General features: G+C 36.5%; 10 protein-coding genes, 2 long non-coding RNA genes, 1 other non-coding gene and 3 pseudogenes across 15 annotated transcripts in view; 7 read left to right on the top strand and 9 right to left on the bottom strand.

Annotated features, from left to right (window-relative positions):
- The window catches only part of LOC144430688 (uncharacterized), a 24,674-nt gene extending 18,223 nt beyond the window's left edge, over nt 1-6,451 (top strand). Inside the window, exons 11-18 of the mRNA XM_078118718.1 lie at nt 1-60; nt 270-536; nt 930-1,190; nt 1,444-1,740; nt 2,024-2,281; nt 2,703-2,972; nt 3,672-3,968; nt 4,447-6,451. The exon at nt 1-60 is cut by the window's left edge and continues 210 nt beyond it. Of these exons, the coding sequence (XP_077974844.1) occupies nt 1-60; nt 270-536; nt 930-1,190; nt 1,444-1,740; nt 2,024-2,281; nt 2,703-2,972; nt 3,672-3,968; nt 4,447-4,730 (1,994 nt within the window). The 3' untranslated portion in view covers nt 4,731-6,451. The remainder of the gene's footprint in view (nt 61-269; nt 537-929; nt 1,191-1,443; nt 1,741-2,023; nt 2,282-2,702; nt 2,973-3,671; nt 3,969-4,446) is intronic.
- An 8,484-nt stretch (nt 6,452-14,935) lies between these two features.
- Nucleotides 14,936-21,138, bottom strand: LOC120329607 (small ribosomal subunit protein uS14m-like). Its single transcript, XM_039396316.2, has 4 exons — nt 20,907-21,138; nt 19,024-19,212; nt 16,356-16,534; nt 14,936-15,350 (listed from the first exon to the last, which is right to left on the bottom strand). The coding sequence occupies exons 1-4, from the start codon at nt 21,039-21,041 to the stop codon at nt 15,287-15,289; spliced, it is 567 nt and encodes a 188-aa protein (XP_039252250.1). The 5' UTR covers nt 21,042-21,138; the 3' UTR covers nt 14,936-15,286.
- A 10,910-nt stretch (nt 21,139-32,048) lies between these two features.
- Nucleotides 32,049-45,468, bottom strand: LOC120329439 (ras-related protein Rab-5B-like). The gene is made up of 5 exons (XM_039396065.2): nt 45,256-45,468; nt 44,216-44,367; nt 40,200-40,322; nt 38,989-39,082; nt 32,049-35,303 (listed from the first exon to the last, which is right to left on the bottom strand). Exons 1-5 carry the CDS (start codon nt 45,419-45,421, stop codon nt 35,191-35,193), a joined length of 648 nt encoding a protein of 215 aa, XP_039251999.1. The 5' UTR covers nt 45,422-45,468; the 3' UTR covers nt 32,049-35,190.
- Nucleotides 45,469-58,183: 12,715 nt separating this feature from the next.
- On the bottom strand, nt 58,184-61,133 carry LOC120330172 (uncharacterized). Of its 2 annotated transcripts, none has more exons than XM_039397028.2 (2): nt 61,089-61,133; nt 58,184-60,094 (listed from the first exon to the last, which is right to left on the bottom strand). In XM_039397028.2, the coding sequence occupies exon 2, from the start codon at nt 60,080-60,082 to the stop codon at nt 58,985-58,987; it is 1,098 nt and encodes a 365-aa protein (XP_039252962.2). In that variant the 5' UTR covers nt 60,083-60,094; nt 61,089-61,133; the 3' UTR covers nt 58,184-58,984. The 2 variants fall into 2 exon arrangements, with proteins under 2 accessions (XP_039252962.2, XP_039252961.2); XM_039397027.2 differs by having other exon boundaries at nt 60,997-61,116.
- Nucleotides 61,134-74,989: 13,856 nt separating this feature from the next.
- On the bottom strand, nt 74,990-79,887 carry LOC120329561 (NTF2-related export protein 2-like). Its single transcript, XM_039396216.2, has 4 exons — nt 79,573-79,887; nt 77,908-77,988; nt 77,253-77,342; nt 74,990-75,829 (listed from the first exon to the last, which is right to left on the bottom strand). The coding sequence occupies exons 1-4, from the start codon at nt 79,618-79,620 to the stop codon at nt 75,614-75,616; spliced, it is 435 nt and encodes a 144-aa protein (XP_039252150.1). The 5' UTR covers nt 79,621-79,887; the 3' UTR covers nt 74,990-75,613.
- On the top strand, nt 79,715-79,787 carry Trnar-ucu (transfer RNA arginine (anticodon UCU)). The gene has a single exon. It is a non-coding gene; the product is annotated as a tRNA-Arg (tRNA).
- An 11,706-nt stretch (nt 79,888-91,593) lies between the features above and the next one.
- Nucleotides 91,594-92,422, top strand: LOC144430757 (uncharacterized). The gene is made up of 2 exons (XR_013479705.1): nt 91,594-91,957; nt 92,172-92,422. It is a non-coding gene; the product is annotated as an uncharacterized LOC144430757 (long non-coding RNA).
- A 1,647-nt stretch (nt 92,423-94,069) lies between these two features.
- Nucleotides 94,070-95,334, bottom strand: LOC144430834 (uncharacterized). Its single transcript, XR_013479750.1, has 3 exons — nt 95,120-95,334; nt 94,513-94,584; nt 94,070-94,424 (listed from the first exon to the last, which is right to left on the bottom strand). It is a non-coding gene; the product is annotated as an uncharacterized LOC144430834 (long non-coding RNA).
- Nucleotides 95,335-103,041: 7,707 nt separating this feature from the next.
- On the bottom strand, nt 103,042-109,250 carry LOC120329782 (uncharacterized; annotated as a pseudogene).
- Nucleotides 109,251-134,761: 25,511 nt separating this feature from the next.
- LOC120328172 (zinc finger BED domain-containing protein 5-like) lies at nt 134,762-136,865 on the bottom strand. Its single transcript, XM_039394593.2, has one exon. It carries the CDS (start codon nt 136,520-136,522, stop codon nt 134,762-134,764), a length of 1,761 nt encoding a protein of 586 aa, XP_039250527.2. The 5' UTR covers nt 136,523-136,865.
- Nucleotides 136,866-140,793: 3,928 nt separating this feature from the next.
- On the top strand, nt 140,794-181,414 carry LOC120329780 (uncharacterized; annotated as a pseudogene).
- LOC144430392 (uncharacterized) lies at nt 152,159-153,272 on the top strand. Its single transcript, XM_078118321.1, has 3 exons — nt 152,159-152,632; nt 152,906-153,088; nt 153,162-153,272. Exons 1-3 carry the CDS (start codon nt 152,159-152,161, stop codon nt 153,270-153,272), a joined length of 768 nt encoding a protein of 255 aa, XP_077974447.1.
- LOC120329605 (uncharacterized) lies at nt 164,767-240,695 on the top strand. 2 transcript variants are annotated; one of them, XM_078118534.1, is made up of 2 exons: nt 164,767-164,971; nt 238,599-240,695. In XM_078118534.1, exons 1-2 carry the CDS (start codon nt 164,885-164,887, stop codon nt 240,279-240,281), a joined length of 1,770 nt encoding a protein of 589 aa, XP_077974660.1. In that variant the 5' UTR covers nt 164,767-164,884; the 3' UTR covers nt 240,282-240,695. The 2 variants fall into 2 exon arrangements, with proteins under 2 accessions (XP_077974660.1, XP_039252248.2); XM_039396314.2 differs by lacking the exon at nt 164,767-164,971 and having other exon boundaries at nt 238,362-240,695.
- On the bottom strand, nt 189,097-200,844 carry LOC120329604 (uncharacterized). Its single transcript, XM_078118535.1, has 11 exons — nt 200,571-200,844; nt 200,382-200,499; nt 197,821-197,879; nt 197,624-197,663; nt 196,983-197,102; nt 196,100-196,225; nt 193,747-194,472; nt 193,417-193,542; nt 192,590-192,655; nt 191,746-191,954; nt 189,097-191,168 (listed from the first exon to the last, which is right to left on the bottom strand). Exons 2-11 carry the CDS (start codon nt 200,449-200,451, stop codon nt 190,974-190,976), a joined length of 1,737 nt encoding a protein of 578 aa, XP_077974661.1. The 5' UTR covers nt 200,452-200,499; nt 200,571-200,844; the 3' UTR covers nt 189,097-190,973.
- A 648-nt stretch (nt 240,696-241,343) lies between the features above and the next one.
- Nucleotides 241,344-253,204, top strand: LOC120329779 (uncharacterized; annotated as a pseudogene).
- A 13,733-nt stretch (nt 253,205-266,937) lies between these two features.
- Nucleotides 266,938-267,498, bottom strand: LOC120329778 (uncharacterized). The gene has a single exon (XM_039396555.2). It carries the CDS (start codon nt 267,496-267,498, stop codon nt 266,938-266,940), a length of 561 nt encoding a protein of 186 aa, XP_039252489.2.
- Between the last annotated feature and the right edge of the window lie 20,860 nt (nt 267,499-288,358).

The following is a 288,358-nucleotide window of genomic DNA, read 5'->3' as shown; positions in this document are numbered from 1 at the left end:
TGAGAGCAGCTAATACGTCCGAGTTCGGAGAATGGTCTGAAATAAGCTCTATACTTTTGGGTTAGTTAATCGATTTTGATGTTTGCAATACATTCACTAGCCACGATTGGGCCAGGTGTTTTGGTATAGAATTCTTGGGACCGAGCAGAATATTCTTGCTAAGCTATATTTCAGCCAGATTTCCTCTTTTTGTTTTAATATATAGTATATAGTTTTAGATATTTTTTATGCCTGCCGTATTTTGCAATCACCCAATATTTTTGTTTTAGCACCGCCAAAGATTTTCGGACTCAATGCTGAAGTCACCGAGGATAAAATTATTGTTACATGGGAAGAATTGCCCAGCAACATTGCTTATTATTTGATTCAAGTTTTTGTTGGAGAAAGATTGAATGAGAAGGTTCATGAGGAAAAGATTGATGAAAGAAAATTTGAAATATTTCGACCTTTGCCCTGCACAAAGCACAAGTTTGTTGTTTCTGCGTACAACATCAATGACATTCAAGGACAATCTGCATCAAAAGAAATTTTGACAGGTTAGAAACAATTTCTTCTGTATTTTAAAATGTATCCAAGGTTCAGCAATGCTTCTGTTTGCTGAAAAAATTTGAATCATTCTTTTTTGAAGACCTTCAGAACCTTCAGACAATTCATAAAGTCTATACTGTTTCATTTTAGTAAACATACCGGGCTTGACGGAAAACTAGATAATATTCCCGAAATAAACAATGGCCTTCGGGACTTTGCGGGATAGATTTTGGCAAAACTTCTGATCTGAGTATTTGTATGGAGACTACTTGGATATCACGGCAGGCAGTTCAATTGATTGATATACCTAGGCCCACCAGAACTAGATTCAAAGTTAATCAATAAATTGACACAATTGGAGTTTTTTCAATACTGCATCTTATGGAGGTCTTACTTTTTAGATCTTTTACATCCACCCAAGTCGATTAAAGCAATCTTAGATGAATCACGACCTTGGGCAATGTTTCATTTGGAGTGGGACAGGCCAGAGAGCGCCAAGTCCTTTTTAATTTTAGCCAATGATGAATGCATTGGAAATTATATTAAGAAAAACAAATTCACATTTTGCGATACAAAACCAACACAAACATACAGGATTAAACTATATTCAATGTGTGGATTTATCAAAAGTGAATACACCGCTACAACTTCTATAACAACAGGTATTTACAAGATCTTATTTTGTTTAGATACAATAGCGGTATAATTGTTCAAACAAGAGTATATTTAGGTGAATTTAATTTATCAAAATTCTAACTACAGACCTGCAATAAGGTGTTCTCGCAAAATATTTTCGCAACTTCTTTCAGTAATGTTGGCTGGTATCTAGCAGGAAAAGACCCACTTCTTCCAAGATTAGTATCGATTTGTGTACCATTGTCAAGACATACATTGTAATCGATTATTATGTTGCAGGTGATGTTCCAGAGATAGATTCAGATTCCATCAAAGTGGTATTAGACGACATAAAACCTTGGGAAAAGGCAATAATATCATGGAAAATGCCTCTTGGGGTAGAAAATGTATCGGTAAATATTAAGTCACACCATCCTCAGGCCGGTCCACATAAAGAAATAAAACATGAGATCCGCAAAAAAAACCTTGTAGAATTTGTCAACCCTAATGATGATGGTGAAGAATATCTGGTTGAAATATATTCTATGGTTGAAGGACACAGACAGCCGCTGCCAACAGCATCAACCTTTAGATTGGGTGAGCACACTATTCGTACAGTTTCTTATCTTTCAGGAAATCCAAGTTGCAGCATTGCATTGAAGAGCGTTGATTTTGCAAAATATTCAAAAAGTCAGACTTGACTTAAAAAAATGATAGCAATTTACTTCAGATGTAAAATGGTGCGAACTGCGAAGCACTGTTTTTAACAGTCTATTCAGAATACACTATGACAAGGCAATCGGCGATCTCCTTATCTTTACTTAAAATCTTAATCACTTAATTTTTATAATTTACTAATACTCACTATTTCTATTAATAGGGCTTATGGCACCGTCTAATTTGAAGGTATCACTTGACAAAGACAATCCTTGGGGAATGTTTCATTTGACATGGGATTGGCCAAAAAGCGCCGAATCATTTTCGGTATATGTTAACTCTATGATGATTGGAGAAAATATCAAGGATAACAAATGGCAAGTTGATGTTAAATGTGCTGCAACAAAATATTATATCAAAGTACTTTCGTTCTGTGGAACTATTGAAAGCAAACACCCTGCGGAAGTTACTATAACTACAGGTACAGTGGAACTGTATAACTACAATGGAATACTTAAAGATGCAATTTGCAGAAGTTAGGAAAAAAAAAGAAATAATATTTTGCTACTTCGTAACTTGGTAACCAACTTTGAAAATGGAGACATAAATAGACTTCTTTTAAAATTCCTGGATACAAGATAACCTCAATTTCATATTACTTGCTTCTTATGCAGCTTAAAATCTGATCCGAACATGATAAGCGAGTTATATTTTTTATCCCTTTTTCGAACTTTTATTTAAACAAATTAGTGCATTTTTTCATGAGTGCCAATTGACTTGAATGATGAAAACTAATGGGTGAATAAAACAACCGAAGTTACGACGTAAATGAGAAAATTAAGAGTAAACCCTGTTCAAAATAGGAACAAGCTGGACCTAACTAAAGTAAATTTATTTTCTAGCAACAATAAATATGGTGCAAGCCGACACCGTAAAGTGGGAACCAGATTCGGAGAAACCTTGGGAAAAGGTCTTGATGCGATGGGATCGGCCTACACAAGTCGAACGATTCAAGATAATTATTACGAGTGGAGGAATAACATCCGCTCCAATTGCCACAAATGAAAATTATTATGAAATCACAGCTGGATTTAAAAACGTGATTGCTGATATTTATTCTGGCATCGGTGATGTTCAAAGTCCCACATCAACATCAGTCAATTACATATTGGGTGAGTTATTCCTCCGGGTGTGAATTAACGGAATGTGGAAGCGCAATAGATACTGTACAGCAGCGGTTTTCAAACTTTTTGTTCGTGCGGCCCCAAATTATCAGGGAAAAAAACCTCAGCGCACTCACACGAAAAAATGCTGCTTTTGAATAAAACTCAATTTTGCGATCATCAATTGTACTTATGCTTTTTAATGTCTGTAATATGCAGGCCTAAGAAATAACGGCAAAAAGTCAACCTTTCCTCATCTATGTCCGATTTTCCTTTGAAATGCTAAAAAAATCACTCATGTTCTCTGAACTCGGTTTAGCAGATAAATGAACTGCAGCTCGTTTTAGTTATGTTTAACACTTTTCTGTTAATTCTCATGGTGCACCCATTGGGAACCGTTGCTGTGTACACTGTACAGTATTTTATTTAGATTCACTTTCCTGGAAATAATTCTTTTTTTAATTTTCTCTATTTTCGAATTGTAGAACTGTTTCAAATTTTGTACCCTGTTTTTATAAATAATAACTTTGGAAGAACTATATATTTGAAACTGGCTACAGAAATAGGTTCAACATATCTGGCTGGTCGAGTAGCATCTGCCCATGTTTTGTCTGAACTTTCTAATGATCCAGAAAAAAATTAGATTAATCATCCTTGTTAAATTCATCATTCAATTCAAGTATACAACGAAATTTTGTTCTATTATAGCTGACCTCCCGGAGATAGAATCGAAATCTATTGAAGTTGAGTTGGATGAGACGGAACCTAGAAAAATTGCCAAAATATCATGGGAAATGCCAGTGGAAATAGACTTCGCTGTGGTGGATATACAGCCACATGGTTATCACCCAAACTTTGACAGTTTGGGAAAACATTTCGAAAGACAAAAAGAAAACTTTGTAACATTCAAGAGTGATGGTGTTACTTCTGAATACAAGGTCGAAATATATGCTGAGGTATCAGGAAGAAGACAGAGGAGTCCAGCTTCAACAACTTTTTTAATGGGTAAATCAAATAGTATTGAGTTATTTATTTATGCGCTTAGCCGGTGTGTCAATTCATTAGATCGGATCATAACTTAGTCAATTGGTGATTCGCAGCTATAATAAAGTTACATTTCCCACTGTCATTGTATCTAAATGAATTTAGCCGTTGTTAAATTATGTATATCAAAAAACTGACCTTGGTAAAACGCAACGAAAGTATATTTTTGTTAGTTAAATTGTATCCGGCTTTCAGAGTCCGAACGTTTAAAATATTAGAGGTTCAAGATTTGGGATCAAATTGTCAAAATATTTACAGGCGGAGGTTCTATTATGGGCTGTCGTTGTTGAAACTAATTTTTGGAAATATGGAGCCGAGAGATGTTTTTTTCTTGAGATTCGGTGGAACTGATAACTTTTTCCTTTTAGTGTAATTTTGTTATTTACCTGATGCATACCCCCACTCGGCCCACTAAAAAATATTATGTCATATATTTTAGGGCGAACTGCTGCTGATGTCAACAAAATAATCCAAAGAAAATACTCAAGCACATCCACTCACAAGAAAAACATGATGCCAATGATCTCAGATGACGATGGTGGCTGTAACATCAGCTTAGTAGAATTTGTTGAAATATCTACGGGACAAGTCAATGTCATTAAAGGAGGGCATTACAGTGGAAAAACTACGATCTGTGACGAAATTGAGCGTACTATATCATCTTCCGAGACAAGGGTGTTCCATATTCAGAGTGAAAAAAAAAAAAAGTCAAAGATATTATAAAACGATCGTTTATTAGACATGGACTCAATCTGGCCAAATATGAACTAGAACGATATGTATCGTGGATGGGAAAAAATGACGATAAAATTACATTCATATTGGATGATTTCTCGCGTTCACAAATAAACAATGGGACAAAGCTTTTGTATGATATCGTAAATAAAAATCAATTCTTAAGAAGCACCGTTTTCATCACAACTTCAGAAAATGATTTGAACGAGCAACTATGTGCACCAAAATTATTTTGTGTTGGTTCACAAAGAGTTGAAAACATTGAAAAACATCTAACAAACCAAGGGAAATTGGACCTTTGGAAAGTAGCTTCGCAGCATTTCTCAGATCCCTACATCCAACTTGACCATTTATATTCTCTTTTAAAGCTTTTAAAACCAGAAAATAAAAAACATCTGCATTGTGCAACTTGGGTGATGGCTAAAATGTACATGAACATTAACCAAACTGAAGAAGAACAACATGCTTTTATAGAAGAAGTCGATCTATGTCCCCAAGCGAGTGAATTAATGGGTTTCGGCGAAGTTGATGTCTCAAATTTAACCGTGCATGAGAAATTCGTTTTTTCATTGTATACTGTCTTTCTTTCAAAAAGGAGTGATGCGTTAACAACTTTGCTTATGAATTGCGCTGACACCGAATTCTTGCTGTTGTGCGCTGGATGCTTTGATTCTAAAAATACCAACGTGTTGTTCAAAGTTTTGCATGATGCTTATCTACCCAGAGCAAATTCTGGCTTGACAAATAATCTTTCAATCTTAGGAGCCGAAAACGTATCTTTTGTTCCCAAACTTGGGAAAACTTTTTTCAGAATTTTTTTAGAAACAATGAATAAAACGGAACTAGTGAAGAAGTTTTTTCCAAATTTATGAAATTGTAGAAAAACATAATTTACAATCAATAGTTTGTTAAATTGTTCCAATGTTTAAAAGCATGATCCAAGTTTTAGTTATATATAAATCTTCATACATCTAGCAGGACTGTGGAACGGGTTAATACTGTAGAAATGTTTAAACTCCGATTCCACAAATCTGACCTCAACTTTTGAACCACAAGTTGTTTTTTCGATTTAGTCTGAATAAATGACAGTTACTTTATATCAATGATTACGTCGTTTCAGACAACCTTCTGTACATGCGGGAAAACCAATTAGTATGAAATCTTTCCGTTTTGCATAGTTTTCATAATTTTTTCACTCAGTTATAGACATTGGTTTATTGAAATGGAGAAAGTGTACCGAATATTTAGATACAATATCAAAATAGGTGCAACATAGGTTTTAAATGAATGTGGAAAATTGTCCACACAATTCCAGTACATTATAGCAAAGTGTTTTTTTTGTAGCTTGTTCGAAATCGAACAACAATACTTGCTGCATTGTATCAAGTTTTTTACCTATTTCAAAGTTAGCCTCACTTTTCGTGTAACAGGCATTCTGTTGTATCTTAATTTCTTTTATTTAGTTTGTAGCATTTGTGTGTGTTGTAATTTGTTTTGGATTCATTATAATTTTGCTTCAGATGAATAAAACTGTAGAGTAATTTTGAAGACCCTGATTTTTAAGACCTTTATGGAGGCTTCACTTATCAAACAACGAATAATAAAATCCCATTACAAATATATATTTCGACATCCGATGAAATATAATCTCACTGTGCGAGCTTAACCCAGCGTTCATTAATAAATCAAATAATACCCATGTGGTAAATATAAATAAATACTGTTCTATTTATGATGAGATTACCATATTTATTATGAGATCGGAAAGGCAATAAGACGGCTTTTTCATATGTCGAACCTCGGACTCTCGTTCAGTTGGTCTATGTCGGGTATTAGATTACATTCCCAGATATTTGTTTCAGATTTTTGGATTTGATTGTTGATGAAGCCGCAACCGACCAGCGATTGCGTGAACTACACCCCAGCGGAGAATAGTCGGTATTCCCGAGGTATGTGTACCAGGTTAGGGTCAGGCTATAATTTTATTCTGATTTTTTCCCTTTTTATTTTTATTACGAGTTCGGGGACTGTATGTGTTAGCAGCCAAGTGAATACCCCCCTATCCATAGGTTTTAGACAGTCTCTTTACACAACTTGATGTGAAGTAGGCAAACAAAATTAGTTACCTCTATATTGGTACACATAATTCTCGAGTGGCGAATAGTCACGGCAATCCTGCCGCACATAAGTCACTCCCGTGGGATTCGAATCTGCGAATCCACGCAAGTTAATCAGAGGGTGGGGTGGCGCAGGGCGGGCATCACCATAATTTTGGGTTGGCGAACTTCGATCGTCAACTAAGAAACACGTTGTCGTTTTTAAACAGGGAAATATTACTCTGACCAGTAGAATAATTGCTGAATCATTCAGTTAGAATTTCAACTCAAAAATAACTTTCAGGATTCACGCAAAGACGGCTAGCAGAAATTTTATCCGATGCGAAAATAACATAAGTAAACTATAAATCGACTATCGTCCTCGTAAATATCCGCAATCCGAATACCTCACTTTATAATTGCTGTGATGCTGATACATTTTGTTTGCAAAACGAGAGCAACATAAAATTATTTATTCGTTCACAACTTATGAGGGCACGTAACGTAGCGCTAGGGAGGGCAAGCTAAACAGAAATGCAGAATTTGGCAGCGTGCTTGAAGACGTTTTTTCCGTTTGGCGGCGCGTATTGTAACAAAGATGTGAGGATGCTCCGATATCGCTCTCGTGTACATTATAGCAAAAAAAACAGTTATCATATACAAGCCTATTAACCATTTTTTCTCGAGGCGTCTTTCGAACAATGATATTATTGAAAGGCGGAAACTACATGTGTTTAAATACTGACGAATATATTGGGGGTGGTGAGCATATTTCTAATGTTCAGCACGACGCGCCACAGTACGCCAAGCCTCTAGGAAGAAGTAAAATAGATATTTTCTTGAAAATAAATCTGATGGGTTGAAATTATTCGGGGTTCTGCGTCATTGAATCCTTTGTACGTAGCATCCACTTTTCTGCGTTCAGTCGCTATTTGTTTATATACAATTAAATTATAACCTCAGGTACTGTGAATTATATACTTAGGTTATATATAATATAATTTAGTCTACACTCGTCTCGCAATAAATTCTATTACGTAAAAACTATAATCGTCAAAATAGACGTGTTGCTACTATAACCTGGTCCGCGGGTTGCCGGCCTTTGGTTTAAATCAGTGTTTCCCAACCCGAGTCCGCGGTCTCAAATGAGTCCGCGGAGCGTTTGAATGATTCCGCAACGAGACAGAAATTCACTGCGGGCCGCAAACGTTTCTGCGAAACTTAACTATCATTCAAGTTACAATTTACGTTGGAATTCACAGAAATCAAAGAAAGTTCATTCACGTAACATTAATCGAGTCAATAATTACTGGTTACTGAGTAGGGCTGGGCATATATTCCAATATTCAACTATTAGAATAGCAATTTACTATTCGAAAATTTGGTAACAGGTGACGCGACAGGTCATTTGTGCGTCGATTAATCAAACGATTGGGTTTCACAAATCAATTGCGGATTTCCGGCGAAAACACGAGTCGGCACACGCGTCTCGCGTCTCGCGAGTTCGAACAACGAGGAATTAATTTTTAAAGGCGCCAATGGTGGCAACCCAAATTTTCTAAAATGAAAAGCGAAAATACTTTACTAAAAATAAAACAGAGAACACCATAACACCATAAGTTTTTTTTATGATGATCCGCGATCGATTGAAAACGCTTTTTTAGACATTGCAAATCGCAAAATTTCGGGTGCTGTCGTAGTATACGGACCAGCAACGACATGTTTAATGTCATTGGTACCAGGGCATTTTTCCTTAGGATTCTTCGCTTTATGGCCTCCACATTAATACGTAAAGTACTGGAGCGCATGCAGTAAATGCGGTTCCATTACATTTGAACCCACGTACATTTGAACCCACGACAATTGCACCTGCATGCCATTGCACCTATGGAATTTTTTTTGGTTTTACGGATATTTGTACCCATACTAACCTAACCCATGGGTTTTAGCACCCGCATATTGATTGAACCCGCGGATATACACATGGGTTCAAATGTACATGGGTTCAAATGTACGTTCACCAGTAAATGCTGTTCGGACATCTCAGATTTGTCGAATTCACAAAAATACGAACCAAAACAAAATATAATCGGGTACTTTACCACGCATTTTTGTGTCCACTGATTGTCATTATATTTTCCGAGTAGTATCGCATTTATTTCGTCAACACAACCGGAAATTAAAATGCGACGCAGATCACAATTAAATTAACAATAAAGCAAGGCGGTGAATGTGTATTTTTGAATTACTAATATACTTTAAATATATTTTTGATAAGTACTAAATCAAGTTGTACTTTCTGGAAATTTATAGCAGTTAGCAAGCGATAACAAATTCGCAAGATCGCAAAAAATATGTATCAAAACTAAATATAATCGCGCAATATATCCTCAAATTAATATGTTCGTAGATTGCCGTGGCATTTTAAAGAAGTAATGCTTTCATCTTGTCGTAAATCGACGCAACCGCAAGTTACCATGTCCACAATTTAAATTAAAATATAGAGACTGTTACAGACAAAGTTTCTTAGTTTTATTTCGTATACATTTGACCCGGAGCTATCTCGAGAGAAATCGGTCAATGCACTCTGTCGAATGACCGCTACTTCCTTCAAGGCGATGTCACCATCTGTTCGTGGGCATGAATGAGCATGTCGGTGTAAACAAAGTCTGATATCGGCCTTTTCTTTTTCTCTCGTTTTTGTTTGTTTATTATTTCGAATCATTACCAGTTGACTGTTTACAATTTATTTCGTGCTAGGAGTTTGCCGTTTAAGTAGTGCTAATTTATTTGCCGCAATGAGCGGATTTATCTGCTTGTTTTTTGAATACATGACTGGTTTTGATTCGTATTGTATAATTAATTTGACGTTGCTATTGTTTTCGCTGTTAAGAATTAAGTATGTAGTTAACATGCTTGTTGGGTTGGTCGTAAACTTTAGCAACCTTCAACACCTCAACAATTGATCATTCGTATTCTACAATGATCATTTCGACCTCAACAGTTGATCGTTGCGTCTCAACAATGATCATTTGACCTCAACATTACTTGATTTGGACCTCTACTTTCTACAATACTGTGATTATTTGTGTCTCTATAATACTGAAATTATTTCTGTATTTGTTCTTATCATCACACAATTTCGTCGTTCATTTATTCGTCTATATCGTACTTATGCATGTAGACTGGTATTTTATCGACTGCATTATATTTCGTTCATATTCAAAGTTGTGGAGTCGTTAATTATCGAGAAACCTGGCAGGTTATACATAAAAGGAAGTTAATAGCGCGAAGTGTCACCGCCCAACACGTTATAGGCTTCTTGTAGAGCCTTATCATAAGCACTAAGTCGCTTATAATCTACAGAGACATTTTAAATTCTCGTTGTTGTCATGGATTAAATATTAGGCGACAGAAAAGGCCATTCATTATACACTAAAAAAGTCGGTTCTTTTTACGAACGCGTAATTGCGGCGAATTTCCGATTTTGATTCAATAAAATTCGGGTGTGTTTGGTTTTATTGCTTCTTCACAGAGTGCGGTTGCAATAAACGCACATTGAGTCCGCGAAGGTTTTCGCAGATGAGAAAATAGTCCGCGACCAAAAAAGGTTGGGAAACGCTGGTTCAAATCATCTTACACTTGTTTATTCGTTTTTTCAAGTGAGACCATCTAGGGTTAAACTTGGGTCCAGACGTTTGGCTTGCCGCGGTCACTGATTGTACACAGGTATTTTTGCATTTCTTGTATTTCTCGTGGAAAAAGGCCATGAAATCCAGAGCGGCAGCCGCCGCCGGGTAACCGATAAAATAAGAGATTCGGTAAGTGGTTACGGCACTTTTTATGTTAAAGGTAAGCACATTCAACATTTGCTAATTTATGTTTTATAATAGCTTACTCACCCCGCCGTCAAAGTTGGCTGGATATCTACTTGGCCTTTCAGTTAGTCCATCGCTGTTTCTATAGTAGTATAAAATTCTATCTGATATTCCCGTAAATCCAAATCACGACGTATAAACGCGAAATGTTGTCCACTATGCTTCCAACATATTGATAATCCAATTCTATCTATAGTTCTAACATGAAATTCTTCAATTAATGTAATAATAATCGACTGGGCGGTACGGCGCATCGTAGGGTACTAACCTACTAAGGTTGGGACGATGTTTGACAACACACCTCTGATTACCCTGCGCGGGTTCGAATCCTGTGGTGGAAAATTGCTGAGCACCTCGCCGCTGTGGGATAACATCCCGATTGGTGGGGCCAAGCACAACCTCGCATCGGGTTACTAGTCCATGTATGTACCATGTACCTATCCGTCTCGAAGAACATACACAGAAAGAACCGGTTCGTAACTCAGACATTTAAACAAGTTATCATTATCCGGGCTTTCCTAAATTCCCACTAATCCTCGGCATAGTGTCTTTTACAAGGCAAACTAAGTTGAAATTCGGCGCGCCCAGTGCTCTGTGACTTGACAGAAAAATATAATAATGGCGGCTAAAATCAACTGACCATACACCATATTGTGATGTCACAACTTGAAATAAAACTGCGCAAATAGTTGATAAATTGAGTCGATAATGCACGAACAGTAAGATTCGGCTTCTTTCACAGAACTGGTAGCTTTTGCCTAGCTATCAGTGGGCGCGTTTACTGACCCCCTCTGTGCAAACGATTTTCTGCGCTTTGTCATGTATCGTAATGACATGAAATAGAATCGGCACTCTGATTGATTGTTATTTTTTGTGCGAGCGTGCGCCGCATGTAGTTGCAACACCTTTGTGTCGTGAACATTGCCGTCATTCACTTGTAAGGCTTCTCTGTTAATTATGAACTGTTAATTATGCAAAGCCGGGATTGCTACGATTGCTTTTATAAAAAATTATCAATATCATTTAATATTGTTTTTTATTGTTTGTGGAAATAAATCTCTCTCTCTCTACGATATATACTCAATAAATAGTCACAAGCCGGAAAAACAAGTTGGTTTATTAGGAAAAAAATCATATACTTTTCCCCGCTTTTTGGCAAATAATTTTGATATATGATAATAATAATTAATAGGTATGGCCTTTTTACCGGTATTATTTTCTGTTGCGCAAAATAATAAAATCTTGCCTTGTATAAATTCATTCTGTTCAGCGTAACTCATGATTGCTTCGACTTGCGAAAAATAAAAGCCTTAGGCCTACTATAAAATATCACGGCAATCTGCGGACGTAAAATGCCTGATAAATAGCCAAGCAGTAGATAACAGTTGCTGCATTGTTTATTGTATACAAGTTCCTTCATACACTAAGATGAGCTTCATTACTTGATTTTATTTTCAAATGCATTCGATATTTATATTCAAAAATATCGGTATTGGGCTCCCGTGCCTCTGGCAAACTTGCATCGAAAATATAAAATGGCTGCTAAAAATGAGACCGGTATCAAAAAAGCCAAAATCAAACCAGCCAATCACCTCCTTATTGGCTTGAATAAAAGACACTTACTTTGTTATGGCACGTGCCGCTGAGTTTCAAATTAATAAACTGCTAAACATGGATACATTACAACACAATGATGAAAGGACTTAATTTATCCGTTAAATGTTTTTACGAATTTATCCCCTGTTTGAGAGGGTAGTAATGCCATTATAGACATTACTACAAATGCAATACATATCGTCGCGTGAATAGAAATAGTAAAACAGGTGTCGGAAACCTACGGCCCGTGGGCCAAATCCAGCCCGTGAAGTAAAATATTCTGGCCCGCGACGCTTCGCTAAATTATGGGATCAAAACGGCTGTTTTATATTCGTTAGGTAACAGAATTTATTGAGAGACACGTGTAGACTAAATTGTATTATAACCTAACAAGTATATAACTCACAATTACCCGTCTAATGAGCCTATGACTTAATTACAATCCGACAAATGGCAACAAACGCAGAAAAGTTGATGCTGATAAGGGTTCAATGGCGCAGAAAATAAATAAATGGAACTTTTTGAGATGCAATGAGAAAATAAATTCATATTCTATTCGATCCAAATTTGACAAACCATGCATAAAAAAATCACATCGATGTTTGGAAGTACATATGCGTGCGAACAATTATTTTCGGAAATGAACATTACAAAGAACAAGCTGAGTACACGGGTTAGTGATTCCACTATATAAAGTGTTGTAATATTTCCTTCATCCAGTGTCCTATTAAGAAAAAGTTTTCCTATTTGGTGATATCGAAAACGTATCAAGCGTGATGCAGCAAAAAGTGTTACATTAAATATCATTTTTAATTTTTTTTTCTTGAAGTAAAACGAACAAGTTCACGAGTTTTAAATTTCAACTTCTAATTCGTGGGTTAAATTGTGATTCAAAATATGCATCTTTTAATTTTGGTTCGTGAGCGATAAATGGTTGCCAAGCCATGTGGTAAAACGTTTACCCTTGTTAAATACTCAACAAATTAAGTGTACGATATCTTAGCAAGGCTGGCACGCTACTTTTATCTCGCCAGCGTGGATGCGACTATTGTACATATTAAGATGAATTCCCGGTATCGATGCATTGAAAATTATGTTTAACAGTCTAATTCTATTATTCTAATTAGAAGCTGGGAGGGGTCAGTAAAATCGCGCTAAAAGTGATAGTTTTGTTGCAAAGTAAAGATATTCGTTGCATGCCATTTGCCTAATCACAGCTCACTATTGCAGTGTGGATTATTGACAAGAGCGTATCCAGTGCAAAATTTGAGGCAGGGCCATTTTTTTTGTATAATGACGTATTACGACGCTCGCCCATGACTTTTGCTTCAAACAAAGCCAGATAACAGTCGTCACTGACATCCAACAACAGCTAAAAGAATCGCTCCACGGACTACTTCGCTGTCGAAGTAATCCAAAGCATATGGCCGCGCATTTCTATCTATGTCGTTTGGTGCATTTGATGAAAGGAATATTTATAGCAGGTCAGAAAAGGTCGAGTTTTCAGTAAATGATTCAAGAATAGAGCAAAATGGAAAAGGCGTATTGATTTATGTCTTAATGCAAATGCTGCGAAATTGCACTCAAAAAATTGCTGCGGAACATGGCGTCGCAGGTTCTTCATGTCAAGTTAAATATTTTACCTCAACAAATTGCTATAAATCGGCAGGCAATGCCGAGACGGAAGGGTCCTTCTGGTAACAATAGTGTCACGTGTCGTCAGCGGCTGTTTTTGCTGTCTTGGCGTTAATGAGCGTCATTTCAACCGTGAATTAAAAAAAACGTAGCATTGACATATCTACAGCAGACCTTGGGCTATAATAGTATTGTCAGCGTACCGTTGTAAGAATGAGGCTTAATGAAATTTTCGTCTCTACGCCTTTATTTTTTCAACCAAACTGACTATACGGCATTCTGGCTCAACTCAAGCAATCTCGAACCCTTCGGCGACGCATCGACAAAGGGGCGTAGCCATTTTGCGGGTTGGGCCCCCTCTTTCGGGAGACGAAAAAAGTCGTTAATAATAATTTTCGTCAGCGCGACGTGCAATTAGGGCCGTAAGCACCCTCACATTGGTATTTATTTTCCCTGAAAAATTATAAACTTTCACCAACATATAACATGTCTTTTTCCAAGAGGACGACAATAATTAGTTTTCGGTTCTCCCATGGAATTGTGAGTTTTTGTGAAAAACGAGTTATTATATTATAGTAGTCGACGACCAGATGCTAAAGATAATAATAAAGGAGTGAATCCAAATTTTTCGATTGAAAAGCGGCATTGTAAAACACTAAAAATAAAACGAAGGGAAACAACATAAATTGTTTTAGGAGGCCCGCGAAAGAAAAATGCTTTCTGGACATTGTAAATATTATGTTGGGTTTCTCTCGAAACTTTGCCGTTTGTCAAGAAATACGAATTTAAACAAGATATAATCGGATATATTGCCATACGCGGAATTTTCTACTGGGAACGCTTCTATACTATATTTTTAGTCCACACAACAAGGTTACAGTGAACACATCAATTAATGAAGCAAGACATTTTAAATATGGCTAGATCGGTCAAAACCCAATACATAACTGCCGATCTGGGCAGCCATTCATTGCGCAACGTTAACAAATAGATGAGCAGGTAGATAATTTATTTTGAAAACTGTACAAACTGACAATACACACAGGTAGCCTACTCTACAAGATGAACATTACTTAACCGTGGTCCCTTGTCTTTACAGGGTGTTTGGACATGATAGGCTTTGGAATTTACCAATCAAAACAACACTATAAATACCATTGGATTGGTGAACAGGTGGCCTTGAGTGCTAAAAGCCCCCGAAAAGGGGTGACAAGCCATAAAAGGTTGGGAACCACTGCATTAAATACTGGTTTTCCAAACCCTATATGCTGCAACATATATCAACAAGTCGGTTTCCAAATCAAAGTACTTTTATAAATAGTATAAAACAATAGAAATATCAATGTTTCTTCTTCTTTGTCTGTTTCCATAAACTGACATAATTGCCTTGTGACCCTCCATCCCTGAAAAATAAACATAATTCATTGAGATAGCACCCAGATATTATACCAGGATAGGATTTTTCATTTTCACTCATGTAGAGACAGCATAATCATATACAGAAATACTCGCCTTTTGTCAGGTTACGACTTACGAGTCATGTCAAGTATTGAATTATTTAACCCAGTTATTTGTTTTAGGTGCCAAAACTCGATGTTAGGAAAGCCATAACTGAACAGCGGTTATGTGAACGCACAATGGCAGCGAGCATTCAGAAATCTACCTCACGCTAGTATTATAGCACGATGCCTACCACACTACAGAGTTATACCTCGCACAAGCAAGTACTATAGTATGAGATCTGTTGGCTGCTGCACTAGCTGTCACACAAGCTGGTACTACAGCTTTAAATATCTTTCGAGAGAAGGCAAAAACTGCTTCTGCAGCCCACCACCCAACCGAGAGTGTAAAAAATTGTGTAGTCAATGCCGAACCAGAAAGATTATAATCCCTCCTAAAATAATAGCTCCTCCAACATATCGTTAGATATCAGCGGTTAGTTGTGAATGGCCTTTGAAAAATCTGAGGTAAAAATATTGCAATTGCGCGGCAGTGTGTCTCATCGAGTCATCGTGCTAAGCTTTAGAAATATGCTTGCCATCGCACCCCTGCATGGGATCACAGGTTTGAATCCCATGCGGGGATGACTATGTGCAAGAGGATTGCTCGACTTCTCGCCGCCGTAGGGTGGTTCACGTAACCGCTGGTCGGTTACGGCTTCCTCCACCATCAAGTCCATGCTTCTGAAAACAAATAACTAATGAATACCTGACATGGAACTGTAACCAGACAAGAGTTTGTGGTTCTTCATTTGATTAAGCCGCCTTGAAGACTTTCCTCTCCCCCGGGATAAATATGCAACTCCTATCCTAAATTGATGTGATTAAAAATACAGCCCCTTTTCAATTATGCAAAGTTATCTTCAATAAAGTAGAATCTTTATCCAATTAACCAAAAATATATCTCACCAAAAAGCTCTTTCAATTCCTGACATTTTTCCATGATCAGCAATTTTTCTGAAAACTATTCTACTGAGCCTCCATCGCTTTCGCTTGCCTCTCCTTCGTCCTGTAACAACGCATCGTCTCTTGACCATTTTGTGCATCGAATCTTTTGGCAATCGCACCATCTCTTCAGATGCAATGTCCTGTAAATATTGTATAAATTAGGTTAAACATTTTCATGTCGATGGCCAAGAAATAACCGTGTTTTTTTTCCCTGCCCTCTTCTGCACAGATAAGGCTAAATTTTTTTTGTAGTCCAGCTAGATGCCCGAAATTGGTTATATGGCACAAGGACAAAAAATGTTGCACACCCCTGGACTACACCTATCTGGACTATAATTATAATGTTGGTGAAGTTTGACTTGACGGGTCACCAAAAAATGACAGATCTCTTCAAGACTTGCGAGTCTGTGGTAGAGATGTACCGATACCACTTTTGTCGCCGATACCGATACCAGCTAAAAAAGCCAATACCGATACTACAAAAAGGTCGATATTACCGATATTCCGATACCGATACTATGTAAATACTACTTAATTAGGTGTGCTGTGTAGGGCAGACGAGTTAAAACAATGGTCTTTGAGCGTTGTTCACAACTTCACAGTACACATTATTTCAGATCGAAAAAAAAGATATATATATATGTCACATAATATGAAATTAATGTTTGGTATCCATATGCTTTAACTGATTAAGATACATTGTACAGTAACACTAGTAATCTCGATGTTCAATTGAAACTCATAAGCCGGGATGTCCAATTTGAATTTAATGTTTATATCGCGACCTTCGAATATCGAAAAGAATATCGAATATCACCCACACATTCTAGAGCCGCTGTCCTACGTTCAAATTAAAAGCATTTTTCAAATATTTATCTATAAAGAAATTGTGTAGTTAAACAAAATTAATATCTGCGTAGAGGGATAATTGTGTCCGAATTTAGTTTATCGATGTCGTCGGACTAAATGACACTCGTACTTGACGACAAACAGTTAGAATTTATACCCGTGCCAAAAGTCCATGTGCCGTTAATAAGGACCCCAATTCCACTGTATGATTTAAAACTGGGCGCCCAATTGCTTTTTGTTATGTGCCGTGTTGATATATTTCTTCATAATTACTAGGTAATATTAAAAATATCAATATAAAAATTTGCCAGCAAAAATAGCCAAATTAGTTGAGCTAATTTGGCTGATAAATAGCTAAAAATACGTGAATCCTATTCTCTCGCGGGATTGGGGGTATGGCTCATAGCTCACGATCTCTCTAGACAAAAAATAAATTAAAAAGTAGTATTCCAACTTATCTTTTAAAACGTTCTGGACCATATCAAAAAGGTAAATATATCTGAAATATCGGCCTTAATCTAACCGATACCGAAAAAATGGCCGATATTGCCGATACCGATACATCGGTACATCTCTAGTCTGTGGTTCGCCATCTTTGTCAATAACCTCAAGAGTGTATGTATGTGACAGTTTGTCAAAATTGAAAGATTTTATCAATTTTAAAAAGTTTAGAGCTTTCAACATAATAGTTATTTTTTTAGAGCAAATCCTGTACCCACCAGCCACCCCCTCACTCAGTGTGTATTAAATTGGATAGGTAAACTAAAATCAGGAAGATTGCAGTGCTTTATTAATCACTTCTTACATATCATTAGATTCCTGCTTGTACAAAATGAAAATTGTGAATAACGTGGGCTTTCAGTCTTGAGGGTCCCAAAGTGTTTTAAGGTATGAAAAGGGGGTTATTATGAACATAGATGGATAAATAGATTAAAGTTTGAAAACCCTGAGAGCTTGTGATCTATATCCAGCACCAGCAGAAATATAAACCGCTAAAAAGTCACGGAAAATTATTTTCGGTTGTTTTTAATTCGGTTGGTATAGTAATCGAAAAAAACTTACTTTACTAAACCTAGTCTAGGTGGGACACGTACAACACAAGCAAAATTTAAAATCAAATTCTCAATAAATTAGCGTAATAGTAAATATAGATCTCAGTTCAAAAACATCGACTTTTCTGCTGCTGTTTCAACTGTGCTATATCGTTATTAATGACCTTGTACTTTTCAACCAGACTAAACATTCGGTATCCCCGTAGTGTGTGTACCAGGATAGAGTTAAGGCCATAATTTTATTACAATTTTGCCTACATTTAGTTCTATTACGAGTTAGGGGTCTGTCTGTGTTAGCCAAGTGAATATACCCCCTGCCTGAAAGTTCAGTACATCTATACAACTTGATGTAAAGTCGGCGAACAAAATTAGTTATTTCCATATTGGTACTTATACTTCTGAAGCACCAACGATTCTGCATTTACGCACACGCTGGGAAATACACACCTGGTTTAAACAAGTCTCCATTTCTCAGCAAGTACACGTAACCCTGATTTAAGGAACATTTTTTTATAAATAAATATGAATGAAAGGAGATTCAATGGTGAGCAAAGTTACCAGCAATCGCTGAAATACCAAGGGCTACCTAAACTATATGGGATTATATATCGGTGCATTGCCAGCAAGCAAATGCTGGTTGGTGAAAGTAATGGTAATCGGGCTTTATAATAAGTCCTAAACTGATAGCTACCTAGGAGAGATCGACTAAGTACAACAGAAACACCTACCTTTAATTCATCCGGCAAGATTCGATTTCTTTTTAAACACATCAGTCGATGTCGTAAAGGTCCATAAAAAGTTGCCACAGCTCGTTTTCGTGCATCTCGTTGCATAGAGAACGTACCATGATGCTTCGTGAATCTATTTTCTTTCAAATAATTCCACCTCTGTGGGTCAAGGTAATCTGGCAGTTTCCACTGAGACAAAAAATAAACATGTTTTTAACTGTGATTTCGGTAATTAAAGTTGTAAAGTTCCATGTAACATTCATGCTAACGAGCTCGTATACTTTGAAATAGGCGCTGAGGAAAAAGCCGCTATGTTACTATCCTTAGAAAAACAACAAAATTTTAATTTGTGTGAAATTCATCACAACCAGGGTGAGGTTGGAATTGAACTCCAGCCTGTGATATCAACATAGTTCGTCTATCATCCTGACCTCTGGGCTGGATTGCCAGGGTGGAGTCGGGAGTTTGACATGTTCTGGGTTGCAGTCGCAATTTTTAAAAACTAAAAATTATAAGCAGAGTCATATTTACAAATTCCCAAAAGTTAAAAGTCAAGAATCGAGTCGTATATATTAAGTCCTAAAAGTTTTAAAAGCTTTTCAGACTTTTTATAGTAATAGGAAAGTCAGAATTCACTGGAGAAACTCTAAAAGAAATGAGTTTACCAAGGACTTTTAACCTATTATTAAAGAACGTTTGCATAAATTTATTATTTATCATCAAAATTTGATTCTTTCAGTGTTCAGAGCTGGTATCAAAGTATCTAAAACTTAGCATCTAAATCAAATTTTTTTTCGACCGCAAGTAGTAGCCTAAATTTATTTTAACCAAAGTCCATATTTTTCACTCCCGACTCATCATGTATCAGTCTGGATGATTGTATGTGTGTGTGTGTGTGTGTGTGTGCATGCGTGCCTGAATTAGTTTTAATACTTTTGGGTAAGTGAACATGTACTATTTCTTTTATCAATACCTTCCCACCTAAAATATGTACGCTTTAAACCTTACTTGAGGTTTCATTTGCTTTCCTGATTCTATAATCAGTTTTATTTGTTTTTATTATTATATTATACATATGCCACCTAATATTAGGATTAGAAATAAGTGATATCCATTGAATGAAAACTACAGTATGTATAGCACTATTTGAGGTAACTAAAGAAGCACTGCTGAATGAAAAACATGATGCTTAAAATGCTAAGTTTATGATAATTATTTTGAAAACTCTGCAATATACATTTATATGCAAACATGAAAAAATAGGTATCACAGGTCACATATTTATTAATGTTCAAATCTACAGCCCACCACCTTACCCACTGTGTAATAAATTGGGCAGACAATGTCAAACCAGAAAAAATCTGGGCCGTTTAAAATTAATAGCTCCACAATATTATATATCAGTAGATATTTTTACTAAGCTTTGTTTGCAGCGAAGGGAGTGAATAAGCATCCTAATTGGGATAAGAGAGATTTATTGATTTGTCAACCAAAACAAATATAAATGCATACATGCGAATAAATAGACACTGTTTTTGGTAAAGACTGGAAGGCGACCATACGGTCATCCAAGTCAGCTCCCCCTAATTTACTGTTATCCATAGGATTCACAGTTATTGGATGACTATGTGTGTAACGGCTAATTATTATACATTTATATTACTTTGAAAAAAGCACAAATACAAGGAACTATTGATTGAAGTGAGTTATCAGGTTTGACCCCCTGGGTCAACATTAAATATGCATTTGAAAGAAATTCTGACATCAATGTGTTTAGAGCTGTAGACTACATATATAGGGAAATTACCGGGGGTTAATAGTTTGTAGAAATAGAGAAAAAATTTGTGATTATTATGCCCAAGAGTTGTACAAAAAAAACTTACATATGCTACTGTGGGGTAATCTGGAGGAACAGGTACACCTTTTGGATACGGGATCCCTTGTTTCTTTAAAACGAAGCTCGTTTGGTGAAAAAGGCGTTTCGTCATGAAATTCACACATTTTGTTACACTCTGCATGTTGAAAACCACTAAATCAAACTATATATTTCATCTAGGCATTCTATAAATCTAGTAAGACAAGGAATTCTTATAGGTAAGTTAACACGGACTTCCTATAAAAATGGCACAATTGTGAACAGAAAAAAAATGAAAAACACAATTAGAAACCCCCCTTTTCGCCATTCCAAAAAACTGAACGTGTTGATTTGTGTTACGTTTTCACTTTTTAAAGAATGCAAAAGCAAACGACAGACAAGAAAGTAAAAGCTTTTCAGTATACAACCAATGGCAATCTTGCGGTTGCAGCAATCTAGATTCCTTATATTAGGCACTGTCTCGGCCAATGTTGCTTTCTTGTCTATCTAACTCGCTTGGCAAGCAAGAAACCGATGATAACGCCTATCACTGGGGGATGATTTTACTCACGGCGATTTGATCACATTTTCTGTCATTTCAATTTATTTGCTGAAAAAAAAGCCAACGTAACTGTCGTTCCATTTGTGTATTTTGGGCATCAGGAATTTACAAATGGCATTTGCGTCTGTCTATAATACAATCTGACAATAGAGAAGGTTATCTCGCAGTCATTCAGAACTGTCCATCTACAGGTTAGACAGCCTACCGGCGAACTATTTTGATTGAAAGAATCCAAATTCCATTATGACAGTATGATCAAACAATTCACGCACAATTCACACAATCCATAAGGTGAATACCGGTACACCCTGCGGTCGCAAATAACTTATTCAGGCAATGAACGCCTGGACCAAGAATTTTATTTTAAAGTTGCTCCATGATCAATTCCTAGACTCGTGTCGTGGCCCCCCTTGATATGCTTCGAGGCCCCCGGTTGAGAACCACTGGTTTATATAGATCTACCGGTGGCTGTAGGTAAATACATTCATTCTAACTAACTAATCCCATAACCTGACATGGAATAGTACCGGTACCGGTAACCAAACGAGAGGTTCGAAAGTCGTGGTTCGCAATCCCGGTACCGGTATACCGCCATACGGTACCGGTACCGATGGACGTCTCCCCAAAATTTTTGAATGTTTATTCTAGGAGTGAGTCCATTTTTATCAAAATACAGGGCCGAATAAATACATACCGGTACAAAATACCGGTACCTGGTTGTGTACCGGTATTTTGGGTCTGGTATAGTACCGTATAGTTTAGTACCGGTACCACATGTACTTCTAGTTGATCTGGCTCAACAATTTTTGCATATGTCAATCCTAATCCCCACCTGACTACGTCACCGAAAAATTACGTCATTTCGACGTCACAGTGGCGTAATAAGGCCCACCGAAGTATGCGGATGCTCGTCCAAAACGCGCAGACGTTCACCCGAAATCGAGCAAGCAATTTCTCTCGTTTTCTCGTCACAACGATCACTATAGGGGAGAGATCGCCGGCTTTAGCAAGTTCGTTATCGGCGGCGCAGATGTCATTTTGGGTACCGGTACCTCTAACGGTACGGTAACCTATACTGACAGCGAATTTTGGCGTAGCCTATCGCAGATTTCCCGTGACTAATTTTTGATTACCGCAACTAAACTAAAACTCATCGGAAAACATAACGGCAATTAACTGACCTCATTTACAGCTAATTTCGTAAACACACCTGAAATCTGACAAATAACAGGCAACGACAAAACCACGAAAACGAGGCAATGTTTACAAACCATGCTTGAAATTTCCCAATGGATAAGCTGTCTTATCGGCTTTCCTCTCCCCCGGGATAAATATGTAAATCCTATCCTAATACCGATTTGGGCTGAGTTTTCATTTCACACAACATATCGACTCCCATAAAAAGAATATTTTTCCCGTCAAAAACATCGGTAAGACTTTTTTAGTAAATGCCTACAATTAGGCGCGGCGATGTGGCTCATCGTGCTAATCGTTAGGCTCTGAAATTATTATCACCCTGCGTGCTTTCGCAGGTTCGAATCCCATGCTGGGATAGTTATGTGCGGGAGGATTGCTGGACTCCTCGCTGTCGTAGGGTTGTTCAAGTACCCGCTGGTCGGTTACGGCATCTTCCACCATTACGCCCATGCTTCCAAAAACAGATAACTAACCGATCCCATACCCGACATAGAATGGCAACCGGACGAGAGGACGTGGTTGGCCATACGGCTAAGCCGTCTTATCGGCTTTCCTCTCCGCCGGTATAACATGTAAATCCAATCCTATCACCCTCTAGCATTCCAAGATAGTGACGATCCGTGTAAAAAAAAACAGTGTTATTCATCGAATAGAATAATTCAACACATAAGATTACAAATAACGCATCTGAGTTTACATTATACCGTCAATATCAATTTTGCTGTTGTTATTTTGATATGATAGACCGGATGTCCGGATCTATTTTTATAAATGGGCATCATTGTTATTGGACAAGGAGACCTGCTTTATCTTTGACGCCACAGACTCGTTCAGCAAAATATTTGCACACTCTAGGCCAGTTGTCGGCAACCACCGGGCCGCGGCCCATCGCCGGTCCGCGGAAAGGTTACTGCCGGTCCGCAGAATAGTGACACAAAAATGGACAAGGCCGTAATAAAACCTCTACAATCCAACCACAAACATACGACTAAAAATCAGCACCCAGCAGCAAACCAAACAAACACAACGCATTTGAGCAGCATGTCTGACTTCACAAACAATTGAAATATCAGTATGTCGTAATGATGCTGGGTCAATTGTTTCCACTACGCTTGTATAAGAATGTTTCTCATCAGTCTGTATAAGACAGTGGTTCTCAAACTTTTCAATCTGCGCCCCTTTTTTATAATTTGTCGAGTCCCGCGCCCCCCCCCAAATAATGGTCTACGCCTCCCTTGTGGGGCGCGCCCCACTGTTTAAGAGCCACTGGTATAAGATATCTCCAACAAAATATTTCTCGCTAAGAACGTAACTACTACGAGCTACTTGCTCATAGCTAACCGGTCATGCCTAGTCAGTGCAAATTCTATACGTCAGAATCCGGATAATTATAAAGCTAGCACATCGGGTAAAAAAAATAATTTTGGTAAAAAAAAAACATCAATCAATACCATTCCTAGAGTCAGAAGGTTTACAGGCATTGTTACCTTTTCCGAAATCTTATTAACGTGAGGCCTGGTTTTCAATATTGTTAACTACATATCGAAGTAGTCTGGATGTAATGAACACGTTACGTGTGTCAAGGTCTACCACAGCTCCAATATGGGAACAGTTAATGGCCAGCAAACAAATACAGATATCGCATTAAATAGCATCAATTTCGTTTTTTAGTATATTTTCAACATTAATTTCCCTAATGCGTATCGTTTATTGCATAGGCTTAGTCCGTTTGTATGAGGTGGTCCGCCACAATTTTGGTCAGGCTTTACCGGTTCGTTACTTCAAAAAGGTTGCCGACCATCGCTCTAGAGTAGACAAGGCTTTACCAATGTCTCACCGATGTTATGGGGCTTTTTGGTCCCTGCTATTTGCAGTGGGACTGCATAAGCCGCCGTCACTATTGCCTTTAGACTTATCTGAAATTGTCCCATGCAGTCGAATCTTATCTTTTCCACATGACTTGCTTTTATTATGAAGAAGCTGCGATTTATTTTAGCAAACTGAGAATGGATCTTTGAAAATTTGTGGCTTCGGTTGATGTGGGCTTCATATAATCATTGAAGAAGGTCGTAAGGCAAACAAGTGTACAACGAACGCATTGCGGCAATTGCACAGAATTTTTCTCTACAGACGTGAAACCGTAGCCGAGATAAGTATGCTCGAACATTATTTTTACGTTAGCCATCAACTATTATTAACAATTTAGCAGAATCTGGCAAAACGCGTGGTAGTCCAAACACGGATGCAATGAAATCTTCAATAAATTTACAAAATTGCACTATTTCACGAAAGCTCGATAGAATTAGCAATTATTTACAAAATTTCGAATGGTTTCTTGGGTCTGAAAAGTCGAGTAATTGTTTCGACATAGTAAATTGTATGATCCTTGCCTTCAATATATGCTCGGTCTTGCACGAAATTCATAACGTGAAAAATTACGTCTAGCGCTTCTAACAACTTCAAACCAATTAGTGTTTTTAGCGATAATGATTAGCCTAATTGTTGTAATGAAATAGAGTTTGTTTGTCGTTTTCATTTTTCGCAAGTGGCGACAATATCACTATTCTGGCAATGGGAGTATAGGGCAACAAAGATTCGACCCTATCTGCGTGTCCACACTCCCGTGTTATTGAACACACGTTAACAGAGTGTAACTCCGATCTTGACTCCTTCAGAGGTCAAAAAGCACACAATGTATTGAATGCCAATATATTATATTGTAAAGTTGCACAGTTGTAAGTCGTGAAAGTTGTAAAGTAAAGTTGTATTATATTGTAAAGTTGCACAATCAAATTGATCCAAATAACGAATTACACTTGAAACCTTAAAGCAAGTATATGTGATGAAACCAAATTTTCTAACTAACAAAGAACGGCAAAGACAAGCTACACTGAGTGAGAGAAATATATCATAAAGGAAATGAATTGGGCCATGCAGGGATGGTTATGTGCGAGAGGATTGCTGGACTCCTCGCCGTCGTTGGGTGGTTCACGTTACGGCTTCCTCCACCACCAAGTCCAGGCTTCCGAAAACAAACAATACAGTAAAACTAATCCCATACCCGACTTGGAATGGTAACCGGACGAGAGGCCGTGGTTCGCCATATGGATAAGCCGTCTTATCGGCTTTCCTCTCCCCCGGGATAAATATGTAAATCCTATCCTATCCTTATGTACTTGCTACAGGAGAAACATATCAAATTGTAACGAAAAAGAATAAGGTTGTGCAAAAGTGACTCTACCTGTGATAACAATAAGGGCGTAACGCACAGCGAGGAAGGGCGAGCAAAACCGTAGTTCGTGGTCGGAGGTGCGTTTGAAGACAACGTATTGCCCGTGCGGCCACGCATCCTTTACAATAATGTGAAGTGTTCCGAAGTAGGTTTGGGACCCGGGAAATCCCGATTCCGGGATTTGGACCGTTTTTTTTTCAATCCTAATCCGCAATTATTTCCTAAAAATTCCGAGATTCTAAGGCTTTGTTATCCACATATAGATATTCTCACAAATGGTAGGCTATACCATTTTATTTAATACTTATTTTGAAAAAACCCATCGACGCTTACAGTTTGAGTGAGTCAGACTAAGTGGAATTATTGTGCAAAATATTTCTAAAATTTTACAACCGACTTAGTTATTCATAATTTGAACCCAAAAGAGCATTCAGCATTCACGGCTTCACGCAATGACTTTGCATTTTTTTTTCATCATTGAATACGAAAATAAAACAGCCACAATAGAAAAGTAAAATCAAGAAGGTTAACTATGGTCTTCATAAATATCCGCATTCCGGCGTCAGAAATGATAATATTTTTAGCTTAAAATTGGGACAGTTAATTTACCAACGGTTTTAATTAAGAAAGATCGAAGCCGACCCAAAAGATAAAAACCGGGGGGTTCCCGAAGTATGCGAACCAAGATGGCGGACATCGGAATGTAATATGTGTACTAGGTTAGGGTTAGGCCATAATTTTAGGTATAAATACTACGGGAGGCTCTTGGCTAGTCTTCGAACTGATAATAGGACTAAAATAAGGAAAACTGGAAAAAAAATTATCGCCTAACCCTAACCTGTTACCCATGTTACGTTCCGATGTCCGCCATCTTGGTTCGCATACTTCGGGAGCACCTAAACCGGAATAAAATCCCGAGTTCAGCTCAATATTCGACAATTCGTTAAAATTATTCGATTTGATGAAAATATACTCTTTTTCCCACCCCTGCGGTCTGTAATTATGCCAGTAATGTAGCGAAACGCGTGGTAGTCCAAATACTGATGCAATAAAACCTTAAGAAATTTAGTAAACTGCCCTACTTCACGAAAGCGTGGTTGAATTGACGATTATTTCATATCTTGAACACAAAAACGGTCATCTTTTTCGGATAGTTTTTGCGGTCTGAAAAGTAGAATAAGCGTTTCGACATAGTAAATGCTATGATCTTTGCCATCAAATTGTGCTCGGGCCTTGCACGAAATTCATAGCGTGAAAAGATACGTTAAGCGGTGAAATTTTGTTTATAACAACTTTAAACCTATTTTGTGTTTTTAGCGATAATAATTAATTGTTATAATGAAATACAGTTTATTTGCCTCTTTCACTTCTCTCGCAATTGCCCACAATAACACTATTGAATGATTTTGGCAATGGGAGAAACGTACTGAATTGTAACAAAAATGAATTGGGTTGTAAAAAAGTGAGAATACGTGTGATCATAGTAAGGGCGTAATGTGCTCCAAAGACGCTATCCTTTACTTTAATGTAAGAAAACATTTGTAATATCGGTAACTATTAACCATGTGTTCGCGTTCGACTATCGCTCTCTTTATGAATAAAAAAATGTTTGTGTTTTTTGATATGTGTGCCGCGAAAATTGAAAGAGCTAAATAGTGTGCCTTGATATCAAAAAGATTGTGAACCACTGACCTAGAATTTTTTTCAATTTACATATACTTAGTTCGACTTTTTCTTCTTTATAATATAGTATTAGACGTAACCAGTACGGGTTTCCCGCGTCTCCATCACCCTGAAATATGGCCTATTGATAATGTATTGCAATATGTATGTCTGTGCCAATTTTCAGTATGGTTCAGTATTACTGTTCAGTATCACTGATAGATGCTTTAATATTTCTGCGCCAATGTTACATGAAATAAATACCTGATTTTATTGCCATGCAAGTTGTTTCAATCTTTTACTTAATCCCGAAAAATCCCGGGATTATACGGCTCAATCCCGGGATATCCCGATACCGGGATTTCAAAAACTGGTCCCGAAATCCCAACCCTATTCCGAAGGCGCTATTGTGTACATTATTGTAAGAAAACAGTTCATTTCTATTATCACACTTTTCTGAAATGATGATTTTGTAAAAAAATACAACATGTGCTTAAATATAGACGAAATTATTGACGCGACCACCCCTTGCCTGCGTTAAGATTGTGTCCCTCTCAGAGAGTTAAAAGTTTCACCCTCACATTCGTCCACAAATTGCAGCAGTAGTAGAATACCAGGCTACTGACATTCACCAATATTATTCTATGCCTGTTACTAAATATGGGTAGGTTATGTTATATTCACATGAATAAAATTTACCTTATCTGATCTTCTTTGTTTATTATTATTTTAGATTAAATTGTCTATATGCCTGAAAAATGTTCATGTTTTGTGACAGGCGTGCCGCGATATTAAAAAGGTTGGGCTGCTTTAGATTATAGTCATGGTACTCGTTCGAAACATATTTGTGCGGTCAATATTGGTCGACGAGAGATTAAATATGAGTTACATGATCAAAACGCGATCAGGATATTTCGATTGGCTGAATGAGAATATTTTTCCGCTTCATGGCATATTTTGTGATTTTCAATGTGTAATATTTATTAATTGGGTTATTGCGCGTACGTTTTTAGAGGAGCATACATTTCATACCAGCAAGCCTTGAATTCCTCCCTAGTGAGAAATTTCCCATCGGTTGAAAACCACTGGTCTAACTAAGCGAACAAAGTTTCTGAGTTGCTGCAAAAATTACCATTGCTATTTGTTCCAAATCTCTATCACTTTCATTTTACATTTTATATACATATTTGCCATTTGCACGGCTTCTAATTCTTAACAAAGATTAGTATAACAGAAACGTAGTTTTCAACCAACCATCAATCGTTTTTATTTCGGTTCTCAGACAACACAACACAAAAAGTGAGCAGACAAATGCAGAGATACCTGGGAGACTAGCATAACATAAAATAAAAAAGCAGCGTACAAGTACGAGCCCATCAAAAAAGAAATAAAACGAACACACGAAATAGTGAACGCGGGCAATTATTTTACCGCAATTTAAAATGAGCAAAAAAGCATATGTGATTTTCAGATTTGTCTGATTTGTGAAAACGCTGATTCAACAAAAAATCAATCTTTCATATTTCATTCACAGAAAACATATAACGGCGGTGTGGTGGTCGCTGGAAAAGCAGAAAATTTGAGGGCCAGATGAGATCACGAATAAAATGCGTGCTCACCTATTTTTCGATAATATTTTATTTCTTTTAGGATTTAGGTTGTTTTAAGTTGATACCGTTTAGGTTCTATTTTATTTCTGTAATATTCTGTACAACATACATATGTAAAAGTTATTCTTTGTAAAAATAACTAACTGTTTGACAAATTTTCTGTTTTACTAGCGACCCTGTACAACAATACTGTATACAGTTAGAAAAGTGTATACCCCGAATATTAGAGTGAAGTGTTATTCTGCACCTTATTAAGGATTTCGGAATCACGACTTGGCTATATGTTCCATATATGTATCAGTAAATTACTGACAATTTCCACGTTATATTTGCTTGTTCAAAAATATGAAGAAAATCGAAAAAGTCACTTTTAACAGAATTACTTCATCATTGTTATGGTCATCCAATTGAGAAAGACTCTTTAACTTCTTGGCCATTATATTCAATGGCGCGGTCTTCTCTTCAAACAACTCATGGTGCTTTCGGAATGTGGGTACAGCCAAGCAATAGCTTTTGAACTGTTTTAAAGTCCAAATACACGTGAAAGTTATGTCATCGTCAACTTTCTCTTTTTCAAATCCTGAAATTTTTTCATAAAGTTGACTGTACTTTTGGGCCCAATGTTGACAAGGATGCCCAATGTCTTCGAAGTGTTGAAATAAAGCGTTGGTGTAGTCTCGTAGAACTGCAGAGCAGGAAATCAGATTCTCACCAGTTCCTGAACCATTCGGTGGCCTAAACACAGCAAGGTCTTGGAACGCGTGACTGTATATCGCACAAAGTCCAGTGCTCTTCAGAACCCTTTTACATTCGCAAAGAAAAATACTCAAATCCATGTAATGGAGAACACCGTTTGGAATAAGAAGATCAACAGAGTTGTTTTGGGCCGGCATGGATTTTTCACTACCAACGAAAAAGTTAATGTTGCCTGCCGTATTCGACGCTTTTGCCTTCTCTATCAATATTTCGCTGATATCAAAACCGATAGCATTACGAAAATTTGATATGTAATCTTCAATATATTTCCCGAAACCGCACCCTGCGTCTAAAAGTAAGTCAAAACTATCCTCATTTCCACATGGGTTTAATTTTTTACAACGTTTCAAAATATATTCGGCTACCAGTTTTGGATGTCTGAGAGGAGTTTCCAGATAGGTTTTCGCAGAATCTTTGTGAAGCCAGTCATCCATGTTTCAGCTAAACAGTCCAATCTGAAATAAGCGCTGAAATAAGCTACGTTCAGAATACACTTTACATTATTTCCGGCCGGAAATGTACACAACCTGATCCATATATTAGGCGTACTGGCTTACAGCGCACACGATCGCATTTTGAGAAAAAACAAGACTTAAAGCATATTATAGCCTACGTCTTATGGTTCCTAAAATATGGTAATTGCTTTCGTACATTCGGGAAAATATCGAAAAGTTTTAAACATTCTCTCCAAAGGGGCCGATGCCGAATGATAGACGAGAAATTACGATTTTTGCAGAACGAACGGAGTGCTTTGTATTATTTATCGTGCATTGTCTACCAAATTTATCAAAAATTTACGCCAGTGATTCTCAACCGCGGCTCTTAGAAAGGCTTAGAAGGCTCCTTTAAAAATGGATCATTTTCAGTGAAAATTTGCCCTTGGAAGTTGAATAATGACTTGAAGACTGAAGTGCCGTAGTTTAATTGAAAGTCAATGCCAAGTTTAGCATTAAATTGGTTTTCTTGATGTTATTATTTTATAATACATACTTGAGATTCGCTTGTTGCTATTTTAATTTGCGTCGTTTTTGGTTGGAAATTTGACTTAGACACTAAAAAAGTTTGGTTCACGGAGTGTCATTTTACTTTGCGACATCACAATATAGATGCATGGTCAGCTGATTCTCTTTAACAGTCGTTAGTTTGCAAGCTTTGGTGGAAATCTCAACAAGCAATAAGACTCCGGGCCCAACTAGACGTGATAGGGGGATGCATTTTCCTCGTCAACAAAATTCGAAAATTAGACGTGTTTGCACTCAGATTTAATAAGATTTAATGATTTATTTGGCTGTTAATTGTTGACTCACCGACCGAGTAGAGAAGACGACTTAATCGTATGGCGTCACTCGTCTGGTTATCATTCAAAGTCGGGCCTAGTTAGCCAGTTATTCCTTATAGATGCCTGGGCTTGATGGCAGAGGATGTCATAACCGACTAGCGGTTGAGGAGTCCAGCTGATCTTAATCGAACATTGAAATTTGAGGTTAGAACCAGGCAAAAATAGTAAGAACGCGACAATTAGACGACCTGTCCGCTACAACTGACATGGACAAACATCTGGCCTGCTGGGTTACTTAATCTGGCCCGCCTGATGCTGACACAACCAAACTAAAAACAAATTTTGTTGTAGTAAAAAAAATAGCTAAGGAATTTGTGGAGATTGCGATTAAATTTAGTTTTGGCACTAGGCTTTCCATTTTTGCTTTTCGACACTGTAAATAATATTGTTCATGAAACGTAACATACGTCAATTTTACATGGCCGGCCAGTCTATGTGGGCAAAATTCTTAGCCTCTCGTCTGAAAAGCTTGCCCACCTCTGTATTACAACGTCACGCAATACCAACCAGTACTAGCTAGAAAACAACAAGAAAGATCTTATAAACGCGACATATTGAGTGAACATGCATGAACCCCAACAACCCTGTGCAAAATGAGCCGCTCTAGAAGTGTATGTACCAATACGGAGGTAACTAATTTTGTTGCCTATTTTTACATCAAGTTGCATAAAGGGACTGAAACCTATAGGGTAAAGGGGTATATTCACTTGGCTTGGCTAACACAGACTGTCCCCGAACTCGTAATAGAACTTAAATAAGGAAAATTAGAATATAATTTTGGCCTAATCCTACCAAAAATATTAAAAAACAGACAATATTTAATGATTTTATTCGCAAATCGATGTGTTGTTAGCCATGGTTCATTTGTACATAGGGAGAGATAAATATTTTACAGTTTCACGAAAAATTAACGCAAATAATACAACCCAAGCAAAAATTATTCAAAAGCATTCTGCTTAGCTTAAAATGGCTGTTTTTATATTTTTAACACGAAGGGAAGGAATATTTCTTAGTCGAATTAACATCAATTTTATTATGAACCACAAAAATGAAAAATTTACCAGGTTAGTAAACAAACAATTAAATTTTAAATCGCCTCATGAGGGCAACGAACAGACCAAATGCTGCCAAAATGTTACATTAATGGCTTTTACCGACTGTGAATATGCTCCAACAAAAGATTTAAATTGTAAGCCCAAATTTCAATTCTGTTTAAGATAAAAATATTAATGTGATTTGCAATACCAAAGGCCTTAAAATGCATTATAACGCTCATTCAGTGATATGATACACTTTGCAAATGTAAACATTATTGCCCCTTACCGTTAAAGGTATTAAGTTCTAGCCAACCTTAGAAAACAAGGAGAAATCGCATCAGTTAAGAATTCCTGAAAGAACCTGACTATTCTCCCTGTTAAATGTTATTGGGCTCCCATTATTAAACATAAGCAGAATTTATGTTATTGAATAATTTAAAGCTTAGAAGCATAATAGTAGCAAGGAATTGAAAATGATATTTTCGCTCTACACAGATAAATGATAAAATATAATAATGGTGGGGAACACTAATCAGTATGAGAAAATTGGGTAAGAATATATAGGGGAACACAACAAAAAGGAGTGTGGTATATTTAATTTTACAACAAGGTTTCATCAGAAATAGTTTTGCAGTAATTCTATTATATTCCAGCGTTTTAGATCAAGGCTCTAGAGCAGTGGTTCTCAACCTTTTTTTTTCGTTCGTGGCACAAAAATACTACGGGCTATTAATTTCTTATGTAAGGGGAAAACTAATAGGCTTTTTCACTTTATTAGTTAAATTGAAAATTACGACTCATTGGAAAAAAATAACATCATCATTCATTGCCACTACAATTAAAACTTAACTATAGTGACACGAATAAAACTAAATTTTTCAATAACTAGAACAGTAATTTTGATAGGTTTATGGCCCATGACCCACAGGTTGAAAACCACTGCTCTGGACCGACAGTCACAATAATGAGATATAAAATTCAAAAGCCAATATTTTTTTTTGACATATTCCATTTACTTCAAGTTAAAAATCACCAAGCATAGAAACATATTGAACGAAGGGCTCAACCATGCTAGAATTAAAGAGTTTGAATTTTTGAAAGCTAGGAATAAAGGAATATTACAAAAATTTTATCTATTCTATGGGCAATTACTGAGCGATATTGATATCCAATTCAATAGAGAGATGAAAATGTTTGCAAAATGACACTTCTGGAAAATTTTGTTTTTTTTGTTTTTCTGTTTGCAATGCCAACAGGAGCTAATGAAAGTATATACCAGTAGGAACTTTTTAGCAATTTGGAATTATAATGAACTGTATGAAGTTGAACTTTTCAAAGTATTCCTAACAATGTCCACCAAAACTTTCAATTTCATAGATTATATTACATTTATAAAGATCCAAACTGCATGTCAGACAAAAGTTATCTCTTTTATAAGAATTTATATAAAAAATTAAAACGTCAGTACCAGTATATATATATATATTTTAGAAGACTGTTTGAATTTTATTAAAAAAAGATTCTCTATGCCAAAATCTGTCACTTCAACAATTCATTGTAGATATAGCATACTCCACAGAAAAAAAACACCGGGAATTTTGACTATAAGAACTCCTAAAATCACATTTCCGCTTGGTACTCATTTTGAATACCACTTCAATCTAATTAATCGATTCTAAACCACTCACAAAAAATCAGTGTTCCCCATGAGATTAAGATTTTTAAAAAAATATGACACTTGAGAAAAACTTTCAAGTTAATACTTCAATGAATCAGTTCTGATTAGGTAATGACTATCGAATAACATTCAAAATTTTATCGCAGAGTTAAAATGACTCTAGGCTTTGTTGGATCTGGCTTTATTGCTATGACATTTGGGTAATTCATGTTTTCATATGGGAATACTAATGTTACCTGCTTTACAAATACCAACAATAAGGAAATAGGTATTAATATTCTGAAAAATTTTGACCTTTACCAATTTTGGCTCATAGTTAATTATTTATTTCATTTTATACAAAGTTTTTACTGACACTTTTAACTCGGAGTAAGTTATAAGTTTCAAATGCATGGATTTGGATGATATAGGGAGCTGCTGAATTCAGTAGTTCTCCACGCGTTTGAAACAAGTAACTGGTTAGCTAATCCCATACCAGACCTGTAATGCTAAACCCTAGACGGACTATAGTTTCTATATGATTAAGCCATGTCTTCCTTACCCAAAATTGACATTAATACCTAACCATCCAAATTATTACATGCTATGTTGCTCAGTGAAAATGGAATGATTTTCTGGTGTATAAGTGAATAATATGCCAAGAACCAGCACAGCCATTTCAGTAATATCGTAGAATCAGATGGTCCAAAAGAAATAAGTTATCCAACCTCATATTATTCCATATGACGATATGTAGTGTCATTCGTGGCCTATCGGGAGTGCAGCCAACAGTAGTCCACACTCAACAACATTTGAAAAGAGAATAAAAAACAGGAAAACATAATATAGTGTCCAAATTTCAGTGTCAATTTCGACAATAATTTGAAAATCATTAAAGAATGCACAGACAGACGGATTCACAGCAAATCAAACACATTGTGATGTCACAACTCACATCATATTTGTAGCTATGATGTCATATTGCAAATAAGATCAACAACAAAGGAATATGACTTCATAACTAAACAAAGACATCATAATTAACTCAATATAATATATTGTGATGTCATTATTATAATAATTACTCTTTACAAAATATTTTTAAAATGCAATGTGATATCATAATTCCCTAGAATAATGATGCCATGTGGGATCATGAACAATTTTGTGACATCACAATATGTGCTAGAACTGTCGCGCACCTAGGGAAATATATATGCAACAGGGGTAGATTCTTAGTTTTTTTTGCACTTTATTTATTCAATTGCTTCCACAGCATGATTTTGACTCGCTCTGCTGTTCGTTTTGCCTCAAATCGACAGTGCGCTGTCGATTTGCGTTTGTTCCTTGTTCATTCTTCGGGAGCTTCATGGCTGGAATTAACAAAAGAATAAAAAATTATGATGAAGAAAGTCTTCAGTTGGGAAGATGTGGTGTCTTGCAATCTATTCCCGAGGTTTGTACAAGCAGTTACAAACAGAAAGAGAGTTTCAATATTTCCTTTGGGTTTTGTAATAAATTACACCCTGAGTGAGGTATGAACTAAGTCATCTTTACTTCCCCGAAACCCTTTCCCCCATTCCCCTCCAAAAAAAAATTTTAATGAAAAGAATATCCAAGAATATTTAATGTGTCTATTATAGTACCATCCAGAGCTAGGGAGATGGTTTGAAATCACAAAGGATCCGATGCTACAGCGTACAGCCTACAATATATATTCAAACAGTGAGAAGCTGAACATTAACATTATAATCAAACGGCTAAGTGCTGGAGTCACTCATACACAGGGGGACACAGATTTTTAAAGGACAACAGGAAGATATTGGGTACTGGGCAGCCCGTGAGCTTTCCATGCCGTAGGGGAAACAGATAGCCGAATAAAATGATCTGTTATCATGGTCACAAAACACAATCCTTTGTAACACAACAAATGCTAGTACAGAGACAGTGTTGCTTGATTTTCTGGTGCTTCACTATTTGTGACAAATAACAATCAACTTATCATGCTCAAAATTTTTCAACTCTGAATGTGAGATACAGGATTTTAGTTGGACATAATAAGAATACCTGTTTCGCATGGAATTTAATATGGACTTTAAATTTGTGGTATCATTTTTGCTGAAACCGATATCTTTCCGGTTTAGCATTGCCAATATTCATTTCTAAATGTTCCATTTACAGTAAGTCCTCGGGTCACAACGGTCCCGACTTACGCTGTTTCAAAGTTACGAACGCACTCCATAAAAATATAAAAGATAATAGTGTAATATTAAAGCCCTGGATCATTGTGATCAAGAAAATCAGAAAGGTCAGAAAGGTCAAATACCAAATATATTAAGTATAACACCTCAAGTAAAACTTCGTGACCAGGAGTTGAGCATGAAGTTCTTATTTCAACATTTTCTCAGTGTTCTTACTTTTTTTTATCATATAGCATATAGATTGCATATGATGTTATTAATTGGTCTACAATGGGGGTCGGCAAATTACAGCCCGCAGGCCAGATCCAGCCCACCGAATTGTTTCCATCTGGCCCACTTGCGTCTTTTGAAATCACGACTAAAGTTTTTCTGGTTATAAATTGCCATTGAAATAACGTCACAATAACACAGATTGTTATATTGTGTTTCTTATTATTATATAAACGTTAGCCTAGCTGTTGGACTGGCTTCTGTGATTCTGTGAATACATTGTTTTCTTTTCATAGTTAGTTTTGAGCCTCCGGCCCAGTAACCAAACTATAATGTGTAACTGGTCCACTCAGAAAAGTAAGTTCCCACCCCTGGTTTACAATTTTCATTCAAATCTACAAGATGGCCCTTAGTATACTAAAAAGGTTGAAATCACTGATTCAAACTACAAAATTGTGCAAATTATAAAAATGTTTCCAATCCAAGTCCATTTTTATAATTTTCTCAGCCATGCTAATACATGAGTCAGCGCTGTGCATTATTGATTAGCTTGCTTGTCATATATTAACAAAGATATTGATTTTTTAAGATAAGACATTCTGTCTGAGGATTAAACGAGTAACAGTAAATATGATCAAGGGAAAATTAGTTGAATCGGACCCTCGGTGTCAAAGGTTTATTGAAGATTCTGGTTCGAGTATCCCCAAATTATTGATTGGCCATGGATAGATGCTGAAACATGGATGAAATGGAAGGGGCTCCTAATAGGAGCGGATACTAAATTGAAGCCATATTCAATACATAGATGTATAAATCTCATAACATTTAGAACTTCAATAATTAGAACTACTTTTTGGTTCATGTAACTCCACATTCACACATTAATGCCATTCAAATTTTATTTCCAATTAATGTGTTGAAAAAGCTTCAATTGGGTCAGACACACGCTCAATGAAACAGATTTTTTGATTTTCAAATTCCTCTTTTTCTTGAAATACTGGTGAATATGGTTTGAAATTTTGATAAAAAAACAGACAAAAAAGAATCTATTTCTTCGTAATTTTCACAAAATTTTAATATTAGGTCAGGAAACCCTTGAGTTATTCCAAATGAACTATTATCGATGAGTGTTACCACACATGCGGCCTACCCAATACACATGCTACATTTGACGTTCGATTAAAAAGATATACTTCATTGAACATTTGATTAAATTTAGTTTTGCCATCCCTGGTCAATGCATATAATCTATCTTTATGAAAAACCATTACCTAAGAAGCTCAAATGCTATCCGAGCATTTCCTAATATTTCCATATAAGGCAAACCTAAGCAGGTCGACCTTTATACCAATGAACACGAGAACCCTTGTCTGCGAATTCCATGAACTCGTAACCTCAACACATGGCATTAATCATGAATGTAGGAATGACCAGGCAAGTTAACTATTCGGAATACAATCATGAAATACTGGAATGACTTGACAATAATTAGGTAAGCGGTTGTCCATAGCACCAGTATTATTATTCAAGATTGCATTTTGTCTTAAGCCATTTGAAATAATTTGTTTGTTAATACCATATTCGGCCGAAACCTGTCAAAGCATTATTCAAAAATGATTTATTTAAATAATTGAGTTTGAATGGGGAATTGCATAAAAGTTAGGGCAGCGATGATCTCATACTCTACTTAATAGTTTACAGAAATTAGATGGAGCACTTCCTGGTAATACCAATAAGGCTTGAATTTCTCAATATTGAAATTTTCAAAAAAACAAATTATCCAACCGTAAATCTTTTCTAAAGTGGAGAATTTAAGATAATGAATAAATTTCGTCAATTCGTTTTGGGTAACCCTGTTTATACAATGTAAAAATAGTACGCTGGAGATGTAAAAACAAACAGTACATTCTTGCGAGGAGCAAAGGTCTTCTATTCATTAACAGTTAATATATAATAAAACGTGATCGTAGTAAAACAATTGATCAGTGTTATATAATATTCATATCCTGTCAAAACCTTACAATACAGCCTGCAGGAAGAAGATGCATAGACGTATTAGATGTTAATATCATATATTTGTGACTAAAAATGCTTTTCAAATACTAGAAACACTGTTCAAATTTCCCTATACAATTTTACATGTTTTGTGTTGTTGTTATACCGATATTTAAAATTGATTTGATTGAAAAAGGAAAAACCAATACACCAATGCCTATATTATTTCATTAACGTGTTTTTTAAATGAGCTTTTCTGATATTTGAGAAAATGTTGCTTATATAACCAAATTTTCACATATATCCTACCAGAAAAAATTTGGTACTCCTGAAGTATGTGAGCCAAGATGGTGGACACCGAAAGTATTATGTGTACCAGGTTAGGTGTACCATTTTCCTTACTTTAGTTCTATTACGAGTTCGGGGACTAGCTAAGTGACTCCCGTAGTATTTGTACCTGAAATTATAGCCTAACCATAACCTGGTACACATACAACGTTCTGGTGTCCGCCATCTTGGTTCACATACTTTGGGAGTACCAAAAATTCATCCAATCCTGAATGGTACTTCAAATCTGCTTGCCATACAGAGCACTTGTATGTTCAAGGACTGTCAGCCTGTGATACCGAAACAAATAAAAGCCCAGACTTACCGATAGCAAGAAATATATCATTAACATTCATCGCTGTTTTAGCCGAAGTCTCCATGAACAACAGACTGTTCTCTTCAGCATAGGCTTGTGCGTCCTAGAAGAGAGAAAAAAGCTTTGATTATCAGGGGGACAGGACAAGAGAATTAAGGGGTTTCCCTAAGTACGCACCCACAAGAACTTCTAGTGAGTGTAGCATAATGATTTTTGCCAATAATATTCCAACCCCCACCTGACTACGTGTCCAAAAATTATATCACAATCACGTCACAGAGTTTGCCTGAGCATAGATTGTATAAAATGGCATCTGTGCCGACTATAATGAACTCGCTGAGTCCAGCGATTTCTCTCTTATCGGTATCGCTACGATGAGAAAACAAGGAAAATAGCTTGTTGATTTCGGATGATCGTATGCATGTTTAAAACAAGCATTTGTATACTTTAGAGGGCCGCAATAACGTAATTTTTGGGAGACGTAGTCAGGTGGGGGCTGGGAATGACATGTGTGAAAATTGTTGGAATAAGCCTAGAAGCCTATAAACTAGAAGTACTTGTAGGCGCCTGAGGTAAGACCGCTTGTGCATATGCTGAATCATGGCCTCTGCCTCAAATCCTCAATATTCCCTCCAGATCAGGTATGGTAAATCTTTAATAATGGTAAGTTTATCATAATGGTGCATGGACTTGATTAACAGAAGCTGAAACAAACCACCATAAAACCTTGGTGGGTCCAATAGCACATAAATATTCTCCTTAAGATTGGAATCTATTGACTTATGTATGTTACACACAACACTGATTATAAACCATTCAAAATCAAGAGAATTCTATGATGTCGACCTGGTGAACTTTTTTTACTGAATGATACATATATAGTAGGTATGTATATGTATAATACATACATAGTATATTTATATCACAAAAAAGAGGGTTGAAGAATAAGTACTACTATAGCATTAGGTGTACTGCCATATATTATCAACAGAGGTGAAGCCTGAATAAGTGTTTATCACCTTAAATGTATAAAAATAAGTGATATCCAAGCCGAATGGAAAACGCAGGAGAAGACTTCACGCTGTAGAATAAGCTCGTGGTAGATGTCACGCTACCTTGTGCTATAAAAGCACTCAAAATTGTTAGAATGTTTTCAAATTAATTGTGACTTTAAGAATCACCATGAAGTCCATTTACTTAACAACATAATTTCTACTTACGTCCAGTTCTACCATTCTTTTATTAGAAAGATCAGCCTTGTTCCCAGCAAGCGCAATCACGATGTTAGGGCTTGCTTGTCTCTGTAGTTCCTTGACCCATGTTTTAGCTCGGGCAAACGTTTCCTGTTTAAAGATATATTAACAAGTTGAAGGTTCAGCTGATAATAATAAAGCAAGGGGCGTCCAACGAACTGAATACATTCAAAAATATTTGTGTTACATAAATTTGGGTTCTGTGCGACTACTTGTCCTCCTATGCTTTCATGCGGATGGATCTGTATGCATATAATGCAAGCATGCTGTAGCAAGAGTAAAGATAACTATTCTAAGTGATTTAAGACTCCTCTACTAACACAAATGTATTTCTTTAATGTTTCGTCTGACCAAGGCCGATTGCTTTTCTTGTTATAGTTGAGCTATGTATGTCTGAGGAGTCTGACTTTGGTCATACGTTACAGAAATATATTTGTAGTGTGTACTGTGCAGCAGGACTCTTGAATCACCTAGGATTATAATAGATGTTTGATTTTGTTCATATCCAGAATAGGTCATTTGAAAATCTGTCATTTTGAACATTTAATATTGAAATCTCTATTAAAAACTAGATCTTATTTGTATCTAATATAAAATTTTATTTCAGTCAGAATGTATTCCGGATAGTGGAATACTCAGTTTTTGCCATCCCTTTGTAAAATATTGAGACTACAATGGGTAGTGTTAACATACTTCCATAACTATTGTTAACTAACTATCACAACAACTTACTCATAAATAAAAGAAGCTCAAGAAATAGTTGAATCAGGTCACTCCAGCGACAGAAGAAAAAAATTCCAAGAATTCAATGAAGCCACATTCACACATCATAAAATATGAGCAAAAAATAAATAAAAGGCATCGCAATTTTTGAGATATCAATGAAACTTAATAATTGAGTCTTGATTGCAAGTATTTTTACTCTATGTAATAAACTAAGCATTAGGAAATTAAAAAAATGCAATCAATACTTGTTTCCATCATGGGAATGCCATAAGTAATGAATATAGTGATTAAAAAAGGTTCACGAGCCTGGATTAACACTCAGATCACACACACATATATCAGAGTATGACTCTAATTATGCAGATATTGACATGTGATAAGCTTAGCCATTGATTCTGTATTATTTTTTAGGTTTACACACAGGGTTGTCCAAAACGAATCGAATATTCGAATGTATTCGAATATCAAAGTATTCGAATACCTTCTCGGCTGATTTTCGAATAATTCCGAATAGTAGCCTCTTTTCGCCGTAAACGTGGTGTTCCCTTTTAACGGGAATCTTCAAACGACTTTTACGCTGTCTCACGTATTGTAATGACGATGAAATAGAATCGACACTTTGATTGTTTATATTCTGTGCGACCGTACGTCGCATAGTGTTGCGACACATTTGCACGTTTGCGTGGGTGGACATTGCCGACATTCGTGTACGTGGCTTTTGATTTACAAATTCATTTCCATTACGTCGAAATATTGAGAAAGTATGTTTATTTTATTTCTATGTGGCCTGCTTATTATTCGCATGAGTCTTCTCAAGCATGATTTGTGTAACCTTATATTTGGGTCTTAGGGTCTGCCAATCATGATATTTAATCGCAGGCTGGTTATCGTTACTTTAAAGAGAAACACGGCCACCGAGATAAAGTGATTTGTGACCCTTTCGTTTTGTCGATTCAGCAGAACACGACAGAGATAGGAAAACACAGCTGTGAAATAACCCGTGGACGTACAGTGTAGTACATTCCAAAATTATTTCGACATTCGGGTTAATAGGTTGTCTAAAATGATTGCCGCTTTACAACTTAAATTTACCGCTCATTTGTTAAAAATAGTTAATTCTGTGAGTATGATTCTACCAAACTAACATGATCTGGTTCTAAACATATAAAATTATTAGCGCATATCAGCATTACTGAACAACAGGGACACAATTTTTCTACCCGTCTTATTGGAGGCCTATATGGAAAAACCCCTTTTTTGAGTGCTAAAAATAGACATCGTCCTATTTGCCATGTGGACTTATCAGCGGGGAAATACGGTATTTATAGCCGTCATTGTTACGATATCCAATAAATTGTCACAAGTTGGAAAAACAAGTCGATTTATTAGAAAATAATTTCTGGCAAATAATTCTGATAACGATAGTTGAAAGTATCGATATTTTACCAGGATGATTTTTTATTGCGCAAAATAATCCAATCCATGACTGGTACCGGCATTTAAAATGTCATGCCGTATTAATTTAATTCTGTTCAACGTAACTCAACGTACTCGACAATCTGTGGACATAAAATGTGTGGTAAACTGACCGATATTATTAAATATTGATTCCTATTTTTATATTGATAAAATAATGAAAGTATTAATACCAAATACAACGGGTATTTGTGGACATGAAATACGTGGTAAACTGCCCAATTATAATTAATTTCGGATTCGTATTTACAAAATATTAAAACCATTATAATTCTAAAATGCAACGGCGATCTGTGGCCTTAAAATGTGTGGTAAACTGCCCGATTTACCAACATTTGAGTTATGATAATAGAATTAAATTAACACAGTAAGGCATTTTAAGTAGTGGTATCAGTCATGGATTTGGATATTTTGCGCAGCACAAAATCATCCTAGTAAAAAGTCCATACTTTTAAATACAAACCAATGGCAACCATTATCCAAATTAGTTCCCAAGAGCGGGATAAAGAATAAATTCTTTTTCCGACTTGTGACAATTTTTCGTGAGTACGAAAATAAGAATCAAAAACTAATTATATTCGGCACAATATCACGGCAATCTGTGGACATAAATTGTGTGGCAAACTCGCGATTAATATTAATTTTTGATTCCTATTTTCGTATTTACAAAATACAACGGCGATCTGTGGACTTAGAATGTGTGGTAAACTACCCGATTATAAATAGTTTTTGATTCCTATTTTCATATTTATGAAATAATAAAAGTATTATTACTCAAACATACAACGGCGATCTGCGGACTTAAAATGTGTGGTAAAGTTCCCGAATATAATTGATTTTTGATTCGTATTTTTGTACTCACGAAAAAATTGTCACAAGTCGGAAAAATACCTCATACTTTATCCCGCTTTTTGATAAATAATTTGGATAATGGTTGGTATTTAAAAGTATGGGCGTTTTACTAGGATGATTTTGTTTTGCGCAAATATTCCAATCCATCATCGATACCACTATTGTCGTATTAATTTAATTCTGTTAACATGACTCATGGTACTGTATAGAAAATATATACTGCAATAATCTGCAAATAAGAAATGCCTGGATATTTGGCAAGGTTGTAACTTTAGATAGCAGTTATTCCATTGCTTATTGTATGGAAATTCCTACATACATTTAGATAAGCTTCAATTAGTGGATTTTATTTCCGAAGTATTCGAAATTTCATATTCGAAAAAAATAATTTCGAATGTATTCGAAATAGTGAACTATTCGATATTGGCCATCCCTGGGTAAACCATTTTCCTGAAGGAAGCTTTAGACAAGATACCAATCATAATTATGTGGAAAACTAAATTAGAACAGAGTATTTACCGTACATTTAGGGTACCATACAACTTGTAAAGTGTAAAGTAGGCGAACAAAATTAGTTACCTCCATATTGGTACACATACTCTGGAGCGCCCATTCTAGTATATCCTATTCAATTTGTTCACTGACGACTGGGAATATGATTCGAAACAGAGATTTATAACTTACAACAAGGGATAAAAAAAACGAACATGTCAAATATGCTTGAAAAACGTGGATAATTTAATAATATAATCGGAATAAAAATTCTCCATTTTAGCTCATCCCAGGTTTTACGTCCACAACACCAGTATAATATGACCAAGACATCATGACAAACGATAATTTTTCACAATTTCAATGCTTTTAAGACCCGCAAAAAATAATTATGACCACGAATTCATCATTTTGATCAAACAATGGATGGAAAATACCTGGTTTGTGATGTCATAGACAACAATTGCTGCTTGAGCGCCTCTGTAATACATGGGCGCAAGACTGTGGTATCGCTCCTGACCAGCAGTATCCCATATCTCAAATTTTACTGTCGTATCTTGAAGACAGACTGTCTGTGTGAGAAATGCGGCTGAAAAAAAAAAATATTGATTTACCAAGTAAAATATTGCTAATCAGACCAATTTACATCCAAAATTTAAATTATTTTATGAACGTCCATTCAGAGACTTTCTTTTTGAGAAAACCACTCAAACCAGTCAGTATATTGTCAACTGATATCTACAGTACAGTTCTTTCAAATAAAATAGCCCCGACATATCAGAGGGTGCATGTACAGGAAACAAGAATTGTAAGAAAAAATTAAGTAATTGGTTATCAGTAGTTTATCTTTCACTATACTGAAAGTAGGCCAAGACATACAAATTTGGTAATCTCGTAGTATGTGTACCAGGTTAAGGTTAGGCCATAAGTTTATTCCGATTTTCCCTATTTTAGTTCTATTGAAAGTCTGGGACTTTCTGTGTTAGCCAGGTGGATATACACAGTGGTGGGATTTCAAATTTTTTGTCAGCCGGTTCCATCATAAAAATGTCGAATTTTCAGGCGGTTCTGTTACAAAAAGTCATGTAATGCTAACCGGTTCGCTGATCTCATAAAATTCTGTGAGACGGTTCTATTGAACCGGTGCGAACCGGCTGAATACCACTACTGGATATACCCCCTGCGAATAGGCCGATGTACAGTAGGCGAATAAAATTAGTTACTTCCATATTGATACACACACTTCTTGTGCGCCTAAAAGTGCAATAAATTATGAAAAAACGGCATTTCAGGATGAAGGAGACTTGGAAAACCAATACTGGCTATTGTGCAGCGGCACTCATAATTGAGGGATTACTGTCATTACTCTTAGTTGAGACTTGAGCTTTGCTTTAAGAAAACTTTATTAAACGTAATTGAAAATTATTCGACTTTTGACACCAAGACTGCACAATTAAAAAAAAATGACTCCACCCACCTCCTATTGTAGACTCCTGATACTCATGGAATTGCCCTTTTACAAAACGCAACACCAAGCTACTTTTTCCAACAGCTGATTCGCCGAGAAGTACAAGTTTAAACTGACAGATTTTCCCAGGGCCTCCAGGCCCGTTCGGTCTTTGTTGTGGGGATCGTGCAGCCATTATATTAGTTTATTTATTATATTTAGTAATCTCAATACTGTAATTCTGTTAAAAAGTGATATTAGAAATTACTGTTTGACTGTCAGATGTCAAATGCTCAAAATACCAGCTTTTCAAATTAAAATGTTCCTAAAATCCAGAAGTTTCTACATTAAATATAACTACCGTAATTTAGAATGTACCAATCAATTTTTAACTTGTATTGAAATTCCATCATTTGAAACAATGGCTCCCAAAGTTGATTGACCACAGTTCAAAATTAGAAGCGAAAGGATATAGGGGAGCGCCTGCAAGGGACTGATGTCGATACAGGTACAAAAATTAAGATACTAATATAATTGAATTGTTACGAATAAGCACGTGCTGAGATAATAATGTAACAAATGGACAATTGGCGGTATTTAGTACATGAAAAGGTAAAAAACGTCAAGTGTTAAAAAACTATTTCACTTAAGTTCGCCAGGCCATATCAAATCATTATGTGGACCGTAACTGGCCCGCAGTTTGGGAACTATGGATTTAAAATAACACATTCTTACATCATTGGGTTTCATAGCAGTCAGCATAAACAAAAAAGCGAAAATTCCACTGACAAGATGCCACTCAAAAATAGTTTCATACCATCACCAGATAAGATGAACACATGACAAGAATACTCCTTCATAAATTCCACAAGCTAATCAAAAAAGAACTCAATTGGGTATCTATCACCACAGCACATTCTTTATTATTGCATTCCTTTTCTATAATATGCAAAGCATCAGTGTTCTAGAAACCGACAGTCCTGGCCAGGTCAAAATTAGACTAGTTATGGCCACTTTGTAGTCTCATATAGAACATAGCAAGAAGAAATATGACTTAGTTACATTTTCAATCAGTTCATTTCTTTTATGTTTATCTGGAATTTGCAAATCATTACTTCACTGCAAATTGGTACTAAAAATCATGATTTCATGACGAAAAATCATTTTATCAGGGGTAACCCACAGTTGGCCAAAGCTGAACGACTTACTAATATCAAAACATAAAAAAAAATTCCTAACATGAAATATAGGATATACCAGTATTTTTCAGTTCCCAGAATTTGAATGAAGGCCTTTTCATAAATTTGGTGCAAGCCTAGCTTCCTATCCTTCCCCTATGCCTTTATGCTAGTTGAACCGTATGTGTATGTGTATATTGCAAGGATGCTGTAGCAGAAAAAAACATGACTATTCTATCCAATTAAAGAGTCCTGCTGCACACTAACACAAATATATTTCTGTAACATTTCGTCTGACCAAACTCAAGACTTCCTCAGACAAGCAGTTTACAACAATCATTGTTGTAAACTGCTTTTAGATCATGCTGTGATATTTCAATTGCTCAAAATAATAATTTTTTAAAATGAAACTATTCTAAATATTCAAATACATTTGCATGTTCAATTCCCCAATTTAAATTATATTCAATATACCATATGCACAAATTTTAATATGAAAGGTATTACAAATTAAATATTAATACAGGTATACAATATTAAGGTATTCGGTTAGAAGATTAGTTGGTTTGGCCATCCCTCAGTAAAATATTTGGACTACAATGGACACTGTTAACATGCCTAACTATAGTGAAAACTACCGTAACCTGTTAAAGGTCAAGACAATATCTATGCAACTGCTCTTTTAACGGCATTCCAGAAGTATGTGTACCAATATGAAGGTAACTAATTTTGTTAGCCTACTTTACATCAAGTTGTATAAAGGGACTCAAACCTATGGGATGGGCAAGGGTCATATTCATTTGGCTAACACAGACAGTCGCCGAACTCGTGATAAAACTAAAATAAGGAAAATCGGAATAAAACTATGCCCTAACTATAACCTGGTACACACACTACGGGAGTACCCTTCTAACACTGTAATACTCTCACCAGTACCACAGTCCACTACCAAGAGTGAGAATACACTACTAATAAAAAGCAAACAATTGCGTAACCACCATGTATGTTTGCTGACAGTCATTCCTGTACATCGGATCAGATATCACATGTATTATTTTGTACAAAGAAGCTCATACTGAGTAAATATTACAATATCAGTAATCAGTATATGATATGTTAGAAAATTGAATAGATTCAAAATTAAATAGATTCAAAGGTGAAGGTATAGGTGACCCCAAAAAAGAGAATCCATAAATTTCTCAACTTCAGCTGAAATGAAGACAATTTATTATTAACTTTTGTTCGTTTCAGTAATCTAGGCTGGTTTGCACAGAAGTTATGTTCTATGAAGAATATATATCAAATGACTTGGGTCCTGTTTTCTTTTGGGTCACTTCGTATTTTAGAAATAATACGGAATTGTTTTATTCCAAGAAATTGCCCATCTCTGCCATTTGCCAATATCTGCCATTTACACATGACAATGAGGTCGGAGACAATAATAGGCTTATCCAAGTAACCAGGTTTGTTACTTATCGATTTTAATCGGTAAGTATGTTGATAGGTATTTGTCTGTCTTTTTTTTTTTTTTTTTTCATTGTATAGCAAACTTTCATATTTTATTACATTTATTTTTTTTTTGTTTGCCAATTGATCGAATTAATAGTTGATTAGTTCCCATCCAAATTTGATTTGATCCCATTCCCAAAAATAAACATTTGCATAGAAAAATCATGAAGGCAAAAAAATTATACATCCACAATGATAAAAATTTTTTTTTATTTGTCTGAATTTGTCTGTTAGATGCACGCGATATCTCACAAAAGCCAGATTGAATCTGCTCCAGATTTTGCATATGTGCATTCATCATATGTCATACCAGAAGCCTATTGATTTTGGATGAATTATGTCGTATAATTAGCGAGATATTAATTAATTAGTGATGGGACACAAAGTGTCACTATGGAGTAAAAGCGCTGTTTTGGGGGATCCCCTAACTTTCGATCGGTAAGTCTTCGGTCTCTGACCGATGTTCTCGTTTTATTTTTATTCAGTATCAATTGTAGGTCTTAAGACAGCCAATTTTAGGTCTCATAATATTAAATATGGATATAACAAATTCAAAATTTTGACGACACTAATTTATTCTAAATTCCTGATAAAATATTGAAAACAATAAACTAGTAAACAACAAACCGATATTACATAGATATTTTATTTGATTGGAATTTTTCAACTAAAATACACTATTCTCAAAAATTTTTGTATAATAAATAGCTACTAAATTTCTAATGAAAACAAACTGGTAATATCCTACCTAGGAAATACATAGATAGTTTGTGAACTGTTTTTATACCTTCAGTTTGTACAAGGCTCGAGATGAACTGCAGTTGATTGGTAATAATCTATCAATTACATGAACAATAACACTATTGTCTCACTATTTTCTAGGTAATCTCGTAGTATGTGAACCAAGATGGCAGACACCGGAACGTAGTATGTGTACCAGGTTATGGTTAGGCCTTAATTTTATTCGAATTTTACTTATTTTAGTTATATTACGAGTTCAGGGACTAGACAAGTGACTCGCATAGTATTTGTACCTGAATTTATGGCCTAACCCTAACCTGGTAGGCTGGTACACATACTATGTTCCGGTGTCAGCCATCTTAGTTCACATACTACGGGAGTACCATTTTCTACAGTTTCACAGAAATTGGATGAAGTCCTACTGAGAAACCTCATATCCTGAACACACAAGTTTACAAATAAAATACACCAACCTATTCTAAGAATAAAGAATTCATAATATGAAATACTAGTATAACCGTAGTAAAACCGTAGTTTAAAATTTTGATGACACTAATTTATACTAAATCCTCATTGAAAACAATAAACTGGTAATAACTATGTAGTAATACATAGATATTTCAATAGCGAACTTTTCAAATAAAATACACTTTTTTGAAAATTTGTAATACTAATAAATACCGTTATAACAAATTAAATATTTCAATGACACTAATGAATAGCCTACTAAAAATCAGTAATATCAGTACATGAATATTTTTATATAAACTGTTTTTATACTTTGTATGAGGCTCGACTAATCGGTAGACAAGTTGCGACTAACTGGTAAGAATCCATCATTAACATAAACAATTGTTACAGAAATTGGATGAAGTCCTGCTGTGGAATCTCAATCCCAAACACACAACTTTCCAAATAAAATACACTAACCTGTTCTAAGAATCAAGAATTCATAATATTAAATGCAGGCATAACAAATTCAAAATCTATCTGGCATCCATGATTACAAAATAGCTTACTGTTATTAAAGCTAAACACTTAATAATCCAACCAAACACAAAATCCAACCTACTAGCACACTACAAAGAAAAGAAAGTCTGATTGTCAATATGGAAACATGATTCACAAATAATTTTTTAAACCATTATAGTCATTCCTCAGACGTAGAACTACATGAGTCAGACTGCAGCATGCATGACTAAATCACCATCGCCATAGAAAATAGCTTCAGGTGGAATAAATGAACCAATATTATATCACTTAGAGGCCAAATTACTAAGCAAGAATGGCCAAAGAGAGGTAATATTATTCCGCATACTGTTAATACAGGGTGTCCATTAAGTATATGGTAAGTATAAGTTTATTTATTTCGACTCCATAATCGGCATAACAATAAAATGAGTGATAAAAACAAATGAATAAAAACTGATTATGAAATCAGGAGAGCAAACAAAACCTTAAACAAGGTTTCATAAAATGTACAGAATATATATAAGATGGAAGGTTTTGCCAAGAAGAAGTGGTTAATGTTCACTCACCTAAAGTCACTTTACAATTTCAATTTTGTTATGAAGTCAGTTCTTAATATATCTTATCCAGGTTTGTTTTTATTCAGTAATTGTTTTAGTAGTTTTACTTCATTCATTAATACATTTGTGAGGGCGAAAACAATATATGGTATAAATAAATTCCCTTTGATTTGAAATAATAGTTCAAGGGCGAATTATAGCAATACATGGCAAGGATGGCTCAAACCAAATATATTTTTCCAAACACTTCATCAATTACCCATTTACATATGAAATATCAAATTGGGTTATATTCTAAGGAAATTCCAGTAATTCAAAACAAGAGTTCCAATGCCGAATTATATGAATACCAGGCAAGGGTGGCCAAAACCCGAATAATATACTATTCGAAAAACTATATGAAATAATATTTTGAATATAAGATGTAGGTACCGGTAATTATATTGTATTGGCTCATATTCTAGGTGGGGAATTTAAAGCAATAGATTTTTTATTTCTAATGCCAAACTATTTGAATTTGAATGAAATTATTTAAATTACTAAATAAATTTGAAAATACTTATGCTTGTATATGAAAAAATATTTTGAATCTGGAATATCAGTTATATATATTATATTGGGATATAGAGGCACCGAATTGGAAGAAATAAATTTCTTCACTTTCAATGCCAAGTTATTTGAATACTGAAAAAGTTTAAAAAAAATATCAAACAATATACTATCCAATTTCGCTTCTACTATTCTGAGCACTTTATGATACTTTTTTCTGAAGAATCCAATAGTAACATTGTTGGATTGTGCTTTTGTTTAGTTTGTTGTGGGGAGGACAGCATCGACTACACTATCTCGTAAAGTAGTGGTTTGTAATCACTGTTATAATTTATGTATTTAAACATCAAAAATACCCAGATATTTGTGGAGAGTACTAGACCTACAAAATAGCACACAATTCCCAGATTCTGAAATTGCTTCTGAAAAATTAGGTTTCATTGCATGATTCAACTCTTTCTTTCTTGTTCTTTAGATTGTATTTTGCTTAGATTTGGTTGGTTGGCTTTAATTATCTGGCATTGATTATCTATTTCAAGATCTGAAAAGATAATACCATGCGTCAAACTCAGAATCACAGCACTAGCTACTTATAGACTATGGTAACTAAATCTGAAAAATAAGATAATTTATTGAAAAATAAACAGTAATCTCAAAACACACTTATTAACTCAACTTCATCATAAAACAGTATTAGATTTAGAACAAAATAACATGATTGGACAGATAGCAGCCTTTGACAAACATTCCAACCCTAAAAATTTGACCAATTTTAACAGCAGTTACAAGCCATAATCTCTGAAATAACTTAATGATTGTTGAAGAAATTTCAAGCAAAATATAAGTAAGACAAAGTCTTGAAACCACACACAAAACATTTAACAGCAATAAACATTCAACAAATAAAGTAACTAAACACAAACTAATTGATAGTTGTATAACAAAACACTGCTCATCTTTTCCGAGTTAAAAGTCTGTGGTTATATTCCTGTAAATTCAAAAAGTTGAGACGAACAAGACTAGAGTTTCTCAATTTGGACCTTTGGCCGACCACATGTCGTTGTGAGTTGTGACTACAGCCAAACACAAAAATTGATCTTTATATTATTTTTTCATAATTATATTTTCTCGCATCTTAAATTTACTGAATAGTAATTTTTCCATGACAAATCTCATGATATATTCGACATTCAATAAAAAAAACACCAAAACATGCAAAAACCTACTAAAACTTGAAAAAAAGCTCATTAAATATTCAAAAACTTACTAAAATCGTCAATAAACAAACTATAAAATGTCCACTGATGAAACAGCCTTTCTAAATGTACACTGCCAACACAATAGTAATTTCTTTGCTTTTTAACTGATTGATTATCTCTGCAATCACACTCGTATCATATTGTCATCTATCCTGATCTCTTGCATCTCTGAATCTAAGCTGTCTGGATTTCTCACCCAGGCAAATCTCTTCTCCATAGACCTTGGTGAAATGAAGATTACTCGCGACTTCTCACCGCCGATATCGAGTTGATCTTCTTGAATATATTTATTGAAGCAATATCCAATGACTGGTTTTGTCTCATCGTCTACTCTACCATTTTTCACCAAATTCAAAAAGATTGATTGGTAAATTGCGTCTTCACAGAAATCACAGATTTCTAGTTCAGAATACAGAAATAATTTGTATTTTTTATTTGTCATTGCCTTTCCAGATTTCCACTGATCGACTTCATGTTTATTAATAACTCGCATGAGCCAACTTCGTTCATATGGAACAGCTAATACTGGGGGATCTCTTACAGGATTACCCATTAGTTTGGCTTCCGCATGCAAAACTTTTCTTCCATTCTCTGAGAAATGATCGAAATTTTCTGTATACGATGTTGGTATAGCACATTTAGCGTAAGATTCAATTTCATGTGGAAGGACTTCAAAAACTTCTTTATCACAAATCCAGTTGTATTTTTCCACAGGCAGAACAAGTATCACAGCAAACTGCTTCCTCCAATGCATTGATATTTGTTTACCCTGCTGTAATTCGTTTTCCTTAATATCTACTTGTCTTTGCTTATACCCAAAGTCTCTCAGGGCATTCAGAATCCTTATATTTATGTTACTGGCTTTTGACAAGCTTGACTTTCTAGCAGTAACTTGATCAAACTTTGTGCGCTTCAACTGGCCTGGAGATTTGGTCGGAAAATCATGTTTTTTTATATCCACTATGTAGGGGAAAAGGTGGTAGATTTCTTCTGATTTAGAACATGCCATATCACATGATTCCTTTTGCAGATAATGCACCACGTACATCATATTTCCTTCCGAATCACACTGCCACCTTGTTCTTGCAATGTCAATATCACCATAATATTTGAAATGCGTTTCAATACATGCTGTTTCATGATTGTAATCTCCGTGAGGAATATCAGTAAAACAATTAAGTCCTTTTATTTCAGAATTATAAGACATTTCTAAGAGATAATTAAATAGTGCTGAGAGATCTGACAAGAAGTTGATTAAACGTTAAGACAGTGCCTAACTGTTAATTTTTATATATGCCGCCTTTCGCACCAAACAAGGCACTGTGCTAACAATATCCAATATTTCCAGTTTGGCATCACTATTCACAACTTCCATTCTAAACAAGGCACTGTGCAAGAAGCCACTGATCTGGAATCGTTACGAGTCAGGACTCCCACAAAATTAGTGAAATGCTGCCTTTAAATGTCATGCTATTTAATTTTACTTTTACCATATAAAACTACAAAAAAATTTCATAATATTCATGCAGCAGGAGTTTTAGGGCATGCTGCCCCAAAAAACTGTGCTATTCTCTAATCAACAACATATATGTGAAGAAATTTACATGCTCTAAACACAGAATCTTTAAGAACTTATGGTTGTAAAATCAATACAGAGACTAAGCTTTTTATATTACTGTAAGTACCATCCCCATTTTGTGAGCTCAGTAAGGCAAAATTCCATGGAACTAGGGACAATCTTACTTACAGCTCTTGTTGTGTTTGGCTGAATATACATTTTTAAATCTCCACCTATTTCAACTTGTATTGTCTAAATATTGGGAATTGAAGTGAAATTTAATTGGGTATTTTCTTCTTTTTAATCCCGGTAAAATCTTAATATGCAGTTTTTTTGCAGATTTTCTCATAAATCCACTGTCCAAAATGAAATATAACAGACTTTGGTACTTTAGAACTAAATGTACTTTAGAACTAACTGTTCTAAATACAATCAAATATACCAATTAGTTGAAAGGCAGGAAAGATGGTAAAAAGGCATTAGTTAAAATAGCAACAGGCAACAAACAAAATAATCCTATTGAAGACAAAGGGTGGAAAGTAAAGTGCATGGATATAAAATCAATGGATCAGATGACAAAAGAGCAATGCTTAAATATATGGACACGTTAACTAAAGCGAAGCAGTCCCTACTTTTGACGCCACAGATATCCTCAAAAAATTTCCGAGTTTCGCGCAGCAGGAATTTACAGATTCAAACCGGACAGCCAGTGTTCCCATGGATGAAATAATACAGCGAAATATCAGATTTCATACGAAATTTAAAAATAAATAAAAGTAATAGCCTTCTAGGGAAAAATTCCATCTTCAACCACTGAAAATTTAGAAGCAAATGGTCCAGTAATCAATGAGAAAAGCGATTTTTTTCAAAACGAAACCAAGAAGAATACAAATAGGAACAAGAACAACAACAATATTGCAAAACGATCGTTATGACCACTTACGTGTCCAAAAATAGCATATCCCAATATTCACATATATTAGTCAATAAGGATAATAGCAGCAGAAAAAAATTATTTAAGACTAAGGGCGGAAAACAGAGTCATTGATATAAGATAAAAAAACAGGCTGCGCAAAATAATATTCCAATATTTACATAAGTCAGTTAACACATGAAATAGCAGTTGGAAATGCAAAATACACTTATTATAGATATAGACCAAGGATAAAAAATTAAGTGCATCGATACATTATCGCCAACAATGCGGGAAACGCTTATTGCACACCAGAAGTAAAAAAAAAAGTGCATTGGTATAAGATCAGGAAAACAGATGACGAAAAATAGCATACCCTGATATCCACATAAATTGAAATTCATGAATGTTTGTATAGAAATGGGCGGATATTAACATCTACAAAATATCACTATTGGGTTGAATGAAGCCCCTAAAGTCAAGAGTTGAATCAATCACTTAGCAAAGTCTCACCCGACAAAAGTCAAGCCTTCACAGCACTGCCAAATATACCTGGCTATAGTATTCGAATTGGATATTACTGTAATTTATATTGAAATATCACAATAATTGACTATTCAGAATGGATGTTAATATTCTCAGTTTGTTTGGACAACTCATCCATAACATCAGGACCTTTAGGCGAAATGAAAATTACTTTTGACTCATTTGGATCAGTGATGAGATCACTTTCAAATTTATTTTTAAATGAATGGCCAATTACTGGCTTTGTATTTTCATCAATTTTTCCTTTGTTCCCTAAATTTACAAAGATTGACCGAAAAATTGCTCTCTTGCAGAAATAACATATCTCAATGGCTGAATAGAGAAATACCTTGTATTTTGCGTCTTGGATAGAATTTCCTTTTTCCCACTGAGCCATTTCATGGTCAGTGATAATTCTCATAAGCCAACTACGCTCGTAGGGTATTGATAAATTAATAGGAGATCTCAGTGGATCTCCCATAAGCTTGGCTTCAGCATGTATAACTTTTCTTTCTTGTTCCAAGGGATCGTCCAAATGGTCTGTATGTGAACTGGGAATGGCAAATTTTGCATATTTATTCAGAATAGCCTCAGGCAAAGTGAAATTTTCAGTTTCGCATAGCTTTTCATATTCCTCTATGGGCAGAACAAGTAGTACAGCGAACTGTGAGCTCCATCGCAAAAACCATCCCGATTTGTCATCATATTTTTTCTTTTCACTCTCCCCGAAAATTCGCAAAGTATCCAGAAAACGGATATTCTCATCACTAGTTTCAGAAAGTCCTGAAGCAGGGGAACCATCGCCAGTTTTCTCACGTTTGATAGGGCTTGGAGTGGACAATTGATGTTTTCCTCCATGTTTCAACAAATTCTTAATGCAATCTGGTTTCTTAATTTTCTTTGTATTCAAGATAGCATTGTCACGTGTAGAAGCATCACAAAAATAGACTAAATAATACCATGTTGGTTTATCCTTTGTAAGGCGCCATATTCTGACTTTTTGCCTGATATTTCATTGTCCAGTGCACCATATTTTTTGAAATACTTCTCAACTTCAGCTTTTAGCCGAACACGGTTGACAGAATATTTAGCAATGGAGGTGAAGCAATTCAAGCCAATAGGTTTAGACATGGATTCTATTGTTTATATATTAGTAATCTAGCCAATAAAAAGCGTGGGAATAAGCAAAATATATACCGTATATGGCGGTAATTCATTGCTAGGGGTTGAACTATGAAATCAGAAAAGATTGATATCAACCAGGGATTTCCAAACTCTTTTCACATACCATCAGGAGATTTCGCTCACCATTCCAAGCACAAAAAAGGCAAAAATAATAAAACGAGAATATCGGTTGGAAACCGAAGACTTATCGATCGATAGTTAGGGAATCCCCCAAAACAGAAACTGCAGTTTCGATTCATCCGCTCTTGTAACTTGCGCACTGCGCATCGCACACACACACTCGGCGGGTCTCAAAATTCTCTCGCTTCACAAAAATCTAGATCACTATATCAATAATTGATTGATAACTCGCTAATTATACGACATAATTCGCCCAAAATCAGTAGGCTTCTGGTCCAAGATAAGATGAATGCACATGCAAAATCTGGAGCAGATTCAATCTCGCTTTCGTGAGACATGGCGTGCATCTAACATACATACAGACAAATACCTATCAACATACTTACCGATTAAAATCGATATAAAAGTAACAACTCATATATGTTAATAAGCTTTAATATATAGATATAAAATTGTATTTCTGCACTGTGCTATGATTTTATGGAATCAATCACCCTACAGGTATTTTAAAAAGATACAGAACTTAAGACGAGAATATCGGTCGGAGGCCGAAGACTTATCGATTGAAACTGCGGTTTCGATTCATGACTCTATAGTGATGCCGCGTGTCCCATCACTAATTGATTAATAACTCGCTAATTATACGACATTATTCATCCAAAATCGATAGGCTTCTGGTCCGAGATATGATGAATACACATGCAAAATTTGGAGCAGATTCAACCTCGCCTTCGTGAGATATCGTGTGCATTTAACAGACAGACAAATACCTATCAACACACTTACCGATCTGAAGATCGATAAGTAATAAGTTTGTAAGTTGAGTGCTTCTACTCTGCTGAAATCAGAAGCAAAGAACTTTTAATAATAATTTTTACTCAAACCGTTATTTTCCAAGACAATATTTCAAAAAAAAAAAAACCCGCATAACACTGTATATTATAACCTGACATAATAATGCCTCTTAAAAATATTTAAGAGATAGCAATGTGCGTCCATACTGTATCGAAAAAGTGTGTCTAAAACTTTTGTTTATGGTTTTTGAGAAAGAATTTAAGAACTTTGAAATTGCTGGAAAGGTGGGATAAACAGTGCTATTCTATTTGGTTGATTTTTTATATAGAAAATGAATGAAGATGTTTTTGGTCATACTGAGAGACTTCAATGCTCAAGAAGCCGGTTTTCAAATTCAGTCTCAGTTCCTAACTGTCTATTTTCTCCAGTAATCAATTTATCAACTAAGGATGGGCAATGTAGAAAAGGTTACTATTCTAAAATACCTAAATCAAATCCAGAATGCCGAATCCTATTCTATTTTTATTCTATTGTTTTCTACAAATAGGACTGCACGCTCGACTTGCCACACAATCTTGAATCATTAGGGACTCCCACAAAATTAGTGAAAAATTGCTTTTACATTCATGCTGTCCAATTTTACTTTTACAATTTAATCACTAGACTATAAAGTTTCCATGTTATTCGCACAGCATGAGTATATAGGGAATGATTGTGAAATCGAACACAAAAACTAAGATTTTTGTTCATCAAATATACCGGTTAGCCCAATCCCCATTAGCACTGTCTGTGCTCGGTAGGGCAATTTCAAGGGACAAACTAGAAAATAATAAAAGTGCTTGATCTTTACTTACAATCCTTACGTGATTGACTAAATCTGCATTTTGAAATCTCTTATCATTTGAACTTGAAATTGTTATGTCTATCTGAACACACAAATTTAAATTTATTTGGGCATTTTCTTCCTTCTTATTCCAGTAAAGTCTTAATGAGCGAGTTTCTTGCAGATTACAAACTTGTGATATTGACAAACATCCAATGTCCACTAATGAAGTATAACAGATGTAATCTACTTTAGAACTAACTGCTGATAGAGATCTTAATACAACCAAATCTACCAATTAGTTAAATAGCAAAATAGCAGCAGACACACAGCAAAATATGCTTATTGAAGACCATGGGTGAAAAAAGAGCAGATAAACCAGCGAACACGAAAGGCAAAACAGCATATCACAATATTCCCATAAATTATAACTTGTGTATATTTTACAGATGTTGGCATCTATCAATATTTCCCCTTAAAATATCAGTGTCGGTAATAAGTCCCGAATCAAGTCGTACCCGAGTTGAATCAATCATTGAGTTTATTATCACTTGCTGTCAGGTGAGTTTGAGTAAAGTCATATCGTTTATATCAGTGGTTCCCAATCTTTTTATCTCGGTGGATTGGTAACATCAAATAAATCAAGCAAAGCAAGAATTTAAAATGGGAAATATATGAACGGTTCTAATTTTATTAGGTGGGTTTTTGCTTGTTGTCTTTGATTGCGTAAAACACTTCGAAACGATAAAATAGATTAGCAAAGCAAATTTTTTACCGTTTTTTACAGTTTTTGGCATGCGGATGAAAATGACTTATTTTTTTCTTTGTGAATAAAAAACATCCTCGGAAATGACAAACCCATTTCTGATAGTACCGGTAATTTAATATGAATTTGTGTCTTAAAACAGTTCGGAAAATCATAGAGGACTATCGAATATCAATGTTGGGAACCACTGGTTTAAATAACCTGAGTCACTTTTTTATAAAGGATGAATCTTTAATAAAACTTTGGATAGTTAACTATTCCGACACATGTAAAAAAAATTCGTTCCAAGCTAAATTTGCATTTCGAAATTTACATTTCGTGTCCCAAATCACGTTTGATATCTTTGGGACCTTTATCTGCGGTCGGGACAGCATGTTCAAACCCATTTTGATTATCAGAATTCTTGTGTGGGGTGATCAAAGGCCGCTCAGGCAAATAGAAAATTACTTTTGACTCGTCAGGATCAGTAGTGAGCTCATTTTCAGATTTATTTTCAAATGAATGGCCAATGACTGGCTTTGTTTCATCATCAATTTTTCCTTTGCTCGCTAAATTTACGAAGATAGATCGCAAAATTGCTCTCTTGCAGAAATAACATATCTCAATGGCTGAATAGAGGAATACCTTGTATTTTGTGGCTTGCCTGGAATTTCCTTTTTCCCACTGAGCCATTTCATGGTCAGTGATAGTTCTCATAAGCCAACTACGCTCATAAGGAATAGATAATTTAATAGGAGATCTTAGTGGATCTCCCATAAGCTTGGCTTCAGCATGTATAACTTTTCTTTCTTGTTCCAAGGGATCGTCCAAATGGTCTGTATGTGAACTTGGAATGGCAAATTTTGCATATTTTTCCAGAATATTCCTAGGCAAAGAGAAATTGTCAGTTTCGGAAAGCTTTTGATACTCCTCCATAGGCAAAACCAATAGTACAGCGAACTGTGAGCTCCATCGCAAAAACCATCCCAATTTGTCATCATATTTCTTTTTTTCACTTTCTCCGAAAGTTCGCAATGCATCCAGGTATCGGATATTCTTATCATTGGCTTCAGAAAGTCTTGGAGTAGTATAACCATCACCTATTTTCTGTCGTTTCCCAGGGCTTGGGGAGCATGGTTGGTTTTCTCCATGTATCGACATAAAATCAATGCAATCTGGTTTCTTAATTCTATTTGAATTGTAGTAAGCACTGTCACGTGTAGAAGCATCAGGAAAATAAACTACATAATACAATGCCTGGTTTTTTGATAAGTCCCACCAGGGTTTCATGCCTGATATTTCAAGGTCAAGTCGATTGTATAGCTCGAAATAATCTTCAACTTCAGCTATTAGCTTATCACGATCTTCATAATCTGGCCCAATGGAGGTGAAGCAATTCAAGCCAACTGGTTTACAATTGGCTGCCATTGGTTATGCAAACTAGAAACATAAACCAACAAAAACTTGTGTGAAACCACTATGACCAAAACGATATATGGCTGGGTAGGTTATGCAATCTAATTTATTGCTAGGGGTTGAACTACGATTGAAAAAGATTGATATAAACCAGTGATTTTGAAACTTCTCTCCTCGCGTATCATTGAGAGATTTCGCCCGGTGTCCCAAAAAAGGCAGAAATAATAGAAATAATCATATTTAATGAATTCATGAAGCAAAAAAGAATCATATATTAATATAAATTACACTAGGGATTTTATGAAGTCAATTCCCCTTCAATTATCTCTAAGTGATACACAAATTTACTACATGGAGTAACGAAAATTGAACAAGTTTGTGAATTGAGTACTTCTACTCTGACAAGGTATAATCATAAGCAAGGCACACTTTTATTGATTTACACAACTCTGTAAATTCTAGCCTGGCACATACTGCTCAAATGCCTTTTAAAAGTGTAAGAGATAGCAATGTGCGTTCATACTGTATCAAGAAAGTATGTCTACAACATTTGTTTATGGTTCTTGAATAAAGAATGGAAACGCTGGAAAGGTTAGTTAGATAAACAATGAAGACAATGAACTATGTATGTCTGAAGAAGTCTGTCCTTAGTCAGACGAAACGTTACAGAAATATATTTGTGTTAATGTGCAGCAAGACTCTTGAATCACTTAAGATATTTTATTTGGTTGATTTTTTTTTACACCAACCAGAAATTGAATTACAACGTTTTTGTTTAGGGTTAGGGTTCAATGCTCAAGACGACAGTTTTTCAAATGAAACTATTCTGAATGATTCCAAAAATCAAGAAAAGGGATATACTCTATTTCAAATGGATATAAATACTTAATTTGTTTGGACAACCCTGTTATAAGAGCTACACTCACCTAAAATACTTTTGTTAATGCAAAAACACTTTGCAAAGTTCAAAAAAATATGTCATCAGGATAATAAAATCAAAATGTAAGTAATACATTACTTCAACTAGTACAATAAGACCGGAGTCTCAGTTCTTAACTGTCTATTTTCTTAACTGTCTCTAGCAATTACGTTAACAATCTTTATGCCCAATTTTCAGCATCAAAAAGTTGATCTTCATTGAGTCTTTACAAATATCAACTATCTTAATGTAGCATAATACTAGTCCAAATTCTTAAATATTAAACTGAATATAAAAATTAAAATGGTTATCATAAGAAAATAATTAAATGCATCATGAAGCATTGCAAACACTATCTAATATACTTGTGCATAGATTAATTAAAATTATATTATAATTGGAAACAGGTAACAATTGGGAAGTCATAAAATTAGTGCTAAAATAAATACTGCAAGGCTATAGTTAAATTAAATTTGAATATATTACTAGTTCTAAAAATTAATAAAAATAGTGAATAAAAAATTCAGTGTGTGTATATAGTTGAATTAAATTTGAAGATATTGATAGTTCTAAAAATTAGTAGAAACAGGGGATAAAAAATCAGTGAGCTACAGGTAGTGAAATAAAATAAGCATTGTACATCAAACACAGTCGGCTGTCTAGGAACACTAAGATTTGGGATTTGAACACTAAGATTTGGGATGTACTCGTCAGCCTTGAAAAAATACAGGGTGTCCATAAAGTCCCTTTACAATTTTAATTTTGTTAGGAAGTCAGCTCTCAATATATTTTACCCAGATTTTAATCAGTAATTGTTTTAGGTATTTTTACCTAATTTATTACATCTTTGAGAGCCAAAACAATATACGGTATCGATAAATTGACTTCGCAATTTTGATAAATTCAAGACTTTATGGACACCCTATGTATATACTTCATTCGGAAAAAATACCTACCAACAAAAATAACTTCATTTCATTTAAATAATTTCAGGTTTTTATAGTTGAAAAAACAACATTAAATTGATAGTAAGTCGATGTCGAAATAGTGATTGTTGCAGTTAACAGTGTAAATTTTATAGACTATAACTGTCTCATGTATTCATAAATATATATACATATATAAATGTGGAAAAAATTCATACAAAAATTATTAATGCAAAAAGTGTTATAGATTGCAAAAAGGCGAAAATATAATTGGGATTACTATATAGGAAATAAAAGAAAGAGTGTTGAAAAATTTAATTTAACATCAGATATTATGAGCTATGTAGTTGATCTGATGGAAACTTTTGTAATCTTGAACAACATCTTTGAACTAACTTGTCTTCTGAACAGAATACATGGCTTTGCTTAAATTAGCTTTGATATCGTCAGCCTTCTTTCTCATATCGGTCTGATTGCTATTTTGTACAGCGGGTGACACAGACTGTATGCCAGCACCAGTTGAAGGCGAAATAAAGATTACTTTCCCTTCTTCATTAATGGTTGATCCATTTTCTGTAAGCTCTTCTTCATTGCCAAAATCATGCCCGATAACTGGTTTTGTATTATCATTATCATCAATTCTGTCATTTTTCACCAAATTCATGAAAATGGATTGGTAAATCGCTTCTCTGCATGCACCACAAATACGAATTTCAGAATACAAAAATAACTTGTATTTTTTGTTTGGCATTGTCTTGCCAGATTTCCACTGATCCACTTCATGTTTATTAATAATTCTCATCAGCCAACTTCGTTCATATGGAACAGCTAATACTGGGGGATCTCTTACAGGATTACCCATTAGTTTGGCTTCCGCATGCAAAACTTTTCTTCCATTTTCTGAAAAGTGATCAAAATTTTCTGTATATGACGTTGGGATGGCAAATTTAGCATATTCATCTAAAATTTTCTCTGGAAACTGGTCCCAAGTTCCCTTGCAAAGGCGTTGATATACATCAACCGGTAGAACGAGTATAGCAGCAAACTGTCTACTCCAACGTGAAGACGTCATTTTCTCGTCCCATATTTTTTGTCTCTCCGTTTTCCCAAAATTTCTCAAAGCGTTCAAGATTCTGATGTTAACATTACTTGAAAGTCTCAATTTCTTTGATGTTGGAGTAGTTTGATTGACATCTATATTTTGTCGTTTGATTGAACTTTTGTCGAATTTATGTATCACCATATTTTCTATACAACTTGGTTTTCCATATTTCACAGAGTCCAACTTTGCTTTTCTACAGAACTCAGCATCGGGGAAAAACACCACACGATACCATTTACCATATCTGTTTATGTTCCAAAGCGCGTCTATGTTCCCATCAATACAGTTATAAAGCTGGAAATAATCATCAACGTCTTTTTTCAATTCTTCAGCTTCAGTAGAGTTCTTAGTTATGGTAGTAAAGCAATTTAAACCGTTATTTTCAGACATAATTTATGAAGCAACTGAGCTAAATTGCACATCAGGACGTGTTACTTGAAATACCGTATGATGTGAGACTACACACTGACACAACAGAAAAATGGAACAATTCAGAATTGAATTAAACTAGTTAAGGGACAAAATGAATATTTCTATTTATTCAGAACAAAGACAATATAATTATGACAACCTTATCATCCAGTTAGTATTCATGTCAGGTAGGTATGGAAATAGTTGACCATCTCTTTGTTCAGTTGTTTTAGACTGCAGCAGAAAATTGGCTTTTATAAATTTGATTCTGTACTGCTGTACTGTACTGGTACCATATACTGGAATATACGATATTGGGTAGACAGTCTTACTTCAGTACCTTATTATAAAATTTCTCTCGCCTGATTTAAATATTAAACAATGAAATATGGGAAAACTAATTCTGAATGTCGGACGTATTATCTGCCTTTCCAAGAAATGCTGTGACCGCCTTCAAGTTTTTTTTTACCCTCCAATTAATTCGGTGTATACTTAAGCCATAAAAAGTTTAAATCTCAATAAATGATGAACATCGATCAGTCAAAAATCAAATCACAAACAACTCCCCTTATGAAATATTGCCAGCTGATTAGTCACCACATGACGTCATACCCTTTCATTGTTCGATCACAGTGGAACTGAACCTGCCGAGAACAAACTCGTGACTGACACAAAACGTAGTCTTGCGCGAGAGTAAATATCACAATAGCATTTGTGAAATGTTGCAGTAATTTTCAAAATATACGAAAAAATGGAGAATAAAAATCCTGATTTAAACATATCACCAAATTGTATGCCACGAGATAGATAATAATCTTCCTTTGCATGTTAATAAATGCGAAAATCCCGATGAGATACGAACAAACAATACCTACTGATGCGTGAAACAAATGAGTGCACATATTGCACCATTTATATACAGGTGAGATGTCTTAAGAATCAAAAAACGTTATCCTAGAAGAAAGGCTTGCAGATGCATGAACTTGGATGGTGGAGGAAGCCATAAGGCATAAGCCCATAACCGACCAGCGTATGGTGAACCACCTCAAGCACATAATTGTCTCCTGCGACGTAGCCAGGGACTATTTTACCGGTATCAAATAAGTATTTTCGAGCAGCTTAAAATATTCAATCCATGGCCGATGCGGGCATTTAAAATGTCTTGCCTTACTAATTTGCTTAGACTTATGGTAAAATAAAAGCACTACACTTCTAAAATACTACGGTACCGTAACTTGCAGACCTAAAATACGCGATAAACTGCCCAAATATAATTAGATTGGATTCGGATATTTGCAACCTTGGGATTTCCCAACTTTGAGCTCTTCTTTTAGCATTGACTGACACTAAAAATTATTTTCAAGATATCACCGTTAGAAAAACCCCAAGGTCTGCGTCAAAATCCGCAATTGCACAAGTTATTCAATCCATGACCGATACGGTCATATTGAGAATGCATTGCTCTTTTAATTTTAATTTAATTGTGTTCAATGTAACCTGCTGTTGCGTCGACTAAAAATCTAAATGTGTTACTACTACAAAATGTCTCTCTCGGCCATAAAAATGTGTGGCAATGTGTCCAATAACTCGATTTTCGCAACAAACTCACAAATCCATTAGCGTACCGTTAGCCCAGTGTTTCCCAACCCGAGTCCGCGGTCTCAAATGAGTCCGCGGAGCGTTTGAATGAGTCCGCAACGAGCCAGAAATTCAGTCACGTTGCGATTTAAATAGATAGATAGATAGTTTATTTGAATACTCCATAATATACACAAATTCAAAATGAAGAATTCTGGAGGGCGAGCAAAACCTTTAAAAAGTTCAAAACATGAGAGATATCATGTGCCGGAATCGAAAATTAATTATCGTTCTCCAAATGTAACAAGACATGCACATGTTGATGAAAATTTGGGGTTTAGGGAAAATAAATACCGACGTAATAGTGTTTAAGGGATAAATAGCACCTCACGCTGACGAAAACAATCGGCGATCTTTAACAAGATGCAATCGCACGCATTATCTTAAAAAGGGGGGGGGGGAGTTCCGACCTTGTGATCAGCAAGATACGGCAATTGCGAAGCTTCAGATTAAAATATCCATTGAAAAAGTGCTCAAGCAAGGCAAACTACATCCCGTCCATGGTCTGTTACCAATGAAAAACGCGCATAGTATAGTTACGGCAGTGGTTCCCAGCCTTTTTTTTATATCGCGGCTCACTATTGAGCACTTTAAATATTCGCGGCACACCTATCGAAAAACATGAACATTTCTACTCATAAAGCCAGTTTGCTATAAAATAATAATAAACAAAGAATATCAGATAAAGGGAATTTTGTTTATGTAAATCAACATACCCCGTATTCAGTAACAGGTATATATAGGATAATTTGGTGAATGTGAGTAGGACTGTTATGCCTGGCGCTTCTCTACTACTGCTGCAATTTGTGGACGAATGTGAGGGAGACATACTCCTAACTCTCTGAGAGAGACTCACTCTTAACGCAATAATTTCGTCTATATTTAAACACTTTACAACCGCTTTACATAATTATCATTTCCAAAAAGTGCAATAGTCGAGCGCGAACAAATGGTTAATAGTTACCGATATTATAACTGTTTTCTTACAATAATGTACACGAAAACGCCTTCTGAGCACCTCACATTATTGAAAAAGATGCGCGGCCGCATGGGTAATACGTAGTCCTTATCATATATATACGTCCCGTTTTAGGCGGAACAGTCCCACTTTTTAACGTTATTACCCGGCGTCCCGATTTGGCGTTCAGCCAGTCAGCATAATACAAGAACAATAGCAATTGTCATGTTCTCGATACCGTTGTTGCTGTGTAGCCGGTAGCGTACCGTTAGCCCAGTGTTTCCCAACCCGAGTCCGCGGTCTCAAATGAGTCCGCGGAGCGTTTGAATGAGTCCGCAACGAGCCAGAAATTCAGCCACGCTGCGATTTAAATAGATAGATAGATAGTTTATTTGAATACTCCATAATATACACAAATTTAAAATGAAGAATTCTGGAGGGCGAGCAAAACCTAAAAAGTTCAAAACATGAGAGATATCATGTGCCCGCCCACCAGCGCACACACAAAAATAAATTACAAAAAACTTAAATCTAGTAAAAACGAGGCTTGGGCCAGGAATAATCAAACAAAAGATACTCAAATGTATTGAACTTCCGGGCTGTTATACTTTTGAAACACCTAAGCTGTTGCAGTAATAATGTCCAGTATATGTCAGCAGTACGCTGTTAATTAAATGTTTGTTTTGTGATATTGTGAAAAACCGAAGATCCTCGGCGTCAAATGTAAACCTTAGTGGATTCACGAATATTATTATTTCCAATTCTCAAACATTTTCTACAATATGGTCTATTGATCAGTGGCGTAGCATTCACCCCCGCAACCCCCGCGGTCGCGGGAGGGCCCACAGCGCAAAGGGGCCCAAGCGGTTAGAATTTAGAAATTTGAGCCGCAAAACCAAAAGCTGCATTGCAAAACCAGTAATGCACATCTTTTAACGTTGATGTTAGTTTTGCTCAAATCGTTTTGTTACGTAACAATGCCAGGGAGTCGTCGATTTTCGGCGTTTTGTGGTTTGATCGCACCGGCAAAATTACGAAGGCTGTCAAAATGATGTCGAAAGCAAAAACTCTCAGTGGCGCACAAAAACGCAGAAAAGCGGCAAAAGAGGAAGCACGTATGAAAAAATTAATGTAACCAGGATAAACGGCAAATTTTAGATTACCATTGCCTTTTATTAGAGACATGTTATGCTTTTGGACGAAATAAAAAAAAGCGTTGTTTTAGCTTATGTCCGAGAGTTTTTAGGTTCATTTCCACGAAATATTTTTGCGGGGGGGGGGGGGGGGGGGCACGAGAGTCTTGCTACGGCACTGCTATTGATCATCAGTAAATGAAATCCTCTTCACCATTTACGTTAGAATTTACATAGAAAGTAAGTTTAGTAACATAACATTAATCAAGTCAATAATTACTGGGTTATCTGGGCATTTAATCGAACATTCAACTATTAGAATAGCAATTTACTATTCAAAAATTTGGTAGCAGGTGACGCGATAGGTCACTTGCGCTTAATCAGACGATTGGGTTTCACGGTTACCGTACATTTGAACCCATGTGTATATCCGCAGATTCAATCTACATGCGGGTGCTAAAACCAATAGGTTCAAATATTCGTAAAACAATAAAAAAAGTTCCATAGATACAATAGTATGCAGGTGCAATTGTCGTGGGTTCAAATGTAATGGAAGCGGATTTCACAACTCACTTGCGGATTTCCGACGAAAACACGAGTCTGCACACCCTTCGATAAATACCTAAGTGGTGTTTCTCGCGAGTTCTCACAACGAGGAATAATTTTTTTTTTTCTGGTTGGTGTCAATGGTGGCAACCAAAATTTTCTAAATTGAAAAGCGGCAATACAAAATATTAAGAATAAAACGAAGAACACCATAAGTTTTGTATTATGATGGTCCGCAACCGATTAAAAACGCTTTTTAGACATTGCAAATCGCAAAATTTTGGATGCTACCGTACCAGGGCATTTTTCCTTAGGATTCTTTGCTTTACTGACTCCACGTTGGTACGTACAGTACTGCCGTAGGTGTTGTACGGACAGCTCAGATTTGACGGATTCGCAAAAAAAAACGAATCAAAACAAAATACAAGAGAGCTATGCTCAAATATATGGACACGTAGAGTCACATAATTTTGATGACGTCATAGCGAAAAGAAAAGTAATAGCCTTCTGGAGAAAATTTTTATCTTTAACCACTGAAAATTTCAAAGCAATTGGTCCAGTATTCGAAGAGAAAAGCGACTTTTTAAAAACGTGTCAAAGAACAACAACAACAACATAATATTGAAACGATCGTTATGTCCACTACGTGTCCAATAATCGGGCACTTTACCACGCATCTTTGTGTCCACGGATTGTCATGATATTTTCGGAGTAGTATTGCATTTATTTCGTTAACACAAACGCAGTAAAATATGATCACAATAAAATTAATAATAATAATAAACCATGGCGATGAATATGTATTTTCAATTTACTAACATACTTTAAATATATTTTTGATAAGTACCAAATCAAGTTGTACTTTCTAAAAAATTCGCAAATATCGCAAAAAATATGTATCAAAACTTAGTATAATCGGGCAATACATTCTCACATTATTATGTTCACAGATTGCCATTGTATTTTAGAGAAGTAATGCTTTCATAATGTCGTAACTAGACGCAACCGCGAATTATCATGAAACAATTAAGTTGAAATAGGAATACATCTTAAATTCTCGTCGTTGTCATGGATCGAATATTGTGCGACAGAAAAGGCCATTGTTGAAATTGTAATGTAAAATCGATAAATTTAAAGTAGAAAAATATCACAGCTATGGTCTTTGGAGGCGTCCGGCGTCCCTAGTAATACGTGGTCTTCAAACGCACTGCCGATCACGCGCTTCGGTTTTGCTCGTCCTTCCGCGTTCCACATTACGCCCTTATTATTATTACAAGTATTCTCACTTTTGCACAACCTAATTCTTTCTTGTTAAAATTTATTAATACGTTTCTCCCAATGGCAAATCATTCAATAGTGTTATTGTCGGCACTTGCGAGAAAAATGAAAAAGACAAACAAACTGTATTTCATTACAACTATTAATTATTATCACTAAAACACTAAATTGGTTTAGAGTTGTTGTAAACCTTTCACGTTATGAATTTCGAGCAAGGCGATGATCAGAGCATTTACTACCCGAAACGCTTATTCGACGTTTCAGGCTGCAGAAACTATTTGAAAAATGTGACCATTTTTGTGTTCGAGATATGAAATAATCGGCAATTTCACCACGCTTTCGTGAAGTAGTGCAATTTACTAAATTTATTGATTTTTACTGAGTTTCATTGCATCAGTGTTTGGACAACCACATGTTTCGCCAGATTACTGCCGTGATTACAGATCGCGAGGGCGGTATAATATAATATTTTTATCAAATCGAAAAATTCGAATATTTTCGACGAATTGTCGAATATCGGGTATGTTTAGTAATTAGTATATATACAACAGGCATCCAGAACGCAGACATTCTAATGTTGGTGAGCTATTTCCGCCCGTCGTCTTTTTTTTACAAGGACCATTATTACACAACCGCGAACGTCGAAGTTTGGCTTTGTATTCCTGGGTGAACTATGCATTCATATAGGCGTCATATGTTAAAGATAAATAATAATTAATGATTATGGAATTTTATTCCGATTTCTATCTTTTGCGCCGGCTTTGATCTGGCCGCTTGTAAAACCCTCCGTTTGTAAATTACCTGTCCCAATTTTAAGTTAACAATATTACCATTTCTGACGCCGGAATGTGGATATCTATGAAGACGATAGTTGACCTTCTTAGGATTTTACTTTTCTATTGTGCGTGTTTTATTTTCGTATCGAATAGTGAATAAAAACCCGGCAAAGTCATTGCGTGAATCCTGGATGTTATTTTCAGTTTAAATAATGATTCAATAAATCAGTTATAATTAGGCTCACCATACGTCCCGCTTTAGGCGGGACAGTCCCGCTTTTCAGCGTTTTGTCCCGCCGTCCCGATAAGTCAGCCAAAAGTCCCGCTTTTCCAGCATGATACACAAACATGTTCTCGTTACTGTTGTTTCTGTGAAGCGCAGCGCTAGCCTACTTACTGAAGGTGAATGCGTTCGTTTCCCATTGATGACGGACGTATAGCATGTAAAACCAATACTAATTAGTCTAAATTCGAATTATTTGTACCGGTATCGTTAACGTCAATTCCTTCCTATTTTTCGAACTGAACCCGATATTTGGACAGAGAATATGCGCATGAAATTTCGATAACAATATGGTCAATAAAAACAGCCGGAACAGCTTCAAATGTAGGCCTATGTAGTAAAATCGGGAAAGTTATAAAATCGTTGTCTTTTGAGGCGTCCCGATTTGAAGTAACAAAAATATGGTAACTCTAGTTATAATGGCAATTCTACTAGTCAAATAATCATTCCTTGGTCAAATTTCGCACAATAATTTGTTACTTTGTTTGACATTTTTAATTTTACGAAACGGTATTGGTGCGCTTCATGCATAACTTAGAATTGAAACAATACACAAATACAACTCCTGCCGTGGGGTAATTCTCGCGAAACAAATTCAAAAATGAAGCCTCTTCGCGGCACACCAAAATCATTTCGCGGCACAAGACACGGTGGTTGGGAATCACTGAGTTACGGTAATGAAGTAATTGTTACATAAGACATAATATTCACATTTGCGCCTGTGAGAAACACGGGGGCAAGACAACCTGGTCGAACAATGACCTCTCGTCCTGTTAGGGCTGCCAACTGTCTCGGAATGGCCGGGACAGTTCCGGAATTGACGTCTGGCGTCCCGTGTTCCGGGGCTGGGCTACGGTTGTCCCGAAATTTACTGGCAACCACAGCAATCTAATATAGGAGGCCAAGTAAGGTTGCTGGCTTCGTCTAAAAGTGGAAACGGATGTAATTCACGCGAATATCTGTATGTGCCATGCAAATAGAAGTGAGCTGAAACTTGTCGATAAGACATGTTTTACCACCCGTGACTTTCTAGTGACATAACAATCAAGTAAGTTGAAACAATTGCGAAATGGATTGCATTTATATACAGCAGTCACCTTAAATAGCATCATTCAACTTGGTATATCAATTGAAAAAATGTGGGCAGTTTTAAAGCGTTTCTGTAGCTGCAAGTCGGTTAAAAGGCAAGTAAAGAAGGAATATTAAAAGTAGTGGTTCCCAAACGGTAAGGCGCGCTCCACAAGGGGGACGTAGATAATTTTTTTAGTGGGCGTGAAGCTAATTAACAATAAAAATATTCGTTAGATTTGATCTTGCTTGCCCTGTTTTGAACATTTACATTCCTTATTTTGTCAACCAAAAACAATTATTTTCGTTCCGTCCGCGCATTTTCAACGTCGTATTTTTTGAATAAAACATACTTTCACATTACTATCTGTTATTTGTATCTTATTGTGAGCTAGTTATTTTTGAGGTAGGGCGCGAAACCTGCTAAATTATAGAAAGGTGTAGCGGATTAAAAAGTTTGAGATCCACTGGATTAGATTGATTCGTTTGTATTTATGCCTCAAAGATTTAACATTCAAGTTTTTTTGATTAAGTTAAAATTATTTAGAGGCTTGAATTTATGAAAATAACGCCGCGGGATGATCACTCTTCGACGCACAGCGCACACTGTTTCTTTTGATGTCTTTTTTGATTCACAAGCTTTTGTTTCATTAATTTTCAAATTCTAGTCGTTAAGGTGTCCCGGAATGTTTCAACACAAAGTTGGCAACCCTACGTCCGGTTACCAGTCATGTGGAATATTTTACCAGTTATTCGTTATAAGTGAGGGAATGGTAGGTAGATCACAGTAACCGACCAACCAAATTGCTCCATTTTTTGCGTTTTCCAGTGAATTATTGGTGCCGACTGTCGAGTGTCGGTTATCCGATTGCAACAGTCTTGAATTTTTTAAAGACGTAAAACACGCTTTATTTTAAATGATTTTTCGCGACCCGCATGTTCTCCCGAAAAATTAGGTACAACAGACGTTAGATGTTAAAACATTATTTCATTTGCGATTAATTTAGATCAACTATTATATATATGCGAATATATTTCATTTTACGACACGCTGTTTCCGAAATTACACAATTATATCGAGGCATTTTGTTACATTTATTTTGCATTTCCAATAAAACACATACTTTGCGGGATTCAGGTCGGACATGAATTCGACCCTATCGTCCAAGATTGACACACGTGGCTAAAGACAGTTTTCGCATCCAGCCTCAACTATGATGGGCCTATGTAAAACGTATCGCCATGTAAGAAAAAAACACGCTGACATACCTAATCTAAAGGTAAAAAATCAGCGATAGAGAAGCCCGGCCCGACCCGAACATATCGATTGACATTCTAGGCCCGACCCGACACGAATTTCGGGTTGGGCTTCAGATCTCAGCTCTAACTTAATTATAATTGTCCTTAAATCAATCATTTTACACCATAGAGATAAATTAACGCATTCCTTACCAAGAGCGGCCACATAAATTGAGACCTGTCTGGCCTTGCAACCAATAAATTCTCAGCAGGTGTGTTTTAGTACAAACCTCTAGTCTTTGTATTCCACAATTTTCTATTAAAATGTATAATGCGCAATATATTTAACATCTAAGTATCTCATAAATTTTGAACAATTCAAGGCAAAAAAAATATTGTTTGAGATTCCTAAATTTTATTGGTAATGAATAAAATCCTATGCTCAGGTTATTTTTAAATAAATACAAAGGCTGATATACATTCACAATTTTGCTTTTTTAAATTGAAATCCATCAATGCAGTGGAGTTACCACATTTGAATAAGAATAGAACTGACACCCCGTAAGTACTGTATATACTCGCTTATAGGTCGCAACTTTTTTTCTTATATTTAAAAAAAAATATAGGTGCGAGTGCGACCAATCCGCTCGACATAAAGTTTTTAAATAATTTTTTTTAACAAATTTATGTGTGTACATGTTTTTGTCATTTCTCAAACAGGGTTAGGGGTTCGAATGTAGTGGCAATGATATACAGCAGTGGTCGGCAACCTTTTTCAAGTGACGGACCGGTAAAGCCTGACCAAAATTTTGGCGGACCACCTTTATACAAACGAAATAAGCCTATGCAATAAATTATACGCATTAGGAAATTTACTAAAAACGACGGTGATGCTAATAATGCGATATCTGTATTTGTTTGATGGTCACTAACTGCTCCCATATTCGAGACATTGACACACGTAAAGTGTTTCTTTCATCTAACCTACTTCAATATTATATGGTTTTTGTAGTTATCAAAAATTGAAAACCAGGCCCCACTTTAAGATTTCGGGTTAACATTTTGTTGGGGAGATCTTATTCGGACTGATGAGGGACATTCTTATGCGGGCGTAGAGAAAGCAATTGACGCAGCATTATTGCGACATACTGATATGACAATTGTTTATGAAGTCAGACATGCTGCTCAATAGTGTTGTGCAGTGGTCGGCAAACTTCATGTCCTTGCGGGCCAAATATACACGTTTCCGGTAGCGCGCGGGCTGCAATATTTCCGCCTTCGAACAATCGCTACATTAATTTCAAATTAAACTCCAAATTATGGCGCATTCGCATGACTGCCCTTCTATTGCTGTGTTGAAATCCTGTCCCAATGAGATGTGTATGTGTCGTTTTTTTAATATATTATTCAACAATACATTGTTTTTATTTACTTATTATCAATGTGAAAGATGATGTTTTTATGGCAACTCGTCGTCAAAATGATGATCTGACAAGCGAGTACCAAATTTAATCCAAGTGTAATGCATTTCAGATACAGCTGCTCAAGGCCATATGTTCTTCCGAACGTGCACATTACATGTTTTGAACGGTCGCACAGATGAGCTGTGGCGCAGTCCCGGGGACGAATTTTCGACTACTCGTTTCATAACGAGTTTAATTAAAACATTGGAACCCTTAACATCTGCAATGCTGACTGGGCATATCGAGCAAACCGGTTTTGTAATGCCCAAGTAAGAAATCCTTTGTCGCTCCGTTTCCCGGACATTTTTAAATTTTAAAAATCGAAATTAACTCGAACGACATACAACTGACGCTACTTGTTACATAAGAAGCGTCGTACAGCAGCACTTGTCACCACATAAATCCGTGTAGACTGTAGAGACAATAATAAATTTTTGTTTTGTCGGGTCGTTCGAGAGCCGCAACAAATTAGCTCGCGGGCCGCATTCGGCCCGCAGTTTGCCAACTCTTAGTTTTGTGTTTGTCTGGTTTATTGTTGGGTGCTGTTTTTTTTTTTTTTTGTATGGCTTGTGCTTAGATTGCAGAGGTTTTATTACGGCCTTGTCTGTTTTTGTGTCACATCTCTGCGGACCGGCGATGGGCCGCGGCCCGGTGGTTGCCGACCACTGATATACAAATTTGTAGCGAGTTGGTTATTCATGAATATCGTATGGTTTGCACTTGCGTACATGCACTTATTATCGCTCATAGGTGTCATTAACATATTTTGATTATATTAAGCACTACAAAAACTAGGGAATCACCTATGCAAAAAAGCTAGGGAAAGGGCCTTTTAAATCCCTAGATTTTCAGTGCGACTCAACTATAAATTAAACTTTTTTAACACAAAACTAATAGTGTAGTAGTGTAATAGTAACTAATATTCCAATTTATCTTATTTTCGTTCACTGTCCATGCGACTCCCGTAGTCTGAATTTATGGCCTAACCTGGTACACATACTACGTTCCGGTGTCCGCCATCTTGGTTCACATACTATGAGAGTATCGAAATTGGTAGTATTATTCCAAATAAGTCAAAGAGAGAGCTTGTTTAACTCATTCCTTGGGCGAAATATGAAACATTAGCAGACAAACGATTTTTTAGTGTGACCAATTCTTGACCAACTCGACACGGTAATCATCGGTCAGACAATGTTCATTTGTTGTCACAAAAAACAGGAACACAGAAAACTTATACACATAGACACCAATAAACTTGACTTGAATGAGTCTAAATTAAACAGAGTCGTGACCCAAAAAAATTTGTTAAAAAGATAAGATATCACTTCTTGTCTCGGGAGAAAGGAAAATCGAAAATATGCCTCAATCATAAGGCGAACCATACCCTTTTTTGTCCGTCCAGATACCAGCCTATGTCCGTTATGGTATTAGTTAGCCAGTTGTTTGTTCCAGACGCATGGACTTAATTAAGAACCGAACCACACTACGGCTGTGAAGATTCCAGCAATCCTCTCACACATAATTATTCCCCACAGGATTCGAACTTTGCCTATGATATTTTAAAACTGGACAATGGGCAATTTCGCTCAGCCTAAAAAAAAATTTATAACATAGAACAACGCGATCGAAAAATTTGAACAGGCTCTGTCGCTATCACATTCACAAGCTAATTGATAAATCTTTCCGAGGGCCCTCCAGTGTCACGGGGTCACTTTGACTTCAGTTCATTCCTGCATCAGACGAATGTTAGGTAATCGTGGCAAAACACTTTCTCAAGTAATTTTGAAGCTGGACATTCCAAGATCATGGGTCCCTCAGCCTCAAAGAATCACTAATAATTTTCCATACATCATCTGTAGAAGTCAGAGTAAAATTTTGTGTGAAACCACGTAACGTATTGCTGTCATATTTCACAGTTCCGCTGACAGAAACTACCACTGTTGATTTTCCTTCTGTGAATTGTTGAAGAACTGGTTGACTGTCAAAGCAGTCTATATTGTGGTAACATCCAGGAAGGTCCTAAATTGAAATATACACAGATAAATAAAAAGTGTAGTGCAGTGGTTTCCAACTTTTTACGACTTGTGGTCCCCTGTTTATCATACTAGTGGTGTTTCGAGTGTTATTTCGATTGGTAGATTTCAAATCCTATTATGTTCAAACAATTCATGCTCAAGTAAGTGAAAACACTTTTGTGAAATAACCTTATCAAGCAATGAAACAAGGTAGAATGGAGAGTTTTCTTGTTAAGTAAAATCAGTTTTGCACCCAACATTGTGCCCCCTCCCCAACTGCTCTGCAGCCCCACTTGGTGGGCCAAAGGCCTGGGGTTGGGAACCACTGGTGAGTGTATTCTGCTTTTAGTTATTTATAAACAAGCACCAAGTTTCCATTACCACACTACTTTATTGTAAGAGTCAAGCACTTCAAAATTAAGACACCATAGTTGTACAGACTAAGCAGCAAGTCACACCTAACATGTGCACAGATAGAATATGAATGCGTACAGCCTTGGATATAAAAGGTCAAATACTGCACAGGCCAATATTATTACATAAAATAAATTACAATAATATATAACAGAAAGGAAAATTATTTTTTTTTCTGGGTAAAAAAGAAATAAGATGGGTGGGTTACTCAAATTGCCTCTTGGATAGTGAGCAGACTAGTATTGGTATAGAAATAGCAAACTAGACACAAAATATCAGATTTTAGTATTTCTTCAAAAACAAATAGTTCTACATGTCTGAGTGGTTGGCCTCTCACGGCTTGTTGAAATCAATAATAAAGAAAAAATTATACATACAAGCCCAGTTTGAAACTCAGAAAAAAAGTTGCCAAACTAAGGGGTTGGCTTATACACCCATAACTCGCTCTTAAACGAAAAAACATTATATTAGCCTATTTTCAATAGCCACAACTCGAACCATGCCAATATCTCCCGATAAGACCGTACAATTGTACCGGTCAGCTTATATGCAAATTTTTATAAATTCACTGTTTTAGGGCTGTTTTTAGTGGGTCGGCATATATTTGATGATACTAAGATGACTAATTTAAATTGTTTAAATACATAGATAACATACTAGTATTAAAAAAAATTTGATTGGTTCATTTGGCGCAGAGAAATTGATTTTATTTCACAACAACAATTTTGATGATCCATAGTTAGGCTTATCATATATCTAAAGCAAAAGTGCGGACTGGACAAGCCAACCTTGGTTCCATTCTGAGGCTTGTTAATAGTCAATTTGTATTGAGATCAAATAAAAAAATATCTATGACCATCATACTGTATAAGTGGGACATTTAGGTCTTCCAACTGGGATTAAGGGACAACTTACTAAAATCTGGACTGTCTCGGATAAACCAGAATGTATGGTAACTGGTAAACCTACCCATAGTCACACTTCACATCTTAAAACAAGAATACTATTATTACCTGTAAGAACTTCTGTATTGCGTCTTTCCCAGAGACCGGATTCCCTTCCCATAGCAATTGTGCCGTATCATGATACAACTTGCTAATCATCTGAAGAAATATAAAGTTTTTTTAAGAAAAATAATTTTAAAAGAATAATGCAATGCAAATGAACAATAGAAGTAGCAAACCCCATTGGAGATAAATATGTATGAGCAGATTGCTGCATTCTTCGCCACTATGAGACGGTTCGCATAAAAACCACTGGTTACAGTGTCCCCACTATCAAGTCAATGCATCTGAAACAAATTAACTGTTACCTATCCCATACCTGACATGGACTAATAGCGAGACGCTGCGTTTCACCATATGATTGAGTCCTTGTATTGACTTTTCTTTCCCCCAGAATAAATATAAATTTGTATCCCTGACATGGTACTCAGCAAGTTTGGGAGGGTATGATTAAAACAAGACTTATCTAATTTCCTGAAACCCCAAAGTTCCCAGCAGGGATGAAGTTAATTAAGTTAGAAGTTAGAATTTTCCATTGAAAGTCAAAAAGTACGAAGTTAACCAAGGATTATCGAAAATCTATTACAGAAAGAAAGCTGGCATAGGCAAAATATTTCATCATATCTGGCTATGAATGCAGATTAAATCTCATAAATAAACTCACATGTCTCTTCTTGTCGAAAGTTTCATAGAATATTTTGGTAAATTTCTCTCCTGCTTCAATAGCTGCTTCTATTTGAGAGGTCTGAAAAGGAAGTTTAAATGTTTTATGTAACAGCTCTTAAATTTGATTTTCGTGACAATCGTGAGCGAGTTGGCCTAGCGATTTAAGCGTTAGACTTTACTTATTAGATTCACAAGTCTGCAAGTTACATATCCAAGGCTCAAATCTTGAGGCCGCAACATCACCCAAGGGGTTATAAATTGGGTATCCATTATCAAACTGAAGATTTCAGTCCTTCTGTTTGATTTCACAGGGCCCTCGGAGCAAAAGATGCGACTAAGTATTCTATGAGATAATGAATGGCCTTCACAACAAAAATATTTACTGAAATCAACAAAATAGATGGATCAGAGCAAAACACACTGCTTGGAGCCTCATGCTGTAAGTACCGGTACCGTAGCTTCCTCAATAATACACGAGAGTATGAGACACCTGTGATGACAAATACAGACATACGTAGTTGGAATATTCTGATTTGACCACTTGCAGAATGGGGTAAAAATTGATGTTAGTCAAACTTCAGAAACCATGAAACTGTAGAAGAGCGAACTTTAGTTGCGATTACTTTTGGTTAAATTGAGAGTACACACAATAACGTCATTCAGTTATTTCATACACTGTGTACGAAAAATGGTTAGAAAGCTTAAATCCGTGGTTCTCAAACTGGGCGTCGCTACGCTCTCAATAATAATCTGAATTAATCGCGGCTGTCACGTGACCAAACTTGCCGTTTTTTGCTAAAAACCCTCATATGCCATGGTAATAATTTTTTTCCTTATTATTTTTTCACGAGGAATTCAATGATGACGTTATTATATTGCGCTTTTTTGTAGTATTTTGCGCAACTTCATTATACTGTATTATTACCGATATTGAGGGACATCAATGTCCAGACGTCTCCCGAAAGAGGGGTGTCTGATCATCAGTAAAATAGGTTTCTCTGAAACGAGACAATGTCACCCGATCTATACAGTGTGCCGTACTGAAACTGGAAATGACAATATATTAATTATTGTAACTATCGATCTTATCAATATGTGACTTGACAAACATCACGATCATTCAATACTGTTCCAATTATGACATCACACAGGATGGACCAGATCATCATGCATAATTTTTTTATGAACATGAGAACATCGAGCGTTGTTCAGCACTTCGTCTGCGCGTTAACCTAAACAGATATTCTATATTGACACCACAGCAGTTCTCTTCAGGCATAATTTAAAAAAAACTCCTTGTAAAAGAGGTCTCTTATTGAAAGGTATCCAGACATTTTTCACGGGAAGTCGCAGCTTGGCCATATTTTTTTCGAGGGCGTCGCAATACCAAGAAGTTTGAGAACCACTGGCCTAAATCATAAAATGGGGTTCTGCCTGGCTATTGTGTGGAGGTCTGCATTAAGGCAGTATAGGACTATTACATGTGTCTATCCTCTGTGTTGTTCACGTCAGAGAACCGAAATAAAATAATTGTTGGATGGATTCAGCTGTTTGTTGGCACATTTTAGCCAATTCAAGTTTATCTAATCAGTAACAACATCAATGATACAATTTTCTCATTTATCTATTATTTATGTTGAAAAATAAAATAAATGCCGCTTACCAAGGAGTCTTGATCAGCCATTCCTTTGACACCGTCGATAATTAACATGTGATGTGTTCGTTTCAATTCTCTCGTCAAGTGAGAGCTACGCTTGGTTGGCTCGAGTGACAAAATTGGTATTTCAGAAACGAATGATCTCGTAGTCTCCGTAGCGCAATGGATAGCGCGCTGGACTTCTAATCCAGAGGTTCCGGGTTCGAGTCCCGGCGGAGATGGTATTGCCGTTTTTCACGTTATTTACTGAAATCCACCCACGGAGAACCTGGTTCGACTTGACTAGTTTTTCGAAAGCGAAGCAATATATAGAAACATAAGGTCACCCACCATTCATAGTTTAGGATACATCTACCTGTACCTCAGCCTTCCGACTACAGTCAGGGGTCGCCAACCCGTTGCCCGCGGGCACCAAGTCGCCCGCAGAAAAGACGGAAGATTGAAATTTGGAAATTTGATATTAATGTTGGAAGCATTGGAAAAGATTCGATGATTTTAAATTAAACTAATCGAAAACCACAGAATAACCCGATTTAACAATCCTTCCAAGACATCTAAATTTGGCCTATACAGATATTCCGTAATGGATTGTCTAAAATCTAAATCATTTTTACTGTAGCTTGTTGAGTGCTTCAAAAGTAAAACAGCCCGAAGGTTCAAGACATTCGCGTATCTTTTGTTTGTCTATTTCTGGACAAAGCCTTGTTAGGATAGGATAGGATAGGATTTACATATTTATCCCGGGGGAGAGGAAAGCCGATAAGACGGATTATCCATATGGCGAACCACGGCCTCTCGTCCGGTTACCATTCCAAGTCGGGTATGGGATTAGTTTTTACTGTATTGTTTGTTTTCGGAAGCATGGACTTGGTGGTGGAGGAAGCCGTAACCGACGAGCGGTTACGTGAACCACCCAACGACGGCGAGGAGTCCAGCAATCCTCGCGCACATAACCATCCCTGCATGGGATTCGAACCTGCGAACCCACGCAGAGTAATTAGAGGTGCGGTGGCGAGCGTATTCCTAACGCTTAGCCCGTTGAGCCACACCGCCGCGCGTGTTTAATAAGGATTGTGTGTTTTGTTATTTTTTTGCGTGTGTGCGCGGGACATGATATTTCTCATGTTTTGATCGCTCTCCAGAATTCACCTTTTTGTGTGTATTATGGAGTCTTTAAAATAAATTTATCTATCTATCTACTATGTTAATTATTATGGTAACGATCATCCTAACTTTTGTTCGACCTCAGTAATGTGACGGGTCATTTAATACTCTCCCAGTTATGACATCACACAGATGTCACATTCCACGAACCCACGTTTTTTTCGCGTCCGTTGATTTGTGGAGCAGCAATGCCAATAATACAATTATTGATTTCAAAGAAAAATTGACAAAAAAACGAAAGAAAACCAACCATTTTCACGATGAATGGGAGGTGGATTTCCCCTTACCACCGTGAAAACAGCTTTCGTATGTCTCATTAGCGAAGCATTTATAGCCACATTTCACATTTTGTCACTATCCATTGGTCAGCGCAGTGCGGGCGGAAAAAGCTTGCCTTTTAAGCGTTTTAGCAGGGTTAAATCAAACAGCAATCCTATGTTACGAGATCAGTGTTTGGTTCAAACCATCTTTGTGAATCAACATTTTTTGACATGAACTTCACAAGGAACTAGGCACGGAATACGCCTTACTGATGAAAATCTGCAAGACCGCACAGAGTTATAGTGTGAAGTTACACGCCGGAGTACAACACACTGGCGGAGAGATTTGTTCGATTTTGGTTTTCTCCTTGTTGAAAACAAGATATTCATAATTAGGTAAATGTGCTTGTAAATGTAACATTCGGCAGTACAAATGTTAAGTTCATTTCATCTTAGGGTTATGCAGGGTGTTTGTAAATAAGTAAGTACATTGTGGACCTGTGGTTTCCGAGGTATTATTGCAGTGATCACTTTAAAATCAATTTGAAAAACACTCAGTTTGAAAATGGAAGTGTCATTGCTAGTAATTTATTTGCTACGTTGTGATAATCGTTTGATTTCCTGAAGAATCATAAGTTTATGTGTTTTTACTTGACTAAAATAATTGAAGGTCAATCGAGCAAATTGACTTTTTTAAAAGTGCATTGAACTGGTAGCCCTCGGCTTAATCGTTACCCAGAAAGTAGCCCTCGGCTTCGAAAAGGTTGGTGACCCCTGGACTACACTGTCATAACTAGAGATGTATCGGCAATATCGGCTAAATTATATTTCCGATCTATTTACCTTTTTGATATGATCCAGAAAAAAGTTTCAAAAGATAATTTAAAATACTACTTTTTAATTTATCTTTTGCCTAACAAAATTAAGAATTTGGATGTAAGTACAACACCATTGAGTGATGATACCACATACTATAAAACGGGGGAATGGTCAAGTTTAAAGGGTGTGTGAATATATGGTATGCACCACTCAAGGGTGATAGTGTGATAAGTGGTCTATGGCTGTTCTGGCAAAAATGTGACCCTACAAGTTTTGGTGAATGTGATAATAAATGTTGTGTATCAATTACTCGCTCTTCTAAGGTTGTGACAAGAAATATGTCGTTAAGCCCAGGAATTCCATTCACTCTATGTTTTTATGGGAAAAAAAGAAATACCACCTGCAAACATGTAAGTTTAAAAAGGTAAGAATCGGTGAATCAAAGTCTACTTGTACTATTCCAGTGGCATTCCTACCACATGTAAGTTTCTGACTATATTTGTATTAAAGCTATGACTATGTCTTATCATCAATACTAGTGTATTGTTGGATTATCTAGCTCGTGATCAGTCATTCTTTTAGAGTTTCCAGTGATGTTGGACTCCATCGACAAGTCCCAACACCCCCTGGGTCCACATGGAAACTCGATAATAAAATAACTTGTATAAAAAATCTTTAGGTTGTTTAAATATGCAACGTGATTGCATATTAAATGAAGGAGATATTTGTGTACAATAAAATAGTTTTGTTTTCTTTGTTTGAAGTTAACAGTATCCATTGTGTATCGAAATGACAGATCAAGTCAGGTTATCATTAAATTATATGTTTCCCAGCTGATTTGTCTTGTTAAAAGATATATTCAACTAATAGGGCAGTTTGGATGAGTTAACCACAAAACCATGTTGCGCTCTCATATCTCAAGAACTACAATAGATATGTGTCATACTGCGTGTAAACTTGTGCAATTAACAATTATATGGTGAATTTGATGAATATCTAGGGACACATTCGCCCAAGATCTTGCAATGCGATATTCAAATTAAAAAGGCAAATATGTTTATTATGCTGTAGCTTCACTACCTAAACATGACGAGTTCAACGAGTCAATGCTTATTCACTACTGCACGTATACTACACTAAATCGTGTCAATGTTCATTAAACATTGCATTGGCATTGTTGAGGTAAGTATTTGTCTGAAACGGAAGAATTTGCCTTCTTCCAAACTTCTAAATTTCACCAAATTCCCATCGAGCCGCTATCCAGAAAGATAATGTTTCTACCACTGATAAAAGGTGAATTTGACATGGTCGAAGCGTGTCCATTTCACAAACTATGTACCATCTACATTTTACAACATGGAAACCCCAGCACAATTCTGGCATAAGCCCTGTATATCCTGGGATCAAAAATTGAATTCATAAATAAACTATAGTGATTTGTTACCACTACACATAAATTGTTTGTTGAATGAACTGACTTGTGGATTATGATCCCAGCATTGACGGACAATAATTTTGCCGTGCGTTTAGTTAACTCGAACTGTTTATCTGTCGATAGGCTCCGGCCGTGGTAAATAGACGTTTGAAACACCTTATGAGTTTTATTGCAATTCTGACAATATACATAGAATACAATGCACAGTGCACACACAGTTAGATCAAATATAGTCTGACAAACATTAAAAATATTGCAGAATATATAGGTTTCTACAGAGAAATTAAAATATAATCAAGAAACAGATTTTCACAATAACAGTGAAAGGATAACACGTCATTCCGGTTTCTCGGTAACTTTCGATTTTCTATAATCAGACATTATAATTTAATCCTAGCAATTTACTTGTTGTTGCCAAGTCGTCGTGTTCCTGGTCGCGTACTGACTCCAATTATGAGATTTATAAAAAGTGTTTTCAAGTTGATAATTAGATTTTAACAGGATGTTTCGAATTTACGCTATTAGAGTTTTACTGAAAATGAAATTTATTGGACGCGTAGTGGACATAACGCAATATTATGTTGTTGTTGTTGTTTTTCTTCGTCAACATCATAATTAGAAAATCGCCTTTTCGAATACTGGACCAATTGCATTGAAATTTTCAGCGGTTAAAGATAAAAAATTTGCTCCAGAAGGCTATTACTTTTTTGTTGCTATGACGTCATCTAAATTAGGTGGCGCTACGTGTCCATATATTTGGGCATATCTCTCTTGTTTTTACATGGGATGGCACCGGAAGGCTATTAAAATCTGAAATTGGATTTCAAAAAATTGATAATTGCTATTGCGGGAGTAATCAATTCTGTTTTTCATAAGTTTCTCACGAATTGGGCCAATTTGGGAGTAGTTTTGTAGTTACATATCAACTAATGGACCTTTCCCCGAGCATCGACTTCCTTGTTTACTTCGTGACATTGGCCAATCATCAAATTGCAAAAAGTGACGTAACAATGCTCCCTTTTCGCATCCGCTCAGACACTTTCTCACTCAGACAGATTTTCAAGCGTGGTCGTAAACATTACCTCATTTTCGCATTTTTGAACTCTATTCGTTAGTTTTCAGTTGTGTTTTGGAAACTTAAATGTAAATCAGATAATTCAATGGTCACCCTGTCTTCCTAGGAGTTTTAATTTAATTGCAGTAATAAAAATTAGTGTAGAAATAGCTGTGATAGACTAGGCTAAAATTCTTTAACGGTACTTTTAAAAAACAGATTGTTGTATGCGATGAATCATAATGATGGTTTGAAACACATACCCCATTTCACAGTCGCCAACTCGCAAAAGCACCCTTAAAATAGCCCCGAAAATTTTGCAATGGTAAAGTATAGGAAGAATTTTTCGGGGGTCAAAGGTCGGGGAAAGGTCCATTGCCTACAAAACAACTCTTCAGCAATTCGATCCCCTATTCATTACAATTAGACCCCAGCTGGAATCACCTAATCAACGTTATTCCAAACAAACGAATGGGAAGAAGCCTCCCCAAATTTTCTCCACCATCGTCTAAATAAAATATTAGACCCACGATACCAACACAAATGAAAGAAACGACTGGTAAAAAATGAACATGACAAACCGCTGATCAAAACCCTACTTCACAAAAATGCAGATCGCCAAATGTAACTAAAAGTTATATAGATATGCATTTTTCATTGGCCGTAGAAAACAGACATACGGCATATTACGAAAAGATGAAATTAAAACGTTTTTAAACTTAACGGCTCTGCCTGCCATCACATACTTGACAATACCTCTCATATATTCATGTGGTGCACCGGTTATTGCGACGCTCATAACATCATCAACTGGACCTTGGGACCATGGCATGCATCCATCAATATAATATGTGTATAAGTATGTCCATATGTCTTAAGAAATGCTATTTCTTTACTTACGAATGTATTGTTATTATTATGTAACTCTATCAATAACATGCCATAACGATAAAACGACATCTACATAATTTTACTATTTTGAAACAATTGACGTCAAAAAATTGAGATGAACAGCATTACGAGTAAATTAGTATAAAAAAGTTTTATTTGTTTCCTAGACGAATCATAGTACGATCTGTCTCGGATGCTACAGTAGCACGTCGTATCCGATTCGAATAGATATTAAGCTCCTTAAACATGCTTATGGGTAAAAATTCACACATATAGGGCTTTTGTATATGAGATGTAAGACACCACATCACTTCCACCAAGGGATTCCGTGCATGCTAGCCATGACGTAGCACAACTTCCACTCTGTATGAAGAGGTTTTGATCGACATGCTACGGGCAGATAAGACTCCAGTAGCAAGGTAAAAGTTGGACATTTTCAAGCTACCGGTACCAGTTATGGTGGTCAATTACCAATTTGCCACTCAAAACAATATATCTGTATTAAATGCTTTGGCAAATGAGAGGCCATTGCACGAATTTTTGTCTTCATTTCACACTCACTGGAGCTATAAGTTTGTTTCTAATATCCTGCAGATGCAGTCAACCTTATTGACCCATGTTTCCGTAGCGTACGCTTCAATTATCTAATTGGCATAGCTGAGCCGCATAAAGCATGAAAATTTGCAAGCAAACGAAATTAGATCTGATGATGCGACGTATATATAGGTCATGCTTTATAGTAGTTTTCTTCATAGTCGTAGATAGTTTTTTTTTCATATCCGCCAGGACACACGTGCCTCTCGGTACTGATTTGCGTCAGAGTGTCCTCGGCAGACAAGTTCCTGCTGCAACATCTGCCATGCCGATTTCACAGCCTCAAACATCCAGGCCTCTTTTTTTATAGCGTCGCTGCCTCTATTCCCAAGGTAGCCAACGTGAGATGTGTTGAAGTCAGCAGAGGCGAGTCGATCGATGTCATTACAACTAAGGACATCTCGACCGTCTCGGAATTCTTTGAATTATTTAGTACTGTGGAAAAACTACGTCCATATAAAACCCTAGTCGGGGGCATTTTTCCAATCCGCCAGGGTATCTGGAATTTGACATTCCAACCCACGGATGGACGACCAACACGAGATACATTTCTTGAAAGTGTTGGTAGTAAAATTGATACTCCATTAGGTACCATTAATCACTTCCTGCCTCGTGGTCCTGGGACCCGCATTAGCGTGCGTGGTATTCCCACTGAAGCCACAGTCGAGCAATTAACAACATTGCTCAACTCTTTTAACTGTGGCAAGGTGCGGCATGTTTTTAAAATATACCTACGTAACACCAAGGTGTATAACGGCTACGTACAAGCCATCATTGACGACTTCCAGAAGTCTAAATTTCCCGATTTCGTCAATGTTGGTGGACTACGTTGCAAAACTTACTTACCTCCCGAGCTCTATACCAAGTCCTGCTTGAATTGTTTTCAGGCGGGTCATCTGGCTAGAGAATGTGTAATGCCTCCGTCCTGCCGTCTTTGCAAAAAATCCGGCCATGTGCAGCGAGAGTGCACTGACTTCCCTGCAATAACACCAGCAGTGGAACGAAGTAGCGAGCCTCAACTCCAGGTAACTCTCCTGCCAAGGTTGTTGCAAAGACGTCTGGCAGATACAGCTTTACCACCATAACATCTGCAGCTGTAATATCACAGGACCGGCTGAAAAATAAAAATATTGAAATAAAGGAAAAATCTGCTGCTGCTGATAAATCCAAGTCTCTTGGTCGGGTTAGGGTGGACAAACACCCTATTCCGACCGAAGCTCGTGATATCTCGGATTCTTTAGAATCTGAGAAACCGAACGTGGAGAATAAATCAGAAGCAGCTGTAGTTTGTAATAAAGTGAATAAATCAGGTAGCGACCCGGAAAACCCTGAATCAAGCGAAGGTAAAATCATTGAGCCGGTTTTTCTGTTCAATTCTTATATTTATTGTACTTTTTATACCTTCCTTTGTTATTAATATCTTAACTTTTCTCTCTCTCAATTCTATTTTTTTTCTCTTGTATTTTCTTCCTAGAGGAGACGAGCATCACGTGACAGGGAGAGTTTACATGAGTGTGCGTCAAGGTGCGTTTCTCCAAACTCTCTTCTGTCACGGAAGTGTTCGCCGAATCTAAAAATCTGTTTATCTTTTTTTTGGTGCATTATATTTTACCTCTTTAACAGGTATATGAAGAAAATAACATCTACAAGCCTCCCCTGCAACACGTGAGTATACAAACAAGGTGAGTATCGGAGGGTCGAAGCCTACTAAAAAAAAATATATATATATATATAGGTCATCTTACCACTTTTGCAGTCACTATACCGGACATAGCAGAGACATTTATGGAATTTAAAAAAATTGAGACAATAACAGACCAACGCCTCAGTGACAACAAAACAAAAATCTTGCGCTCAAATACACTAGCCAAGACAAGAATACAACATACTCCCTACGTAAAATACGTATGCGAAAACACTAAGATATTAGGACAAATATTTGGCAAAGATTACACGACAAAAACGTGGACAGAGCAAGTAAAAAAAGCAAGAAACATATTACAAAGAAATTCGACCCGTAATTGCACATGGTTCGGTAAACTGCAAATATTAGACGCGCTGTGCATATCGCAGATAATTTACCATGCCAGAATAATCCCGATCCCTACTTGGCAAAGAATGAAATTCAATAAAATATTTTTTGAATTTCTGTGGCATCCTGAAGAAATACAATTAATGAAACACGGTAAATTAATATGCCAGGTTAGAAATGGAGGCATTGGAATGCCATGCATAAAAGTAAAATCGACGCATGCAACCTCGAAAAAGTGAAAATAATGAAAAACTTGGACCACCCAAAAGAAATCTGGCACACTATTGAACTATATAATCTAGGAACGAAAATCAACAAAATTAATAAAGGAATTTACACCAACCAGATGCCAAACTCTGATAAGCAACCAGTAATATGGAAAAAATATTTAGACATGACAGAAAAAATTGGTAATACTAACGAAGAATGGGAAACAATCTCTTTCAGACAGTTATACCAAAAAATAGTTGAACTAAATTCGACCGTAGAGAACAAAACGATAGACAAAAATATAAATTGGAAAGAAGTCTAGGAAAGGAGAAGGATGTCAACAATTTTATAACAAATAAAGAGCAAACGAGAATATCGGTTGGAAACCGAAGACTTATTGATCGATAGTTAGGGGATCCCCCAAAACAGAAACTGCAGTTTCGATTCATCCGCTCTTGTAACTTGCGCACTGCGCATCGCACACACACACTCGGCGGGTCTCAAAATTCTCTCGCTTTACAAAAATCTAGATCACTACATCAATAATTGATTGATAACTCGCTAATTATACGACATAATTCGCCCAAAATCAATAGGTTTCTGGTCCGAGATAAGATGAATGCACATGCAAAATTTGGAGCAGATTCAACCTCGCATTCGCGAGATATCGCGTTCATCTAACAGACAGACACACAGACAAATACCTATCAATATACTTACCGATCTTAAGATCGATAAGTTATAATTTCATATAGATTGGCGCACGACGGAGTACTAAATGGTCAAAAATAGAAAAAATTCAATTTGTTGTATTCAATTGAAGGAAAACGAATATGTCTGAATGGTCAATTCTGTAATAGCAAACAAGACAATTCTGAACATCTATTAACAGAATGTCCCCTTACTTGGCGAATAATCTATAACGTCCAAGATACGTTGAATGCAGTATTCGAAATACATCATCCTTTTCCGAATAAGACAATCTACTACAATAACTATATAGGAGAAAACCAATTAATAGTGAAAACGAGAATATCGGTCAGAGAAGGAAGACTTATCGATCGAAAGTTAAGGGATCCCCAAAACAGCGCTCTTACTCCATGGTGACACCTTGTGTCCTATCACTAATTAATTAATAACTCGCTAATTATACGACATAATTCATCCAAAATCAATAGACTTCTGGTACGACATATGATGAATGCACATGCGAAATTCAGCAGATTCAATCTTGCTTTCGTGAGATATCGCGTGCATCCAACAGACAGACAGACAAATAAATACCTATCAACATACTTACCGATCAAAATCGATAAGTAATAACAGTAAACATTCTAAAAGCAGAAATATACAATCTCAAAATAAAACTCAAGAACAACTGCAATTAAATGAAAGGCATACTATAGAAAGTGATTTGACCAGAAAAATAATAAGGTAATACGGAGAATAAAATATGAAAGGGACCCAAAGTGATATTAGGAAGATAGAAAAAATTGAAGAGTGGCTCAAAATAAACAATAACTAGACGTGAGCACGGCTGTAAAAAGACAATATGCCCAAACTGACATTAAAGCCATTGCGTTTTATACTTCCCCATCACGCTCACCACAAATGGTAGCATGAACGAAAGTAATACCATCAAACGTCCCAGCGGAAATGAGGATACTGAAGCATCAGGAGTGTTAGCTGTTATATACGTAGCAACCCCCAACATGTATGATTGCTTTTGAAGCAACGTGCTTATGAAGCGTCTAACGCAGTGTTTCCCAACCCGAGTCCGCGGTCTCAAATGAGTCCGCGGAGCGTTTGAACGAGTCCGCAACGAGCCGGAAATTCACAGCGGGCCGCAAACGTTTTTGCGAAACTTAACCAGTTAAATGTATACTCGATGATATTGTAATTTGGGGTCGTACCAAACAAGAACATGATGCTAATTTACATAAAATTTGTGAACGACTTTTGAAGCTTGGTTTCAAATTGAATGATAAATGTGAGTTTAATGTTGACAAAATTGAATTTTTTGGACATGTTCTTACTGCTCAGGGTTTTATGCCACACCCTAAATTGTCTAATGCTATACTAAATGCTCCCTCCCTTCATGATGCTACTTCTTTACGTTCCTTTCTTGGTTTGATTGGATACTATTCTAAATTTTGTCATGATTTTGCTACTATTGTTGAACCAATGAGACGTCTTTTACGCAAAGATGTTTACGTTTTTTACAAAGAAGGTTACTGCAATGAAATTCTCAGTGACAATGGTGTACAATTTCGATCACAAATGTTTGAAGAATTTTTACGTCAAAGAAATATTAAACATAGTTACTCTTAACTTTACTATCCCCAAGCATCTGGTGAAATTGAACGTTGGAATGCTGTATTCGGAAATGCTGTAAAAACTGCTCTAATGAATGTACAGCCGTTGGAAGATGCTATTCAACTATTTCTTTGTATATATAGATGTACTTAACATGCTACTACTGGACATTCTCCTTCTGTTCTGCTACACAATAGACAAATGAGAACTGGTCTTGATATTCCTGAAATTCATAATATGATGAAAGACTGGTCAAGTGAAAACGTATACGAACATGTTATGAAGAAACAAAATGCAAATAAAGAATATACTGATGAGAAACGTAGTGCTAAACAACTTGATTTGAATATTGGTGACTATGTGAGAATTAGGAAACCTGGTCATGTTGTAAAAGGTCAAATGAAGTTCGGAGAATCTGTACAGATAATTGGTGTACATGGTCCTGCTACATATTCTACAAGTGATGGTCGTAGATGGAATCAATCCAAAATTTTTCTATGTGCTAATACTAACCCTGTACAAAATGATGCTTTACCTGATTCTAATGATACTTTACCTGAATCTAATGATGCTTTACCTGAATCTAATGATGCTTTACCTGATTCTAATGATACTGTGATACCTTCTGTTGATAATACTGCTAATGATAATTTTGACACTGTTAATTCTGAATTGCCTCGTAGAAGTTCTAGAATGCGTGTACCTCAAATGGCATAGAGATTATCAATTGTGATTTATGCACGCTTATATTGCTTTTGTACTTTGCTACTGTACATATTATTTTCAAAGGGGGAAATGTGGTATACTGTGTTATGGCTCCCATTATTTCATGCATGAGTGACCTTGGTTTCTCTCTCGCCCTTCTTGTTTTGTTGATGTTTCAGTCGATGACTGCGTGTTTCTGTAATACATTTCGAATATCTGCAATCATCGTCTATTCTTCGAGTTCACGACACAACACTGGCTTTATTGGCCTTTTGTTAACTTTATCTAGTGCAAAGGGCTTGTTTAATGATTTGGTCAGCTCAAAAATTTTGAAATATCTTTTAATGTACAAATTTAGTCAAGATCATTTGGAACTATTTTTTTTGTGCTGAAAGGGGTGCTGGGGGAGTCAATAATAATCCAACTGTGCAACAATTTACTTCTGCCTATAAACGACTGCTTATGAGAACTGGGGTAAAATGCACTGGAGGGAACTGTGAGTCCCAGGATGCAACGAGCATTTTGATTATTTTTGATAGCTTCAGTCTGACCAATGACATTAAACAACATGATAGGCAACTCTGACGTCACTCCATAAGACTACAGGCAAAACATTGTATTTCATGATACGCTCCAATGCACATATTTCTCGTCGCCTTTCGCGTCCGTTTTCCGCTCGCTTTTGCTACTCGGCGTCTTTTTTACGTGTAGTACCTGCCTTTTTGCGCCTGTAACGAAACAAAATAATCTCTATATCTAAGAAGTTTTGCTTACTTGGAAAGCTGGAATAACAGGCAAGCTGTAAAGAGCAATTCTGGACATCATAGACGTTTTTTTTATCAGAGAAGATTACAAACGCGATAGCGGAAAGATTTGTGTGGAACATTTTGCAGATAATGACAAAGTTCAAAGTTAGTAATTTTAATGTTTGCGCTTAATCATTGAAATTTCATTTAAATACAAAGTTTGCACCTATCGAACTTGCTTTTGTAGGTGAATTTATTAGACATATTACATATTCAGTTAATCGTAGGTAACATTGCTGGTACATAATGCGTCATAGAGGTTTGTTTAAATTTAGGAATTTAGCTCATAGCCCACTAATTAATATTATCTTCTATGCAGGAGGTTGCAGGGCTGAATTCAACTTGCAGCCTTACCGATCACCTGACGATGCTCATTTAGTTTGGCTCGAGCAAGTCTCCTTGAAATGCTTGTGTGGATGGAAACTACCTATATTTTTTGCCTTCCTCCGATTTTAGACAAATTTATTCTGAGGGATTTCGCATATAATTCTCACTGATTGTTGGCTGTTTATAATTCCTATTGATTGTGAATTCTGATTATAACAATGAGTTGAAAATTTTTTTACCTAATTTACTGGCACCTTTTTCTTGTCAATACTCCAAGCTGAGGTAATAAACATGACAATACATTTATGTCATCTGGAAGCAAAATATGCACACTAATTAATAGTTTGGCACATTGAGATAATACATCATGACAGAAAATACAAGTTAAAGATATGTATGACCATCACATGGTAATTAAAATTAAAAAAAATTAATAGGGGCTGTGGAGTATAGAAAGTTCAAGACAAAGAAAAAGACAAATGTTCATAGCTCATGAACTCTCAATTTTGCCTCCATTGCTTTGTGAAGGCCAATATATTTCGAGTGGCTGAATTGGTTCACCTTTATGATAGCAACGATTTTGTATTTAATATAGCGAGATTATTTTAATTTAATTGAAGTGATATAATCTCCCAAAGCAATGCTTGAATCGTCTAGAATAGATCAGTGGTGTCAAACTCATGGGTTTTCGGGAGCCGCATTGCATTTTGAAAATTGTAAAAAGAGCCGCAAACAGTTTTTGATAATGTATACTTAAAAGATATTTTTAAGATAGTTTTAGTTTGTGACATATATTGTGATGCAACTAAACAGTTGGATTAAGTTTTATTATTTTCTTCAATTTCAAATGCAATTACATATTAATATTTGCATTCCACTATTATTGCAACATTTGCAAGTTACAGTATTTATTATAAAAAATTGTAAAATTCTATGTACAACCATCAAAATCATTTTTGAACAAGCTTTGAATAAGGAAAGAATGATACATACACTAAAAATAACTTAATCTAAATATATGAACCTAAAATTAACAAAAATACTACAGTATAAACTCAATGTTTTAATAACTAAGGCCAGTCTGAAATGATTTTATAGTACCAACTCTAACTAACGAGGCCACATGATCATGGGTTTATCTGGATCTTTACGAATGTTTAATTAATTCCAGTAACGCAAAAAAGTTATTTTTATCATTTCATGTATAGATCAGTAAAAAAACAAATGACAGATTTTTTCGACAAGACATTTCGCACTACATTGCGTGGCATAGGATTGCTTGAATTATTATTGATATTGATTTTTAGTAACTAAGTCGTTGTATAATTATATTAATATACAAACACATGGAAATTTTCTGTTCGAAGTTGGTCTTCGAATTTGTCATATTGACTGCTGAGCTTATTGTGTTTTTTGATTGTATTGATGGAAATATGACAAATTAAACAATGTGCTTCAGAATTTTGTGAAGAGCAGAAATGTTACAACTCCCATTTTCTTCGAAAATGCCACCTTCTTCGAAAATGCCACCTTCTTCATGTACTTTGCGTTTAATTTAATTACTCAAGTGTTTTATTCAAGTATTCTTTTGCTAGCTTGATGTGTATTCTTAATTGGGTCAAAATGTGGACAAAAAAATCAATATTCCAAAACTACTTTCAGTAAATTGTTTTCTGTGTGAATAATCAATTTTACTTTAGAAGGTTTGAAAAATCTATTACATTTAGATAAAAAAAAAAACTTCCAAAATACTATTACAATTATTGTTAATCGAGGGCCGCACTGGAAGTTCTCTGGGGCCGCGAGTTTGAGATCCCTGGTCTAGATTGAAGTTGTTCAAAAAATATATATATGTAGTATTTTATCATGATGATTATACCCCTTCCGGAATTTCTTCTATAGTACTACCAAAAGTTGATGAACCAAATATAACACAGGTGCAGTGAGGTACCCGTAATCCTCATTTCCAAAGCTGTTTTAAGTATGTCTGGCGTGTTTTGTGCCTTTTTACAAATAAGACCGCTTAAGCAATCTTACGCTTTGGAATTTTTAGTTATTTTCCTCAAGCCCTGCAGGATGTGGGGGCCATACACAACTCTACCGGAGGGTCAAATGTCTTTGCATGCCTCCATAGGTTGTTTTTCTATTGCAAATTTCTATTTTCAATTGCATTATATTTCTTGGAATCACACTGTCACTGATATGTCGCCAGACTTCTGATATCTCCCCGTCTGCTATAGTTGTCCTGTGAATAAATAATAGGAAATTGAGATTAGACGAATAGTTGAAAGTTTTGCTTTATGTCGGCTTAATTTCTTGATTGATATACTTACTATTTCTGCTATTGCCTCTTGTGCTGCAAGAGTCTCACAATGCTTAGACAGGTTTGTCCACAACTTTCACATCTGAAGAAAGAAAGGAGATTTATTATTTTTCGTTAAGAATAAATAAAGCAGTCTATATGATTCAAAATGGAAAAGCTAATAAATCCAATATCTCATGTTTTATTTAAAAAATATTTTACTGAATTTGGTATATAAACCAACTAATAAAAGGGTTTAGTCAGAAAATTACAAGCATTCGTGGCTCCAAATACTTGAGAAATCAGACTATACAATATAGACCGGTATGAGTGAAATGTTAGGTGAACTTGTTAACACTTTGATTCAATCCGCAAATAAAAGTGAATGCGTAATAGTATGTTACAATGAGCAGCAATCAACAATGAGTATATATCCTCACTGATTAAAAAAATCTAACTGGAGGTGCATGAACTATTTGAAACCATAACGGGTAAGTAAATATGTAATTTCGGCAAATGGGCAACTACGTACCGTACTGAATTAATAACTTCGTAGTATTTGACAAAGGCTGGCTTTCCCACATGTACTTAACAGTGCGATGCCCGGGTGTGATATACAACAATAGTATTCACCTTACCTTTTACCGATTTCTTTTTACCCCAACTTTCAAAAATATCATTAAAATCGACAACAACTGTCAAAGCAGGCACGAACACCATTCGTGCTACGCCTTGAAAGCAGCACACATCCGCTCGTTTTCGTCTCGTCAAGTATGTGCATTGGAGCGTGCTATCGAATACGATCTTCGGACAAAAATGCCGGAGTTGCGCATCATGTTGTTTAATGTCATTGGTCTGACTAAGCATAATATGACTTTAAGCTCAGTATCTGTTATGAAGAAATATGACCTTGAACCACGGACGCCATTAACTTCTGATCATGACTATGTTGACATACCTAACAAAATCGGGTTGTCAGAATACAAGAATCAAATATATTGCAGGATTTGTTGGAAGGAGACTGCGAGAGGCCATGTTTTGCATAAAGTGCAAGGAGGCTCTCGTATCACGCACCGATCATACCTCAAGTTTATTATATTTTAAAAACCGTGGAGGATTAACGGTTTCGTCAATAAGTGTTGTATCAGTTTGTACAGGCAGAAACTGAAAATGTTTTCGAAGGATATTAGCGACCTCTGGAGGTAGACTGCCCCAATACACTGGGCTCATAAATGCTATCATGATTGCAGTGCAAGATGGTTTCATCGATAAGCCTATTTTTCCGAATCTTGTGAACCACTAGCGCGATACAGGGTTTGGTGATTCAGCAGTGGCGGCGCGTCAATAGGGCCAACCGGGGCAATGCCCCGGTTGTTTTTTCGGTATAATAAAAAATATTCGAAAAATACCTCAATATCGGTTGCACAGACTGTCTACACTAGCCATATTCTCCCGACATGGTTCATTTTTCGCTCGCAAAGCCTTCGCCGAACGTCGACGGGGCGACGCCGATTTTGCCCCGGTTGCTCATTGTATATCGTATTCTCTCTTTTATCTTCCACTCGCCGCGTTTGTCTCGTTTGTCTTCTGTTTCTTTTACTAAATCATCGGGGTCGATCGGGGCTAGCCCCGAAATTATGACGATACAATGCCGACGTTTCTCACAACAACGTGTTGACATATTCACGCATTCCTTCTCGTTCGTTGGTTGCTTAAAGAGTTGATAGTTTCCTCGCCTTCGTTTTTGTCGCTTGTTTCGCTATTTGAATCAGTTAGAGACCTTTAGTCAATTTGCTTTCGATTTTCCACATTCCTTTTGAGCTCCTCACTTCTTTCCGGCTTCGCATTTCTTAGCCTTAGACCTCATAATGAATAAGGTTGATGCACTACTTCGCACTCCGTTTTCGCAGCTGCCGCTGGAACAAAAATTAGAGGTACAACGTCTTGGGCCTTATCAACCAAAAAATTGTTCACTGGAACAATTCCATGACGGAGGAAAGCGTCGGCGTACATTCTGCGCAGAAACTTGGTATAAAAAACACGAATGGTTGTGTTACAGCAAGGACAAAAATGCACTTTTTTGTTTTTATTGCCTACTTTTTGCTACCGCCCGTGACTCACGTTGGTGTAAATTTGGTTTTAGAGATCTTAACATCTTTCCGAGCGTGCCAGGGATCATCAATCTTTTATGGAGCATCTGGACAATGCAGTAAAATACCGAACATTCGGAAATGTTAATATTGCAGCACAGTTGGATGAAGGACGCGCGGTTTCTATTCGTCGGCACAAGCAAAACGTCGAGAAAAACCGCCATGTTCTCGGTCGATTGATAGATGTTTTGAAGTTCATTGGTTGTCACGAGCTGTCCCTCCGTGGGCACGATGAACGGGCTCTGCTAATAGAGGGGTATTTTTGGATATGGTGGAATACACCGCATCCCTAGATACAGTATTGAGAGATCATCTTGATGCCGCAACTGTTTCGAAAGGGACATCTAAGGATATCCAAAATGATTTGCTCGACTCAATGTATAAAATTTATTTACAACATTTGGCTCTGGAAATTGAGAATTGCCAGTTCCTTTCGATTCAGTCTGACGAGACAACTGACATCACGTGCGTTTCCCAACTGGCTGTGATTTTTCGGTTTGTGAAAGATGGTAAACCTACCGAGAGATTTCACAGCTTTGTACCAATCGTTGATCGCACGGCTTGCGGGATATCGGCTGTACTGAAAGAAGTGTTACAGCCTTACAACGCGAAGTCAAAATTGATAGCTCAAACTTATGACGGCGCGGCAGCCATGAGTGGGTCGAACTGGGTGATTGTCATATTAATTTTATGGTGAAAGCCATTATAAAAGCATATTGTGCATAACGGCCAAACACATGGCACGAGAGTTTAATGACAAAGCTTCTGCAGTTAAAATAAGAAAAAAATTGTCAAAAATATTTATATTTCAGCACCAGTGACTTATTCCTAGGTAATTTTTTCAAAAAGTCCTACTTTGACAGTGAATATTTTTTTAAATAAAATATTAAAACAATGTCAACCATTGTCTATTCATTGCATCGCATTTTTAATCCTCTCATGACCAAAATAACGTTAAGTGGACGATTTGTAATGCTATTAACAGAAACCTAAATAACTTTCCAGTTTCAAATTTTTTTGTCAAGAGGTATTACCAGTTTTTCTGAACAAGTAGCGATGCATAAAAACATACGTTTTTATATGTGTGATATAAAATGAAACAATTTTTCTTGCCATCACTGTTTTAAATTTTGTCTTATTTGTGTCACGTTACTCTTGTTACATGATTGTTAGTTACAACAAATCAACATGCTCTATATTCGGTAAAATAGGACAGGTCAACATTATTTATGTTGAAAGAGATGCTTACTTAATGTGCGTTCTTATTTGTTCGGTTTTTGGTTATTGACTGGATGATGAATAAACTTTTCTATCTATTCAAGTTATCTGATTGTATATTTCTAAATTATTTGATTGTATTGAAGAGTCTTTTTGAACATGGGACATCGAATATACAGTATTCTAAATTGAAACAACTTCATTTGGAAAATTACTATAATCAATATCTTTGCTCCGGCCGCATCTTAAATAGCAAGAATGGTGTAAAATTTGACACACAAAATTTGAAGCCGGGCTAGGTAAATTATGACCGTATGCGAGGAAATGGGTTGGCGATTTAGGTTAACAACCCGGGGCAATGTACTGTGTGGTTGGTGGTTATGGTTTGGCATTACTTTTCATCCGCGATTTATGCAAAATGAAAAAATAGCACCGCATAGTGGGCTGAGATATATTAGCGTTCGCTATATAATGTGAAGCAAATCAAGAAGAGGATAATATTCCAGAAAATAATTGCTTTCTGTCAAATCCCATAAGAAATGCATTACGCGTCTCGCAGTGGCGGCGCATGGTCATTTTGACAACCGGGGCAAGCTACTGCGGGACCAAGTCACCCCCATCTACGGGGACAGGATGAGCGCTGTGATGTTCTCCCATCATTTTATGAGTATAAAAACCATTCCATCGGTAACAACCAATCGGCAAAAGCGACAATTTTTACCGATAAGAAAGTGTCTTTAAAACCGGTCCAAGTCAAGAAATTAATAAATATAGACATAGTTTATTTTGAAACCTCTTTCAAAAGGAAAGGCAATATTTACCCAGATAAATACAATGACATATTAACAGAAACTTCGGGAAAGCAGACAAAACCTAAAATAAGGTTTAAAACGTTACTATGAAGAAAGGAAAGTTAATGCAAAGATAAGGACATGCGTCGCTCACTCATAGATATATATGCTGCTAGACTTCTACTGCTTGGACATATATGCAACACGCCGCGGTTTCTTGGAAGCAAAATGCTCAATAACGCGCTGATTAAAATCATGCATCCCAGAAATAACGTCTCTGTGAATGGATAAAACAGCCAAGGTATTTAATCTATCTTGCTTCATTGTGTTTCTGAGATACGTTTTAATACGCTTTAGCGTGCTGAATGTTCGCTCTGCGTCGGCGGAAGAAATAGGCGTCGTCAAAATGATGTCCAGAAATTTTTCAGACGCCGCAAAGGTAGTTACTAGAGTGTTATCTATGAGGAACCCATAGAGCGCGCAAGTTGATGTGATGTTCAAAAAAGTTTGATTGGTGTATATACATCGCAATTCATTTTCCAATTTACCCACGTTTATCATGGGGTAAAATTTGGAGACAGTAGCCAACAAATGGATGGGAAATTGACGTGCAAATTTTGAAAAAATTTTGGGGTTCATCAAAGAGAACGCGGCAAGGTGTTCAGTGAGCAGACGATCGCCTATTTGATTCACCACAATGTCACAGCATTCCATTGCAGACAAAATCAAACGCTGCGTTGTTTGCCAGCGGCGTGAAGAAGCACTCCATGTGTCGTATTTTATTGTTTCCCGGATACGAGATACAGCATCGCAGAAGTCTGAAATACACGACTGCACAGACGCTCCATCCATTAGCCTTGACTGCAATGCGCCGTATAATACATCCACGTGATAGAATATTGTGGAGAGAAAAGCGAGAAAAAATGAAAACTCACCATCTTCTAGCAGACGCTTCAGACCTGCCGCCTCCCTCACAGAGCGTTCGTCCCAAACCGGAGAGCTCTGAATGCCATTGAAACACTCAATGAGCTCAGACCTAATTTCGGACACGCCCTGCACCACGCGTGATTGGAAGTTCCAACGTGTTGGTGCACAAGCTGGGAGACGGCGGCTACATATCTGGTGAAGGAGGTCAGAGCGCTTCGGCGAAACGGAAAAAAAATGAAGAAAACCCCGAAACATTTGCAAAAAATATACGGACGAGAGGGGTATCAAGACACATATTTTTAATACCGAGGTTAAATTGGTGTGCATAACAATGTAAATAATGCGCATGAGGAAAATCTTATTTTGTATAAACTTGAACACCATGTTTCGACCCACTCATGACTGCCGCGCCGTCATAAGTTTGAGCTATCAATTTTGACTTCGCGTTGTAAGGCTGTAACACTTCTTTCAGTACAGCCGATATCCCGCAAGCCGTGCGATCAACGATTGGTACAAAGCTGTGAAATCTCTCGGTAGGTTTACCATCTTCCACAAACCGAAAAATCACAGCCAGTTGGGAAACGCACGTGATGTCAGTTGTCTCGTCAGACGGAATCGAAAGGAACTGGCAATTCTCAATTTCCAGAGCCAAATGTTGTAAATAAATTTTATACATTGAGTCGAGCAAATCATTTTGGATATCCTTAGATGTCCCTTTCGAAACAGTTGCGGCATCAAGATGATCTCTCAATACTGTATCTAGGGATGCGGTGTATTCCACCATATCCAAAAATACCCCTCTATTAGAAGAGCCAGCCCGTTCATCGTGCCCACGGAGGAACAGCTCGTGACAACCAATGAACTTCAAAACATCTATCAATCGACCGAGAACATAGCGGTTTTTCTCGACGTTTTGTTTGTGCCGACGAATAGAAACCGCGCGTCCTTCATCAAACTGTGCTGCAATATTAACATTTCCGAATGTTCGGTATTTTACTGCATTGTCCAGATGCTCCATAGAAGATTGATGATCCCTGACACGCTCGGAAAGATGTTTAAGATCTCTAAAACCAAATTTACACCAACGTGAGTCACGGGCGGTAGCAAAAAGTAGGCAATAAAAACAAAAAAGTGCATTTTTGTCCTCGCTGTAACACAACCATTCGTGTTTTTTATACCAAGCAGAATGTACGCCGACGCTTTCCTCCGTCATGGGATTGTTCCAGTGAACAATTTTTTGGTTGATAAGGCCCAAGACGTTGTACCTCCAATTTTTGTTCCAGCGGCAGCTGCGAAAACGGAGTGCGAAGTAGTGCATCAACCTTATTCATTATGAGGTCTGAGGCTAAGAAATGCGAAGCCGGAAAAAAGTGAGGAGCTCAAAAGGAATGTGGAAAATCGAAAGCAAATGGACTAAAGGTCTCTAACTGATTCAAATAGCGAAAAAAGCGACAAAAACGAAGGCGAGGAAACTATCAACTCTTCAAGCAACCAACGAACGAGAAGGAATGCGTAAATGTGTCAACACGTTGTTGTAAGAAACGTCGTCAATTTTTGGGGCTAGCCCCGATGATTTAGTAAAAGAAACAGAAAGCAAACAAGACAAACGCGGCGAGTGGAAGATAAAAGAGAGAATACGATATACAATGAGTAACCGGGGCAAAATCGGCGTCGCCCCGTCGACGTTCGGCGAAGGCTTTGCGAGCGAAAAATGAACCATGTCGGGAGAATATGGCTAGTGTAGACAGTCTGTGCAACCGATATTGAGGTATTTTTCGAATATTTTTTATTATACCGAAAAAACAACCGGGGCATTGCCCCGGTTGGCCCTATTGACGCGCCCCCACTGGCGTCTCGTAAAAGTTGGAAACCAATCGTAAAAACGAGAGAGGCTTTAAATTGTACCTTGGAAATGAGAGAGAAGCGCACTCTATATTTATATATATCTCTGTGAGTAAACCCAGAATAAAACACAAAACTAACAGTAACGGACCTTTGACCTCGAAAATATTTTTCCTATACTTTACTATTAGGCCTACAAAATTTTCGGATCTTATTTTGAGAGTGGTTTCTCGAATTGGCGCCTATTTATTTCAAACCATCATTATAATTCATCGCATACAACAATCTGTTTCTGTAAAGAATTTTACATATTTATCCCGGGGGAGAGGAAAGTCGATAAGACGGCTTAACCATATGGCGAACCAAGGCCTCTCGTCCAGTTACCAGACCATGTCGGGTATGGGATAAGTTTTAGTTATATATTTGTTTTTCGGAAGCATGGACTTGATGGTGGAGGAAGCCGTAACCGACCAGCGGTTACGTGAACCACCTTACGACGGCGAGGAGTCCAGCAATCCTCTCACACATAACTACCCCGCATGGGATTCGAACCTGCGAACCCACGCAGGGTAATCAGAGATGCGGTGGCCAGCGTATTTCTAACGCTTAGCACGATGAGCCACACCGCCGCATCACTAATTTTTTATTGCTGCAATTAAATTAAAACTCCCAGGAAGACAACGTGATCACTGAATTATCTGATTTATATTTCCGAAACACAACTGAAAACTAACGAATAGAGTTCAAAACGCGAAAATGACGTAAAGTTTACCCGAGTGAGAAAAGTGTCTGAGCGGATGCGAAAAGGGGTAATGTTACGTCACTTTTTGCATCTTGCTGATTAGGATAGGATAGGATTTACATATTTATCCCGGGGGAGAGGAAAGCCGATAAGACGGCTTATCCATATGGCGAACCACGGCCTCTCGTCCGGTTACCATTCCAAGTCGGGTATGGGATTAGTTTTACTGTATTGTTTGTTTTCGGAATCATGGACTTGGTGGTGGAGGAAGCGGTTACGTGAACCACCCAACGACGGCGAGGAGTCCAGCAATCCTCTCGCACATAACCATCCCTGCATGGGATTCGAACCTGCGAACCCACGCAGAGTAATTAGAGGTGCGGTGGCGAGCGTATTCCTAACGCTTAGCCCGTTGAGCCACACCGCCGCGCCAATGCTACGAAGTAGATAAGGAAGTTGATGCACGCGGAAAGGTCCATGTCACCAATCCTAGGATAGGATTCAGGAGATAAAAGTCGAAAACACGGCTTAATCATATTGCAAACCACGGACCGCTCTTAGCTGCTGGCAAGTTATCACATGAGCACAAATTACAAAAAAAATGATAATTACAGTTTTACTGGAGAAGGGAAGTCACAGGGAATCTAAGTTCTAACATAATAAAAAAAAATTGGAAACTACTATCATTGACGGAACTCCGCCCGCTTACTAGATATTATTTAAAGTCATGAGACTTATTAACAGGGAATTCCTGAATTGACGCAAGTGCTGTTCTGATAAGTAGTCCGGGGGTCCGCCATGTAGTTGTGTGAAGCGATGCAACTATGCTGCTACGATAGACAAAATCTGCCTAATACGGGCTGATAATAAGTAATGAGTCATAGAATATGTATAACTGTTATTTATTATTTTCCTAATATAAAAGTCAAACCCAGGAATTCTACTTTAAACCTGATAAAAATCATTTTATTAAAAGGGTCAAGTGTTTGGATCCACAAAAACAATTTATTTTTCTAGATCTGAAACTAGATCTCAAACTATAGTTACACAAGGCATTAAAACATATTTCTGGTATTTTTATTATAGAAACTATTTACGTTTCATGTCCATTCAACTCCTGACTTATTAACAGCACGCTGTAAACTGTGTTAGTCGTTGTTAACATTGCACAAGGAAAAAGTATCCATCCCATTAAAAATGTTCTCAGACGATCCACATTCTTCAAAAAACAGGCACTGCTTACGTTTAAGTTTGGGTAGATAATGACTCAGCCTGCAACCAATTATACCGTTTTTTCCTATCTCATGTTCCGGGCACATTTAAGACTCTTTTACAATACGACTTCTTTCATGGCTACGTAAGCTAAATGATTGTGGAAAACTCTTACCACATTGTTTACAAACATGAGGTTTCTTCCCGGTATGAGTTCGTTCATGTGTATGTAAACTAGATGATTGAGATAAACCCTTTCCGCATTGTTTACAAACATAAGGTTTTTCTCCATTATGAGTTCGCTCGTGGCTATGTAAATGAGATGATTGCGAAAAATCTTTTCCACATAGTTTACAAACGTAAGGTTTCTCTCCAGTATGAGTTCGCTCATGTGTATATAAACTAGATGATATCGAAAAACCCATTCCGCATTGCTTGCAAACATAAGGTTTCTCTCCGGTATGAGTTCGATCATGTTTATGTAAACTAGATGATTGCGAAAAACCTGTTCCACATTGTTTACAAACGTAAGGCTTTTCCCAGTATGAATTCGCTCATGGTCACGTAAATGAGATGATTGCGAGAAACACTTTCCGCATTGTTCACAAGTATTTCATGTGTATGTAAACTAGATGATTGAGATAAACCCTTTCCGCATTGTTTACAAACATAAGGTTTTTCTCCATTATGAGTTCGCTCATGTCTATATAAATGAGATGATTGCGAAAAACCCTTTCTTCAATGTTCACAAACATAAGGTTTCTCTCTGGTATGAGTTCGTCCATGTTTATGTAAACTAGATGACTGAGAAAAACTTTTTCCACAATGTTCACAAACATAAGGTTTCTCTCCGGTATGAGTTCGCTCATGTCTATATAAATGAGATGATTGCGAAAAACCCTTTCCACAAGGTTCACAAACATAAGGTTTCTCACCTGTATGAGTTTGCTCATGTGTACGTAGAGTAGATATTCGCGAAAAACCCCTTCTACATTGTTCACAAACATAAGGTTTCTCTCTGGTATGAATTCGTTCATGTTTACGTAAATTGTATAATTGCGAAAAACCTTTACCGCATTGTTTACAAACATAAGGTTTCTCCCCGGTATGAATTCGCTCATGGGTATGTAAATAAGATGATTGCGAAAAACTCTTACCACATTGTTTACAAACATGAGGTTTCTCCCCGGTATGGGTTCGCTCATGCACACGTAAACCAAATAATTGCGAAAAACACTTCCCACATTGTTTACAAACATAAGGTTTCTCCCCGGTATGAGTTCGCTCATGGGCATGTAAATAAGATGATTGCGAAAAACTCCTCCCACAATGTTCACAAACATAAGGTTTCTCTCTGGTATAAGTTCGTTCATGTTTATGTAAACTAGATGACTGAGAAAAACTTTTTCCACAATGTTCACAAACATAAGGTTTCTCTCCAGTATGAATTCTCTTGTGTCTATATAAATTAGATCGATGCGAAAATCCTCTTTTGCATTGCTTACAAACATATGGTTTCTCTCCAGTATGAGTTCGCTCATGTTCATGTAAAGTAGATGACTGTGAAAAACATTTCCCACATTGTTCACAAACATAAGGTTTCTCTCCAGTATGAGTTCGCTCATGGTCACGTAAATGAGATGATTGCGAGAAACACTTTCCGCATTGTTCACAAGTATCGCAAACATATGGTTTCTCTCCGGTATGAATTCTCATATGTCTATTTATATTTGATTCCAAGTTCTTCCCACTTTGTTTGCGAACATATGGTTCATCTCTACTGCTGGTTTGCAAATCTGATCTTGGACTTATGTTGGTATGAACAAGTGACTTGGTTTGTACCTTTCCGTCTGGTACAGAGATGACCCAGCAAGTTTTATCAACCAACCCACTTTTACTACAATGTGCATGAACAGGAATACCTTTTCCACAATGCTCATCAGAGTTGTTAATGTTGATAGTTAGATAATTATTTTCATCGTGAATGTGCGAAAACATGTGCTTCTCCAAACTTGGCCCCGGTGAGAAGTTTTTATTACAGATGAGGCAGGGAAAAACGTCTTCCGCGGTTTTCATCATTTTTATAGAACTTTCCATAATATAGTATATCTGAATATTAATAATAATGCCAGGCTATGTATGATTTTCACGGTTTGAAATGTCTTCTAGTATAGTCTGATGCCAATCTTCTTCATTTAATCTTATTTATTACCTAACAATCTTAATACAAACAAATAATCAAATGAAATTAGTGGAATAGCAAGGATACAATAAAAAATAACACAATCTAAGAAAACAATATATGTACGATAAAGACCTGAAATCAAGTACACCATTCAAAATTGGGGGGAAATCATTCTAGTTAACTGATTATTCACAAAATAAGCTGAAAATAACTCAATACAAGCACTTTAAAAGACAATAAACATTTTTAGGCTTAAATCACTCGAACAGCACTTACAACAGCAAATATGAAGCAGATAACCGCAAAAAACTCTTACCACAATGTTTACAATTTTGTTGTGAAACCTAGAATAAAACACCAAAACAAGCACCATGTAGCACAGACTAATGACAAAATATCTCAGCCTATCATACGCTAAGGAGTAATGACCATAGAATCAGAAATGAACACACTTTGTATCCAAATTAGGAACTTGCAACAATAACCCTAAAATAACCACAGCTGCTTTGCTACAACTGGAAGTCCATTCTAAATGGATACCAATGAGCAGATTGACAGTGTTATAGCACCATCAGTGTAATCTTACAATAAGATAAAACTAGATATCAATCGGAGCGACTTATCAATCTTCCGCAAATGAAATTAATGAATTAACTAATAACTCGCTAATTATGTGACATAATTCATCCAAAATCGGTCCGAGATATGATGAATGAATATGGAAAATTTGGAGCAGATTCAACTTCGCTTTTCTGAGATATACAAAAGTGTCTAACAGACAGACAAATACCTGATCAAGATTGATAAGTAATAATGGTGTTACAAATCTAGGAATATTGGTCGTCAAAAAAGCATTGATATTCTTGTGCTTAACTTATAAGAAACCATATGGCAATAAAAAACTAATATATTTTATGCAAGTTTCTACTCGGTGTCATATATTATATATATGTAAATGACTGATAGCGCCTGATAGGTCTCCTGGGCGGCATGAAAAAATCTGTCACTTGAGCGCTTTATTAAGTCAAATTAAACTTAAAAATTTGAGAAGTTTTGATTAGAGGAACTGTTCGAATTTCATGTCCATTCAACTTCTGATTTGTTACCAAATATAAGGCTTCCAGTGTAGACGAATTAGTGGCCTACTGTTTGAAATGGATCACATGTATAAGCACCAGCGAGTGTCTTCCTAAAAGTTTTTCTTCAAAGTTCAAAACAGTTCTGAGGGATGAGTTGCTCTCACAGGACTCAGTTATGCAATCTTTCCCACATTTGGTATGTTGTTATTCTCCAGTGTGACTTGAAAAGTGCGACATAGTGCTTCTTTCCGATATGAGTTTGATCATGCCTACGTAAATTACATAACTGCGGAAAACCCTTTCCACATTTTTTACAAACATATGGTTACTTTCCGGTATGCAATCTTTTATGAACTCGTAAAGTAGATAAATGTGAAAAAACATTGCCACAGTGTTCACAAACATAAGGTTTCTCTCCAGTATGGGTTCGCTCATGTCTATGTAAACTAGATGACTGAGAAAAACTTTTTCCACATTGTTTACAAACATAAGGTTTCTTTCTATCATGAGTTCGCTCATGACTAAGTAAATGAGATAAATGCAAAAAACCTGTTCCACAAAGTTCACAAATATAAGGTTTTTCCCCGGTATGAATTCTCATATGTCTATTCAAACTTTTCCTTGTTTTCCATTCCTTCCCACATTGTTTGCAAATATATGGTTCGTCTCCACTGTTGATATGAACGAGTGACTTGGTTTGTAACTTCCAGTCTGTTACGAACGTTATATTAAGTTGCTCGCATTTATGTGCTGGGTCAGTTTTAACAATCAACCAACTTTCTCTGCATTGTGCATGAACATCGGTTTTCCCTTCGCCATCATTTTGTAAAGAAGCTTCATTTGTAAAAACATTTCCACATTGATCATTGGAGTTGGAAGGCTGACTTGTTTCCATAATGTTGGTAGTTGGATAACCATTCAAATCTCCAGTTCTATAATAATTTTCAATGTGGATGTGTGAAAATATGTGCTTTTTCAAATCTGGCTCTGATGAGAAGTTTTTATTACAGATGCGGCAAGAAAATACGTCTTCGGTGGTTTCCATCATTTCTATAGTACTTCCCATAATGTAGAATTGCTGAATATTAATAGTAATGTTTGCATTTTGCACTGTTGACCATGGCCATGAAATGAGATTAAAAGTGTAGCGTACAGTCAGTTTATGTAACAAAATTCACATATCTAAAATCTAAAGACAAACCCTTAAATTAGGTACAACATCCAGGGAAAATTTGGTACTATCTAATTATTTACCTGATAATTCACAAAATAAGCTAAATATAAAGACAAACGATTTTCTAAACATTTAACACTTGAGCAGCACTTGGAATAGCTAATTCCGTAGTAAAACATAGAATAAAACACCAGAACAACTGTGATTGCGCTAAACCAAAACAGTAATGTGATCAGAGAGTGGATTTACATATTTATTCCAGGGCCCTTTCCACATTGTTTACAAACACACAGTCTTCCTGATATGAGTTCGTTCATGTGTGCGTAAATTGAATATTCGCGAAAACCCTCTCCACTGTTCACAAACATAAGGCTTTTCTTCGATTGAGTTCGTTTATGCATATGCAACTGAGCTGATTGCGAAAAGCCCTTTCCACAATGTTTGCAAATATATGGTTTTTCTCCGGTATGCGGTGACCTATGCCTATGTAAATGAGATGATTGTGAAAATCCCTTTTCGCATTCTGTACAAGCATATGGTTTATCTCCAGCATGAGTTAGCTTATGGCTAAGTAAATAAGATGACAGTTTTATTAATCAACCCACTTTTACTACAATGTGCATGAACATCGGGTTCTCCTTCATTACCGTATTTATTCGCAAATACGCCGAGTTTAAAAGTCAAAAAAAAAGTTGCCCAACTAATGGACCGTCTTATGCGCGCATAACTCAGATAGCACCAAAAAATCGGCACCTCGCTCATCGAGACTTTGATCACGCAAGGAAATGATATAATGCTGACTTGTCGGTAATTGCAACAGCTACAAACCATGCTTAATTCTCACGATAAAATGCGTGCACGCACACAACACACAAGCGATCGCTTGTCTAGGTGTGATTGTCTGATCATAAACGTGACCGCTTGTATTTAATTAAATTTAATTGTATCTTTTGCATAAGAGCAACAGCATTGATCTACCAGCCGTCTCGTGGTCAAAACGTTATCATTTGTGCACAAGTAAGAATCAGATAGAAGTTTCAGGTAGAATAATACTCACAGCATTATTTCTTAACAATAAAACTGTAATTTCAATCATTCTGAACAACCATTTACGGTAACTGAAAGGTTGAAATAACATATGAATATGATGTGATAAATACTGTGCTGTACGTCCATGAGTTAGGCAACAGCTGTGTTTTCCGTTTTTTCCTGAATCAGCAAAACGGAAGGGTCATAATTCGTGTTAGCCGTTTTCTTTCTGAAGTGCCGTTATCGGGCAGGGAGTGCTTCATTGCACCGGCCACGTTTTTGTTTTTAGGATTAAGACAAATAACAGCTGGTATTAATACAAAGTCAATTAAATAATCGGCAGACACTTTGGCATACATTATAAAATATATCAGCCCATATATGAAGCTCACACAAATCATGTTTGAGAAGACTTGCGAAAAATAACCTAATTTATTGCCGTGTCCGCTCAGGATATCTCGTCGACTACCTTATTATAAAATAATGATTGTAAAATATTTTCAATCAAAAATGTCCTCATGTTATACGTTTGGTACTTCAAGTTGGCGCTGATTTAATTCCTTTCATGTTGGCAGTAATTTAGTTGTGCCGCAAAGTGCTGTCTTCCATTACGATAAAACAGAAAATATGATAATCGAAAATCGTTTTAATCAAAATGTGGACAGCGGCGCTAGAATGTGTGTGTCATATACAAGGTAGCGAATCGCGATATTTGAATATTAAATTTGAATTGAACATCATTGACTTTGACTGTAATAGGTGCGCCGTGTTACGATTTGTGGAAACGACATATATGCGAATTTTTATAGCTGTAATTAGGGAGTCGGCTTATCCGCGTGATAGGCGTATAGTCGAGAAAATACGGTAACTCTTTGTAAAGAAGTTTTATTTGTAAAAACTTTTCCACAATGCTCATCAGAGTTAATGTTGATAGTTGGATAATTATTTGAATCACCAGGTAAATTATTTTCTTCGTGAATATGTGAGAACATGTGCTTTTTCAAATTTGTCCCGGGTGAAAGTTTTCATCACAAATGAGCCAAGGAAATATGTCCTAGGTGGTTCCCTTCACAAAGTAGGAAAAGGTACGATAAAGACCTGGAACCTGAAGAAAAAATCAATTTCAACATCAAACATCGGGGGAAAATCTGGATCTCCAAGTTGAGTGACTGATTATTCACAAAATAAAATGAAAAAAATCTTATTTATTACCTCACAATCTTAATACAACCCATAAATACTAAATATGAAATCAATAGAATTAAAAGGAAAGTCTACAATAAAAAATAACACAACTTGGAAAACGATACCGTAAAAGCAGCTAACTTTGGGTGATTTCACTATATTTTTATCAATAACTCTGCCGTTTTTTGTCCAATTCGCGTCGAAGTTGAAATATATTAACGTATTTACTCGAAATTACGCCTATATCGCGAATAGGCCGACTCCCTAAAAAGGGCCTTAAAATGGCGATTTTATAAAAATTCGCGAATAAGTCGGTCGGTCCTTCGAATCATTACACGCAGGACGCCTTAAGAAAAACGTAGAAAGAGTACAAAATTACTGTAACGCAAACATTTCTCACGTTTATCGTTTCAGCATGTTAGCGACGGCCGTAGATTCTTACACGTAACTCTTACTTGTTAAATTATGTTAAATAAAGTCTATATTGCTTTTCAGTGCGTCGTGATTGTGTCGGAAGTTTAAAATAGAGTTCCTGAATCAGCATAAAACAATTTCGATTGATCGCCACAACGGCGATTAATCTCGTTCCTTGTCCGTTTCAAGGAAAGAAATAACGCTGTATTAACACATTCTTATAAATCGTTCCGAATCTTAACACGCCAGACGCCTCAAAAAAGGCGCAGAAAGAAAACAAAATTGCTGTAACACAAATATTTCTCACGTTTAACATTTCTGTTTGTTAGCGACGGCCGTAGATTCTTACTCGTAACTCTTACTTGTAAATTCATGTTTATAAAGACTATATTGCTTTCCATGCGTCATGATTTGTATTAATGGAAGGGATTGTTGTCCGGAGTTTAAGAGAGTCCCTGAGTCAGCATAAAACAATTTCCTTTGATCGTCCACAACGCGGTTAATTTCGATGAGAGACCTTAATAGCGCCCCTCAACGGATAACATATCGTAAAGGTGATTAAAAGTCGCGCGCCGTTAATTGCTTATGATAAGACAATCACACCTGCACAAGCGAGCGAAAACAAACCAATCACAGACTGTACGAGCGTCATGTGATAAACAACCAATCACAGAATGTACAAGTCATCAGCTGTATGATAAGACACTTCACAAGCGATTGTGTGTGTGCGTGCACGCTTTTTATCGTGAGAACTTGGTATGGTTTGAAGCTTTTGGAATTACCGGCAAGTCAGCATAATATCATCTCGTTGCGTGATCAAATTCTGATGCTCGAATGAGCTGATTTTTCGGTGCAATCTGAGTTATACGCGAATAAGACGGTGCCTTAGTTTGGCAACTTTTTTTTGAGTTTTATTAAACTCGGCCTATTCGCGAACATATACGGTACATTGGTGTAATTATTTGGTGTACTTTTTGTCGTGGTGAAATGCCAGATGTTCAATCGCGAGCGACGATGATAATGTCAACCGTAGGATTTCCGGCGCGGCACTTTCAAGTTGTTTTTATACTAAAATATCTCGTTTTATTTTCTTTTATCGTAACTTTAGATCCGAATATTCACCGATTTATGCACGACAAAACACCGATTTGGCAATTGGCAACTTAATTTAAATTACTTTTGTTGAATACACGAAACGGAACTCATTTGCAACAATGATTGTTGTTATTTATCGCTGGTTATATATTTTTATATTTACGCAATATTTCTCGACTGCTCACAATTTTTCTATTTTGAACCATGTTGCCGCTCCAAATGGAGGAATTTGAAATCGAATGAATATGCTTTTCGTTATTTGCCATTTTTAATAAATTTAATTGAATTACATTTCCAACATTTGACGCCATGAATTTACGATCTACAGAAAACTGTTGATGCGTATATTTTAGCAGACATTGATCAAATCGAACAAAATATCATTGTTACTTTCAAATCTACGCCAACTCGTAGGTGCCTGAATGTCTGGCGTCAAATCTGTAACGGCGGCGCAACATGACGCCGTCTTCGAAGTTTGCGACTTCAGAATGACGTCAAGTTCAATGTGTGCATCAGATGCTATTATTGTCATAAAAAAAATTGATCAAATTTTAATTTTTTATCGGTTCGCCTACGACATCTCGCGATCAGTCTAATTTTTTATATACATTGATTTGGTCGGTATTTTGACAAAGTTAGCATCAGTAGAAGCCATGATTTAAGCCGCTCGATAACGGGGTGCGAATTTTATGCTACAACGTAATTTTTTTAATCGAAAAAATAAATTAAACTGCGCGATTGAATATGATAAAAGATTCAGATATATAAGTCCTCACTTAGAAACTGCCAGAAGCACAATATGACGCAATTTAGTCAAGATATAAATGATTGAAAATTTCATCCGAATTGACAAGGCTTCCGAAGTTACCTGCTTTTACGGTATGTGTCCGATAAAGACCTGAAATCTAATGACAACCCCTAAAATCAAAATATATCATCCAACATTACTGCATTAAGAGAAAAACTAGTTAATTGTTCACAAAATAAGCTTAAAATAATACAAGCATTTTAAAAGGCATATAACACTTGAGCAGCACTTACCATAGCTAATTTATAGTAAAACCTAGAATAAAACACTAAAACAACTGTGACTGCACTGTACCCAAACAGTAATGTCATCCTAAGATAGAATTTACATACCGTACCCGCTACAGCGGTACTTATATAAGTGATCAGACCGCCGTCGGGTGCGGACGTGAAATATCGACGGTGGAATAGCTACTGGAGTAAGAAATATTTGGACGAAATCTTGGAAAGATGGACGAATATAAACCCTACTGAGAAGATACATACAAACTTAAATCAAAACGATGCTGTTGGATATAGTACCGAAACGATAAGGATCAGTTCACATCAGATCATGCTGCCTGCGTGGAGTTTATCATGGAGAATGAAGCTGGGAATAACACGAACAGTCAAAGTCAAATGTAACGGATATTTGATGATGGATTCCATAAAAAAAACTAGCCTACTTACACAAAGCACATGAATTTTGATTAAAACTGAAGTTGGAACGCCAGGGCGTGGAATGCTCTTGTCATATTTTACTTGGTTTGTTGTTGTTTACTTTTACGCTGCTTTTATTATTGTTGTTTATCGTCCGGTATTAGTTGAGTGCATTTGTAATCAAATTAATTTTATCACATATTGCGCACCGTTTGTTTGTTTGTTGTGTTCTACAATTCTCGCTAGTTCCTTATTACACTCCATGTTGAAACTCCACATCCACAGTCAAGTATTTACGCCCGGATTATTTTTCGTGTCTCTCTTTTTTTTTAAATTTACTTCAATGTGTTGTTTGCTGTGTGGGGTAAGTGGGCTCGTGCACCAGCACGTCTTAAATATTTTTTAGATTTTGCCCACTTTCCTGATTTTCCGTACATTTGTTTGTCTTGCCCTGTATTGCCTATTTGTTTTGTTGTAACGGAAAATTGAAATAAACACTTACTTATCCTGTGGGAGAGGAAAGTGGACAACACGAATTAATCATATGACGAAGCACAAATCACTTTCTCTTGGTACGGTATGCACCAGTACCGGTACCAGAAAAATTGTCATGCTACGCCCACTAGAACTCTAGAAGTACGTTAGGTACGAAACTACACGAGACAGGGGTGCCGGTACCGTACGTACTGACGTAGGTATAAGGTATAACAGTAGTTAGCTTGATACTTGTTTTTAGAGGCATGTTAAATAGGATGTAAATCCTGTCCTAAAAGAAAACTAAAAATAAAATATATTGGTATTTACCTTTCTTAAAGGTTAAAATAAATCGGAAAAATTAACTGACTGACTCTAGTCAGCTAGTTTACTGCTTCTTCCTTACATTTTTTTTTTGACAAATTTTAATCCATTGCGTTATTTTTTATTTTATTTTTTGCCAAATTAAATCCCAGAGCCAATATGGAATTATTTAATTCTTCCTTACATCTGACTCATTGACCTTGCCCTGTTATCCTTGGTTGACAACACCACAACACCGATCCCAGCCAAGACTCAGAGCGATTCAGAGGTGCACGGAGTCCGTATTTTCCAGAATTGCAAAAAAGTCTGAACCATTAGAATAAAACTTGTACGTTCATTGTATTTTGATCTACTTTTCCTATACATATTGATTTAGAATAGAGTTTGCTTATTTATCCCGGGGTAGAGGAAAATGGTCATTTCAGGTATGGGCTTAGGACGAGATGGGCAATGAGCATGTATATGTGCTCACTGAGGTGAGCAAAGTTTTTGAAACGGACAAAAAAAAATTGCCCACTTAAACTGGCGGGACATGTAAGTGTGACGTAAAACGTAACATTTTATGAACAATATTTACAGTGTTACAAAGCAAGTACGGAAAACAATCTCCCTTTAGCCAAAACTACCGTAAATTTAACCGCAATCTCACCAAATTCCTTGAGCTATTTTTAGTTACAGCATCAAAATTTGATTACAGTTTGGTCGCGGCAGCTTCAGGCGAGCCAGATAGAATTACCCGAAGGGCCTCATTTGGCCGTACTTTGCCTATGTCTGGATTAGATAGTTAGTTGTTTTTCATAAGCATGCACTTAAAAAGATGGAGAAAGAATCGGGTTTCTCGGGAACCACCCTTCGACGGCGAGGAGTCCAGCAATCCTGTGGCACACAACTATTCCCACGCAGGATTTGAACATTCGAACTGTAGTGTCTGTTCACTTTGTGCACTGTAACACGTCACCATGTATTATGTAACTCCGTGTTGATTGGTCGAGGGAATACAGGTTTATCTTGTGTGCTGCGAGTGTGTGTACTTCGAGTATGGAGTGCTGGGTTAAATCCGTAAGTTAAATCTGTTTGGGGATCAAACAGTACCATTTGGCGACGAGGATAATAAAGGACAGCGTGTAGAACAAGTATATATGAATATTTTCAGGAAATAACATATACAAACCATGAAATTAGAGAATATACTTTATCAATATTTGACTGCAATGGCGACCCAAATGTCGGTTCAAGTTGGCGGAGTTGGAAGAGATCTTCCGAGATCATTGCAAGCAAAGCGATAACAAATCCAGCGCAAAAACGTGCTGCACTTTTGTTCCATGCGGGTCCACAAGTTCAAATAATATTCGAAACTTTAACAAATACTGGTGACAACAATGACATTAAACAACATGATAGGCAACTCTGACGTCACTCCATAAGACTACAGGCAAAACATTGTATTTCATGATACGCTCCAATGCACATATTTCTCGTCGCCTTTCGCGTCCGTTTTCCGCTCGCTTTTGCTACTCGGCGTCTTTTTTACGTGTAGTACCTGCCTTTTTGCGCCTGTAACGAAACAAAATAATCTCTATATCTAAGAAGTTTTGCTTACTTGGAAAGCTGGAATAACAGGCAAGCTGTAAAGAGCAATTCTGGACATCATAGACGTTTTTTTTTATCAGAGAAGATTACAAACGCGATAGCGGAAAGATTTGTGTGGAACATTTTGCAGATAATGACAAAGTTCAAAGTTAGTAATTTTAATGTTTGCGCTTAATCATTGAAATTTCATTTAAAGAGGGTGTCATACAAAACTGTGCTGCGATACAATTCCATAACACAAAGTTTGCACCTATCGAACTTGCTTTTGTAGGTGAATTTATTAGACATATTTATTATTCAGTTAATCGTAGGTAACATTGCTGGTACATAATGCATCGTAGATAGGTTTGTTTAAATTGAGGAATTTAGCTCATAGCCCACTAATTAATATTATCTTCTATTCAGGAGGTTGCAGGGCTGAATTCAACTTGCAGCCTTACCGATCACCTGACGATGCTCATTTAGTTTGGCTCGAGCAAGTCTTCTTGAAATGCTTGTGTGGATGGAAACTACCTATATTTTTTGCCTTCCTCCGATTTTAGACAAATTTATTCTGAGGGATTTCGCATATAATTCTCACTGATTGTTGGCTGTTTATAATTCCTATTGATTGTGAATTCTGATTATAACAATGAGTTGAAAATTTTTTTACCTAATTTACTGGCACCTTTTTCTTGTCAATACTCCAAGCTGAGGTAATAAACATGACAATACATTTATGTCATCTGGAAGCAAAATATGCACACTAATTAACAGTTTGGCACATTGAGATAATACATCATGACAGAAAATACAAGTTAAAGATATGTATGACCATCACATGATAATTAAAATTAAAAAAAATTAATAGGGGCTGTGGAGTATGGAAAGTTCAAGACAAAGAAAAGAACAAATGTTCATAGCTCATGAACTCTCAATTTTGCCTCCATTGCTTTGTGAAGGCCAATATATTTCGAGTGGCTGAATTGGTTTACCTTTATGATAGCAACGATTTTGTATTTAATATAGCGAGATTATTTCAATTTAATTGAAGTGATATAATTTCCCAAAGCAATGCTTGAATCGTCTAGAATAGATCAGTGGTGTCAAACTCATGGGTTTTCGAGAGCCGCATTGCATTTTGAAAATTGTAAAAAGAGCCGCAAACAGTTTTTGATAATGTATACTTATAAGATATTTTTAAGATAGTTTTAGTTTGTGACATATATTGTGATGCAACTAAACAGTTGGATTAAGTTTTATTATTTTCTTCAATTTCAAATGCAATTACATATTAATATTTGCATTCTACTATTATTGCAACATTTGCAAGTTACAGTATTTATTATAGAAAATCGTAAAATTCTATGTACAACTATCAAAATCATTTTTGAACAAGCTTTGAATAAGGAAAGAATAATACATACACTAAAAATAACTTAATCTAAATATCTGAACCTAAAATTAACAAAAATACTACAGTATAAACTCAATGTTTTATTAATTACATTTGTCCTGGCGTTTGGCATCTTTTTTGTGTCACCAGCATACTAAGGCCAGTCTGAAATGATTTTATAGTACCAACTCTAACTAACGAGGCCACATGATCATGGATTTATCTGGATCTTTACGAATGTTTAATTAATTCCAGTAATGCAAAAAAGTTACTTTTATCATTTCATGTATAGATCAGTAAAAAAACAAATGACAGATTTTTTCGACAAGACATTTCGCACTACATTGCGTGGCATAGGATTGTTTGAATTATTATTGATATTGATTTTTAGTAACTAAGTCGTTGTATAATTATATTAATATACAAACACATGGAAATTTTCTGTTCGAAGTTGGTCTTCGAATTTGTCATATTGACTGCTGAGCTCATTGTGTTCTTTGATTGTATTGATGGAAATATGACAAATTAAACAATGTGCTTCAGAATTTTGTGAAAAGCAGAAATGTTACAACTCCCATTTTCTTCGAAAATGCCACCTTCTTCATGTACTTTGCGTTTAATTTAATTACTCAAGTGTTTTATTCAAGTATTCTTTTGCTAGCTTGATGTGTATTTTTAATTGGGTCAAAATGTGGACGAAAAAAATTAATATTCCAAAACTACTTTCAGTAAATTGTTTTCTGTGTGAATAATCAATTTCACTTTAGAAGGTTTGAAAAATCTATTACATGGTAGATAAAAAAAAAAACTTTCAAAATACTATTACAATTATTGTTAAGCGTTCGAGGGCCGCACTGGAAGTTCTCTGGGGCCGCGAGTTTGAGATCCCTGGTCTAGATTGAAGTTGTTCAAAAAATATATGATAGTATTTTATCATGAATGATGATTATACCCCTTCCGGAATTTCTTCTATAGTACTACCAAAAGTTGGTGAACCAAATATAACACAGGTGCAGTGAGGTACCCGTAATCCTCATTTCCAAAGCTGTTTTAAGTATGTCTGGCGTGTTTTGTGCCTTTTTACAAATAAGACCGCTTATGCAATCTTACGCTTTGGAATTTTTAGTTATTTTCCTCAAGCCCTGCAGGATGTGGGGGCCATACACAACTCTACCGGAGGGTCAAATGTCTTTGCATGCCTCCATAGGTTGTTTTTCTATTGCAATTTTCTATTTTCAATTGCATTATGTTTCTTGGAATCACACTGTCACTGATATGTCGCCAGACTTCTGATATCTCCCCGTCTGCTATAGTTGTCCTGTGAATAAATAATAGGAAATTGAGATTAGACGAATAGTTGAAAGTTTTGCTTTATGTCGGCTTAATTTCTTGATTGATATACTTACTATTTCTGCTATTGCCTCTTGTGCTGCAAGAGTCTCACAATGCTTAGACAGGTTTGTCCACAACTTTCACATCTGAAGAAAGAGAGGAGATTTATTAATTTTCGTTAAGAATAAATAAAGCAGTCTATATGATTCAGAATGGAAAAGCTAATAAATCCAATATCTCATGTTTTATTTAAAAAATATTTTACTGAATTTGGTATATAAACCAACTAATAAAAGGGTTTAGTCAGAAAATTACAAGCATTCGTGGCTCCAAATACTTGAGAAATCAGACTATACAATATAGACCGGTATGAGTGAAATGTTAGGTGAACTTGTTAACACTTTGATTCAATACGCAAATAAAAGTGAATGCGTAATAGTATGTTACAATGAGCAGCAATCAACAATGAGTATATATCCTCACTGATTAAAAAAATCTAACTGGAGGTGCATGAACTATTTGAAACCATAAGGGGTAAGTAAATATGTAATTTCGGCAAATGGGCAACTACGTACCGTACTGAATTAATAACTTCGTAGTATTTGACAAAGGCTGGCTTTCCCACATGTACTTAACAGTGCGATGCCCGGGTGTGATATACAACAATAGTATTCACCTTACCTTTTACCGATTTCTTTTTACCCCAACTTTCAAAAATATCATTAAAATCGACAACAACTGTCAAAGCAGGCACGAACACCATTCGTGCTACGCCTTGAAAGCAGCACACATCCGCTCGTTTTCGTCTCGTCAAGTATGTGCATTGGAGCGTGCTATCGAATACGATCTTCGGACAAAAATGCCGGAGTTGCGCATCATGTTGTTCAATGTCATTGGTGACAACTATAATGAAGCTGTGGAAAAACTGAACGAATATTTCATACCTCAGACGAATGTTGTGTTTGAAAGGCATGTTTTCAGACAGATGTCACAGAATGAAGGTGAAACAATCGATCAATATGTAACCAGATTACGGCAAAAAGCGGAAACCTGTGAATTCGAAGGTGAAATAGAAAACTTGATTCGAGACCAGGTTATTGAAAAATGTTTCAGCCAAGAGTTACGACAAATTCTGCTTGGAAAAGGAAAAACTAACTCTAAAACAATTACAAGAGAAGTCAACGTCATGGGAAGCTGCATAGACGCAAGCAAAAGTAATTCATCATGATGGGACGATTCATTTTCTACGAGGGGAAAAGAAAACTAAGACTGTACAAAATAAATTTTCAACCAATAGAAATGAAAAACTGACATGTTTCAGATGTGGTAATGTGGGACATCTTGCCAGAGATTTAATATGTCCAGCACGAGCAAAAGAATGCAGAAAGTGCAAGAAAATTGGCCCTTTTACTAGATGTTGCAAATCGAATCTTTAATCAGGCCGCAAGAATGTAAATAAAATTGAGGATAATTTCACTTTTTATGAGGATAATTTTTCGAATTTTGATTCTGATAAAATAGTAGTTACTATTAGATTTACCAATGATAATTGATTCTGGTGCGAGTTGTAATATTATTGATCGTAAAGCCTGGGAATATTTGAAATAAACCATGTAAAATGCTCTAACCAGAGACGAATTACTAAAAATATTTTTGCTTATGGTAGTGATTATTCATTGGATGTAGCATTGTAGCTGGTGTGTTTCAAGCTCATGTTTCGGTTGAGAATGGAGCCGTTGATTTTATTAAATTTATTATTGTCGGAAACAAAGGCCAACCATTATTAGGCAAACAAGCATCTATAAATTTGGGTCCTTTAAAAATGGGTCCTGATGTTAATTCTGTTAGTCAGAAGTCTAATATTTTGCGGAAATATTATAAATGTTTTGAAGGTTTTGGTAAACTTAAAAGGCTTCAATTGCAATCACCTATCGAGAGAAAGTGTTAAACCTATCGCCCAACCGTTTCGTAGAATTCCCTACAATTTGAGACACCAAGTGAGTACCAAACTCGATGAGCTAGAAAATTTGGATATTATTGAAAAAATAGATGATCCGACTCCCTGGGTTTCTGCGGCAGTGATATCTTCAAAACGGAATGGCAAAGATATTCGTTTATGTATTGATATGCGATTAGCTAACCGTGCTATCATACGAGAGAGGCATCCAATACCAACTGTGGATGAAATATTACAAGACTTTGGGGAAAGTAAACTGTTTTCGAAATTGGACATTAAGTGGGCTTACCATCAAATTGATTTGCATCCTAACTCGAGAGGTATAACTACATTTGTCGCTCACAAAGGTTTATACAGATATAATCGTCTTTTATTCCGTATCAGTTCTGCTCCGGAACAGTACCAGAGAATATTGCAACAAGCATTACAAGGACTTGATGGAGTCCAAAATACTCTCGATGATATAGTTGTTTATGGGGTAAATGAAACCGATCATGATGAAAAATTGGAAAAGCTTCTAATGCGTATCCAAAATTTGGATCTCACATTGAATAAAGAAAAATGTCAATTCCGAATGCCCAGAATTGAATTTATGGGACATGTTGTAACAAGCATAGGAATTTGTCCTGATAAATCGAAAGTCGAAGCTATCAAAAACGCAAGGGAACCTGAAAATGCTAGCGAAATACGAAGTTTTCTTGGTTTAGCTCAATTTTGTGCACGATATATTTCCGACCTCGCAACGTTGTCATGGGTAAGCTGACACGAAAAGGAGAAAAGTTCAGATGGGGTTGAGAACAAAAACTCTCGTTTGAAACATTAAAACAAAGACTGTCAAATGCAAGCATTTTGGGATATTATGATAAAAATGCTAAAACACAAGTTATAACTGACGCCAGTCCAGTAGGACTTGGAAGTGTGTTGGTGCAAAAGCAAAAAACGAGTCATTTGCTTTGCAAGCCGAAGTTTAACTAATGTGGAAAGAAGGTATTCCCAGACAGAGAAAGAAGCGTTGGCAATAGTTTGGGCTTGCGAAAGATTTCATGTGTATCTCTATGGCAGTGTTCTTCAACCTTTTTTATCGAAGTATATCTTTTACAGTTTAAGAACTTTGTATGCCTTACAAATACCAATGTTGATTTGAGGCTCAAATAAAGCACTGCTCTATGGTATTGAGTTTGAACTGTTGACCGACCATAAACCGCTTGAATTCATCTATTCTACCAAATCAAAACCAAGTGCGAAAATTGAGAGATGGGTTCTACGGATGATGCCATACAGGTCATGAAAATAGAGCTGATACATTGTCTCGACTAGTTCAAAGTGATGGTGAATCAAACAAGAAATTGGCTGATGAAACTGAAGAATATGTTATAGGGTATTCCGCGATATAGCAGGCAACCAGCAAAAATGCCGAGTTGAGTAAATGACAAAAGACTGAAAGAGCCTAAGTGGTAAGTTACCATTGTATAAGTATATTGTTAAAAGACATGTAAAGAAATGTTACGGAGAAATCTGAAAAAATTATCGATTTTCTTGAGAAGGGTTTGCTTGATCCAGCGAGCTGTTCAAAATGTTGCTGCAAAAATGATGAAAGGTATATTTTCTTTTTCCTTGCACAATATGCGGCTTAATGAAATTCGTCTAAACGTACGAGTTGTACAATTTGTACGCATACCAAACAAAAAATGTCATGACCAAACGACGTGGCCCCTTGTAATGTCGTCTGCAATTCTGAAGACGCGTCATCTGATCGTTCTGGTGCCATCATGTCTCTCAAATTCTCGTTGATGAAACTTGTTTGTAATTTTGATGATATCCAACAGTGAAAAATGAGCCTTGATGTTGCCTCAGCAGAATCCCATAAACACGTGGTGATCAGATTTTTCAGTTTGGCCAATCAATTTCGTCGCATGTTCAGATGATAAAGGTATATATCACGGCTTTTACTATTTTATCTGTGTTCAGTCAAGATTTGTTTAAATATAGAGCTTTTATCCGCGACCAACTATATGATACTACCAGTGGCGGCGCGTCAATAGGGCTAACCGGGGCAATGCCCCGGTTGTTTTTTCGGTATAAAAAAAAATATTCGAAAAATACCTCAATATCGGTTGCACAGACTGTCTGTCTACACTAGCCATATTCTCTCGACAATCGACATGGTTCATTTTGCGCTCGCAAAGCCTTCGCCGAACGTCGACGGGGCGATGCCGATTATTCTCTCTTTTATCTTCCACTCGCCGCGTTTGTCTCGTTTGTTTTCTGTTTCTTTTACTAAATCATCGGGGCTATCCCCGAAATTATGACGACATAATGCCGACGTTTCTTACAACAACGTGTTGACATATTCACGCATTCCTTCTCGTTCGTTGGTTGCTTGAAGAGTTGATAGTTTCCTCGCCTTCGTTTTTGTCGCTTGTTTCGCTATTTGAATCAGTTAGAGACCTTTAGTCCATTTGCTTTCGAATTTCCACATTCCTTTTGAGCTCCTCACTTCTTTCCGACTTCGCATTTTTTAGCCTTAGACCTCCTAATGAATAAGGTTGATGCACTACTTCGCACTCCGTTTTCGCAGCTGCCGCTGGAACAAAAATTAGAGGTACAACGTCTTGGGCCTTATCAACCAAAAAATTGTTCACTGGAACAATCCCATGACGGAGGAAAGCGTCGGCGTACATTCTGCGCAGAAACTTGGTATAAAAACACGAATGGTTGTGTTACAGCGAGGACAAAAATGCACTTTTTTGTTTTTATTGCCTACTTTTTGCTACCGCCCGTCACTCACGTTGGTGTAAATTTGGTTTTAGAGATCTTAAACATCTTTCCGAGCGTGCCAGGGATCATCAATGCAGTAAAATACCGAACATTCGGAAATGTTAATATTGCAGCACAGTTGGATGAAGGACGCGCGGTTTCTATTCGTCGGCACAAACAAAACGTCGAGAAAAACCGCCATGTTCTCGGTCGATTGATAGATGTTTTGAAGTTCATTGGTTGTCACGAGCTGTCCCTCCGTTGGCACGATGAACGGGCTGGCTCTTCTAATAGAGGGGTATTTTTGGATATGGTGGAATACACCGCATCCCTAGATACAGTATTGAGAGATCATCTTGATGCCGCAACTGTTTCGAAAGGGACATCTAAGGATATCCAAAATGATTTGCTCGACTCAATGTATAAAATTTATTTACAACATTTGGCTCTGGAAATTGAGAATTGCCAGTTCCTTTCGATTCAGTCTGACGAGACAACTGTGAATTCGAAGGGGAAATAGAAAACTTGATTCGAGACCAGGTTATTGAAAAATGTTTCAGCCAAGAGTTACGACAAATTCTGCTTGGAAAAGGAAAAACTAACTCTAAAACAATTACAAGAGAAGTCAAGGTCATGGGAAGCTGCATAGACGCAAGCAAAAGTAATTCATCATGATGGGACCATTCATTTTCTACGAGGGGAAAAGAAAAGTAAGACTGTACAAAATACATTTTCAACCAATAAAAATGAAAAACTGACATGTTTTAGATGTGGTAATGTGGGACATCTTGCCAGAGATTTAATATGTCCAGCACGAGCAAAAGAATGCAGAAAGTGCAAGAAAATTGGCCATTTTACTAGATGTTGCAAATCGAAACTTTAATCAGGCCGCAAGAATGTAAATAAAATTGAGGATAATTTCACTTTTTATGAGGATAATTTTTCGAATTTTGATTCTGATAAAATAGTAGTTACTATTAGATTTACCAATGATAATTGATTCTGGTGCGAGTTGTAATATTATTGATCGTGAAGCCTGGGAATATTTGAAACAAAACCATGTAAAATGCTCTAACCAGAGACGAATTACTGAATATATTTTTGCTTATGGTAGTGATTATTCATTGGATGTAGCATTGTAGCTGGTGTGTTTCAAGCTCATGTTTCGGTTGAGAATGGAGCCGTTGATTTTATTGTCGGAAACAAAGGCCAACCATCATTAGGCAAACAAGCATCTATAAATTTGGGTCTTTTAAAAATGGGTCCTGATGTTAATTCTGTTAGTCAGAAGTCTAATATTTTGCGGAAATACTATAAATGTTTTGAATGTTTTGGTAAACTTAAAGGGCTTCAATTGCAATTACCTATCGAGAGAAAGTGTTAAACCTATCGCCCAACCGTTTCGTAGAATTCCCTACAATTTGAGACACCAAGTGAGTACCAAACTCGATGAGCTAGAAAATTTGGATATTATTGAAAAAATAGATGATCCGACTCCCTGGGTTTCTGCAGCAGTGATATCTTCAAAACGGAATGGCAAAGATATTCGTTTATGTATTGATATGCGATTAGCTAACCGTGCTATCATACGAGAGAGGCATCCAATACCAACTGTGGATAAAATATTACAAGACTTTGGGGAAAGTAAACTGTTTTCAAAATTGGACATTAAGTGGGCTTACCATCAAATTGAATTGCATCCTAACTCGAGAGGTATAACTACATTTGTCGCTCACAAAGGTTTATACAGATATAATCGTCTTTTATTCCGTATCAGTTCTGCTCCGGAACAGTACCAGAGAATATTGCAACAAGCATTACAAGGACTTGATGGGAGTCCAAAATACTCTCGATGATATAGTTGTTCATGGGGTAAATGAAACCGATCATGATGAAAAATTAGAAAAGCTTCTAATGCGTATCCAAAATTTGGATCTCACATTGAATAAAGAAAAATGTCAATTCCGAATGCCTAGACTTGAATTTATGGGACATGTTGTAACAAGCAAAGGAATTTGTCCTGATAAATCGAAAGTCGAAGCTATCAAAAACGCAAGGGAACCTGGAAATGCTAGCGAAATACGAAGTTTTCTTGGTTTAGCTCAATTTTGTGCACGATATATTTCCGACCTCGCAACGTTGTCATGGTAAAGCTGACACGAAAAGGAGAAAAGTTCAGATGGGGTCGAGAACAAAAACTCTCGTTTGAAACATTAAAACAAAGACTGTCAAATGCGAGCATTTTGGGATATTATGATAAAAATGCTAAAACACAAGTTATAACTGACACCAGTCCAGTCGGACTTCGAAGTGGGTTGGTGCAAAAGCAAAAAGGCGAAAAACGAGTCATTTGCTTTGCAAGCCGAAGTTTAACTAATGTGGAAAAAAGGTATTCCCAGACAGAGAAAGAAGCGTTGGCAATAGTTTGGACTTGCGAAAGATTTCATGTGTATCTCTATGGCAGTGTTCTTCAACCTTTTTTATCGAAGTATATCTTTTACGGTTTAGGAACTTTGTATGCCTTACAAATACCAATGTTGATTTGAGGCTCAAATAAAGCACTGCTCTATGGTATCGAGTTTGAACTGTTGACCATAAACCGCTTGAATTCATCTATTCTACCAAATCAAAATCAAGTGCGAGAATTGAGAGATGGGTTCTACGGATGATGCCATATATGTATAAGGTTAAGCATATACCAGGTCATGAAAATAGTGCTGATACATTGTCTCGACTAGTTCAAAGTGATGGTGAACCAAACAAGAAATTGGCTGATGAAACTGAAGAATATGTTAAATTCATTGCCATTCATGCAAATGACAGTTCTACATATTTCATGGCGCATTATTGTATTATCAGCCCAGATTAGGCAGTTTACTGTTGTTAGATTGAATTGAGACCTTATTATTATGTTTAAAACATTTTCAAGCAATTTTCACGCCATTTGGCATTTATGCTCCAAGCTTCCCTCGTGGTGTCATAGTCAGGTTTATATTTTCCATCCAGTAAAAAAAATTAACATGCAATATTAAGACGAATGATGTTGAATACACATTTTGCTGAGAAAAGGAAGCCGCGGGGAACCAATGCGGGTTATCAAGCAGCAACACCCAATGTTCAGATATCTAGAATACACATTGACTGATCAAGTTGACTTGCAAGTTTTAGTAACTTGATTGTTGGAGCACTCTTTTTATGGATGAGCGAGGCCTCGGTAAATCGATGGTGAAACAACCAGCATCACGCAATACAATTTACATGTGATTAACATTAAGTATGCTTGGAGGCTGATAGAGTATTCCGCGATATAGCAGGCAACCAGCAAAAATGCCGAGTTGAGTAAATGACAAAAGACTGAAAGAGCCTAAGTGGTAAGTTACCATTGTATAAGTATATTGTTAAAAGACATGTAAGGAAATGTTACGAAGAAATCTGACAAAATTATCGATTTTCTTGAGAAGGGTTTGCTTGATGCAGCGAGCTGTTCAAAATGTTGCTGCAAAAATGATGAAAGGTATATTTTCTTTTTCCTTGCACAATATGCGGCTTAATGAAATTCGTCTAAACGTACGAGTTGTACAATTTGTACGCATACCAAACAAAAAATGTCATGACCAAACGACGTGGCCCCTTGTAATGTCGTCTGCAATTCTGAAGACGCGTCATCTGATCGTTCTGGTGCCATCATGTCTCTCAAATTCTCGTTGATGAAACTTGTTTGTAATTTTGATGATATCCAACAGTGAAAAATGAGCCTTGATGTTGCCTCAGCAGAATCCCATAAACACGTGGTGATCAGATTTTTCAGTTTGGCCAATCAATTTCGTCGCATGTTCAGATGATAAAGGTATATATCACGGCTTTTACTATTTTATCTGTGTTCAGTCAAGATTTGTTTAAATATAGAGCTTTTATCCGCGACCAACTATATGATACTACCAGTGGCGGCGCGTCAATAGGGCTAACCGGGGCAATGCCCCGGTTGTTTTTTCGGTATAAAAAAAAATATTCGAAAAATACCTCAATATCGGTTGCACAGACTGTCTGTCTACACTAGCCATATTCTCTCGACAATCGACATGGTTCATTTTGCGCTCGCAAAGCCTTCGCCGAACGTCGACGGGGCGACGCCGATTATTCTCTCTTTTATCTTCCACTCGCCGCGTTTGTCTCGTTTGTTTTCTGTTTCTCTTACTAAATCATCGGGGCTATCCCCGAAATTATGACGACATAATGCCGACGTTTCTTACAACAACGTGTTGACATATTCACGCATTCCTTCTCGTTCGTTGGTTGCTTGAAGAGTTGATAGTTTCCTCGCCTTCGTTTTTGTCGCTTGTTTCGCTATTTGAATCAGTTAGAGACCTTTAGTCCATTTGCTTTCGAATTTCCACATTCCTTTTGAGCTCCTCACTTCTTTCCGACTTCGCATTTCTTAGCCTTAGACCTCATAATGAATAAGGTTGATGCACTACTTCGCACTCCGTTTTCGCAGCTGCCGCTGGAACAAAAATTAGAGGTACAACGTCTTGGGCCTTATCAACCAAAAAATTGTTCACTGGAACAATCCCATGACGGAGGAAAGCGTCGGCGTACATTCTGCGCAGAAACTTGGTATAAAAACACGAATGGTTGTGTTACAGCGAGGACAAAAATGCACTTTTTTGTTTTTATTGCCTACTTTTTGCTACCGCCCGTCACTCACGTTGGTGTAAATTTGGTTTTAGAGATCTTAAACATCTTTCCGAGCGTGCCAGGGATCATCAATGCAGTAAAATACCGAACATTCGGAAATGTTAATATTGCAGCACAGTTGGATGAAGGACGCGCGGTTTCTATTCGTCGGCACAAACAAAACGTCGAGAAAAACCGCCATGTTCTCGGTCGATTGATAGATGTTTTGAAGTTCATTGGTTGTCACGAGCTGTCCCTCCGTTGGCACGATGAACGTTGGCTCTTCTAATAGAGGGTTTTTTTTGGATATGGTGGAATACACCGCATCCCTAGATACAGTATTGAGAGATCATCTTGATGCCGCAACTGTTTCGAAAGGGACATCTAAGGATATCCAAAATGATTTGCTCGACTCAATGTATAAAATTTATTTACAACATTTGGCTCTGGAAATTGAGAATTGCCAGTTCCTTTCGATTCAGTCTGACGAGACAACTGACATCACGTGCGTTTCCCAACTGGCTGTGATTTTTCGGTTTGTGGAAGATGGTAAACCTACCGAGAGATTTCACAGCTTTGTACCAATCGTTGATCGCACGGCTTGCGGGATATCGGCTGTACTGAAAGAAGTGTTACAGCCTTACAACGCGAAGTCGAAATTGATAGCTCAAACTTATGACGGCGCGGCAGTCATGAGTAGTGGGTCGAAACACGGTGTTCAAGTTTATATAAAAGAAGATTTTCCTCATGCGCATTTTTTACATTGTTATGCACACCAATTTAACCTCGGTATTAAAAATATGTGTCTTGATACCCCTTTCGTCCGTATATTTTTTGCAAATGTTTCGGGGTTTTCTTCATTTTTTTCCGTTTCGCCGAAGCGCTCTGACCTCCTTCGCCAGATATGTAGCCGCAGTCTTCCAGCTTGTGCACCAACACGTTAGAACTTCCAATCACGCGTGGTGCAGGGCGTGTCCGAAATTAGGTCTGAGCTCATTGAGTGTTTCAATGGCATTCAGAGCTCTCCGGTTTGGGACGAACGCTCTGTGAGGGAGGCGGCAGGTCTAAAGCGTCTGCTAAAAGATGGTGAGTTTTCATTTTTTCTCCACAATATTCTATCACGTGGATGTAATATACGGCGCATTGCAGTCAAGGCTAATGGATGGAGCGTCTGTGCAGTCGTGTATTTCAGACTTCTGCGATGCTGTATCTCGTATCCGGGAAACAATAAAATACGACGACACATGGAGTGCTTCTTTACGCCGCGGGCAAACAACGCAGCGTTTGATTTTGTCTGCAAAGGAATGCTGTGACATTCTGGTGAATCGAATAGGCGATTGTCTGCGCACTGAACACCTTGCCGCGTTCTCTTTGATGAACCCCAAAATTTTTTCAAAATTTGCACGTCAATTTCCCATCCATTTGTTGGCTACTGTCTCCAAATTTTACCCCATGATAAACGTGGGTAAATTGGAAAATGAATCGCGATGTATATACACCAATCAAACTTTTTTGAACATCACATCAACTTGCGCGCTCTATGGGTTTCTCATAGATAACACTCTAGCAACTACCTTTGAGGCGTCTGCAAAATTTCTGGACATTATTTTGAGGACGCCTATTTCTCCCGCCGACGCAGAGCGAACATTCAGCACGCTGAAGCGTATCAAAACGTATCTCAGAAACACAATGGAGCAAGATAGATTAAATTCCTTGGCTGTTTTATCCATTCACAGAGACGTTATTTCTGGGATGCATGACTTTAATCAGCGCGTTATTGAACATTTTGCTTCCAAGAAACCGCGGCGTGTTGCATATATGTTCAAGCAATAGAAGTCTAGCAGCATATATATCTATCACTCTTCAACTAATTTTGTTTGCCTACTATACATCATTTTGTGTATGTATATTCACTTGGCGATTAGTTCCCGAGCTTGTTATAGAAGTAAAACAAGGAAAACCTTCAAAACACTGTTTGCATCTTTTAATAGAAAGCCAAGTTACCTGTACCTAGGGTACTAGTACAAGCCAAAGGTAAATCTAATCTATCTTGGATTAGACTAAAGAGACAGAGCCTAAGATTGACAACCGGCATTTGATACTTTATCCACATTAAAGTACTGAACCAACTTAATGAAATACCATAGGCTGCTGAGCTAGGAATATACAGCGAGATATTTTGTTCACATACCTCCGTCTTCGCCAATCCCCGAGCAAATCAAGTGACCGCAATGGAGCGTGAAGCTGCAGAAACTCGTAACGCGAATAATTTTGTTTGTTTTATTAATGTGGGCGTGGCTTTCTAGACTAGTTTCATCCCCCTGGTGCAAACCAAGTAATGCACTTCTTATGACGTTGATGTTAGTTCTTTTCAAATCGTTTCGTTACGTAACAATGCCATGAAATCGTCGATTTTCGGCGTCTTGTGGTTTGATCGCACCGGCAAAAATACGAAGGCTGTCAGAATGATGTCGAAAGCAAAACCTCTCAGTGGCGCACAGAAACGCAGAAAAGGCCAGAAGAGAAAGAACGTATAAAAAAAGTAACCAAGATAAACAGCAAATTTTAGGTTACCATTGTCATTTTATAGCGACATGTTATGCTTTTTGACGAAATAAAAAAAGCGTTGTTTTAGCTTATGTCCGAGAGTTTTTAGGGTCATTTCCACGAAATAGACCAAGAGATTCCCGTCACTGCTTTCAACGTATCATAATTCGAAAACCGAACACTAATCGAAGAATTAAAGGAATCAATAAGTCCAATTTCGCACCCCGCTCAGCTGAAGCAAGGGATTTTTTTCAGCGAGCGATACGCTTTGCTTTCTCCATATGCAACGAACCATTTAGCTGGACGACGTAAAAATGCAAGACACAAGGGATAAATGAGCAAATATTTGGAAGTTTTCACTCATTGTATATATGCATTGGCTCGACAACTTATAGCTACTGAGAATCATGTCAATCATAATTTATTTGTCAATACAATATAAATATATCATGGGAAAATATGGCAAAAAAACACGAAATTTATTTGTGTGACAGGAGTCGTAAGGGACCTCTAGTGTAGCCTTCAAGCAGCGACATATACGATGCGTATTCAGCTTAAGAATAAATTTACTTGACGCCAATGCATCTAATTATTATTTTTTCAATACATAGGAAAACAAGGCACCACAACCATGTATATATAATAATATATTTATATAACAATTGACAATTTGAAAAGCAAGAAAACCACCAAACAGCTATTATTACTATGCAACAATTGTTGAGCCAGGCCAACTAGAAGTGCATGTGGTACTAAACTATACCAGATACAAAAAGTCAGAATTTAAAGGATAAAATGATAATCTGGCTCATCGTGCTACGCGTTAGGAATACGTTCGCCAGCACGCCCGTGATTACCATTAAGTTCATGCTTCCAAAAGACAAGTAACTACCTAATCCCCTTCTCCAGTGGTTCTTAAACTTTTAGAGCACTACCCAAATTTGAGTTTTATGAATTCTCGCGCCCAACTTTAACATTGCGAAAATTTATTTTCAATTTCAGTACTTTTTGCCAAATACAGACAAGGATCTATTAAAAACGGTAAATTGACTCAATGCGATTGGTGAAACTGAAATTTTACATTTATAATATCTTTAATAGACGGCTCTATTTTATTGAGCGCAATGCACAATTCATCACTAGAATTGAGGCGATTGCAAGCCTCAGTTTTGATAACCAACCATCAGTGCCGAAACTTCTTTCTCGCACAGATATGTGGTCACGAATGATAGCAGAAAAGTCATTGCTTCGTTTCCAATAGACCTTAGTGATTTAAAACCCATCCTACGTGCAAGAATAAAAGTGATGTAAAAATTTTTTTTTTTCATTAGCTATTATGGAAAATGTGATCACCAGAGCAGAAATTTCTGGTACACCTTTCAAAATCCAATGGCCTAACTCAGTTCATTTGTTGAGTCTTGTTGACACCATGTACCTATCCCAAAATTGGTGATATTCAGGGCTGGATTTAGACCATGAGAGGCACTTCATATTTTTGAGCTCAGAATTTCTCTCTAAACAACACCACATGTCATTGCTTAAAATTTAAAAATATGAGTGCATTAAATTTTTCATTCTCCCCAATCATGGGTGTGAATTTTTAATTAAAGGATTAAAAATTTACTTGAGGCAGTTTTGCTTTCAATTTCTTTGATCAAACAACCGCTACAGCCATACTTTAACACTTCCAGCAGAATGCGCATAATAATAATTTCCCTTATTATGATGCTGTGGTTGAAACCTGTTGCGTATAGAATTTTCTACTCTGAAAAGCTCGATATATATATATACGTTTCGTAGGGTTTAAACTTGTCAAGTTTTCAAAAGAATTACAAACTTCGAAACCGAATTTCGAGGCTCTAGGTTTCAGCCTGCCTAGCCTATTGGTAAATCCAGCCCTGGTGATGGTCCCTACTCCCTACAGCAAATTTCTGGCCCTAATCACTCAGCCGATTGTAATAAATGGTTTTCAGCATTTTTTAGCAAAGATAGATATTTTAATTAAACATATAGTTCAACTTAAAGCCTGTATAATGATATTATAAATATATGTCCCATTATTACTGCGTTGTAAGAAGGCTTTCCACACTATCAAGTCTATAAGGTTTTAGCGTCTTCCTATGTCTCAGATGGAAACTTCAGTCTTCATTTCGCATATTCTTTTCATTAATGCCATTAGCATTTGAAGCTTGACTGATTCCAATGTACCTTTTCCATTGTTGTTTAATGTAATGTCTATAAGGTTTTAGCGTCTTCCAATGTCTCAGATGGAAACTTCAGTCTTCATTTCGCATATTCTTTTCATTAATGCCATTAGCATTTGAAGCTTGACTGATTCCAATGTACCTTTTCCATTGTTGTTTAATGTAATATCCTAATCGTGACTTCAAATTTATTTCACTTCAATCATCACATGTTTGAATCAGGGTTGCCAGATCCCAGCGATAAAAAAAAGCCAAATCAAGACATAAAAAAAGCCAACAAATTTACTAAGTGCAAAAGCCCTGTGATTTGTCTGATTTCAGGCCCTTGGCACAATATCGGTAGTGATGATGATGTAGGTAGAGCCATCAGTTCATTCAGTCAGCCACACAAATGTTATTTCCCATTGAAAGTTGTTTTTCGGTTGCTATCATGGCGATTTCCACTTCAGCGGGATGGAGGGTTTACAAGTAAAAAGGATTAACTGAATGGTAGCACCAGAATCTACATTCAACACAATACAGTCAAGCTGACATGTATATGAAACAGTTTAAAAAAATCAAAAAACCAAATAAAAAGAAATATCAAGCAGACAGCATTATTTTACCATTCAATATAGAATATAGGGCCGCCGCTTCAGTATGTGATATACCTACATGTTTCCACTTAAACTTGTGATATACCTTAAAAAATTCTCCTTATATCCTAGACTACTTTACTATTGAAATTTTTTTCAAATTTATAAACCATCAATTATATTAAAAAATTATCTAATCACGTGCCGCTTACATGTGGACTACTGATAGCTAAATCAGTAATTTTAGCGTAGCGTATTTTGATTACTGCAATTAAACTGAGGCTGTAATGAAAATTAAGTTATACAACTATTTTTTGGAAACAGAACTAAAAATTGACAAATACCACGCAAAACTATAAAAACGAGGCAATCTTTACAACCCTGCTTGAATATCTGTCTGAGCGGCTGCAGAAACAGCAATTATTTCTTATTGGGTATGGTTAAGCGTTAAAGTAATAATAAACAAGACAATCGATGCTCGGGGAAATCCTATTGTTAAGTATCTAAGTACCGGTAATACGCTATTATTACACACTAAATATTGTATCCCATATGATTTTAATGATAGACACTAGAATAGACTTGAAAAAGCCCAAAAAAAACGCCAAAAAGCCAAACGGAAATTCTGACGCCAAACGTGTCTGAAAAAAGCCAAAAATGGCAAATTTGGCGTCAAAAAAGCCAATATGGCAACCCTGGTTTGAATACCCGATCTAACTTCTACTGATTTGTTATTAATTTATAATTTTTTTTTATAAATTAACTGTCGGATTTGCTAAGTGTCCACTAAGTGAAAATCTACAAAAAAAAAGCAGTGGTTTAATAATGGACTCAAAAATATTCCATAACTTAGTCAACCCTTTCTCCAAGGAGTTTTTGTTAAATTGTTCAAACATCTTAATTAACTGTTAATCTCGATAGCGAACATGGGGGGGGGGGGGGTGGCTGGGGCGAGCTGACTGTGATGGTATTATCGCTCCCCAGTCTATACCGAATAACTGTGTGTTTTGTATATAATTTTTATTGATTCAATGCTTGTATTCTGGTTGATGAAATCATTCCCTCTCTCGTATTCAGTCATGTTTTTTAACCTAGTTAGGAGACCGGTATTGTACCATTATAGGTTGGAGATATTCATCTTTTCTGTATATCGGTACCGTACAACTTATCCTGCATATTGGCAGGCTGGCCAACATTTTTGTTCGTAGGCCTATTTCAGTATTTACTGAATAATTTAGTTTTCACCTCTTGCAACCTTGGTACGGTACCGGTAGTTTAAATAACACGTAAGCATGCCTTCAGTAAATGATTGCTAGCGGTACAGGTATGAATGGGTAAAACCAGTAAACAAACGTGATAGAAATGGTATGAGTTATAGATTGTCAATATTAAACGCTTCCAGTACCGGTACCGTACCCAAAGCGACATTGGCAGCGCATATCCCACAGAGCACGGCGAGTTGGCAGAATCTCATGGTCTAGTGATAATGACGTCATCGGAAACACCGCGATCATTAAAATTTAATGAACGATCATCAAATATCTTGACATTGTTTATCATGATAAAAATATCAAAAATAGTGTAAAAAATATTCTGTCTTCAAAACTACACACGTATACGATAAAACATATCTAGCAAATCCCCAAAAAATGCAAATTTCTGCTCTGGTAATCACATTTCTCATAAGAGCTAATGTTAAAAAAATTTTTTTTACATCACTTTTATTTTTGCGCGTAGGATGGGTTTTAAATGACTAAGGTCTAATACAGTGGTTCCCAAACTTTTCATTCCCGCGTACCATTTTTAATTTTGTGCAGCGTTCGCGTACCACCTAAGTTACACTTGACTAGAATATCTCAAACCATAAACTATGCACCTGTAGATAAGAAAACTGAGCATGTAGCAGCATTAAGATTTGACAAATGTCATTCCAGAAAGAGATAAAAACCATAAATTAAACAAAATGAAGCCAATTAAAAATTTTAATGAGATGGATGTAGTTGTTTTTTCTCCACCAGCTGGTCAATGCGAGGAAGAGCTTTGCTGACAGCGCATCGAAAGTCATGTTCTGGCGTTCCAAGACGATTTCGGCTTTTCGATTTGATGGCCATCAAAGCCGAAAACCCTTGTTCGCACTCCCACGTAGATGGAAAAATCAATAGCTGGGAAACAGCGTGACGTACTAGGTTAGAATACGATGATGCCATGCTCAACCAGAAATTGATTGGACAACATTCCTTATGTTTTATTTTTGCTGCCTCATCAGTTTGAATGTCTATTAGTTCTTCTTGTTCCCCGGTCCCTACAGGCACATCAACCGGATCAATGAAAAATGGGTCGACGGAGTAAGCACAGTATGCAACATCAGGAAAGTAATTCAATAGCTCCGTATTTAGTTGCGAAAGATGATCAATAATTTCTTTAGAAATGCCACCATCAGGATTTTTCTCAACAGAAGTGAGGCATTTGAACATTCCGTAGTTTTGATTGCTAACATTCCATGTCCAGAGGTCCAGCTTACGAATGAGTGCTCTAAGCTTTGAAATGAAATCTGTTACAGTTAGATTGGGTCCTTGAAACGACAGGTTAAAGTTGTTCAGAACTTCAAAAATGTCTGATAGATATGCCAATCTAGTAAGAAAATCTTTGCTCTCCAGGTCGTTTTGAAAATCGTGATTCTTCTTCTTGAAGAATTGCAGAAGCTCATGTCGCAGTTCAAACAGGCGCCTTGTTGCATTACCACGAGAGAGCCAGCGCACCTCCGTATAGAAGAGGAGACAGCTGTGGTTAGAACCGAGATCCTCACAAAGAAGTTTAAACAACCGAGTATTCAGAGCAGATGTTTTGACGAAATTTACTAGTTTGATAACTCGGTTCAAGCATGATAACATGTTCTGAGGTAGCACTTTCGCGCATAGGGCGAATCTATGAATAAAACAATGAACAAAAGTCACGTTTTGCGCCACAGCCGTCACATGAGCTCTGAAGCCTGATTTATGTCCTAGCATTGATGGAGCTCCATCTGTTGTACAGCCAATCAACTTTCCCCAGTCCAGTTTATTCACTTTGAAAAAACTGTCTAATGCTTCGAAAATATCCTTTCCCTTTGTTGTACCTGAAAGTTCTTTGCTCATAAGTAATTCAGTTTTTACAGCCTTTTCTTGTGTATAACGAACATACACAAGTAACTGTGCGTTATTTGTTACGTCCGTCGACTCGTCCAATTGAATGGAAAAACCATACTCTGAATCTTTCACTCCTGAAATCACTTGCTCAGCAATATCGACTGACATCTCTTCTATTCTATTCTTAACCGTATTGTTGGAGAGGGGAACACTTACTAGCTTTGCAGCCGCCTCTTCACCAAATACATTTTTTACTAACATCTTTGCAGATGGCATAATGAGGCGCTCTCCAATGGTATGTGCTTTCTGATTTTTTGCTATCAGGAGAGCGACTTCATAGGATGCCTTGACAGCACACTTCTTTCTCTGATAAATTGTGCCAGTGTTGTCGAAGCGCTGTCGTTTCACTTGCTCGCCCAGTCGCTGAAAGAAACTCTCATTTCGATCCTTCTTGTCGGGATGATTTGTGTCAAGATGTCGTTGGAGTAAGCTTGGTTTCATAGCCGAATTATCAAGCGTTTTCATGCACACTACACATTGCGGCAAAACTTCCCCGTTGTGTTCAATAGCTATGAATCCGTACTTTATGTAAGCTGGACTGTAATTTCGTTTAGACATGTTGTCAATAGTTGAATTAAACAAAATTTCGCAATATTCACACACCGCAGGCTTTTGAAAGCAAGTACGAATAGCAACCGTACGTAGTCTGAGACGGCCGGTAAGGAGAGCGTTCCCGCCAAATATTTTGCTGACAGCATCGGTCAAAGGTCATGAAAGTTGGTAATTGGCGTTTGATCATCTTGAACAAAATAAGTGTTGCTTCATAAACGTGCGAAACCACAAATTAAAGGTAATTGAAACGCAACATTGCAAATTATTGAAAGTTGGTCGCGTACCACCTGAAAGACTCTCGCGTACCACAGGTGGTACGCGTACCACAGTTTGGGAATCGCTGGTCTAATACATGACAACATTTGTATTGAATTGCTATGGATATTCCAGTAATTTACACATGCATATTTCAGATATTTTCTCAATGTTTCATAGCAGTTCTTTGACTCTATCCTAGGACAGACAAAAACTTTCTGTTAACGTCCGCGTCATGTTGTATATATATTACATTTTTGCGAATTAGGTGCGTTCCGGTTGTTACGATTTTTCGAGCTTATCACTGGTTAAGCCTTTTTACCGATTTTCCTCTATCCCGGGATAAATGAGCAAATTCTATCCTAAATTGATATACAAAAGTAGATCAAGATACATACTGTACAATGAACTTTGTACAAGTAATATTCTACTGGTTTGAATTTTTTTGCAATTCTGAAAAATACGGACTCCGTGCACCTCTAATTCGCTCAGAGTCTCCGGGATCCGTGTTGCCAAGGATAACAAGACAAGGCCACGGCCCAGGGCTGCCACTCTAGGATAGGATAGGATTTACATATTTATCCCGGGAATGTTTAATAGCTAGATCTAAATGTTTTTTTCGAGATTAAGGTGTAAAATTTGGAGTCTAGATGTTAGCTGTAAAATCTAGATATATTTTTTTTGAACATTCCTAATATCAACCAATGAGAAATGAATATAGCGATGTGTATAGTACGGTACTGTAATTGTAAAATCTGGATGAATATTATTTCATTACTCAGAAGTAAGATAAATATATTGATGCAAGATTGATAAAACTCATTTATGTTGTTTTCATCCATTTACCGCAGGGGTTGGGACCCCTTTTTGGTCAAGGCCCATTTTCAATTGCATTTCTGTTCGAGCCATATAGCATTTCTTCACTTAATCAGGCCTGAAATACTGTCATATGCATCACAAGTTGAAATCTAGGATACTCACCTTCTTTCGTTCAGGGATTTCCGTGGTATTTTGAAAACCAGCTTTGCTACTCCGATCTTAATATGACAAATACTGTAACCATTGCAGACAAACTGTCGTAAATCTCTTCTTTATTAGTTCGCTACTATCACTTTGTGATATCACAAAATATGTTACAAAATCCCCTAGTTTTTTCACAATGGCTGTCTGATAATTCTCTTACATAACGAAGACATGCGCTGGGCGCACGTCCTCAGAACGTATTGGCAAATTTTCTGCCATAGTTGGCTATAAAAGAGTTCGAAAATCTCGGAACAATAGTAAGCTTAACCTTAAAATATTAGATTTTTTCTGGAAGCCATATGCCGTCACCAAAAGAGCCATATATGGCTCGCGAGCCATGCGTTCCTGACCTCTGATCTACCAGTACCATATGTAAATGAATTATTCAAATAACGAATTAAACATGTGTCGTTCTAATTAAATAGAAAGGAGAGGTTAGTCTGATAAGTCAGTGCTTAGTATTGTATTATTGCCAAGTGGTCAGAATAATTTGTGTAGTCCAAGTTGCTTACTCCAGGATTTTAAAATTATAAAGTTATTTAAGTGCTACCGGTATTGATTTGTCTTTCTTTACTTTTTGGTACTATGAACTATGCAAAAAATAAACTGAGAAACAGCCAATGCAATACCTAAGTTGGCCTGGTTCGAAAACAATGCTGCACTTCTTATAAGTTGCTGATTCGGTTGGCAAGAAAATAGATACAGTAAAAATTCCTCCAAAGCAACAACATCAACAGATGCTAGCTTCTTCGACATATAATATTATGTAATACAATAAACTTTGTCTGCTCTAAATTTAATGACTTCAAATCTAGATGTTTTGTTTATCAGTCTAGATGTTTTTCGAGGTCAATCTAGATGTTTTTAGTTAGGCAAAAGTGGCAGCCCTGGACAAGGCTCATGAAGTCAGATGTAAAGAAAGCGAAGTAAACTAGGGTCAGTCAGTTATCCTTTTAAAATTTTTTTTTTAAGTTAAAGAATGATAAAACCAATATATTTTATTTTCAGTTTTTTCTTAGGACAGGATTTACGTCCTTTTTGAAGAAAGGTACCGTATGGAATGATGTGTACTTTCTGTACGTCTGTATGTACCGGTAGTAAAATAAAGGTACCGGTACTTATGATACTGTAATAGTAAATGTTTATTCTATAGGAAAATATATTTTTATTCATAATAGCCTAGTTCAGTACGGCACACTACACAAATCGGGTGACATTGTCCCGTTTCAGAGAAACCCATTTTACAGATGATCAGACACCCCTCCTTCAAGAGACGTCTGGACATTGTTGTCCCTCAATATTGGTAATAATACAATATAATGAGGTTGCGCAAAATACTACAAAAAAGCGCAATCTAGTAACGTCATCATTGAATTCCTTGGGGAAAAAATAATCCGATTTACCGAAGAAAAAAAAAGTTTTACCATAGCATTCGAGAGTTTTTTGCAAAAATTGGCAATTTGGGTCATGTGACTGCCTCGAATAATTTAGATTATTATCGAGACAAGCATGGCGCGATATGAAGCATCTGTCGTAGTCCCAGATGCCCCTCGTTTGTGAGACACATGGAGTGTTTGTTTTATTGAGCCAAATGGAGGGAAATTCTTAGAATTTGGATAGTGTGCTGTAGTTAATGGGATCTAGATCGGCGGTGTGGATCATCGTGCTAAGCGCTGGCAATACGGTACCCCTTTCACTGCATTCCATGCAGGGATATGTACCGGTACATGCAAGAGGATTGCTGAACTTCCTGACTCTTGGCCGCCGTTGGGTGGTCCACGTAACCGATGGTTGGTTACGACTTCCTCCACCACAGTAGTCTATGCTTTAAGCCAGCGTTCCCCGAACTTTTTTGCCCACGGAACACTTACACTTTTTATATCGCCTCGCAGAACACCAAAAAATGAAAGGGTGAAATTGAAAAAAGAAAAGATGTAGTGTACCGGTTCCCAATGGATTCGCCGCGAAAACTAACGTTAAACATACCTACAATATGATTGCATATTTTAGATATTGCATTTATTATAAATGTTTTATTGTTTCTCATGCTGTGTATATGAATCAATAAATTCATTTTACCTTTCTATGTCTATTACGTAGTGTTTGCCTCTAATGTTACGTCGAATGGAGCTAGAAGCCCTTGCTGCAATTTCGCTAGCTGCAGACCTGTAGTTTTTGTTATCTGCTGAAGCGAGTTTAGCGAACATTTTAGCATTTCAAAGTAAAACCAAGCAGAGATGGAGGAAGAAGAGTTGACCTTTTTTGCCTTTACTCTTTAGACCTACTTGTTTGCCCATAGCAAATGGATTGCTATAAACTTGATAATGAACTTCACAGTCAAAAAGCTAGGCCGACGGTTAATGAAAATGACACTACCCTACCTTAGTTAGTACGCTTTAGGCCGACGGTGATGCGAAATCGAACGGTCGGTTGGGCACCAACTTCTCGATCGCTAGATCGTCGTGGCGATCAATTTAGACGTATTTTTGATTCCTTCTCCACGGAACGCTCGTAAGACGCTCGCGGAACACAGTTTGGGAAATGCTGCTTTAAGCTAACTAATGTTATGCGGTACTGTACCCCTCGAGAGTACGGTAATCCGCGCTTCCTCATATCATTAAGTCGTGTTCCCCTTTTCCTCCGGAATAAGTACCCGTATGTAAATTCTATCCTAGGATGACATTACTGTTTGGTTATAGTGCAATTCCAGCTGTTTTAGTCTTTTATTCCGGGGTTTACTACAGAATTAGCTATTGTAAGTGCTGCTCAAGTGTTATATGTCTAGAAAATTGTTTGTATTTTAAAATGCCCGTATTGAGTTATTTTCACCTTTTTTTGTGAATTATCAGTTAAATAATTTAAAATTGCCCTTTAATGTTGGATGTCGTATTTTTTTACCTATTTTAGAGTTTGTCTCTATACTTGAGGTCTTATTTCATATACACTATGTAATTTTCATTGTTAATTTTCCGTTCTACTGATTTCACTCGAGTATTTGGTTGTATTAAGATTGTTAAGTCATAAATAGGATTAAAATAACACTAATTATTGAAGCGAATATTGAGAAGAAGATTGGCATCAGAGCATATTAAAAGATATTTCAAACTGTGAAATTCCATACGTAGACTGGTGGTACGCTAATCTCGTTTCATGGCGATGGTCAATGGTGCAAAATGCAAATATTAATATTCAGCAATTCTAAATTATGGAAAATTCTGTAGAAATGGTGAGAACCACCGAAGACGTATTTCCTTGCCTCATCTGTAATGAAAACTTCTCATCAGGGCCAAGTTTGGAAAAGCACATTTTTTCGCACATACATGTTGAAAATTATTTCAGACCAGGAGATGTGAATGATTATCCAACTATCAACATTGTGGAAACAAGTCAGCCTACCGGCTCTAATGAACATTGTGGAAAAGGTATTACAAATATAACTTCTTTACAAAGAGCTGGCAAATGGAAAATAGATGTTCATGCACAATGCAGAGAAAGTTGGTTGATTGATAAAACTGACCCAGCACGTAATAGCGAGCATCTCAACATAACCACTGTACCAGACTGGAAGTTACAAACCAAGTCACTCGTTCATATCAACAGTGTAGACGAACCATATATTTGCAAACAATGTGGGAAGGAACTGAAAACAAAGAAAAGTTTGAATAGACATATGAGAATTCATACCGGGGAAAAACCTTATATTTGTGAACTTTGTGGAACAGGTTTTTTGCATTTATCTCATTTACTTAGTCATGAGCGAACTCATGATAGAAAGAAACCTTATGTTTGTAAACAATGTGGAAGAGGTTTTTCCCAATCATCTAGTTTACATAGACACGAGCGAACACATACTGGAGAGAAACCTTATGTTTGTGAACAATGTGAAAAATGTTTTTCTCAATCATCTAATTTACATAGACACGAGCGAACCCATACTGGAGAGTAACCAATGTGGCAATGTTTTTTCACATTCATCTAGTTTACGAGTTCATAAAAGCTTGCATTCTGAAGAGTAACCATATGTTTGTAAAGAATGTGGAAATGGTTTTCCGCAATTATGTAATTTACGTATCATGATCAAACTCATATCGGAAAGTAGCCCCTTGTGTGCGAATAATGACGGATGGGATTTTTAAATTCACACTGGAGAATACCAAATGTGGTGAAAACTGCATAACGAAGCCCTATGAAAGCATAGGATAAGCGATTTACCATTCAATTTCACATTTAAGAATTGCTTTGAACTTTGAAGAAAAAACTTCTAGGAAGACACTCAATGGTCCTTATACATGTGATCTATTTGAAACAGTATTCCCTAATTCATGCACACTGGAGGTTATATTTGTAAGCAATGTGATGCAAATGGAATAATAATCAACTTCTGTTCTTTGTAAATAATGACTGTTAACAAATCAGAAGTTGACAGGACATGAAATTTGAATAGTTTCTCTAATCAAAATTTTTTTTGTGCTTCTTGGAACACCTGGAAGTGTAATTTCCACGGTTTGTTTGAATTGATAAAGCCCTCAAGTGACAGATTTTGTCATGCCGCCCAGAAGAATACCTCTTAGGCGCTATCAGTCATCTATATGTATATGACAATGATTCGAAACTTATATAAAAGATGACAGTTTTTTATTGCCACGAAAGTATTAATGCTTTTTTGACGACTCATATTCTTAGATTTGCAACACCATTATTTTATCTTTTTGTCAGATTTCGTATTTCAATGTTCGAGACACTGGTGGCGCTGTAACACTGTCAATCTGTCCTTTGGTATCCAGTTAGAATAGGCTACCAGTTGCAGCAAAGCAGCTGTGGTTGTTTTTGTTAGATTTCTAGTGTTTTAGGGTAATTTATGACCGTAAACTTGATGCAAGTTCTCAAGTAGAACACAAAGTGTGTTTATTTCTAATTTTATGGTCATTATGATAGGCTCAGATATTTTGTTGTTAGTAAGATCGACTCTGCGTTGAGGCTCATCGTTCTAAGCATGTGTTTGCAGGTTTGAATTCATGTAGAGATAGTTATGTACAAGAAGATAGCTGGACCACTCGCTGCCGTTGGGTGGTTTTATTGGTTGGTTACGGCCTCCTCCGCTATAAAACAATTATTTGGCTAACTAATGCAGTATCGATACCCAAGATCGGTCTGTGGCATAAGTCGTGTTATCAGCTTTTCTCTCCCCCCGGGATAAATATGTATATCCTATGATGACATTACTGTTTGGGTACCGGTAGGGGTGCCACTTTTGGATTTACGAATCGGATTGATTTGAAACGTGTCTTTTCCGATTCGATCAGATTGACGAGATTCGGAAAAAGAGAGCGAAATAACGGAAAAAAACATTGAATGTTCGTTAAGCGTTGTTTTCGGTGGCACTAAATCTGCTGAATGCGGTTATGCAGCACTCCAAATAACACCATATTACGAGACGGAAATGAAAAAGAATTTTTCGTGATTGACTTTTTTACTGATCTGCCGTCATTTGTTTCAAGTTCAGCACAACACACTCTTTTATGTATTACTCGAGATGATGTGTTGTGTAATTTCCCACAGACTGCGAGTTTAGTTTTTCACTGAAGTTCCTATTATGGGCGAATTTAAATGGATACCTGAATCGTATGATTTTAGCACACCTGCGCTGCAACCAGGGATGGCCAATTCGAATAAAGTATTCGAATGTATTCGAATATCTCGTCATTCGAATATCGGAATTCACGTTCATAAGAATATCGGATATTTGTGTGACGTCACACATTTTCGACGCCGCTTTCAAGACGTTTCCGTTGAATGAAAACATTCTCGATAGAAACTTGCGCGTGATTGTTTTCATCACTCATCAGCGTAACGTGTTATTTAGGCCCGCAAACGCCTTCACGATTGTGTTATTTTCTCTAAAACGAAAATTTTCAACAAATTTGTTCCACGATAACCATAACATTTATTTTATTTTTGTACGCGCACGGAATTGGGAATCTGGTAAATACGTTCATCGGCGGCGAGTTTCTAAAGACAACGCAACTTTTTGATTGAAAAGCGGCAATTTAAAATACTGAAAATAAAACCGTAAACAACATAAATTTAATTGAGGCCCGCGAAAATTTGCAAAACGCTTTTCTAGGCAGTGAAAATCGCAAAATTTCGTGTGCCTCTGGCACACATTATGTTTGGTCGGCGTTTAGAAACATATCGTCACTAATTGAGGGCGGGATTTGCCTGATTATCCATTACTTTAAATTGCCGTCGAATATTTTCGTGTTAACACGATACAAGGTTTGAAACGCGACTTTTTCCCTGGTTTTGAGGATGTATATAATATATTTAATCTAAAGTATATTCATTCAATTTTATTGTGATGAAATAAATTTTACTGTGAGATATTTTACTCTGAGCATTTCGATCGAGCGGAGTCACTGTTAACAAGTACATCTAAATATTTGCCGAATTCGCAAAATACGGATCTGAACAATATTTAATCGGGCAGTTTACCACACGTTTTTATTCTTATGATCGCGGATTGCAATGGTATATAAGAGTGGTGAGGATTTCATTTTGTCGACGCAACCGCAGGTTAAATTGAAGACCATTAAATTAAAAAGGGGAAAAAACATTTCAAATATGCCCGTGTCGGTCACGAATTCATCTCTTTGCACAACAGAAAAATATATATTCGTTGGTATATTATTTGTTGTAAAAGTCGACTCTTTTAACAGATGGCATAATCGCGGCGATGAATATGTATTTTTAATTTACTGCTGAACTTTATATGTATATTCATTGTATGAAATGAATTATTCTCTACACTTAACAGGATTTTATATAATTATTCGAGATTTTTTCTAACGGCTATAACGAGTTGGCAAGATTGCAAAAATACATATCAAAATTAAATACATCAGGCAGTTTATCTCGTAATTTTAGGTCACAGATCGCCGTGGACCGAATAGTAATGTTTTTTTTTTGACGTAAGAGAAAGCAACCGCGAGTTATGTTGGACACATTAAATTAATATATAAAGATATTTTAGAATCTCGTGGTTGTCATGGATTGAATATTTTACGTAACAGAAGGATGATTATACGCTGAAAAGACGGCTCTTTTAACGAACGCGGAATCGCGGTGGGTGTTACAGGCGGCAATGGGAATTTCCGATTTCGAAAATCCTGGCTGCGCGCTGGCAGTGGTGGTCATCTATTCTCTACTAATTTGTTTCTAACTCCAAACACAACAATATGTTACACATAATAACAATATGGTTCACATAAATTTATATACAAATATACTGGTAAGTAGTAGAATACTCTAGGCCCAAATATTAGAATTTTTAAAGGCATAATGGATTTTCGATTGTTATTGCCTGTATTGCCAATAAATTTTATTACTCTCAGAAAATATACACAATTATCTCAATACAAGTAGTATTAGACTAGACTATTATCGTAACATCATGGTACCAATGAGTCAATGACATAAAGCGTCAGACAACTCCTTGGCTATCTTTTCATATGGTCATTTGTACACGTGAATAATTTTAATAAACTGACTGTGTCACAAGTTGCTATTATTTTTTATTGATAGCTATAAACTATCAATTACTTTGTGTACATATACTGTTGGTTTGTGGCTTCATTCTGATATTTCTATTGAAGCTTATTTCCCAATTTACTGGTTTTTTTTAATCAACTAAAACAAAAATGTGTTATTTTTGATTTTAGAATGTATTCGGAATTCCAGATTCGAAAACATTATTTTAGAATGTATTCGGAATAGTTTAGTATTCGGAAATGGCCATCTCTGGCTGCAACTAAGTTATGGTACGCCCAGTAGGGCTGGGCATTTTGAATCGAATAGTAAATTATTCGAATCGGTTCAGAGCTAAATTTCGAATCGCCGCAATCTTGTTTTTATCTTTCCGCTAATGGCCGAGGTGAATTTCCCCAATTTTTTTTTTCATTGCAGTCATATATTTTCAACGAAATTCTAACATATGACTATTTTCTGTAGTGAGTTATTGATAAAGCGTGTTTGTTATTCTGTGTGAGCGCTCAGTAATCTATCTGGGTGATTTATTCTATGTCTTCGGTAATTCATGTGTTGAGAGGACCAATTACTATAATAAAATCACTTACAATTATATATTTTCGAGATTCGAATCGAAAAATATTATTCAATTCGATTCTGAAATCACAAGGTATTCGAAAATGCCCAGCCCTAACGCCCAGGCATGATTGGATAAAGAATCAGCTACCGACGTCTAGATAATATTTAATTTCGATTAAAATTTAATTTAAACTTCGTTCTGATTGAAATATTTCGTGTACATTTGAAGAGAAATATTACCGAATGAGTTCATTGGCCGGCTATGTTGATTGACAATCATGTTTCTCATCCTAAAATATATATTTATTTTATTTGCGTTTGTCAGGCTTCCACTGGAGTGTCAGGCGGTAAACGAAATGAGAGGAACAATAACATACGTTTCTTTTTCCAGCTGTAACATCAAAAGAAATGTAGTATTTTCTTTTAATTTTGTTAGCGCGATACAAGCGGGAATAAAACATTTCGGATTATATCTAGCAAATGTCACAACGGACAGGTAGAAATAGATAATACTTGAGGAATGGCAACATGTGCACTGTTTTACATCAGCACGTGCCAGATTTCATACCAGACAAAGCATACTGTGCGATTTCCGTCTTAATTCAGCTCCAGCGACCATGTTTGATCGAGTTACAGCGTCGATCAATTACTGCTCGTGAGCGCCGCGACTTTCTGAATTACGAAATTAAACGTAGTCCACGTCCACGATAATACTAAGCCAGAGTTTGCCACAAAATATTCATGCCGTAGTCGGTTGAACGATTATTTTTCTCACAATTAATTTAATTTATTCGTGGTTAATTTTATTGTCTTCAAGCATTTTCCATTTCTAGTAATTCAGATGCAATTAGTATATGCTGCTAGCATAAATATTTGCCAAGTATCTCTGCTCCATCACGATAATGAGCCCATAAAGAACAGAGATGCCGAAATACTGTGTTCCCTTGTCTTTAACATGGGTCACAGTTTTAGAGAAAACCATGTTTTTCAGACTATTTTAAATGTTAAGAAGTTTTACAAATCTAACATTAAGCTGAAGCCCAAGCACTTACCAAAAATCTTGATCTTGAATACCTCAACAAAATGTTTCTTGAATCAGCCAATACTGATACTGATGAATTCAACAACATTGATAGTGTTTTCTTGTACAATTGCTCAAATCAATATATCTGCTCCAGTGATGTCAATGCCCTTAAATTCAACGATAGCCTTAAACTAAGGGGTTTCATGACTCTTTCAATCAATATCAGATCTTTAGCCTCTTTCAAAAACTTCACAAAATTTGAAGCACTAGTTAATTCACTGAATTGTAAGCCTCATGTGATTGCTGTAAATGAAACATAGATTGTATCTGGTACAAATGGCCATTTCAATGCACTGGATGGCTATGTTTTTATCTCTAATAGTAGATCTCATCACCGAGGTGGTGGTGTTGGTCTCTACATTCGAAATGATTTGAAATACATTGTCCGCAAAGATATTACTATAAGGTGCGAAAAGGTTTTTGAATCTATATTCGTTGACATATCATTGGAAAATAAAACAATAACCTGCGGTACTATTTATAGATCACCACTAACTGATGAATTAAACAATGCTAACTTTCGGAATCTCTTGTCCCAAGTTCTCTCAAAGATGAACTGGTTGAATTATAATTATATAATGGGTGACTTCAACTATAATGTTATTGATGAGTCGAATATGAATACAAGCCTATTTGTTGATATTATGCACAACCTGGCCTATTATTCTCTGATAAACTGCCCCACCAGGATAACTTCAAGTTCTGCTACCTGAATAGACCACATCTGGACAAACGTATATGATAAAAAAATTAACAGTGCTGTTTTAGCAGAATGTGTTTCTGATCATCTGCCAATTGTACAATGCTCTCTTCTAGTAAAGCAAACTCAGACCAGAATTGAAACGCTTTATCGCCAGTTTACTTCGTCCAACTTGAATACTTTTATGAATGAACTGAATTCTATTAATATTGATGACTTCAGCAGCATCCAAGATCCCAACACTTGCTTTGAACATTTGGAAAAATTCCCCACTGCTTACTCTCAATCTTTTCCTTCCAAAAAACAGACCAAACAAACCTTGGTATGATACTGAGTTACGCAAACTCAACAAAGTCAAACAAAAACTTCATAAGAAATTAATAAACAATAAAAACATAAATGACAAGCACAAATAACAGTTTAATGAATGCAGGAACCTTTATACTCGATTGCTCCACAAAAAGAAATCAAATTATTACAAATCTAAATTTGCTTCTCACAAAGTCAACATCAAGGCAGTGTGGAAAACAATTAATGAACTTATTGGTAAAAATAAAACAAATTCTTGTCCTTTGATTGGACTTGATTGCAGTAATACACAAATTGCAAATAAATTAAATGAACACTTTTCCCAAGTGGCACAAAGCCTGCTCGACTGTATGCCTCAACCAGCCTGCTGTGACAAAAATTACATCATTAGAAATAAAAAATATCATACGCGATATGAACCAAGTCAAGTTTTGGAATCCATGGTATTCCATTCCAAATATTGAAATATGTTCCAGAACATATTATTGATATTCTGACATATATATTTAATCTTTCACTATCTAGTGGATTATTCATTGAAAGTTTCAAGACATCCAAAGTTCTTCCTCTCTTTAAAAAGGGTAGTGTTTCAGATCTTGGAAACTATACCCCTATTAGTCTTTTACCATCATTTGCTAAGATTCTTGAAAAAATAATGTATAGTAGAATGTCAAACTACTTTGAAACTAACAACGTTTTCCACTCGCATCAATTTGGTTTCCGCAAGCATCACTCCACTGCTATGGCTGCTAATGTTTTGGTACACAAACTGACCAAGGCGTTTGAATGCAAACAACATGCAATTGGAATATTTCTCGATATCTCAAAAGCTTTTGACACCATTGACCATTCCATCCTCTTAAGTAAGCTCTATCACTATGGAATTAGAGGCGTCCCATTCAATTGGATCAGGAGCTACCTTCAAGACAGGAAGCAAATTGTGCAATATGACAACTCATTCTCTACAAATATTTGTGTCATGAAGCACGGAGTTCCACAAGGATCTTTACTTGGCCCATTATTTTTTCTAGCTTACATTATTGACATGTCCAGGTGTCTGAAATCCTCTGAGTCGATCATGTTTGCTGATAACTTGATTCTTCATGGGGAAAACCTTGAAGATCTATTCACAGTTGCAAACCAAGAACTAACCAACATTCATAGCTGGATGTTAGTTAATAAATTATCTCTTAATGCTAACAAAACTAAATTTGTATCATTCCATCCAAGCGAGCATAAAAGTGTGAGTTGTTCAAAAAAAACTACTGCTCAATGGCAATGAAATTGAAGGACTGAAAGATATAAAATTTCTAGGAATTATCTTTGATGGAAATCTGTCATGGAAATCACAAATAATGCATGTTATTGGTAAAACAAAAAAACCTAGCAGTTTCTGCCAAAGTATCCCAGTGTGTTGATCAATCAGCTCTACTAGCAATGTTTCAATCATTACTACTTAGCCATATTCGATATTGTAGTTCAGTCTGGCTTTATGGTAATAAAACACTTGTCTCAAAACTGCAGAGTATTTGTAATATTTTTTTTAGAATAGTTTTTGGTAAAAAAAAACGTGAAAGTGTAGACCCTTACTTTAAATCACTAAATATACTTAAGGTTGAAGATATTATGGAATTTGAAATATTATCCCTAGCTTACTTATTATAATTACCCTAGATTATTAATTACCCTAAATATTACCCTAGACTTCCATAATAATGCGCTGCCCAATTGCTTTAACGACATACTTGTCAAAAATACCTCCAACCGAAGAAGTAGTTCTGATTTATTCGTACCTTTCATGAGTAAATCTGTCAGTCAGCATTCCTTGTCTTTTAATGGACCCAAACTTTGGAATTCTCTTCCCTTAAATTTGAAGACGTTAAAGTCCAAAAAATCTTTCCAAAAAAAAAATCAAGTCTCATTTAGTTTCCAAATATTAAAAATTACTACTGGTGGTATTCAATGACAAAAACTTGGGACACTCCACACTTGCACATTATTGTTCTAATGAAAATGTTGAACAGCTTATGTTAAGGCATGGTATTGGTGTTTGAGTTGACTTGTTGGCCAAGGTGAGAACAGAAGGGGCCTAAGTCACATTTTTGCAAAATTCACTTTTTTTCAATATTTTGGGGTTTTGAGCCATGCTCTACAACAGGGGTCGGGAACCTTTTTGGTCAAGAGAGCCATAAAATATAAATATTTTCAATTGCATTTCCGTGCGAGCCATATAACATTTCTTCACTTAATCAGGCCTGAAATGTTTACTCAAAAGTCAACACATACAATGTCAGTATACACTTAATGTGATTATCTGATGCTGCATGTAGTCGCTGCGGGCCTTGAACGGTTGCTCACATGCAGCCCAAGTTGAAATCTACAATACTCATCGCCCTTTTTCGTTTAGGTATCTCCGTAGTGTTTTCAAAACTCTATCGCTTTGTGATGTCACAATATATGTTCCAGAATCCACTTGTTTGTCACAATGCATGTCTGGTAATTATATTACATAACATAGACATGTGCTGGACGAGCCTTCTCAAACGTATTGGGAATTTCCTGCCAAATTTGGCTATAAAAGAGTTTGAAATCTCGTAACAATAGTAAGCTTAGTCTTGAGATATTAGCTTTTTTTGGGAGCCATATGCCGTCACCAAAAGAGCCATATATGGCTCGCGAGCCATGGGTTCCCGACCCCTGCTCTACAAGATGGTGGTCTTGAAATCCTGCATTTCTCAATAATAAAAATTTTATCTGGACTTAGGAATGCTATAATTATAGAGGTGTTGAGAACAGAACAGGCCTATGTCCAATATGCTGGACTTAGGCCCATTCTATGGCAAAGTTTAGAATCAAGTAGTCCCAAAGAACATGAAAAAATAAATATGATTGTACTGATTGGCTGAAACAAATTATTCATTGTGATGAAGACAACTGATAAAGCATATTGCAGTTATACTTATGAGCACGTGCTACAGGAAACAGGTGACTAGAGGTAGCTTAGATACTAAATGGGATAGGAGCCTTGGTATATTGAATAGCAGGCTTTAAGTATAACTGCATAATAATTTAAAGATTATAAATATTAAATTGTGTGCTATTTAGTCATCTTGTATGTATTAAATCGTGTTCTACTTCTAATTTTTCCCAAAGCTATATACAATTTATCAGTGAAGCAATGTTAGGTACTGAATCTGAATTCCCCTGTGGCACACGAAGTTGAGATAGCACTGAGAGTCAGATTCTGCAAACAGGAAAAGAAGTTTATCTCCCTGCTACATATTTCGATAATGAACAGCGTGAATACAGTAATAGTTTACCATATAAAGATAAGACGCTGTTAAAAGGAGTGATAGTTTGCGTCTACTCCAACACTGTTCGAGTCAAATTTTTTATTGACAATCAAACAACTTCAGTTCCAAAAAATGCTTTAAAACTTGATATCAATGATGAGGAAAAAGATTTTGTCCTTGTTGAAGCTCAAAATTCTCAAAACGAAGACCAGGAAGAAAATTTATCAGATGAATCTTTTGAATATTATAATGAGTCTCAGTCTATGCCATGTTATTGGACGGCTCAAAACAATGAATCTGACAGTGATAAATCAAATTCCACAGTACAGCACCAGGTTGACATTTCAGTTGTCGAAAGTGAAGAAGTAATTCTATGCTATGAAAAACATCTCTTTTTCAAAGCAAAGTGTAGAAGTGTTCACTGTGAGGATAACTAAGGAAGTTTTTTTATAACTAAAGTGTTCCAAACTGCGATCCATTGGCCATATTTTAACCTTGTAGAACACAAGGAAGGTACTGCCATCACATGGAATCTGTGTGACATAAATAAGCTTTGTGACCAAACAGAAAATCAAGTTGATGAACAGTGTTCAACAGACTGGATAACACCTACTCCTTTGACAGAAAGAAAAAGAAATATCTCCAAGTGGCAGAGAAATATTAGGAAGGAAGCTCGAATGCATGGACAGTCTTACCAATACAGAACAAAAAATAAAGAAATTAGATTGATGCCTAAAAGAGAAATAAAGAAAACCTGTTCTAGTTCATGTAAAAAAAAGTGCAATGAAATATTTTCTGCCAAGGACAGAGAAGTTTTATTTGAAAATTATTGGAAATTAGATAACATATTGTCAAAAAGAATTTATATTACAAAAATGATTGGAAAATGCAAAATTAAAAGAAGCATATTGAGACCAGATATTAAAGTCAGACGCAAAAAAAGAGATGTTAGTTTCAAATATTTTCTTCAGAAGGAAAGTGGAGATCAGTTTGAGGTTTGTCAGACATTTTTCCTCACAACTCTTGATGTTTCAAGAAAACAAGTTAGAACAGCATTATCAAAAGAATTTATTGGAAGTGTTGAAAATGATATGCGTGGTATAACTGTACCCCATAACAGATTTGATCCAAAAAAAGTGGAAAAGGTTATCGAACATATTTGTATGTTTAAAACAGTTCAAAGTCACTATGTTCGAAAGGAGTCTAAATATCAATATTTGCCTCCAACATTAGATGTGGCTACTATGCACCGAATGTACATACGATTCTGTGCAGAAAATAACATTGAGAATCCCTTGAAATACGAAGCTTACTTGTCCATTTTTCATGATAATTTTAATATAAAATTTCATCGACCCAAAAAGGATTGATGTGACATATGTGATGCATGGGACAATACAAAAGATTCATTGAGAACTACAGAAATAGTAAAATCAAAGGCAGAACATGATCAAGAAAAGAACTTGAGCAGGGTGTTCAAAGCACAAATAAAAGAAAAAGCACAAGACAATAGCCATATTCAAGCATCAGCATTTGACTTTCAAAAAACACTCCTGGCACTTGCAGGAGAGAGTTCTCCTCATTTTACTATAGCATGAGACTGCGAAACTACAACTTTACAGTCTTCGGACATCTCGTCTTTTAAAGAAGTTCATTGTTACTTGTGGAATGAGGAAGAAGCAAAAAAGGGTTCAAATGAGGTGGCGTCTGCACTGTTGCTCTACTTGAAGTTTTTACAAAAAAAGGGCGTGAAGAATGTGTACCTTTTTTGTGACAGATGCGCAGGACAAAATCGCAACCGCATGGTATACATCATGCTATCCCTTGCCCTTAATTGGTTTGGATTTTCAGATATAACGTTAAGCTTTTTTGTTACAGGGCATAGCCAAAACAAGAATGACTGTGCACATTCTCTTATCGAAAAAGAGTCAAAACGGCTGCACACCTTTACCACTGATCAGTGGGAATCTATCATCGTACAAGCATTGACTAAAGGGAATAAAATTCTCTGTCCCAAGCAGAATGTTATCATAGATCATCTATCCATCGCTATATAATGACAATACATCCAATTTAATTAAACAATTATTTTTTGCCTGTAATAACTAGTTCAGCGCATTCCCCTTCACCCAATCATTGAAACATCTACTCGCAGTTTTATTTTTTGTTTTCCAGGTTACTTCAAAGTGATTAAATGAAATAAAACACATAAGGAAAAAATCAAACAAAGACTCCGATATCCTGTGAAATAACAAACAATCTTATTCCTATATCCTTGTCTGAAAATAATACCCAAGAATGAAAAACCTCACTTACACCCTTTGTAACCAATTTATTTCCATACCCTACTTAACTTAATTATAGTAATTTTACTGTTATCGATAACTTTAAATTACCTATTACAATCTGGACTATAATTTGGCAATAATAGGCTCTAATTCGGGGAATGAAATGGTCTCTCCCACCTCTTCATGCACCCAATTCTGGCAACTTTGGTTGGGCAACTTGGCATTTGACTCCAACTATAATCAGATTGGCAATATGTTTTCAATAGAATCTTCCTATTATATTTTAATTAACGATTAGAAGATCGATCAATTTGGCAATGGCAACCATTACAAAATTATCAATATGGTGTGGCAAAGAATTTTTTTCTTTTTCTAGTATTTATTTTTATTTTTTTTGTTTACTGTATAGTATACCCTAAATTTATCGCGTTTTATTCTTACTCAAATACCTTCTCAGTGGTTGGGTGTGTGGCTGGTGGGTGCATGTGAGCGTGTGTGAAATAACTTAATAATTTTAGGTGAGTAAACACGTACCACTTCCTCTTGGCAAAACCTTCCATCTTATATTTTGTACGTTATAAACCTTATCTAAGGTTTCGTTTGCTCCCCTGATTTCATAATCAGTTTTTATTTATTTGTTTTTATCTGTCAAATGTATTGTTATGCTGATTATGGAGTCGAAATAAACTTATACTTATTATATAAACGTTTCTATTATTTACCTACCGGTATGTGATGTCATTATAAAAACAACATTATTCCTCATTTAAAACATAAGTCTGCGATTTCCTCTGTATCTTTTGCTTTCCTCTAAAAATAAGGCGCAAACAGTACTAACGCATGTTTCACTGGCGTTTATCACTTGGATGACTATTGAAAGCTAATTTTAGAAAGAAACGATCACTATACCAACTACACAAAACTTTTCTAGCATATTAGGTAGTTGATGCAACCATTCAATGTGTTTTTCTACTAACAATATTTATTATTTATTTATAACAATATTTATCTTATCCCCCTTTATGCTATAGTTCTTCCAAATTTAGGGAAAGTTAACGATAATATGATGTTATACTAAACAGAATAAGATTCGGAAATATTCAAATCGGAACATTCCGATTCGGAATTTGATTCGAAAATAAAATATTCGAAACTTACATCCCTAGTCCTAATACAAGTACTGCGTGCGTAGAGCTCAAAGATACACAATAATAACTCAGTATTGTAAGACTCACAGATAAATTGCAACAGCAAGTTTCTTATCAATGCAGATATTGGTGATATCTGTGACCTACATCTTTTTATCATGATGGAAATAGGTGTGGCTGAAAATTCTTGCTATCTAGCATATTTCAGTTTTTCTCTTCTAGATTTGAGTTTTTTGTGACTTTGGGCAAACATACGCATGCAATAACAAAAAAAGCTCAATTAAATCAGATCCGAAATGATTCGATTAAAAACAAGAGAGCAATGCTCAAATATATGGACACGCAGAACAATTCCCCAAAAATCATATGCGGTGACCAACGACTAACATACCGGCGGTGACTTACCAGTACCTGTATCGGGGTACCGTGACGGTACAGGGACTGTCATAGATATTTTAGGTCCTGTGACAATTGAAACATCAGTTGAAATATCTCGTGATATGAGTCAATTATGTACCGTATTATCGGATCAGGTACCGAACCACAGTCAAACATTTCACATAAAAACGTTACTAAATAACATGCGTCAACTTAACACCAGCCGAATCGGGGTACAATTTTTGGTACAGTGACTGTCATAGCCGTTTAGGGCTGATGGACAATTCGACTACACGGACAACTCACCAGGCCTAGGGTGATGTAGCCAGTCTGCGGACAATTTCATTCAAACCGCTATAAAACAAAAACCAATACATCTAACCCGTTAATTTTTTCACCGTGGGTGCATTGGCGGCATTTATTCTACACGCTAAACCTCGTATTAACTTTCTACGACAAAGGGTTAAAGCTATACAAATCCCCAAAGTACGGCACTCGAAAGACGTATTTGCGACCAAACGACCAGTGTGCGACCACGGATTTCAAGCCTTGATCATCGTTTCTGCTGCGTCGAGACTATCGCATACGCAGCCATACAGCAATCAAACAGACAAAACACGGTGGTCGCAAATTGGTTGACAATTGTTGGTCTTGTGACAGCGTGAAAACATTGGGCTTCTAATTGCATTTCTGACCGTCATATATTTCAAGAACACGGTTATTTCGAACAAAACTCGTTAAGTTATAAACAAAGCACCACATCACAGCAATCAAACAGACGAAAACACGGTGGCCGCAAATTGGTTGACAAAGATATTATCGACGTATCGGAAATGCACACCCCCTATTCCCCCTCCTTCAAATGTAGAAACGCGAAACTTTCAAATATGGTTAAAAGAAACACAACTCTACCCACCTGCCAAGTTTCATCTTTTTATTTCTCATATTTGTATGGATTTTCAAGCTTTTGACAGCTACGAGTTAGTTCAGTGTCACCGCGCTGTGTTACGGTACCAGAACTTCTCTATCTTTAGAAGGTCCTGTCTTGTGACAGCGTGAATTGAAATTGCAAGATGGTCCGTTGGACACAAAATGGCGTCCGATACCCGCAGAACGTTTAGTGACGTCATAGCAAACAAAAACAAATCTTACAGAGCTAACAGAAATATTTGAAATAAATAGAAGTAATAGCCTTCTGGAGAAAAAATTTCATCTTCAACCACTGAAAATTTCAAAGCAATTAGTCCAGTAATCAAAGAGAAAAGCGACTTTTTAAAAACGTGTCAAAGAACAAGAACAACAACATAATATTGAAACGATCGTTATGTCCACTACGTGTCCAAAAAATGTATCTAGAAGTGGCAACCCTAGGTACTATATATCTTGCAATTGTGGCGTACCAAAATTGATATCACCACTCAGGTTCTTTCTGCCAGCTTATCGGACACTGAAGTTGCAATAGATGTCGTTCACAAAACAATCTTCTTGCGGTTCCAATTATAGCAGAGTAACTAAGTTAACTAACTAGATTAATTATACACCTGTAAGAACTTAATACAACCAAATACTCCAATAAGAAATACAATAAACAAATAAAAACATGAAAAACACAGTACAAATACCGTAGGATACATACGTAACACAAGATACGGAATTGGTCTATGACGTCACAGTCATGAACTATTTACTTATAATGGGATACTAAAAACCGGGTAAAACATACCTAGATATACATAAGAATAACTAGTATGACACTAAAGATACAACACAAATCCTATCTTATCGACAAACACGTAATATACATGGAAATACGCATAGAAATCACACAGGAAATAAACTGCGAAAATAGACTAGTTACGGAAGTGTTAAATACAAGCTAACTAGTGAACAAAGCTATGCCAAACTGGAGAAATAGTAAACCTGTACTACTAATATCATTTCACAACAAGAATTACACAGATTAACGGCACGAAAACACTATAATAATAACCCAATATACAGAGGAAATATCTACACTACCGGCAGTCTGACAGACCAGCAGAAAGAGAAAGTTACACAGCTGCTCACTAATGACTCAAGTGTTATAAAACAGAGTTATAGACGTGGTCGTCTCATTACTCCCCCCTTTTTCAGATGGGAAATTACAAAGAAATTTTCCATCTTTAAAATTGAAAAACCATAAAAATGTGAAGAAACTGCAAAGAACTGTACACTCAAATGAAATGTATATCTAAAATCAAAACAATCAATTGTTAAAAGCACTATCACAGTCAAATCAAATGTAATCATCCAAATATCTAGGCCTTCGCCTAGTACGTTGGCCATTATCAAAGTTCGCATCAACTGTAACTTCTTCTGGTACAGTGTCTGGCCTTGAAGAGAAAGGTAATACATCAAAAATATCATGAGCAATCTGCTCATCATTTTCCATAATAGGTTCCACATCAGGTAAAATGTCAAATCCGGTTAAGTCAATGTCGTTGTCTTCTTCATCTTCATGAAGGTAAGGTCTTAACTTGTCAACATGTACAACTCGAGAACGTGTCCCCGAATTCTTCTGAATCCTATACAAGTGATTAGGTAAACAGTCCACAATTCGATAAGGTCCAATCCAAGGAATACTCAGCTTGCGATGCTTAGGTGGATAATAATACCACACCAATTCATCTCTCTGGAAAGTAAGTGGTTTAACACCCAGATCAAAATTTCGCTTTTGTCTGGTTGCAGCAGCATTTAGATGTTGCCTAGCATGAAGAAAAGCTTTTTCAGTTGCACAGGAAAACCATTCGACAAACTCAGTGTAACAAGGATGAGTTGATGACTCTGGTTTGCCAAACATAACATCAACAGGCATCTCGATTTCTCGTTCAAGCATTAACTTGTTCGGTGAATATCCTGTACTATCATGTACAGTGGAGCGATATGCCATGCAAAGGTATGGGAGATGATCGTCCCAATCATTTCGATTCTCATTCACAAAAGCTTTCAACATCTGCTGTATCACCTGTATGGTCCTGTTGAAACGTTCAACTTGTCCATCTGAACGAGGATGATATGGAGTTGTTCGAGTCTTTTGAATCCCGTACAATTGACACATTTCTGAAAATAATTTTGATTCAAAGTCTCTTCCTTGATCTGAGTGGAGAATTCTTGGTACCCCAAATCTCGAAAAGAATTGAGTAACCAATGCATCAGCAGTGGTGTCAGCTCGCTGATTTGGTAAAGCAAAACATTCCACCCATTTAGAGAAATAGTCCGACAAAACCAAAATGTGTTCATTTCCATTTTCAGTTACAGGCAATGGTCCAAGAAAATCAATGGCAATCCTTTCCATAGGAGCTCCAGATATAGGTTGTTTCAAATCTCCCTGTCTTCTTCCGTAAAGCATCTTTGTTGAAGCACAAGACTTAAAAAATTTGCACCATTTCAGAATGTCCCTTTTGAAACCAGGCCAATAAAATCTGCGCCTTATACTCTTGAAAGTCCGATTAGCACCAAGATGACCTGCAGTGCGCAAAAAATGTAGCTTTTGGAACAAATCCTGCCTCAAATTTGATGGAACAATCAATTGGATATGCGATTCCTCCGATTTACAATCAGGAATCCAACGACGATAGAGAAGTCCATTATCTACAAAAATCAAATCCCATTGTGACATCAAACGTTTGGTCACTGTTGATTCAGGCATGTATTCTTGAATGTCAGGTTTCTGAGCAGTAAGTTGTTTCCATTTCAAAACAGCAGAAATATCTGGATCTTCACTTTGCCAAGATTTAATTTGTTCATCTGTGTAGGTATCTAGCCAATTACAATCGGAACAGTCTGACGATGATTGACCGGGCCGTTTTGATATTGCACTTACAATAACATTGCTCACAGCCACATCACCATTGGTACCACAATCAGAACAATCTTCTCGTTTGCATTTGCGAACTTGGCATGACAATCCATCAGCATTGCCATGTTTCACGCCCGGTCTGTGTTCAATCTTGAAGTCATAAGCACCAAGTGTTAATATCCATCTTGCTAACATTCCTTGAGGTTCACGAAAATTGATCAACCATTTCAGAGCAGCATGATCTGTGCGAATTCTGAATGGTCTCCCGAGAAGAAAATGACTGAAGTGACGAACAGCCCACACCACAGCTAATAGTTCCCGGTGTGTAGCACAGTATCTACGTTGAGACTTGGACATAGTCTTACTGGCATAAGAAAGTACACGTTCATTGTCGTCCTGAACTTGAGATAACACTGCACCAATCCCATAACCACTGGCATCAGTATCCAATACAAATTCGCCGATTGTCCTCGGAAAGCTAAGAATTGGGGCAGATGTCAGACAATGCTTCAAAGTTTCAAAAGCCTTTTGACATTCAGTACTCCATACAAAGGAAATATTCTTCCTGGTCAATCGAATAAGAGGTCCAGCAATTGTTGAATAATCTTGAACAAACTTCCGGTAGTAGTTCGCTGTGCCTAGAAAACTACGAATATCGCTGACAGAATTTGGCGTTTTCCATTCTTTAATAGCCGCAACATTTCCAGGGTTGCAAAAGACACCGTCAGATGAAATAAGATAACCAAGATAAGAGGTGCTTCGACGGAAAAGTTTACATTTCGAGGGCTTCAAGCGTAAACCGGCACGGCGAAGTCTTATAAAAACTTCCCGAAGATTTGAGAGTGCCATTGAGAAATCACTACCATGAGCCAAAACATCATCAAGAAAATTGAAACACCCGTTCCACAGGAGATCACCAAGGATATTGTCCATCATCCGTTCGAATGTTGCAGGAGCATTCGCTAAACCAAATGGCATCACCACAAAGTGAAAATGTCCACGGCCAGGGATGCTGAATGCTGTCTTTTCACGGTCTGCAGGATCAACCTCCACTTGCCAATATCCGCTAGCGAGATCAAGAGTTGAGAACCATTGTGCTCCGTTTAAGGACTCAATGATATCCTCAATACGCGGCAAGGGATATGCGTCCTTGTATGTGACGTCATTAAGCAATCTAAAATCCACGCAAAATCTGGTAGAACCATCCTTTTTGGGAACTAGGACAATGGGAGAAGAATATGGGGAATCGCTGGGTTCTATGACACCCTGAGCCAGCATATTATCAACAGCTTCTTCGGCTATCTTCCTACGCGCCCACCCCATTCGACGAGGAGCCTGCCGAATCGGCTGTGGTGTGGTTGTGATGATCCTATGCTTTGCTGCTGAAGTACGGCCAAGTTCACCATCTGGTCCTACAAATACATCATGGAATTCACAAACCAAATTGACCAACTGTTCACGTTGACTCGGGGTTAGATCCTCAACGGAATTGACCATGTCATGTAGATGTTCTGGCAATTCAGAAGCTATAACCCGATTATCGGATTCGTCAACTTGAATTTGTGCTACAAGTTGAGGATGTGCAATACCAATCAAAGATCCAGCCCTGATCTTAAGTTGTCTGCCTTTTTGGTTCACCGCTAGAACAGGAACAGTGGACTTTCCTGGATCCACAACAGAAGAGATCAGCTGAATGCCATCAGCGAGGAAAGAAGAATTCAGCGGTTCAACAAGAGCAGCAACGTCAGACAAATTGCTTTTCGGCCAAGGACGACTAAGTTGTGCAGGGATAACAACCTTAGAATATGGCGGTATAGTAATATCTTCTCGAACAGTTACACGACAACACGGTACAGACTTTTCAGTAAACAGTTTGATTTCATGACCCTCTATCATCATGTGTCCAGATGATAAGTAAAGAACGCAATCATGTTCTCGGAAATAGTCCATGCCCAAAATACCATTAGACATACCTAGGTTGGCAACAACAACAGTGCGTCGTGATGCAAAAGAATCAATAGACAAATCAACTTCCAATGTACCCAGTGGTGATAAATCATGTCCTCCCACTGCAACAAGAGATTCTTCGAGCGGTGCTAAATGTGCTTCTTTCCCACCTATAGCCTCAAAGATGGAACTATCGATCAGAGTAGTCATAGCACCACTATCTACAAGAAAATTGAACGGTTGATTGTTTACAAGTACCTTCGCATGCCAACTATTGTCATATTGCAAGGAACAAATATTCAGGTCTATATTCTGGTTCGTTGGTCCGTCATCAAGTAATAATTCAGCGGACACTGAGGACCTCAAGCCCGCTGAGTGTCGTTTAAATTTGCGGTCGAAGAGGAAGCAGCTGTTGCAGGATCAGCGGGATTCTGAAGATGTGGACAATCCCGTTTAAGATGACCAGTCTGCTTGCAATTAAAACATGCCTTGCAATCCCTGCCCCAATGACCATGTTTACCACATCGAGGACACGGGTTGCGTGGTACACCATCAAAATTGCGATTGTTGGCACGCGGTTTAACATATCCTATAATCTCATCCAGTTTCTGTACAAGTAACTTGATACTGTCTTCAAGAGAAAAGTCGCTTTGCTGATTAACTACATTACCAGTATTGCTCTGTTTCACTGCTGCAATGCGCGGTTTAGACATGTTCTTTCCCTCGGAGTGGTTATTATCAACAGAGTAATACAGTGTCGCAAGAGACAAAGCCTTTTCGAAAGTATCAGGCTGTTGCATGGTAACATGCTTGATCATGCTTTCATCGGTTAGACCGGCAAGAAATTGCGATTTCAAAATATCATCTTGACCAGTAATATCCAGATTTGGGTAGGCAAGAATAACAAGCTCTTTCAACTTATTACCGTAATCCCGTGGCGCTTCATTTGGCTTAATCCTACGACAGTGAAATGTAGTACGGTAGGAGCTCTCATTTCCGGCAGGTTTGAAGAAATGATTGAAATGAGCCACAATATCACGATAGCTAGTACGTTTCATATCTGGTAAATCTTTCAACACATTTAGAGCTTGACCTGTCATGCAAGTAGCCAATTCTAATCCCGCAGTGTCGTCATCCCACTGATTATAACTGGTAACCAATTCAAAATGGCATAAATAACTGGGCCACGTCATGACAGTGGATCCATCGAAATACATTGGCTTTTTGGCATTTCTTGCCATCATCGTAGCATTAGCTGTGCTATTGAGAACACTACGACTAACATTGGCATTTGAGACACTACTAGCGCTCACTGGAGGAGCTGATTGTGTAGCCACTGTAACCATTTTCGGCCTAGTACTAAGTTGCCTTCTGACATTTGTGCCCTCATTACCATTATCATTCAAAAAAGAAATTGTAGGTGCAAGGTTACTCACATGACCATTCTCCAAAAATTTCACTTCTAATGTCTGTGAGAACGCGTTCCGCTTCCCTTCTGGCTGTCCATCTTCTGATCCAAAATCAGAAATTTCATCATGCTTGAGAACAGGTGCTGCTTTTGGAACAACTGTTGCTGGTGTTGAAGTTATCAGGCTGACATTTGTGTCATGTGACATGGGCTGGGTTTCCTCAGGATCAGCAATTTTTCCTTTATTAACCACGCCAGAAATATCTTGCAGAATGCTGTACATCTGCTCAAATGACGAGCCCATTTTTGTATTTTGGAATTCAACTGATTCTAGTTGACTTCCAATCTGTTGTACACAACCGTCCATCTGTTGCATGCGACTGTCTATCAGTTGCAAACGGCTGTCAGTCTCCTCTTGCTTTTCCTCTGACTCCCTCAATTTTGCCTTCAATACCTGTATTTGCAGATGCAAAAGTTCATTCTCCTCTTTGGCTTGCTTTGGTGCCGGTACAATCTTTCTTCTCTTAACCATTTTTCCAAAATATCAGGCAACCGCAATTAAAAAAAAAATTCGGCAACCTCAAATGTCCAATATTGTCCAAATATTATCCGTCACAGACTAGCCTACTTAATCGGCTTAGTCTTAATAGTCCCTGTGTCAAATAATATATCCTGGCGTGTGCTCGCCAAAAATTCGTATATGTGGCGTACCAAAATTGATATCACCACTCAGGTTCTTTCTGCCAGCTTATCGGACACTGAAGTTGCAATAGATGTCGTTCACAAAACAATCTTCTTGCGGTTCCAATTATAGCAGAGTAACTAAGTTAACTAACTAGATTAATTATACACCTGTAAGAACCTAATACAACCAAATACTCCAATAAGAAATACAATAAACAAATAAAAACATGAAAAACACAGTACAAATACCGTAGGATACATACGTAACACAAGATACGGAATTGGTCTATGACGTCACAGTCATGAACTATTTACTTATAATGGGATACTAAAAACCGGGTAAAACATACCTAGATATACATAAGAATAACTAGTATGACACTAAAGATACAACACAAATCCTATCTTATCGACAAACACGTAATATACACGGAAATACGCATAGAAATCACACAGGAAATAAACTGCGAAAATAGACTAGTTACGGAAGTGTTAAATACAAGCTAACTAGTGAACAGAGCTATGCCAAACTGGAGAAATAGTAAACCTGTACTACTAATATCATTTCACAACAAGAATTACACAGATTAACGGCACGAAAACACTATAATAATAACCCAATATACAGAGGAAATATCTACACTACCGGCAGTCTGACAGACCAGCAGAAAGAGAAAGTTACACAGCTGCTCACTAATGACTCAAGTGTTAAGAATAAATATTGACATACAAAATAAAACAGAGTTATAGACGTGGTCGTCTCACAATCACAGTTGTTCTGGTGATTTATTTTATGTTTTACTCTGGAATTAGCTATTGTAAGTGCTGTTCAAGTGTTTAGGAAATTGTTTCTTTTCTTTTAAAATGCATGTATTGAATTTCAGCCTAATTTGTAAATAATCAGCTGGTTGACTCCCCGATATTGGGTGTTGTACTTGATTTTGGGGTTTGTCTATAAATCTCATGTCTTTTATTGTATCTTTTCTATTCTACTGATTTCATCCGATTAATTGGTTGTATTAAGATTGTTAGGTAATAAAATAGGAAAAATAAATAATATGGAAGTGAATATTGAGAAAAAGGTTGCCATCAGAGAGCATATTAGAATATACATTAGACTGGGAAAATTCTTACATAGACTGACCGTGGGTATTCCAAGTGACACTACAGGACAATTCCTGAAATTTTTCATGTTGTTAGATGCAATATATTTTTACATTTTCAGCTACATGTTTTGTGTCATTGTCCAATCAGTTGCTTTATTGAATAGGGAAAAAATTGCACAAAAGTTACACCCAAGACATACTTAGTGGATATAAAAAATATAGTAAAATATAGCTACAGGATGGTAATTCCACCATGCATTAACGGTACATTGTGTTGTGCTGTAAATTTTTGCGATGGTACAGCAGGAGCCCAAAATATTTTCTGGTGCAGTAGCTGAAGGACCACTATATGTGTTGCTCAATTCACCTAATGTAACACTGTAAATCCATGCCAATAATGTGCATATTGTGTGAGACACTACAGGACATTTTTCCACTTCGGAACAGCGGCCTCTATCATCTCTCAAAATTCTGGTAATAAAACGTTAAATGGGTGAAGAAATATCCTACAGCACTGCGAACGTTTGAACTTTATTTACTTAAATGTCTTTTGATTTGAAAAATACAAAAAAATTACTTTTACTACACTTTTAAAAAAATGATGAACTTCAACTTTTGCTTGGAATGGCCCCGGTACGCTACACTTTTGACTTCATTATTTGACGATGGTCAATGCTACAAATGAAAACATTACTGTTGATATTCAGAAATTCTATATTATGGAAAGTTCGAACCACCGAAGACGCGTTTCCTTGCCTCATCTGTAATGAAAACTTCTTATCGGGGCCAAGTTTGGAGAAGCATATGTTTTTGCACATTAACAATGAAAAATATTTTAGTACTGAAGATTTAAACTATTATCCAACTATCAACATTGTTGAAACAAGTCAGGCTTCTAGCTTTGATGATCGAAATGGAAATGTTTTTACAAATGAAACTTTACAAAGAGCTGGCGAAGGGACACCTGATATTCAAGCACAACGTAGTAAAAGTTGGTTCAAGGCAACAAGAATTCCCGTGTTTGACTTAATATAAGGAAAATAGTAAATAACAGTTATATATATTCTATGGCGCATTGTTTTATTATCAGCCCGAATTAGACAGATTTCGTCTCTCGTAGCAGGATTGTTGCATTGCTTCACACTAACTACGATCTTCGAAATCCCCCAGACAAATTATCTAACGACGCTTGCTTCTGTGATTCCTTGAAATTGGGAATCTCCCTGCCCACATGATAGACTCACGACTCTGTAAAGGTAGCGGTGTTGGGTCGATAATAGTAATTTCCAAATTTTTTGATTCAGATGTTAGAACTTTTAGTTTCCCGCAACTTCCCTCCCCCAGTAAAACTGTAAATATCATTTTTCGTAATTTGTGCTCATGTGACAACCTTGCCTCAGCTGATAGTGGTCCGTGGTTTGCTATATGATTCTTTTTGGTTTTATTTCAGTTTTTACTAAAATTAGCTATTGTAAGTGCTGCTCAAGTATTATATATGTCTAGGAAATTGTTTATCTTTTAAAATGCCTGTATTGAGTATTTGAGTTTCAGCCTATTTTGTGAATAATCAGCTAGTTGTTTAGAAAGTAGTAGATTTTCGCCTGATGTTGTATTTGATTTTAGGGTTTGTCTTCAAATTTCAGCAACTTTATCGCACATACGGTATATTGTTTTCTTACATTGTGGTATTTTTTATCATTTCTATTCTACTGATTGTTAGGTAATATTGTGATAAATGAGATAACAATAACATTAATTGAAGTGAATATTGAGTATAGGAGATATTTCGGACTGGGAAATTCATACATGATTGGCATTATTCTTAATATTCAGCAATACTACATCATGGAAAGTCTATAAAAATGATGGAAACCACCGAAGACATATTTCCTTACCTCATCTGTAATGAAAACTTTTCATTGGGGCCAAGTTTGGAAAAACACATGTTTTCGCACATTCACGATGAAAATAATTTACCTGGTGATTCGAATAATTATCTAGCTATCAACATTAACTCTGATAGGCATTGTGGAAAATTATTATAAATAAAACTTTATTACAAAGAGTTAATGCATGAGCGGACGCATACAGGAGAGAAACCGCAATCATCCAATTTAAAAGTGCATAAACGAATTCATACCGGAGAGAAACCCTATGTTTGTGAACAATGTGGGAAGAGTTTTTTGCAATCATCTAATTTAAAAGTGCATGAACGAATTCATACCGGAGAGAAACCTTACGCTTGGTAAACTATGTAAAAAAGGTTTTTCGCAATCATCTAGTTTAAGTAAGCATGAACGAACTCATATAGGAAAGAAGCACTGAAAAGCAAATTTATGTACAAAAACATTTTTTAATTATACCATATTGTCAAGTAATCTATTATTACCGTTATTCCACCTTCATATTGCCGTTATCGTTCCTAACTTAGTTCCAAAGCCTATTTAACATACAAAAATGGAATTACTCAGAGATGGCTTTTCTATGACTTGGTTCTCCTTTTCTTTGCCCCAGCTGGAGAGGGATACAAAATTTTTCATTGAAAGGTGATAGGAATGTCAGAAGACTGGGAGACCTGCGTGACTACCGGTACCGGTAGCGTCAAATGAAATACAGGGGCAGTTTAAAAAATCTTTTGAATACATTCTTGGAAACATTGCACAAACTACAGCAATCTGTAATTATGAACAGATGAATATTTTTATCAGATACATTCATGATGGTTCAGTCGTCAATCTTGGTTCAACGCTAGATTTCAAAGCCAAGTGCTATAGATAAGTTCAGGAGTCTCTGCCACCACATCATCTTCAAATAGTGGTGTCGCTGGATAGTCACCAAGTCTCTGATGATGCAATTTGTACATTCTAGGCACTTAAGTTTATGTCGTATCATAGAAACACAGATTTATTAGCTCAGTAAGATGGGTGCAAATATACTATTGAAAGATTAGATTCAACAGGTTCATTGAGGTATTATAATTGATTACATACCACATAAAATTACAGGACCATTAATGTTATAGTGATAAATATGATAATCGGTATGGTGAATATCTGTGGCACACACTCCCTAACTTCAATCAGCCAGTAGCCTATTTGTTGTGCCAGGAATCCTTCTGATAAGTCAACGATGGGAGCTTGCCTTCTGGGTTTGGATACGCTTAACCTGACTGCCGCTGAAATTCCAATGCACTAAACCAGACACAGTTCCGAATCGAACTTGTTTTATTTTACCACTCAACATAAAGTGCTATTGTGGCCACTCGTGTAAGGTCAGGTGATTTAAAAATAGTTTGGACTGCAACGCATCAAAATCCTACTTAATCAGATATACATATGTAACTAAATGCAAAAATAAATACAGTTTTAAGTACAATCCTAATAACTTAATCCCTATTTCAACACATGTCTACATAAAACACAACCCTAAGTTTCCTAAAATACAACCCTAGGTTATTATTAAATCTGCAACAAAAAACGTGCGGCCCTTTTACCAGTGCTGATAAACCAAGAGACTGTCGCAACAACAGGTTGCCACAATATGCACTATATACCAATTACGAATGGGCACTAGATTGCAATCAGAAAGTGTTATGTCAATTGAATGCGAGTCATCAAAGGTGGATCTTAAGTCTATACCTAAAACTAGGGCCCGACCGATATATCGGCCTTGTTTTTCACAAATTTTGAACTATCGGTATCGGCTAATTTTACCGATAGTTATCGGCTAATCACGTGACTGCCAAAGTGTCAAAATTGCGCCGGGAAAGCAGTTTTATCGCTTGTTTATTAATTCAAGAGCGGTTCTGCGTGAAACTCTTTTTCTTCACTATTTCTATTTCTCTCTTTTCAAAAGCGGTTTCACGGACGATTGCGACACGGGATTTCACACTTTGCAAGCAAGTTTGCAGCGTGGTGGCTTTCAAATCGAAGCGATAGAACACGTGAACGGCTTATTTGTGTCAAATAATATACATAAATAAAAATATACATAAATATAATATACATAAATAAAAACACCAGTAATTTGTGGAGTCATCTCAGATCGAAACACAAGAGCAAGTATGATGAGATTTCGCAGACGCAGTTAACGCGAAAAAGGCCAGCTGAAGCTTCCCAGTTTAATCGGCAACCTTAATGGGAACACATAATGGATAAATTTAATAAATGGCATGGAAATGACGCAAGAACAAAATCACTTGATAAAATAATAATGGAGATGATAGCCACTGACAACAGGCCATTTGCAATAGTGCAAGATGATGTATTCCGCAGGCTAATAGAAACCATTGAACCTCGCTACGCCCTAAAGACTGAGAAGTATTTCAGAACAGAAATGCTGCCACAAATATATGAACTTGTGAGCCAGAAAATAATGACTCTTCTCGTGACAGAAAATGCTGGCGATGGATTGGCATTTACTACAGACTGCTGGTCAGGACCAACAGAATCACTTATGAGCTTGACTGTTCATTTTATAAATTGTAATTGGGAAAGATTCCAAATTGTATTAAACATCAAGGCCATGCATGGCTCGCATACTGGAGAGTACATAGGAAGAACACATATGTGAAGAAACATCGTTATCGGCTTATCGACCTAGTTTTGGAAAACTAGCAGTATCGGTATCGGTTCAAAAAGGCAGTATCGGTCGGGCCCTACCTAAAACAGTTCTAAATAAATGAAATAATATACAAATACCAAGGTGCAGTGACAAAATACATCAGATTATTTGCATAAGAAAAGCAATATGTGGCAACACTATATGCACTGCCTTATTAGGAATGAAACGGCAATCATCCTCAACACATAGTTTAAAAATTGTTACATATTCATCAGAACTACTGGTGCTTTTTGCCATATCGTTAGACTAACCAAGACTATCCAACAGATGAAATTGATGGAAATAAAAGATTTTCTGCTGAGCCAAGCGTGTACAGGCCTTACCCAGCATTGGTAACAACCTATATGGAGGGAACAAAATAGATCCAACAGTTTTGTCATCTGTAGTTGGTGCTAAGCCCACAAAGTTAGATCGAGCCAGAGTTCCAATCATACAGGTTCAACCAAAAACCGTCTGGTATCTGATAGGTTTTACAATATAGTTTATTCCTTCAGTGTAGAAATACAATAAAACAGATTATAAAAAATATATGATGAAGGAACAAGCAAGTAAATCCAAGAAAATTACTACAAATTATAACGTTTTCCAAATATTGTGTTGTATAGGATAAAAATACACACCAGATATATGCTTTTAGGCACAACAAACAAAAACCACGAAAGCAATGAAACGTCAAAATATTAGAATTAAATTCATTTCACAATTCCATTCACAGACATGATGTATCATAATGATTTTACTTCTGAGTTTTTTTATTGAGCTGCCTGGTTTCATCTCCTGATAATATGGAAGAATTGCGCTCACTGAACACTATCTCATTGTTATATAGTCAGATGGGCAAATACCCACCACTTGGTTCGGTTCTAAAGTTATCAGGTGATTATGAACAAGTTGTAATTTATATGACAGTGATGAATGCAAAACAACCTGACAAAACAATGATATTTATCACACACCACAGTTTACTACCAAGTGCAGGGCCAACTTCTGGTATCAGGAGCAGCTTGGTGTGACTTTGCAGTCCGCACAAAAAATTATATTGCAATCACCAGGGTCACACCGGACATGGCATACATGCGAAGCATCCTCCATAAAGTAACATCATTTTATTACCAATGGAGTGTAAAAGATTCTGCATGAAGTCACAAGTCTTCAATATTAATTTTCCTTCTTCATTCATCATTTTTACAGTTAGCAAATATGACACCAATGCCGGAAGAAGTATGTGTTTTCTCATTTTGAATTATGTTAAAAGTGTTGCCCGATTCTGAATCTTGTTAATTCTTCCGTGCCCTTTTATTATTATTATTTCTTTTTCTGGTGGGTAGCCGCGTACTTTTTGAAATCTATTTTAAGTTATGCTCGACTTACAGTTTTCTCTGCATTTTGTTTGTATGTTGGCTTTTTGTGTTGTTTTATGCCAGAGAACCATAATAAAATGATGATGATGCTTGCTTACATTTTTCTGCTGTCTGACAAAGCGCTGTCATTTTCATCAGCGGCACTTGAGGTAGTTTCAACTAAAGAGTCTGGGGGCAGATCTGGTTGGATCCTTGACAATCCTTTCTCACTTTCGTCAGATTCCCATGTCTCTGTATCAAATGAAGTATCTGGCGTATGATCCAAAGTTAAATTATGGTATAAGTAATCCTTACCTCACTCACAATTTGATGGTGCTCTTTTGTTGGGCGACAAGAATCTGATATAGGGTCAAGGTATTCATCAGTTGCTTAATCGCCTCCATGAAAATGCATGATGGAACGCATTGCTCGTATGAAAATTCATTTCATATAAGCATTAACATATTGAATATATATCATAGGTAATCTTTCCTAGGTTGAATTGACTGTGAGGCCTGTTGCATTCCTTTATTCACCTCATTGCTTTTTGGCGGTCACTATGTGGCTTCGGAAATGGCACAAATCTCACTCCATTTGAACGGCAGGGTCACCGTACAGGTTGTCAGACTGGCAAATACCATATGCGCAGCGTTTACACATAGTTAGTCTACCAAAATAATTCACTAATAGATTCTGTTTAATAAAAATGCAACATCGTATTGAAGGCGAATTCTTCCGTACTGACATACGGTAGGCTACCGGTACTCTTGATTGCATCAGCATGACTGTCTACCATTTTTTGGTTCGAAGTAGCAGTTGGTTGACCTGTCGTACGGTACCTGTAGTGTAAGGTGCATGCAGCGGGTACAGCCTTTTAGTATAGATATACAGATTTCGTAAACGTGATTTGCAACAAATAACATACAGTATTACAGCTTTCTAATTATCGCAGCCCTGTGAAGAAAACAAAAAGCGAAAAAAGGGACAAAGATCTGCCTAAACCGCCAGCAACCCGTGCGGAACGCGTCCAAAGTTGTCTGAGCGACTTTTCAGCGAAGAATGTTTGTTTACATCTGCTCGCTTGTGATTGGTTGAAAATACGGATGTTTTGATGTCGGGGAAAGGTCCATGGTTGCAAAATTATGGCTGTATCATCAACTACGTAAATTTAAAAAATGCCTGTTTAAAAAGAATGTGGAATAGGTTTTACACATGAAAGATCTTCAGGGAAAATTTTTACCGAACCCGAATTGCCATATGGGAAACAATATCAGTGTTTACTGATTTTTGGGCCTGTCCGTGTGTTGTCAGCAGTGTCTTTTCAGATTTTGCCTACCTTCCTGTTCAGAATATGTTCCACATAGTCTACATCAGGGGTGAGCAAATTACGGCCCACTTTAGCGTTTTATCCGGCCCACTTGTTCGTGCTGAAATTAGGCTATAGTTTCCATGCATAAAAATTATCGTTGAAGAGATCGGAGAAACAACAAATTGTCCGCAAATGTAAATATTGTAATTACCATCTGAATAATTTCTGTACAATAATTCAAAAACACCAGCTCCTGCCATATCCGCATTTTGCTACGCGCGTGTTCGTGGATGTCCCAATAAATTTTGTTTACTTTTGTCTAGTACAGGGTGGCGGGGGGATTAAGTTAAAATCGCTGATAGTGTCTTCAGCATGTCATGGGTATTTAAGACGTGAACATCAGTAATATATCGATAAACTATATTACAGGGAATTATCCCTGTATTATGAGGACGTCGAGAAAAGGATTTCCTTGGAACTGTGCGTGAAGTGTGCAAAACTCCTTATTGTGTGGTCATCTGAAACGAGAGACTAAATACAAACTAAAAATTTAATCCACTAATACAATCAGCGACTGAAAATGAGGAAGTGATTATTGTAAGAAAGGAACGGAGTCATAATATATATATATATATCACAAAGCAGTGGCGGCGCGTGGTCATTTTGACAACCGGGGCAAGCTACTGCGGGACCAAGTCACCCCCATCTACGGGGATAGGATGAGCGCTGTAAGTTCTCCCATCATTTTATGAGTATAAAAACCATTCCATCGGTAACAACCAATCGGCAAAAGCGACAATTTTCAACGATAAGAAAGTGTCTTTAAAACCGGTCCAAGTCAAGGGATTAATAAATATAGACATAGTTTATTTTGAAACCTCTTTCAAAAGGAAAGGCAATATTTACCCAGATAAATACAATGACATGTTAACAGAAACTTCGGGAAAGCAGACAAAACCTAAAATAAGGTTTAAAACGTTACTATGAAGAAAGGAAAGTTAATGCAAAGATGAGGAGACGCGTTGCTCACTCATAGATATATATGCTGCTAGACTTCTACTGCTTGAACATATATGCAACACGCCGCGGTTTCTTGGAAGCAAAATGCTCAATAACGCGCTGATTAAAGTCATGCATCCCAGAAATAACGTCTCTGTGAATGGATAAAACAGCCAAGGAATTTAATCTATCTTGCTTCATTGTGTTTCTGAGATACGTTTTAATACGCTTCAGCGTGCTGAATGTTCGCTCTGCGTCGGCGGAAGAAATAGGCGTCGTCAAAATAATGTCCAGAAATTTTGCAGACGCCGCAAAGGTAGTTACTAGAGTGTTATCTATGAGGAACCTATAGAGCGCACAAGTTGATATGATGTTCAAAAAAGTTTGATTGGTGTATATACATCGCAATTCATTTTCCAATTTACCCACGTTTATCATGGGGTAAAATTTGGAGACAGTAGCCAACAAATGGATGGGAAATTGACGTGCAAATTTTGAAAAATTTTTGGGGTTCATCAAAGAGAACGCGGCAAGGTGTTCAGTGCGCAGACGATCGCCTATTTGATTCACCAGAATGTCACAGCATTCCTTTGCAGACAAAATCAAACGCTGCGTTGTTTGCCCGCGGCGTAAAGAAGCACTCCATGTGTCGTCGTATTTTTTTTGTTTCCCGGATACGAGAGATACAGCATCGCAGAAGTCTGAAATACACGACTGCACAGACGCTCCACCCATTAGCCTTGACTGCAATGCGCCGTATAATACATCCACGTGATAGAATATTGTGGAGAAAAAAGCGAGAAAAATTGAAAACTCACCATCTTCTAGCAGACGCTTTAGTCCTGCCGCCTCCCTCACAGAGCGTTCGTCCCAAACCGGAGAGCTCTGAATGCCATTGAAACACTCAATGAGCTCAGACCTAATTCCGGACACGCCCTGCACCACGCGTGATTGGAAGTTCCAACGTGTTGGTGCACAAGCTGGGAGACGGCGGCTACATATCTGGCGAAGGAGGTCAGAGCGCTTCGGCGAAACGGAAAAAAATGAAGAAAACCCCGAAACATTTGCAAAAAATATTCGGACGAGAGGGGTATCAAGACACATATTTTTTAATAACGAAGTTAAATTGGTGTGCATAACAATGTAAAAAATGCGCATGAGGAAAATCTTCTTTTATATAAACTTGAACACCATGTTTCTACCCACTCATGACTGCCGCGCCGTCATAAGTTTGAGCTATCAATTTTGACTTCGCGTTGTAAGGCTGTAACACTTCTTTCAGTACAGCCGATATCCCGCAAGCCGTGCGATCAATGATTGGTACAAAGCTGTGAAATTTCTCGGTAGGTTTACCATATTTCACAAACCGAAAAATCACAGCCAGTTGGGAAACGCACGTGATGTCAGTTGTCTCGTCAGACTGAATCGAAAGGAACTGGCAATTCTCAATTTCCAGAGCCAAATGTTGGAAATAAATTTTATACATTGTGTCGAGCAAATGATTTTGGATATCCTTAGATGTCCCTTTCGAAACAGTTGCGGCATCAAGATGATCTCTCAATACTGTATCTAGGGATGCGGTGTATTCCACCATATCCAAAAATACCCCTCTATTAGAAGAGCCAGCCCGTTCATCGTGCCCACGGAGGGACAGCTCGTGACAGCCAATGAACTTCAAAACATCTATCAATCGACCGAGAACATGGCGGTTTTTCTCAACGTTTTGGTTGTGCCGACGAATAGAAACCACGCGTCCTTCATCCAACTGTGCTGCAATATTAACATTTCCGAATGTTCGGTATTTTACTGCATTGTCCAGATGCTCCATAGAAGATTGATGATCCCTGGCACGATCGGAAAGATGTTTAAGATTTTCAAAACCAAATTTACACCAACGTGAGTCACGGGTGGTAGCAAAAAGTAGGCAATAAAAACAAAAAAGTGCATTTTTGTCCTCGCTGTAACACAACCATTCCTTTTTTTTATACCAAGTTTCTGCGCAGAATGTACGCCGACGCTTTCCTCCGTCATGGGCTTGTCCCAGTGAACAATTTTTTGGTTGATAAGGCCCAAGTCGTTATACCTCTAATTTTTGTTCCAGCGGCAGCTGCGAAAACGGAGTGCGAAGTAGTGCATCAACCTTATTCATTATGAGGTCTAAGGCTAAGAAATGCGAAGCCGGAAAGAGCTGAGGAGCTCAAAAGGAATGTGGAAAATCGAAAGCAAATGGACTAAAGGTCTCTAACTGATTCAAATAGCGAAACAAGCCACAAAAACGAAGGCGAGGAAACTATCAACTCTTCAAGCAACCAACGAACGAGAAGGAATGCGTGAATATGTCAACACGTTGTTGTAAGAAACGTCGGCATTGTGTCGTCATAATTTCGGGGCTAGCCCCGATGATTTAGTAAAAGAAACAGAAAACAAACGCGGCGAGTGGAAGATAAAAGAGAGAATACGATATACAATGAGCAACCGGGGCAAAATCGGCGTCGCCCCGTCGACGTTCGGCGAAGGCTTTGCGAGCGAAAAATGAACCATGTCGGGAGAATATGGCTAGTGTAGACAGTCTGTGCAACCGATATTGAGGTATTTTTCGAATATTTTTTATTATACCAAAAAAACAACCGGGGCATTGCCCCGGTTGGCCCTATTGACGCGCCGCCACTGTGACACAAAGTATAATGCAGAACATCATAAATTTCGTTTTCAAAGCTCTATTTTTGACCTGGTGAATACCAAAAATTTCGTTATTTTTCATCGGATCGGAAATAGCAAATCCCAGCAGTTCCCAAATATGTGTTTGTGCTACGCCATATCGCCGCATTATTTCAAAGTTGCAATGCTTTTACTTTATCGTATTGAATTGTACTCGTGGGATTTTATGACCGACCTTGGAATTTTGCAAATGGTGATTTCTTAAAAATAATCTTAAGTGGCTCAAATTAATCAAATGACCAAGATTGCTCCTTTTCTTAATATATAATTAAATTAATTATTTTATATATTAAATTGATATGGCAAGCCATTTTAATTCTCGTATTAGTCTTGAACTGAATATTTTGCGCAACAGAAAAACCATCAACGGTGAAAAAGTCGGCAATTTCAACAAATGGGTAATCAAGACGACTGTTGCCATTGGAATTTCCGTTTCCTATTTTGGATACAAAATAAAATCGATCAAATAACACTTGCCTCCTAAATCCCAAGTTACAGTAATTTTGTTCCTAAACGACAGGAATGCGCACCATTTATTCTATTTGATTTGAATACCCTATTTATCAAATACGGTCATCATGACCGCAATTGTTACATTGTGCTATCTTTATTATTAACGTTATCCCAGCCCATTAATTGCCCACCCCTGGTCTACATGCTAGCATGCCCCATAGCTAGACAACGTATAGCTACTGTCAATCAATTCATTATCAATAAATATGTCAAAATTTAAAGCAACCAAAACATACGAACTTTAATTGTGTGACAGGAGTCACGAGGGACCTCGAAAAGTCTTCGTGCAGCGATACCTACGATGCTGATTCAAATTAATAAATAAATTTAGTGAAGACATAAGAATACGAGGCATCACGACCATATATAATATCTAAATTTTTAGATAAGGTGTATGATTCTTCTCGCATAGCACTCTCATTCAGATATGCTGTATTTGGTTTTGTTCAGAAACTAATCACAACAATGCATCTATGGACTTCAGTACTGATTCTGCAATGTTGCACTTCAATGTTTCTGATATTCAAAAATTCATGCTGCCTTGAATGTTAATAAATATCAAATTCAAACTGCAGAATCACGAGGTACATCATAAAAGCACATTTTGTGGCTTTTATTAATATCGGCATCGGTTATCAGCCACTAGTTGGCCGATATATCGGTATCGGCGCCAAATAGTGATATCGGTCGAGCTCTAGTTTCTTGCAATCATCTAGTTCAGGGGTCACCAAACTTTTTGGACCGCGGGCCGGGTATGACTCAAACTGTGTTGAAAAGGGCCGGATGAATATTTTTGTCAATGCAATAAAATAAATTTACAAAAGTTGGGAAATCCATTCAATTTATTCAACAATAACATATATTCTACATTTCTGAAGACTTGAATATTAAATTCTATCCATATCGCAGAATATAGATCGAGAACATCCCAGGAAAACAAATATATATACAAGATTTCTATATCTAGACAACTATCCTGAGTTTAGCTGTTATCAAAACGTTGCTGTCGTGAATTATGAATGTTACAAAATCCGCTTTTTTGCGCCATAAATGTACGCATCACGTTTGCTTAGTTACGCCGTGTTGGAATACCACTCATAAAAACGACTACGGACTGCCTGCTGTAGCTTCGAGTTCCATGAAATTTTGACATAATTTAGATAAAATAAACAACTATTATCTGGATTTGATTTTTTTCATCAGCACCTAAATTTCCTAGCATTCGCCGCTTTTAAAAATTACGCTCCAGTTATACGTAGTGAAAATTAATGATAGTATACCGACAATCGCCTGTAATTGCGCCTTCGACAACGAACTCACTAAATGCAAGCTATATTTCTCGTATTGAAGTATGATTGTGACGTCGCAGTGACATAATTTTTGGATGACGTGGCAAGGTGGGGCTAGAATATGAAAATTGTAACACCGCGCCCACAAGAAGTACCTTTGGGAGTATACGGTTCAATATCTACTGAAATGGCGAAGCAATTGTTCCAGTAATTAAAACAACAATAACAACATGGAAAAGAATTCCAGTTATACGTAGTGCAAATTAATGATATTTTCCATGGACACCAATAAATTTATATGGACGTATGATATTTTCTATGGACACCAATAAATTTATATATGGACGTATGTATTTCTTTCCTAATTTGATACTTTTTAGGAAGTTTGTACAATCAGAGCATCGTTGATTTTGGAAAACATACCTACATGAATATCCGCATTTAGACGGTACAAAAGTTAGTGTGACTTGTGAAATTGGAGCAGTACGCGAGGAATTACAGTACTGTTAGCGCAAAATGCACATTGGACGTTTATTTTAGCACAAGAAACGTAAACTGTTTCGTAGAAAGCACGCGCCACGAGTGTACAAGTATATCTTTCGCACAAAACGTTGCGTACCGGTAAAGGAGGCAAATGATAATTGACTTTTTTGATTCATACTTAAATTTCCGATACACAACCAAAAACTAACGAATAGCATTCAAAGTCGCAAAAACGAAATATTGTTTACAACCACGACTGAAAATCTGTCAAGGTGACAAAAGTGTCTGAGCGGATGCGAAAAGACCTATTATTACGTCACTTGTTTTGCAACTTGCTGATCAGCCAATGTTACGAAATAAACAAGGAAGACGATGCTCAGGAAAATCTCCCTTTGAAAAAAATTTAACCATTTTGCGTGTTATTGCGGGCCGGATAAAATGACGTCGCGGGCCGTAGTTTGGTGACCCCTGATCTAGTTCAGTGATTCCCAAAGTGGGCGATATCGCCCCCCAGTGGGCGAAAACGATAAAGAGGGGGGCGAAAAAGTCGAAGGGGGCGATAGGGGGGCGATTTCGCGAAACCCGTTTTATGTTCGGCGCTTTTAATTCTGTACTCTGTGTGTATTCGCAGGCATGAATCATGTGGGCGATTATAACACGCGAAAGAATTTCTAAACTAGTCTTCGCAGTAAGGTGCGGTAGTTTGCGTATCCCAGTGATCGGCAAAATACGGCCGGAGTAAAATAATCTGGCCCTGGACGATTTACTGAATGGACCTTTCCCCGACCTTTGACCGCGGAAAAATCTTCACATACTTTACCATTATAAAATTTTCGGTGCTTACTTTAAGAGTGGTTTCACGAGTTGTTGCCTGTAAAATGGGGTATTAGTTTCAAACTGTCTTTCTAATACATACCATTATACAATCAGTTTTTTAAAAGTACCGATAAAGAATTTTAGCCTAGTCTATCACAGCTTTTTCTACACTAACTTTTGATTGCTGTATTCAAACTGAAAATCATAAGAAGACAAAGTAATCATTGACTTGTTTGATTTATATATTTAAATTTTTGAAAAACAACTAAAAACTAACGAATATAATTCAAAAACGCGAAAATGAGGTAATGTTCACGACCACGCCTGAAAATCTGTCTGAGTGAGCGTGCCTGAGTGGATGCGAAAGGGGGCATTGTTACGTTTTTTGCATTTTGCTGATTGGCCAATGTCACGAAGTAAACAAGGAAGTGTATGCCCAGGGTAACATCCAAACGGCGGTTTTGACGATAAATTTTTTTTTATTTATAATCTACGCTCGAGGAGTAAATAACATTTTTTTACGTAACAGAATTTATCGTGAGACACATTTAGACTACATTTCATTATATCCTAAAAATTTTATTGAACAGCTACTCGTTTAACGAGCCTACAATTTAAAAATAATTAGACAAATGGAAACACGAAGAAAAGTTGATGCTGAGGGCAGGGGTTTAATAGCGCAGTCAATATTCGAATAATATATTGCAAAGAAAATAAAATTCATATTCTATTCGAGAGATTCATCACTGCTTAATTTTTGTAAGAATGTATCTTCTTAAAGAAAATCTTTATTAAATTTCCACAAATCATGCCAAAATATTCACTTCGATGTTTGGAAGTGCATATTTGTGCGAACAACCGCAAAAGCCTAGCAACCCTGAATTTTGTCCTGCAAGCAACATAAAAGCCGATAGTCGGTCACGGCTTCTTCCACATCCGAGTCCATGAATCCAAAAACAAATGGCTGGGTAATTATGGACTGGTGATCGGATTGGAGGCCGTGGTAGGATGAGGAATCGGGGATGAATTTCACCGAAGTATTTTGGTGCAGGTCATCAGGCTGTACGAATGAATGAGATGTACGAAAATCATTATTATAAGTTTGGGAAAATTAACTTTGTTTTCATTATTTTAATGTGAAATGGGGTGAATTTAGGAAGTGAAATGCTTATAAGGCAAGAGTACACGGCGGTTTTTGAGGAGGTAGAATCCTGGATTCTTTCATTTCCGACCTATTATATGGGGGAAAGGGGTTTCCAGCCGTGCTACTATTGCTATCAAAACAACGAAATCGCCTTTTCACCAGTAAACGGGTTAATTTTAGAAATAATAAAAACTCGCTGAAGAACACCAAGCTCATCTATCTCATTAAAAACACTATAAACTTAGATTTGTCTTTTTATTTGGTCTGTAATATATTCGTTTCTGACTTTACATTTTTTGTATTGCCGGGGGGCGATGAAGTTGTATAAACTACTTTAGGGGGGCGATGGACAAAAAAGTTTGGGAACCACTGATCTAGTTTACGTGTCCATGAGAAAAGTCATACCAGAAATTCTAAACAATGTTGCAATGGTTATTAGTAAATGTTCAATTTTCTAGGACCATGAGCTAATTCATACAAAAGAGAAACCATATGGTTGTTAACAATGTGGCAGGTTTCTTATCTAATTTACAAGTGCATAAATGAGTGGTGTAATTATCATTATTTCGTGATTTTCGCTCGTGATATTTCTTTTACTGGTTGGAAAAAATAAACTTGGCCTTGCCATTAGCTGAGAGCGGTCCGCCTTTTGATTAAGCCATGTTATGGACTTTCTTTCCCCTTGGATAAATATGTAAATCCTATCCTAGGATAACATTACTGTTTTGGTAAAGTAGAATCACAGGGGTTTACTACGGTATTAGATATTGCAAGTGCTGCTCAAGTGTTATATGTCCAGGTTTGTCTCTAGATTTGAAGACTTTTTTATGTATACTTTATCGTTAACTTTCTGTTCTACTGATTTCACTTGAGTGTTTAGTTGTATTAAGATTGTTAGGCCGTAAATAAGAATAACAATAATTCAAGCGAATATTGAGAAGAAGATTTACATCAGACCATATTAGAAGATATTTCAAATACGTAGACTGACATTACACTACACTTCCAATATCATTTAATGGTGATGATCAATGGTGAAAAAGGCAAACATTACTATTAAAATTCAGCAATTTCCTCATTATGTGAATTTCTATAGAAAAGGTGGGAACCACCGAAGACCTATTTCCTTGCCTCATATGTAATAAAAAATTCAATAAGGCCAAGTTCGGAAAAGCACATTTTTTTGCACATTCATGTTGAAAATTATTTTAGAACTTGAGATGGAAATGATTATTCAACTATCAACATTAAGGAAACAAGTCAGCCTACCAGCTCTAATGAACATTGTGGAAAAGTTATTACAAATATAACTTCTTTACGAAGAACTGGCAAATGGAAAATCGATGTTCATGCACAATGCAGCAAAAGTTGGTTGATTGATAAAACTAACCCAGCACGTAAATGCGAGCATCTCAACAAAACCATTGTACCAGACAGGAAGTTACAAACCAAGTCACTCGTTCATATCAACAGTGAAAACGAACCATATATTTGCAAACAATGTGGGAAGAAACTGAAAACTAAGAAAAGTTTGAATAGACATATGAGAATTCCTACCGGGGAGAGACCTTATATTTGTGAACTCTGTGGTACCAAGTTGGCGAACACCGTAACGTAGTATTTGTACAAGATTAGGGTTAGGCCATAATTTGATTCAAATTTTCTATATTTTAGCCACGTGAGTATTTGTACATAAAATTATGGCCTAACCTTGTACACACACTACGATCCGGTGCCTGCTATCTTGGATCACATACTTGGGGAGTACCGAGTAACAGCATAAACAATGTGGGAAAGACTTTACATAAAGGGTTGCGTTATTCGTTGCAAAAGCATAGGCTAGGAGTCATTAACTACCCGAACTTTCATGAAAAAACTGCCTGGTTTAAAAGAATGGTGAGGGAACATTCTTATTTGGACACTTTTCCTCGTGCATGTTATCAACAACGAGCAGGCTTTTTACATCGTCATTGTTAATAAGTCAGATGTTGAATGAACTTGAAACAAATAGTTGCTATGATCAATCATGGATATGTTTTAAGCATCGTGTAACTTTATTATAAAACCTATTTTGTCATTCGTGTGCATCATATCAACCACTTGAAAATTATTTTTGTGGATCCAAACACCTATTATTTTGTTGTGCTTGAATATGGAAAAGTATTCTTGTTTTCATTTTTATATTAAGAAAATAATAAAATAACAGTTGAAAACATATTCTAGGGTTCATTGTTTATCATCAGTACAGATTAGGCAGATTTGTTTAGACCAAAACCGATGATCCATCGTAGCAGCATTGTTGCCAGCAGCTGAATACCACCATACCGCAGTTACTGTTAGTTCGCATATTGCTAGATTGACTTGAATTATTACAAAGTTTTTATCATTCAACTGTTACGAAATTATTCAATCAATTATTCAGGTCTTGTTACTACATCCTCCAACACAGTGTCTGTTATCGTGTGTTTTATTAAACAATTCCGGTATGACAGAAACGCTTGTGCTGTTATTTCTCAGGCAGTCAAGGGCTTTCGGAGTTTTGACCCAGCTCAAAATATATATTTCATGAATTCACGCACAACATTTATTTTGTTATTTAATCATCTCGATTACTTCAGTGAGTGAGTTGTCCGTCTTGTGGCATTCCATTGCTCATATTTGAAGCTTGGCAGCTAATTAAACCAAACTTGAAAATTATTTTATGGCGAAGAATCTTATCTTTTCATTTCCTTTTTTGAGGACAATATTAACCATCATACCAATGGGGGTAAATTAACAATATCTGCATTATAACTAAAATGTAATAGCGACAGACTACATGTTCAAGACCTTCTATCTAGCCCAAGGCACAGCTATAAAACTAAAAAAAAACATCGTAATTACCCTTTCGAATTTTGCTTGCTTCAAATACATAGTCATGGAGGACAAAATTAAGTATTACACTATGTAATCTGTCACAGTAGACCGTACCCCAGCTGACCTTAAACTTTTAACATACGCATACGCAACATATGCATGCACAGAATATTTTTTTGAGTTCCAAAGGAGTTTTTGTGAAATAATGTTATTTCGTTTGAATACTGCCAATTTCTTTATTTTGGTTATGCAAGATATTGAAACATCAATTCGCCGCCATCTTATTTTTTTTCTTTCCGTCAACGATTGAGGTGAATTACCCTATTTTTTAGCAGGTTGTGCGCCATCTTGATACGAATACTACGGGAGCGCCACGCATTCTATGTTTTCAGTAATTCATTTGTTGACAGGACCAAAAAAGTACTTAGGTCTCTTTTAACACGAGCTCAAATTATGGCGCTCATCATTAAAGCTGCATCTTTTATTATTGTACACGTAGTGAACCTATGGATCGTTTTCATTGTCAATATTATGTTATTGTTGTTCTTTGACACAGGATTCCATCGGTATTAAAACGTCTCTTTTCTCTTTGATTACTGGACCGATTGCTTCGAAATTTTCAGTGGTTAAAAGTGGATTTTTTCCCTAGACTATTGCTTTTATTTATTTCTAAATTTTGTTTGAATTCTATGAAATCTGATATTTCATCCAAAATTTGAAATTATTTGACGGTATCGTTAAAGGTAGTGTAGACCCGGGCTACTCAACTATTTTTATAGAAGATCCAGATAGAGAACTTTAAAATTATTTAAGTTCATCCTTTCTATAAATTATGTTTCGGCATCCTTGAACGCTATCTTCCTCAACCGGCCGATGATTATCAGCTAATCAAGATTGTTTATTATGATGTTATAATTTATTTCCTATATATTCATATAACGTATCTATCTATTCAAAAGTATGAAAGTCATTTTTATAAAAACGAAACTTCAAAAGTGGAGATAATGATTCAAAAGAAAGAATTAGGTGCGGTCCTAATCAAATACTCGAAAGTTCCAAATTCGGACCGCGGTCCGCCAGTTGAGAAGCCCCGGTGTAAACCACGCTTTGTTCTACATGTCCATATACTGAGCATTGCTCTCTTGTTCTTGTTGGACACGTTAGTGGACATAACGATCGTTTTGGTATTTTTGTTGTTCTTGTTCTTATTTGTCTTCTTCTTGGTATCGTTATGAAAAAATCGCTTTTCTCGTTGATTACTGGACCAATTGCTTTGAAATTTTCAGTGAGTAAAGATTATATTTTTCCCCAGAAGGCTATTACTTTTATTTATTCTTAAATTTTATATGAATCCTATGAGATATGATATTTCATACAAAATTTCGCGGTATTTATTTTTACTCATGGGAACACTGTTTTACACTTATTTCAAGCGGTTTCGCGATCGATTGTCTTGCTCAGTACTACAGCTACTGTAGGTCGGTACTGGTAAGTTGCCATACCGGTACCGTAACGCAGTGAAATTGACTTATTCCTTCCGCGGTATTACTAATGCTGCAATGCAAGTTTTATAGCCTATCGTATGCGGAACGGAATATCAGACCTACAGGTTCGGTACCGGTACTGGTAGCTCAGTACGTAAGTACGATACTGGTACTGGTGCCGGTACCGGTGTCTTACCACAATGAAATTACCGTAACTTATTCTTTCACGATCCTACCAGTGCAGTAATGCAAGCGTTGTAGCACTTGTAGCCTACTATATTTGTTTATTTTGATGAGAGTCTACTGGAAACAACATAAAATTTGAGAGGGAAGAATTGTTCTGTGATCAATTATCTGTCCTAAAGTGTAAACAACATAAAATTTGCAAGGGAACAACTGTTCTGTGATCAATTACCGTATATGGCCTACAGTGTACAGGTAAGATGCTATGATACAGGTAAGTGACTTTCTAACAACGTATAAAAGAACAACAACAACATAATATTGAAACGATCGTTATGTACAGTGACGTGTCCAATTATGCCAAAAGATGTTCTTGGAACGCATCGACGTAATACTATTGTGACTTTGGCTGTGAGTCTGATATCAGGTAATTTACCAATTGTTAAGGTGATATGGTAAACAACCAGTTCGCATAATATGTATGCAATGTTATTCACGTATTGAACTTATCTGCAATAGCTCATCGATAGCGCGTTGGTGGCATAGAAAATTTTGAGATAACTGAAATACTATTTGCGCTATTTGAAAAACTCATGAATCTTTTGTACAAATTCTCCGCCACTAATGTCAAATGTGGGAAACACCACCGCCACATTTTTAAATAATAAATCAGTAATTATCCATTTAGTGTTAAGAATGAGTTGACCAATTTGTTCATACATTTTATGGGTAAATCTGTGAGCCAGCAAGCCCTATGTTATACTGGGCCCAAGCTATGAAATTCTCTTCCCTTCAATTTGAAGACTTAGAAATCCAAAAACATTTTAGATAAAAGTCAAGCTACAATGTTCTGATAGCTCGAACATAAATATCGTACCCCAAAAGAAAGACCATGACAGAAAGTTCAGACACTCCCCACCAGTGTTCCCTCTAAGAAAATTCCACACTGCGCAAAAGTTGTTTTTACTGAGCAAGACCCTTTTAAGGCTGAGCACGTGAGCAGAACCCTAAATTATTTGCAAACTTTGTGAAAAGTTACAATAGTAGCCTATCATATATTATCGGAATGCGAACAAACCACACGTTTAACTTTTTCGGTATTTAATGTACAGGCTTACTATACAGTCCCGCTTCTTAGCGACTTGTCCCGCCGTCCCGACAAGTCAGCCAATAGTCCCGCTTTGGCATTCAGCCATCCAGCATAATACACGAACATGATCTCCTTACTGTTGTTTCTGTGTAGCGCAACGCTAGCCTACTTACTGAAGGTGAATGCGTTATTACTTATCGATCTTAAGATCGGTAAGTATATTGATAGGTATTTGTATGTATGTCTGTGTGTGTGTGTGTGTGTCTGTTAGATGCACGCGATATCTCACGAAAGCGGGATTGAATCTGCTCCAGATTTTGCATGTGCATTCATCTTATCTCGGACCAGAATCCTATTGATTTTGGGCGAATTATGTCGTATAATTAGCGAGTTATCAATCAATTATTGATATAGTGATCTAGATTTTTGTAAAGCGAGAGAATTTTGAAACCCGCCGAGTGTGTGTGTGCGATGCGCAGTGCGCAAGTTACAAGAGCGGATGAATCGAAACTGCAGTTTCTGTTTTGGGGGATCCCCTAACTATCGATCGATAAGTCTTCGGTTTCCAACCGATATTCTCGTTTTGTTCGTTTCTTTGTTTACTATACAGCTTACTATATATATTACAGAATATCACATTTCTTGGCGGTATCACGATTTTCTTATTTTTAGCCTTGCTTCCTTAAATATACATTATATTCACACGCCAAATAAAGAACACCGGTATACTGATTTTGGTTGAAATGCCTAACACTCTTTTTAGTAATTTCTGGTGAAACATACTTATTATATAATCATTCAGTATAAGCTCATGTGTCCCAATCTGGAGATTCAAGCAAATTTCCTGTAACAAGCAGTGGGCACATTTGATACCTATTAAAATTCCATCTTCATCTGTGTTAACTTCACTACAGACAATCCAAGATTTGGCGGGGTCGACAACACGAAATCCAGAGCGCGTGATGAAAATTTCGAAATGCGACACTGCCCCGTGCTGGCATACAGAAATCAAGGTAATTGAGCGTGACAGACACATGTGTGACATCACAATGATCAGGGGTCACCCAAAATACGCATGAAACATATGAGCATTTTAGATATGCGTGAATAAAATTACATATGAAAATATGAGCCGCGCTTCAAAAGAGAAGCTGCGCGAGAATGAGATTTTACTGCGCAAATGTTCTGGTGGTACTGCTTAATTGGGCAGCTTAGAGGGAACTTTGCTCCCCACTTGCACATACTTACTTTCATGAGAATGTTGAACACCTATAATATTGATATTGTCCTTAAGATTTTCCTTAAATGGTCAATCACAGTCTGACATCTGCATGCGCATGTTTCTTTTTGTTTTCTTCCAATGTTGGATTTTTGATATTTCATATGCGTGGTTTTTGTTTTCTGTTTGGGCGGTGTAATTACCTGAGGGTGTAGACCAGGGTCGTCCAACCCGTGGCCCGCGGGCCACATGTGGCCCGCCGAGGAGTTCCGATATCGATACATGAATAGTCGCTTACACCTTTGGGCAGAATGACAGTTTTAATGACCTCATTATTTGCCATTACTTGTACAAGCAAGTTTTTTCACAGATAAACCATGTCAAATCCCCTGTGAGATCACTAATTTTTGACAGTCATATGGAAAATTCGCTTCGCATTGCTACATCGTCCATCTCAGCAAATATTGACTAACTTGTTAGCGAAAAACAGTGCCAAACTTTACACTAAAATATCTAGGCCTACGTGTAGAAAAAAACTTTGTTGACTTTACTGTATCTTCATTTTTTTATTGTTCTTATTCTTGAAAAAGTTTGGTACAAGGGTTTTGTTTGTTTTTTCATTAACTTTTAGTCAGTGTAGCAAAACTAGAACATAATTACCATGTGTCCCGCGCAATTAATAGTAAACTAAATGTGGCCCGTCGGCCAAAAAGGTTGGCCGACCCTGGTGTAGACGGTATAATTTAACTTCTGTACCAATATTTGTAATTAGGTTACCAGTCGAGCTATATTTGAATTCTCGCCTACCTTTTAATTTGCTGTAGTATTTATTATACATATGCTGTGTCTGGCGTGTATATAGAGATTTTATCCTTGGTCAAGGTTTTTGCTGTGTAGATAAGACAATTGCCAACATGTGAATGGTTAGTGTCTTTGACCTCCATTGAATGTTTGCATGATTTGTGAATATTTCTCCTGTGTCCCAACCACAATCTCCTCTTTCTCAGGCCTTTCAACCAGCAGTCTAATGATAGATAATTATTATTGATCAATATTTAGACAAATCAACAACTTCTTCTCCAAGTGTAGAGTAGTTTACTATTGTCTCCTATATGCAATCATTAAATAATGTACTCGCAGATATATTTTTGGTTTTGCAGGATGTCGTGATGATCAATTCAAAAGCTCGCCAATTCAACATAATAGGTGTATACATCAACAAAACTTTCAGACTAATGCAGGGATGGCGAACCTTTTTCAATGAATGGGTTTAAAATTATATTTTCATCACGGAACCGAAGAGTGTGGGTCACAAATATTCATTCAATCAATGAGAAACTTGCTGCTTATAGTATCTTGCGAGTTTCGTGTACAAAAACACGCATATGAATTACCCAAAAGCGTTTAAGATGATGCGGCAGATTATTCTACGCCGCTAAAGAGTTTGGAGGAAATTCAACTCTGATAGAGTTATATTTTCCGATCGGCGGCGCGGCGGTGTGGCTCAACGGGCTAAGCGTTAGGAATACGCTCGCCACCGCACCTCTAATTACTCTGCGTGGGTTCGCAGGTTCGAATCCCATGTAGGGATGGTTATGTGCGAGAGGATTGCTGGACTCCTCGCCGTCGTTGGGTGGTTCACGTAACCGCTGGTCGGTTACGGCTTCCTCCACCACCAAGTCCATGCTTCCGAAAACAAACAATACAGTAAAAACTAATCCCATACCCGACTTGGAATGGTAACCGGACGAGAGGCCGTGGTTCGCCATATGGATAAGCCGTCTTATCGGCTTTCCTCTCCCCCGGGATAAATATGTAAATCCTATCCTATCCTTTCAACCACATTTAGGCACGCTGTAAAAAGACGTTGCGAGAAATAAACAGATCAATTGTATTGTTTTGTCATGAACGATGTCATAGCCAATAAGTGCATAACGGTATACAGGGGTGAACATGCGCGTCCAAAATTGGGAGTTTTGAAAATTACCCTACCGACGCGGAAATTAGAACTTGAATTTGAGCGTTTGGAGGCGCTGCTTCCAAACAGACGGTACATTATACCAGTTTACTCATTATTAAATTTAATTAGAGCCGATTTTATCCCTTATATGGTAGTATGTTTATATTTCGTTCGAGCCTTGGCGGGTCACCGGAAAAACACAGTGGGTCACTTTAGGATCCGCGGGTCAGTGGTTTGCCATCCCGGGACTAATGGATCCTCCGTGATGAATTTGAGCTGACCCCAGTGACCAACAACCTCCATTCAATTTCCATGCGTGTACACCACGACTTTAAAAAACCTCACTTGAACCTTTAGTAACCTATATAGTTCCTTTAACCGATTTCCCTACCCACTGCCGTAACTAATTTTAATTATAATTCCCGGTATTTGATTAATAATAGTATTTGGAATAATTTGGTGAGTGAAGCAGGCCTAGCCGACCTTAATTGTTGTTCTACATTGTTTGTTTCACAGCAAACCAATCACAGCAAACAAATTCTAAGTCATGTGAAACCACAGTAGAAGTTGATTTAGAAGTCTTATTTATACTTACCGTATTCAAAATTCTGACCGAAATTTTAAAGTTTTGTAGTCAATTCTCATTGCATACTTTTTCAGTACATCATTTGTGAGTGATGCACGAATCTTCGAAGGATACGTAAATTCTTTAAATTTCAACGGAGTTCCGCGGAAATGATCTGATTTCTGGGAGTTTGAGAATCTCATTTTCTTGGGTTTCGAGTCAAAATTTGGTTTTCTATGTGTTCGAGTTTAAATCAGATTTCTTTTTCTGGAGCCCTAGTGCTCAGCAATTACTCCTGGAAAAACGTTGTCTTATTTGGATAGAACTATTATAAACTCCGATTCTCCGATTAAGATTAGTTTTCTGATATATAAATTTAGTCTCTATCATTTTTAGAATACTTCGATAACGTTTTGTAATACAATTTTATTCACACAAAATAGCAACTAATATTTCTGCACTGAAAGTTAAAATTATTTTCCATGAATTTCATTTGTTAAGTTCAGTTCGTGAAAAATAATTTGAACTTTCACTGACAAAATATTTTGCCAAAAAATGATAAGATCCAGAAACACATCTAACAAATAAAATATCTGTATATACATATTGTATATCACACTAATCCACATACAAGAAAAATGGAAAGCAAAAGAAATGAAATTTTTAGATGTTTTGAGAGCCCGAGGGCTCCTGTTTATTTTATAAAAGACGATGATGAAATTTATTTTAATTTTGATGAATTTCTATCATTTTCTCATATGTTGTTCAGGTCGCACCGAAAATTTAAATTCATTTCTCAGCTTTCAAACTAATCGCCCATAAAAAACAGGAAAATGTCTTATTTAGTGGCGTGATTCAAAACAATTAAAACATATAAAATAGCAAATATAATAAAAAAAATCATCAATCCTTATAATTCACACCCAGGATAGAATGTGCAAATAAAATGTATGAGTAATGAAACTTGTTGATTGTAAAGAGAAGGCGACGCTGCAAATGATTTTAATTTTGATAACTTTCTGATAAAGTTGAATTTCTTATATTTCCTCCAGATCACAATAAAACTTTAATTTTAAAAAAATCGAAAAAAATTCAAATCTAAAAAACAAATCGAAAATTCGAACCCAAAAGTTTGGGTAAATCAATCTTATATTTGTAAAAGATTTTTCAGAAAAAATCTCCTAATTAATGAGCTTATTCAATATGGGAGAAATATATCCATCGAAATATATGGACATAGCAATTGATATAAAAAGGTAACAACATCGACTATTGGACTTATCGGAAATAAATGTGGAAACTATGTTAGAATTATTTTAGACAAGAACGGCTCTAAAAACAATTATCTTTACACACAGACAGCTTTCACTTAAAGTGCTTTTCTCGAAAGTCAACCTTCTGAAAAGGTGTTCGTCGGTTAAAACAGTAAAAACAAAAGAAAATTCTGGTCCAGCAGTATGTGTACCAATATGAAACCTATGCGCAGGGGATATATTCACTTGGATAACACAGACAGTTCCCGAACCCGTGATAGAACTAAAATAAGGAAAATTGGAATAAAATCATGGCATAACCTTAGCCTGGTACACATGCTACGGGAGTACCCTATTAAACAATTCTGTTTTTTTTTCATTTATGGTGATTTTGAATTCGAGTTTTTTTGGTGATTTAAATTAATGACAAATATTCAAGGACTTTTTTTTTATAATTTTTAAAAATTGAAATTTTAAGGTATTTAGAGGTTACAGATACCAAGCCGTTATTTGAGAGGTATCATTCTAAAATTATTTACACTCTCTCATAAACAAATTGGGCCAAAATAATACATTCAAACATTTCTTGAACACATCTAAGAAATAAAAATTGTTTGTTTTGTAGAAATCTAACAATGAATGCAGTTTTATTGAAATTTTTACCCAAGAAACAAGTCAGGCTTATACGCAAACTCTACCATCGTGACGTTTTAATGCATTCATCAAATACAAGTATCGGTAAATTAATCGTCTTATACACGTGATAAGTAGTTACCCTACACCCCAACTGTATCCCATGGGAGAGGTATACTACACACATATATATTTACTTCATATGCTTGTTGTGGACCGTGAAAATAATAGGTTGGGGTGTAAATTAAGTTGCATGTGTGGCTAAAGAATATTCGGGAATACAAGAACATCAAGTTCAACTGTGGAAATAGTAATTTAGAGTTTTAATTAGGATATTAGGGTGAATAACAATTACTCTTAAACCCAAGTAATTCTACAGTTTTTTTGTTTATAAATAATTCCGTAGATAGTTATAATTAATTTTCACAGATGGCTCCGTGATATACATTAGAAGTAGGAGTATTATAAATCCCTTGATCCTCGTCTTTCGAGTCTTGATTGACATCAACAACAACAGTTGTGTACGATGCGTCGGAATTCGGATAATTCTCACGCCAAACCTGAGCTGACAGAGACATAGCTTGACCCGTCGTTGAATACAGCTGACCGTTCTGTTGAAATAAAATATGGCTTGAGAAATATAACAAATAGCAGTTTAAGAATATAGTTGAGTATGGTTAAACCAGTAATCCTTGCCATATGCTCTGACAAAGAAAAGCAAACTTATTTGGTTTCCAGTAAAAAACTAAATGAAGCGTGACATCATCACGTGATTATTCTGATCAGTCACACTTCAATGATTTTCGTTGGTGGATGAGAATTGAATGGAATAGACACATAAAATCAAATAAGTATGGATTAGTCTTCTCTGATTTAGTATCAAAGTTGTAAAGTTGAAGCGTTTCACTGGTGTTGCAATCAAATTGTTGAATTATCCGGAAACGTAAGTTTTTGTTTGAATTTTTTGATAGAAACTGGAAAACGCTGGAAAACGAATTTTTCTTAATTCGGATGGATTCGACCTGAACATCTTTTCTATCCTACAGTTATATGGGTTTAACCCCAAAATAAAAAATAATTAGACTTGGTAATGCGGTAACAATATCGCCCATAACATTTATATATAATATTATAAATAACAATTTATTATGGCCGCATAAGCAAAATCATGAATCAGACACAATGTACCTTGTAAGTCATTCCCGCACGAATCCAAATCCATGACCTTCCATCAGGAATCATTGATCGTAAATAATCCAGAACCAGGTTGTAGTGTGTGACGTCATAAATGTTAGCCAGTTTGTTTCCACAAAGAGTTTCGGCAACGCTCAATGAGACGTTCCGTGCTTTGTAAACGATCGCTTGAAAACATTTGGAATTATAGAAAAGGCCACATTCTGAAAGAAAAATAACAGTCAAAAAAGTTTGAAGTCAGATATTTATGAAACTGATATTAAGGAGAATATTCATTTCTACGTTTTAATTAATAACTTTTATTCAGAATAATTGTCTTTTGTAGTTTTTTACACTAATATGATTGTGAGCTATTCAGTAGTTTTGATCATACGCCATATCATTTGCTATAAGCAAGATCCCGCAAACTCACTCAAAAATAAAGTAAACGTTTCTCCGAGCAAATTACTAACAACCAATTAGCTATTATAGCTAGGAGATAGCAGTGAAATATGCGCTGGATAATACATACCGATGGGAGTTGAGATTAATATGAGCAAAAAAAAGCTATATCGTATTGAATATTAGATAACTGGAGTTCTTGATAAAACTTTTTGTCTCAACGACGCGAGTTCATAGACAACCGACACGATCTACAGTGGATGCCGCGATTAATCCACAGTATCAGTGGTTTCCTGTGTAGAGTTTCTTATTCACTCTCAATGTGTAAAAATATCCCGGGCATTTTAGAAATAATAATAATAGTCTATCAGGGGCCGTTTGTGCATATTTTATAATGTTCATACAATCTACTAGTAGATGCAGAATTTTTTTTACCCCGCATTCACAATTATTATACCTTCAGTTGACAGTCCTTGAGTGGCCACAATTACTGAGGTCATATCTTCTGTGGTCGCCTCATTTTCTGTGAAGATAAAATTACATTTACATTTCTGTTTGCCCACAAAGTGTCGAAATTGGCTTCAAGTAAAGTAATCGTAGCTATGAGCAAAATATGGGCAACCACTGAGCTATTAAAGCAATTTTATGGCTCGAAAAACCGGACTGAAATTTCACATATGTTATTTTTGACTTTAATCCTACAACGCCATTCTAAAATTACGTCATTATTGCTGGGCTCCTCGCCGCCGCAGGATGGTTCACGAAAACGCTGGTACATTTTGGCTTCCTCCATCATCAAGTCCATGCTTCCGAAAACAAATAACTGGCTAAATAATCTCATACCGACATGTACTAGTAACCGGAAGAGAGGGCTTGATTCGCCATATGATGAAGCCATTTTAACGGCTTCCGTCTACCCCGGGATAAATATGTAATCCTATCCTTTATTTGTCAAAAACCAACTCACCTACCAAATATGGACAAGAAACAACGTAACGGCGATTTCTGTGTCTTGTATAGTTTAGTATCACGTGTAATGGGCGTGGCCTAACCATTTTTTGCATATGTTTCTCTCAACCTCATCTCACTATGTCATCCAAAAAATACGACCGTCAAAATATGAGAGTCAGGAATAACACTTGAAAAAATATTTATACTATGCCCGGTATAATTACTTGTGATACTGAACTATACCAGACTACCGATTTTTCGAGTCGCACGGTGAAACGACAGCATCAAAAGACATAAAGTGAGTGAAAACGAGAAAGATAAGGCCACACCAACCTGTGCTTTGTTCGCCTTTTGTAGTTTGTGGTCGCACAATAGAAAGAAAGGCATCCTTAGTTGACCATGGGGATGTAGCAGGAACGATTGAAGTACGGGCCGAAAAAATTTTCTTGTCTTTGTATCCTGTGTGAAAAAGTGAGTTTATATTACAAGTTTATAGCAAGATTATAGTTTTGGGGACTTCAAGGCGCAACTGAGTTACTAAATGGCAATGTTGATATATTTCAAAATTTGAACAATTGCTGTATAACCGACTATTTGACTGGAAATGATTTTTTTATTATATATATAAATGCATGCGATACCAAAAAACTTGGACTTTCATACCCTGCTGCGTGGTCGTTTCTTTGACACCTACAACAGTGGGCGTGGTCGTTTCTTTGACACCGACAACAGAGGACGTGGTCGTTCCTTTGACACCTACAACAGAGGACGTGGTGGTTTCTTTGACACCGACAACAGGGGACGTGGTGGTTACTTTGACACCGACAACAGAGGACGTGGTCGTTCCTTTGACACCTACAACAGAGGACGGGGTCGTTCCTTTGACACCTACAACAGAGGACGTGGTGGTTTCTTTGACACCGACAACAGGGGACGTGGTGGTTTCTTTGACACCTACAACAGGGGACGTGGTGGTTTCTTTGACACCTGCAACGGTGGGGGTGGTCGTTTTATTTGTATCTGCAACAGAGGGCGTGGTTGTTTCTTTAACACTTACAACAGAGGGCGTGGTCGTTTCTTTGACACCTACAACGGTGGGCGCGGTCGTTTTATTGGTATCTGTAACAGAGGGCGTGGTGGTTTCTTTGACACCTGCAACAGAGGACGTGGTGGTTTCATTGACACCTGCAACGGTGGGCGTGGTCGTTTTACTGGTATCTGCAACAGAGGGCGTGGTCGTTTCTTTAACACTTACAACAGAAGGCGTGCTCGTTTCTTTGACACCCACAGCCACAACTGAGGGCGCTGTCGTTTTTTTGACATCTGCAACAGAAGGCCTAGTAGTTTCTTCGACACCTACAACAGAGAACGTGGTCGTTTCCTTGACACCTATAACAGAGGGCGTGGTTACAGAAATTAGATTTATTTTTAAACTTTAATTTAACAGATCTAAACCATGAATTATTAATGTTTTTTTTATATTTTATTTTCGGTACAATAATGTCAGCCACCATTAAATTCGAAACCACTATAGTGAATGGGACTAGTAATTGTGATTTTATAAGCGATTGTCTGAATGAGGTCTTTTTCTGGAACTTTGCCCCACAGACACTGTCATATCATAAAAAATGTCTGCTGCAAAATACACGATGTCATAAAACGTGTTTCCACTTTGCGAAATATTTCTATTTGATAGCCACGGAAATGTAGAATTATAAACTGAACGTTATTAATTACGTGCTTGTTTTTATTGTTCAAATCTTGTTTAAATTTTGAGTCAATTTAACGATTTTTCCAATTTTTAGGAAATTTACGTTATTGCGTTGTATTAAATGTATTTTGTTAGGAAGCTGATCAAGTTTTTTCAAATTTCTTTATTTGATTGGAACCAGCTATCCATACCCAAAATATAATTTGAGCCCCAAAGACGGATCTTTTGAAATTACGGGTCACTTTAACGTTTTTATTTTAACGTTACGTCATTCGCTGAGTATAATTAAATTCTTTTATAATCTTAGCAATTTTCATGACATCGTGTTTTTGAGCATCAGGATCTTGCTAGCGTGATAGAGGTCCTCCCCTCTGGAGTCGAGACAAGGCAATCTTTGCTGTTTTGGGCCTCGGGGGCTGATCAATTCTGTGCCTCAATAATCTGGACTACATTTTGACATATGTTATTTCTGACATCCCAACCCCATCTGACTACGTCATCCAAAAAACAGGCCCGTCAAAATCTACGGACGTTTTTTCAAGATTTTTTTGGATGACGTAATCAGATGAGGGTCAGGAATAAAACATGCAAAAATGGTTATGCTACGCCTACTAGAAGTATTAGTGGTACTGAACTATATTAGACTCGAACATTGAAACGCCAGTATCTGAGGGCACAAAGCGAGGCAACGCTCAGACTTTGGACGCCATCTTGAGGCAATTTTGTTTTGTTCTATATCAAGGCGTCTTTCGGGGATAAAGAAAGTCATTTTTCAAGAATAATCGTAGGCGATACGTTGATATCCTATAACCAAGCAAATAGTAAATACGGTGCTCCCGAAGTATGCGACCAAGATGGCGGACATCGGAACGTAACATGGGTAACAGGTTAGGGTTAGGCGATAATTTTTTTCCAATTTTCCTTATTTTAGTCCTATTATCAGTTCGAAGACTAGCCAAGAGCCTCCCGTTGTATTTATAGCTAAAATTATGGCCTAACCCTAACCTAGTACACATATTACATTCCGATGTCCGCCATCTTGGTTCGCATACTTCGGGAGCCCCGTAAATACATTTAGTGTTTTTGTGATTCGTTTTCAAATCTCACTTCAAACAAAGCAGCGCTAGACAAGACAATTACTAATACATAAGGATCCACTTTTTATGGAAGTGTCGCAATTTTTCCTGTTGTGGACCTCAGGTGCTCGAGAATTTCTAATTAAGATATTTAACGTGTACTAAAAAGCGTTTAAGGGAGAAATATTTTTCGAGTGGAAAACGAGAAAGAGATAAGGCCCCCACCAACCTGTGCTCTGTTCGCCTTTTGTAGTTTGTGGGCGCACAGTAGAGAGAAAGACTTCCTTAGTTGACCATGGGGATGTAGCAGGGACGTTTGAAGTACGGGCCAAAGAAGTTTTCTTGACTTTGTTACCTGTGTGAATAAGTGAGTTTATATTACAAGTTTAGAGCAAGAGTTATAGTTTTGGGTACTTTAAGGCAGTGTTCCCCAAATTGTTTTGAGTCACGGACTCCCGTTTGTCAATCTAGTTTTTGACGGACCCCCATCCTATGTCGTATCAATTTTTGTGCTTAAATAACGAGAAAGGATAATGTTTCCTTTGACAAAATAAAACTCAATCTGAATTAATTTCGGTTCATGCCTCTTTTTTGCAGTAACGGTAACGGGCTCAAATACCCATGGCAAAGTCGCACAAGTTATCGACTGATGATGACTCAGTAACCCATACAACCAACTATAACGACGATGTAGCTCTGTGACGAAGGTCCACCTCACAGACGCTAAAAGCAAGAATCGTTTTACAAAAGCTTTTTCACTCCCATTGTTAAGGTTTCGCAACAATAACGATTTGAGATTGCGTGAACTTATGACTTCATCTCATTTACGAATGATTATGTGACAATGTATCTACGTTAAAATGTATACGTTTCAAACTCTTTCCATATCGTTGCGGACCCCCTGTGCAGTCGTCACGGACCCCCAGGGGTCCGCGGACCCCAGTTTCGGAAACCCTGCTTTAAGGTAAGAATGGGACACTGAATGGCAATGAAAATATGTTTCAGTTTGTTTTTTTTTTTTCAGCGCCTTATTACCGATCATTATGACTGAAAAGGACTTTTTTGTTATCCATTCTAGTGCATGTGATACCAAAAGACATAGATTTTCATACCCTGGGAAGTGGTCGTGACACCTATAACAGACGGTGGCACTGAGTTCGTCTCTGATTTTTCCATCACCTTTTTTAATTGATTGAGCCCATTTTTCATCCTGTCTAATCGTTCCGTTAAAGCTGCGAAATACAAATAAAAACAGAATTCAAATTGAGTCATCAGTTTTACAATTCGTTTTGAGTGAATTTTTGTTAGAATATATGAACCCTTTTCTCTCTGGTTAAAAATAATAAATATGAGATGGGTATTGCTAAATTTTGAGTCATGATTTGATTGTAAAAAATGTCGCAAAAAATATAAAATGATTGAAATTGACAAACAAAACGATGGTACTTCTGAAGTATGCATACCAAGATGGCGGACACCGGAACGTAGTATGTGTACCAGGTTGAGGTTAGGCCATAATTTTATTCCATTTTTCAGTTCCATCACGAGTTCGTAGACTAGCTAAGTAACTCCCGAAGTATTTGTACCCAAAATTATGGCCTAACCCTAACCTAGTACACACACTACGTTCCGGTGTCCGCCATCTTGGTACGCATACTTCGGGAGTACCAAAACGACTGTTTGCTATCAGACCGTGTGACAAATATAAAAATAGCAAACGTATTTTGAAGGAAATTATATTGTGGGCACGAACCGTCCAAAGTCTTCTCATCTTCTTTAGTGCAATGTCCTTTCTGAAATAGAACAAGAGAGAAATGTTTGAATATATGGTCAGGAAAGTTGCACATCCGTGCAGTAAGGCCTTAGCTTAGCGAGTGTTCCCCATAAAATAGTGTTCCCATGGATTAAAGTGAAATACCATCAATATGAAACTACTACTAAAGCTCTCACCATGAGTTCTCTCCAAGTAGGTTGATCGTCGCAAAGCATAGGAATCCAGCATTTCTCGCCTGTTGAGTGAAAATTGAAGTTAAAAATAGAACGAATTGTTCATTTTAAAATAGGTTTATACCAGATAAACGAAAGTTATTTTACTGAACTTTTTTCATAACGAGCCTAATTCAGTACATATTTCCTTATGGTGAGCATTCGATATTTAATTTTATACTGCTACCCACGTCATGCGAGCGCACTATTTTTCTCGATGCTGATTGGTCGAATCAAATTTGAATTATTACGCCCGCCATTGGAGAACCTGATAATGTTAGCGATTGTGCGGGTATGCGTAAAGATCTGATCCATATCAGCGATTCAAGTACTGGTTTCTCAGAGAAGTTTCAATATTTCTGGCGAACAAAAAACTCGGGAGAGTTGAATTGCCTCATAGTTTCCTGCTTTTATTTATACGTCTTCCTACCCGAACAAGACTCTGTGTGAGCAGCCGATAAGTAGATTTCCTTATCTGAAACGTTTTGGTTTTCAAACTTGAGTTTTAAATTTCGCTATATACGCTTAAATGCTCAGAAGTGTAAAAGGCGAGCGGACACTGATACGTAATTATCTGCTATATTTGTGATGGGCAGCAATCTTGTTGATTCAGCTTTGCTTATTCAGTTTAAAACACTCTGAGTGAGGTGGTGGGTATAAAATGGAACCCGAGATTTTACCACCGCAATGCCAAAATATCCGAGTTAAACGCTTTACCAATAGGCCACCACGCCCGCTAATCTATGAGCGATATTTCACTTCTGAGCGTTTGAGTGTATAGGACGATATTTAAAAATCAAAACGTTCAAAATGAGGAAATCTCTTTATCGGATATTTTGAAACGAAAATCGTTTTACAATGAAAGAAGGGCCATTTTGTAAGATCCACGGTCATGTCAGTTTTCGAGACTCCCCTTAAACAATGACGCCATAAAGAGTATATTATGACGTCATGAATAAATTGCGCGGTATTTTAGCTGCTGTCAAAATACGAACGCTAATAGCCCAAGTTAATTGTATGGTAGATTGGGAAACTCCGGCCGTAATAAAACGACATGACACCCGAGTACGAATTTTGAATTTATATAAATTCATTATTCTTAATTTTCAAAACGGTAAATATTTGGGGCGAGAATTTATTTGATTAATATCATTGGTAATTATTATTCATCGATCATCAATATCGGTAATATCATTATTTTTCACATTCAAATGTCGGTTTAACCTTCATCGAGAGACCGAGGTTTGCCATATTATTACACCGTCATACCGGCTTCCCCTAGGCCGGAATAAATAAATATTCTTCCCGATACAGATATTCCAGCAGTGAAGCGAGAAAATATATCAATCAACCTGTTTCATTTCACAGTTACGGCGTGTCGCCTATATTAACTAAATCGCCGATTTACAAATACATTTAAAAGGTGTTAAAATTTGTTGAATTCGACAGATAAAGTGTCTTTTACATCTTCTATTTGCACAATTTTTTTCGGTGTGGGTTCGGAAAAAATGTTGGAATTTATAAAATAATGCCACCAATACACTCTTACACTAAGAACGGATATTATTAGATTTCTGGATTATATACTTAGAAGAACATAAAGCCTTCAGGCCTTTTGAAAATCAATGACCTGATTTTTGAAGTCTTTATATGAATTTTAAATAACTAATCTTCTGTACATACCACTTATTTTCATATTTGAAAATCGATGTGGAAGTTTTTATTATTTATTTCATTCTTTGCTTTTATGAAATCAGCAATTAATATAAGCCAAACAAAAAATAACGGTATTTTCGAAGTATGTGTACCAAGGGGTAGGCCATAATTTTATTCTGATTTTCCTTTTTTTAAGTTTATTACGAGTTTGGGGTCTGTCTGTGTTGGCTGAGTGAATATACCCCAGCCCAGGCGAAAAAAATTTTAGTCACCTCCATATTGGTACACACACTTCTGAAGCAGCAAAAAACAGTCAACTCTAACACTATGAGAATTTTAACACAAAATATTCCAAAATATTATTCATTCACAATTATTGAATGTGCAGCTTCAATTAGAGCAGCTCAATTATCTTGCCTGATTTATCTAAAGTTTTATTTGATGCAAGAATTACCAACTGAGTATCAAATATCCAAAAAAAAATATTTATTCTATTGCGCAGAGGTGGGTGAGGTTTTGTGACCAGAGGTTAAAAATTTTGCCCACCTAGAATGGCGGGCCATGTAAGGGTAACGTAATAAATTGAATTTCATGAACAATATTTACAGTGTTATAAAAGCAAAAGTGGAAAACAAAAAGCCTCGTGCAAAAACTAAATTCAATCACAATCTCAGCCAATTTCTTGAGTTATTTTTCAGCTAAAACATCCAAATTTGGTTACAGTTTGAACGTGGTAGCATCAGGCTGGCCAGATTGAATAACGTAACGGAATTGAATAGGCCATCGGGCCGTACTTTGCCCGTGTCAGTTACAGCGGGCCCCTAAAACAAACCTCGGGCAAGCAAGCATATTATATATATTATACTGACCTTTGATCAATAAACAAGCCTCCATCAACAGTATTAGTACGATGAAACTGTGTCGAGTCGGAATCTTCATTTCGAATCCAAGAATTTTGTCAACTTTGCTTCGATGAAAGTAGATTTCCTAACAGCAAAGGTCAGAATGAAGCTTCAATCTATTCGCATCGGAATATATTCTATGCAAGCTTACTCACCACTCTAGAGCGGGAAAAGAAATTGTTTTCTCTCTTTCAAATGTCAGGAAACGTGTTGCGTCACAAAAAGAGAGTTTAGTTTGGGTTGCTCTTTCTATCTTTATGAAAAGACGACGTCACTACCACGCTCGTCCTATTTGGTGGAATTCTGGTACATTTTGCGCGATATAGCATAATAACCGCCACCATTAATTTTATTCTATGAAAATACAGGTCATACTCGTCTTGCCGGCTTTAAGTATTGCAGGGCCCTTGCCGAAACGGACGTCGCTGGCCCAGTGTCTGGGTAGATATAAATGTATATATTAATTAGGAATTTAGGGTTTGTAATGATTTAAAAATTTGAATTTCCAGGCCAATCTGCACTCCTCGCCCTCACTCTAACTGAAGAAATAATAATTTTTTTTTATCTTGAGCGGAAGCAAATGATTTATTGGCGCGGGCTTTGTACACAATTTCTTAGAAACAGTGGGATCAACAAACATGAAATTTCGCTTTCCTAATATTTTTAATGCACGGCCCAATTTTCTTAGCGCAATTTAAACATCGTCACCAAGATCGTGGTGATTGATAGCCTTGCTTAAATAATTGTCGGTGTCAAAAGTCTGTTCTTGAAATTTCCACTACTAGCAATAACACTTCAGCGGCCCACCGACCGACACAGGATTTCATACGTCGAATATTATTTCGGACGTCGAATATTGGTTTGCGTACGTCGAATATTAGATTGCGGAAGTTGAATATAGCATTTTGGACGTCGAATATGGAATTCAGACGTCAAATATCGAATTTTCGGACGCCGAATATAAGATTTTAGACATAGAATATAGGATTTTGGACGAGGAATAAAGAATATTGGACGAGGAATATGGGATTTTGCACGTCGCATATTGGAATTTGGACGTCGAATATAAAATTGCGGACGTCGAATATAGAATTTTGGACGTCGAATCTAGGATTTCGGACGTCGAATATAGGATTTTGCACGTCGAATATAGGATTTTGGACGTCGAATATAGAATTTTGGACGTCGAATATAGGATTGCAGATGTCGAATATAGGATTTCAGACGTTGAATATAGAATTTTTGACGTCAAATACAGGATTGCAGATGTCGAATAGATTTTGCACGTCGAATATAGGATTCCGAACGTCCAATATAGGATTTCGGACGTCGAATATAGGATTTCGGAAGACGAATACTTGGTTTCCCCGATTCAGAAGGGCAGAACAAGGAATAGCCACATATGACCTCAGCTTCGCTAAATTCCAGTCGTTATCAAATAGAGATTTAAAAACCCTTGGATTCGCTACACGCAAGGCTCGTAAGGTAAAAGCAAATAAAAGGGAAAAATGACATCATTCTTGTTCTTCGGTCATGACTTTTACTCAAGTTGACTTCGTAATAAAGTAGGCAGCTGTGTGAAGCAACAAAGCATCTTTCTATATCTGTTCGGTCTTTGAAATAGGGGGCAAAGATATTAATATTTTTTATTACTCATCGATCTTGATCGGGCGATATCTCACAAAGGCGAGGTTGAATCTGCCCCAAATTTTGCATGTGTATCCATCATATGTCGGACCAGAAACTTATTGATTTTGAATTAAGTCCTATAATCAGCGAATTATTAATTATAAATTTTTTTTTTTTCAATTTTTTTTCTTATAATAAGCGAGGTATCAATTTATTAATTAATTTTTTATTTTGCGGAAGATCAATAAGTCGGCGGTCTCCGATCGCTATCTCGTTTATTCATCAGAGCAATTTTTGAAATTTTAGCTGATTCAAGCTCATCAGTGTGCCATATTTTGCGGACCATAAGGCGCACTTTAAATCGTTTTTTTTTTATCTTACGATTGATCGTGCGCTTAATAAGACAGTCCCACAAATGTATGGGTCAGGTAACACTACACTCAAAACCAGTATCAGTAAGGGCTAAACCTTCTATACCAGTGTGCCTTATGTATAGAAAAGCCCTAGTCCCCTCTTGTCATTATTCGACTATACGTGCCTTGATTTCATAGATGGGCAAGCGATATGAGTCAAGTATGTCTGTTCAGTTGACCACAACATTCCATGGCCATGTGTTGGTGCGCTAAACTCATGTTTGTGCCACAGTTAAACTAGGATAAATAATTTAGATTGGATTTCAAATGATTGTATTGAGCATCGTTCATGAGTAACACCATGATTTCAAAGTAACGCATTCCCAAAACACATTCGGGATTATACGAGATCACTATCATTTGAAAAAAAATGGGGAAGCTAAAGTCTATCATTTATCTTCTGGTCAAACAACGCAACGCAAATTTAACACTAAATATACAGTATCAGTAAGACATTCCGATTATAATTTTACTCGAAGCCTTTGCTATATTTTCCAAAAACTGATTACACGTAGAATTGCATTAAAATACCGCGTTTCGTGGACATAAAACAATCTGGATTTTGCCCCTTTGAAGATTTGCAAGGTTTACGCTTTATCACGTGATTTGTAACTCCAAGAGTCGGAATCTCAGTCTTTTAATGGCGATAAAATCAAATTTCGACTATAGTTTTTCTGGATATGAATTTACGTAGAAAATATCGATGAAAATTACGTCATAATAATCCCGATTGTTACATTGTTCTTATTATATAAACGTTAGCGTAGGATTTCGGATGTCGAATATAAGATTTCAATGGTCGAATATAGGATTTTGAACATCGTATATTTGTATCACCGGCCAAGATAAATTATACGGTCGAGATGGAACCTGCGCTAATTCTAGGTGTTGATCAAACCATGGGATCTTCGTGTGCAACCCAATTTGGGGTTTTATCAACGTCTCCGGGCTGAAACATCGGAAAAATGCTTTCTCATGTTAGCTAAGTTTAGACAAGACACGGACAATCAGTTTTTGTACACAGTACTATGAAACAACGATTTATGGATCATTTATGCAAAGCCCCCGTCACTAATGCAAAAATGTGAGATTTGAGAAAAACACTCCGGCCACGTTTTAAAATACCAAATTAGTAATTATCGGATTCGGGTTCGAAAGGATTTGAAAATTTGAATTTCTAGCGCAATGGGAAATACTAACTTTTTTTATATGTACGAAAAAATTGGTGAAAAAGGCCTGTGATATTATACAATATTATTAACATCTAGTGCAATTCCCGCTATCGTTTAACTAAGTTTCCGCTGCATCGTTTATGAGTAACACCATGATTTTAAAGTAACGCATTCCCAAAACACATTCGTGATTATACGAGATCATTATCGTTAAAAAAAAATCGCGGAAGTTAAGTCAATCATTTACTTTCTGTTCAAACAGCGCAACGCAAATTTAGCACTAAATATATCAGTAAGACATTCTGATAATAATTTTACTCGGGGCCTTTTCTATGTTTTCCAAAAATTGATATATCACACGTAGAAATGCGTTGAAATATCGCGATTTATGGACATAAAACACCTTGGATGTTGTCACATTGAAAATTTGCAAGGTTTGCCTTTTATCACGTGATTTGTAACTACAAGAATCGGAATCACAGACTTTCAATGACGATAAAATGACTCAAAACTTCCTTCTAAATCTCATAAAACAATCATTTTACCGTCTGTTTACTAGTTTTATATATAGGGCACTTATTTACGCAGTTCGCTTTGTATGAGAAGCCACTGATATTTAACGGCATGTAAGCGGCTACAATTATTTGGAAATAATGGAATTTTTTCGGCTCGGCATTGCCTCATCAATGTATCACACGCTGGGTTAGGAGGTAGACATGGAATTTGAACCAGAGATGTGAAACTACGCTTTAACCACCATATTATCGCGTCATAAAGAAGGAATTAGCATTGCTGCGAGAGATAACTGTAGTTATGGAAACTCAACGCAATCAATTTAGACATCTGCACAATGCTAAGTTGAAATTCCTTTTTCCTAAGACTTTTTTGTCGCCCACAGGGGGGAGGGGAGGTAATTTTTTTTCAATGTCGCGATGAGGTAAATTAGAGAATAAATGCTGGGAATTTTTGCTATAAATTCTGATAACAGCAGACGAAAGCGAGATGGATTGCTGGTTATTTTTGCATTGCTTTTTCATTCGCAATGGTTAGAATGTGAAAAATCGGATGCCAGGGTTATGCCAGTTCAGAACGGCAAAAACTTTATAACGATCGTTTCCCGCGTTCTAATGGTTTATTGACGTAAATCGTGCACTGATCGTTTGAATTTTTTGATTGAAATAAATTTAAAATAGTTTATATGTCGGTTACTCACTGTTGAATCAGGCAATAATCACACACTCGGGAATTTTGGCTTTGTAACGAATCAAGCAGGCGCCGCCATCTTGTTTTGAACAACATTTTTGAGAAAAGTCCACCTCGTGTGGGAAATATCGGGTCCATTTTATCCCGATTCCCACTTTTTACGACTTGAAATGGTTATGGGCGACATTTTATAGCAGGGTAAATTGAAGGGGTAATCGGAAGTCAAAATACTATAAAACCTAACATAATTGGAATTAAATTATATTTTGCGGCAAATATGACCCAACACTTGCCAGGGTGTTTAAACATTTAGGGGACTGTTCACCCAATATGGGAGTGGTGTGGGGATATCTCTGCACAAATCAGACACACAAACAGCCAGTTACCAATTAACAAAGGCAGCCGCAACCTTAAATAAATATAATGAAATAATTTGATATTTCTTTTTCAATAAATAAACCCTAATGGGTGTTTGGGGTTTAAATAACCGCTGCTATAAAGTGATATAGTGGGAATCGGGGTAATTTCTCGCTTCAAATTCTCACACAAGGTAGATTTCCCACAAAAATATTGTTCGCCTTTGATTGATACAAGGTGGGCCAATTATGTCCCGCAGGCCATCGAAGTGTTTCATCCGATCCAAGTAATTGCCCACATTTGAACGTCAGCCAACCAAATTTAAAATCGGGCACCGAATGGCGTGGCGATATTTATGACATGCCACGAATATTTAAAAATATAGAAAACACTTTATTTCAACTTTTAGAATCCATGCTCTCAACGCATGATAGATGTTAACAAAAATAGGAAATTTACCACACAACTCACTGTTACAATTGTCTTTGCCACAGCTATGATCGACACTGGCACACCGTTTTGAGTGGCACGATGGCCTACAGCTGTTACATAGTTAGAATTAATATATATTATACTAAGCTTGTTCGGGCCTTCGCTTCTAACAAAGCCTTCAGACTTTCCTGGTACAAATATTATATAATTTCAGGTACAAATACTACGGGAATCATTTGGCTAGTCCCCGACACTACGTAGAAGAATGGAGACGCGCGTGAGAATGCTGAAAATTAGAGCCCGACCGATATCACTTTTTAGCACCGATACCGATATATCGGCCAACTAGTGACCGATAACCGATATCGACCTACCGATATATACAACCTGAACCCGCAGTAAAAACAAATAGAAAGGAAAATTCAGTTTCAGTCAATGAAAAGTTTATGTTGTTGAAAAATGAAGCAGTCCTACACAGTGCTTGCAGCATTGATAAAAGTTACACAGCAAAGAATAAGAACACACATTAATGCACAAAAGAGAAGGCAATGTTTGAAAAAAACCTAGCACAAAAGAAAAAAAGGGAGTCAGTAAAAAGCTTGTAGAAGTCCATTTTGATATCCTCAGAACTATGAATAACACAGTAAGTAACCTACATAGTGCTTACAGCATACTATAAAAAATACTCAAAATTAATACTAAAAAGTTTTCACAGCTGATAATTAATGAGAAAGGTTTAGAAAAGATACTTAACAACAGTGTCAAGGAAATGATACAGTCAGGAACTAAATATATGATGTGGTTGGTCACCACTGATGAAAGAAATATATTAGAAATGTGGGAAATTGAAATCAAAAACAGTCACAACAGAAAATCAGTATTTCCATCCCAAAAGTCTTAAATTGTAGTTTAAAAAGCAGAGCTTCTCTGCATTCTCGCCATGCGGCGAACATCGCCTATCACTGTAGAGTGACCAGGGGTGGCCAACCTATGGCGCATGCGCCAAACGTGGCGCATTGCATGATTAGAGGTGGCGCATTGCATTTTTAACCCTTCTCATGCCAAAATTGTTAATTGCACTTGGCTTCCCACGCCAAGCCGTTTTTTTTTGCGATTTACATGGTGACTTTTGATTGTACTTAAAATCTACTCTCCTTACTCCACGTCGCCCACTTACGGCTTGTTGGAATTAGAAACAACAGGCGATTATCGACGTTAGCTTTTGGACGGACTTTATGATATTCATTCTAGACTTTTAGCAAAAATTGGTAAAATTTACTATTTTCCCCTACTGAAGTAAAAAGTTCAGAACTTCTGGAAAAATAGAAAATCGTCATTTATCAGCTTGAAACATGGATTTTCCATCGCCCAGACTTCCCAAATATCTCCCAATAACCATTAAACAACCAGTTGAATTGCCCAAGCCTAAAAAATTTATTATAAATCAACCCACAACATGCTGAAAATGACCCCTAAATACCACCTTTTTCATCCAAACTTCAAATGACCGTTGTCAACAAAAGCGAAGCGTAAAATCGCTTGCTGTGACGCAAGTACTAATCTCGAAGAAGCCTGGAGTAAAATCACGCGACCCTAGGCCAAACAGCTGATTAGCAAAGGCCAATTAGAATCGAGGGTAGAGTAGTGTAGATATTATTACTGAAGGCCTGTTGTCACAATATTACGCCTAGCTTTACTTCTAAATCGTACCTTTTTCTCTTCGTTGTTAAAAACAGCTTTATTGCGTAACGTACGTGTGTATATATGTGTGTGTATTATAAATTTATATAATTTCAACAAGAAGCGGACATTAGGCGTTGGAATACAAGAGATTTACGGCGCATCTGAAACATTATGTTTAAAACGTGGCGCATGTTATGTGAAAGGTTGGCCACCCCTGCTGTAGACGTTCCCAACTGTGCTGAAAACTTTTTCGCTTGGTACAGTAGAAGGTGGAACGCAAGATATTTTCGAACGACACTGGCAAGAATGGGGAATCTGATTTTGTTTTGCCGCCACCATTCAATAGGGTCAACCTTTCGGCTTACCCCTGGCTCACGAATATATTGATCTAGCTGACTATATTCACTCGTGGAGGCCGACACTTCATTCCTGAGCAACGTTGCGTACATGATGTCCACTGTGCTGGTACTGCAGCTTGGTTGATTCGAAGCATCATGTATTTCCATCCCTCGGTTATCAGCACCAACTTCATAACTGCTCATCTCCTCTTGTAGCCAGTCTTTTGCCCTACTCTTTGCTGAAAAGTCAGTGAAGGGCCTGTCTTTGTACCGCGGATCCAAATGACATGCTATTACCACTTGTCTGAACTCATAGAGTGAACTAAATCTCTGATTCAGGCCATCTAACAATTCTGTCCGCATTGTTTGTATGCCACGTGTCGAAGGCCCACAGACTCTAGTAGCATCTTCAAGACATTTACACTTGGGATGATAATGGAGATACTCGCAGTTGCCTTGCTGACTTCAAGTGTGATGTCATCAAATGGCTTCAATGTTGCAATTAATTTCTCTGCTATGTCCCAATCATTGGCGTCGGGCATTGATATGTGGCCATACTTGGAGGCATAAAACATTAGTGCATGCTTCTGCTCCAACATTCTTACTAGCATGTGTACGTTCGAATTCCAACGAGTTTGGACGGACTGCGACTTTTGTATCTCCTTGAGGTGTGTTTTGCTATCACCGAGTGTCGAAAATGAGTTGCAATATGTCTAAACTTTGTTAAAGCATTTTTGACTGCTCTCTGGGAATCAATTCCATTATTAATCACCAGCTGCAAACTTTGAGCAAAAACAACTAGGTGGTCTACTTCTGCAAGTCGCATGCCTTTGACTATGTTTGCACCTCCGTCCCTAAAAACAAGAAATACCCGCTCTTTTTGAATTCCCCAGTCGTTAAGCATTTCGTCAGAAGTCTCTGCGATATATTCTCCCGTATGTGAGCTTTGCATTGCCTTCACATTCAACAGTACTTGCTCTCCCAGTTCTTGTCAATATAATGTGATGTGAGGCTCATTAGAGACTCAGTTGTACCTGACCAACGATCTGTTGTGAAAGATATGTTGCCAGCTTCCTCAATTGTGAGCATGAGCTTGATTTTTGCCATCACTTTCTGGTGAATTTCCGGTGGGCTTTCAGTTCTGTAGAACTTTTCAGTTTTTAATTTGTACCTAGGTTCTGCAACATTGAGCAACCTCTGGAAACCGATGTCGCTTACTATTGTGAAGGGTTGATTGTCGGTGGCAATCATCTCAATATTAAGCTTATCCATGACTTTGCTCTTGTCGTCTGCACCGCGCCACTTTTCGACAGAACCGAAAAGATCCCGCAGTGTGGGCTGATCTGTTCTGAAACGTTTGATGCCAGCCGTTGGCCTGTTGGTAACCAGCAGCTCTTCATGAATGTTTCCGTGATGGTGTTTGAGGTGGCTCCATAAGTTACTTGTATTTTTCTTTTTTGATTCATCGGATCCTTGCTTTAATATCGCTTTGCATAATTTACACAGAACATTTTCACTTCCGGCAGTAAAGTATTCTCACACTTTAGATCCAGCTCCCGACATCTTGAACAATAACAACACACGCAGCTTGATTGAAATTACAGTGATGAATATAATACCGATGCAAACTTCGCAATATGACAGCGTTAGCTCACGTCAACTCAGAAGAGTGAAGAAATGCAAGCTGGCAAAGTAACAATTTGCAAAAAAAAAAAATTTTTGCTTGCGGTACAGAACTGGAGCGCGCGACCCAGTGAAGCGTGCAGAAACGTGCGCCGCACGAAGAGATAAAAGAGAGAGAGAAATATAGAAGAGAACTCTAACGAGCGACTAACGCCAATATATATCGGTAAACACGCAATATCGGCCCGATATATTGGTTGGCCGATATATCGGTCGAGCTCTACTGGAAATATATCCCGAACTTTTTTTATCAAAACATACATTGCAGAGATACCGTATTTACTCGTTTTATAGCCCGGGCCCATATTTTTTCAACCAACTCACTTACCGGGCCCTTATTCAAACCGGCCCTTATTCAATCACGGGCGCTTGTTATTTTCGATCGTACCAATAATTTTTATACTGTTATTTCCAGTTCTCAAATATAATTTATACGAGAATAACGAAAAGTTTGACTTTTTCCACGCACCGCAGGTACAAATCCGCAAAAGAAGAAAAGTTTTGCGACGCCCCATCAATAATTAAACGACGCACTTGGGCGTTGCGACGCCCAGTTACGTAATCAGGCGCGCAGCCAGGACTTTCAAAGTCAGATATTCCAATTACCGTGTGTAACGGTTACGGCGATTACGTGCTCGTTAAAAGAGCCGCCTTTTCAGTGTATAATGATGTTTCTGTTGCTTAAATAATTCAATCCATGACAACTACGAAAATATCCTTATATATTAATTTAATTGTGTCAAACGTAACTAGCGGTTGCGACTTCTTACGCCAAAATAAAAACATTACTTCTCTAAAAAAACACGGCGATCTGTGGACATAAAAATATGAGATAAGCTGACTGACGTATTTAATTTTATACGTGATTTTGCAATCTTGCAAACTCGTTATAGCCGATGAAAAATCCTAATATCTGTTATGAAATCTGTATAGTACAATTTTACTTCATACAATGAAAATACATATAAAAAAGGTTATATCAGTAAATCAAATACACATATTCACCCGTCTTCACCGCCTGAAATCCACGTCAAACAGTCGCCGTCACGAAAGCGAGGTTCAATCTGCTCCAAATTTTGCATGTGCATTTATCATAGCTCGGATCAGAAGCCTATTGATTTTGATGGATTATGTCGTATAATTAGCGAGTTATTAATTAATTAGTGATGGGACACACGGTGTCACTATGGAGTAAGACCACTGCTTTGGGGGATCCCCCAACCTTCGATCGATAAGTCTTCGGTTTCTAACCGAATTCTAGTTAATTTAATTGTCATCAATTTAAACTGTGGTTGTGTCGACAAAACAAGAGCCACTCTAAAACACCACGGCATTCCGCGGGCAGAAAATGTGTGGTAAACTGTCCGATTATATATTGTTTTAATCCGTATTTTTGCTTTTTTGCAAATTCCACAAATTTGAGACGCACTTGTAACACTGACTCCTTTCAATCGCAATGCTGCCACTCCGATTATTTATGAAGATAAAACGTTCCGAAAAATCCGTAATTCTGCTTTAAAATCTCACGGATAAATTTTATTTCAGTACAATAAATTTTGTTCGAATGTACTTTATAGATTAATTGTCTTATACATCATCACAAACCGGGAAAAGTCGCGTTCTCAGCCTTATTTATTGTTAACACGAACATTTTCGACGGTAATTTTTTACGTAGAATAAGTCTCACCGGATGCACAATTCCGTGCGAGTAACAAAATAAAATATTTGTCATCGTTATCGTGGTACAAATTTGTGATTTAGAGACAATAAACGTCAACATAAAGGCGTTTACGGCCTAAATAACACGTCACGACGATGAAAACATTCGGCGATGTTAGCAAAAGGCAATCGTACGCGTTATCGGCGACTTTTTCAATTTTTAAAAAAATCAAAAGAGGGAGGGGATTCGAACCCCCAACCCCTTCCCCCCTGGCTGCGCCACTGTACGTAATCAATGTTATCTGTTATGTACTTAGACGCCTAAGGCGTGAGTGACATCTACCGGCACTTAAAATTCAACAGCGTTTTGACAAAAGCGCTTCTTATTTCCTATTGTTCTCTACCGCTGAAAAATCAGCTTACATCGGGCTGGTATTCAAGCAACGGCCCTTATTTATTTTTATGTCCTGTTCACACGGGCGGCTATTCAAACGGGCCCTTAATCAAGATCGGGCGTTAAAACGAGCATTTACGGTACTTTAGAAAAAAACACTTGCTTAAATTATTCTGTGCGATTAATTTGACAAAGCGTTCTTGACAGTCTACCACTCTACCTAATGAAGGATTGCAAAAGCCAAATTTTCGTTAGCAAAATTTAATATTTTTTATCTTCGCTGCTAAGCAAATTTTTTTCAAATTGGGATCGAATGGTTATAGGAAATTTCGCCATAAAAATATTTGTCGCAGGAAATTTCGCCGCGTGAAAATCGCCTCAAGAGCATTTTGCAGTAAAACAATTATTTGTAATAAAAAAGGTTTTTGAGGTACCTTTTTATTTAAAAAAGATTCGTTATTTATAAGCATACCCTAACCTTATAAACCTAACTGTTTTTATCACAAATACTTGTTTTACAGCAAAATGCTCTTGCTCTTTGACGCGACGAATTTTCCTATGCGGCGAAATTTTCACGGATGATATAATATATTTCATCCGAGCTCTGATCTGATCAATTCACAGTTTTGAAATACAAACTTCGACTCCGTACAGTTGAAAATATCATTCCGGCTTCGATGAAAACGTGCTAAACTGCGACTCCTTACACCACAGTCTTAAATCAAATATATGTAGTGGTTGATTATTTAGAGAGAGAACTCTTATAGCATTGGTTTTCCACCTGGGTAAAATCGAAACCCTGGGGTTGGTTGAGGCTGTTTCTGGGGCTCGAGGAAGGTTCTGAAACAGCTGTGAAACATGAAGTCATTCTATTGCCCAGGCTTTTAATCTTGTAAAATCAACTATAGTTCATTACAGATATCTGAACTTCCGCGAATAAACATTTCATAAAATAGGAAAACTATGTGTAATTCCGTTCGGATATAAGTTTGATCGGACCATCAATGACGGTCGCAATATATATCCCAGCACACTTTACCGAAAACTCGATGTATTGTCACAATTTAAATTAAGAATCTTGCTGCCCACTTACACAAATGTATTTCTGTGACGAGAGGTGGATTCTGAACACATTCCGTGAGACGCGCAGAATAAGTTTATCGTATACTAAATCATTGGCAGATATTTGTATTTACCGTGGTACCATGGCCCGCAACTATTAGGTTCCAGTACGGTACCTGGTGTAACTTAACGCCAACCTAACTTGTAAGCTAGCAGTATAGGCACTTATTTTGAGTAAGGTACACCTTACACATTCGAGTCTTCACTTACTTCCTGACTGTTGCACTACGTCAATACATTACTGAATAGAATGGTAACATGAATAGGCCTACTGTAAATATTACAAACTCCGAAAATGGGGTGGACGATAGCCAAATAGTCTACTCTATGGGATGAGTGGGAAAATTTGGCAGAGGAAGAAATCGGAAGTTGTTTGGGGTTTATTTGTTATAGGCCCAATTGATAGTGCGGAAAATTTGGACAGAAGCCCGCTGGAAAGTTGCCATCATGTTTTGACGGAAGAAGAAGCTAGCCAGCTGTACTCCAAGGCTACCCATTCATTGCTGCTTAGGTGCCATCTACTTCACCAGTTGCGGCTATTGACACAATCAAATCCATAGCTGTTTTACATTGCAAACTGAAACTGGATGACGTTTACATGGAGTACTCTAAAGTCTAAACAAGTAATCTCAGCTGGTCAATTGTTGGGACTATCTCTGTTAATTGAAGTCCTATTCGATGTGGTGGGTAGTGTCAAGATGAAAACTCGACATACAAGTGATTATAAAACAACAAGGATAAATGCTCGGGAGGCAGGTAAGTCTTTCTAGACTGATTTCGAATTTAACTAGAAAACTAATTTTAGCCTTTAGTAATTATTTTATAAAATGACAACATAGCCAGTTGTTATTCAATGACATAATTTTTCAGAAATATTGGAATACATAGTTGGTTATGTGATACACAAAATTTTATTAAAGTTTGGCTCATCGTTAACTGCCTGCTTAACTCAGTCACAACCCAGAGGCAAATTTATTGAGTGCATACAGAAAAAACAAGGTTGTTTGAATGTTTGAAGTATCCTTCTGAAGGCGTCTTTAGTTACTAGAGCATATTTATTGAAAGGTAAAGAAACAGCCAAAGAGTTCAAAAATATTGACTTTGCCAGTGTATCACATACTGTGAAAGATTTTATGGATGGTTTAGCGCTGCAAATCCATTGCTGTAAGAAAAGACAATTAAAAATTTAATTGTCTTTTGCAACGACCTATATGTGTGAGACAGTATTCTCAGCTCTTACCAATATGATGACAAAATACCGGTCGAGACTTGCCGTAGAATCGGACCTAAGAGTTAGCTTTTGACGAATTTCTCCAAGAATTGATAAATTGTGCAGTGAAAAGCAATTGTGTTATTGTGTTGTAATTGTAAATAAATCATTTTTCGTTGTTTCGTTTAAATTGATACGGCATATGATAAGGGTCCGTCAGAAATAATATTCATGAACAGGGGGTCCGCGGCCAAAAAGTTTGGGAAACACTGGTCTAGAATATGTAAGCTTACGAATCCTGACGCAAGATGTGCTTGGGGCTGTATTTGCACGAGCATGGAACACCTATTTTTGATTGACACTTTTTTTTTCTCTGTGCACACTCCGTAAATCAATTTCTTGCCGGTTCGAAGTATATCTAAAAAATTATTTATTTTCTCAACAAATATGTATGAAGGTTGATATACACCTTGAGGCAAAGACGTTATGTCTGTATAGTCAAAATGTCTGTGATATATAGGTAGTCTAATTTAAAAAGTCTTTTACTTAGGATGGGATTTACATATTTATCCCGGGAAAAAAAGCCGATAAGACGGCTTAGCCATATGGCGAACCACAGCCTTTCGTCCGGTTACCATTCCTGTTTTCGGAAGCACGGAGTTGATGGTGGAGGAAGCCGTAACCGACCAGCGGTTACGTGAACCACCCTACGGCGACGAGGAATTCCCAACCCTCTTGCACGTAACCACCTCGCATGTGATTCAAACCATACGAACTCACAGGGTAATAAGAGGTGCGACAGCAAGCGTATTTTTACCGCTTAGCAGGTTGCGCCATCGCGGAGCCACTATATTGTTCCACTAGCTAGCATATGGGAAATTTTGGGAGTGATCAGGATTTTGTTAAATGTTGTAACCAGGCATGTTTGCATTATCTCTTTTGCGATGAACATACCACAAAACAATAAATTCGCAATAGGATTGTGCCTAATAGTGGCTGTCCCGTTATTACATTAGGTTCTCTATATGCTTGGAGCACGTTTGTTATCGTTTCTGTAATTACCTTGTCTTTACGGCTTACGATGTTCGAATCCAGTCGGGATAACTGAGTTCTAAATGACTCCCAGGCTAGGCGGCTACTCGCCGCTGTAGTGTGTGGTTCAGTTGAAGTTGCACATCGAACACTGAAAGTTTTGTCACATAAATGACATTCAATTTCATGATTCGGTTTTACTAAAATACTTCCATATGTCCGAAGTGCGATGAATATCTCTTGCAAAAAAGCGATCATGGAAAAACTGCTGTACAGTATCTTACTGCAGAACAATTATCGAGCGATACCTGGACAAGATCACGTGAAATCGCTTTGAACCATTGTGACGTAACACGCCTAACATGTAACTTACTACGTCGAACTCCACGATGTGGTCACTCGGTTAAAGTGTTTCCCAGCTCTAACCGTACCCGAAAACATAACATTGCATTTTTGATAAGCATGATTGTTCCATCGGCCATTAATTCGTATGCGTTCGACGCCCGAATAGGAGTTGGAAGTCGGACATGCACGGGTCACGTGTCTTTGTGTACTGTACGGCAAAAAAATAAAAACGTCCAGCTGGCTTATGTCAGTTGCAAGTCGGATAATACGTTTCCGTTTTGTTTGGCTGTTGAAAATGATTATTTCGTATTGTACCGTTGGCTGTACGTATAGTATATACCAGGGCTTCCCAAACTAGAGGCCGCGAAACGAATTTTAGGGGCCGCAAAGAGAGCACCAGTTTTACACAAAGTACTATATCTATTGTACTTTTCCAGACTCTTGATTCGAAATACAATTATTAAAAATAATGTGAAACAAAAATTTCACGATTCCTAACACATCATCATACTGTGTAAATAAGACAGTGTCTTCAATTTTATTTCGAAAATAACACTAGGGCTTATTTTGGGGGGATGTAGAGAATAACGAGATTTTTTGGTATGCCAAATATCAATACCGATTTCCAGTACTTTTAAATAGCACGTCTTTATTAAAAATAACTGCTACACATATATTATCAATCATTTAAAAAGTAGAAAGAGTAGAAATTTCCTGAGTATAAGTTTCTTGCGATCGACTAGGACTCAGTTGTTCTCGAACTTCATTGTATTGTGACAAAAATATGCTCAAGTAACGACTACCCGTGAAAATACGTATTGATACCTTTCAATAAAAGACTTTTTTTTGCAATGAGTTCCATATAATAGAACAAACAAAACATAACGACAGTCAGTGAAATCATATTTAATGGGCCTTGATAGAAAAGTCTGCTTTATATGAAAACGAAATCGCAAAGGGGATAGGAGACCGCAACGCTTTTTGAACCAAGAAAAATAATCTTTATCTACAAAAAACCGAATTTTCAGAATTAAACTTTTTTACTGTAACACCATCACAGGTAAGACCGATATAATCTTGCCCTTTTTCTGTAAAAGTAGAAGATATATATGGGTTGTTTGAAAGGTTCACGAATCACGAAAATTTGCGACTTCCTAGCAAAATTGAAACGACGCACTTCCTCGGGATTGGGTCAACAAATTTTGCGCTATCGACTAAGTCTTTTTTAAAGGGGAGCGCATATATTAAAATAATTTATAAAATTCAGGCTTGGTTCCATTTTCGGGGAAACACAGTAGAATCATCGCGCTTGCATAAAAAGCTAGCGGTTCCCGAAGGCGATTTGCTAAGTGCGCCTCGAAATATGGTAAATGTTTTATTGTTTCCCATTGTTGCAAATGATGTTTATACGAATCTATTCCATTTTACTGTTCTATGTTGTGTATGCTCTGTTACTTCGGGTATCCTACATGCTGCAATTTCGCAGGCTGCAGTTTATTCATTTGCTGAACATGAATGATTTTGTTAGCATTTTGAAGAAAAACCAGGCAGAGGTAAGATAAGTACATATTGACGATGACAAAATTGTGTTTTATTATCAGGCAGCATATTTTTCGTGTAGGTGCGCCATGAATTTTTTTCATGATAATTTGGCGCCACACAAACCGCTGTCTTATGCTAAGTTTGATCAACAAGAGTGAACAATTCCGGAAAGGGACCATGCTATCGTAATTCATCATTTAGGCCTGCATAAACGAACATTGAGCCAAGGCTGGACTTGCTATGCAGCAAAAAGTATTTGCACCCATTGCACTTAATGATTGAGCAGGCCTACTAAAATTTGAAAATTAGCTGTGTCAATAAAACATCAAAAATGCATATTTCGAGCTTTTAGCATTATTAGCGCGAACAAGGGCCGCGGTAAATTTTAATATATTAAAAGGGGCCGCGAGCTCAAAAGTTTGGGAAGCCCTGGTATAGACGACGAAATGGATCTTTAGTCATATTCCACTGTTTCAAAAAGATCCGGAACGTCGCGCAATGTGGATATCGTCTATTGGCAGGACTGCTTGGTGTCAAGTGCAGAAGTCACCTCGCTTGTGTTTCACTGTCTGCGGACAGCACTTCGTTGATGGTGAGTGATAATTTGCCGTTATCAAGTTCTTTAAATATTCATAAGCTCCCTCATTTCAATGTAGAATAGATGACAAACTACTGGTATTGGTAGGCCTACTTGCAGACTTGACTTGTGTAAGGAATTAATCATCAATTGTCATAAGGTATTGTTTCCCTAGTTAGCAGGTAATCTATTACTAAGTGTGAAAAGTTGACTAGATAACTAAATTTTAACACCAGTAGTCCGCATATCTGATCACCCTGGTAGTTTCACAGGACCATACTGGCCTAAAACACAAACGTGAGGCTAATATGTTCCCTTATACAGAGAGTTGTGCAGGGAGAGTGGGTGAGTGTGGTAACAGGGGTAAGGGTGGGGTATACAAAACCGTTTGTACAAGGGAATTTGTAAGACAACATCCATAAATAAAACATAACACAACACGAAATAAACTGCATGTATAAATAATACTGAAATTTGGACATAAATACAACACCCTTGAGTGATGGTACCACATAATATTAGGCTTACCATACGCTTACCTTTAGGCTTACCAGTCCTGCTTTTTAGCGTCTTGTCCCGCCGTCCCGACAAGTCAGCCAAAAGTCCCGCTTTTGCGTTCAGCCATCCAGCATAATACACGAACATGTTCACGTTACTGATATTTCTGTGTAGCGCAGCGCTAGCCGACTCACTGAAGGTGAATGCGTTATTGCGTTTGTTTCCCGCTAACATTGATAGCAGACTATCGCATGTAAAACCAATGCTAATTAGTCTGAATTCGAATTATTTGTACCGGTATTAACGTCAATTCCTTTCTAATTTTCGAACTGAACTCGACATTTGGACAGAGAATATGCGCATGAAATTTTGATGACAATATGGCCAATAAAGATAGCCGGAATAGCTAAATAAATGTAGGCCGATGTTGTAAAATCGGAAAATGTAAAGTCTGAAAGTTAAAAAATCACAGATACGGGGTCGTTGTCTTTGGAGGCGTCCCGCTTTGAAGTCATAAAAATATGGTAACCTACATAATATAAATGTGGTATGGAATGCTCATGGTTGAATAAGTGTTAGTGTCCGATTTTTTATGTGTATATACTATATGGTATGCACCACTCAAGGGTGATAGTGTCTTTGGTAGAATATGGCTATTCTAGCAAAAAGTTTTGGAGAAATGCGATAAAAATATGTATCATCTTATCTCTCTGTTTTCTAATTCTAAATACAGGCATGGAAAGATCAGGGTTTAAAAAAAAAGCATTTCCACAAAACTCGTGGTGGTTTCACTTTTGCCAGAAGGTTAAAAAGGTTTAGAAGTACAATGCAGTAGAGAATAATAATATATGAAGAAAAACATTTTATCATGTCAAGGATTTTTTTTAAATAAATTTGTAATACTTTGGTATCCTGGGGAGGAAATGTTTGATTTGGTCCTAGGCAAGCTTAATGGGAAGAAATTGAACCGCATGCTACTTTTAACAAAAACCATTGTCCTTGTCCCTATTGTTTTCTTCATTTAAATTTCAATGTATTTCAACTGTCTTTTACCTAACTTGCTGTTATTTTGTCTTTGTTTAACTAATTAAGCAAGATAATAGAACTAGACTGGTGTGCTAGTTATTAAATAGTCCATTATTTATATTGCATCCGGGTTGAAGTTGCCTATAAAGTTATTTAAATTGCCATCTGATCTTGAAGTGTCTGGTGATCTTTATAGTTTATCGATAGACGTTCCAGTTCAAATGGTCTCCAATTTTCAATGTCGAATTCACCTTAAAAAATAATCTCCGAAACAGTAATATGTTCAAAACCGTAATACTATTAATATGATGATAATATATATTGTTTAAGTTTGGAACAAAATACTAAGTTTGATTTTTTAATGTCTTTTGGTAGGGAATTCCAAGCTTTTGGTCTACATACTGCAATAGATTCTTGTGAAATACTTTTACTGATGAAGGGAATAATTTTTTTTTCTTTATTTCTGCTGTTTGGATTTGCTTTGAACAGGCTGCTCAGGTTGGATGGAAGTTCTCCAATGTAGCAAGAGAACATCATAGTACAAAGTTCGAATTTGGCTAGATTCTCCACTCGTAGTAGCCTATGTTCTTTAAATAGGTCATAAATATTTTCTCGGTTTCCTTTATGGGAAACTCTTCTAATAAAACGATTGCAAACACTTTGAATTGGAATGGATGATTGGCGATGAACATAAGTTGAAGCACAGTATCGAATATGACTTTCTGTCAGGAAGTGGTATAAAGATATTAAACAAGATGTATTCAACAAGACTATGACTATTCAAGTTGTTGGCTATTTTTGTAATAGCACTAAGAGACGACCTTGTTTTTAATAGAACCATGGTTGTGTGTTGTTTCCAAGACAGTTTATTGTCAATCATTACACCCAGAAAGTGAGTTTGGTTGACTCTTTCTATATTTTTGCCATTCAATTCCAGATTTTGTTGTTATGTTGAGGATTTTTGTTTCGATGTGCTAAATACCATATATTTCGTTTTATCGACATTAATAGTAAGTTTATTGGCGGACAACCAAGCTTGAATATTTTTTTAAGTCAGTATTGGCTTTGGTCAGAAGCTCAGGCAAGTCTTTGGATCGAAGATATGGCGTTGAGTCATCGGCAAAAAGTATCAGAGTGGAGAAGAGAATTCGGAAAGTCATTAATGATGATTGAAAAAACATATTGGAGCCAAAATAGAACCTTGCAGTGTGCCTACAGTCAGATTAGAGTACGTGCTGGATGCCACATCATTATATATTACTAATAGGGCTGGGAATTTCAAGGAAGACACTTTAATCGTTAACCGGAGGTAATAATTATAATTTCAGCTTGTTACGTCACAATGGTTATAAAGCAATTTCGCGTGTTCTTATCCCGGTAGCGCTCAAACTTATTCACGATTTGAGATAGTTTCATGGTTCCTTTGCTGCAAAAGATAGGCAGCGTGGTTCGGGTATGTGGAAATATTTAAGAAAACCCGATTCCGTTGTTAAACGTCATTTATGTGACAAATTTTCAGTGTTTGATGTGCAAATTCTACTTCGAGATATATTTCATAGAGAAAACGACATCAACTGCACACTTCTTGTATGACATCGAATATCCGATTTTGCAATGAAATCGTGAACAATATATTTCGAAATCGACCAAAAACTGATTCTGGATTTATCATTGCAAATTTTCATTATCAGCAACCTTGGTACTTCCATAATTTTTTTACATTTATTGAGTCCTTACCAACACAGTTAGTAATATTTTTTTGAATTGAACGCCGCAAGAGATAAATTTGAGATGACGTAATCATATTTGACGAAATTGTACGGTATAAAGATGATTTGTACCTGAGATGTCAGTTAACGGTTAAAATAAATCATAACCGTTAACCATCTGAAATCGGTTAACCCTTCCCAGCCCTAGTTACTACTTGTTTCCTTCCTGATGAGTAGCTTTTAAAACAATTATACCTCCTCGAACACCAATCATTATTTATAGGATGCTTGTTATATTATAAGCAATCTTAAATAGAGCTTGGTTAACCCTTTCCATGCGATTTTTATTTTTTTATTAAATGATCGTATTTGCTACGCCGATTTTATGCATTTGTACCCCCACAACTAATCGATCGACTAACGAAAAACTAATGATCCTCTGCTGCCCACTGACGGCTCGTTTGAAAGCTTATTTAGGGGCTTGCAATTGGCGATTAAAAAAAAAGGTTTTTTAAAAGTGGTGGTCTGAGTCACAAACCGGATAGAAAAAAGGCATTTTTTTGGGGGGGAGTTGAAACTTCAATAGCATAATATTGCTGTAGCAATTTCGTGATCTAACTCAAAATACTTTGGTAGATGGAAGGGATAATATGTCTTCTATTACCTACCACCTAAAAAACACCGAAATTTGCATAAATTTTAAAAACACATTTTAAAAACACACAAAAATAAAATTCCCGTCGTAAACGAAAGTGAGATTTACCGTCGCTTATGTTAATCTCGAAGAAGACTTCTTATCAATAAACTAAAACCCGGAAAAACTAGACCAACATTTTGCGACCGATTGCTAAATAAAACAGCAGAGTACATCAACGTACCCGCCGCAATCTAGCGACTTTTGTCGTGGGTACGTATACGTGCCTACCGCGCGGAAAGGGTTAATAGCACAAACTCTCGGTTAAACAGAGTTTAACCCAGCACACAATTCACTCTGACTCAGTTAGGGCAGAGCTTAACCCAGCAGACAACGAATAGTAACAAATTCACCAACATTTTCCTTGTTTTATTAGACGACACGAGGAGAATATAATAACACGATCAAACCAGCGAAGGAATAATAATAAAGGAATATTTATCTGTTTATATAGAATGGTCGAGACGAATGTCATGCCTTAAGGGATGGTTTCTTACGTATTATCATTTATAATAAATAAAGTAAAGGTCCCGTAATTAAATCTCCGCAATTCTTCTAAACCAATTTAGAAAGTTGTCAGTGGCCAATTATCTAGTTCGCTATAAGTGTTCAAGATAATTAAAAATTGGCTTTTGCGGACTGGTTTTGCTTAAGGGCAAGATAGCTTGTTTACAACTGACGCGATCTCATGACGGCCAATTAAGTACTTAACGTAAATTGTTTTCGGTATTGCTTTTTTTCAGATTTAGCAGAAATAATGAGCTAATTCGATATTACTTTTTTCCTAATTGTTAGTGATAAGGTCTGATTAACTAATTTCCCTACAATTTTACATTAGATTTATATTTTGTATCTTTCAAAGAGATACAGAAATTACGGTATCCATCTTTCAGGCTACTCCTGTCACGAGACTTAATAAAGTTCATAACTGAGAATAGAGATTCACAAGCATAATGTAGATGGAAACATGGAGAGTGATGCAGTTGCAAAGATTTTTTGACACGCAAGATTTTGGGGAATGGCAACCCAATCATGCAATAATTCGTTTTCTGCACTTCTCTCTTGTTTCCCTTTCCCTAATCGCTCATATTTCTTTCGAAATCAATTTAGAACAGTAATTCAGCAAGTAACTTTAACCAACATGAGCTGTACAACTTCATAAATCAAGCTGAAATGAAGAATAGGGTGACCACAGACGAAATATATTACGTGTGTGAGAGAGAGAGAGAGTTTATTTCATTTTGTCAAACCAAGAAAACAATATATACATACATACATAACAAATAAACAAAAATTTTTCGGTACATGACTGGGAGGCAACGATACGACCTTTGGAGGTCATCAGAGTCAGTTGCCACCCAATTCAATAAGAATAAAAAATAAATAACAGTATCGGTGTCAATCTCTTAATACCTCTCATGCAAGGTGCAACATCGTTCGATGACCATTCTATGTCGGGATTAGTTAGCCAGGTATTTGTTTTCAGAAGCATGGACTTGATGGTGGGGGATGTCGTAACCAACCAGCGGTCGTGTGAACCACCCTCAATGGGAGGAGAGCTGCAATCCTCTCGCACATAACTATTGCATGAAATTGGAACCTGTGAAACTACCAGGGTGATTAGAGATGCGGTGGCGCGCGTATTCCTAGATGGCGAATTCAATTGAATTCTGGTTATTTTTTGCATGAGCACTGGCGGTAAAAACTTTAGTTATCTATTCAACTTTTCACACCTACTAATAGATTACCTGCTAACCAGGGAAAACAATACCTTATGGCAATTGATGATTAAAGTCTGCAAGTAGGCCTACGCCTACCAATAACAGTAGTTTGTCATCTGCTTTCCATTCTGCCATTGAAATTAGGAAGCTTATGAATATTTAAAGAACTTGATAACGGCACATTATCACTCACCATCAACGAAGTGCTGTCCGCAAAGAGTGAAACACAAGCGAGATGACTTTTGGACTTGACACCAAGCAGTCCTGCCAATAGATGATATCTACATTGCGCGACGTCCCGGATCTTTTGAAAACAGTGGAATAAAACTGAAGATCCATTTCGTTGTCTATACTATACGTACAGCCAACGGAACAAAACGAAATAACCATTTTCAACAGTCAAACAAAACGGAAACGTATAATCCGACTTTCATCTGCCAGGAGCCAAATGGACGTTTTTGTTTTTTTGCCGTCCAGTAAACAAAGTCACGTGACCCATGCAAGTCCTCTAAAATAATATATGTATACAGTATAACAAATTTGAAAAAACAAGAAAACCCTCAACTTGCTATTACAATTTATTTTTTTATAAAACAACGTATATATAAACAAAGAAAACTTAAAAGAGAAAAGAAACATAAAAAGTATATCAAAATACAGTGAGCGTATAATTTTCACTTTAATGGCTCGGCGGTGTGGCGCATCGTTAGGAATACGCTCGCCACCGCATCTCTGATTACCCTTCGTGGGATCGCAGGTTCGAATCCCTTGCGGGGATGATCATGTGCGAGAGGATTGCTGGACTCCTCGCCGCCGTAGGGTGGATCACGTAAAGGTGCGTTTACACTGGACGCGTTGCGCCGTGGCGCGGCTGCTGGTCGGGCGGGGCAGGTGTTTACATAGCGCGCGTCATTTTCCTACCACTCAAGGGCTCCAGAGGCGGTTGCTTAGGAACATTGACGCGGGAAATTCAGCTAGAAATTTCGTCTGCTTCCTACTCCGCTACAAAATTTACAAATATGCCACTTTCAAAAAAGAAAAGATTGGCAATCGCCCTTTATTTGGCAAATAATACAGAGCGAAAGCAAAGGGAACATTGGGTTTATGCTATTTTAAAAAGGAGGAAAGAGCTTGGTAAGTTCAAATCATTGCCCTATGAAACGCCACCGCAATGCCAGCAAAATTCCAGCCAAATCTTGAAAGAGATGTACCGAATGTCATATAGAAGTGTGGCCGTGATTTTGTACGAAATAATTGAACTATTTCGAATCTTTTCGGTCACAGGGGAAAAAATTCGAAAACACCATTGGATAGAGGACTACTAATAGAACTTATTTCAACGAAAAAATTGCAGTGACATCCGACGAGTTTTCGAACTTTTTGAGGTTCGAAAATGTTCAAATACACGAAAATTGAACTTTTTCATGAACTTTTTCATGTCCTGGGGGCAAAGATTTGAATATACCATTGGATAGAAGACTAATATAGAAACATATTCTAACAAAAAAATTGTGGTGACATCCCACGAGTTTTCGAACTTTTTGAGGTTCGAAAATGTTCAAGAATGAAAAAATTTAACTTTTTCACAAAATATCGAATTATTTCGAATCTTTCCGGTCTCGGAGGCAAAGATTTGAATATACCATTAGATAGAGGACTAACATAAAAACATGTTTCAACGAAAAAAAAATGGTGACATCCGACGAGTTTTCGAACTTTTTGAGGTTCGAAAATGTTCAAATACACAAAAATTGAACTTTTTCATAAAAAATCGAATTATTTCGAATCTTTCCGGTCTTGGGGGCAAAGATTTGAATATACCATTAGATAGAAGACTAATATAGGAACTCATTCAAACAAAAAAATTGTGGTGACATCCAACGAGTTTTCGAACTTTTTGAGGTTCGAAAATGTTCAAGTATGAAAAAATTTAACTTTTTCACAAAATATCGAATTATTTCGAATCTTTCCGGATTTGGGGAAAAAGATTTGAATATACCATTAGATAGAAGGCTAATATAGGAACTCATTCCAACAAAAAAATTGTGGTGACATCCCACGATTTTTCGAACTTTTTGAGGTTCGGAAATGTTCAAGTATGAAAAAATTGAACTTTTTAACAAAATATCGAATTATTTCGAACCTTTCCGGTCTTGGGGGCAAAGGTTTGAATATACCATTGGATAGAGGACTAATATAGGAATATATTCCAACAAAAAAATTGTGGTGACATCCGAAGAGTTTTCGAACTTTTTGAGGTTCGAAAATGTTCAAGTATGAAAAAATTGAACTTTTTCACAAAATATCGAATTATTTCGAATCTTTCCGGTCTCGGGGGCAGATATTTGAATATACCATTGGATAGAGGACTAACATAAAAATATATTCCAACAAAAAAATTGTTGTGACATCCGAAGAGTTTTCGAACTTTTTGAGGTTCGAAAATGTTCTAATACACAAAAATTGAACTTTTCCATGAAAAATCGAATTATTTCGAATCTTTTCGGTCTTGGGGGCAAAGATTTGAATATACCATTGGGTAGAAGACTAATATAGGAACATATTCCAACAAAAAAATTGTGGTGACATCCGACGAGTTTTCGAACTTTTTGAGGTTCGAAAATGTTCAAGTATGAAAAAATTGAACTTTTTCACAAAATATCGAATTATTTCGAATCTTTCCGGTCTTGGGGGCAAAGATTTGAACATACCATTAGATAGAAGATTAAAATAAGAATATATTGCAACAAAAAAATTGTGGTGACATCCCAAGAGTTTTCGAACTTTTTGAGGTTCGGAAATGTTCAAGTATGAAAGAATTGAACTTTTTAACAAAATATCGAATTATTTCGAACCTTTCCGGTCTTGGGGGCAAAGGTTTGAATATACCATTGGATAGAGGACTAATATAGGAATATATTCCAACAAAAAAATTGTGGTGACATCCGAAGAGTTTTCGAACTTTTTGAGGTTCAAAAATGTTCAAGTATGAAAAAATTTAACTTTTTCACAAAATATCGAATTATTTCGAATCTTTCAGGTCTCGGGGGCAAAGATTTGAATATACCATTGGATAGAAGACTAACATAAAAACATATTCCAACAAAAAAATTGTTCTGACATTTGAAGAGTTTTCGAACTTTTTGAGGTTCGAAAATGTTCAAATACACAAAAATTGAACTTTTTCATGAAAAATCGAATTCTTTCGAAGCTTTCCGGTCTTGGGGGCAAGGATTTTAATATACCATTGGATAGAAGACTAACATAAAAACATATTCCAACAAAAAAATTGTGGTGACATCCGACGAGTTTTCGAACTTTTTGAGGTTCGAAAATGTTCAAATACACAAAAATTGAACTTTTTCATAAAAAATCGAATTATTTCGAATCTTCCCGGTCTTTGGGGGCAAAGATTTGAATATACCATTGGATAGAAAACTAATATAGGCACTCATTCCAACAAAAAAAATTGTGGTTACATCCGACGAGTTTTCGAACTTTTTGAGGTTCGAAAATGTTCAAATACACAAAAATTAAACTTTTTCATAAAAAATCGAATTATTTCGAATCTTTCCGTTGTTGGGGGAAAAGATTTGAATATACAGTTGGATAGAAGACTAACATAAGAATATATTCCAACGAAAAAATTGTGGTGACATCCCAAGAGTTTTCGAACTTTTTGAAGTTCGAAAATGTTCAAGTAGACGAAAATTGAATTTTTTCAAAAAAAATCGAATTATTTCGAATCTTTCAGGTCTCGGGGGCAAAGACTTGGATATACCATTGGATAGAGGACTAACATAAGAATATATTCCAACAAAAAAATTGTGTTGACATCCGAAGAGTTTTCGAACTTTTTGAGGTTCGAAAATGTTCAAATACACAAAAATTGAACTTTTTCATAAAAAATCGAATTATTTCGAATCTTTCCGGTGTTGGGGGCAAAGATTTGGATAACCAATTGGATAGAAGACTAATATAAAAACATATTCCAACAAAAAAATTGTGGTGAGATTCGACGAGTTTTCGAACTTTTTGAGGTTCGAAAATGTTCAAATACACAAAAATTGAACTTTTTCATAAAAAATCGAATTATTTCGAATCTTTCCGGTGTTGGGGGCAAAGATTTGGATATACCATTAGATAGAAGACTAACATAAGAATCATTATTGCTGGTATTAAGTTATATCTTGTATTGTTTGAAGAAGTTAGACCATGATCTAACGAAAGCTCACAAATATACTTACTATTTCGTTGAAAGAGATCATGTTATTTTTACTTATCACTTTAATACTATCTCGTTCAAGCATCCTTGTGGTGAGTACCACATACGGATCCGAAGTAGAAAGTAAACAAGGAGAAAGGACCTGCAGTTCAATACACAACATCCAAGTTCCTTTTGTGAAAAAGTTAAATTTTTTCATACTTGAACATTTTCGAACCTCAAAAAGTTCGAAAACTCGTCGGATGTAACCACAATTTTTTTTGTTGGAATGAGTTCCTATATTAGTCTTCTATCCAATGGTATATTCAAATCTTTGCCCCCAAAGACCGGGAAGATTCGAAATAATTCGATTTTTTATGAAAAAGTTCAATTTTTGTGTATTTGAACATTTTCGAACCTCAAAAAGTTCGAAAACTCGTCGGATGTCACCACAATTTTTTTGTTGGAATATGTTTTTATGTTAGTCTTCTATCCAATGGTATATTAAAATCCTTGCCCCCAAGACCGGAAAGATTCGAAAGAATTCGATTTTTCATGAAAAAGTTCAATTTTTGTGTATTTGAACATTTTCGAACCTCAAAAAGTTCGAAAACTCTTCGTATGTCACAACAATTTTTTTGTTGGAATATGTTTTTATGTTAGTCTTCTATCCAATGGTATATTCAAATCTTTGCCCCCGAGACCTGAAAGATTCGAAATAATTCGATATTTTGTGAAAAAGTAAAATTTTTTCATACTTGAACATTTTCGAACCTCAAAAAGTTCGAAAACTCGTGGGATATCACCACAATTTTTTAGTTGGAATATGTTTTTATGTTAGTCCTCTATCCAATGGTATATTCAAATATTTGCCCCCGAGACCGGAAAGATTCGAAATAATTCGATATTTTGTGAAAAAGTTAAATTTTTTCATACTTGAACATTTTCGAACCTCAAAAAGTTCGAAAACTCGTGGGATGTCACCACAATTTTTTTGTTGGAATATTTTCTTATTTTAGTTCTCTATCAAATGGTATATTCAAATCTTTGCCCCCGAGTCCGGAAAGATTCGAAATAATTCGATTTTTTTTTTGAAAAAATTCAATTTTCGTCTACTTGAACATTTTCGAACCTCAAAAAGTTCGAAAACTCGTTGGATGTCACCACAATTTTTTTGTTTGAATGAGTTCCTATATTAGTCTTCTCTCTAATGGTATATTCAAATCTTTGCCCCCAAGACCGGAAAGATTCGAAATAATTCGATTTTTTATGAAAAAGTTCAATTTTTGTGTATTTGAACATTTTCGAACCTCAAAAAGTTCGTTTTTTTTCGTTGGAATATGTTTTGATGTTAGTCTTCTATCCAATTGTATATCCAAATCTTTGCCCCCAACACCGGAAAGATTCGAAATAATTCGATTTTTTCTGGAAAAGTTCAATTTTTGTGTATTTGAACATTTTCGAACCTCAAAAAGTTCGAAGACTCTTCGGATGTCACCACAATTTTTTTGTTGGAATATATTCTTATGTTAGTCCTCTATCCAATGGTATATTCAAATCTTTGCCCCCGAGACCGGAAAGATTCGAAATAATTCGATTTTTTTGAAAAAATTAATTTTTCGTCTACTTGAACATTTTCGAACCTCAAAAAGTTCGAAAACTCTTCGGATGTCACCACAATTTTTTTGTTGGCATATATTCTTAGGTTAGTCCTCTATCCAACGGTATATCCAAATCTTTGCCCCCAACACCGGAAAGATTCGAAATAATTCGATTTTTTATGAAAAAGTTTAATTTTTGTGCATTTGAACATTTTCGAACCTCAAAAAGTTCGAAAACTCTTGGGATGTCACCACAATTTTTTTGTTGGAATATATTCTTATGTTAGTCTTCTATCTAATGGTATATTCAAATCTTTGCCCCTAAGACCGGAAAGATTCGAAATAATTCGATATTTTGTGGAGAAGTTAAATTTTTTCATACTTGAACATTTTTGAACCTCAAAAAGTTCGAAAACTCGTCGGATGTCACCACAATTTTTTTGTTGGAATATATTCTTATGTTAGTCCTCCATTCAATGGTATATCCAAATCTTTTCCCCCAATACCTGAAATATTCGAAATAATTCGATATTTGTGAAAAAGTTCAATTTTTTCATACTTGAACATTTTCGAACCTCTAAAAGTGCGAAAACTCTTCGGATGTCACCACAATTTTTTTGTTGAAATATGTTCTTGTGTTAGTCCCCTATCCAATGGTATATTCAAATCTTTGCCCTCGAGACCGGAAAAATTTAAAATAATTCGATTTTTTATGAAAAAATTCAATTTTCGCATACTTGAAAGATTTTCGAACCTCAAAAAGTTCGAAAGTCACCCTAATTTTTTTTTGTCGGAATATGTTCTTATGTTAATCCTCTACCCAATGGTATATTCAAATGTTTTCCTTCAAGACCGGAAAGATTCGAAATAATTCTAATTTTAATGGAAAAATTCAATTTTCACATAATTGAAATTTTTTTTCAAATATTGAATATTTTCATATCATGTCATTATAATAAGTTGCAGTAATATTCCCAAATCAACATCTGAATATAAATCCTCCGATAGCGTGATGTCCCAAAGTATTAGTTTTCGTAGAAGGCAGAAAGTACATTTTGTTCGACCAGGAAACACTTTAATATGAAATTCGGGAATATAAGTTTGATATTATTTGGCTGGCATGACAGTGGTCTCTGGGATCATTGTTGAAAAGGATACCGGTACCGGTAGGATGGGATAGGATTTACATATTTATCCCGGGGGAGAGGAAAGCCGATATATTGCCGAGTTATATTGTTTGTTTTCGGAAGCATGGACTTGGTGGTGGAGGAAACCGTACGGTAACCGACCAGCGGTTACGTGAACCACCCAACGACGGCGAGGAGTACAGCAATCCTCTCGCACATACCGGTACCTATCCATCCCTGCATGGGATGCGAACCCACGCAGAGTAATTAGAGGTGCGGTGGCGAGCGTATTCCTAACGCTTAGCCCGTTGAGCCACACCGCCGCGCCAAGCCAATTAGTCAGATGTAAAAAATGGTAGAGTTAGACTAACGTCAGTAAGTAGATTTTTCCAATGATCAATTCAAAAAAAGGTAATTATCAATTTATTTTGTTTCCAGTTCTCCCTTGGGATAAGGTTTACATCCTTTTTAAAGAAAGGTACCGTAAAAGCAGGTAACTTCGGATGATTTCACTATATTATGAACAATTTCTCCGCCGTTTATTGTTCAATTGAAGCCAAACTTGGAATATAATACAATGAAGTCTTTCTCTTCATGATAAACTCTGTTTCATATCAGTCAATACCTTTTTTCATTCAAATTATTGACTTTATTTGTCTGCAGATCTGTATTCCAAATGTTTCTAACTTCGGATGCCCACTTTTCGCTTTGCGTCACTTCGTCGTGAGAGAGAAAATGTCTGCGTGATCAGTGACGCGTGCTAACGTCGCTGCTTAGAACTTACGATGCCGTGATCCGATTTGCGTGTCGCACACTGACGTTCATCTATGACATCCGTTTTATTTTTTTCCGATTGTTAATTCTTTCGGGTCGGCGGACATTGAAGTTTTATATATCTGGTCAATGACATTAGCAGCATGCTTAATGTCATTGATCTGGTATACCCGTGCGTTTACATCGGCAACAGCTCTTGAAGACAAGAAGGACTGATTTCAAAACCCAAATTAATTTTATTCTGATTTTTATCTTATGTGTTGGCTTTGATCTTATCACTGTTTGTATATTATTAATCGTTCGAGTTTAAAGAGAACGGTGATATTATTATCGACACCGGGATGGAGATATTTATTAAGACGATGATTGACGTTCTTGTGCTTTGCACCTGCGATTGCACGAATCCTGAATTTTTATTTATTACAATAATTGAATAAATCGGCCGTTATGCATTTATACTTGTCATAAGGCTTTTGGTCCTAATAGCGGGTCGGACGCTAATTATATATAACTATTTCCCTCAAGTTTTACCGTTTTTTTTTTTGGACAAAACAATAACCCGACGGTTATTATAGCTAAAATCTCGTGATCACTGTAATTTTCCTTGTACATTGTGTATGCCCTCTAGCGATTGACGGTCTTTTAGTGAAGTTAGCGTCGGCAGAATTCGCTATGTTAGCCGCTCAAAAACAAGGTGTCAATTTTTGGCTAAAATGTGATTTTTTGTGTCAAAAAATAAATAAGATTAGGCGATTGAATATGATAACAGATTTAGATATATAAGGACTCTCGATAGAAACTGCCAGAAGCAAAATATGACGTAATTTAGTCAATATATAAACGATTGAAAATTTCATCCGAAGTTACAAACCATCCGAAGTTACCTGCCTTTACGGTACCGGTACTCAGGAAGGCCAACTGGCAGTACGGCACACTATACAAATCGGGTTACATCGTCCCGTTTCAGAGAAACCCATTTTACAGATGATCAGACACCCCTCCTTCGGGAGACGTCTGGACATTGTTGTCCCTCAATATCAATAATACAACAGTATAATGAAGTTGCGCAAAATACTACAAAAAAGCGCAATCTAGTAACGTCATCATTGAATTCCTTGGGAAAAAATAATTTGATTTACCGGAGGAAAAAATTTTACCGTAGCATTCGAGAGTTTTCAGCAAAAAACGGCAATTTTGGTCATGTGACGGCCGCGATTAATTTAGATTATTATTGAGACAAGCATGGCGTGATATGAAGCATCTGTCGTGGTCCCAGACACCCCTCGTTTGTGAGACACATGTAGTGTTTGTTTTATTGAGCTAAATGGAGGGAAATTCTTGGAATTTGGATAGTGTGCTGTACTGACCGGGTGTTGTTAGTTAGTGGGATCTAGATCGGCGGTGTGGATCATCGTGCAGTCGTGCTAAGCGCTGGGAATACGGTGAGCCTTCATCGCACCTCTGATTACTCTGCATGGGTTCGCATCCTATGCAGGGATAGATGTCGGAACGTACAAAGGATGGCTGGATTCCTTGTCGCGGTATGGTGGTTCACTTCACGTTGGTTATGGTCAGGGTTGTCCAAAACGAAACAAATATTCGAATGTATTCGAATATCAAAGTATTCGAATACCTTTTCGGCTGATTTTCGAATAATTCCGAATAGTAGCCACTTTTCGCTGTAAACGTGGTGTTTCGTGTTACGGGAATCTTTAAACGACTTTTTACGCTGTCTCACGTAATGACGATGAAATAGAATCGGCACTTTGATTGTTTATATTCTGTGCGACCGTACGTCGCATAGTGTTGCGACACATTTGCACGTTTGCGTTAGTGGACATTGCCGACATTCATGTACGAGGCTTTTAATTTACAAATTCATTTCCATTACGTCGAAAAATTGAGAAAGTATGTTTATTTTATTTCGATGCCGCCTGCTTATTAATCGCACGAGTCTTCTCAAGCATGATTTGTGTAACCTTATATTTGGGTCTTAGGGTCTGCCAATCATGATATTTAATCGCAGGCTGGTTATCGTTACTTTAAAGAGAAACACGGCCACCAAGATAAAGTGATTTGTGACCCTTTCGTTTTGCCGATTCAGCAAAACACGACAGGGACAGGAAAAAACAGCTGTGAAATAACCCGTGGACGTACACTTATCACATTCCAAATTATTTCAACATTCCGGTTATTAGGTTGTCCAAAATGATTGCCGCTTTACAACTTAAATTTACAGCTCAATTGTTAAAAATAGTTAATTCAGTGAGTATGATTCTACCAAACTTACATGATCTGGTTCTAAACATATATAATTATGAGCGATTGTTTCTACCCGTCTTATTGGAGGCCTATATGGAAAAACCCCTTTTTTGAGTGCTAAAAATAGACATCGTCCTATTTGCCATGTGGACTTATTAGTTGGAAAAACAAGTCGATTTATTAGAAAATAATTTCTGGCAAGTAATTCTGATAACGATAGTTAAAAGTATCGATCCTTTACCAGGCTGATTTTTTGTTGCGCAAAATAATCCAATCCATGACTGGTACCGGCATTTAAAATGTCATGCCGTATTAATTTAATTCTGTTCAACGTAACTCATGGTTGTATCGACAATCTGTAGACATAAAATGTGTAGTAAACTGACCGATATTATTAAATATTGACTCCTATTTATACCTAACATTGGCTGGTGCCGGTACCAGACGAGGTCGTGTTGTCAGCCACAGGCAGACGGGATAAATATTTAAGCAGGTAACTTCGGATGATTTCACTCTACTTTAATCTATATCTCTGCCGTTTGTTGTCCAATTTGCGTCAAATTTGGAATATATTACATTGATGTAATTCTATGCGCAAGCATTTAATTTGCTAGCCGATCAGATCATTTTTTCTGTCTTGATTTTCTCATTTTTCACAAAACCACTAAATTTCAAACTTCGGATGGGAAATCACCTCTCTGCATCACCGCAACTCGAGCGTATATAGTCGCACGTTAAATATTATTGAGCGCGGCGGCTGTGGTGTGGCTCATCGTGCTAAGCGTTAGGAATACGCTTGCCACCGCACCTCTAATAATTACTCTGCATGGGTTCGCAGGTTCGAATACCATGCGGGATGGTTATGTGCGAGAGGATTGCTGGACTCCTCGCCGCCGTAGGGTGGTTCACGTAACCGCCGGTCGGTTACGGCTTCCTTCACCATCAAGTCCATGCTTTCGAAAAACAAGTAACTAACTAATCCCATAATCTCGGTAACCGGACGAGAGGCCGTGGTTTGCCATATGGACAGGGTTGTCCAAAACGAATCGAATATTCGAATGTATTCGAATATCAAGGTATTCGAATACCTTTTCGGCTGATTTTCGAATAATTTTGAATAGTAGCCACTTTTCGCCGTAAACGTGGTGTTTCGTTTTACGGGAATCCTTAAACGACTTTTTACGCTGTCTCACGTTATGACGATGAAATAAAATCGGCACTTTGATTGTTTATATTCTGTGCGACCGTACCTCGCATAGTGTTGCGACACATTTGCGTGGGTGGACATTGCCGACATTCGTGTACGAGGCTTTTAATTTACAAATTCATTTCCATTACGTCGAAAAATTGAGAAAGTTCTATGTGGCCTGCTTATTATTCGCATGAGTCTTCTCAAGCATGATTTGTGTAACCTTATATTTGGGTCTTAGGGTCTGCCAATCATGATATTTAATCGCAGGCTGGTTATCGTTACTTTAAAGAGAAACACGGCCACCAAGATAAAGTGATTTGTGACCCTTTCGTTTTGCTGATTCAGCAAAACACGACAGGGACAGGAAAACACAGCTGTGAAATAACCTGTGGACGTACAGTGTAGTCTTGTAATGTATCACATTCCAAAATTATTTCAACATTCGTGTTAATAGGTTGTCCAAAATGATTGCCGCTTTACAACTTAAATTTACCGCTCAATTGTTAAAAATAGTTAATTCTGTGAGTATGATTCTACCAAACTAACATGATTTGGTTCTGAACATATGAAATTATTTGCGAATTTTTCTACCCGTCTTATTGGAGGCCTATATGGAAAAACCCCATTTTTGAGTGCTAAAAATAGACATCGTCCTATTTGCCATGTGGACTTATTAGCCGGGAAATACGGTTTTTATAGCCGTAATTGTTACGATATCCAATAAATTATCACAAGTTGTAAAAACCGATTTATTAGAAAATAATTTCTGGCAAATAATTCTGATAACCATAGTTAAAAGTATCGATCCTTTACCAGAATGATTTTTTGTTGCGCAAAATAATCCAATCCATGACTGGTACCAGCATTTAAAATGTCATGCCGTATTAATTTAATTCTGTTCAACGTAACTCATGGTTGTATCGACAATCTGTGGACATAAAATGTGTAGTAAACAGACCGATATTATTAAATATTGATTCCTATTTTTATATTGATAAAATAATGAAAGTATTAATGCCAAATACAACGGGTATTTGTGGACATGAAATACGTGGTAAACTGCCCAATTATAATTAATTTCGGATTCGTGTTTACAAAATAATAATTCTAAAATGCAACGGCGATCTGTGGCCTTCAAATGTGTGGTAAACTGCCCGTTTTACCAACATTTGAGTTATGATAATAGAATTAAATTAACACGGTAAGGCATTTTAAGTAGTGGTATTGGTCATGGATTCGAATATTTTGCGCAGCACAAAATCATCCTAGTAAAAAGTCCATACTTTTAAATGCAAACCAATGGCAACCATTATACAAATTAGTTCCCAAGAGCGGGATAAAATATAAATTCTTTTTCCGACTTGTGACAATTTTTCGTGAGTACGAAAATAAGAATCAAAACTAATTATATTCGGCACAATATCACGGCAATCTGTGGACATAAATTGTGTGGCAAACTCGCGATTAATATTAATTTTTGATTCCTATTTTCGTATTTACAAAATACAACGGCGATCTGTGGACTTACAATGTGTGGTAAACTACCCGATTATAAATAGTTTTTGATTCCTATTTTCATATTTATGATAAAATAAAAGTATTATTACTCAAACATACAACGGCGATCTGCGGACTTAAAATGTGTGGTAAAGTTCCCAAATATAATTAATTTTTGATTCGTATTTTTGTACTCACGAAAAAATTGTCACAAGTCGGAAAAATACCTCATACTTTATCCCGCTTTTCGACAAATAATTTGGATAATGGTTGGTATTTAAAAGTATGGGCGTTTTACTAGGGGTTATTTTTTTGTTGCGCAAATATTCAAACCCATCATCGATACCACTATTGTCGTATTAATTTAATTCTGTTAACATGACTCATGGTATATAAAATATATACTGCAATAACCTGCAAAAATGAAATGCCTGGTAATATAGCTAGGTTGTAACTTGTAGATAGCAGTTATTCCATTGCTTATTGTATGGAAATCACTCCATACATTTAGATAAGCTTCAATTAGTGGATTTTATTTTCGAAGTATTCGAAATTTCATATTCGAAAAAAATAATTTCGAATGTATTCGAAATAGTCAACTATTCGGTATTGGCCATCCCTGCATATGGATAAGCCGTCTTATCGACTTTCTTCTCCCCCTGGATAAATATGTAAATCCTATCCTATCTATGCATATGACCGGATTCTTTATTAAATTGACCTATTAGAATGTTGATCGAGCAAAAGTCATGGCAAAACACCGATTTGGCTAACTTTGATTTAAATTACTTTAGTTAATTAAACGGAATACTTGCAACAATGATTTTTCTTTTTATCTGCTTACAATTTTCTATTTCGAACCATGCTTGCAACAATGATTTTTCTTTTTATCTGCTTACAATTTTCTATTTTAAACCATGCTGCCGTTCCAAATGGGGGAATATGAATTGTCAAATCGAACGAAAATATTTTTCGTTAATGGTCATTTCAATAAATTTAATTAAATTATATTTCCAACATTTGAAGCCATGAATTTGAGATCCACATAAAACTGTTCATGTGTATATTTTTGCCGATATTGATCCAATCGAACAAAATATCGCTGTTTTTTCAAATCTACATCGCAAATGTCTGGCGTCAAATCTGTAACGACGACGTAACATGACGTCGTCTTCGAAGTGAACAACGTCAATTAACAGGTGCGTCAGATGCTATTATTTTGATAATAAAAAAAAGTATTTAAATTTTAATTGTTTCTCGAGTCTCCTGCGACATCTCGCGATCAGGCTAAATTTTGATATACATTGATAACGCCCACTATCGAATGACGGTATTTTGCTTTGGTGTTTTTATTCTAGGTTTTATATAGGCCTGATTATAAACCAGTCCAGTGAACGGGTTCGATTCGGAAATGTCAAAGTAGACTCGGAGACCCATTGGCCCCCTCGATTACATGTCCAAACTAACGAGTTTTAGATCTGCCGGACTAGAGAAAATGAGTCGTGATTTGCAAACACTGCATATATTTAATTTTCAATAAATCCATAAATTCAATACAAAAGTATCAAAATTATATGCACGTTATTGATTGAAGTTCTGTGAAGTTATTTGCAGAATATGAATATGATGAGGTGTGGCTTTCCCGTTGAAATTTGCCTATAATCTAAAAACCAAACGCCAAATTAATTAAAGGCATAAAAGGTAGACAAGGTAGATCATTTTGGCCGTTCATTCAGCGTTCAACGGCACCTCATGTCACACGATCCATTCACAAAAAATTACAGTAGGACTACAGTTACCGGTGGTCTACTGGCAACCAAATTTAAACATTCACAGTTCATCAAATGTAAATAGAAGCACTTTCATTATTCAATATCGCCCTACTACTGCGACGTTACGACACTGAAGCATTGAATTTGTACCGGTATTTACCGTACGTGTGTTTGCAGGTTTGAATCCATATAGAGATGCTATGTGCAAGAGGATAGCTGGACTACTCGCCGCTGTTGGGTGGTTCACTTGGTTGGTTATGGCTACCTCCACTATAAAATTCCATGCCTGTAAAACATCTGTTTTATTCTATGTTTTACTACGGAATTAGCTGTTGTAAATGCTGTTCGAGTGTCGTGTTTAAGAAATTGTTTATTGTTTTTTATATTGCCCGTATTTACTTTCAGCCTATTATGTAAATAATCAGCTAGTTGACTAGAAAGCAGGAATGGCCAATTTGAATGAACTATTCGAAAACAAATACCTGTTTTATTCTATGTTTTACTACGGAATTAGCTGTTGTAAGTGCTGTTCAAGTGTTGTGTTTAGGAAATTGTTTATTGTTTTTTAAAATGCCTGTATTTAATTTCAGCCTATTATGTAAATAATCAGCTAGTTGACTAGAAAGCAGGGATGACTAATTCGAATATCTCGTCATTTGAATATCGGAATTAGCGTTTATGAGAATATCGGATATTTGTGTGACGTCACACATTTTCAACGTCGTCTTCAAGACATTTCCGTTGAATGAAAACATTCTCAATAGAAACTCAGATTGTCGCGTGACGTATTATTTAGGCCTTAAACGCCTTTACGTTTGTGTTATTTTCTCTAAAACGCAAATTTCCACAAATTTGTTATACAATATTATAAGTTTTATTGAGGCCGGCGACAGTTTAAAGAACGCTTTTCTAGGCAGTGAAAATCGCAAAATTTTTGTGGGCCTCCCACACACATTATGTTTGGTCGGCGTTTAGAAACATATCGTCACTAATTGAGGGTGACTTTGCCCGATTATCCATTAATTTATAATCACATACTATTTTGATTTGTAGTTCATCTTGGGAAATATGTATGTGGCAAAGTTTGCGGCCCTCATGGTAATTTGAGTTGTGCAGGCCTGTTCTACATTATGGAAAGTTCTATAGAAATGATGGGAACCACCGAAGACGTATTTCCTTGCCTCATCTGTGATGAAAACTTCTTATCCGGGCCAAGTTTGGAGAAGCATATGTTTTCGCACATTAACGATGAAAAATATTTTAGAACTGAGGATTTAAACTATTATCCAACTATCAACATTGTTGAAACAAGTCAGGCTTCTAGCTTTGATGATCAAAGTGGAAATGTTTTTACAAATGAAACTTCTTTACAAAGAGAAGGGAGGCCTGATATTCATGCACAATGTAGTAAAAGTTGGTTGATTGATAAAATTTGCTGGGTAGTTAACCCAGCACATAAATGGGATCAACTTAACATAACCTCTGTACCAGACGGAAAGTTACAAACCAAGTCACTCGTTCATAGCAACAGCAGACCAGATTTGCAAACCTGCAGTGGAGAGAAACCTCATGTTTGTAAACAATGCGGAAGAGGTTTTTGGCAATCACATCATTTACATAACCATGAGCGAACTCATACTGGAGAGAAACCTTATGTTTGTGAACAATGTGGGAAATGTTTTTCACAGTCATCTACTTTACATGAACATGAGCGAACTCATACCGGAGAGAAACCATATGTTTGTAAGCAATGCAAAAGAGGATTTTCGGATCGATCTAATTTATATAGACACAAGAAAATTCATACCGGAGAGAAACCTTACGTTTGTAAACATTGCAAAAGAGGTTTTTCGCAAACACATCATTTACATGAACATGAGCGAACTCATACCGGAGAAAAACCTTATGTTTGTAAACAATGTGGAAAAAGTTTTTCGCGATTATTTAATTTATATACACATAAGCGAACTCATTCTGGAGAGAAACCTTATGTTTGTAAACAATGTGGGAAAAGTTTTTCTCAGTCATCTAATTTATATACACATGAGCGAAGTCATACTGGAGAGAAACCTTATGTTTGTAAACAATGTGGAAAAAGTTTTTCGCGATTAACTAGTTTATATACACATGAGCGAACTCATACCGGAGAAAAACCTTATGTTTGTAAACAATGTGGAAAAAGTTTTTCTCAGTCATCGAGTTTATGTACACATGAGCGAAGTCATACTGGAGAGAAACCTTATGTTTGTAAACAATGCGGAAAAGGTTTTTGGCAATCACATCATTTACATAACCATGAGCGAACTCATACTGGAGAGAAACCTTATGTTTGTGAACAATGTGGGAAATGTTTTTCACAGTCATCTACTTTACATGAACATGAGCGAACTCATACCGGAGAGAAACCATATGTTTGTAAGCAATGCAAAAGAGGATTTTCGGATCGATCTAATTTATATAGACACAAGAGAATTCATACCGGAGAGAAACCTTACGTTTGTAAACAATGTGGAAAAAGTTTTTCGCGATTATCTAGTTTATATACACATGAGCGAACTCATTCTGGAGAGAAACCTTATGTTTGTAAACAATGTGGAAAAAGTTTTTCTCAGTCATCTAGTTTATATACACATGAGCGAACTCATACCGGAGAAAAACCTCATGTTTGTAAACAATGTGGAAAAAGTTTTTCGCGATTATCTAGTTTATATACACATGAGCGAACTCATTCTGGAGAGAAACCTTATGTTTGTAAACAATGTGGAAAAAGTTTTTCTCAGTCATCTAGTTTATATACACATGAGCGAAGTCATACTGGAGAGAAACCTTATGTTTGTAAACAATGTGGAAAAGGTTTTTCTCAGTCATCTAGTTTATATACACATGAGCGAAGTCATACTGGAGAGAAACCTTATGTTTGTAAACAATGTGGAAAAAGTTTTTCTCAGTCATCTAATTTATATACACATGAGCGACATCATAGATTCATGACTCTGTAAAGGGGGCGGTGTCGTGTCGATAATAGTAATTTTCCAATTTTTCATTTCAGATGTTAGAACTTTTAGTTCCTCGCAACTTCCCTTCTCCAGTAAATCTGTAAATATAATTTTTTTCAATTTGTGCTCATGTGATGACCTTGCCAGGAGCTGATAGTGGTCCGTGGTTTGCTATATGATTCTTTTGTGTTTCATTCTAGTTCTGGCTATTGTAAGTGCTGCTCAAGTATTATACATGTCTAGGAAATTGTTTATCTTTTAAAATTACTGAATTGAGTATTTGAGCTTCAGCCTATTTTGTGAATAATCAGCTGGTTGATTAGAAGGTACCATATTTTCCCACAATGTTGGATGTTGTATATTGTTTTCTTACATTGCATTATTTTTAACATATCCTTCTATTTTACTGATTGTTAGGTGATACTGTGATAAATGAGATTAAAATAGCATTATTTGAAGTTAATATTGAGAAGATTTATATCAGACCGTATTAGAAGATACAGTTTTTCAAACTGGGAAAATTTATACATAGACTGACATAACTATCAATATTTATATATTCTCCATTAGGGAACCTCGGAAGACGTATTACTTTGCTGACATGTAATGAAAACTTATCATTAGGGCCAAGTTTGGAAAAGCACATGTTTTCGCACATTGACATTGAAAAACTATCAATATTATCTCCGATGAGCATTGTGGAAAAGGGATTACAAATGAATGAGAACGCGATGTTCATGCATAATGTAGAGGAAGTTGGTTGATTGATAAAACATGACCCAGCACATAAATGTGAGCAACTAAACATAACCCCTGTATCAGTCGAAAAGTTACGAACCAAGTCACTTGTTCATACCAACAGAAGACCAGGTTCCATATGTTTGCAAACAATGGGGGAAGAATTTGAAATCAAAGGGAAATATAAATATACATATGAGAATCCATACCGGAGAGAAACCATTTGATTGTGAACATTGTGGTAAGGTTTTTTCGCAATTATCTCATTTACATAACCATGAGCGAATTAACGATTTTGTGAACAACGTGAAAAATTTTATGTGTGTATGAGCAAAGTTATACCAGATGTAAACCTTATATTATGTTTGTCACAATCATCTCATTTACATAGGCATAAGCGAACGCATACCGAAGAAAAACATTATGTTTGCACACAATGTGGAATGGGTTTTTCGCAATCATTTAATTGAAATAGCCACAAGCGAACTCATCCCAGAGAAAAGCCTTATGTTTGCAAACAATGTGGAAATGGAAATTTATGTGAGCAAACTTATATGTAAAATAAACCTTATGTCTGTGAACATTGCGGAAAGGGATAGCCACAAGCGAACTCATACAGGGGAAAAAGCCTTATGCTTGGAAACGTTATGAGCAAACTCATACCGGAGAAAAGCCTTATGATTGCAAACAATGGTTTTTCGGAATCAGCTCTTGAGAAACTTTGTTTACAAACAATGTGGAAATGGGATTTTCGCAATCATCCAATTTGCATATGCATAAACGAACTCATACCGAAGAAAAACCTTAAGTTTGTGAATGTTGCTGAAGAAGTTTTTTATGAATATTCAATTTACGCACACATTAACAAAATCATCTAGTTTGCGTGTGCATGAGCAAAGTCATACCAGAGAGATACCAAAACAATGTTGAAAATTTTTTTCATAAATGTTTCCTTTTCTAGGACCATCAGAGGATTTATACAGAAGAGAAACCATATGATTGTTAACAATGTTGCAGGTTTCTCATCTAATTTACAAGTGCATGAATGAGTGGTGTAATTATCATTATTTCTAGATTTGTGCTCGTGATATTTCTTTTGCTGGTTGGGAAAACTAAACTTGGCCTTGCCAACAGCTGCGAGTGGTCGGCCACTTGGTTAAGCCCAGTTATCGACTTTTCTTTCCCCTAGGATAGATAGGATGACATTACTGTTTTGGTATAGTGCAATCACAGTTGTTTTGGTGTTTTATTCCGGGGTATTAAGTTTCAGCCTATTCTATGAATAATCAGCTAATTGACTAGAAAGTACTCCCTACGAAATTACTTATTGCAAGTGCTGTTCAAGTGTTATGTGTGTATGAAATTGTTCAAAGTGCCTGTATAAGGTTTCAGCCTATTTTATGAATAATCAGCTAGTTGACTAGAAATTACTCCCTCGATATTGAATGCTTTACTTTATTTTATGGTTTGTCTATGATTTCCGATCTGTTATTGTAGCTTTTCTATTGTTTTAAGATAGTAAGGTCATAAATAAGATTAAAATACGAAGTGAATATTGAGACGAAGATTGGCATCAGAGCATATTAGAGAATACATTAAACTGGGAAAATTCTTACATAGACTGACGGTATGCTGCACTTTTGAATTCATTATTTGGCGATGGTCACTGGTACAAATGAAAACATTATGATGGGAACCACCGAAGATGTATTTCCTTGCCTCATCTGTAACGAAAACTTCTTATCGGGGCCAAGGTTGGAGAAGCATATGTTTTCGCACATTAACGATGAAAAATATTTCAGAACTGAAGATTTGAACGATTATCCAACTACAAGTATTGTTGAAACAAGTCAGGATTCTAGCTTTAATGATCAAAGTGGAATTGTTTTTACAAATTCAACTTCTTTACAAAGAGTTGGGGAAGGAAGACCTCATGCACAATGTAGTAAAAGTTGGTTGATTGATAACCCAGCACATAAATGCGATCAACTTAAAACAGATGGAAAGTTACAAACCAAGTCACTCCTTCATACCAACAGAAGACCTGTACCAGATTTGCAAACCTGCAGTGAAGATGAACCATATGTTTGCAAACAATCAAACAACAACAACCTGAAAGGAAGGCAAAAGTTGAATATGCATATTAGAACTCATACCGGTAAGAAACCATATATTTGTGAACATTGTGGAAAGGGTTTTTTGCAATCATCCTTGTTGCGAGCGCATGAACGAATTCATACTGGTGAGAAACCTTATGTTTGTGAACAATGCGGAAAAGGTTTTACCATATCATCTATTTTACATAACCATGAGCGAACTCATACCGGAGAGAAACCTTATGTTTGTAATCAATGTGGAAGTGGTTTTTCGCAACCATCTAGTTTACATAGACATAAGCTAACTCATACCGGAGAGAAACCTTATGTTTGTAATCAATGTGGAAGTGGTTTTTCGCAACCATCTAGTTTACATAGACATAAGCTAACTCATACCGGAGTGAAACCTTATGTTTGCAAACAATGTGGAAAAAGTTTTTCTCAGTCATCTAGTTTATATAGACATGAGCGAACTCATACCGGAGAGAAACCTTATGTTTGCGAACAATGTGGCAAAGGTTGTTCGCAATTATCTCATTTACGTGAACATAAGCGAACTCATACTGGAGAGAAACGTTATGTTTGTAAACTATGTGGAAAGCGTTTTTCACGATCATCCTATTTGCATAGACATGAGCAAACTCATACGTGAATGTTACTTTTACAAGACCATCAGCAAACTCATACAGAAATGTGGAAAGGGTTTTCCGCAATTATCTGGTTTACGTCGACATGAGCGACTTCATATCAGAACAAAGCATTATGAGTGCGATCAACGTGGAAAGGGATTTACAAAGAAAATTTATTTACAAAAACATTTTTCAATTCACATTGGAGCATAAAAACCAAATGTGGGAGAGACTGAATAACTACCTAAGTATTTGCGAAAGCATAGGCTGAGCGATTTACCATCACACGTAAGAAATGCTTTGAACTTGAAAAACAATCTTCTATTCACTTGTCATTATACATGGGATCCATTTAAAACAGTATTCACAATGGCGGCTCTAAAGTTTTTATCATAATGGAAGATTTGTCGAAGGATGAAAATAAGTAAAGCGCAATGCAAGAATAATCGACTTCTATTTTTTTTCAGACCATGAATGGACATTAAATTAAAAAAATTCTTGACTATATTATGAACTCTATTTTATCATTTGGGCACTTAATATCAATCACCTAAAAATTGTTTATGTTGATCAAACATCTGTACCTGTCTATCATTTGCAATAAAATGATGGATTCTGATTAGGTATAAACAAGGATTCCTGTGTTTGACTTCGGGAAATAGTAAATAACAATTATACATATTCCATGGGCCATGGCGCATTATTTTATTATCAGCCCGAATTAGGCAGATTTTGTCCATCGTAGCAGCATTGTTGCATTGCTTCACACTGTAACTACGTGAATATCTTGGCTTCACACTGTAACTACGTGAATATCTTGGTCACCTTCGAAGACTAATTATTGAAGCAAGTAGGAATGGCCAATTCGAATATCTCTTCATTCGAATATCAGATTTTAGTGTGACTTCACACATCTGCGACACCGCTTTCAAATCTAGGTCACACATTCTCTTGTTTTGCAAAAATCTCCTCTTCGGCGCGCGCAACAACAATCCAGGTCAAACTATATTATTTCAACCCCCTTCAGCATTTCATTAATGCCGCCTGCGTATAAACACACTTAGGCATTGGTAGATGTAAGTTCTGCGCTACACACAATAACAATATGGTACACATAAATTAATATGTAAATACATTGTAGACTTAAATATTGGAATTAAGAACTGCTTTGAACTTTGAAGAAAAAACTTCTAGGAAGACACTCAATGGTCCTTATACATGTGATCTATTTAAAACGGTATTCCCTAATTCATGCACACTGGAGGTTATATTTGTAAGCAATGTGATGCAAATGGAAGATTTAAGTAAACCGCAATGCAAGAATAATCGACTTCTGTTCTTTTCAAAGCATGTTAACAATCAGAAGTTGACAAGACATGAAATTAGTTTCTCTAATCAAAATTTTGCAAATTTTTTTTTTGCTTCTTGGAACACCTGGAAGTGTTTGTCATTCCACCCAAAAGACCTATTAGGCGCTTTCAGCCATTTATATATATAATTATGATAATGATCAGCTGTTTAATGCCACAAAGCTTCGTGTTTCAATGTTCGAGACACTGTTGTCGCTGTAACACTGTCATGATTTGTGTTTTATTCCAGGTTTACTGCTGAATTAGGTATTTATTGCAAGTGCTGCTCAAGTGTAATATGTGTAGAAAATTGTATGTCTTTGAAAATGCCTGTATTGAGATATTTTCAGCTTATTTTGTAAATTATCAAATAAATAATTAAAAAGTACTGAATTTTTCCTCGATTTTAGATGTCCTACTTGATTTTAGGGTTTGTCTTTAGATTCCAGGTTATCTTTATATACACTGCTCAAATGTTTATGTCTAGAAAATTGTATGTTTTTTAAATGCCTGTATTGTGTTATTTTGTAGATTATCAGTTATAATTAGAAAGTACCGAATTTTCCCTCGATGTCGTACTTGATTTTAGGGTTAGTCTCTAGATTTGAAGTTTTTTTTTTATATACACTGTTAAGTTTATCGTTACCTTTCTGTTCTTCTGATTTTACTCGAATGTTTGGTTGTATTAAGATTGTTAGGTCGTGAATAAGATTAAAATAACAATAATTGAAGTGGATATTGGGAAGAAAATTTACATCAGACCATATTAGAAGATATTTCAAACTGTGCGTTCACAATTTATGGCAATGGTCAATGGTGCAAAATGCAAACATTACTATTAATATTCAGCAATTCTACATTATGGAAATGATGGAAACCATCGAAGATGTATTTCCTTGCCTCATTTGTAATGAATTATTCTCATCGGGGCCAAGTTTGGAAAAGCACATGTTTTCGCACATTCATGATGAAAATAATTTACCTGGTGATAATTATCTAACTTTCAACATCAACTCTGATGAGCATTGTGGAAAAGTTATCACAAATGAAACTTTTTTACAAAGAGCTGGCGAAGGGAGACCTTATATTCATGCACAATGTAGTAAAAGTTGGTTGCTTGATCAAACTGACCAAGCACATAAATGCGAGCAACTTAACATAATCTCTGTACCAGACGAGAAGTTCCATACCAAGTCACTTGTGCATACCAACATAAGTCAAGGGTCAGCTTTACAAACCAGCAGTAGAGATGAACCATATGTTTGCGAACGAAGTGGGAAGAACTGGGAAGGAAAGCAAAAGTTGGATATGCATAGGAGAACTACCAGAAAGAAATGTAAAGGATTTTCGCAATCATCTCATTTATGTGGCCATGAGCAAACTCATACCGGGGAGAAACCTTATGTTTGCAGACAATGTGGAAAGGGTTTTTTACAATCATCCTCGTTGCAAGTGCATGAACGAGTTCATACTGGAGAAAAACCTTATGTTTGTAAACAATGCGGTAAAGGTTTTTCGCAATCATTCAATTTACGTAGACATGAACGAACTCATATGGGAGAAAAACGTTATGTTTGTAAACAGTGTGGTATGAGTTTTTCACGGATATCTGCTTTAAATTTGCATAAACGAATTTATACAGGAGAGAAACCTTATGTTTGTAAACAATGCGGTAAAGGTTTTTCGCAATCATCTTATTTACATAACCATGAGCGAATTCATACCGGGGAGAAACCTTATGTTTGTAAACAATGCGGTAAAGGTTTTTTGCAATCATTCAGTTTACGTAGACATGAACGAATTCATACCAGAGAGAAACCTTATGTTTGTGAACAGTGTGGGAGGAGTTTTTCGCAATCATCTGATTTACATACCCATGAGCGAATTCATACCGGGGAGAAACCTTATGTTTGTAAACAATGCGGTAAAGGTTTTTCGCAATCATTCAATTTACGTAGACATGAACGAATTCATACCAGAGAGAAACCTTATGTTTGTGAACAGTGTGGGAGGAGTTTTTCGCAATCATATTATTTACATAACCATGAGCGAACTCATACCGGGGAGAAACCTTATGTTTGTAAACATTGTGGGAAGTGTTTTTTGCTATTATCTAATTCAAAAGTGCATGAACGAATTCATACTGGAGAGAAACGTTATGTTTGTAAACAATGTGGGAAGTGTTTTTCGCAATTATCTGGTTTACGTGTGCATGAGCGAACTCATACCGGGAAGAAACCTCATGTTTGTAAACAATGTAGAAAGTGTTTTTCGCAATTATCTGGTTTACGTGTGCATGAGCGAACTCATACCGGGGAGAAACCTCATGTTTGTAAACAATGTGGTAAGAGTTTTCCCCAATCATCTAGCTTACGTAGCCATGAAAGAAGTCTTGAATGTGGGAAGAGGAAAAGACTTAGTATAATTGATTGCGTTAATCGCCGCGAAAGCATAGGCTGAGTCAACTACCCAAACTTATACGTAAGAACTGCCTGGGAGGTGCAGTCATATTTTTGTATGTAATGAGCGTTTTGTTTGTTTTTTCTATTGTCTAAACTTTTTTAAATTTTCAATGTTTGACTTTTACTTTCTCCAGATGATAGTTAGACTTAACCATAGGTGTCGCCCTCGCGCCCTCCACTTTTACATTTTTGGACACGTAGTGGACATAACGAACGTTTTGTTGTTCTTGTTCATTGACACGTTTCGAAGAAATCGCTTTTCTCTTTGATTATTGGACCAATTGCTTTGAAATTTTCAGTGGTTAAAGATGGAATTATTCTCCAGAAGGCTATTACTTTTATTTTTTGCTATAACGTCATCAAAATTATGTATCCATATAATTGAGCATACCTCTCTTGTTTTTTATTATTTTTGTATGATGGTGAAAAAATAAAATACTGATCGTAGTTGCATTGTAACCATGTATATATCTTGGTCATCTTTAAAATTCCCCAGACTAATTTTCCCTTGGATTTGGGAGTTCCTCGCCCACATGTTAGACTCATGACTCTGTAAATAATCTATGGCAAGGGGGCGGTGTTCTGTCAATAAAGGTAATTTCCAAATTTTTTGATTCGGATGTTAGAACTTTAGTTCCCCACGACTTCCCTCCCCTTGTAAAACTGTAATTATCATTTTTCGTAATTTGTGCTCATGTGATGAACTTGCCAGTGGTCCGTGGTTTGATATATGATTCTTTTGTGTTTTATTCTAGTTTTTACTAAAATCAGCTATTGTAAGTGCTTCTCAAGTGTTCTATATGTCTAGGAAATTGTTTTTCTTTTAAAATGCCTGTATTGAGTATTTGATATTCTTATTCAATATTTATATATTCTCCATTATGGAAACCTCGGAAGACGTATTACTTTGCCTGATCTGTAATGACAACTTATTATCAGGGCCAAGTTTGGAAAAGCACATGTTTTCGCACATTATAATTAACCTGGTGATCTAACTATCAACATTAACTCTGATGAGCATTGCGGAAAAGGGATTACAAATGAATGAGAACGCGATGTTCATGCATAATGTAGAGGAAGTTGGTTGATTGATAAAACATGACCTAGCACATAAATGCGAGCAACCCCTGTATCAGTCGAAAAGTTACAAACCAAGTCACTTGTTCATACCAACAGAAGACCAGGTTTCGATTTACAAACCAGCAGTAGAGATGAACCATATGTTTGCAAACAATGTGGGAAGAATTTGAAATAGACATATGAGAATTAATACCGGAGAGAAACCCTTTGATTGTGAACATTGTGGTGAGGTTTTTTCGCAGTTATCTCATTTACATAACCATGAGCGAATTAACACCGCTTTATGTTTGTGATTTTGTGAACAATGTGAAAAATTTTATGTGTGTATGAGCAAAGTTATACCAGATGTAAACCTTGTATGTTTGTCACAATCATCTCATTTACATAAGCATAAGCGAACGCATACCGAAGAAAAACATTATGTTTGCACACAATGTGGAAAGGGTTTTTCGCAATCATACAATTGAAATAGCCACAAGCGAACTCATCCCAGAGAAAAAAAAGCCTTATGTTTTGCAAACAATGTGGAAATGGAAATTTATGTGAGCAAACTCGTATGTAAAATAAACTTTATGTCTGTGATCATTGCGGAAAGGGATAGCCACAAGCGAACTCATACAGGGGAAAAAGCCTTATGCTTGGAAACAATGTAGAAATGGTTAATCAGAATTATGAGCAAACTCATACCATAGAAAAGCCTTATGTTTGCAAACAATGGTTTTTCGGAATCAGCTCTTGAGAATTTGCAAACAATGTGGAAATGAGATTTTGGCAATCATCCAATTTGTATATGCATAAACGAACTCATACCGAAGAGAAACCTTAAGTTTGTGAACGTTGCTAGCCCAGTTTTCTTTCAACAAATTTTCTTTCCCCTGAAATAGATAGGATGACATTACTGTTTTGGTATAGTGCAATCATAGTTGTTTTGGTGTTCCCTACGAAATTACTTATTGCAAGTGCTGTTCAAGTGTTATGTGTGTAGGAAATTGTTTAAAATACCTGTATTAAGTTTCAGCCTATTCTATGAATAATCAGCTAATTGACTAGAAAGTACTCCCTCGATATTGAATGCTTTATTTTATGGTTTGTCTAGGGATGGGCAATATAGAATACCGAATCCGGAGGATTCGAATCCCAAAGTATTCGAATCCAACGGGATCCGATAACAGGATTCGGTTTCCGCCTCTCCGGCGCCAAGCGTCAATTTTTGTATTTCGGGTTTCTAATTTATCAATTATAGACGAGCGTTTTTCTCGCGTGGAAATCTCTCTCGTTTAATTAAACTTGCGTCTGCTCGCAAAGAACCCGTAAATCGGTAAACATCAAACACTGTAATTTCAATCGGCATGTTCAGGACAAGAAGGTAATATAACCTCACGGCGAGGACGCGTTATTGCACCATTTTTGCGTTTTCCTCCTTTGCTATCTAGCTAGCGTTATTTGTGCCGACTTACTGGTGATATTCCGATAATCTGAATGCAACAATCTTTAATTGTTTACAGACGTGCCTTGCCTCATTTTAAATTAAATGATTTTTCGTGACCTACGAGTTTTCCCCAAAAAATGATGCACGTAAACCAAAAGCCAGGCGTTAAATGTTATAACATTACTCGCCATTAATTCAGATCAAATATTATTTACGAATAATTTTATTATACCATTTTCCGAAATACAAAGTTATATCGCAAAACGCGAACAACTGTCACATTTAAATTTCACTCTCAAAAGATTACATATTTTTCGGTCCGTTTCTATCGTTCAAGATAGACGCACGTTTGATCGAGTGTCTGTAGTATTTTATTCGCCGATAAATTTTGAAAAAAGTTGCCGCATCAGGCGAAGATAGTGACGTATTGAATTTGAGTAGGGCTAAGTCTGGGTAGATAATGATTAATGATAACATTTCTATCGTTCAAGATAGACGCACGATTGATCGAAAGTCTGTAGTATTTTAGTCGCCGATGAATTTTGAAAAAAGTTGCTGCATCTGGCGAAGATAGTGACGTATTGAATTTGAGTAGGGCCAAGTCTGGGTAGATAATGATATGTAACGATAATCATAGAAAAGGAGTTCGTCTTCAGATGTTATAACCTAATAACTAAGTACGAAATCGCGTTTAACTTTTGCTCTCACAGAATAAAAGGTTGATTTTAATTAATAGTGGTTAAATTTAATATTTTACAACGGCGCATAGGTTGCTTGCAGTGGCCGCATGCTGGTTCAGCATCTAATTAATTCTCAGCGGGTATGTTTTAGTATACTCGGCAGACTTACATTAATAATGATTTAACGCCGTTTCATGTCTATTTTGTATTTAACCGCTTACTATTAAAGTGTGTAAAGCGTGTCTTAATTTAGCATATCAGTATTTATTAGTATTTAGGGATTACATACATTTGGAACAATTGAAGGCAAAAAATATTGTAATATTCCTAAATTTTATTGTCCTGGGAACTGCCTGTTTAGTATCAAATGAAATCCAATGTTCAGGACATTTCCAAATAGATAATACATTTATAGTAAGTAATACATTTGCAATTTTTTACCATCTAAATCCAGCAATGTAGAAATTCCCACTATTTGAATAAGTATGAAAATAGAATAGGATTCTGGATTCGATTTAACTATTCTAGAATATTCTAGAATAGTAAATTATTCTACATTGCCCATCCCTAGGTTTGTCTATGATTTCCGATCTGTTATTGTAGCTTTTCTATTGTTAAAAATAGTAAGGTCATAAATAAGAAGTGAATATTGAGAAGAAGATTGGCATCAAAGCATATTAGAAAATACATTAAACTGGGAAAATTCCTACATAGACTGACGGTACGCTACACTTTTGAATTCATTATTTGGCGATGGTCAACGGTACAAATGAAAACATTATGATGGGAATCGCCGAAGATGTATTTCCTTGCCTCATCTGTAACGAAAACTTCTTATCGGGGCCAAGTTTGGAGAAGCATATGTTTTTGCACATTAACGACGAAAAATATATTAGAACTGAAGATTTAAACGATTATCCAACTATCAACATTGTTGAAACAAGTCAGGATTCTAGCTTTAATGATCAAAGTGGAATTGTTTTTACAAATGCAACTTCTTTACAGAGAGTTGGGGAAGGAAGACCTCATGCACAATGTAGTAAAAGTTGGTTGATTGATAACCCAGCACATAAATGCGATCAACTTAAACCAGATGGAAAGTTACAAACCAAGTCACTCTTTCATACCAACAGAAGACCAGTACCAGATTTGCAAACAATGTGGGAACAACCGGAAAGGAAGGCAAAAGTTGAATATGCATATAAGAACTCATACTGGTAAAAAAACCATATTGTCAACATTGTGGGAAGGGTTTTTCGCAACCATCCTTGTTGCGAGCGCATGAACGAATTCATACTGGAGAGAAACCTTACGTTTGTAAACAATGCAAAAGAGGTTTTTCGCAAACACATCATTTACATGAACATGAGCGAACTCATACCGGAGAGAAACCATATGTTTGTAAGCAATGTGGAGAAGGTTTTTCGCATCGATCTAATTTATATAGACACAAGAGAATTCATACTGGAGAGAAACCTTACGTTTGTAAACAATGCAAAAAAGGTTTTTCGCAATCACATCATGAACATGAGCGAATTCATACCGTAAAGAAACCATATGTTTGTAAGCAATGTGGAGCAGGTTTTTCGCAACGATCTACTTCATATAGACACAAGAGAACTCATACAGGAGAAAAACCTTATGTTTGCGAACAATGTGGAAAAAGTTTTTCTCAGTCATCTAATTTATATAAACATGAGCGAATCCATACTGGAGAGAAACCTTATGTTTGCGAACAATGTGGAAAAAGTTTTTCTCAGTCATCTAGTTTATAGACACATGAGCGAATACATACTGGAGAGAAACCTTATGTTTGTAAACAATGTGGAAAGGGTTTTTCGAATTCCTCTAGTTTATATGCACATGAGCGAACTCACCTTATGCTTGTAAACAATGTGGCAAAGTTTTTCCGCGTTCATATAATTTAGAAGTGCATGAACGAATTCATACTGGAGATAAACCTTGTGTTTGTAAACAATGTGGAAAAGGTTTTTCGCAATCATCTCATTTACATTACCATGAGCGAACTTTTATCGGAAAGGAGCCTTGAATGTGAGCTAACATTTATCAATTCAAACTGAAAAATAACAACATAAACAATGTGAGGAAGACTTTGCATAATTGGTTGAGTTAATCGTTGCGAAAGCATAGGCTGGGTGATTAACTACCCAAACTAACACATATGAACTGCCGTTGTGGAAGAATGTGGAAAAGGTTTCTCTCATAAAAGATCGTTAGAAAATTTCTTTACTGGGACATTTTTTCCTTGTGCATGTTATAAATTTCAGAAAACTGTTTCAATGCTTTGTGTAACTATTTTGTTGTTCGGGCACATGATATCAACACCTCAAAAATTTGAACCTGTGTATCTTTTAAATGATTAGTGTTGGATTGTGATTAGGTATAAAGAATTCATGCTGTATTCGATTTTATATTAAAAAAGAATAAAAGGTATACATATTATATGGTGCAATATTTTATGATCAGTTCAGATTAGGCAGATTTTCTCCGAGCCCCGACCGGTTATCCATCCTGTCTTCGAATTTATATTAAAAAATAACAGTAATACATATTTTATGGCGCATTATTGATGATGATCAGTCCAGATTAGGGAAACCATATGTTTGTAAGCAATGTGGAAGTTTTTCGCAACGATCTACTCTATATAGACACAAGAGAACTCATACCGGAGAGAGAACCTTATGTTTGCGAACAATATGGAAAAAGTTTTTCTCAGTCATCTAATTTATATAAACATGAGCGAATACATACTGGAGAGAAACCTTATGTTTGTAAACAATGTGGAAAGGGTTTTTCGAAATCATCTAGTTTATATGCACATGAGCGAATCATACTGGAGCGAAACCTTATGCTTGTACACATTGTGGCGAGGTTTTCTCCGGACCCCAACCAGTTATCAGTCGCAGCATTGTTGCTAGTAGCTGGATACTGCTACACTGGAGTTGAACACGAAGTGGATCGTTTTATTATATAATTTTTTAATAATGAACTAATTGCTTTGAAAATTCCTGTGATTGAAGATTGTATTTCTCGCTAGAAAGCTATTTCTGTTGCTTTTATAGCACTATCAGTGCCATGGTCAAGTTTTCACTTTTTACCGTTAAGTGCTACGGTGAAAACGAGAGAGCTTCTCTCCTATTTTTTTCTTTCGTATTTCCTTTTTCACTTGATCGGAGAAGGGGTGCCTAGTGATGTCGTCAGTTTTTGCTCACTTAGATACATCAATGACATTAAACAACATGATGCGCAACTGCGGCATTTTTGGCCGAAGATCGTATCCGATAGCACGCTCCAATGCACATACTTGACGAGACGAAAACGTGCGGATGTGTGCTGTTTTCAAGGCATAGCACGAATGGTGTTTGTGCCTGCTTTGACAGTTGTTGTCCATTTTAATGATATTTTGGAAAGTTGAGGTAAAAAGAAATCGGAAAAAGTTAAGGTGAATACTATTGTTGTATATCACACCCGGGCATCGCATTGTTAAGTACATGTGGAAAAGCCAGCTTTTGCCAAATACTACGAAGTTATTAATTCAGTACGCTACGTAGTTGCCCATTTGCCGAAATTGCATGTTTACCTAACCCTTATGATTTCAAATAGTTCATGCTCCTCCATTTGGATTTTTTCAATCAGTGAGGATATATACTCATTGCTGTAACATACTATTGCTCATTCACTTTTATTTACGTATTGACTCAAAGGGTTAACAAGTTCACCTAACATTTTACTCATACCGGTCTATTTTGTATAGTCTGATCTCTCAAGTATTTGGAGCCACGAATGCTTGTAATTTTCTGACTAAACCCCTTTATTAGTTGGTTTATATACCAAATTCAGTAAAACATTTTTTACATAAAACATGAGATATTGGATTTATTAGTTTTTCCATTCTAAATCATATAGACATTATTTATTTATTCTTAACGAAAATTAATAAATCTCCTCTCTTTCTTCAGATGTGAAAGTTGTGGACAAATCTGGGTAAGCATTGTGAGACTCCTGCAGCACAAGAGGCAATAGCAAAAATAGTAAGTATATCAATCAAGAAATTAATCCGATATAAAGCAAAACTTTTAACTATTTGTCTAACCTCAATTTCCTATTATTTATTCACAGGACAACTGTAGCAGAAAAGGAGATATCAGAAGTCTGACGACACATCAGTGACAGTGTGGTTCAAATAAATATAATTAGAGTACTCCATAAATGTTTGCAATAGAAGAACAACCAATGGAGGCATGCAAAGACATTTGACCCTCCGGTAGAGTTGTGTATGGCCCCCACATCCTGCAGGGCTTGAGGAAAATAACAAAAATTCCAAATCGTAAGGTTGCATAAGCAGTCTTATTTGTAAAAAAGCACAAAACACGCCAGACATACTTAAAACAGCTGTGGAAAATGAAGATTACGGGTCACTCACTACCATAGCAGAAATTCAGGAAAGGGTATAATCATGATTCATGATAAAATACTGTTATATATTTTAGACAACCTCCATCTAGACCAGGGATGTCAAACTCGCGGCCCCAGAGAACTTCCTGTGCGGCCCTCGAACGATTAACAATAATTGTAATAGTATTTTGAAAGTTTTTTTTATCTAAATGTAATAGATTTTTCAAATCTTTTAAAGTAAAATTGTTTATTCACACAGAAAACAAATTACTGAAATTAGTTTTGAAAAATTAATTATTTTTGTTTACATTTTGAACCAATTAGGAATACATATCAAGCTAGCAAAAGAATACTTGAATAAAACACTTGAGCGAATAAATTAAACGCAAAGTACATAAAGAAGGTGGCATTTTCGAAGAAATTGGAAGTTGCAATATTTCTGAATTTTACAAAATTCTGGAGATATTGTTTAATTTGTCATATTTCCAACAGTACAATGAAAAAAAAACAATAAGCTCAGCAGTCAATATGACAAATTCGAAGACCAACTTCGAACAGGAAATTTCCATGTGTTGGTATATTAATATAATTACACAACGACTTAGTTACTAAAATTCAATAACAATTCAAGCAACCCTATGCCACGAAATGTGGCGCGAAAGGTCTTGTCGAAAAAATCTGTCATTTGTTTTTTTACTGATCTACACATGAAATAATAAAAGCAACTTTTTTGCATTACTGGAATTAATTAAACATTCGCAAAGATCCAGATTAACTCATGATCATGTGACCTCGTTTGTTAGAGTTGATACTATAAAATCATTTCAGCCTGGCCCTAGTATGCTGGTGACACAAAAAAGATGCCAAACGCCAGGACAAATGTAATTAAAAAAAACATTGAGTTTATACTGTAGTATTTTTGTTAATTTTAGGTCCATATATTTAGATTAAGTCATTTTTAGTGTATGTATTATTCTTTCCTTATCCAAAGCTTGTTCAAAAATGATTTTGATGGTTGTACATAAAATTTTATGATTTTTGGTAATAAATACAGTAACTTGCAATAATAGTGGAATGCAAATATTAATATGTAATTGCATTTGAAATTGAAGAAAATAATAAAACTTAATCCAACTGTTTAGTTGCATCACAATATATGTCACAAACTAAAACTATCTTAAAAATATCTTTCAAGTATACATAATCAAAAACTGTTTGCGGCCCTCTTTACAATTTCCAAAATGCAATGCGGCTCTCGAAAACCCATGAGTTTGACACCACTGATCCATCTAAAGTAGATTCTAGACGATTCAAGCATTGCTTTGGGAAATAATATCACTTCAATCAAATTGAAAAAAAATCTCGCTATATTAAATAGAAAATCGTTGCTATCACAAAGATAAACCAATTCAGCCTTTTGCCTTCACAAAGCAATGAAGGCAAAATTGAGTGTTCATGAGCTATGAACTTTTCTTTGTCTTGAACATTTCATACTCCACAACCCCTATTATTTTTTTTTTTAATTTTAATTACCATGTGATGGTCATACATATCTTTAACTTGTATTTTCTGTCGTGATGTATCATCTCAATGAGTCAAACTTTTAATTAGTGTGCATATTTTGCTCCCAGATGAAAAGATTGTATTGTCTTGTTTATTACCTCAGCTTGGAGTATTGACAAGAAAAAGGTGCCAGTGAATTACGTGAAAATTTTTGTTATAATCAGAATTCACAATTAATAGGAATTATCAACAGCTAACAATCAATGAGAATTATATGCGAAATCCCTCAGAATAAATTTGTCTTCTAAAATCGGAGGAAAGAAAAACATATGGGTAGTTTTCATTCACACAAGTCTTTCATGAAGACTTGCTGGAGTCAAACTAAATTAGCATCGTCAGCTGATCGGTAAGGCTGCAAGTTAAGTTTCAGTCCTGCAACCTCCTGCATAGAAGATAATATTAATTAGTGGGCTATTAGCTAAATTTAGACACAAACCTATCTACGAGGCATTATGTACCAGCAATGCTACCTACGATTAACTGAATATGTAATATGTCTAATAAATTCACCTACTAAAGCAAGTTCGATAGGTGCAAACTTTGTGTTATGGAATTGTATCACAGCACCGTTAGGAGAAGTAAAAACAGTTTTGCTGTTTTGTATGACACCCTCTTTAAATGAAATTTCAATGTTTAAGCGCAAACATTAAAATTACTAACTTTGAACTTTGTCATTATCTGCAAAATGTTGCACACAAATCTTTACGCTATCGCGTTTGTAATCTTCTCTGATAATAAAAAAAAACGTCTATGATTCCAGAATTACTCTCTACAGCTTGTCTGCCATTCCAGCTTTCCAAGTGAGCAAAACTTCTTAGATATAGGAATTATTTTTTTCGTTACAGGCGCAAAAAGTCAGGTACTACACGTAAAGAAGACGCCGAGTAGCAAAAGCGAGCAAAAACGGTCGCGAAAGGCGACGAGAAATATGTGCATTGGAGCGTATCATGAAATACAATCTTTCGCATGTAGTCTTATGGAGTGACGTCAGAGTTGCCTATCATGTTGTTTAATGTCATTGGATACATCAAGCGTGGGTGAATTAACTAATGCAAAGCAGTCAGTCAAATTACCTTTGTAATTAACACAGGCTAAAAGTACCTCTTGTTTCGGCGATAGCGTTTGGTAGATTGCGACCTTCAACTGGGAAAAAATGATGATAACCGAACTTGATAATAATATATGAATAACATAGTTTAGCAAGCATACTTCTTGCACTACAAGGCCCAGCGACCCATAATTGTCACCACTACGTACAAGTACATAACGAAAAATAAACGGAGAATGTTCAACTTAAATTTTGTCGAGAGACGTCTCATATGAGCGTCCTTACAGCTGTCGAATTCCGGTAGCTAAAGGGTCAATAGCGACTGTTAATAACGGAATTAATTGTATTTGTTGCATTTTGAAGGGAGTGTTGAATTTATCGGTAACGATGTTAACTATCGTAAAGAATGTATTATTGTTTTGTTAGAACAACGTTAAATCTAAGTTCTAAAGGTAATTAGTTATAATGAGGGTCCAGCAATTTTCTAGACATCGAAGAACAAAGTTTAAGATTGGTATTATTATTAGTACACTGCGGCATTAAGTCGTAGATGTGAAAGTCCTTACGAGAAGTGCTATTTTGCACCATCTCGCTATTTACAGATGTAGTTTACTTGTTTGATTCCTTACTGATGCGACGTAGTTGAAGTGCCTGAATGCAAATACGCGGTTCATGTTTGTTCTTGAAATATTCAGCAATGACGCATTATCCACAATCAAACGTAATTTGCCGCTTATATGTAAGTTATATATAGGCTATGGCCATGCTAGATAATTTCATAGTTCATTAAATGACAGACACTACTTCCATCACAGTAAAATTCAAAAGATGCGATTCATGGGTTACGTCATACCTTCCCTCACCTTCGTAACAAGTGAGAGCGAAAAAACGACTGCAAGTACTTGTACCTGATCGCCTGTTGCGTATGAACAATTGTGAACTTCAGGAGTTTTGACTGTGCCATCAATAACGACATTGAGGCAATACAGGTAAAAGGATAATATCGAGTAACATTAGGTTAGGCCAGCGTTTCCCAAACTGTGTCCCGTGAGCGTCTTCCGAGTGTTCCGTGGAAAATAAATCAAAAATACGTCTAAATGGGTCGCCATGGCGACCTAGGGATCGTGAAGTTGTCGCCCAACTGACCGTTCAATATCGTGTCACCGTCGGCCTAAAGCGGACTAACTAAGGTAGGGTAGTGGCATATTCGTTAACCGTCGGCCTAGCTTTTTGACTGTTAAGTTCAATATCAAGTTTGCAGCAATCTTTTTGGTTTTGCTATGATTCAGATATTTATTTTCATCGTGCAAGAAACAATGCAAAATATAAAACACACATAAAAATAACAAAAAAACGAAAGACATTGAATCTAGCAATTGATGAGGGGTCGCGAAAGACTCGGTAAGTCATCCAGTCAGCGACACCTTTTTGATAAGTTTAAGCAGCAAATACAGGAGAGAGACATTTTTTTAACTTAATCTAAGAAACACAATGATATAAATTTAACAGAACCGTGAGAAGAAACTTCGTAATATATTTCGTATAGATGGCGCATTAGCGACATCTAGAGAATAGGATATGCCCGATGAGTGCAAGCACAGCATAACTTTGCTGACGAATATGACTAAGCATAATAAATGACGCTGCTGCCCAGCAACGAGGGTCGTTACTTGTTATGAAAGCGATCGACAGACAAATTAACTTATTGCCCCAATAGTATACTTGAAAATAGGAAATATTTATGCATTTAGCTAATGTCACATGATGAGTAGACAGAAATAGACAATGCCAAACATGAATCAGATAACAGCAAAGTAAATGATGCACATTTTTCTGAATGCCGGAATGACAGAATGAGGATGCAGTAATATGATAGAACATACCGGCAGATGGATAAAGTGTATGTAAAATGATGTTTTAGACATATCACAATAATGTCTCTCTAGACTACTGGTAAGAATCAAGATATAAAGTTTTTAAGGCATGCTTGTACAAATTATAATTCATTGTTCGAGTACTGTCAGGAAGCGAATTCCATAATTTAACACCAACAGATTTGATTGAGTTTTGCGTAAGTTTGTTGGAATATCGAGTAACATAATAGGAGTACCTGGCAGAGGACCGTGTACCATATGAGTGCACATCACTCTGCTTCGCGAAATAGTTGGTGAATGCTAGAGGTAGTTTTTTGTTGTGGTGTTGGTGCATTAATTTCAACACTTCGATTTTATATACATCTACTATTTTAATTATATGAAGGCTATGGTAAATTGGACTAAGATGAGTGCGGTAACCAACATTTGAAATGGCGCGGATTGCTCGATTCTGTAAAATTTCGATGCGTTGCAATAAGGTCTTATTCGCTGAACCCCATGCCACTATGCCATATTCAATATGGGATTGAAATAAAGAGTAGTATATCATACGTAAAGTGGTTAGGGATGTAAAATGTCGAAGCTTATATAATATTTCAACTGATTTGGATAATTTAACAGCTAGATTGCCTATTTGAATATCCCACTTCAATTTGTTGTCTATATATAAACCCAGATATTTATAGGAGTTGACATTTTCAAGTATCATACCATCAATTCTGATGGTCAGATCATTTTGAGAGTTGCTTCTACATGGAGATATTAACATTGTCTTTGATTTATTAATGTTTATTGTTAATTTGTTTGCCCTCATCCAATTTGCTACTTTTGAAATTTCAGTGTTCACCCTTAATTGGAGGGCTGCGCAGGATTTATCACTGTCTAGGAGATTGGTGTCATCGGCAAACAATTTGGAAAATAGCGAAGAGCAATGTGTTATGTCGTTAATGTAAACTAAAAAAAGCAACGGACCCAAACAGCTGCCCTGAGGAACTCCGAGAGTCACTGGTAAGGGAAGCGAACAATATGTTCCTACTTGAACATACTGTGATCTTCCACTTAAATAGCTAGGAATGAGTTTATTTGCTATACCCCTAATACCGTAATGACTCAGCTGCTTAAAATCCAGAATGTTATGATTTACGGTATCGAAGGCCTTCTTTAGATCTAGAAAAGTTGCACTAATGAACTGTTTTCTTTCTAATTTATCAAAAATATATGAGATTGTATCCAAAATGGCATGCGATGTGGAATGATTGTTCTGAAAACCGAATTGAAATTTATTTATTACATCATGTTTGGTTAAAAAATCCACAAGTCTTTTATGGATCAAGCGCTCAAATATTTTATCAATTGCTGAAAGGATTGATATTGGTCTATAATTGGACACATTCTTTTTATTGCCAGATTTGAACAGTGGGATCTCCCGAGCTACTTTGAGAGATGATGGAAAGAAGCCCAATGACAGGAAGCAGTTAAAAAATTCTGCCAAACAAGGTGAGATGAGATCAGCAACTAATTTAAGGAAGCGTGCTGGAATGTTATCAGGACCTACTGCCTTCCTGTCTTTCAAATTTGATAATTCTATCATCATTTCATTAGTAGTGGACAAACTCATGAAAATAGACTGGCTCACACGATTGCGGAGGAAAGACTTATAGCTGTCCATTTCACTTGAAAATTTGTCTGAGAGGCTAGAGCCAATTGTGGAGAAATATTTGTTAAATTCAGTTGCAATCAAATGACCATCTTTAAGGGTCCGGCCGTTTTCAGAAAGAATTTCCTCAATTTTTTGTTTAGATGTATTTTTAGTATGGGTAATTTGGTTGACAATTTTCCAAGTTGACCTAGGATCACCTCTGTTTTGGGCAATCAAATTTTGGTAATAAATTTGTTTGGATTTATCTACAGCTTTCGTCAAAATATTTCTGTATTTTCTGAAATATGAGCGCTGGGAATTGGTACCCTTCAAAAATTGGGATTTAAACATCTTGTTTTTATGTCGAATGCAAGCAGTTAACCCTTTAGTTATCCATGGTTTTAGGTGTAATCTTTTCTGACGCCGTGAGAGTGGACGTAGAGGGACATGGCGGTCAATCAAGTCAACAAGTGACTGAATGAATTCATCAAACAAAATATCAAAGTTTTGAGTATTTAATTGCATTCTGGTAAACTGGTTATTAATGCACTGTGCATCTATACAAAAGGAGTCGGTCGAAAAAGAGGACATATCCCTTAACATTATGCAGTCATTTGAGTAAGTTGGTTTTATGCCATTAACACAGCACATGATTGGGAAATGGTCAGAGATATCTGACAGTATAGTATAACATAAGAATTGAATTGTAAGTTTGTCATATTAGTATATATATGGTCAATAAGAGTAGCTGATGTTTTACTAACTCTTGTAGGCTTGTTTATTAGAGAAATAGTATTATGGGAATTAAGCATATTGACAGAATTTCCAATTTGGATATTAGTTGATGTTGAAAGTAAATTGATATTAAAATCTCCTAATATTAAAAAATGTTTATTCGCCAATTTAGACAGAGTTGATTCAAATATGTCAGTAAAGCATGGAATATCATTACGGAGGTGTTTATAGATTATGCCGATGACTAATCTTTTGACAGTGTTGGCCAAACTAATTTCCAACCATATATTTTCACAATTAGGATAGTTAAGGTTGTAATTCGAAATTTCAGTAAATGCTAAGTCATTTCTAATAAATGCACCAACACCACCTGCTTTAGTGGAAGATGGCATATGAATAAAACTATAGCCATCAATTGCAATGTTAGAAACATAGTTATTGGATAACTTTGATTCGGTTATTGCAATTATATGTGGAGAGGATGTTAAATATGATAAAAGTGTGATCAAATGGTCAATATTTTTTGCAGGGAACGAATATTGATGTGAAAAATGAATAAATCAGATAAGGATTGAATGGAATTCAAATTTCGAACTTCTATATTGAAGCAAGCAGCAGTGTCAATAGAAGGTACTAATTGAGGGTCACCCTTGGCCATGATCGGAATTGAAAAATATTAGCAAGAGAGTATATGTGAAATGTGTGATTATAGAAAGTATAAATAGATTAGTACACATAAGGACAATACATATTAGTTGTACTTCACAATGTAGATGTATAAAACATACAATTGAGTGACCTACTTGATTAGTGAAAGGTCATCTTCAGTTATAATAGGGATGGTGCTTGTCATGTCGTTCTTTTTTATTAGTACTTTTCCATTGTGGGTCCACAAATATTTGTAACCACAATTGTTCTTGAGGTCTTTAGCTTTAAAAAATAAATCCTTGTTTGTATCTGTCAGGTTTTCAACCACGAAAATTTTTGTCGATGGAGAATAACGAGGAAAAATCTCTCGAAGGTTGGCAGTTCTGAGGTGACGTCGATTTTTTAATATTTGAAACCTGTTTTTTTTATTGATGAATTGTACTATAATTGGTGAAGTTTTTTGACATCCGATGGCAATTAGAGATGTCATATGGTTGCAGTTGTATATTGATCTTTGCAGTTACCTTTGTTATTATATCTTCACAGTCTTCACCTGATGAGTACGGGATGTTGTGAAATTCTAGGTTAACAAGCCTGGATCTGCGAATTTTTTTATTGCTCTTAGATGTGATTTTGTTTAGTTCTTTGTAATTGGCATTCAGTTCGTCAAATTGTTTCGAAATAAAATTTATCTCAGCTATTTCATCTTTGATCAGACTGAAAGAGGATAATTGAATTTTTACTTCCTTCAATGATTCATCCAGGGATGATAAGGATTCCTGGATGCCAATGCTGGTAGGAGTAGTTGAGGAGATATCAAAAGCAAGTTTTTCCAGGTGTTGTTCGATTATTGCCGGTATTTCGAGTCTTAGGGTTTTGAGAATTGTGCTCTCTAGTACAGTGACCAAGTCAGAGATGTTGCTTTGGCTACTGCAGAAGAGCTAGTAGCTTGACGCTCAGTCGGACTCTTGCGCTTAGGGGGTTCAGGAAGAACAGCGCTGGATCTTGTTGTCGACATCTTTAGAGTCCCAAAGTAGCAGATCGAAACCGATGTTCTGGGATCAATTGAACATCTACTTTTCCACACGATTTTACATTCCACATAAGAGTATTATATTACAGCTATTAATTTAACATTATTCTGCTATATCTGCAAACTTAATCAAATAGCGAATACCTTCTACTTGGGCTATTCGTATGGCTTTCATTCAACTTCGATTTTGTCTCTCCACCTCGCCGTTCGCTTGTGGCCACAATGGAGTAGTAGATTTATGTTGAACTCCATGTTCGTTTAAAAATGATTGGAATTCATTAGATACAGGCTGTGGTGCATTGTCAGTTCTTAACGTAAGTGGAATTCCGTAACGTGAAAATATGGTGCTCAACGCTTCAATTATTTTCTTACTTGTTGTCGATCGCACAATTACAATTTCATAAAAACGACTGTAGTAATCTGGTGACCGTACATTTGAACCCATGCGTATATCCACGGGTTCAATCTATATGCGGGTGCTAAAACCCATGGGTTAGTATGGGTTTAACTATCCGTGAAACAAAAAAAATTCCATAGGTGCAATAGCATACAGGTGCAATTGTCATGGGTTCAAATGTACGTGGGTTCAAATGTAATGGAACCTGGTGCTCAACGCTTCAATTATTTTCTTACTTGTTGTCGACCGCACAATTACAATTTCATAAAAACGGCTGTAGTAATCTACAATTACCAGTATGTTATCACCAGAAGGCGAAGGTCCTAAAACATCGACTATCCAAGGTCCACTGGGTGGTCGTGTTCGCGTCATTGGTTCAGGCGGACTATACGAACTTGTTACCTGACATCCATGACATACTTTACATTTTCGTTCAGCATCACGATCAATGTTTGGCCACCACACTTTACTTCGAAGTCTATTTTTCGTCTTCACAATTCCTTGGTATCCTTCATGTGCAAGCTCTAGAACACGTTTTCTGAGTATCTGTGGAATTACAATTCTCGTACCACGTAAAATTAATTGACCATAAATACAAAGTTCATTCTTCACATGCAAAAATGAATTACCACACTTTGACCAATTCTGTGATTTAATGCAATCTCTCACAGTTTGCAATTCAGGGTCTTTAGCAGATGTCTGCTCACTTTCATGTGGCGTCAAAGCAATCGGGCAACTACTTTGCACAACCATTCGTATGAAGAAATCATATTCCGCTGTTGTATCACGCTGGCCAGGCGCATTAAGACGAGATAATACATCAGCAATATTATGCTTACCCGGTCGGTATATTACCTTGAAGTCATACGCTTGCAATCGCAATACCCATCGTTCAATCCTTGCTGAGGGCTTTGAATTTTTAGAGTATATGCATTCCAACGGTTTGTGATCGGTTTCAAGTTCAAATTTCCTGCCAAAAATATACAAGTTAAATCTCTCACATGCCCACACTATAGCTAAAGCTTCCTTTTCCGTCTGGCTATATCGTCTTTCTACGTCTGACATTGTCCTCGTAGCATACGAAATTACTCTCCAAATTCAGTCTTGCAGTTGGGTTAAAGCGGATCCTAGTCCTGTCGGTGAAGCATCTGCAATTATTCTTGTCCTGCCGTCAGATCTGAAATAAGCTAATGTGTTGCATTAGTTAATGAACGTTTCAATCTTTCGAATGAATTTTCACACTGCTTATCCCAATCAAATTTAGAATTTTTCTTGGTCAATGCACGTAAAGGCGCTGCAATCGGAGAAAGGTTTGGTATAAACTTTGCACAATATTGAACAAGACCCATAAAAGATTTTACTTCTCTGGCATCTTTTGGTCGTCGTGCATTTCTTACTGCCGCCACCTTTTCCTCACAAGGATCAATACCTTGACTTGTGAGCTTATGATTAAAAAACTTGAATTCAGGAAGTCGAAACTGACATTTCATACCATTCAGCGTTAGACCGGCTTTGTCCAACTTATCAAGAACATCAAATAATCTTTCATCATGTTCCGTCATATTCCGCCCATGGATAGTGATATCGTCCGCTATGTTTGCGACACCCCGACAGTTCTTCACAACGTCTCTGATTATTTGCTGATACTTTTCTGGTGCAGATGATAAACCAAACATAGTCTTTTGTATCTAAAAATTCCATTATTAGTTACGAACGTTGTGATATATCGGCATTTCTCATCAAGCAATATTTGAGGAAACCCCCATTTCAGATCTAACTTCGAAAATACGGCGCTTCCGCTCAAGTCGTGGAGTAAGTCTTCAACAGTCGGTATAGGTTGCCTTTCACGGAGTATGGCTTAGTTAGCTCGGCGCATGTCAACACAAATTCTAATATCTCCATTTTATGATCTACAGTTAAAGGCGAAATCCAGGTACCTGGACCTTCAGGCGCTTTTTCGATTATGTCTGCTTTCAGCATTTCATCTATTTTTGCATCTACTTTGTCTCGCAACGCATATGGTATACGGCGCAGAGGTTGAGCAATTGGTTTAGCAGTTTTGTCAATATTCAAAGTCATTTTGTAATCTTTTAAAAGGCCAATTCCTGCAAACAATTTTCCATACTTGGAAAATATATCAGAATTTGAAGTATCAATAGTTTTGGAACTCACTGCATTCACGGGCCCCACTCTTAATACATTAAGTTTTGTTGCAGCTTCTTTCCCTAACAAAGTTTGACTATTGCCTTTGACAACAACAAAATCAGTCCGACATTTACTTTCATTATTCAAAACGAAAACATTAGCAGTAAACGTACCTAAGACCTGAAGTGGTTTAGTACTTCCATAAGCGTAGAGTGATGGTATCGAGCATTTTCTCGAATTACACACAATTCTCTCACTCTTCAGCCATTCCCAAGTATTGCTTCCCATGAAATTTCGGCAAGCACCCGAATCAATTATTACATTCGACAAATTGACTCCTCCCACATTCAAAGTAATTATTCCATCATGGTAGTAATTTTGATCTCTCACGGTGAATGTGAACTCACTATTTTCGTCATTCGAACAATCAACACAATTCGTATCATTCAACCGCCTACCGTTTTTATTTATTCTCGGTTGGTTTCGGCATCGCTCATTATGTCCTTGTTGCCGTGCAGGTTTACCTCGAAATTTACCACATCGAACTTTGAAATGTCCCATTCTTCCGCCTTTTGAGCATCGTTTACCTCTTGCTGGGCACATCTTATCTCTGGAAAAATGTCCGATTCGGCCACAAGAGTAACATTCCCTTTCCTTCCCTGTAACAGATGTATAACGCCTTGGATTATTTACTAAATTCACCTGGTGCGATTCTGCGTCAGCTTCATTGCTTTTGCCTGATGATCAACAGCTTCCATTGCCCTTGCAATTTTTAGCAAATCACTTAATTCGAGATTTTCCTTTTCGAGAAATCTTCGTCGCATGGAATTGGACCGACAATTATCAATCACTTGGTTCCGTATGTGATCATCTTCTTTATCATCGAAGCCACATGTTGTTGCTCTTCGACGTAACCTACAAACAAACTGATCGACTGTTTCATCACTGGCCTGTTTAATTTGTCTGAATAAATGTCGTTCAAAAGGAATATTGGATTTCGGAGTAAAATATTCATCAAGTAAATTTAAAATTTCGGTAAATGTTTTCTCTTCATCGAGTCCCGCTAAAGTATAAAAAATATCTTGTACCTTTACACCAGCGGTGAACAAAAGCAAAGCTTTCTTGGAGCTATCTTCCGTCGTTCCCTTGGCCGTCAAATATAATTTAAATGAACGTCTCCAACGTTGCCACCGTTGGGAAATACAGTGCGGGTCTCCATCGGAATCAAATGGTTGCATCGTTCCAATGTTATTCTGCATGATCTTGGATGGCTATATTCCTGCTATATAGAATAGATCTGTTTCAATCTCAAAAAAGTTACCAACGATTTTCTTTATCGTCCAAGTCCAGCAGGTCTTCGCCAATTGTAATTCGATATCTTCAATATCCTCGTCGCCAGTTGTAGTGTCTCGCCTCTATCTTCAATGTTCTTTATCTTGCTGAGCTTTCCCCAAGACAACACACGATATTTGCACACAAAATAAGAGGCTTTTACTGCTACAATTCAGTATGCACAAAAAAAACTGATACAACTCGATAAACACCATACAATAGAACCAGCACCAGCCACGCCGTCATTGTCCTTCTGCTCCCCTTGACATGTATCCTTGCGCATTTATATTGCGCAGGACTAAATCAATCATGCAATTCATGACCATCGAACCATGAACACTACAGGTGGGCAACCTTTTTTGGCTCGCGTGCCAGATTCGGCTAAATTTAACGATAAAATTCTTCCGCATGCCGACCAAAATTAATAACAATGCTTTGCTACTTTCAAAGCAAAAATACACAATAATAAACCTTTTAAACATGTACAGACAGATTCACTATTCGGGAAAATATCGATCTGACAAAAGTTACACTCTTATTCTATATCAGTGAGACTTCTGCTGCTGCATTACCGCTGATAGAGGTTTTACATTGGGTTTATATTTTGTAACTTTTAACAAAATACACGAACTACTGGTTTCATCGTTCATGCTCCTCCTGTTAAGAGACTTAATAAAGTTCATAACTGAGAACAGAGATTCACAAGCATATGTAGATGAAAACAGGGAGAGTTTTTGAGCCACAAAAACATTACGGGGAGGCATAACAATCACACGCAACAGTTCGTTTTCTGCACTCCTCTCTTGTATTCCCTCCCCTAAACGCTTATATTTCGTTCGAAATCAATTTATATAAGTGACTTAGCAAGTAACTATAGCCAACATGAGCTGTACGACTTTATGAATCATGCAGAAATGACGAAAAAGGGTGACACAGACGAACTATATTACGTAAAAAGGTAGCCAAATGAATGCTGCGCTCTCCCGACAAAATGTCGCCAGAGCTCACGCATTTGTTACGTCAAAATATATTTCTTTGTAGCCATATGACGTGAAAGGACAAAAAGAGTTTAAATAAATAACGGATTGTTAACAAACAATAATGAATAAGCGAACACCTAGTTTCATCAGATAGTTCAGAGTCTTGAAACTTTTTTTTATCTAAAGAAGAATGATCTCGTTTCCAAGGCCTCGCTCGCGTGCCGAATAAATGGGATCGCGTGCCAAGTTGGGCACGCGTACCAGGCCCTAGGCTAAACTTCTCTACCGATACTGTTGAAAAACAGGTTGTTGAATATTTTGAATCAAAATGATGACGTGAAACATATACCCCAGTTTATAGGCTTCAACTCGCGAAGCCACCTCTAAAATAAGCACCAAGAATTAGCAATGGTAAAGTAAAAGAAAAAAATTTTCGGGGTCAAAGGTCCATCGAATACCCTGCCTACAGGTACGGTACTAGTAGGTTACCGCATATTCCTTTCGGGGGATAGATTATAAAATATTTTGTTTTGCTCTACGTGTCCTGATCATAATTAAATGTAATATTCATTCTAACTGAGCTGAGTGACTTAGGGGCCGCACTAACATTAAACTTTCATACCGAGGCGGGGGCCGCAAATTATCGTCCTGCGGGCCGCAATTGGCCCGCGAGTTTTGGACCCCTGTTTTAGCGTTTTCCAATGTCTCAGATGGAAACTTCAGTCTTCAATTTGCATATTCTTTTCATTAATGCCATTCGCATTTGAAGCTTGACTGATTCCAATGTACCTTTTTCATTGTTGTTTAATGTGATAGCCTGTTAATGTTTGAATACCCGAGCTGACTTCTACTGATTTGTTATTAATTTATAATTTTTTTTTATAAATTAACTGTCGTACTTGCTAAGTGTCCACTAAGTGAAAATCTACAAAAAGCAGTGGTCAGTCAACCCTTCCTCCAAGGAGTTTTTTTTAAATTGTTCAAACATCTTAATTAACTGTTAATCTTGATAGCGAACATGGGGGGCTGGGGCGAGCTGACTGTAATGGTCGTATCGCTCCCCAGTCTATACCGAATAACTGTGTGTTTTGTATATAATTCTTATTGATTCAATGCTTGTATTCTGGTTGATGAAATAAATCTCTCTCTCGTATTCAGTTTTTTAACCTAGTTAGGAGACCGGTATTGTACCATTAGCCTATAGGTTGGAGATATTCATCTTTTTTGTATACCGGTACCGTACAACTTATCCTGCCTATTGGCAGGCTGGCCAACATTTTTGCTCGTAGGCCTATTTCAGTATTTACTAAATAATTTGGTTTTCACCTCTTGCAACCTTGGTACGGTACCGGCAGTTTAAATAACACGTCAGCATGCCTTCAGTAAATGATTGCTAGCGGTACAGGTATATATGCGTAAAACCAGTAAACAAACGTGATAAAAATGGCATTGGTTATGGATTGTCAATGTTAAACGCTTCCAGTACCGGTACCGTACCCAAAGCGACATTAGCGCCGCATTTGCAGCGCATATGGCGAGCACGGCGAGTTGGCAGAATCTCATGGTCTAGTGAGAATGACGTCTCGGAAACACCGCGATCATTAAAATTTTAATGAACGATTATCAAATATCTTGACCATGTTTATCATGATAAAAATATCAAAAATAATGTAAAAAATATTCTATCCTCAAAACTACACACGTATACGATGAAACATATCTAGAAAATCCCAAAAAATGCAAATTTCTGCTCTGGTGATCACATTTCCCATAAGAGCTAATGTTAAATAAATTTTTTTTACATCACTTTTATTTTTGCGCGTAGGATGGGTTTTAAATGACTAAGGTCTATTAAATCGCCACTTGATAAGCGTCAGTCAGACTCGCAGCTAATCGGTCGTACCCAGTCAGCAAATTACTGTGCCTAACCTATGCTTTATGATAATCATAAAGTTAGCACATCTTGTAAAAAATTAGTTACAATCATTCGTATACTAGATGTGGCCCTTCGGCCAAAAAGATTGGACAACCCTGGTCTAGATTTACCGGAAGCATCATCTGCGAAGAAAAATTATATATTTGCAATATAGACATGTAGGTGACAGCAAGGAAATTTGTCCAGTTTGCGTCCTTTGTCATACTAAGCTCCCCAATGAGGCGATAAAGCCATCAGAACTTCTTCGAGCAATGAGACTGTCTTGGGAACAGTTAATGACCAGCAAACAAATGCAGATCTCGCATCAAATAGCTTCACCTTTGCTTTTGAATATATTGCCAACGTAAATTTTCTAACGCGTATAATTCATTACATAAGCTTAGTTCGTTTTTGTGAAGGTGGTCCGCCACTTAAAAAGAGTTGCCGACCACTGGTCTAAAACAGTTTTTTTCAGTTTACGGACCCGTAAAATTTCAGTATACATTTTGCGGACCGGCGGACGTTCAAAATTAACCAAAAATGTCACAACCCAAAACATTATCAAATGAATGCAATTACGACAAAAGTAAGCCTTGGCAAAAGGAGACAATCCAATTTAATGAAAAATTTGCTGCTGTCTTTTTGATATTGCACGTGTTAAACGCGGTTCTAATGCAGTTTCTGCGAGGCAAAGTAGAGCTGTTTGAACTGGATAATACTTTGCTGTTTGTTTGCCACCGTTTTACTATCAAACCTCGTTAAATTATAGGCCCACTGTCAAGTTACGGAATGTGCGAACTGTGAAGTTCTCAATCAGGTGCCGTATCAAATACTATCAAACTCCTCCGTTATAACGTTAGCCGCCGTTATGAGGTCATAGACTTAACGAACATCCAATCGTTCAGAGCCTAAATGAGCAGGGGAATTCTCACTAAAAACAGATGAATCCTATTCCCTCGCGAGGGTGAGGACCATATCAAAATGGTAAATATACCGGAAATAACTGCCCTAATCTAACCGATACACATCTACTCAGTTCTCGCTAAGTTTGGTTGTTAGACGAATACCGGTACCACGAATCAATAGGAGTTAAAAAAGACAGCAAAATTTATGGACATGTCGTCAATACTTCGCATTTTGCTTATAACATATTTATATTGAAATCTATTTGGCGGAGCGGAGGTTGAGACTTCTCAATTTTTTTTTTGCTTTGTACACACTATCAATTTCTTGGCAGTTTTGCAGTTTATCCAAAAATATATTGATTTTCTCAACAAATATGTATGACGGTTGATATACATCTTGAGTTATGGCTGAGTAGTTAGAATGTCTGCGCTATGTAGGTAGTCTAATCGAAAAAGTTCTTTTAAAAATCAATGACTGCATTTACAAAGCCTTGTTTGGAATGAAATGAAAAAAATCCAAGATGCGTACCAAGATGGCTCACAACCTGAACATAGTATGTGTACCAGGGTAGGTTTTAGCGCGGGGGTGGACACGGTTTTTAAACCAGAGGCCAAAAATTTTGTCCCCTTAAACTGGCGGGCCATGAAAGTGTAACGTAGAAAAGTTACATTTCAAGAACAAGCTTTACAGCGTTACGAAGCAAGGTGGAAAACAATAAGCCTCGTGCTAAAACTAAATTTAACCGCAACCTCAACAAATTCCTTGAGCTATTTTTAGCTGAAACTTCAAAATTTGATTTCAGTTGGTTGTGGCAGCACCAGGCGGGCCAGATTGAATTACCCAACGGGCCGGATTTGGCCCACGGGTCGTACTTTGCCTATGGCTGGTTTAGCAGGTTGTGCTTCATCTTCGTACGAATACTTCCGAAGCACAAAAATCCACGGCAATCTGTGTGTAGCGACCCACTTCCGGAGCGATAGAAGGTCCCAAAATAAATAGGCCTTTAAATCAGTCTCTTGTCCCAATTCAGCAATCACTGCCTATCTGTTTTGGGAATTCTCCTGTAAAGAGAATCCAACGCCTAGACTGAGACCTTGGTTGTATGTTGGCTTTAAACCAACTCCAATTGGCATGTTTAGCCTTGATTTCCTACTTCATCAAATGAGAAATAAAAAGAACATGCACTTTTTTGGATTTACATATTTATTTAGGGGAGGGGGTGAAACCAATACAACGGCTTAATCATATGGTGAACGACGGCCTCTCGTCCGGTTAGCTGTCCATTTCGCGTATGGGATTAGGTAGCCAACTATTTGTTTTCGGAAACCACTGCGGAGCGGTGCCACTAGCACAGTGGTTCCCAACCTTTTTAAAAAAATGACGGACCCTTTGTAATTTTTTAAATGATTCCCGGCCCTGTGCACTAAACATTAAAAGATCACAACAAAAAATAATTGCGCCGTACTGTGAAAATCATTAAAACGAACAAAAAGTATGTGAGTATATAAAAGTATATTTTCATGGCAGTGGATTACGTTTACTTTTTTGCCTTGCAGCGCCAGGTTGAAGGAGTTAACGGATTCAAAACTTGCATTTTTAGTTTTGCCTCGCGTAGAAATTGGTGTGTTTCTTTCCGCGAATAAAAAACCCTTCTCAGCATTTTTCCCTTCGAAAGCCATCTTACGCGCGTATGTATCAGAAGCTTTTCACGCTTTTTTTGCATAGTTCCACAAAAAGACGCGAATTAAGTGCCTTCGCTTTTATAAAGTTCATTGCTTTGATTACATCTTCAAGAACATGTGATAATTCATATGGCACTGTTTTAACCATCAACGCTTGGCGGTGAATGATGCATTGAGTACCAACAACGTCCGGGGATTTTTCTTTTACCAAAGTCTGAAAACCAGAGCTCCATCAGTGCAAACGCCGATAAGGTGTTTCCATTAGATATTATGTTTCCCAAAAAGTGTATCAACCTTGCTAAATATGTGTTTTACCGTTGTCTTTGTGTCAAGGATTTCGCAAAACAAACACTCCAAATGTTCTTCATGAATGTAACGTACATATACGCAAAGTTGAGCTAGATTAGCAACGTATGTTGTTTCGTCAAGCTGGATTGCGAAAAAGTTGAACTTTGAATCTTTGTGACCACTTGTGACAGAATGTTATACGGTAGTTCAGCAATTCGCCGACTTTCAGTATTATTTGACGGGGATAATTGGTTTAGTTTTTCAACTTCACAATTACTCATCAAATTCGACACGATAATTTTGCAGCATGGCAGTATCAACTGTTCGCGGATGATGTGTGACTTTTTGGCAAGGGCTATTTCTGTTGAAACCTCGTAGGAGGCCTTTGAAGCAGCTGTATTTTCTTTACAAAAAAATCCCCTCAAATCTAGCATTTTGTAAACTTTGACCATGATGTAGGAAAAGTCTGCACCCTTTTCATTTGAATTGCTGCGTTTCCAAGTGTCTCTTCAGTTTGCAACGTTTTAGTGAAGAGGTTATCACTGTACGACGCCAATTAATTCAACAATCCTCACGCCCATAATTATCTCTCATAGGATTGGATGTATCCTATCTATAACAAGTGCGGTGAAAAGCGTATACTCATCACGTAGCACAGTGCGCCAAACGTCGGCCAAAAATAAGATTTGGCATTTGAAACGTTCCTGTTACTTTACTGAAAAACGGAAATAAGAACGACATGAAAAAATACACTGAACATAGAAACCAATATAAATAAAATGAATGAAAAATATGATAAAGATAACTGGCTAACTAATACCCAACATGGACTGGTAAACGGACAAGAGGGTGTGGTACGCCACATGATCAACCCCCCCCCCCCCCCCTGAAAACCTGAATAAATTGACAGAAATTTGAATAAAGAACAACATGAAAACTAAAATATACAGTACATTGACATACAATTTAAAAAAACGGCATCAACAATATGTATAAAAACATGTTAATAGTAACTAGCTAATCCCATACCTGACATTGAATGGTAACCGGACGAGAGGCCGTGGTTCGCCATAGGGTTAAGCTGTCTTATCGGCTTTCCTCTCACCCGGGATAAATATGTAAATTCTAGCTAGCTTGCGACTTCATGGAACAAAACGCACTGCGGTTTCTCTTCTCCACCGGAGTTTAGCGCGATAAACCCAAACTTTACATCTGATTCGTCGTATTTCTTTTTAGGCGGCATCTTGAACTTAATATTACAATGCTGAAAACTGTACTGTACTGGAACTCCCTCATATACCAACAAACACCTCTGGGAAGCTAGCAGCAAAACACGAAATTGAGACTGACAGAATTGCAGAAAATACCCACGCGTAAAATTGAATGTTCCCAATGATTTGTCTTGTTAAAATATGGTAAACAAGCATAAAAAAAAGACATGCCGGATTAAAGGAAGCAAAGAAACGCAGAAGGGACGGTTTTAAAATTTCAAATAAAAGATAAATGGATTTCCATCAAAAACTTAAAATTATGTCAATTTTTCAATTGAATTTTGGTATTCTGACGCAAAATTGACGTAACACGCATATGACGATTTTGGTGATTTTCAAAGCCCAGCAGCAAGAAGTTCCGGTCAAGAGGCGGTTGATTTTATTATTTTAAATTAAAGATATAGTAATATAGATTGTAAGCAAAGTCAAATGAATTTCAACAAGAATCTATAAATTTTTTGATTTGGTTTTAATGATCTTACACAAAATTGACTTAACTGGTATATGGCGATTTCGGTGATTTTCAAAGCCCAGCAGCATGTTGTACCGGTCAAGAGGCGGTTGATTTTATTATTTTAAATTAAAGATATAGTCATATAGATTGTAAGCAAAGTTGAATGAATTTCAACAAAAACTTATAAACTTTTGAATTTTTCGATTGAGTTTAGATAATCTGACGCAAAATTGACGTAACTCGTATTTAGCGATTTTGGTGATTTTCAAAGCCCAGCAGCAAGTTCGGTTGATTTTATTATTTTAAATTAAAGATATAGTCATATAGATTGTAAGCAAAGTCGAATGAATTTCAACAAAAACTTATAAACTTTTGAATTTTTCGATTGAGTTTTGATAATCTGACGCAAAATTGACGAAACTCGTATTTAGCGATTTTGGTGATTTTCAAAGCCCAGCAGCATGTTGTACCGGTCAAGAGGATGTTGATTTTATTATTTTAAATTAAAGGTATAGTCATATAGATTGTAAGCAAAGTCGAATGAATTTCAACAAAAACTAATAAACTTTCGAATTTTTCGATTGAATTTCGATAATCTGTCGCAAAATTTAAGTAACCCACAAATGACGATTTTGTCATTTTCACCAGCAGCATGTTGTCCGATCAAGAGGGGGCTGAGTTTATTCAAAATGAGTAAATGTTGTTAAAGATTGTAAGCGAAGAAAATTAATGTTATCAAAATGTTGTAATTTTTGATATTACTTTGAATTGAAAATATTATCTTCAAATCTATAAGCCAAGTCGAATGAATTTCAGCGGGTTTCTTAAAATTCTCATCATGGTAAAAAATAGGATGGATATGAAATATTGAAACAAAATGGCGATCACATCTCAGGAAGAAATTTAGGCAAAAAAAATTAAAATATCGGATTAGATACGTAGGTCGTAGTGAACTAAATAGAAAGTGATGTTTGAGCTGTGAAATGATCAAATTGGATTGTAAAGTATTAGCCTACTTTGAAAGCTGTAATAATAGGAAATTGAATCACTGAATGAATTAACTGGTTATTGTTCCATTGAATACTTGAAATTGATTCTGTACCAATTCTACATCAAACAAATCAAACTTATAATTTTCTAAAACATACATGGATCAATAAAAATATTTACAAAGAAATTAGCACAAATTTTTTTTATGGTTTTTAATTTTTTATTTTTTTAGTGAAATTTTTTAATTTTATCAATTGAAAAATAATAAGTAAAAAATACAAGACGAATAATAAGAAATACAAGACAGTAACATTGCGAAATACACACTAAGTACAGTTCGCAGCAATCAAGTTTGTAATCGAGTTGGCCTAATGAAGTTAGAAATAAATTGTACGGTTCGTCCCAAGCCAAACATTCGAGTCAAACTGAGCGTTAGTAAAATTAATTCATTGAATACCATTAGCTATTAATATAAAGAAATTATAATAACATTTATAGTCGGATGTGCAGAAAAGTTGCGTATACCTTGGCGCAGTCATAACACATTTTGATAAATGACAAATAACGAATTTACAATATTTTAAGGATGGGCTCCCTTTTGTACTGGACTCACTAATACCAGCTTCAGTTTGACTCGTATTCGAAAAAACAAATTTTGATGTGTATACAGGCCTTGCTTGTCTATTGGGTATGCTTTTCAAGCTCGCCATTGACTTTTTGAAATTACAACGTCGAGACACTCGAGAGTTGAAAACATTACTCGTGCTCAAACTCTCACAAATCAACAAAAACAAGCTCAACTCGCAACTCCACAGTCGATTTTACAAAATATACTGACAGGTAGCAATATAAATTATAAATCAGTAAGAAATCAGAAATGACAAAATCTGATTGAATATTCAGTGTTGCTGTGACTACCAGCGATAGCAAGACATGAAAATTACAAGATATTCGATAATAAAATATGTGTCACTTGAAACAGTGAAGACCATAACCGATCTATTAGACAATTTCTATATTTTTAATTTTATCAAAATCGAACGAAATAGAAATACGTAGTAGAACAATTATAAATAAAACACATGTCAGGTGTAAACTGATTGAAATTTGAAACTTTCGCTTCTGAGTAATAATAGATATAAAAATACATGATTAATTATATTGACTTACAGCCTGTATCAGGCAAAAACAGAAATATTAGCAACTAGAACCGTAGTTTGAATTGTACAGTGAATTTCAAATCCCTAATGCCGACAAAATTTTTCACACTAACGGCACTTTTCTTATCTCACAAGTATCCCTCCTCACGAGTTTTAAGCCACAATTTTTTTATCGAAATGGCCGTCGGCATAGCGTTTGAATCGTGGGACTTAAATCGTGTTGGCAATGGCATATATGATTGTAATATCTCAAATCCTGAAAGTTTAAACTATACCAGCATACCGGACAGCAGAACAGATACAGATCTCCGTAAATCACAAGTGATTACCGTGCATGATGATGTCAATCGAGAAGAGGAACATAGCGAAAAGAGCACAAATAATGTTATTGTTTATAATTTTTTTTTAAATTGTCGAAAGTATCACAAACACCCAAGTTTTGGCCCACATCGTGATATGTGTCATTGGTTTTAGACATGCGATGATAAATCAGTGCCTCATGAACAAGAACCTGCTTTATGTAATTTTTTATAAGCTGTTTACCTGATTCAAAAAGTGACGCTAAATCACTTCCCCTTTTGAAACAATTAGATTTGTAAATTAACATTTTTGGGGGAGTGGGTATTTTTCTAAATCCCAGACTATAATTTGTATTAATTGCAATTTCACAGTACCTAGAATGTAATTATTTTTCCATGTTTATGAGAAAGATACCCTCACCAAATCCCATATTATATCTAATTTTCTGTTGATTGATGCTAATAGTCTATTATAACCCTGTAAAAACATTGAATGTCGAAACCCGGAGTACTCAATTCTGGCTCTTTCGAATGGAAGATTCACAGTTTTTTTGAGCTCTGTGCAAATCAAATCTAAAGTAGAATTTTTGATAGAAGACCAAGTTTCATCAGACTCATAAATTGGATCAATCTTTTGTATTTTATGTTTCACCACAGAAACACGGTTGTTTTGTGACAAAGATGAAGGAACCCTGTAGTATTTTCGTTTGACAGTTTTGATAGTGTCGTCAACTGGGGAATGATCTATCTGATCTATTTTTTATGACCGACTTTGACATAAAATAGAGAACACAATTCTGTTTTATCAATTCAATACAGTCCACGTAAGGTATGATAGAAATATTGATATCATCGAATACAGCAACTTGAGAACTTTGTGGTATAAAAGAGTACCTAACAAAATGACCACGGTCTACTCTTGAACCCAAATGGATAACACAGCTGCGTAATTCATATTCGTTATATGAAGAGGCAGAATCATCATACATCGTGATTTTATCTTGTAACTCAACCGGTTGCGTTACTTTTCCTTTCTCTGCACATCTGGCTACAGCAAAAGTCAACAATAGAGGAGGAGTCAATATAAGTTTGCTATTACATTGAGCTCGTTGACCACAATTGTTACACAATTTATCACAGCTTAGTTGACAATCTATACAGACTTGGGGTGAAACATTGAAATCATTATTAACTGAAATTTGAAAATGGTTAACATCAGTCATTGTTTGCGAAGTATTGGAACCACATGAATCACACACATTGGTCGAAGAAAATATGCAATTCGTGGTTATTCCAATATACTCCAATACACCTCTTTGTATTAAAAGTATTGCAAACTCGACCACATCATGATGCTCGCCAAGATTCCATCTAAACTCCTTACATACCCCCATTAGAACCGAATGCAATTTATCCTTTTCTAGATTATTCCCGTTTTTCAAAATTTTCAAAATACCACATATACTCTCATTCGACCAGTTATTAGCGGAACAACCTTCTACTTCAACATGTAATTTTGATAGAATAGAAGCAAAGACTGGAGGGCGGAATTGAACCAACAATTATTCCAATTATTGATCATTTTTGTTTGCATGGCGTAACTTCTAATAACTTCTGTATCTGTTTTATCACCATCTCCAAATTCTCCCAAATTGAGCAGTTCGTAAGTTATGAAGTGACGGTATTTGAATATCAATTCTGAATTGAAAGCAGGTGGTTCACTCAACGAGCACCAAACGTCAGTAGCAATGCATGTACAGACCCCACAATTGCTATTGTCATTTTGACCTTCCATTGTATTTGATTTTTTTTTTCAGCTGTGATATTTTTTCTAAAAACGGAATGAAGTGTTTCTCTATCCTTTCTTTGAGTATTTTGTTTACTTCTCCCAATGAATCGATAACGGTAAGATTATGGGTTTCGATTGATAAAGTCATTATAACAAAATGTGCATTATAAAGCACAGGAAATAAAACATATTCAATAGAAGACATGTTTTTTCCATAATGCAATATTCGTTGCAGAGTATTTTTAGGATTTTTAAATTGATCACCATTACACCAGTACCTGTCTCACAAATATGGTATCTGTACATGCAAAAATGACCCTATTTAATGAAGCATTATGGCGGGTAACAGTGCAATAAATGTAAGCGCTAACAGCATTCTCGGTTAGCTGGCCAGGTTCATAATCGATTTCATTGGCATGTTTTTTCAAAGCTGAAACAACTACTTCGTTCTCAATCGGGCATACAGAGCATATATTCATCCAAAAAATAGGGCCATATTTTAGCTTGAATGCAATGTGTGATAGGATCTCTAATTTGTTTGTCCAGATATTTTCTGAAAACGACATTATGTTTTGCATTTTGGTATTGTCAAGATTCCAAACGTAGGGAGCGCACCAAGTTAATTTAGATATATTGCAGGTATTATACGCAGTATCAATTTTGTCAGATGTTTTTTGCTGTGGTATATTGTTGTGCTTTTTAACAAATTTCGCCAAAAGATGCTCATTGTAGGCGCCCTTCCCACGACATTTTCCTCTTTTTTTGAACTTGGATTCAACCATTGGGCTTTTTTTGATAGTGTCTTTAAGTACATTTTTACGTTTTCTCAAATAATAACCACGATGCTTAACCAAGTCATCAAATTGTTTTTCAATAATTTTCAGTTGTTCTATATATCGATAAGTGAAATCATCAAGTCCTTTGCACGGGTGTTATTAAAAAAGGTTCGCTTCATGTATCCAAAATGCTGTTCAATAGCACCCTGTGTTCTGTTATCCGAAGCGATATTTTGAACAGGGCACTTAGACAAATTGGAATACATCTTGCTGAAATTAGCAAACCATTCTTTATGTTTAGCATTAGAGGATTCTGTTTGATGTCGAGAAATGTCGCCAATCATAAGAGCAGAAGTGGCAACAACTCTGCTCAGTACGTATTTGACAACCACCTGGCAAAAGTTTTCGTTATAAAAAGGGTTTATTTCATCAGCAGTACCAATGAACTTGTGCGTTAAATAGGTTGGAGACTCAAAAAATTCGTTCAACATTGTAGCATATCTGGCATAAAAGGGAGATTCTATTTCTTGTTTCAAGTTCATTTTTTCGTTTGCAATGAGAAATTCATCACTGGATTTTTCAACCCCGTGTGATGAAATTTCATCTAAATTGATATTAGAACTTTTCCCTAAAACTAAATTTTGCGTCAGATTATCGAAACTCAATCGAAAAATTCAAAAGTTTATAAGTTTTTGTTGAAATTCATTCGACTTTGCTTACAATCTATATGACTATATCTTTAATTTAAAATAATAAAATCAACCGCCTCTTGACCGGAACTTCTTGCTGCTGGGCTTTGAAAATCATCCAAATCGCTAAATACGAGTTACGTCAATTTTGCGTCAGATTATCGAAACTCAATCGAAAAATTCAGAAGTTTATAAGTTTTTGTTGAAATTCATTCGACTTTGCTTACAATCTATAATACTATATCTTTAATTTAAAATAATAAAATCAAGCGCCTCTTGACCGGAACTTCTTGCTGCTGGGCTTTGAAAATCACTAAAATCGCTAAATACGAGTTTCGTCAATTTTGCGTCAGATTATCAAAACTCAATCGAAAAATTCAAAAGTTTCTAAGTTTTTGTTGAAATTCATTCGACTTTGCTTACAATCTATATGATTATATCTTTAATTTAAAATAATAAAATCAAGCGCCTCTTGACCGGAACTTCTTGCTGCTGGGCTTTGAAAATCACCAAAATCGCTGAATACGAGTTACGTCAATTTTGCGACAGATCATCAAAATTCAATCAAATAATTCACATAATTCCAAGGTTTTGTTGAAATTCATTTGACTTTGCTCACAACTGTATCTTTAATTTAAAATAATTAAATCAACTCCCTCTTCTCCGGATTGTAATGTTCGTCTGACGTCATTGTTGCTTTAGATTTCTTACCGTAGCTGATTTAGTGGAAATACAAATCCATTTTATGATGTCCACATTGTTTATAAAATTGAATAATATACGCTATGTTTGGTATTATATATGGCCAAGTCAAAACGTTCTGCTACTGTTCTGGTATAGTGAAGTCGAATCTATAAGGTATCTGCTTTTCTCCGAATGTATCATGGGGCTGTCTTTATTGGCCGTTTCGAGAAATCGACGTTCCAAAAACGATAATAATCTTGTATACCTGAAAAATCATTTTAAATCACTTAGTCTTTTTTAAAACACTATTTTTCAGTCAAATTCGTTGTATTCATTCAGTTTAGAGATTTTTTCATGATTTCCGTGGTAAAATTATACTTTATCAACCTTTTCAATCTTTATATGTAATTATAAGTGAACATTATATGCGCGTTGAAACTATATTCAATATGGAAAAATATTCTGGCTGAAAATGCTGCTAGCTTCACAGTGGTCCAACAAACGTGCAAAAAGGCATCGTCAGCTATATTCCTGCAGTTAGTTGCAATGGCAGAAATTGAACTTTCTCTGTGATATCACGGACATATAGCTTTGTGACATCACAATGGGTCAGCGTGATCGGAACAGGAAGTGAAAAATCGGCATTCTTTAAGTAGCATTCTTAAAGAAGCTATTCAGAGTACAAGACAAAAACTACGGGAAATGGAGCCACAAAGTTGCAGAAAGTATCCCCGAGCGTGGTAAGCCTTTTACCGATGGATCAATTTTGGTGACTTCAGGGACGTTGTAAAAGCCTTGCTTTCTGTATTCGTATCTAGGTACTTGTGTGAACATTTTTTTTTGCAAATGAAGTATGTCTCGAGGCTGATAATTGCGAAGCTACAAATTACAAGCCAAATATTAAAGCTCTGAGTGAGGAAAAGCAAGGACAGAGATCCCGCTAAAATAGAGTACATTGAAACAAATAACGTTTGTGCAAACCATCAGACAAATAGTGCAAACCATTCAAGCAATTTTACATCAATCTGGTTCACGTCGGTTACGGCTTCCTCTACCATCAAGTCTATGCTTCCGAAGACAAATAACTAACTAATCCCACACCCGACATGGAATGGTAACCAGACGAGAGGCTGTGGTGTGCCATATGGTTAAGACGTGTTATCGGCTTCCCTCTCACCCGGGATAAATATGTAAATCCTCTACTGTCCGCAGGTCTGATTTGTTACTCGTATAACGAAGTTTTCCATCGATGGATTATACGGATAGTAGATATCCGATTAACCCGGGGTTGTTTTGCTATCTGATATCCAGATGCTATTGTGACGGTTAACCGGATAATAAAGTAGTATAAATAATGCATTTAAGCACTATTTAATATTTCTCCCTGACGTAAATTTGACCACTAAAATCTCGTAAACTGACGTATGGCAACCCTACCCTATGGTTGTTTGTGTGTGTGAATTGATTCAATAATTTTAGGGAGTGAACAGGTACAACTTCTTTTTTGGCAAAACCTTCCATCTTATATTCTGTACGTATTAAACCTTATCCAAGGTTTTATTTGCTCTCCTGATTTCATCATCAATTTTTATTTGTTTGTTTTTATCAATCATTTAATCACTTTTATACTGATGAGAGGCACATGAGATACTTCTCATGTTTTAACTTTTTTATAGGTTTTGCTTGCCCTCCTGAATTCTCCATTTTTAATTTATGTTTGTTATGGAGTTTTCGAAATAAACTTATCTAATCAGAGATGCCGTGGCAAAGGCGAGCGTATTCCAAACGCTTAGCACGATGCGTCACACCGCAGAGCCGATTACAACAAAACACACTTGATCGCTAGAGGTCAGTAAATAGTCGCAAAATTTTCGTCGTGATTGTTTGTTTATGAGGAGTTTTAAGAAATCGTCTTATTTTTTGTATCCCTGTTTTTGTGATGAAATTTGTGTGTTGCTTTCGCTAAAATATGATCATGGAAAGTAATACGTACCCACTTCGACTTTCTCTAATACGCAATTTGTCTCCTATAATCGATTTTGGTTGGTTTTGCGCGAAATAGCAGAGGCGTGACGAAATTTAATGTAGTTTTCTCCTTGGCAGATGCTAGACTTTCCTCGAAAAGGAGGCCCAACAAAATTTTATTGCCTTCAACTGCGTACCGTACCCGTACTGTCGGCGGTGCAGGCGAAATTCCATTTGGAGGCACGGGGGTGCAAGCATTATATAGTGACAATGTTTGTGTTTCAAAATCTTGGATTTTAACGGTTGTGGTGTCCGGCTTGTTACGGTTCCCGTACCGCCACGGCTTTTGTAGTTCGTTCGGTTTCAAAGTAAAGATAGACAGATTTTATTTTGATTCATTTCCAAAAAATAAAACAATACACAAAAACAGAAAGTCGAAGAATCTGGAAAAAATTATTTCAATTTACTAAAAACTAGTGTTGTGATGACGGTTGCCTCCTGGTCTTAGCAGGAACCATACACTTATTTTAATACGTAGGATTCATTTGCCCTCATGTACATGAATTTTTCCTTTCTTCCTATCCTAATCTATTGAAAACTTTTGTTGTGATGACGGTTGACTTCTAGTATTAGCAGGTAGGGTACCTGTACATTTATTTCAATATGTAGGATTCATTTGCCCTAATGTACACAACAATCAATTTTTTTACTATCCTGCCAGTTGCCATAATGTTACCTGTAAATTATATATGTTAATTTCAGATACAGTATTACTGAATGTTGGGGGAAAGATAAAAAAAAAACATGTCTAATCCTTTTATTGATAGTACCGTACCGGTATCGTACATTACAGTTCAGCAGTTTTAGTACAGTTGTAGTGTTAAGTTGGTATTAATTTGTGTAGTTTCATAATAGTTGCATAGTTTATATTTGAATGGGGATATTTTTAGCCAAGATAAATTACGAATTTACATTTGTGTATATGCAGTATATGCATGTGATTTTAAAATAAACTCATAATACTTGTTATGTTATAGTTATTTCAAAATTTATTTATCTTTCATGAGTTGTCTTCACAACCTTGGTAATAAATAGTTGTGTGTAATATTAAGACATAATTACAGGAAACTCTTTAAATATGACTCACAATCGATTTGTTATGGCATATTTCCATAATCAGGCCAATTATCAAATTAGGGTTATTTAAAGTTCAAAATTGCCTAATGAAGCGTAACATTTAGGTAATTATGGAGACACGCTTATAAAAATATTCCGTCAATAGCGCCAATATAGTATATTAAGACATATTAATATAGCTATGTGTTAGTGATATCCTATTGAAGTACGGTTTTGCAGTACTGGAGTAAAGAGTTGCAGAGTTAGGGTATCCTTATTTATGGTTTGGAATTAGGTTATTTAAATGGCTTTATTTTACAAAAAATTTGTGGAATATGTCAGTTCGAGCACGTAACCTATATTATTCTTTTATAATTTGGAGTCAGATATACCTATATCTTGTATTACAACTATTTATTTAACAGTAGTACATCAGATGTTTCAGAATCAAAAATGCAACTCACCATACTTGAATATGCCCATGGCTGTGAGATAGGTTTAGTATTTTTTAATTAATATTCATTTTTGTTTGTTATGTCATGACAAAGGAAATCACTATGGATCTGTCACAGCGTAGACTAATTAATTTATTAGGCAGATATTGATTTAATAAAATAATTAATGAGTCAATAATATTTAATAAGTAGGATTCTTTGTATTTTTGTTTTTATTTGCTATTTAGGTTGGTTTGAAGTTGACTGTTGAAATAAAGGTAAAATTTATCCCAGCTGATAAGACGGCTGGATCACATGCTTAGTCACTGCCTATGACTCTTGTATGCTTTCTTAGTAGTATCGGATCGCCAATAGCTATTGGACCCTTGATAATCTAGGATTTGGTTACTATAGCTCCTTCACATGGGAATCGATCATGCAAGACTGGTCAGAATAATTTTGCCTAATTTAGATAGTGCCATTGCTGGCAGGTTATGCTTCCCCATTATTTTGATCCACTGTGATAAATACTGGTCTGGTTGCCCTTAGCAACATTGGAGGTCATGCACATCAAAATCATTTTATCCTCTGCAGGGAATCCCAATTCAGCTTGTAATTCATTATAATTTATTCATAACATTGATTTTTAGTTGCATGCGATTTTATTAACGAAGACTTTGGTATTAGCAATATTTTTTTGTCTTTATTGGAGAATCTAGACTTTTGAGGATAACGAGTAGTCTACATCTGAAAGTTTAGAAATGATGGAAGTTGTTAGTTTGTCAGAAGTATATTAAAATCTGTACCTGTACACTATTAATGGGAATCATTGAGGCTTGACCAGTCAGAATGATCTTATTTTAAAATTGCAGTATCGATGCTGCAATTCATTTGTAGTAAACATTTAATTTAAAATGTGAAAAAAAACATTTAATTTATATTAACTGCAGAAAAGAATCATATTATTTCATTTCAATATCTTCAAATTCATTTTGGCTGTACATCAAATTATGAAAATCTGTCTGGTTGAATTGACCTAATTTATTATCAGGGGTGACCAAAATCAAATATTTCACAATTCCGAATGCATTCTAAATTGGAGGCAAGTTTATGTTGATCGGATTTAAAACTACATAAATGTAGAATATATATTTAATATTCAAGCATTGTCAGGTAAACAAATATTTGGAAGGGAATTTGACAAGAGGAAGTTCTTTTAGCATAGAAATTTACATACATTCAAGGTGTAATTTTAGCAGTAGGCTCTGTTGTTATGTGAAACTAATTGCCAGCTTCTGAAGTGCTTTCTCTTGGCAACCAGTAATTAGACAAACTATGTTTTCGCGATAAAAATAAGCGATTAGTTTTGCATGAAAGCAAATTCAAAAGCTATTTTTTGACTTATATAATAAATCTTAATAGAGTAAAGGAAGTGTTCCACTGTTTTATAATCGAGCTATAACTAATATATAGTTACCACGCATAGTAATTATAATAAAGTATAAATGAGAGGAGACGGAAAAAAGCGGTCAAAATGAATGCAACTCGAATAAGGTATGAAATTCAGATAATCCAAATTATGTAAAATTTGCCATTCTCTCGGCGAATTCCTGATTTTACTCTAAAACTTATATTTTTGTAGTAAAATTTTTAGGTGTTTAAAATTTATTGGATTTGCAAGAAAAAATAAAGTGCCAAACTATCTTCGTAAAAGATTTCTCTACATAACAACACATGCGTTATTGTGACGAGTATTTACTATTTGATGAGCGTTCTTACGCATGTAGATATGCCATAAATAGAAAGTCATGTGGATTAATAGTAAACTCATTAAAGGTCACTAATTATTATTGCACGATTCAGGAAATCCTATGTCATGTCTTTGTGGGGAATTTTTTTTTGAATATTTTTTGTTAAATTAAGGTTTAAGTGGGCAGGATCTGTGTGTTTTTAACAAAAAAACTTTTGTATGCACATTCTTGTTTCAATATTTGCTTTATTTTTTTTTTCGTCAACCCAAAATGTTTAAAAAGCGTTTCAAGCTATGAAAAATTGTTATGTATGATAAGAAAAATGCTTTTATTTTACATTTCAAAAGGAGGGTCCTGGCCCGCAAAACCCTCTCTCTGGATACGCCCCTGTTAAAGGCTGTGGTTTATGATCCCCGCCCATCGCCTCATCCTACTTGTATTAACTTAGCTAGATTAGAATATTCCGAACCAGAGAGATTTCATTTTGTAAACCTTGATAGCTATCTAGATATCAGCTGGTTATGCTTTGTTCCAAGAGAAGGGGTAAAACCAATCATATAAAACAATATTTCGCCTATGTGGTAATTTTTGGTTTGTTTACTTATAACTGGTAGTAGTAATGTGATGTCATAAAATGTAAACAAATGAGTCATTGTTTGTTTGTTTTGTCACTATGGGATGGCTTCCACAGGGTTATCAATCATTGTTCTGTTGTTATATTGTTTGCCTACAAAGACACTTACTAATTTCTGTAATAAGATACTTTTTGTGGTTGCTCATCTATTAGTACTCCTCATACATTTAGTTGAGGACCTGAAGACTTGAATAAAAAACATACACATGGACTTGACTACCAGACTTGCAGCGTTTTCATCAGTACTCTTTTCACTTTACAGTTGAGGAGTTGGGACCTTTATTTTAGCAAACTTGCAACTTTTCTATCAGTAATCTTTCCACTTTTATTTGAGGGCTTGGGATCTTGCTCTGAGCAAACTTGCAACTCTTCTATTAATACTCTTTCTACTCCTGGTTGAGTGCCTGGGACCTTGGTTTGAGCCGGCCGGAACCCTCCCTTTTTAAATCTAGAAATAAGCATTTTTCTGTATTATAAATAGCAATTTTTGTAGCTTGAAACGCTTTTTAGACTCTCAAAGTCTTGAAAACCTACCAGCTAGCTGTTACTGTCTAACTTGGCAATTACAAATTTCACTGGAATGGGGCTGGGAAAATCGTAACAACCGGAACGCAGCTAATTTGTGAAAATGTAATATATATTTACAACACGACGCGGACGCTACCACAAATTTTTGGTCTGTCCTAGGATAGAGCCGAACGACTACAATGAAATATAAAGAAATTATCTGCTATATGTCTGTTCAAAATTACAAGAATATTTATACCAATTCAATACGAATGTGTTAGAATTAGAAAGGTGTAGGATGAAATTTCATGGGGCCAAAGGTCGGCAAAACACCATTACACGTTATTGCTGTGCGCTAAATATTCGTCTGCTGTAATGTAAAAAAAAGTTATGGCGTAACAAGACGTAAGTTAATAAGTAAGTTTACAAGATGTACTAGAACTAGACTTTCTATGACATAATTTTATTTCAACAACCGGAATGCAAATGCAATAAAA

The sequence above is a fragment of the Styela clava genome, chromosome 12 (genome assembly GCF_964204865.1).
Source record: "Styela clava chromosome 12, kaStyClav1.hap1.2, whole genome shotgun sequence".
NCBI lineage: Eukaryota > Metazoa > Chordata > Ascidiacea > Stolidobranchia > Styelidae > Styela > Styela clava.
Note: the sequence above shows the minus strand (reverse complement) of the source record. Positions and strands in the feature narration are given on the sequence as shown.

Excerpts from the sequence above, each read along its gene's own strand:
- LOC120329561 (XM_039396216.2), bottom strand. The coding sequence starts at position 79,620 with ATGTTAATTATCGACGGTGTCAAAGGAATGGCTGATCAAGACTCCTTG. Across the intron at positions 77,343-77,907 it reads CTTTCGACAAGAAGAGACAT|ATGATTAGCAAGTTGTATCA; the intron begins GTGAGTTTATTT and ends ATATTTCTTCAG. Across the intron at positions 75,830-77,252 it reads CAATACAGAAGTTCTTACAG|GACCTTCCTGGATGTTACCA; the intron begins GTAATAATAGTA and ends ATTTCAATTTAG.
- LOC144430392 (XM_078118321.1), top strand. The coding sequence starts at position 152,159 with ATGATTGGAAAATGCAAAATTAAAAGAAGCATATTGAGACCAGATATT. Across the intron at positions 152,633-152,905 it reads ATAATTTTAATATAAAATTT|TCTTCGGACATCTCGTCTTT; the intron begins CATCGACCCAAA and ends ACAACTTTACAG. Across the intron at positions 153,089-153,161 it reads GACAAAATCGCAACCGCATG|GGCATAGCCAAAACAAGAAT; the intron begins GTATACATCATG and ends TTTTTGTTACAG.
- LOC120329439 (XM_039396065.2), bottom strand. The coding sequence starts at position 45,421 with ATGGCTGCACGATCCCCACAACAAAGACCGAACGGGCCTGGAGGCCCT. Across the intron at positions 40,323-44,215 it reads TCTATGACATCACAAACCAG|GAAACGTTTGCCCGAGCTAA; the intron begins GTATTTTCCATC and ends ATCTTTAAACAG. Across the intron at positions 39,083-40,199 it reads AAAGAATGGTAGAACTGGAC|GACGCACAAGCCTATGCTGA; the intron begins GTAAGTAGAAAT and ends TCTCTCTTCTAG.
- LOC120329605 (XM_039396314.2), top strand. The coding sequence starts at position 238,413 with ATGGAAAGTTCTATAGAAATGATGGGAACCACCGAAGACGTATTTCCT.
- LOC120330172 (XM_039397028.2), bottom strand. The coding sequence starts at position 60,082 with ATGGCAGCCAATTGTAAACCAGTTGGCTTGAATTGCTTCACCTCCATT.
- LOC120328172 (XM_039394593.2), bottom strand. The coding sequence starts at position 136,522 with ATGTCTAAACGAAATTACAGTCCAGCTTACATAAAGTACGGATTCATA.
- LOC120329607 (XM_039396316.2), bottom strand. The coding sequence starts at position 21,041 with ATGCAGAGTGTAACAAAATGTGTGAATTTCATGACGAAACGCCTTTTT. Across the intron at positions 16,535-19,023 it reads TCTTGCCGGATGAATTAAAG|GACATTGCATCTGAAGAGAT; the intron begins GTAGGTGTTTCT and ends CAATATTTACAG. Across the intron at positions 15,351-16,355 it reads GGAATTGAAAGAGCTTTTTG|GGATGGAGGGTCACAAGGCA; the intron begins GTGAGATATATT and ends TTTATTTTTCAG.
- LOC120329778 (XM_039396555.2), bottom strand. The coding sequence starts at position 267,498 with ATGCAGAATAACATTGGAACGATGCAACCATTTGATTCCGATGGAGAC.
- LOC120329604 (XM_078118535.1), bottom strand. The coding sequence starts at position 200,451 with ATGAAGATTCCGACTCGACACAGTTTCATCGTACTAATACTGTTGATG. Across the intron at positions 197,103-197,623 it reads AGATGAGAAGACTTTGGACG|CTTTAACGGAACGATTAGAC; the intron begins GTTCGTGCCCAC and ends TGTATTTCGCAG. Across the intron at positions 191,955-192,589 it reads TCAAGGACTGTCAACTGAAG|AATGTGGCCTTTTCTATAAT; the intron begins GTATAATAATTG and ends TTTTTCTTTCAG.